The sequence below is a fragment of the Nesoenas mayeri genome, assembly GCF_963082525.1.
Source record: "Nesoenas mayeri genome assembly, chromosome: 3".
Lineage (NCBI taxonomy): Eukaryota > Metazoa > Chordata > Aves > Columbiformes > Columbidae > Nesoenas > Nesoenas mayeri.
Genome location: NC_137544.1, coordinates 90,991,768 through 91,280,125, shown reverse-complemented (window position 1 = coordinate 91,280,125; position 288,358 = coordinate 90,991,768). Strand labels below are relative to the sequence as shown.

Here is a 288,358-nt window from a genome sequence, read left to right as displayed (position 1 = left end):
GCCAAATTCATTGCTTTCTGTTGATAGTGTTGCAGAGCTGATATTTTAAAGACTATTCAGTCTCTTACCGTAGAGATGAATGAGGGCTGTAAAATTGTGTTTGCAAACATTCATCTTAACTTCCATGAGAATCAACCTTACATTAGGCGGAGGGCTTGAGCATGCTAACTTTAATATTTTGCCAAACTCAGATTGGTGTAAAAAAAGAGCTTTAAAGGGAATATTCAGTGCTTTTGTGAATTGGGGCCTTAACACCTATTTTTTTTGGTGTGAATAATCATAAAGATACATAAGGAAGAGTTTTTACTAAACATAACATTTAAACAGTGATTATAGAGTATCCTGTCAGTGCAATTGTGGTTATTTGTGCCAAAAGTCTCATTTTAAGAGTTATGTTGGTACAGCCAGGAAACAAAGCGATGCAGCATGTGGCTTCCTGGCATTCATACCTAGTGAGAACAGCTTTCACTCAGTGCTGCAAACTCAAAACAACGTTTGCAGGGAGATATCCATCAACACAGAGCAGTATTAAGCCAAGGTATGAACCTGTACAAACAAGTGATCAAGGAGTGAACAAGAAACGGTGCTTCATGGGGCCTGATACTATGAGCAAGGAAGAGCTGTTTGGAGACATGTAATTTGGAGGCAGTCTGGGCTACAGTGGCCATGAGATTGTGGAGTTGAAGACCCTAAGAGGAGGGAGTGGTTCAAAAAAGTAGGACTACAGTCCTGGATTTCAGGAGGGCAAAATGCATCCTCTTCAGAGATCTGCTTAGAAGTATCCAATGGAATATGGTCCCAGAGAGAAGAGGGGTCCAGGAGAGATGAGTGCTCAAGAAAGGACCATCCCTAAGAGTAGGAAATGAAGCCAAAGTGGCAGGAGGCCTATACAGATGAGCAAGGAGTGCCAAACTGAATGCAGACATACAAAAGAAGTATATAATGTTGAAGCAAGAGCAGGTGACTCAGGAGGAATGTAGAGATGCTGCCCAGTCTTGCAGGGATGCGGTTTAGGAAAACCAAGGCTGACCTGGAGTTGAATCTGGTAAGGCATGTGAAGGCAACAAGAAAGGAATTCTGCAAGTACCCAAATAGCAAAAGGGAGGAGTAGGAAACAAGTGGGCCTGCTGCTGAATGGCACAAGGGAACTGGTGACAAATTACATGGAAAAGGCCAAGGTGTACTCGACGCCTTCCTTCCTTATTCTTTACTAGGAAAATCACCCTTCAGAAATCTGAGGCCTCTGAGACAAAAGGGAAAATCTGGAACAAGGAAGACTTGCCCTCAGTGAAGGAGGACCAGGTTAGGGAGCACTTGAATAAACTGGACATACATGAGTCTGTGGGACCTGACATGATGCACCTGTGAGGGCTGAGGAAGCTAGTTGATGTCTCTGAGAGGCCACTCTTTGTGATCTTCAAGTGGTCATGGTGACTGGGACAAATTCTCGGTGACTGGAGCAGAGCAAATATCCCTCTGTCTTCAAGAATGGCAAGAAGGAAAATCTGAGGAACTACAGGCTAATCGATCTCACCTTAGTCCCTACGAAGCTGATGGAGAAAATTGTCCTGGAAAGCATTTCCAAATGCATGAAGGATAAGAATGTGATTTGGAACTATCAGCATGGATTTATGAAGGAGAAGTCTTGTTTTACCAATGTAATAGCCTTCTACAATGACATGACTAGTGGGGTAGATGAAAGGATGGCAGTGGCTGTTGCTTACCTCAACAACAGTAAAGCCTTGAATGTTTTCCCCTGTAACATTGTCAGAGACCAGCTGACAAGATAGGGACTAGATAAGTGGACAATGAGGTGAATTGGAAACGGCCAAATCACCAAGCCCAGAGTGTTGTGATCAGCGGCACAAACTCCATCTGGAGGTAACTAACTAGTGGTGTACCCTGAGGGCCAGCAGGGGAAACGATACTGTTTAATGTCTTTATGACTTGGATGGTGGGACAGAGTGCACCCTCAGCAAGTTCACAGATGACACTGAACTGGAAGGGGTGGCTGATATACTGGAGGACCTCAACAGGCTGGAGAAATGGGCAGAAAGGAGTTTCATGAAGTTCAGCAAAAGAAAATGTGCACATGAGGAGCAACAGTCCATGGCACCAGTGCATGCTGGGGTCCAACTCGCTGGAAAGCAGTTTTGTGGAGAGGGACCTAGGAATCCTGGTGAACAACAACCTGACTATGAGCCAGTAGAGCACCCTCATGACAATAAAAGGCTAACAGCATCTGGGGCTGCATTTAGGAGGAGTGTAGCCAGCATGCTGGTGGAGGTGATCCTTCCCCTCTACTCAGCATAGGTGAGGCCACACCTCGAATGCTGTGTCCAGTTCTAGGTTCTCAAGTTTGAGAGAGATCTGGAAATACTGGAGTAATTCCAGTGGAGAGCTGCAAGGGTGATTATGGGACTGGAGTATCTCTCATATAAGGGAAGTCTAAGAGAGCTGGGTATGTTAAGCTTGAAGAGAAGGCTCAGAGGGGATCCCATCAATGTGTATACATACGTCGTGGGAGGGAATGAAAAAGGAACCAGACTCTACTCAGTAGTGCCCACTTGGGGGATAAGAGGCAATGGACACAAGTTAAAAAGAGGAGGTATAATACCATTTGAACAGGAGGAAACACATTTTCACTGTGAAGGTGGTCAAACACTGGCACAGTTTGCCCAGAAATTTTGTGGAATCTGCATCCATAGAGATATTCAAATCCCAACTGGACACAGCCCTGGGCAACCTACTCTAGTTGACTGTGCTTGAGCAGGGAGGCTGGACAAGACGACCTCCAGAGGTCCCTTCCAACCTCAACCATTCTGTGATTTGCTAGTTTCCTATTTAAATAATCATCAATTCATAGAGCAGAAATGATACTGTACAACAGGTGAGTCACCACACATCATGGTTATTAAATTTTTAACAGTAGAGTAGGGAGTTCAGAACAAGAGTAGTTTGAAGAGTGTGGTTTGTTGTTTTGTTTTTTTTTTTTTGGTGAAAGCTCTTTAGTCAACATTTCTAAAGAACAAACTCATATTGTGAATGATCCATTAACAAAACTTAGATTAAATGTGTAGTACCTACGATTAATGATTCAAGCAACTCTGCTACTGCTATGTTCTATGACTCTGTACTAGCATCCGTAGCCTTTGGTTTGATCCCTAGTGATCAGCAGAAATTGGTTGGATTCAAGCAGCTGTTGCAGTTGAGACGGACAAACGATGCAGACCAAGTTCTTAAGTACAAACAGCAGTCTCCATTTATTGACACAAGTGCTTTTTTATACAATCTTTACCAGTTCATGTGCCTTTTTTGCTATTGGTTACAAGTTGTAGCAGTAACATCTCATTGGCCAATTTTGCTATCATCAATGTTACTCTTTTACTCCCTTCTCTCTCATGGGTACATCCTTAACATCTCCGGATACTCCTTTACTCCCATCTGTCTCATGGGTAGACCTTAATATCTTTAAGGCCAATCTCTGTTCCCATGCCCTCCATCAGGGAATCCATGGACCCACCATAGTCCCCCACAAGCAGCTGATTCCTATAAAAATATTCCTGTGAATGTATTCTATCATACATAAGTAATTCAAGGCCTCTTTCACATCCATCCTTGGATTGTTATTGTATTAAGTCCCTTCCTAAAAACAAACCACCCCAAAACAAAAAAAAACACTGTCTTTTTAACAGATATCACACAAAATTAGTGAAGAAAGAAATTTATTTTAGAAAATAAATATTTATGCTAAGTATGGATAACATACTCAAAGTAACCACAAGTAAATGCGATCACATCCTTTGATGTGTGCAGTGCATTCAATATAGACAGTGCTGCTTATGCAAAACCTTTAGGTAGCATGAGATTCTAAGATTATTTTGATGGTGGTGGCATTGGTGGCAGCAGGGAGGTTGTTTTGTTAATTATTTATTCTGGGTGTTAGGATAGTTTACTGTGGATGCCATAGCAAAACATAGTAAGATAGAGAAGAACATCATTTTATCATGGAGTAGCTGTCTGTCTGATATAGTGCTGTCTGATATGGTTTCTTGCAAACAAATCCAAGCTCACACTGAGAAGTACCCTCTCTGTTCCTCCTCGCTTGTTTATGAATGTGGCTCCACTTGATGCCAGTGGCATCCCCAGCAGCTCTGGGGTGCCCCTCTGAGAGCAGGGTGGACTTGTTCCCCAGCCCCTGGCAGTGCTCCTCTGTGAGGGAGGACCCAAGAGACCTCTCAAATGTGCCTTATCTTTTTTTGTTTTCATGAGGTGTGACTCATCAGAGTCAATCTAACTGCAGCCTTGTAAAAATGGCTTTTCTAGAGCCATGGAAACTGCAAGATCCCATTACAAGCCATTTCATTTTTGGTGACTAATGGAAGGACAGCAGTAATCGGACAAGAGGAAATTCTTAACTCTTTCTCAGGTTCCCTTTTTCCTCTTTAGTAAAAACAAAGCTCACGAGTAAATGAAAGTCAGCTCAGATGGGTATTCATTGTACATGCTGCACCAGTGCCTGGTTAGTTGACAGAAGACTGCCAAGTGTCTGTTCAAGTTCCTTAGTTTTCCTTCCTGCAAAAACTGTTTGCCACTTGTAAGACATGTTTCAGCTACTCTAAAGATCTCAAAACAGCTTTTTTTTTTTTTTTTTTTTTGAATTCCAATTTATGATTTTATAGATCATATAAGTGAAAACGGTATCAAGGTTGCAGAGTGGATCCCTGAGCAGACAAGGAGACCTTCACAGACAGATGATAGAGCAAGACAGCGCAGTCAGTGTAGCCCAATTCTGCAGACAAAATTGCACACTTGGGGCTCAGGAGGTCTTACTCATTAATTTAGTTGTAGCAAATAAAGAAATGAAGAGGGTAAGAGGGCAAACAAACACAGAAACACACTTTTGAACTGACAAAAAAATTGAGCTGCATGTGCTGTTGGCTCTATTGATGTAAGTGATTCAATATAGACCAACTTTCAGACCTATGCAGAGCTCTTGTAAAATTACTGTGAGCAGTATGCTGAAAAATGAGGCATGGGACTCATAAGCAAGGGCTGGGAACTAAGCTTAAGGTTGACAGGATGGGCAGTGCGTGACTGGCGGGTGGTGGGCTGTGCAGCACCATATGCACTTGAATTATCAAGTGCTTTTTACTGGCTGCTGGGGGCCTATATTTAACTTAGGACGACTATATATGTACACAAGTGTCTGTGGTGTAATGGGCTCTGCAAGGTGTTTAATATTGAAGGAGGACTGTTGCTCATGTCAGTGACCTACCCAGACAAAGCTTCACTAAGTGACCCTAAAATTGATAGCTCTGCCTCGATTTACAGCAGAAAAGTGTCTGGTCTTGCTTGGGTCTACTTCAAAAATGTCACTATTTCTCCATATTTTCACCTTATGAAATCTCCAGGGATGTACCAAACTCGTTCACGGCTTACCTCTGCCATAGGAGTGAACAGATTTAGGGAAGCTATAAACAGCACAGGTAAGTGGGGTTAATGTTTTTGTGATGGTTGTTCTTTTGTTTTGGTTTGTGGTTTTTTTGTTTGTTTGGTGTTTTGTTTGGTTTTTGGTTTTGTTTTATTTTGTTGTTGTTGTTGGTTGGTTGGTTTGTTGTTTTTTTTTCAGTTCTTCATTTGCCTTAGTCTAGAAAATTTCTTAAAATGGCTTATATTTGCAGATGAGGAGATAACTATCAGGGACAGATGGACATCTGTGCAGTTCTTCCCAGGCACAGCCTGGGGGAATTTAGGAACCTGTTGTAGCCACAGGGATGTCTTTTTCCTACCTCAAGTAGCTGTTGCTGTTATAGGAAAGCTGTTCTAAAAAGTTTCCCTGTGGCAAGGACAAAGTGGGGCTTTTAATACCAAGCCTTAAAAATTACAGATACTGAGGCTAGAGGAACCCATAATTCAGAATGAGACATGGGCTCCTCATTAGCCGCCTGATATTGTGCCTGGCCTCTGGATCACCCAGAGAAGTCTTCGCCAGGCAGCATTGTCCCAGGTCTGAGAACCAGCTGCCCCTTCCAAGCCCAGTGCCACAGCCAGCGGGGGTCACCAAACTGGTGAGGTCTTGTGGATGCTGTGGGAAAGCTATGAGTCATGAACATCATTTTCTGTAGCATCACCTTGTAGGGATTCCCACCTAGGACTGTCTAAAAGCAAAGGCTGTGCCATCTCTGAGAACACACATGATCAAACTCAGGGGCTGTATCTTCAAACAAGCTGATGAAATGAAAAGAGCATTACCAGAAGGTCTGAGTCTTTCAGACGTCCAGCTCAGTTGTACTGTTTAGATCTATGTACCTGTCATTTTGCTTTATTTTCATCGAGTAAGGAAAGGTGATGAACACTAAGGGAATGAGCTGAAGTGATCCCATGCTGGATGAATTGAACATAGTGACAGAGTAGCGGCAAGGGCAGGCTCCCCTGACTAGAGCAGTATACAGGTGATGGATGTGATGAAATACGTGCCTCTGTCCCATGGATTTTACTGGAGTTAAGACACTTCTGCCTGTGACAAGTGACGAGAGATTTTTTCACGTTTGCTATTGTAAAATCTTTCATGGTGCAGGTGTGTTCTGCATGGTCTTCAGTATTAGCAAAATAGGTGTCTCTCAGAAGCCTCAGAGAGAAGCATAAGAACATTTGAACAAAGTGATGACTAACACCATTCTCTTTCCTATACTTTGTTATTGATCCTCTTAATGGCCTGCATTTATTTACTTCCTTTTTGCAGTGCCAGGGGATCATTAACTAGGCATTCCTTAATATTTTGGATCTAGAGTTTTTTTCACTAAAGATGAATGTAATTATACTTTCATTAGCTTGCTTCTGTTGTTTTTCTTTTCACTGGCTGGGAATTTCCTACAAGAAAATGATCAAAGTAATTCTATCCCACACTGTGGTGATGAGTCCCAAGGAGAAAAGTAGGCTTCATCATTTTTAGTACAGAACTAAAACATTTCATCTGGGGATGTCCAAAGACATATGACAGGCTATGCCAGAGTTAGAACTCATCCAGTCAAACCCAAAAGTAAAAAGGGGCTTCAAGTTTCTGTGAAACAGAGCTTAGATACTGCAGTCAGCATTTTGCCTGGCTCTGGAAGTAAGTGCTGACAAAGTCGATGTGGTGTACCGTGCAGTGAACCATATATCACAGTATCCGTTCAAATCCTAGTGCAAATACTGAGTATTTGAAGACTTAAAGTAATTGACATCCTATCAGGAACAGAAAAGGGGACAGCATTAATGTGGAGAATGTGGATTGGATCTTTTCCTGGGACATTGATTTACAGGCTTCAGATTGGAACTTCAATAAAAATGACTTAAAATGGGCTTACAATGATGAAATATTTTTTGTTGGAACAGAGAGTATGTGATAAGTGTATACATAGCACACATAGCAGCAGATTGGAAGACAATCAGATGAAAATATTGTTATGAAGATCAGGTAAAAATCTAGCTTCTTGCCTAGCCATCTTAGACAAATGAAACACCATAACCCAGGGACTATTTTAAACTATTTTAAACAATTGTTTCACTTTTTGCTTAGAAGGAGCATGGTTTACTCTTCTGCTTTTTCTTGACTGGCCAACAGGTGAATTCAGAGTGAACAGGTCAGCTCAGACATAAGAAGCACCTAAAGCTACCAAAATAAACGTGTCAATGTTCACAGAAATTTTTCATAAAAACCAGCCTATGAACATTTCCAGTGCCCCTGGTTACTCAAAGCCCCGTTTTTTAAATGTAGCTGAAGGAGGCTTCAGGCTGTGGCCCTCCAGACACAAACAGATATCTCCTTTAGAGAGGACATAAACACATCATTGTTCATGGAAACAACCTGAATCTTTTCCCCACTCTTATCTATTGGGGAAAATTTGGCCTTAAGCTTTACATTTAGAGTGCCATTGATTTAGCAGCACAGAGAGATTTGGATCCTGATGTAAGTCACTTAAACAGGTGCCACATCATATTAATTGCAAACAAAAGGCTTACTGCACCACCTATCTGGTTGCATTAGTCAAACTTAATGAATTATTTATTTATTAAGACACGTACTCCTATGTCTGCACATTCCGCTGGAAACTGTTCACAAGGCAGCTCAGGCCCTTCAGCTCAGCAGAAGCATAAACCTAACTATTGCCAGCAGAGGTGGGAAGCACAGGAGAAGGGAACTGAGGCCAGTTTTCTGTACTGTTATTTTTTCAACCGCTTTAGCAATTCGCCTTACGTTGAACTGCAGCACGGTCTGATCAGTTTTCTGTGCCATTATCCTGGCAGCACCTGGGACTTTGCTTCCCTCTAGGTCAACAGCTGGAAGCTTATTACCTTTGAGTCTTACCCATTGCCACCTATACGCAATATACAATTTTTCTCTGGTTTACTGTGTGCTGCTTCTGCATTTCTGCAAGTTAACAAATTTGTGATCTTAAAATTAAGTGAGTGCTTAGATCCTGGGTGTTAGGCCATGCTTGGAGAAAGGAAAATAGAAATGGGTTACTGAATATTCTCTTAGCACCTTTCTGAATTTGGCCTACAGTAGTTTTCAAACCTATAGTAGTCTTTTTCAGGGTTTATTCACTACTAATATTAACAAAGCCGGCAAGTATGTCCAGTCACATTGCCCTTTATAAAGCCTCTGCCATTTGTTGTTGTTTCTTTCAGCATTTAGCAGATACCTGGATACTTCTTGCTATTTTCTCTCTCATTTCCTCTTACATCCCCAGGAAAATAACACTGATGGTGCTGGTGTCTGATCAGGGATGCTACATTTGCCATAACTTTCAGCAATGTGCTTTCTGCTCAGGGGAGGGAGTGAGGTCAGGTGTTTGCCAGGCAATCTCAGACTTTCAGGTAGGGTGTCCTGGGCCCTCCCTGATTTGTCTCCTGACGTATTTCATGTCCTGTGTGTGAGCAGAAAAGCTGTTGCACTTTTTAATGACCGTCTGTAGTTTGTTTTGGGATTTGAGAGTGATAATTAGGCTCTGAGAGCTGAGCCTGGTCTCACAGCCCCTCCGCAGTGTTGCCCCGCAGTCCTGACAGAATGAGGAGCACCAAATCCACGTTTTGATACCAAAGCAAAAATGCGTCTTGGTGCATGAATACAACCACAACTATTCGTATGTAGTCCCTTGTCAGACCGAAGCTGTCACTTTGCAGGGTGGGGTGGTTCCCCTGAACTGCTGCTCCTGTGCAGGTGCGAAGCTGTTGCCCTGTCAGTGTGAGGCTAGTTTGCACACTGTCACCAGGTTGCTCCTGTCTCACCATCATGCGTTTCCATGAAAGCATGTGTGTGCTAAAAAGACATGTGTGGGTACAATCAGGTTTATGTGCATGTGTGCCATCCACTGCTCATGTGGTGCAGAGCATCCTTTAAAAGGCAGGTCACACCTCAGAGTTAAAATTGAAATAGTTATTAGCAGGAAGTGATTAGAAAGATTGTTTGGTGTAAATACAGCTTTGTACAGTAATTCGTATTCCTAAAAGTGCTTAATTCCTTAAAACTTCATTTGCTCCATTTTGGATTTTGTAGTACCAAATACAAATGCAAAGTTTCATTTTGTTGTGTGGCCATTTGCAGTCCTACAGTCTAATTTTTCTACACCAGCCTGGACAACTGTTTGCAGTGCAAGGCAGGTGGACACAAGTAGATGAAGAACTAGGGATGAGAGGATGTGACGCAGGATATGAGCAATCCCTTGTCCAGGGCTCAGCCCTTGACATGACTTGGGAAAGGCAAGCAAAACTCTGGTAAGAGCAGGTCATTCAACCAGAAAACTCTGATTAAGAGCAGGACATACGATGTAAAAGTAGATGGTTTCATTTTCCAGTTCCAAACTGCACGCTATGTTGTCATTTCGAAGACTATAGAAGAGATAAATTGGGCCAAAATAATCTAAAATCACACAATATACCTACCTTTTGTTGGAGGCCATGGGCCATAGAAGCTGAAACAAATTAATTTTGGAATTTGTCTTTCTTCTTTGAGTTTCCTGACTTCAAAAGTGAGGACTAGGATTTTAGGATGTCTTTCACGTAAGAGTCCTCTAGGACTTCATTTACTAATGCTTTTAATAAGGTTTTGATCTTCGAGTGAAAGGTCCAGTAGAATGACAAGTGGCTGCAATTAGTAAAGCAAAATCATCTCTCATTTTAATATTCAGTACTTTGACTTGGCTGTTATGATCATGTATATAATTTTCACTTGTCACTGCTGATATTTGGATTCAGAGGAGAAGGCTGTAGCCTGATGAACAAAGCAATGACTGCTTGCCATTTGGTTTCTTCATAGAGATTGGATGTGGCAGCATCTTGTTGTCATGATTGTTGCCTGACCGAGCTGGGAAGTTAAATATAATATTTCATTATGATGATTTCGATACTTGCACTATTCTCCTGCAGATTCATAAGTGAAGACATCACAAAACAAAACAAACCTCCCAGCAACAATTGTTTGTGTGTAAATTGCCTACATATGTTTCTTGTTCCCCGTTATGCACGGGTTTCTTTTTAATATAACTCTTGGCATGACAAAAACCATGCTGGTGACATTATTAGTATTGTTGGCCTAGAATGTTTTCAATAACACCAAGTTTGTTGGGAAAGAGCGTGAATTAGTTGTCAGTTCTTAAGAAGTCAAAATTAATTGCTGATCAAATGTTTAAAATATGGCTTGTATTAGCAAAGGGTTTCCATATAAATTCTTTCTCGAGACCATTAGGCAAGAAGCCAAAAACTGGCAGCATGGCAGCTCTGCTCAGCAGCCACAGTTTGGAAGTCGGCTCCAGGCTTCTATTCTCAACTGAAATTCTCATGTTTTTCAGATTTCTTTTTTTTTCTTTTTAATTTTCATTTTGGTAGGAAAAACTGAAAATAAGTTTAGACCAACCTGAAATAAATCTTTTCCCAATTTTATTTTTCCAGGAGAGCTGTCAAGCTGACAATTCAGTTATTCTACAGTTCCATATATTATATATGATACATATATCTCATATATTATGCTCCATATAAATCTATAGTCCCTATGAGTCTCTGCTGCATTAATCCACCTTATTTCATAGCCATTGTAAAATGGACGTAGAATCAAAGTATTTTTTGCAGTTGCCTCTGAAAAAAAAGTGGATTTTTACCATTGAAACCATAGAAAAAAAGGAGAGCAAACCAGAGTAGAAATTTTTTATTGACTTCAGTGATAAACATATTGTATTTTTACAGATGAATCTATCCTTCCTTCCTGTTTGTGCTGAGATGATCAGCCCATCAGTACTGTTCTTCCCTTCTTCTGACTTGCACGTGTCTCTCTTGATAACATAGTGTGCAAACCGATTAGTCACACTCTGCTGAAGCACTGTTAATCTAATAAATAGGTCACTGCTAGGTCAGGGAAAGGAGAGGAGAAAGAGAGATTTACTGTGGGAAGAGACACTGGTGCTATACAGGAGCCCACGGGTGATGGGGAGTGGAGGCGGTGATGCTTTCCACTTCATCGGCACACCAAGGTCAGAACTTTCCTTCTGCAGCTGTGTAGGAAAAAAAAAAGTTAATCCAGGATTAATGACGTCAAAGTCCCTTAACACAGAGTTAGGAGTTCAGGATAGATGTTCCCAGGACAGCAGACCACTTGGGTCATTTGTCTGTACTAGCACGGCAGTTCAAAGGTTCTTCAGCCTCCTTGTCCAGGACCTTTTGCTTACTCTAAAAGCAAAATGTGAAACCTACTTGTTCCAGTGGCTGGCAAAGGAAGCTGACCTATGGCCCCTGTAACCTCCCATGTCTCTGCTTAGCTCCTCAGCAGATTCCCAGAAGTATCTGTCTGAAGGCGTACACCAGAGTGGGTTGACCCTTTATGGCAAACAGTGTCCTTCTCCAAAGCAAATTCATTTCCCCATTTGCTGGCTTAAATGTTTCTCTGTGCTCACTTCTTTGCCTACACTGTCATCATCTGGAATTTGCCTTCAAGTTAATCTCATCAGTTAATGTCCATACAATGCTTGAAAAGCCTGAAGTACTACAATTCATTATTATTTCTTTTGTTTTCTTCCTGATGTTCTCTCCAAGTCCAGATCACACAGGGCACACATCTTCCTCTGTAGCCTATTGTCTTACATTTGAACAACTGATCCTTGTTTTCAATTCAGTCCTATTTAACTCCTGTGTTGCTGGAAGTACATTGTGTAACTGGGGAAGGGTTAATTGCTTCAAATCATAATCATGGTACTGGCCGTATGGGTGCTTGGTAAAGCCAGTGAATACACATCTGCTGCATTTCTGCAGTATCTGTCTAGCACAGTATTATCTTCTGATAAGTGAAACCTCTCACTCTCCTTCCTTTCGACCTACTTGCCTGTTGGCCACAGACCCCCCAGGGTCCTCTGTGGTTTTGCACCAGGGCATCAGGAAAACCAGGAACACACCATACATAGTTGAATATTTGGGACATGAATTTGTGCTAGAAGCTTCTATGGAGCTTCTATGGAGCATGTGTGAGTTATTAAAGGAGGGGATTGGATTTGCAGATTCTTTTTCTTCCTGCCCCCAAAGGCTCGTAGTGGAATATTTTACATGAGTTTTTACCCTTTAGATGCAAAGGCTTTGTCAGTGGCAAATATCAGGTCCTTACTCCAGAGCATGTGGTTCAGAGTTGCTTGTGCAAGGATCTTATAAGCATAAAATTGCAAACAACAGCTTTTGCTTTGGAAACAGACCAACTGCTTTGCTGAAAATATTCCAAAAAATTTTCAGGCTGGACAGAGCCATTGAGGTCGATTTAAACACAGTGGTTACAGCCTGGCAAAAGGAATGAAAGCCTGGGCTGAGAGCAGAAGTGCTGAGTGCCAGGGTCCATTACATTAAAGAAATTGTTTGCAACAGTCCTTGTTCTGGAGTAACAGTAAGAATCCAGCTAGGGCAGAGAGGCAAAAAGCCCCACTCTTCTGTGGTAGTTTTGTTTCCTGAGGGACAGATCTATTTCCGGCTGAGACGAATTCAAGTAAACTGCTCTTGTGGTATCGGAGATAATATTTTTAGTGGGCACATATGAGCCTGGTTGCAGTGGAAATAGCAGGTGCCCAGATTTTCTTTCCTATGTTCATTGCAGCTGGCACTGGTGACGCTCCGTGTTAAGGAAGAAGACCCAGTAGAACATGGCATTGCTTGTTTTCCTCATCTCTTGATTTTCCAACCTTCTTACACTCACTTTGTTCCTGCACAGAGAAAGGCAACACAGGACGAAAGGCCCATGAAGCTGTGAGAACCACACTCAAAGCTGTTGTCCAGGCTATGAACTCAGAAGATAATGAAATATTTTAAATACGATGCTTGGCTAGATTGGGGATGAGGAGTCACATAATGGAGATCTTTGACTTTATTTCAGGTACTTTACCTGGCTCTCAGCTGTCACTTTTCTGACCCCTGACAACTCCCACCTCTGACTTGATTCTCAAACTTTCCTATTTTGCCCATGCTGTTTGCTGACTGGGTTGCTTTGGCTGAGCAGAGGACCTGTTTATACTATAACACCCATTGGATGAGTTTGGTTTTCCTGGGAGACTTGCCAGTTGTGGCTGAAATCTCTCAACCCTTAAGCTGGAAACCCAACAAAAGCCCTTCGAAGTTGGTAAACGCAATGGTCTTATTCCACCCCCAGACTCTTCTGCGCCATTTGCACTTCAGTGAAAATATCTCTTGTCAGACCAGCGATCAAGCCCACTCATGTTTCTGTTCTGCAAACACGACCTGGACCCTTTTCCATGTTGGGGGTCATGGCCCATGCACACTCCAGACCTCTCCAGCAGGACCCTCCTGCCCTGCTGAATCTGCTCACACCCGTGGGATGGCAGCCGCTCAGAAATTCAAACTTCTGCTTCAACAAAAGCTTTGAGTTGATTTCTGGCGAGGAACAAAAGTTCACCAAAGCTGTTAATTTTGCATTAGAGACCCTTTTTCCCCCCTAAATGCAGTCTTGAACCTGAATCACCTCCAGCATTTAGGAGTGTGCTAGAAGCAGCAAGAAAATGCAGTGTGCACTGTGAAAGCAACAGAAAAATGGATCAGACTGTTCTTAAAATTAAAAGACTGACCAAAACATCATGATGCGGTATGAAGACACAAGTGACTCATGCCCCAGAATGGGCTAAATAGCAAGAGAAAAAAGCTTCTTATTTCAGTTCTCTGCTGGGGACAGAAAGTTGATTCTTCACTACTGACTGGTTTCTTTTCCCTCTTCAGTGAGTTACTAGCTGCAATTTATGATGAAATCATTAGTTTGGGAAATTATTACTTTTGGGGAAAGAATTATGAAAAGAGATCCTCCCTTCTTCATTCATCAAGCCAATGAGAACAGCATTCAGAAAATTCTGATATCATGAGACAGGCTAGCCTTCCATTTTTTTTGGCTGTTTATCCTGGAAACGGGTTGAGCGGTACCCTTGAGTCTTTTTCCTCTTTTCCCCCTAGACATTAGCAAAAAATATATTGTTTTAGTATGAAAACCAGCTTACCTTTCACAGGTGACCTTTTGTCTTTGGCAAAAAAGTTTTTGCCACATCTTTTTGAAAAGTCTTGCATTATTTATAATAAGCAGTTTGCCAGGACAAATCTAGTTTGAATCAAATTCTAGCAAAAATGTCCAGCTTCTGTGACTTGAATTCAGTGCTGCCATGGATGGATACGCCTCAGCCAAGGCAAAGGATTGAGATTTTGGAGCAAAATGTGCCAAAAGACGAGGTCAGGACAGAGTTCTGGCACCCAAAGGCATGGTCTTCTATGTTGCAAGAAACACTGGGAGGAACTGGTTTGTTCCTAATACTGTTGTGACTGTGTCTGTGGTGTTTTTATGTATGTTGAGGGCAGAGTTAAAGCTGTGTGGGTGAGCATTTCTACCAAGTAGCCTTTAGGAAAAAAGTACAACCACCACCATAACCCTGCTGGAATTAAGGCTTCTTGGGAAGCAGGAATGTATTTGTGACTGTCATTAATATGTTCAGCAATGAGTTCAGTGTACCTGTGAGACAGATTAGATGTTTTCCTCCATCATCCAGTGTTATGGGAAGCTGTTTTGCTGATACAATGCAGAGAACAGAAACTTGTCTGACTTTGGTTCCAAGGGCCCAGACTAAAGGGTCCAATTAGCAGTCCTGTAACTTGTACGTTACCGTATGGTGTTAGGGAAGATGGATGATGGCTGTGTTTGGGAAGATTGTTTCCATAATTTAAGAGAGAGAAAATCAGCTCATTGTTGATCCAGATTTTTTCATAAGTAATTTGAAAGTCCTCTGTGGGTTCAGCTGAAAGGCATTTGGAGTCAAGGAGAAAATGTATGTTGATGGACTTGGATTTTGGTGAGAAAGCAATGTCTTACGATTATCCTGGTCCCACAGCCTCACCTAATAAAGCAGTTCACAATTAATTAGCAAGTTTGGGAAGAGTTCAATCACTCTTTTTGAGCTTATTCTTTTACAAATTTACAATATAATTAGACACACAGCAATAGTTTAGTCCAAGAAGACTGCTTGAATGCCATTAGGAGACGTATTGTATCCAAATGCTGCCAGTGTTAGCTAAAACTAGAAGCCCGAGCCAAACTGAGAGACACAATTTTTCCTTCCTTCCTCCTTCTATTTTTCACTCTTTTCCTCATCACTGCAACTAAAAATAATGTGCCCTGCTTGCCTCATTTGCTAACTAAAACATGTATACCTGCTTGTTAAGCTGTAATTTTAGCTTCACTTTGATTGATAGCTCAAGTAGGAAAGGTTTGAATTTTCTTCTTGTACAGATGCATTTAAATTGCTTGGCAAGGCTGTTCGATGCATTGCCTTTGTAGTCATCTTGCAGACTAGAGCTTCCCCAGTGACTGAAAAAAGTTTAAATGAATTTAATGAATTTTGGATTTGGGGTTCTTTTTCTCTTTTTTTTAGTTAGTGTTTTAATAAAGCACTGGGTGTTTTGGAATGGTACATGCATACCTTCTGAGTGAAGTGCAGCCAGAGCTACAGCTGCAGCTCTCTCCCTATACGTGTTGCTCAATAGGCTTCTGGGAGATGATGGAGCAGACTGCTGGGACTGCCAGGCGGGACGGCTCCGCTGTTGTTACTGGCTTGGGCCCAGTTTAATACCTTGCACGTAGCTGAATGCAGGAGAGATGCCAAAGTGGTGTTACAAGAAAAACGCTGCTTTAAAATGAGACCCCTAAAAAACATAATTATGTTAATATTTGTTCTAATTGTACACTGTGGAGCATCAAGCTAATAATCAAGAAAGCAAAGACTTTTTATTTTTGATGGCTTCATGCCTGTTTGCAGCCAGTGAGTCAAGTGCTTTCCCTGTCTACTAGTCCATAAAGGATCTGGATGCTTTGCCAACCATGTGCACTATTGTGGGCTAGTGTACCAGACATGGAAAGTACTTGTGTGACTGCTAATGAAGTACTAATGGTGCCGTGACTGATGGTGTTTCTTCTTGGATAGAAGTGGTAGGGACTGGTTTTTTTTTTGGAGCAGAGTTTCCTTGAGTTGAGTTCCTGGGTAGGTGTGGGGGACTGTTTGAGTATGAAGCCTTCCTTTGCAGGATCATTAGAAGAAAGCAGAAAGAGAAACAAATACAAAAGTCAAGTGGTACAGGCTGAGTCCAAAGCCAGCATCACTTATTGGTACTTCATAATAGCTAATGCGGAGTGACTCTGGCAGGGCAGAAAAGTCCCTACTGGGTCAGGGTAATGCCCTATAGGTGACTGTGTCTAGTAGCGAATGCTTAAAGAAAGCTCATCAATGTATGACCTTTCAGCAGTCAGAGGCTCTAACCTCCGCATCTACAACACCATGGCCCAGCAAACAATGGACGCACCCTTCATCAATGTGTTTCATCTCTGCAATTCAGAGTGAACCTCTTGCCGCCGTAACATTTTGTGGTGAAGAGCACTAGGAGTGATCCTGTTCCTCTAGATACAGGAAGGATTTGGACATTTAATAGTTCATTGTATGAAAAGTAATTTTTTGTGGCTTTTTTTAGACTTGCAGCCAGAAAGTGTTACCAGACACTCAGTGTTTGTTTTACCAGGAGGATGATTTTTGTTTTTTAAATCAGCTTCTCCATTGCAGGCAGACTTCCACCCAGCTCTGCTGATGAGAAATCTCATTTCACTTGAGATAAATTTAGCTGGGAGATTGTAACCTCTTGTTAGCAACGTGGGTAGTAATATCCTCAGATGGTAAAACACGATTTGGAAGAGAACATCTGCCTAAGCCTCATACTGTGAAAACTAGCTTTTAAAATGAAATGAGCCTTGAATGACTTTCACTGGACTACTCCAGTTGAACCTGAAGGATCATCTCTGTGTTAACAAGATTACTTTGTTACATCTTGTTTTGGATTCGGTTGGGTTTTGTCCTCTTCCAGTATGCTTCTTTTTCCTTTGGGTACACTTTAAACCTTTCTGGGTACACAGCTGATGTGTCCTTGTGTGCATCTTTAAATGCATCAGTCGTGCAAGTAAATAAACCCTGGTAATAAGTGGGTGAAATCACAAGTCAGTTCATTTCCCTGCCCCCATTTCATTGTAATCAGAAGATGAAGTCATGCCAGAAAATGCAGAGGAGGCTCTGCTATCCATGGCACGCCGTGCCTGTAGTTAGCACACATTTTAAATCACAGTTCCAGAGCTTATTTGTACAGCTTAATGTCATATGTTTAAAAATAATGAGTTTATTCAGAAAGATACATTCTCCCCAAAGTAATTAATTAATGGAAGGATATTCATTCTCAGTGTAACAGCCAGCTAGAATGATTCCAGACCTTCTCTTGAAGTCAGTTACCTGCTGGAAAATACGTTCACTCCACCAGGTTGGTCCAAGTTCAACAGCTGGAAATAACAAATCAATGGTATATAGCAAGAAATAGTAATTTTTTCATAATTGCTTTTGCATCTCATTGTAACATGTCAATCATATTCAAAGACAACCAACTGTTCGGGGAGTTTAAAGTTAAAAATAATACGGTTTAGGCAAACAGCGGCTTAGATGTTTTTCGTAGTAAAACTGTTTGCTTTTTGCTAATGTATGCTAAGCCTTCCTGAAAAAGCAAGCGACGGTGACATTCTTGAAACCACATGTAGGACTTCACATTCGGTATCATAGTTCCTGACTCTTCGGTGTCTTACCTCAAATGGAATTTAACATGGTAGGAAATGGCTGTGCCATAGAGCACTATCACAAAGTTGAGATTGCTGCTCTTCAGAATCCTCACCTTGGCTTGCAGGCAGCTGTGAAGCTCGGGCAGGCACACTCAGGTGCTCTGCTCTCCCAAGAAACCTTCCTTGTTGCTTCTTGCCCTGTGTTTCAGCTAATAATCATACATTTGTCTAGACCCCAAATGAGCAGGATCAGATGAACTACAACCACAGGAACTGCTTTACTGGACCGTGATTGCAGCACGGTATCCCTCCCAATTTAGTTTTGCTCTTTGATCCCAACTTTTGGAGTTTCATAATAGAGTTATAAAAACACATTTCACAGTGAAACTTGGCAAAGTGACAGCCAAGAAATTATTTTCCTTAGTAATTTTAAATGCATCAGTACAGTCACTGTTAAGATATTCTAAGAAACGGAGGATGAGGGAATAACATTTGAAAACTGTTATTATTGTATTTGAAAAGCTTGATGTCTCGTGTTGATGCTGATGAAGAGATGCCATTTGTCTTTTGTTCGTAAAAAGATCTGAGATCCAGTAATTTCAAAATATTAACGGCATGCATCAAGTGAACATATTGATTAGGGCTGGGACTGCTCTTTTCCAGTGAATTCATAACATGTCTTGTCTAGTAAAAATTAAAGAAAAAAAATTAATTGCAGATATTTAGGCAGCTGACAGACCAGGACTCTGGTGGAGTTGCTCTTCTCTATAAAGTGAATGAAATACACTTGTAAAACTTTCTAACTACAAACTCATCCAAGGAACTATTCTGATCTTTAGGATGAGTGCTACAAGATTTATATGAAATGTCCTTTTTTATTTTTCCTTTTTTGTTTACATAAGTACTGAATTTCTGATACAACTGTTTCTTACTAGCAGTTCAGACAGGAAATTCAAAGCTATGCTTGACCACGAGTTATCAGCTCATTGTCATGGTTTGTCTTTCTGCTTAAAAAAGGAAAAGCTATGATGTCTGGCATGCAGAACTTAAAATTGCGTGGGAGGAGTTTCTTTAAGTTGTACCATGAGTTTATTTGAAAGATGTTTTCAATATTAATTTGAGGTCAGGGGCAAATATACCATTTATGTTTTCTAGCTTTCCTTTGGAGGAAAAATGTCCTGTAGTTATACAACAATAGGTAAAGATCTCTCTAATTGAGAGTGTGTGTGTGGCCAAGAAAAATATGGTGAAAAGATGACAGAGGAGAGGGGATAGCTGAGAGGGAGCTCTTAGTTTGGGAAAGCATTGAGTGGGAGCCAGTGGAGCCTGGGCTGGTGGCAGAGCAGTGCAGGGGAGAGATGGAAGCTGAGGGGGAGGGTCATATATATTTCATATCTTCAGAGAACCAAAATCCTCCCTTCTACTATGGGATGTACAGAACAATTTATTTTTCTTCTGTGGAACTACTCCTACTTCTTGCTTTTCTTAAAATCAGAATCTAGCCCTGTGTGACTAAGAAATTTGTTTTGAGAAGTTGTTAATTAGTGTTTTAAATAAATAAATAATTGGTGCCAGTTCTTATTTTCTCGTCATGCCTGTAAGATTGGGAGAACCCTACTGATCCACACTGAGGTGATTCGCAGCAGCATTTGTTTGTATTCTGAGGAGGAGAAAGCAAAACAATCACACATTCAAAGGAAAACATGCTTAATGAATCCACATACATTAATTTGCCACCAATAGAGAACCCTAGTAACAAAATGGATCATTACTCACACAAAGATGATGACTAAAAGCTCTAAAATGCATGTTCTCTGCAGTAAGCATCAAATGAGACAATGCCATGCAGATTTCTGTGATTTATGTGTCCATTTTATAATTTTCCAGGCTTGTACCTGATGAAAAAGGAAAGACCTAAGAAATGGCCTCCTCCTATGTCATCCACCCATTTTTTGGGTATTGTTTGAAAGAAGATTTCTCAGGCAGATGTTATTTGTTTTGCAGTCATGTTCTTAAAATGTACAAGAAATATACAATGAAGACCAGCAGTGGGAAAAAAGAATACCACAGAGTACAGTTGAATATACAACTTATTATTTTTAACTGTTTTTCCAAAAGGACTGCACTTTCAATAATAGTATGGTTTTGTAAAGCATCTCTCAGATACAGACTTCAAAATGTAATAGACAAATTGTTTTAACGTGTCTGTGGGATAGGTAAGTACTATTAATTCCTTTTTACAGTGGGAGAAAGCTGAACATCAGAGAGCCAAGAATGCTGTTTTCCAGCTTCGGTGTTATGAAAGGGTTGTCAGAGCTGAGAACATTGTGCTAACTTCTGGTCCCTCAGACTGATTTCATCATCTTCATTTCCAGCAGAAGGTTTGGTATAAGTTCATATTTTCCGGTCACAGATTATAAAATAGGCAAAGGCAGGGATGAGTGCGAGATGTGGCCAGTCATTCCTGAAACATGCAATGTGTATCTGAGGTTAATGGTAAGCTCATAAGTTAAACATTTCATAAACATGTCAGAAAGGTTGTAGCCTTTTTGGAAGTTCCTCAGCCTAAAACTGTTTGATCTCCCACCATGTCACTCATCTAGGTTCATAGAGTGTGGGCAAACTCCTCAAGAACATAAGGCCGTGTTAATGTTAGTGGGCTTTTTAACATACCATGGGCATGGTATTGATTACTGGGCACATGTAGTCAGCAACCTTACTTCGTCCAGTTTACATAGCCCCCAGGAGCTGGACACAGAGGAGAATGTGGAGCTGGCTACAGGAGAGCTCACACTGGTGTATGTCCTTCCTCTGGCTGATGGGGTGGGTGGTAGGAAGAAAGGAAGAAGAAGAAAGGAGCTGTTCTGTGTATTTTGTATCGCCAAGATTTTTTGGCGTAAAAGTAAAAAATAAATCGAAAAAGTAGAAGTAGTCCACAGAGTTGGCAACAGAAAGGAACCCAAGATAACTGTTCTTGTGTTGTTTGGGCTGTTGTTCTTGTGTGGGTTGTCTCTCCACTTTCACACCAATACCACAGCCTGTGTGTGACTGTGGGAAAGAAAGAGTTGAAGAGCAACTTCAAGCAACTTCAACAATTATGTTTCAACAAGGGGCACAATTAGGGAAAAAGAGAAGGCTCCCTCCCACATCTGTTTTTCTCATTCCTCATCTCACGTATACAAATTGAAAAGCTGGGAACAGTCACTCTTTTGACTCAGGTGTTACTTTCGTAAGAGTTAGTAGATCTTAGGCCTTGTATTTAATTGGCTATATTAATAATGATTTCCTTTCCCCATACTTCACTTTTCATCTCAACAGAAGAGTGAAGTGTGGGCAAGAGGGCAAGGTAGTTTTGAGTGTTTGTTCCCCAATGCTGGATGCCTAAAAGGAAACAACCTGTTGTAAGTCAGTGGGAGGAGTTGCCTTGTCTTCAAGGGTCATCAAATAAGTTCTTAAAGAGGCAAAGAAATAATACGTTGATTTTAAGTGTGTAACCTCTTTCATTACTAGTTTAGGCCTCTCTAACACCTTTTAGGAACTTTGTAGTTCCTTCCAAAGTACGCGAATGCAAAAGCACCAGAAAGGTGAAAGTAAGCCTTTAGCTTATTAATACCACCTGGAAAAAACAAAAGAATTAGCAAACTCTGTGATGGGCAGTTACAGCCAAACTAAATGACTGCTCTGTGGAGTCAGTTGTGCTGCAAACACCAAGAGCCTGCGATAATGTGACCTTTAAAAAATCCCCATATGTTTCATAAATGGAAAAGTGAACTAAAGAAGCTGCTGTTGAAGCTTTCAAGAAGCTGGACTGCTCATTTATACATTAACATCACACAAACTTTGTGAGCTGAGCCAGGAGGCAGAGCTGACAGGGGCTTCAGGTTTTCCTTTTATATAAACCTGCACAAAAGCTGGTAGCCGTGGGGAATGCCTGCTGCAGGACACAATGAATAGAACTTTCTGATCCTTATCAAAATTGGTTTTTACAGTATTATATTGCTTTTGATGCCAGCCCTGACTGTCAGCAGTGGGTCCAGTTGCAGAGCCGGTATTTGCCACTGCAGGCTGTGGGAACAGGGATCTTACTTATGCTTATAAATATCTCAAGGGTGGGTGTCAAGAGGATGGGACCAGACTGTTTTCAGGGATGACCAGTGATAGGGTGAGGGGTAATAGTCACAGACTGTAGCATATGAGGTTCCATTTATGCATGAGGAAAAGTTTCTTTACTCTGAGGGTGCCAGAGCCCTGGAACAGGCTGCTCAGAGAGATTGTGGAGTCTCCTTCTCTGGAGACATTTAAAACCCATCTAGACACATTCCTGTGCAATCTACTCTAGGTGAACCTGCTCTAGCAGGTGGGTTGGATGAGGTGATCTTCAGAGGTCCCTTCCGACCTCAACCATTCTGTGATTTTGTGCGATTTGGTGAAAAGCCCAACCAGCGAGACGGAGCTGTGCCTGTGGCAAACAGGCAGCAGGAGGGGAGAGCAGAGTGCCGGCCTTTGCTGCTGAGAGGGTCATCACATGCAAGTGCATCCCACCAAAGCAGGTGGGAAAGAGAAAAGAAGCAAGGCACAGTTAATACATTTGGGGAAGGGGGAAGTGAGCAATGTGGCAGTGTGCGATATTCAATGTGTGGCTTTGTTGTGCTCACCTGCAAGGCCAGGGGCTTTGCACGCTGGAGCAGGGACCACAAGCACAGCGGCTGCAATGCCGCTCTGACAAGCTGTGATAAATGCCAGAGTTGTCAGTGTACGTGGCGAGTTACCAGGAGCTCAGCGAACTCCTGTGCTTGGAGAGCCTCGTGCTGGGAAGGAAAAATGAGCTGTGAAGTAATAATGATAATAACAGGACTCAATGAGGCAGATGTAATCCGCATTTCTTCAGCTGATCCTGGCTTGCAGCACCAGTGCTGCTTGACAGAATTGTATGCACAGGGGATCTTTTCAAAAGTTCAACACTTGAACTATGGTGTGGCTCAGACTGATCTGCAGCTAAAATACAGCATTATTTTTTTTCTCAGAAGTCATATTTACAGAGTACTTAAGTGAGGCATGTACCTCAAAACAATTGTCATCAAGAATTAGTAGTTTTGGGAGGGGTTTCCCAGTCATTTATAAAACCTCTGAGTACATTCTTTTGCCTTTCTGGCTTACTGTCAAGAAACCTTGGTTGTGTTAAGCTTCATGCAAATAGGTATTTGCAGCAAGCCCACTGCAGCCAGAGAATAGCAAGTATTGACCTTCTTGTGTCAACAGAAAAGCAAGTTCAAAACTGGCTGTGGACAGATCAAATTTCATTTTCAAAATAAATATCTGATGTATTCTTTGTGCTTTCAGTGCCAGTTGCCTCCTGCTGCAGCTTGCCTCAATGTAAGACATTGTTGAGATGTCAAATTCTCTGGGATGATCGGGGTCCAGACAGGCACTGCACACATTTCTTTTTCTTCTGACCCTCAAGCCACCTCATGGAACTTCTTTGGGACACATTCCTGTACCCTTTGGATACTGTGGAAAGCACCCTGCAGGTCTTGGACGTTCCTGAAGGTGATCTAGAGCTCCCAGATTCACTACACCTCACTACACTGCTTGGACAAGAAATGTCTGCAAGCTATAGTAAAATCACTGTTATTTCAGTAAGACTAAGGTAAAACACAAGCAGAAATATTAACAGCATCCACAGTAGGATAAACAGTCAGATATTAATGTGAGACTTGAATGGAAAGAAACATACATGTGCTTGGACCTTTGAGAATTCATCCGGACGTGCCACCTGGCTGGTGCACTCCTGACTCACCCCTCGTTGGGGCCTCTGCCGTCTTTCCTGGTTGTGGCCACAACTCTCCAACAATTTCCCCTGGCATTAGCCGTCACCACAACAAGCAATTCTACCACCTTCCTGCCCTTACCCACGGAGTCCTACCATGCCACCTCCTCTGTGGTGACCTTGGATGTGCTGGTGGGATTGTGTGGTGGTGGGAGTCAGACCCTTTGTCCGTGCTGAGACTTACCTTCTTTTTTTTTTTATGTTGTTGTCAGGTTATCTTTCACTGGATCACTTCTTTCACTCTGTGGACTGTGAGGCTGCAGGGATACTTGGATCAACACCACCAAAACAACAGGTGAGGGACAGGAACGTGTGGTGGCCACTGGTCTGGGGAGGAGACCACTGGTACATCATAGCTTGAAGTGTCTCTGAAATCGTGGCTTCACAGTGAGTGCTTCTGCCTGAAGCATCTCCTTGTTTGGAGCCAAATATTTGGTGTCTGTCCATCAGCAGAGATGCTTGATACAATTGTCTAAATTAGTTACATGCGTGTAATCCCTGACTGGCTCTTGACTGAGAGCAGATGTGACAGTGATTAGCCACTTTGGGACAGCTTCTTGTCCAGGGAAAGATGGATATGATATGATAGATGGAAATCTCAGAGGTGTGGGAGCCAGCTGCAGGATGAGGTTCAAACTAAATGTGGAGCTTGCACTCTCCGCCTAGCCCCAGAGACCTTCCCCTCTGAATAAAGATGAAATACGTTTGCAGCTGCCGCATGCTGAAGCTTGCACAGAGTTACAGTGCTGTCTGCTGAGCAGTGTATTTACGAACACAAGCATCAAACCTTGCAAGGTATAAATAGCACTTCACCACACCACATATAATTTAATTGCCAGTCACCTAACCAGCACATCTTTAAGTGCTTACTTTGTTTTCCCATTGGACAAAGGCTTTTTACTATATAATTATAAAAGTTCGAGGCAGGTTGTTTTTCTCTATGACTTTTCCATGGGTAGCTGAAGTCACAGGGGTTCCTAAATCCTGGTCTTGTGGAAATCTGGTACATCTACTTTCATGTTTGCCATCTAGACTGTACCCACCAATATCATAGTTAATATTTTCCAGTGAAGCCTAGGGGAGGTATGATGTGGACCATGAGTTTCTTTTCTCCTGAGAAAATGTGTGCTTTGAACCTGAAAGATGAAAAAAAATTAAGGGTAGTGTAGAGATGACAATTATTTCCTCGTAAAGTGATTGACCACAGTAAGGTTTGATCAGAAACAGAGGTGCTCTAGCATTTTATTTCAAGGGTGTCGGATTCATAGGGCCTGGCAGGAAATATCTGGGGAGGAGTTCTGCAGAAATCACAGCCCTGGGGAGATGAGTTCAGGTTCATAGCAAATGAGCAGATGCCCACATCTACTCTGTTTCCCCAAATCAGGCAGGCAAGGCAGCTGGTGAAGTAATGGCTCATGTAAGCCAATGCAAGTTAGAGGTCTAATATAGCAATAACCTCTCAAACAAAAGAAATTATATGCACAGGGAAACAAATCTCAGTGATGTGTGTGGTGTTGCGGCTTTGGAAAATAAATACGAAATGGAAGATGTTCAGAAATTTCTGGGTACATAACTTTTTCTGTTTTAGATGAGTCAAAGTGAAAAGGCAAATGCTGAGCCAAAGGATGCTGCTAGATAAATGAAATCAGTAAAAAAATAGGGAGCTCACAGGGAATTAAATCAAAGTTCTGGTGAAGTCATAACCCATGTCACTGTAACAGGGAAAACAGACCTGAACATTTGTTCAGAATAAAAATAAATAAATCAACACCTTATTTTCTTCTTTCTTTGCAAAGATTCAGTTAATGAGTGACTCAGCCTTATGTAAGAAAAGTCTAGATGGGGCATAATAAACATGAGTCACTATAGCAAATTTTCAGATTTTCTTTGGGACTCTTCTTTACAGGACCTTTGTGCTGGGAAAATGAAAGGGATAGGGAAAGACTTGCATCAAATATTATATAGCTATAAATACAGACGAGATTATGCAAACCACATTTGCTTCCCTTTGCATAAACGTATGGTAAGAGCACATGCAAGGCAGTCTTCACAGGAGAAGCAAAGTGTAAGTCTGAAAAAGACCAGAAATACTACAGACATGAGATTTGTGAAGATATGATAACTAGACAGTGAATTTCATTGCTTCAACCTTTTGGAAAACAATTAACTCTACAGTTGTTCAGTGTTTGATGCACACAGAGATGAGATGTGTTTGGGGATGCTGTTCCCCAGGTGGGCAGATGTTTGCTGGGGAACCTTTGCACTCTGTGGGAAGAACCACCCATGTCTGAAAGCTGGGTCATAAAATGAATGCTCCTAACCCAGGTGTGTTTCAGGAAGCCAGGATGGACGCTGCATTGATATTGCTTTTAAAGCTTGTTTATCTATCTGTAAGCTTTGGAGGGTGACAACTCTCTTGTTTCTTTTCTTCTAGCACTCTCCAAGAGCTCTCAGATTAATCAGTTTTCCTTTCCCTTCCCCTTCCAGTCCCCACATCTGGGACTTGGAATATCTCTTTATATTGGAAAATAGTAACAAATGGCTTGGTGCATGGCTGAGATGTTGTCCAAAGCCTGTTGGTAAAGAGAAAAACCAACCAAACAAACAAAAAAACCCACCCATACAAAAACACAAAAGGGAAGGGACCTTTTGAAGTGTCTCTCTTCCCAAATGTTCTCCTTGAATTGGTTGATTACCATTTAGCTTAATGTGAAATGTATTTAATGAATGAATAGATGTTACTTTCATGTCTCAAAGATGGTGCCAAGTTTTACTTGTTTTCTACTGAAGATCATAGTCTCCTAGGCCCAGATGACGGGTGCTTTTGATGTTGTCTGCCACACAAATTAAAAATGATGGTCTTGTTCTTCCAAGAGAGCCAACAACACCCTCACTGAGTACTTCTTGGGATCAGGCCTGCTGGACAAGTCACCTCAAATAAAAATTCCTTGTCAAAAAACAGCTCTGGAAAGGCAATATCAAATCAATCCATTATGAAGATAAACACCTGGCAACAGAATTATACAGAAGAGGGTAGAAGTAAAATGGGAAGCACCATTTGGAGTATCCTGAAAGAGACTTCATTCTTGATTTTCATTTGCTTTCTGACTCTGAAGAGCAAACAAAAATGTAACTGGTAAAATGAAGTTCCTAGAAAGAAGCTCAAGTTCCAGATGGCTGATACCACCCAGGCACCAGCTGTGTGGAGGTAATAAACTCTGCTTTTAAAAAGAAACAGGCAGTGCCAAGCTGCTATTGCTGCACTTGTATCTGCTGACTTGAGCTGGTTTTAATGGCCTCATGCATCCAGGGTCTGCACAGTCCCTGGTATGAGCATCCTCCTTCTGATTGCCTCCCAACTACGTAGCATGTACCAAAAGAAATGTTATTTTGGTAGGAGTTAAACCTTTGTCAAGCAATGCCAAGGCGCAGCCAAAAGTCATTTAGGCACAAGATTTGTTTTCCCTGGAGGCAAGAGCTCGCAACACTTCGAGAGAGTTCATGGCAATCTCCACAAGGTGAGAAACTGTTTAGTCCAAATTTTGCCTCATTTTAAACAACTTGAAAGGATGTATTTCTGCCTCCCTGGCCGGGTCATATTAAGTCTGGAAAAAGTGAGGTTTTGAAGAATTATACATCACATAGAGTAGAACTTGCCCTGCTGTTCTTTATAAAAAAAGTTTTCTTTGTTGTTCCCCAAATGAAATAATTAATTTCAGTGGTTTTGAAACAAAACTTTGCCTTCCCACATTGAAACAGTACTTAAGCATAAAGATTCATGCTTTCCTCTTTGCTGTTTTGTTTTGGTTTTGGTTTTTAAGAAAAGCTTTAAACTTTTGGTTTACACTTGTAATTCTAACTATTTTTATTTTAATTTTAACCAAATGATTCAGGCTGACCTGAAATAATGTGTGGTTTTCCTTTCTGCATTGTTTCAAAACGGTATTTTTGTTCAGCTCCCCTCTGCCTTTGGTTGGAAACTTAAAGCTAACAGTATTTGCCAGCTTTAAGTGAAAATGAGTAAATATTCGTGAGTTGTTGGGTGAGATCTTTGACTGACTTTGAGCATTTTAATCATACTGAAGTCAAAGGAATCATACTGATTTATACCAGATGGTTATCTGGAACTCCAAGGGGAATGAAATCAGTGTCATGGATTAAATTTACCATCAATACAAGAATATCTGTTTGCATTAGCAAAAATACATCTGTGTTTCCTCACAGATAAATTTTGTCCGAGTCTTCACTTCTAATGCTGTCACTTTCATCCTGCAGTTTGTGGTTCAGACTAGCAGCAGAAGCCTGGCAGGTTTTTGCTGGAGCAATTCTGGAGACTTTGGGCCCAAGATTTGCATCAGCGTTCATGTGACCCTGGATTTTAAGTAATAAGTTATCATCTGTTCATTTTATGTGAAGAACAGGATGAAACAAAATCAATGGGAAGATAATTGTTTTTGGGTTTTTTTTGTTTGTGGGTTCATTTTTTTTTTTTTTTTTCTTTTAGAATGATGGGCATGATAGTAAAGAAAAAGAATTGGTTTTTGTCAAAGGAAGTTTATATAATGTGGTACTTTGTATGGCCACCAGAATGACCACTGTTATGAACAAACTGGTGGGGAAAGACTTCCTGAAGGTATTTCATTTGCATAAGCAAGGAAGCTGTTGCAACTTGGAAAATAAGATCCGTGATTTATGAGCACAAAGGACTTGAAGTCAATATTTTGTTCTCCTTAGTTATTTGATGATGACTTTGACAGTTCCTCTGGGTTTGAGGAGTTACAGATTTTTGGGCTGGCAGCATGCAATGGACTAGTTGATTTCCAAAGCTGTCACTGATCTTTGATTTATATCTTCTACATTTTTCTTTTTGTAGCAGTTAGTAGCCATCAAGCTCTTGCCTGCCTTGGCTTGGTGTGCAGCAGCCTGTCTCCAGGGTAATTCCAGGATGGCTTGTCCTACATCTTCTAGAAGAGGCCGCAGCCCTGCTTCTGTCTTGCCTTGCTATGACTGAGTTTTAAAACCTAGAAGGACATTAGATTTGTGGCTGAACCTTGTGCTGGGCACATGGTGAGCCCCATGCACTCTTCCTAAACTTCTGTTGAATCTATTTTTAGCAGATGAGGCACTGAATTTGTGTCACTTGCCACTGGTACTGGTGAGGATGGTTCTTGCCTGTTTGAGTAACGTGAGCCTTTCTTTCACCGTAGCATTCAGCCCTTATCTGAATCTCTGTCAGTTATTTACATGCTTGAAATGATTTAAAATGACAAGCACAGTGGAAACTGTCTAGGATGTATAATTTGCTGTGAATTATTTCAAATTAGAAAAGAAAGTGAAGAATGAGGACTCTTGGCTGCAGTATCAGCATGGTCTCCATATGTCTGTGTGAATTTCATGGACAAATTCCCTCATAAAGACAAAGTCCTGTGCTGCACCAAGGATCCCTTATCGCTTCCCCTCCAAGGAGCACAGTAGAAGTCCTTTTAACAGGGTCACATGGAAGCATCCTGGTGGTTTCAAACATCCATGAAAACAGTGTCATCACACTTGCCTGTCTTCCAGGGAATTCCTCACGCAAAGCGAGCTAGCTGTAGTATAATTATAGCTATATGGTTGACATAGAACAGTGGGTGAATTGTTTGGGGAGAGATTTTAGTTGGACATTTTGGTGCTGTGTTTCTTAAAGACAATTACAACTTTTTGAAGGGCACAGCAAAAACAAGAAGGATTTGGGGTGTTGTTGTTCCTGGAATGCTGCTGCTTCCTTATTCCTAGGGAATGATAGCGCCAGCTGGCATAAATATCTTCTCATCCCATTTTTTTTCCTCTGTTTTTTTTTACCCACTTCCTCATTTCTCTATAACATCCATCTACACTGTGCAAACTGAGTAATGAGACTTTAGCAAGGCAAACCAGAGAGTGAAAGGCAGCTCAACAGGCTTTGGGATTATTTAGAGTTAAACTGTTATCAGGGTATGTTTTTAAAAAAAATGTTTTCCTAACAGGCCTGGTACATAAAGAATTTCTGGCTGAATCTGTAAATTCCTGCAGAGAGATGTTGATCCTTTATCTAATGTTTGTTTTATCTGCTCCCTACCAGAGCATATTGCTGGTGTGTAAGTAGATTGCTGTCATATGGCCCCAGACAGTTGCTTCATAGAGGAATTCCACAGCTACTTGATAGGGAAATTGTGTTTATTTGTTCCTAATAATGCCTATGCTTCTAGCGATTTGTTTGAGGGAGGCTGGCTTACCTGTCAAGCTACTTACACAGATACTATTTTTTCACCTGCTAAACTCTTCAATTATATTAACAGCACAAAGGGATCCAAATCCCTTTTTTAAATAGAGCTGAGATAAAGGAAATACTGATATGAATCTAGAGTAACAGTCATTTGTGGGGGTTTTTTCATAGTAACAAAAATTTGGATAAATGGATGCTAGGAATGCAATATTACTCTTCCTGCTTCTTCACCTTGCTTAAAAATCAGCACAAAGACTATAAGACGAGGGAACACTGCTTCCAGTGGGGTGGGAAGTAGAAGTTTTCCTGTGGGTGTGGACGACTCTGGGTCTGCAGCACTAGTGTAGATATTGGATGAAACTGAGTTTTAGACAGCCTTGTAAATACTCTTGTAATTCCTGCAGCCCACATGGGCTCATGACCCTGATTCTGGGAATGGCTGGACCAGGGCTCAGGGCCTGGAGAAGTGAAGTGTCTCAGGCCACTCTGGCTCAGCCCTTCCAGACTTTGGGGTGACCTGGCAAACGTCCCTGGAGCTTTTTGTGGTGATACAGACAGGGCTGGAAAGCTGCTCCCCTCAGAGATACAAACCTTAACTGGACCAGGAGAGCAGACAGCATGGGTGAAGGTGCTGTTCCTGGTGCAGGTGGCCCTTTGGTTTTAGAAACTGCTGCTCAACCCCTGTTTGTGGTCAAGAGCATTCTCTGGAGCATGTAGGATAAACAACACTTTTCTTAATTTTACTAGTTTACCAGCTGTGCCTGTGTTATGGTCTTCCCTCAGGAAGGGCAGGCTATGCCCAGAGGACTGGCAGACCTCTACTTCCCGAAGGAGAATTTTGGGCAAGCGATGGTGGCACGCTCGCTGCCCTAGCTTCTGCTCCTTGAAAACATCCTCAGGTGCTAATTTTCAGGGAAAAAACCTGCCCTGTGTGCTTTGTGCTGCACCAGGCTTCAAGTAGAACACACCAAAGCGATATTGTGACAGTGAGAGCGACAAAAAAACACCTGTGAGATTGTCCAGTGGGTCAAAGTGATTCTGAGTTGATACCAATGTAATATTTCGATAGTGTTGCTGTGCGGTTTCTCTGCCTGCCGGCTTCCCCCAGGGGAAGCCACAGCCCTCACAGGAGGTCCCTGGGCGTCCGGACCTGGGCTGATGCAGCTCCGAGGAGCAGAAGGGCTTTGTAAGGTGCACACTCTCTGGGCTCAGTCCTGCTGAGCTCAGGGGAAATTATGTCCGTGGTGAGAAGACTGGATCTTAATGCGCTTCAAAGAGGGTTTCTCGTACAATGATTTCCTTATGGAAACTCTGGCCTTATTGAGCACTCTGCTGTGTGTGCCAGTTAACAGAAGGGTTGCTTTTGGCAGAGCATGCTTGCTTGTTCAAGTCCCACTACCTTTCTGCTCTAAATGGCTAATTTCACAAAGCAGAGATTTTTAAGCATTAATAGCATTTTTTAAGAAGGTCTAAACAAAGAGGAATCCCTTAAATACCTGCCTTCCCAGTATCCTGCAGCAATGAGGATACCACCTTGAGAGTTAAAGCAATATATTTTTTAAAAGCAATATATTTTTTAAAGCAATATATTTTTTAATTACATCTTCTAGCTAAGAGAGGCACTGTGATCTGCAGTACAATTCCTTTCAAGGTGACCTTTGCATGGTTGTGTTGTCTGGACAAGCCATAATGTCATTGTCAATAAGGGCACTCCTTGGAAAATAGCATCACCTATGGTAGGTCTGCTGGCATCTTGTAAACTGCAGTGGCTGGGAAGGTGTTAGTATGGCTGTGCAATGAAACTCTGCTCCCATGAAAGGTCCTGGTAAAGCTCCTACTATGCTTAAATTAGCCAGGGCTTCCTCGTTTAGTCTTTGGTTGAGGAACATGAGATGAACAGCACAAGTGGGGGCTACACTTCTTCCTTTGCATCAGGTAGGGAGCCTGGTTTTCCTCAGCTGCTGTTTTTGGCCAACTATTTGCCTTTAGGTAAGGCCAGTGGCTATGGAGAGGTTACCAAATCAGAATAGTACCTTCCCATGATTTGTACTCCCATTGACAGAAAAAACCGTCAGTATCAGAAAAAGTTTTTGACCCGCAGATTCCTAGCTCCTCTGTAAACACAGTAACCAACTGGTGGTTGTTTCAGGAGCCACTGTGAAATGAATCGGTGATGAAGGTCCCATTCCTGTTGACAGACATCCACCTTACATCATCCACAACTGGCAGCCTCGGTGGCAGGCACAGCAGAGAGGTCCAGGGCTGAAGGAGCAGGAAAATAAACAGCAGTCTCATAACAGGATGTGACTGTCCTGCTTCCATGATTCATATCCTGAGCAGCATCCCCTGGACTGGTGCAGCCCAGTGACCAGGTCCTTGGCCCACTGGTTTCTCTCTGAGGTCCAGGAGACTTTCTGACATTACTGCTGTTTACGAGGACATTGCTTTTGGCCTGGGTTTTCATGAACTCCTGCTGTTGGCTCTCCTGCGAGATGAAAATTTCTGTCTCGGCAAGGGCTCTCAAAGGGGCTTTGTAGTGCTGCCAGCATTACCTGGGATTTTGACATGAAAATCATTTAAAGCTAGAGGCTGCTTCATCTTACAGCATTTCCTGTAGAGCTGGCCTGAGCATTCATCCAGAAGAAGTGTGGTAAGATTTCCAGTGACATGTTCATCCAGTGTCCACTTGCACATGGCACAAATGTCTCCATCCACCTGTGCCACCTTCTCCCTCAGCTTTTCTGTCAAGGTTAGCATTTTCTGGCTGCTTTGTTGAGGTGCTTTAGGGATGGCATGCCACTGGGAGCACCAGGGTCCCCTCGAGCCCACCCACACCTCTTGCTTTCCTTCCCAGCATATGTGTGCCTTCTGGGTAAATTTAGGTTCCTTCTGAAAAAAACAGAAAGTTTCCAGCTGCTACTAAACAATCTTGTCTGCCATCTCTATGTTCTTCCTGAATAGTTGTCCTCACTATTTACAATGCAGGGAATGTACTGAGAAAAAGGAAGGTGGAAGATGGTTGTAAGTGATGCCTGTGGAAAATGAGTGTCTATGGCATACTCACAGTGTCAGCAAAAATGCAACTTTCTGTGGTGCATAACTACCCAAGCGCAATCTCTGAGAACATAAAACTGACTTATTTCCATGTCTCTACAACCTGGAAAAATGAGGATTCATCCATTTCTCTGAAGGCAGATAATATTGTGGCTATTTTTCTGATTGCTTGCATTTGTCCTTTTAGAAGGACCAAATCCTCACAGCTCTCAAGAAGTTCATCTGCACCTGACAACAGCTTTTATAGCCTGTCTCCTTTTCCAAAGCTAAATTTACCTCATGATTTTTCTTCATCTCATCCCTCAGACAGAATCTCACAAGTAGTTAAGCTGTTTGTGTTTTCTTCCTGCCTGCATTGAGAAGTTTGTAGAAATAAAGTGCAAGCTTTTACATCAGATTTGTGGGAAAAATATCAAAATATAAGAGAAAACTAAAAATCCTTTCTGAAGCTATTATGCCATTGAAATACAGCAGAAGGCAACTTTGCTGGGGTTGAATTTACTCATCATCACAGAAATCTCTGCAACAGCTTGGATTTCTCATATATCCCCTGTGAGCTCTGTTCCCAACCAGCCCCACATCGCTGACTTGGCTGCTGACCTGTATTCATATCATTGTAGTGTCTGTGTGCTTTGGAGATCTGCAAATAGCCAACAAGAAGACAGACCTGCCTTCAAAATTTCACAGTCCAAACACATGACAAGGTATAGCAGTCAATGGAACTAACAGCTGTGAGGAAGCTAAACTGACTGTAACAGAGCAAGAGGGAGGGAGGAGAAATGAAAGCTGTTGACTGTCAGTCATGGGCTGACCTTGACATCTGTCCATTCCTTCCCTGTAAGCAATGTTTTGCAGGAGAAGCAGCAGAGAGGAAGCTTTGAAGAACACTGCTTTGTGGGGTGTGAGCCAGTGCCCTGGCACTTTGGCAATGGATGGAGGTGCTGGTGCACGAGGGCAAGAGATGACTGTTTGCTTCTGGAGGTTGGGCAGGGCACTAACCCAAACCAGTGAGGCTGCAAAGGTGAATCTCTGTCTCTGTAGGGCTATGGAGTCTGCCTAGTGCCCTTGTAAGGTGGTTGCATCTGCAAAACCAAATAATGGGACAAATTTTAGGGTCACAAAAAGTTCAAGAACTTCTCGGTGTGACTGCACTGCATGGGTTGAAAAAAAGCCTGCCTGGAGCAGAGCAGCAGATTAAAAAAGACTTGAGCTCTCCCAGCAGTGTCCTATCTCGGATAATCTTTTTCCATGACACTAATTTCCTTAGGCAGAAGATTAAGCACTTTTAAATGAATTATAGAGATTTTAGTTTCTGCTGTCCTTGCATATTGCTGCAATTATCAGTGCAGTCACTCAGATGCCCTACTGCCATCTCATAGCCAAAAAGGTTAATAATCGTTCAACCAAAAATTGTCAGATCTGTGTATGCGTGTGATATGTCAGTATCCCATAGAATGAGCACCTCTGATTTTTAGATGGAATTAATTTCATACCCCTGCCCAAACAAGGTCTGCTCATTACTTATCAAGGACATTTCCAGGTGAATTTTAGATGGGACTTGGACTGGCTTTTTCCACTTCACTTGGACAGGTTCCTCTATTTGGTCATTTAGTAGACAAGGGGGTGTTTAAATGTTGTATTGAATTACTAAATAAAAATATATCTGGTCTGTAGTCAAAGTGTTAAAAATCCAGGGCAGCATTCAGACAAACATGCTAGTTACCACTTAGACTAAATGGATAAACCTGGGAACTTTAATCCCAAAAGCAGTGATTGAACAAAGGAGGATTTTTATTATTTTTTGTGGTATTGGGATATATACCTTTTTTATAACATATCTCTTAAAAGCAGAGGTGCCACAGTCTGCACTAATTATAGAAATGGTCCTGATAGCTTTATTACTGGAGGGCTTCCTTCAGGTTAGTATCCCTGCAAGTCACTGCATTGTGCTGCGTGCATTTTACTCTTCTTGGCTCCAGCTCACAAAGGGTGGCCCAGCTGAGCTGCCTGGAGGACCTCAGTCACATGAGATGCTCTGGCACTTTCTCACCAAGAGTTCCAAAGCTCTATTAACTGACACTCCAAACTGATTGAATTTAATGAGAGTCTTTCCACTGACATCATGGCTTTGATTTATACCCTTAATACATAACGCATTGTTTCAAATGTGAGTCTTAATGTCCTCATCCAGTCTGCAGCTCTTCCAAGTTAAATACGAATAAACAGAGAGAGAGAGAAGGACAAAACCCCACAATGCAAGTTTAAGAGATGTCTGTGTGTCTGTTAGAGGCAACCCCTGGCTAACGACAAGAAGCAGTGGGAAAGGGTGCCTTTTGCCCAGGAATTCTGGGTCTGCAGGACTCTTTGCAGCTGGAACATTGTGCTGCTTAGTTATTTTCTGACAGAAAAGGAACTGAACCTCTCGTGTAATAGTTAAGCCAGTAAGAAGGTTGATGGACTAAAAACCTTGTGTGTTTATGTTAATTAAATCTGTCAGCCACTGTATTTTTCTCCTATTTTTAGTCTGGTTTTCTAAGGAAATGTGGCTTATACAGTCGCAGTGGCTATCTGTCCATCTGTTGGTCCTCCTCTGCTCCTCCCTGTACCTTTCAAACTGTCAGCAAATTTCAACCAATCTAGAAAGAAAGGGAAGCATCTCAAAGACATTACCACTTTCATTAATTTCATGAAGACTGGTGGAAATTTTCCAAAGCCTTGATTAGTGCCTCCTTAAGATAAAGCTGAGATCATTTGGCCATTGCCCTTTCTGTTTGTTCCCATGTACAAAACCCATCTGATCTATTCTTGTGTGTGTGGCTTTAAACCAGCTACACCACAGGCTGTTTCTTGCTTGTCCCAAAGTGATGGAAAAGTAAAGGTATTGTGGGAGCCAGAGATGTCACCTGGGACTTGCAAGGGCTTGGGGGGGAACTACAGGGCATGAGATGGGAAACAAGTGAGACCACCATGGTGAAGAGGTGACAGCAACAAGGGAGGGATACCTGGAAGGGATCATGCACTCACAGTTTTTCAGGGACGTGGCTATTTTTAAAGAATGAGCAAGCATCAGAAAATCTGTGAATGTTGTAGCAGTGAGGGGGGCTGAGGGGTACAGAGTAAATGCAAAGGTGTAGCAGAGAGACAACATTGGGAAGAAAGTAGGGTAATTCCTGCAGTGGTGTGGGGGAGACCTAACAGAAATCTATAGGAAGCTGAGTTTCGTTAGTTCAGCTGCTCACAGAAGAACTTGTTTTATCAAGCTCTTTGTTGGCAGGCTTTACACTAAGGAATGGCTGAAGTTATTCAGAAAATATGCTCTCGTGATTTCTTTGGGGCTCTGCAACTGCACTGATAGAGATGGCAACACTTTTTCGTGATAAATTATGTCCAGAAAGCATACCTACTCTCTGCTGCCTGCGTTCCTCGCAGCACCCACTGGCTTTCTTCAATTCCAGGACTTAGTTTTTCTTAAAAGGATGATTGTTTTGCTGCGCCCACACCACTAAGACAGAGCTGTACTGATTAAATAGAGCCTTTGTGAGCAGTTCCTTGGACTGTGTGAGGAGGATCCTTCTGTACAGCTATGTGAAAGCTTATACTTACTTGGATGGCAATCAACAAGCCTTGGTAGATGAAGCATTGGCCGTCTGTGTATCATTAAGGAGCTCCAAGAGTCAATTCAGTCCAGATAGTAAACAATGAATTGCTGACACTTTCAGCTCTGCTGGGGCTCAAAAATACCAGCGCGCACATCTGAGCCATATCAGTGGAAACACACAAGGATTAGATTCTTTTGGTGCCGGCTGCATTTTTATTGTGAATAATCTGATGGGAGCCTGATGGTGTCCAATGCATCCATTCTTGCCTTGTAATTCTTCTGCCATCTGAAATGTTGTTAGTTTTAATGACATAATTATCCTTTATATATTCAGTTAGACATGTGGGTTGTGTTTTTCCTTATTTTTTTTTTTTTTTCCTGAGTTATAATTAGTTTTCCTGAGAGGCAGCAACTTTAATGCTTGGGTAGTTCTCTGAGAAGCTGGGTCTGAAAGAAGCTTTTAGGAAATGACAATTATATGTCCATGGTTTTTATTTGGTAATGCTTTATTTTAGTTTTTGTCTAGGCTGAAAGCTATGTTGACTGGCAGAGGATGGATTGAATCCGTGAAATTAGGCAACTTCAGTCTCCCTCTCCCCCCTCCCCGACCCCAACAAAAATATACAAAGAACTTGTACGATGACTGAAAGTAAAGTGTCGTTGTTTTGCTGAATTTATACAAAGTACTGACAGGAAAAAATGAATACTCCTTCCCACCCCCCATCCTCCAGGGTGTTGATTCAATTCACATGAAAATTTTTGCTGAACTTTTCTAGTTTATCTCAACAGAAAATTTTGTAATAGACGTTTGTATCAAAGTAATTCTAAGAATAGGAGACTATTTAGTCTGTGTATCCTCAAAAACAGGGAAAGAAAAAAAGCCTACTAGCTTGTAAATGACCTTGTAACCATCTTCTGTACTCCCTTATCCATGCTCAGTCCAAGGTGGCTCATGCCTGTCTTGGGGTCCCTATGGTACCTCACAAAATCCCCCTGGGGACTACTGTACCTACACGGATGCATAAGACTCTGCAGTGGGTTTGAGCATTTGTCAGAGACAATATTTATAGAAATTTGTCAGAAATCATGCAAGTTATTACCTTTTGAAGCTTGATACATGCGGTTACCTACTGATTGTGTTATGCACTGCTTTCATGTCATCATTAAGAAAAAAGAACAGAAAATGGTTTTCAGAGGGTTTGTAAAGCTCTGGTGGAGATGCCTGGGGGTAAGAACTCCCCCAGCACCAACAGAAAAAAACTGTAGGTTTGCCTGTAGTTTATGGTGCCATTCTGCAGCAACAAATCTGAGGAAGATGCTTAGTTTTGAGAGCATCTGAAAGGTCTCTTATGTACTGCCTGAGTGGAAAGTTTAATTATTATACAGAAATAATTAAGAAAAGCGTTTGCTTTTGGAGACAGGCTGGGGCCACAGCTCCCTCTGATCCTCTTGCAGTGCTGCTTGTCTGCCCACTGTGCTCCTGCAAAAGAAACGAGGGGGATAATGTGCAATTTTCTGTCTCCCCAGCAGCTGCTGCAGCCACTGCAGGACCCATGTGGGGATCAGCCAGTGCGCCCCAACTCTGTTCCCATGTGTAGGGAGAGGCAGCGGGGCCCTATGGGACAGCTAGGGGAGCATCTTAACTTGAAAGAAAGGGGAGAGGAATCAGTACTTGTTCTAAATTATTTCACTCACCCAGTTTCTTCCAGCTTCAAGCTACACCCAGGCAAAGCCAGGTTTTTCATCACTTCTGGGAGATGGCAATTGGTTTGTCTCCCAGAAAGTCCATAGCAGCCAAAATTGCAAAATCCCGTGTCGGTCCCTTAGTCTCTCCCTCTCTTCTCTTTTCTTTCTTCTAAAATAGTATATTTAAGAATGATGTATCCATGCTTGTTTTGCCTGTCTCTTGCAGAGGGTTTCCAATCCCTTAGTTTAGTGGAATATTATTCCCAGATGGAAAAGCTCATCTACTGGCAAAGTCAGTAATATAATTTGTTTATATAGATTCACTGCAACCAAAACTGGGGGGAGAGAAGAAAATTCCTTCACCATTTTGTTCTTGTCACTTGTCAAGTTGTGTACACTGTCGGTATATCTGTGCTCTTGAATGGTCAGGAATGGTGTGGCCCCAAAAAGCTGCTGGTAGGGAAGAGGAGACAGCGTGTCTGTCACTGGCTCGAAGGGAGCATGCCACATAGTTTTTATTTTCTTCATGCATGATTAAAATTAAAGGAAAAAAAAACTCTTGGCTGTAGCAGTGGGAACCACACAGATGTGAACTGAATGTAAAGCTGGGGTTTTTTGCCTAAATGTCACTACTTCCTGTGACCTGAAGGTTACATTTGTTTCAGAGTTTTCTGCAGCACAGGCAAAGGCGTTATTTTTTTCAGAAATAATGAAGAAAAGTACCATGTTTAGTGTTTCATGGCATACGTTCTGTGCTTTACTTCAGGTGAGTCTTGCAGAATCTCAGATCTGTCGGAGAATTTCTCAGTTTCTTCCTTTGAAGTTGAGGAACCCAAGCACTTTCCCAAACGGACCGATGCAGCCTGTTGTAAGGACAGGTAAGGCACACACCACAGACCGTGAGCCCTGTGTGCCATGTGGAGGAAAGCACATATGAGCCATGTGTGCATTTCTATACTTCACTTGGTAATGAGATTCACACGTACCATCTTCCTCCCCAGTCAGAGGACTCAAGATGCATGTATAACCAGATATATTTCTGCTGTGTGATCAAACACCCGTGAGCTGTCTGTATATATATTTCCTGGCAAGGAAAGTGGGCAGCTAGGCAGGGATCCTTCTCGGGACCCAGAGACCCTGCCAGCGGCAGTGGGTGCCGCAAGGGGGTATCTGTGCTTCAGGGCACTGCAAGGACAGTGTTTCCATAGCTCTCCACGCCTCATTAGCCCAAAGCCCCTCCTGTGTGCATGGGCTCCTACTTGATTCATGTTACCTGTGTTTTCACCCTCACGCACTGTGCAGGTATCAGCAAACATCAGCTTGCTCCTAATTGCCTCCTTCAGAGACCTCCCAGCTCCTCGGCACAGGTGCCACCCCTGTAGCAGCTCTCCATCAACAGGCACGGAAAGTCTCCATCTGACAAGCCAGGCACTTCACGTGGTGCCTTAACATGAGGTTGCGGGGGTGAACAAACTAGAGTTTCGCTTCCAAAGAACTAAGTTCAAATGTTGGGTTTGGTCACAGAGGGAATTATGTTTAAAGAGCTTTTAATCCCTTGGGAATCTTTCCAGTCCCTGGGAATATCACTGCTTCATCACACCCCCAACCCAGTGCCGGGTCGTTCTCTCTCAAGATAGGGCTTGTTCAAGGACTTCTGTGAGTTTTTGTTTGCTTGGTTGCTTTTTAAGTGGGACTATTTTCCAGTTTAATTTGGGATTGTTTGTGGAAGGTGTCTGCTTTCAGAAGGTGGCTGACAGCTTTTTGGTGTAGAAAAAGTTGAACATCCATTGTTCTGGTTAGAAGGTACTTGGCACAGGAAAATGTAACTGCAAGAGGGAGTGAGGTGTACAAAGGAGAATGGGGAACATGGAGGGGGGGCATGAGCCACAGTTTCATATGACAATCAGTGAAATATCCAAATGGAAATATTTTAGAATTTGCTTTTTGCATGAAGTGTCACATTTTTCCTAGCGGAAGGAGGAAGGAAAGAATCTGATGGTGTGGGTCAGAGCTGATGTCATTACCTCTTTGCTTGCTTTTGCATATCTCCTGTGCTCAGAAGTGCAATTATGCTTTGAAAGAGCAGTTCACCTAGAAATGTAAGGGATGACAAATGCGTCAACCCCTGCCTGCACCTTTATGTTTCAGTTCTAAACTCAGCAGTCCCCCATTTATGATAAAACAGGAACATATTTTGTTCTGCTCCAGTAGCAGCACTCAATTGAGTGTTACTGGCTTGTTAAGAAATTAGATGATCTGTTTAAATCTTTAGGCAAGGGACACATTTTTTTAAGCAAGTATGCAGTGTTCAAGTGATGCCAGCAATAACAATCTGTAAATTACAGATGAGGTGCACTGAGCAAGCAGTGTGTTATCTCTCTGAATGTTTAAATTTTTGCACATTTTGGCAACTTCTTTAAAGAAGGCAAGTGCTGGACTGTCAGCACTGATTTTAGTTTTGCAGTGCTATGGCTTTCTATTTATAATGGACATAGATGTCCTGAAGGCAGCATGTCTTGTCAGTGAATTAAAAATTCCCTCATATCTGCAGTGTTTGCTTTAATTTAAATATTTGTCATGGTTAATGAATGGTAGCCGGAGAAAGTGGGAGCAAAGCAAGCTACCCAGGTCACGTCAGTTTATTCGTATTGTCTTCCTATTTGTGGTCAAAAATACAGTCCTATATACGAACAGCTGTGATGCTCTGCACGGCAAAGTGGGTAGCAGTCCATCACCATGGGGATTTAACTTCGTGTGGTTATCTAGCAGCCTCGAATGCTCATGTGGAGAGTCTGGCCTATCTCCTTTATGGCAGCTGATAAAATGTAAAGCACTTACCTCGAGTGCTCAGATTCTGTGCTGAGGCAGTTTCCTCATGTCATCATTAGGCTGACAGGGACCCATGCCCAGAGTGTAGGAAGGCACAGGGCAGAGCCCTGGCCCTGCTTCCAGCTGCAGGACTGCCCACAGTTCCCTGGTGCAAGAGGTGTGTTGTTGCAAATAAAAAACATACAAGCTCAAATCATGAAATAAGCATTATAGGCTTCTCTTATTTAGTTCATAATGTATACCTTTGGGCAACGTTCAGACTCTCCAGTGCCTGCTAATTAATTTGTTTTCTTGTACTTTACTGAGATTTGGATTGGCACCAAAGCCCGAAAGGGAAGAATCTAGCTGTCAAAAAGTGAATGTCTATAATGAGCGTAAGGTGGGGATGGAAACCGCACAGTTGCCACCCAGCAGCTATGACATAAAAGATACCATTGCTTCCATACTGTTTCCCGTAAGGGGGAGAGATATTTTGGGAGGGCAGAAGATGTGATTACGGGAGACAGGTACATGGAAACTGTCATTGTATGCTCCATGCGCTGAAATGGAGTAGTGTGCAGGAACAGGGCTGTTAGAAGTATTGTAATAAATATTAAATTAATGGATGAGTAAGAAAAATATGGAAGCATTAATTAAACATGGCTGGCTAGCCTGTACAGCATTGTCCAGTTCAGGAACACAGGATTCAGAGTGGGAAGCTGAAGTTTTCCTTCTGGCTCTGAAAATAGTTTTCTCTAAAGTCTCAGCAAGTTGTATTTTCCACTGATTTCATACACTTCGGACCAGCAACATGTGCCTCGGTTTCCTCATCTCTAAAACACTGGTGTTTGCTAACATAACCTCCAGATCACTGTCAGATATTGGTTATAAGTTGTATCAGGACCCTGCAGTGAATAGGTATGGCATGTCTGACATATCAATTAATCATCATTGGTTTTAGGCTCCTGACCCTTTGCTGCGTGATGGCAAGCTTCACAGCCCTGTAAGAACCCTGTAGAGTGACCAGCCTTCCCTTTCTGTGGCTGGGACTTGTCCTGCCTGTCACCCCACTGCTCTCAGGCAAGCGCTCCTGCCTGCGTGCTCACCCCCATCCCAGGCTCCTACTGGCAGCATCAGCTGTTGAAATCGCTTGGTAATGAGCTCTAGGGCAGCCACTTTGTAATAATTTAATCTTCATGAAGTCTGACGACCGTAAAGAGTAATCCTAATGTGTTGCATCTCCCTCCATAGCAGCACAGCACCATGAGGCCTGTGTCTGAGGAACCCTCCCTGCTCCCTGTGGTCAGTACATATGGTGGGCTCTACCCACTTGCTCTTGCAACATCCTATTTTCCCCCAAGACACTTCAGGGATTTTGTGACGTCTTCAGAAGTGGCCTTGAGCAGGTTGAAGAGAAGTAAATCTGTGCTTTAAATATGTTGCATTACCAAAAATGACTTGAACGATGAAACAAAAGAAGGAGAGTGTGTAGGTGACTAGTAGATGGTGAAGGACAGAAAATAGGAGGTTGATGTACAGCTCATTCAGTGCCTGCGAGTCCTCCAGCTGTGTTGATCTGTAGTGCTGCAGTGCTCATTGAGCCCTGAAAATCCTTGCAAGGCAGGCACAGAAACCAACACCTCAAACCTCCTCACAAGCAGTAGAGTTGCAGGGAGGTGGTGACGGTCATTTGCGTGACTGATTTTTTTTTTTCCAATCCCCGTTGTGTAACTACAGAAATACCAAGCTGTAGTCTCTAAGCCTTCACTGGAAATACAGAGACAGCCCTTCCCTGGGACGCAGTGGGAGGTATGGGGGCTGCCTCCTGCTCCTTTTTAGCAAGAGAACATCTCTACAGCTCCCCATACCACCTTCTGCAGAATGACAACCAACATATGACTTGGGCTTGAAATCCTTGCAGCTGATGGAAAAACAATTAAGATCTCGTTAAAATTCTATGTAGAGAGCCAAGAAAAGGAAGATAATGTCAGAGGAAAGGTGATACGTAGGACAGTGTGGAGAATTCTCTTAAGTTAAGCCTGTCACTAGGCGGGAGCAAAGAAGGTGCTAATTGTACAGTGTATTTCATTCATCCCACAAAGAATAATTAACACTTTGCCTTCTGCCTTCCCCTTCACTGAAATGAATGGATCAAATACATATGCTCTCTTGTTAAGGCAGGAGTTGTCATACCCTGGATCTGTATGTGTGGAAGAACTTTATTGCTTGGTTTCTTTACCTGCTGGCTGTTGAACAGGAATCATTATTAGTCATGTGAGGGGGTGCTGATTTGATTAATCTCTCTGTGTGTCTTCATCTCTTGCTGTTACAGAAATTATGGAACAAAGATGGGGAAGCATTGGAAAGAGCATCAGGTATGGCTTTCAGGTAAGCACACATTTAAATACTGCCCTAAGTAGGGAAGGACTTGCCAGAGATTTTTACCCTAGGGGGTGCATAGATGTGCTGGCGGGGAGGGAGAACAGTGCAAACAAGCCCTGTTTGGTTCCATGTGGGCTGCCAGCAGCCTGGCAGGGTGCTGAGGATTTTTCCTTAAGATTTATTTCCAGACTGATCCAGCCACTGACAGAGAAACCAAAACTCTTGCAATGCGTGGACTCTGACCCTGCCTTGCTGCCCTGGTCACTATCAGTCCCGAGCAATATTATTGTGATGTGGCAACAGCTGCTTTGCAAAGCAAATCAGCCTCACCATGTCCAGTTTGAGTGCTTGCACACCTCTTCACAGCCTCCCACACTCCTTGTGAAATTTGACTAGAGGTGATAGTTTTCACTTCCTTTTAAATTGGAGAAACTATCATTGCATGATACTGTGCAGCTCATGCTCTCTGCCTCAGTGGTGACTACGTTTGAAGGCTGGAGCAAAGTAATCTGTATCCATGTGGCCTTTCCACTTCACAGAAATCATTCAGATTAATTAGTTAAAGATTACAAAGCACTCTGACATTCATGGCTGGGAATGCTATCTCTAAGTGTAATGATAATTATAATTAATGCCATCTGATGCTTTTGCAGGGGTCTCTATAGGAGAAGCTGTACTTGTACAAGCTGGTGTACCTACTGTTCTTCATCCCAATTCATGTCAGAGACAGCCTAAAGAAACTCCTCCCCGCTTCCTCAGTCTAGGCATCTTCAAAGTTGGGGGAAGTTTGCCTTAGGACACTGTGCTCTTGATGCTATAAATGGCATCAGTAGACGGCTGTCTCTGAGGCTCGCTACGGCTGCAATGCGAATGCAGGAGTTGCAAGGTTACACAGCCGCTCCCCTGCCCTGCTGACCCCCGTCTGCATTACACCAGCATGGCTGAAGTGGGGGACCCTTTCATCCCCAAAGCAGATTTGCTCCTCGTTGGCTCTTTGACCATGCAAGAGTAGGCAGTTAAAACATACCAGCTTTTTTTCAGCATTTGTAAACACCGGCTACCATTTCCATAGCACATGGGCTCTGGAAGTGCTGAGCCAAATTCCTTCCAAATGTTTGCATGTGCTCTTAAGACAAAGGTTTAAGGTGCCCTTACATCTTTTTGTCCTTTGACACAGCCTGAAACAGCAACATTCTTTCCTCAATCCCACCATTTGCACTGAGGTGCGAGCAGCCTAAGCTGCTGGCAACCAGGTGACATCTGTACATCCACACCTCTCCTGTCCTATCTAGTCCTTGGTTCACCAGTTAGCCCCAAAACTAGCATTTGTGGGGTTTACATTGTTTCCATATGCCCCCTTCTGACTCACTATTGAACCCAGTCCAATTTGGCACATGAGTAATCTCTGAATGAAATTGGGCTTGAGGGGAAAAAGAAAAGAGTTCATGAGGTTAAAATGTTAGAAACAAGCTTCCTCACATCTCTTAAAGTGCTGAGACTTCCCAACCTAAGCATGATGAGCTATACATGAAGTCACTTAGGGAAGGGTCGTCTTCTTTGGGCCAGTCTACCTGTGGCTACCTATTTTCTTTCATAGACTCTTCAGCAGCCATCTACAAGGCTTATGTTCCACTGAATGAACCAGAAAGCTAAAAGTTAACAAAATGCAGTAATCAATCAGGGGGAAGTAGGGAAGGAAATTACTTTGATGCTTTGCTGAAAGCTAAGATGGATATGGTTGCTGATGGCGAGAGTAATTGGTGTACTGGTAGGGATATGTGTGAGGTGTTAGCAGGTGGGGTGTTCAGGCATAAAAGCATGCAGGCTGCCACTGCAGGAGAAGGTAGAAATCCTCTTTTGTTGGGAGCTATCAACTGATGGGATCACTAAAGCTTGCAAATATAGATCATTATCCTATAGGTCTCCAGACATCCATACAGTGTGGCAGAAACATCTAGAGAAGTTCTTAGGCAGATGAGGAGCAATTACTCGTCCCAATCTATCCAGCTGGCTGAGGTACCTGTCTTGGTTTCATTCCTCCTCATTGAAACAACAGATAAAATAAATAAAACCAAATGCTGCAGGTTAGTGATATCAAAAATGACCATTCTCCTCCTGCTGGGAAGGTGGGTCACAGCATTCCAAAAGGCTCTTGTGATTTTTTTGACACAATGCCTGTGTGGCAACCGAGAGACATTGCTGCAAGAGTTGTGAATGCCACTCAGTCACCCCTGCAGAGAAGGAAGGATCTCTGTTGGTTTAGGAAATGAAGAGCATCAGCTTCCAAAGTTTCAGAAGTATTACTGATTTCACATGCCTAACAGAAAAAAATTTCTCATGCTGGGCACCCAAATCCATTTTTAAACCTTGTTTATTTTTCCTGGTTGAAAAGGAGGAAAAATTTCTAACATGCAGTCCATTCTTACAAACACATTGACTTGAAAGTTAATCATAGTTCTGGCCCCAGATGGTTACCATGCATCTGCTCCTCCATCTGTGGAAGTCTTAAAGGATACTTGAGAGCTGTCCAAATAAGTGCTTAGAAATTGTATAATATAAAAGCAAAATAACAAGACAGCATAATCCAGAATGATCCCAAAAGAAACAGAGGTGGAGTGCTTCAAGCCCTCAGATGTCCCCTAAAGATTTCACCTGAAATACAGATTATTGTGTGGTATGCACAGAGTATTACTTATAGTAGATGTGCACTAAAGACATAGCTACCTATTTTCATCAGCAAAATGTTAGAGAAATACGCTTCCTACTTGGCTATGGACAGGAATCTTACAATTAAGTAACATGTAAACAGATGTAAGCAAAACATTTTTCAGCCATATTCTATTTCTGTATTTCTATTTCCATTCTATCACAATGTATTGAAACTTGTTGTGGCTATCTGTAAATAAGCTTGTTTTGCAAATTGGTTTTGAAACAGCCAGCACTCTTTTCCATACCAGAAGCCCTTGATAAGTCAAGAAGAACGGTGCAAACTATTTACAGTCTCCTTCTGTCCTCTCTGTAATCCCAGGCAGGATAAATATAGAAATCTCTAGGGCTGAGATGTGAGATGCAATATTGATGAGCAAATGTGGAACAGGCCTCACTTAAAACATCATTAGATCAACTAGTGTATTAAGATGGAGATGGAGCTAATTGAAATCCTGCATCCATTACAGGCTTGCAGAGAGGCCAATAACTATGAGGTCTGAGACTGTGGGAAGTTGAAAGTGACATGAAGCTTGATCCAGAGCTCAGTGAAGCTGAAGAAAATCCCTCATGGTGCATGAATGTTGCATATGTTATGGAACTTTCTCTTTTTTGAAGAATTATCTCAAATGCAGAGACCCAAAAATTACACTAAATCTCAGTCTTGTTCTGCATGGGGGTTACAAAGCATAAGAGAGAGGAAGATTTGCTTCTTCTCACACGGTGAATATGATGGTAAAGTTAATTTCTGGATCATTCCCCAAAGTCATATCCAAGGGGACAGAGAAGTCAGTGAGACTCTCTATATTGAGTCGCAGGACACAAAGAAAATAGAGAGCCATGAGGAAGCAGAGGAAGAATGATGGGAAACGGGCATGACCCCTTGCCTTATCCTCACCACGTCTGCTCAGAAGTGAGACATCACGAGCAATCAGTGAACTGCCTGTCTGTCATGGATGCAACGTGTTCCCTCTCTTCTGGAACAAGCCGTGAGCACAAAGTGTTGTGGTGTAAGTAAAACCTTAATGAAGGTTGAGCTTTGCAATTACATATACTAATGCCCTATAATGATAGTTTGCAAACAGGAATCATGCACTTTGCTTGGCCGTAATAATAATTGGTGGTAGTTGGGAGAGGTTCTAACATCACAGAAACTCATTGCTGGAGTCTGGAAAACCTTTTCTTTCTGGTAAGACTCAAAGAAGGGCCACTAACCATTTACCTGATCGGTGGGCAAATGATATGGCTGAAGTCCATTAAGCGACTGGGCCAGTAGGTACATGGAAATCAGCAAGCAGTAATACGCTACCCTGGGAATGAACACCATAGTGTGTGACACCTCTGGGGACAAAATGTGAATGCAAAATGTGTACATAACACTGTGAGCGACCCTAACCATCTGTATTTACAACAGCTCTTAAATTACTAATGCTGCAGTCAGCAATTCTGTATTAAAACTGGTATTGTTGCTTAACACATTGCTGAGGACTGATTTACGATTTCATTCCAACTCCTAAATGAATTGCAATTATTCTGGCAGTTATTAATTGTGTAAATTGATGTGCAGGAGTTTATCTCACAGTATCCAATCTGGTTTTTATGGCTGCTAGTTTATTACTCCATGATTGCTCTGAGATTGACTTTGCTTGCCAATACCTACAAGTTAAAAACAAATTTAGATATATTTGTTGGCTTAAATGTAAGGTTGAGGGCAGGGGTTGTTTCATTTGTGATTTGGGGATTTTTTCTCTTCATATTCCTGAGTTTTTTCTATTACTTTCTAATCCTGTTGCTCCAAGTCTGTGGGATATTGATCTATTTCATATAAAAGTAATAATAGCAATTTTCCCTGAATAAGTGACAACACCTGGTGATGTGTCTTCTATTGAGGCAAGAAGAACCCAAGCAGGAACAGTGCTGCCCAGTGAGGGGGAGAAGTGTCACCAGTGCAACATCATAGCACTGCAATGAGTATCTCAGCCTAGTGGGTTTGGGCAACAGGAAGACCTTGGCCTTTGCTCGCACTGTGTGTCCTCCTATCTCAAATCTCTTTTTTTCCTAGAGAGATGCCTTTGCTGGGGAGGGCAGCAGTCAGAGCCAGAATCAATATCAAGGAAACCATGGGAAGCAGGGTATTTCTAGTTGGCCTCCAGCAGAATGAGAAGACTGGGATTAGCTGTCCAACTCAAGGTCAGATGCTAAGAGAATGTTAGAGCCACAATTTCTTTTCAAGCAAAGGGCACAAAACCAAATGGAATATGTTCACATTGGCAATAAGAGTTTTCTAGGTGTCAAAGCAGTGGCAATCTAGAGCCAGTAAGGGAAATGGGAGGAAGAAATCTACCTGATTTTAAAGTGGAGCTGAAGCAGATAGATAATCTCAAGTGTTTCTGGACACTGTGCCTCTGATAGAGCCTGCACTCCATAGCTTTCTGGCACTGCTACCTGAGGGCTCCCCTGTGCCATGATGAGGTCCTGGCACTTGGTGCAGTTTCTCACCATCTTACTTGGTCTTGTGTTTGACAACATCTGACAGAAAGGATTACCCAGATCCTACTTTGGAAGGATCTTGGGCTTTGTCAAAGGTTTCTGACATGTCTTTGTCAAGAGCAGACTGAATTTATAGTCAGTCCAAGATGAGACTGAGAAAATCTGTCCTTCAGAAGCTGGAGAACTTCAGCTTTAAGGCTCCTTTGGGAGCACTCTGGCTGGTAGAGCATAGAAAAAGCCTGTGAGTCCTGATCCTTTGTGAGCTTTGCAGTGGTTAGTTATGGTGAGCTGATGTTTTGGGTCCTACTTTACAGTTTAAAGACTCTGAACTCCCTTCCCCTGCAGCACTACAGGCTGGGTGCAGAGTGGCTGGAGAGCAGTCAGGCAGAAAGGGACCTGGGGGTACTAATTGACAGGAAGCTCAACATGAGCCAACAGTGTGTCCAGGTGGCCAAGAAGGCCAATGGTGTCCTGTCCTGTATCAAAAATAGCGTGGTCAGCAGGACAAGGGAAGTGATCCTTCCCCTGTACTCTGCATTGGTGAGGCCACACCTGGAGTACTGTGTTCAGTTCTGGGCCCCTCAGTTCAGGAAAGACATTGAAGTGCTGGAGCGGGTCCAGAGAAGAGCAACAAGACTGGTGAAGGGACTTGAGCACAAGACCTATGGGGAGAGGCTGAGGGAGCTGGGCTTGTTTAGTCTGGAGAAGAGGAGGCTCAGAGGTGACCTCACCACTCTCTATAACTATCTGAAGGGAAGTTATAGCCAGGTGGGGATTGGTCTCTTCTCCCAGGCAGTCAGCAATAGGACAAGGGGGCATGGGCTTAAACTCTGCCAGGGGAAATTTAGACTGGATATTAGGAAGAAATTCTTTACAGAGAGAGTGGTCAGGCATTGGAACGGCCTGCCCAGGGAGGTGGTGGACTCGCCGTCCCTGGAGGTTTTTAAAGTGAGGTTGGACATGGCACTTAGTGCCATGATCTAGTAAACAGACTAGAGTTGGACCAAGGGTTGGACTTGATGATCTCTGAGGTCTTTTCCAACCCAGTCGATTCTGTGATTCTGTGAACTCAGAGTGTGCTGCAAATCACATAAATGGCTTTGGGCTTTGCTGAAGTGTGAGAAACTTCAGACTAGGTTTCTGCAATGCTGCATGAGCATTGCTTTACCCTCATGCCTCCATCCAGCCACCAGCCAAAAATTCTGTGGGAAATGGGACATTGATGTCAGGGTAGATAGAGTGGCTGTTGATTCCCTTATGATTTGAGGTGAGACGGGGTTTTTATCATGAAACCTCACAGATTTGAATGGTGAAGAGAAAGAAGGGGAACATGTGATGTTCTTTCAAAACTTCACACCATTTCCTTAATATCTACTCCCTGGAGCCATATGGAAATCTCGCTAAGCCACCCAAATGCTTTCCAGAGCTCTTGCTGCGTGGAAGCATCCTCAAGGCTGTAATGCGGGCTTTGGCTAATAGCCAAAATTGTTATTATTTCCAATAATAATGAGCTGATTGATTACCACCATCAATTCCTGGCTTCTAGAAATGACAAAGAAAAAAAATATTTCAATTACTTTTCTAATGACAAGATAGAAAATAAATAGGTCCTGCCATTCTGAGACCAAAATACGGGTTAGGCTAGTCCTGAAAACTAGAGAGTGGAAAATTCTACTTTCAGAAACTGAAAATTATTTGAAAAATAGGGAGTCACTGTGTAAAATTTAATAGAGTAAGTGAACATAATCTTAATGGCTCAGAGATACAGAACAAGCCTGCGATATAGTGACTTATATAATAGTGACTAATAGAGCCCTAATATAGCCCTTTGGGTAGCTATTGGTGTCTCCACTAGGCCTGAACTTGTTAAACATGACACTTCAATCTCAGAGTAGATTACTGCAGTAGCTTTTTACCTCAGGACATACAAACTCCATCCTATTAACTATGCCATATATAAGTTTTTGTGGTATCTATGAGTTCCCTATTGTGTACATCAAAAACCAATGATGACTGGAGTGTCAACAAGCAAAATGCAAGAATGTTTTGTAATTCTTGCATACTGTTGGGCATGCTTTTTACAAATGGAAGAAATAGATAAGAGTCTCATAGTATGCTGAAAGACAAGATGGCATGAGAATATTTGTACTTTCTGATTGAATGTGGTGCAGAATAGCCTTTCAGTCTTGAATAGGGTCATATTCTTTTGCCTTGAGCAGATGTAGACTCAACAAAGGAACACTGGCATTACAGAAGTTATTCCCACTGGCATGAGCTGCCTAGGAAACAGAGGCTGAGAAAAAGTTTACAGAAAGAGCAAGGCAGAAAAGAATAAATTTTAAATGCCCAGAGGAAAAAAATATCAAGAAAGCAATATGCCTTCTTCTGCTGACGACTTAATCAAGTTTGGCCTGAGCCTACTGGCTTGAGAAACTTTGGATCCTGCTACCCAAATGACTGGTCATGTGTATTTGTTTTAGAAAAGCTTGCCTAGTTGTAGAGCACTGCTGATTGCCTGGCTTCTTTAAAAAAAAAGAGATGAAAGTTCTGTTTCAGCCTTGAAGTCATTCACTTGTCAAGGTAGTGAAGTGAATGTGGCTCCAATGACAGATGAAGGAAGTCTGCAAATCATGAATGAGGATGGTAGCAAGGAGGAACCTGGTCGTCTTCACTGAGCGGTTTAGAGAGAGTAGTTTGTCTGAGGATGGAGAATGTGAGGAGACTGGTAGGCAACTAGAGAAAATGGCTTGTATATAAAGTGGAATCCAGATTCTTCTGAGAGAAACACAGTGACAGGGCAAGAGGCAACAAGTGCAGGATGCAATGTGGGAAATTCTCATTCGTTATTAGGATTCTTTTTCTTTTCCTCACTGGGAAGGTGATGCAGCAGTGGAATTAATGCCTGGAGAGTCTACGGGATCTCCAGCCTCGGAGATACCCAGATCTTAACTGGATGAGGTCCTGAATAAACATGACCTCAGCAGGCCCTGCTCTGGGCAAGTGTTTGGCCCAAATAACCTACAGAGGTCCTGTCCAGCCTGAATTATTCTGTGATTCTGAGCCAGATCCTACAGCTAGCAATGGAAGGACCTTGGCTGTGATGCTTGAGGATGGGGCAGCGTGAGTCACAACTAGGCTTGAGTCACTGATGAATTCAGTGTATTTCATGACTGTATGTCAAATTTTATGGGGAGCCTGACAGCTGCAAACTTTTTGACTCTGCAAGACAAGAAATTATTTGCTGAGTCATATCACTAATAAATGCTGGTATTTATGCTGTCCAGCACTGGCAACTGATCCCTTTGAACATTTTCATTATGCTTTGGACCAGGGCATCAGATCAGGTTTCCTTGAAAATGCCTTTTCCATGCATGCGCTGACCCAAACTTTCGAAGCTTCCACTTCCCTTGCTGCAACTTGGTCTGTATGGAAAAAGCTTCAAGCAAATGGCAGCTGGATACATCAAAGCAAATGCTCTGGGCTACACCCTGCTCTTGAGGGATACTCTGGGGACAAAGCTGTCTGTTGGTTCTTCATTACAATGGTAATGCTATAGGTTGCAGTAGATGAGTTGATGAATTGCTGTTTACCTCAGTATTCTCTGCTGGAAAGCAAAATTCAAGGAACAGTTCTGGTATTTTATCTGCTTTATGTGGGAACATGGTCACTGATGGCCCATAATTCATGCTATGGTATGACTGGGATGTGGTATGTCACACAGTATTTCAGAATTGAGAGTGACAACTTCCAGTATTAAGCTGAGCTGTAGATGTGTTCTGTTAACCATATGATGTACCTGTAACAGCTTTTTAAGACTGAAGAAGGAGAAGTGGACTTTCCATTAACAAGCTGGACAAGTGCCACTAACAAAGGGGCAGTCATACTTTAATTTGGACAAAAATCCCTTTTTCGGTTATATTCAAAACCCAGAATTTAATGGAGATGAGTTTTCCTTTGCACTTCCACAGCATAGAAAGGAGGTTGCAAGCACCAACAGCAGTACTTCAGGTTGCTGCAGCAGCTACTTGTATGTTTGTGCCCCATTTTGTTGCCTCAGCATGAAGAAGTGCATGTGCGTGCCCTGTGTGCAGACCGTTTGATCGCTCCTGTTGTGCGTAGCCTGGCAGAGACGTGGTGTTTCCTACACAAACTGCCATCTCGTCCCAGCTTGCAAGTGAAAAGCTAAACATTAAGCAGAGACTAATAAGGCTCCGGTTCTGCAGCACATTTTAATTTTCAGCAGTTTGTATTCTGCCATATACCCAACACTCCCTCCTAAGGGAAAAAAGCAACGTAATTAACATGGGATAGATTTTGTTCAATGTTTCCTTCCATGATTGTATTCACCAGGGGAACTATTTAGAGAGAAGACTTTTCACAGCATTGTATATGGTCCAAGTTTTTTTAGTTGGTCAGGGGATTTATTTTTTTTTAATTTGTTTCTATGAAAGCATTATTTTGGAGGTTACATTTTCAGAAGCCATTGGATTTCAGCCATTTCAGATGCATATTGAGAAGGGTGGAGACAGTAAGCACTGAAAAATATTATTATTTTTCCCATTACCAGCAGGAACATCCTCATCTGAGTCCCATTAGAGAGGTATCTGCCTACATTAATAAAATAAACCAATACATAATCACTACCAGTCTTATTCCTGGGGCTGAATGACCTAATTTAGTAACTCATATATGCTACATTTTAGTTGTGTGGCCTCTCTCGTGTTATCTGAGTAAATAGAACAGATGCAGATGCTTGCCAGAGGTTCAGAGTCTCATAAACTTGTCTCTACAGAGTAGTTTGAATATGCCTTATAAATTCACTGGTCTTCACATACTAGACTCAAGCTTCCAAGCAAGCATGAAAGCTAGAAATGCAATATTTATACTTACAGATCCACTTGTTGTAACTCAGATCAGTCAAACAGCAAGAATGAGCTAGAGAGAGAAACAAGAGTAGCACATAAAGGATCTCCTTTATTAATTATTTCTACTGGCTTTGCTGACCCTATCTTCCCTCAGCATCTGACACATGGTGAAGAGAATTATATCACTTTCTTTGCAGAGGCATTTTCAGTCTCTTACAGATCTAATTACCTAACTGAGGGACAGCTAGTTTACAGATGAACAGGACTTCTGCTCTGTGGTTTGTGTTTCTTTCTGTGGTTCTCTGTCAGATTTCGGTATTTTTCCTCTATGTGGGAATCTTTTTCCATTGAAAGGCACCTGTGTGCTTTAGAGCGCATTGCTGAGGATGACAAACAATAGCTGCTGTGTGTTAATAGTTGTAAATAAAAGCAAATCCATGAGAAAATCCAGTAGCTAATCCAGTTCTCCAAAAACACCCAATGGAAGTGACTAAGGCAAAGCACATCACCTTTCAGCCCCTGCACTAGCGAGGTTTCTCAGATGAAGGCAGGTAATGTTTGCATCTTGAGCAAAACCCTGAGCGTGTTGACAGCTGGTCCAGTCTCACGGTGGAATGGCTGGGCACAGGCCACCAGCAATGTGGAGGCCAGCACAGCACCTGTGTGGAGGGCAGCCAGGGTGCTGGGGGAGGCAGAGACACCTCAGCACCCTTCTGTGCCCAACAGCAACCACAAGACTTGCCAGGGGAGTGGGACCCAGCAAGGGTGACTGTGCTTGTCACTGCTCAGCACCAGCTCTTTGCCAGTGGAAGAAATTATGACATCTGTTTCAAGAAGCAGTAATATTATTTCTTCCTCTTCCGAAATGGATGGATCTGAAGCCCTAACTCTCAGCTAGTTTTCCATAAGCATACTAATTTTTTGAGAATGAACTCAGTTTTTCCCGTTGCCTTCTAGATTAGTCTAATGAATTTTCCTCCTTCTTTGCCCATCATCACTTTCCCAGATGATGAGGAGGCTCTTCTCTGGAATAAAAAGATTCTTCTCTGTCATAGGAAAGCTTTTAAATGAAGATTTTTTTAAAGTGTCAGGTGATTTGGGCACTCTCAACATTCCAAGTGGAAAGTTTGAAGCATTGTAATGTGACAGCAAATGCTGGGTACCTGCCCTCTGATTCCTGATGCTATTTATTTTTTGGCCCAAAACGTATCTCAGACATTCAAAAATCCCATTCTCAAACTTCTATTTCTGCCCCAGATCAGAAGGTTGGCTGAAAGTTGCCAAGTATGAAGTTTAAAACTAATAAATAAATACTTGTATCTTTTTAATTGCTTCCTCTTTTCTGAAATTTCATGGTTCATGTTTTCAATCTAATTCTTTCTGGGCTTTGGAGAAAGAGGCTTTCCTTCCTGCCTTGCTTACTAACTAACTAGCCAGGCTAAAGGGTTAAAAAAAATATGTGCAACTGAAGGAACTTTCCTAAATTGGGTATATCTGCCTATGGCCCATGCCTGATCACAGAGCCTAGATCCTGTCCTCACCTTGACTCTCTACATCTGAGCTACTATAACACCAACAAGTCACGGTACAGGCATGTTGGCAGACCTTCTTCTGTACTTACCTAATGCAAATCTTCTCCTCCCTGTCTTTCTGCACAGAATCTCCTCTGCTCACGTGTGAGACCCTCTTGTTGCTTTTGCCCCATCGTTCTGCAGGGCTCCATCGTCTGTCTTGTTATCCCACGATAGAAGGACCGGGGGAGGTAACTGCCATGCTTCACATACAAGGTACGAATCACGTTACTTTTTGCCTGTCCTGCTTAATACAATTCACATATTTCCGTTTTTTAGATTTATTATTTACTCTTGCTAGAAATTCTACTTAGGATGTTAATGCAAATTTCCTCACTCTCTAAACCTGAACACTCAAAGGCACAGTGAGTTTTTACCAAGCATTTCTTATAGAACAACTCAGTATGAGAAATCCTCCCACAAATCCCACATGAATCCATATAATCAGCCCTGTCAATCCACTGCAGACTGCAAACAGCCATAGACGGGGTCTCAAACAGTTAATTTCAAATAGCTCATTTTCTCTCATCTCTGCACAAATTCCTGTCATGTTGCATTACATGTAAACAACTCAGAAACTTCATGACATGCCTTTCAGTCAAAAACTAGTGTGGCTTTTCAGTCTGTGCAGATTAATTGCAGTTTGTAACAATATAAAGTGGTGCAGTCTGATTAGTGTTTCTATTGTTCTTTGGGATAAAATATTTTATGTGAATATAAAGCCAAGTTTTCTGCTGGCACAATTTTATTGACTTCTGTGGAAAAAATAAAATACTCATGTAAAATCCATAGAACATCATTGTTCATGTGCTGTTATAGTAAATACATTTTATAAGCTTCTGTAAATTAGATGTGCCAGATCAGATTCCAGACCCTCTGGAAATGGCATCATCAGTGAAGTGAGGCAACAGGAATATTTTGCTTTGGAGGAGACACTTCTATATTAATCTTCTAGTACTTTATGGTTTTTAAGGGGTTTCCTCCTTCCATTTTTTCCACTGCTCCAGTCGTCCTCCTGATATAGTGCTCTTAAAGCCTGCTTGTCATTCTCTTTAGTTTCATTTCTATGTACTCTAGAGTTGTTTTTCTATTCTTGCTCCAGGTGTTGCTCTGGTGTTTAATAGCAATCCTGTAGACCCAAGCCCAGTAGCCCTGCAACTCAAGTTCTACTAGTTTCCAGAAGTGTTATAGTAAGGACCTTCCATCAAACCTTTCTGAATCCATCCTTCCCTGAGCAATACATCCCTCAGTGCTTGAGGATTGGATTTTCTGCTTCCTTTTTTTTTTTTTTAATCTCCAACTCCTCTCCTATCATTTTTTAAAGCAAAACATTGTAGAAAAGACATCGAAGTGGGTGATTAGTGCTTGGTTTGCTTGGTTCTGTTTGTTTGATTTGTTTTTTGAGATGGGGAAGTCTCTCTGAGGCAGATACACTAATGCAGAGCTGTTTGGCTTGGTTTCTTCCTTTGAAACATTTTGGGGTTTTTTGCCTGTTGGTTTGTATAAAACTGGTTTTCTATAGTTCAGTTTTCTTTGTTTATCTTTCCAGTTTGCAGAATGCCATGATTAGGGGTGATCACTGCTCAGAGAGATCAGAAGTTGTTTGTGGTGTTTTGAATCCCATGTAACTGCACCAGGGGGGCTGAAATTTTTTTGACAAGTGTGTGGGCTTGCCAATGCAATTCCACCCTGTCCATGCTGCTGGACCAAAAACGAAGGTCACAAATATTCCACAGAAACCTCCAATATCTGATTGTTTTGCCTCCTGTTGAGTTATCAGGATTCCAAAAGGGTTTCACTTTTACAGGACTAGCATGTTTTATAGAATAGGAGGCATTTTTAATTTAATATTTGTAGTATTACATTTCACTATTACAATACTACCTGACACTGGGGACCAAAGAAAAAGTGCTAGATGGAAAAGTACAAGCTGCTGCACTTTAAACTAAAGCTATGCATATTGACACAGGGAGGCATGCAGTTCACACCACCAGTGGGATGTGTTATGTATAGATCATATTAAACCAGCCTGCAGAACTGGAGATGTTTAAATCAGCATTGTAAAACCCTGGAAAAGTGTAAAGATGAAGAAAAAAAATTATGTTATCAAAATATTGAGTCATTACTTTGATATGTGTAGAAATCCTTTCTGTAGAAATAGATTTTTTTTTTAACGCCTGTCCATTTCTGCAAGGCATCCTCTGTATTTTATATATCCACTCTGAGTGGGTAGCAGCTTTTAGTTTTTGATGGGAGGGGTTTTGAAAGAAGTTGTTTTCACACTGCATGTAACAGCATGATTGGAAGGACAATTATTGCAAATTCTTGCATTTCTGGGTGTGAAGATACCCAAAGGCAGCAGGAACAACTATTGTTACCATTGTGGTTCGTCACTTCAGGGTTTTGGGTTTTTTTTTTAATTTATTTATCCAGCCTCTCTGCTGTAAGCCATCAGTCCTTAGGCAAGTACGTGGAGTTTTGATCTCAGATTGCATGTTTGCACATAGTTTTTCTTACTATGAACAGCTTCAGATGATATATTACTTAATTGTTCAATAATTGTACGCAATTTTAGGACTAATTAATTCTTCTTCGGGTGACTTTAATTACTTTGAATGGTACATTCAAAAGCATGGTACAATATATTCCTCCCATAAGAATGTTTAGCTGTTCTTAAGTTAGAGACTGTTGGGAATAAAACAAAGAATCTGACAGAATCAGGTTTTCATTAAAAAAAAAAAAAGCACCCATCATAAAGGCTTTTTAAAGGGAAACTTCAATGTCAGTTGAACATTACTGATAATTTGTGCAGCTGGATAAACACCATTCTTTTACAACTGTGGTAGGCAGAGCATGAGGGTACTGGAAAAAATATGGTTTTATATTGAATTTTCCTTAACTGAGCTTTCTCAAGGCAGTGTGGGTTAGTAGGTCATGAGGTGACAGCATGGGTAAAAAAAAGATATGTAGCAGAGAATGACAGAAATAAAAACTAAGAGGGATGGCTGTTTTAGACCCACTGTGGTCATCTCTAGACCATGCCGGTCAGGAACTGTTTGCTGTAGTACAGGCCAGATTTAACTAGAACATTTGCTTGACTCAATCAGTAGCTGTTGAGTATAAGTAACTCTGAAAACAAGGACATACATTTTCTTCAGATTCTGTTTTGTCCACTGAATAGGGAGTGGATCATTAGCAGAGCACAGGTACCTCCACCTCTGGCTTACCCGTGGCCTCCACCAGTGGTGACCAAAAGCTGTGGACACCTAACCACCCTCCAAAGAGCCACGTGAGGTACCCATGAGTGCATGTCTGCAGTGTGAAAACCCTGAGGGTGGGCAGCACTTCGAGCTGTTGCCAGGAGTCGGTCCTTTAGGACTTCTTCAGGCAGGCGCTGCAAGCTCTGCAATGCCAGGCATCCTTTCCCTGCCCGTGCTGCAACAGTTATGCAGACACATGGGTGAGCTCCGTTACACTGCATTTCAGGCCAACAGCTTTCACAAGCAATTCAGGATCAGTTGCAAATACATGCAGCTCTGACTGATGAGAAGATGTGTACAGGAGATCAGGCTTACTGTCTAGTCCATATAATTTTTTCTTTTTTCTTTCTTCTTTTTTCCTTTTTTCTTATTTCTTCTTTCTTTATTCTTTATGCTTTTTTTTTTTCATTAGGCATTTTTCTTCAAAACAGAAAAGAAACCTTTTTTTTTTTTTTTTTTTTTTAAGAAGCATGGGAATTGAGTGCACCCTTAGTAAGTTTGCAGATGTTTGCAGATAACACCAAATTGTGTGGGAGTGTTGATCTGCTGGAGGGTAGGAAGGCCATACAGAGGGATCTGGACCAGCTGGATTGTTGGAATTAGGCCAATTATATGAGGTTTAACAAGACCAAGTGCCAGGTCCAGCACATGGGTCACAACAACCCCAGGCAGCCCTACAGGCTCCGGGAAGAGTGGTTGGAAAGTGCCTGGCAGAGAGGGATCTGGGGGTGTTGATTGACAGCTGGCTGGATATGAGCCAGCAGTGTGCCCAGGTGGCCAAGAAGTCCAACAGCATCCTGGCTTGTATCAGGAACACTGTGGCCAGCAGGACTAGAGAAGTGATTGTGCCACTGTACTTGGCACTGGTGAGGCCCCAGTTTGAATCCTGTGTTCAGTTTTGGGTCTGTGGCTACAAGAAAGACATTGAAGCACTAGAGAGAGTGCAGAGGAGACGACGAAACTGGTGAAGGGTCTGGAGCACAAGTCTGATGAGGAGCAGCTGGGGGAGCTGGGGCTGTTTATCCTGGAGAAAAGGAGACTGAGGGGAGATCTTATCACTGTCTACAGCTACCTGAAAGGAGGTTGTAGCATGGAGGGTGTTGGTCTCTTCTCCCAAGTAGCAAGTGATAGGACAAGAGGAAATGGCCCCAGGTTACAGCAGGGAAAGTTCGGGTTGGATATTAGGAAAAATAATCTTCACAGAAAGGGTTGTCAGGCATTGGAACAGGCTGCCCAGGGAAGTGGTGCAGTCACCATCCCTGGAGGTGTTTAAAAGGTGTTTAGACGAGTTTCTTAGGGACATGATTTAGTGCTAGAGTTAGGTTATGGTTGGACTCCATGATCCTGAGGGTCTTTTCCAACTGAAATGATTCTGTGATCCTATGATTCTATAATTATTGCTTAAAATGAAACAATAACATCTAATATTTGTAAATCCCAGCAGAAATTATCCGTTGGCCATGTTAGTATATTTATCTCATTCTAGCACAGTAAAACATGGAGTTGCGATTCCAATGAGTATGAGAAGGGCCTGTCTGGAGCAGTTGGGTTTATAGCCTCAAGGGAGAAGTTGAAGAAAGGAAAGGGAAAAAACAGAAGTACGTGACTGTTTCTGTACTGATTCATGGATCTGTTTGCTATCAAATCTATGATTGTGGTGGTGACATGGACTTGTTACAGCTAAAAGCAAAGAATGCAGAAAGGGGGGTTTGACCCTGGAGCTTGAAATACTCAAACGTTTAGTGTTTTGAGTAAGGCGATGATCCAAAGCCTATAAAGGCAGAAGAAAAACAGGCTTTGGCTTCAGTGGGTATTGCATCAGGCCTTCAGATGACTAGCAATCAGCAGACTTCATTCTGCGTAATTCTGTATGAAAGAAGCGTTAGTTTTCCAACGTACAGTCAGCTGAGGAGGAATAAGACACTCTGTGTCTTTGCAACTTACCCTTCTGGTCAGCAGACATCCCCGTCACTGAAGGCAATGGAAGTGTTCTTGCACAACCAGTGGAAAGCCATCTAGCTGTGCTTTGCAACTGCTTCTTCCAGCTAAGCCATCACCAGAAAGGGTATTAGCAGAGACTCCATTGTCACACAGCCCAAACCTGAACCCTGTGTTATATTTAAACAAGCACAGGAAAGAGTCTGAGGACTCCACGTCACCAGGGAAATGGGGGATCGTTCTTTCTGAAGTGGAAGGCCAGTGTCAGAAGATCAGATTACAAGTGTCTACCCGCATGTTTTCGCTGCGCGGTGGGTCAGCCGGAGTTCAGGCTCTGCAAATACCAAGGAGGTGGTTCCAGAGCCATAAAGCACTTCAGCAATTCCTAGCACCGGTGGTCTCAGCGTGGGAAGGATTTCATAACATGTCTGAAAGCCAAAAGCTTCTCTGACTGCTAATTTAATAAAGAAGAGCAAACCACTAGGTAAGTCCCTGGAAGATAGACTAAATCAGGCTAATTTGTTATATAATCCTTTTTTAATGTGGAGAATTAAGGTGACGGCAAGATGACTACGTGTTTAATTCTCCAAGTAATTACTGGTAGGTATTGACATTAAAGATGGGAGAGAGCAAGTTAATTTCTCCTTGTTGTTTTCAACACGTGCCAAACCCTTACTTCACACCAGCGAGGAAAGGCTGGAAGTTGTGTGTTTCATATGCATGAAGTAACAGTTGGCACAAATCGCCGAGGGGAGAAAAGTAAAAACCACCAAAGCCCAGCAACCCAAACTGTCACTTGCTGACAATCTTTTTGAGTCTCTCTGCTGACAAAAAGAAAAAAAAAAAAGGCAATGAAGGCCTCATTCCATGGGAGTAAACCCAGGTGTCTGGTCCTCAAGATAAATAATGTGCTGAGAAGGCAGCAATAGCCTCCGTTTTCCAGCTGCCTCCTCCTCTCCCCCGTTGGGAAGCACTGTCATGGGCAGTCCCAGAGAAGGGGAGGATGACAGCACTTGACTCAAGTTGGTCCTTTCTTTTGCTGGGGCTTTCGGTCATGAAAACACTGTTCTTCCCCATCGCTAGGAGTGGAGATGCTGGGGCTCTTCATGGCCAAGAGCATCCGCTCTGCTTGGGGCAACTCCACCATGTGGCTCAGGATAATGGAGTTTACATCTTCGCTTTGCCAGCACGGCTGGATTTTCCCCAAAACAGCTGGAGGTAGCTGTATCTGCACAACCTGCCTCTAACACGTGTCTTCACATAGGCCTGGGATATCTTTGGTATTTGGGCCACGGCTGCCAGGGCTCTGGAGCACTAAGGGGCCCTAATGTCCCTGCCCAACCCCCTTGCTCGCCCAAGGCCCAGGAGACTGTGTCAGCACCCTGAGCCCATCAGTCCTTGCCCTAGTGATGCCGCAGTAGGCCTGGACTCCAGCTCCCCACAGCCCTGCCTGGCCATGGCCCCCACTGAGCTGGGCCCCCATCCCACCCTGTCCCCACAGCCCATGCGGGGCCCTGGCAACTGCCATGGGTTACATGAGTTTTCTCAAGTGTTTTCTGTTTGAGATGGCATCCAGTGCTCAGAGGACTCGATGGCCATCTAAGTCTTCCCTGTCACTTATGTAAGTAAATACATGAGTATGCATATTTTTTGAGAGTCAGAACATGTATATGGGATATAACATACAAAAGTATTATGTATCATTCCTTTATGATTTCCTCCCACCTCACTGTCCTGCAATCTCCCTTTGACCTCTTTGTTCTTTATAACTTGACGTCTACAAGGAAGAAGAGGATCTGAGGGTGAAGACATGCAACCTAGAAGGCAAGGGATGACACTAGGCAAATTCGTATCAAGAGTTACTTTCAGCATGCTTCCTATCAAATCACTCAGGAATCACACAAATAGATACTTTCCTCCTGTTTTGTTTTTGGCTAGATATTACTTGTAAGCCAAATCTTTCTTGTTCAAACAACTCTCTCATTTTATTTTGAAAGAAATAAACTGTTTTTGCAGTTTGTCATGTTTCTTGTTTTCAGTCTGTGTTGACTTTCTGTTTGGTTCATTCTAGGCTTCCCACGACCGACAGCATATTATATTGTCTTATGAAAATCACGCATGGCTTCTGGGAGACATCTATAAAAAGGAGAGAACACACTGAGAAGCTGATACCATCTCTCTAATTATCCGGGTTGATGGTTGTTCAATGAACTTGTTAACCACCTGAAGTGACTTGAATCTTTACAGGTGCAGTATTGCATGGTCTTTCTCTGCAATGTTTAAATGGCAAATACTACCTCTGTGTAATGTCCCAGTCTAACTTCACCTCTGGTCTGATGGTTCCCAAATGCAGCTGGCTTCACTCACATTGGACAGTAGACTCCCTTCTGTGCCTTCAGAAGTAATGGCTGTAGGTAAGTGTTCCCTCCTCGCCCTGTCCTTTGACAACCACCTTGGTTCAAGGTTTGTGCCTTTCAGTGAGGTGCTTAAGCACACACTTGGCTCTAAGCACTTCATTCCTGTCATTTCATTGAATAGACATGGATTTATGTGCCTTCTCTAGTTCATGGCTTGCTAGCATTTCAACAGTTTATTTTGCCGTGGCCAGATAAGACAGAAGAGCCAGCCCTGACAGTCCTGTGCCTGGGGAAATGGTTTGCTTTCTGGTAGTGATGGGCAACACCATTCAAACCTTCCAGGATGCTCCAAAGTAGAGACTGCTGGGGTCCCAGGTCCAGCTGCTCACTGAGGATGGAGGAAAAGTGCTCTCCAGAAACGCAGGTCTGGCCCGCAGGAAAACGGGAGAGGAAAAGATTCCCCACTTTCTCCAGTTGTGGCCCACTCTCTGCTAGAGCAGGACACACCAGCAGCACAGCAGGGAGTCAAGCCTTCATGCTGTAGCCATAAGATCTCAGTTCCCAAGCACAGATCCGGTGGAGGCAGCTGTGCCTCCTCCTAGAATCAGCTTCTGTAAATAAAGCTGTAGCCAGTGTTATTTAAAGGGTTTTTTTGAACATATAATAGAGCATACTCTGCTCCCAGTTACACCAGGTGAAAACATGAGTTGCTAGCCCTGTTCTGGCCCTTTTGTGCTGCTGCAGTAACAAAGAGAGACAGGAAACTGCGCTCACTGACAAAGTGTGGAGAAATCATTCTGCAAAAGAGTCACTTGGCCTGGGCATCCCTGTGCCCCTGCTCTGCTCCCCATGCTTCCAGCACAGCCAAGCACCTCTGGGAGTGTGGTCACCCAAAAACTCTGGGCTGCTAGGATGGCCCTGGCAGGTCTAAGTGTCATGGATCTGTGATGGAGCCCTGTGGCTGTGCTACCTTGTGCTGGCAGCCACCGACAAGCTGCATTATATTACTCTGATTATAAGTGTGGCCCTCAGGGGTGGCTAAAACTGGGCCACTTTATTGCCATGGGGCTTTTGTGTTGCATAGGTAGTGATGGACAAGTTAAGTTGGGGAGGAAGAACACTAGTCAGCCACCTTGGGAATCCCTCTTTCCGAATGTGGATGGTATATTTTGTGGCACTGTTTTTGGTAGCCATGTTGTGCCAACTCCCAGCTCTTTAGAGATCCAGTGGACTATAAGACACAAAAAAACCCACATCATATGTCATTCTGGGTATGTACTTGCTGTGAATGAACACAAAGACCTATTCATCACTCCTAGTGTCCACATAACTGACAGATTAAATCACTCTCTGGCTGTGAAGATGACAGTGGCCCAATAGCTAATGCTGTCTAACAGTTTCCATGAAAAGGAAGGTTGTTTATAATTTTGCCAGGCTTCAGCTGAAATTTCCCATGCTGTATGTTACCACAAACTGAAGTTTTGTGTGTGGAACAGCCTAGATGAATAGTCATGGCATTTCCAAGCTCATGTGTCACTGAAGAGCCCTTGAACACAAATTTTCAGAGAGTAATTGAAAATTTCTCCTTTCCTGAGGCAGCAGTAAAAACATCTGGAGTCCCAGTGGCTGGCGCTTTAGGTTGAAGTCAAAGTTGCAGCTAAACAGCCTGAGTGCAAGAGGTTCCATGTCCACAGCTGCCAACTTGGTGGGTATTCTTGACTGTTTTAACCTTTTCCAAAATGCCCGATGTCTTTTGAGGCTGTACCTAGGTTCACTGACAGACTTAATCCCGTATTGTAGTACATGTTGTTGACAGAAGTTGTTTTAAGCAAACTGAGGTTATGCTACTAGGGAGCACAATTGGAGAAGATGGCATCTAATTGCTTAAGTTTGAGCACAACTTGGGTTTAGGTACGTATAGTGATTTATAGCTCTCCTATGCTTACCCTGTATCTTCTCCACTGCTGCCCAATTGTTGCATTTCTGACCAGCATTCCCTGTTGTATAGGATCAGGACCAGTTTTTCAGATCTCCTTACTGGTCTGAATATCAGGCTCAAGCTGCTAGTTCCTGGAGATGAGTTAGTTTGGCAGCTTCTAGATTGACTTTAATTTGGTTCAGTGAACAAATATTTTTTCTCTACATTTCCAAACAATACTGGAGAGGTGAACAGGAAGAGCTTTCAGGCTGATCTGACTTGTCTCCAGGTGAGGTGGTTGTGCTGCGGGGCCATTTGATGACCAGAAATAAGTGGCATGGGTGCACATCAAGAGTGGTATGGGGTTTAACAGACCTAAAGTAACTTGGATATGCTGTTTCTGGGAGTAGTATCCACAGATGACAACTCGATTTCACTTTGGGTGGAAAAGTGCTCTACTGTTCTGTAGCCTCTATAAGCCTTTCTCTTTCCCTACAGATATTTCTATTAGGGCGAGCCCTACAAGCCCCTAGAAAGGACCTCTAACTGCCACAGGAATCTGAGAAGGCTTGGGTAAGGTCTCTAGAGGAGGTTTTTCTTAAGCATTGCACAACTCAGAAAATTTCCAGATCTCAGTAAAAACTGTCTGTGCTATGTTTTCCTAAACCGGGCATCAATGTGAATTGTAGGAGCTATTGGCTAGGAACTATCTAAAGGCAGACTTTATAACCAACCAGAATATTTTTATTTAACTACCCACACTACTGGACCTTCAAGTGATTTAGAGCTCTGACAAACTGAATTCCTATTAAACTGAATAGCTTGGGTCCAATTAGTAACATTATCCCAGGAAGACAGTGTTCAGGATGGCCTGCAAAAAATATCTGACCATTTACAGTACTCTGCTTTTATAGTGAGTTTTGCAATTGTGCTGTGTCCTGTAGCAGCATTGCCATGGTGTTAGCAGTACCTCAGCTGGCTCATTTAAAGCTAGTTGGGTATGTCAATGCCGTGCTGCAATTTTAATAAGGTCTGTGGTAGAGATGCATCTGCAGTCAGAAACTGTCACCATTCTGCACTGCCAACATGGCGTAACACTCTGCACAATTCCCCAAGACAGACCTTAGGAAACGAATCTGAATCCTATAAACATTTTAGTGGGAGGAAGCAAAAACACTTGCATGACCCGCCAGGTCTTTTTGTCTTGCAGGTACGACTTCATACAGAGGAAGTGGTCTTTTCCCTTGGTGATAATAAAAGCACTTTATATTCTTGCTACAATGGAAAGGTCATGCATTACACAGATCACACTGAACAGTATTCAGTAAACCACAGATGTCCTTAAGTTTCCATTATAAACTTGATTTTGTTCCTGTTCCTCACTTTGCCAAAATTAGCCCTACACACCTACAACTTCATAGGCATAATTTTATTCTGGGACAGATTTTTTGGAAGGGTTGAAGGAAACTGGTCAAGGTGTTTAAGAGAGATGATGGCTAAAAAAATGAGATCATCTGCTTGGAGAACTTCCTAAAGACTTCTTGGCTTGTCATACCCTGAAAATTCATTTGCCTTGAGATTCAAAAAATATTTCAAATCTGTTGGTCTTGGCTGGCAATGGTGCCTTTGAGTAGTTTTAGGATGTCTGGTGACAGAATTATTTGGTTACTGGAAGTGGTTCCTGCCTCAGCATGTGTATGTATATGTGTTATGTGTTCTTTGGAGTTCTTAACTAGTCAGTGCCAATGTGCTCATAACTTTATGGTGGCATATGTACGGTTTCTAAACAACTCTGCATGTCTCCTAAACAAACATGTTCCTTCTCCAAGACTGGTCCTGTCTGTATGTACTGCTCTCTACACCCCTCACTAGTGTGTTTCCTGACTCCCACTGCAATCCATGCCGAAGCTGACAGCATGGCTTTGCTGTCCCTTCTGCACAGTCCCTGGAGACCTCTCCCAAAGGGAAGAGCATTCAAATCTCATTCTGCTCATCCCAGTGCTCTTTCCTGGGTCAAAACAATCATACCTGCCATGATTGGTGTCAGTATGTCAGTCTCTGATGGCTGCAAGCCACATATGGCGAGGCTTAAGTCAATATTATTTTTCAGCATATATGTTTTGTGGCTAATTTCTGGTTTTATGACAAAATAAGTATGGAGGCATAATGTTACTGTTCTTAAAGAGGATTTATTTCAAAATATGTGCTTAGGGCTTTCTCATAATTGGGTCATTTTTAAAGATGGTTCTTGAAGTGTGACCAAAACCAGAGGCAAACAGATTCATTAGACAGTTTTCAGTGTCTCCCACTTCAAGTAAGAAGAATGTGACATCTGGAAATGGTATAGTTGTGCTATAGCACTGCATTAATGCAGTCTCCTGGGATCACTACTTACCCACTGCATCATCCCCTTAGCTTGTACTGAAGATTATAGCATAACAATGCCAACAGTAAAGTCTGCCCAGCATACAGCATTGACCATGGGACATTTGCCCATGTCCCATGAGACTTTGTTTTTACTTAATAATGTTGCCAGATTTTAACATTTAATCCTTGATCTTTCTGAGCTCCTGACTTAGTCGGTTCTGTTGTTGTTGAAGTCAAGTCTCTGACCTACAAATTGCTGGAGCCCATGTGTGTATTTGGGAGAAGTGCTTTCTCTTTTTTATTATTCCACCAGCAACTCTTCTTAGCCACTATTTGAAGCAAGCTCTTGGGCTAGATGGACCTTTGTTTTGACTCAGTGTGGACGTTCTCACACTATATTCTGAGTGTCAATAAAAATAGTTGACTATTTGCTCAAAACAGGGCTAGGAATTCACTTCATCATTTTGAAGACTCTTAACAGTCTTTTTACTGTTCTCTTTTTGTGAAGAAGTTTTGGTATCTCTGTGCTCCAGAGCTAGGACTCAAATGCCAAGTGAAGCATTATCTTGCAGTCAGGGACAGGTTTTTTACCCTTGTTCCGGTTCAAAGTGTTCACTTCTGGCTCTTGACAATCCCATTTTGAACATGCTCTGTAGAAACTTGGTAGGGATTTGCACTTAGATGCTGTTGACAGTGAGCATACCCTGACAGGACTGAGCAGCACATTGCTGGTTGCAAACTGCTCTTGGTGTTAGCAGGACTATCCAAATGGCCATTGTCTTCTGGGACTAAAGAACTGCCTAACTAGAAGGCAGAACTGATGAAGAAGTTTTCAGGGACTTTCAAGGGGGAAAATGGGTTATGATGGTAAGGAGATGTGAAACTGACATATAGATGGATTAGGGGAAAACTGGAATACAGCTGGCTCAATAGGAGTCTACAGAGATGATAAGGAGAAGAGCAAAGGCTTACAGCAGGGAGAGAGAAGGAGTGGTCTGTGATCTTGGAGAACACTTCTCTGAGACCTGGAGCTGAGCACAGGCTTCCTGTGTTCAGTTCCTGTGCTTGGCTCTTGGCTGTGGAACCCAACATAAGGGACTTCTGCCGATACAAGTCCACACCCATGTTGACAGTCATAGACTCACCGGGTGACAGGCTTTCACCAGACAGGATCTGGAGAAGTCATTAATTCTGCCTTTCTATCCCAAGACCAAGTTAAAATCACATCACCCCAAGCTATAGCCTCTCATCATGGACCCTGAAGGTTTGTCCAATGTCTAATCTAAATCTCCCAGGCTGTTTGGTTTATGATTCTTTATGTTTTAGTCTTTCTGATTGTTCCACCAAGTACTTATTATTTCCTCCTTCTTTGCAATGGCCTTTTAGTTGAAAACCATTAACCTTCCTTTTTCTCAGTTGCTACTTCTTCAGCAAGAAAACCCCACATTTCTTCCAGTCTTCCCTCATGTTCAATTGTCCATTTTGTGTGATCTCCTCTGGCCTCTTGCCAACTAGTTCATATCTTTCTTGGAGTGCACTAAGCAGGACACGGTCTTCCAGGTAAATCTTTAACAGTGGGGATCAACGTGAGGCCTTTGCCATTTATGTTCATCATAGGCCTTGAATTTTTCTCTTGTGAACTGATACCTAGATAGTTATGCAAGTACAGATGAGTATTTCTGTGTAAGCATGGTATTTTGCGCTATTGCATTCCATCCATTTCAGGTGGCTTCTCTAAATCTATCAAGATCATTTTAAATTCTGATTTTTTAGCATTTATAGTATCTGCAAGTTTAATAATCATACTTCATATTCTATCCTCTATGCCTTCAATGAAAACATTGGATAAAACTTGATGTGGGACCAAGGCCCACGGAATTCCTCACAAAACACATGTATTTTGATAGGTTATGATGGACTTGACCTCCTGTCCCTTCCCGCAGCAGCTCCATTTAGATTGCAGTTCACTAGCTTGTTCATGAGGATATTATACAAAACACCGCTAAAGGGCTTGCAAAAAATTAAATAAAATAAATAAATTCAAGCTGTATGGCATTTGTGGTGATTACTTCACCCTCCCTTTAAGGCTCACATAGTGAAGCTGATCAGGCCCAGGCAACTAAAAACCATTTAACTTAACTGGTTACTTTCTAAGCAGATTTTGCATATTTTAGGCTGAAGTATTACCCCCTTTTTCTGGTAATAATTGCACTGTCTGCTTGGTTTTGACCTTTTTAATAACGATTGATGGAAAGGAGAGGAAAAAAAAGAACATTAAACTCTTTGGCTTTCTTAACATCCTCTGCTGATACCATCCCTCTGTCTTTGAGTAGTGGTACAGACTTCCCTCTGTCTTTTTCTTGCAACCTTACCTGTAAAATTTCTTTTACTTTTGGTAAGTTTTGCTAGTTGCATCTTGTGCATATTGTCTTTATGAACTGTATACACCCCCAGGGCCTCCATGAACACAATATTGTGCTTGGTTCTCAACCAGCTGACCTGGTTTCTGCTTTACAGCTATAATAAACCTCTCTCCCATGCTTGTGGTCAATTAAAAAGTTGTGAATTAGCTGTCCTGCTGAATTTCCTTACTTTCATCTAAACTGGTATAGGTTGCGCTTGGTTTCTTATCAGCATTTCTTGAAGGAACTGACAGCTCTCCATGATTTGTTTTTTTTCCCTTAGATTTGCCTGTTATGAGATCTTCCCTACCCATTCCCTGAGTTTATTGACATCTGCCTTCTTGAAATCTAGTGCTGTCAGTCACTCAGTTGGATCAAGTGGCAGAAGCTGACACTGTGGTCGCTGCAGTACTCATTTCTTGTAAAATGTCATATCTGGCAGTCAACTTTGAGTGATATGCTACACTGCCCTCTACCTACTTGTAAACTGCCGCTCAGCTGAGGAAGGTAGTGACAATTACCATATGCCCTTAAGATTCAGGTTGCTGTTGAGAATTTAGCATGAAGAATGGGATGAAAAATGTAATTTCAGAGAAACTTTCTGTGAGTCATTAATAACTGCCCTTGTAATGGATCTCATTCTGCGTGGACAAAGGATCTGTGCTGATGAACCGTTCAGAACACAAATTCCTTCTGATAATAAATAATCCAGACTAAGGTATGCAATGATCCTTGCTCTCTTTTGTTTCCTAAGCACTTAGAACATTATGCAGCTGCTTCATGGTGCAATGGGCAGACAGTGAGACCAGAATGGGGGAGAGGAAGGAAAAAACAATAAGGTTCACTACAAGCAAAAACAGCTGATCAGACCACACTGGACCTACACCTTGTAAGAACAGTGGCAGAAACTCTTATTGACATCTAATGCAAAACCAGTAAGGCTTTGGGTCCTACTAAAAGCCTCTAATGTTCTTTGATGATGGTTGAGACCACTGTAGATACCTTGCGGACCCTCTCATAGATCAACTAGAGATGATCAAGTCAGGACAAGCCTTGTGCTTGTATTAGGAAGCCTTCCTGTTACACCATTATTTTTACTAATAATATTACAATGCGAGTTTCTTCACTGTCACTTCAACTCGATTTGGATTCCCTAAACAATGAAAATTACCAGTAAGGAGTCCCAGGCATGGTCAGTTTTTATGTGGGCACCGTACTGGCAATGTGGTGTTGGAAGATGGAGGAGCAGGCCTTGCCTATAATCAGAGTAGGAGGTGATGGTTTAGAGAAATCCAGGTTATTCAATCACAGGGAAGCATATGTGCAGGGTCGATACGCTATCTAGTGGCTGTATTGATTATGACATTAGTCCTGAGTTACTGTTCTTCCATTAGTGAATTGACATTGTAAGTAAATGCCTCAGATGCAATAAGGATTTGCAAGGCTTTCACCATTCCTTAATTAATTTTGAGACATTCTGACATTATAGGTGACTAAGACAAAAACAAAGGTGGTAAAGTCTGAGTGAATATGCAGACAAAACCGTGGCTGGGAAGTTCCAGGCAGTCATTCTTGCCATTAACAGCATTCTGATGGGCATTGGAAAAGCAGTAAAGATTTTTCTTCTTCATATACAGACTACATTCTAGATCAACTCATACAAAGCTCAGTTCAGGAGTACTTCAAGAACAAGTTTAAGTATTTTCTTTAGGTGCTAGATTATGCAATGTTTTGTGAGGTAAAAGCAGACTGTGTGCATAGTATATACAGTAACGCAAGGCCAGATGTGTTCTCCTCTAATGGGGAAACTAATTCCCATCTCTTCAGATCAGGGACTAGGAAGAGGTGAAGACCACATATGGCAGCATCCTCCTGGCTATTTGTTTCTGCCAGGGATGTGACTGACCTTCAGTAAATCATACAGCTTTTGTGCTTTTTATCTGTGAAATGGAGATGGTATCTGTTCTACAGAAGCGAAAACAGCTTCGTACTTGATGAGTACTTCTGTTGTAAAGGCTGCTATTTTTCCATTATATATATATATATATATATATATATAAAAATATGTATGTAAGACATGTGCCAGCATATTTAGGATACTGCATGAGCTACAATTAGCACACAAATTAGTTATATTAAAAAAAAAAAAAAAAGATTCACCTTCACTCTCAGCAATTTTGCACTTTTCTAGCTAATAACTGAGAAAGGTCTGTAGACAGCTGTTAAACCATTTAAATGCACTTAGTTAAGTAGGTGTATTTGTTTTAGGAGGCTGCATAAAGACATGATGATGCAGGTTTCAGCCTGGGTAGCATTTCTTGAACTGTTCTTCTAGGAAAGCAGAAGTTTTGTTTTGATCTTTCTTCATGCATCATGAAATCAAAGGTGACACTTCCGTTCTCCATTTTTGGTAAATGATTTTTCTATTTATACAAACTTCTGTACCCTTAAAAACAAGTTTAAAATGGTTGGTAAACAATGTTCACATGTGTTTATCATAATTATTTCTTATATAAAGCTTCTATGGTGCATGTCTTTTGCCACACACAATAGCTGTTAATAAATATATATATAAATACAACGTATGTATATAAATGTGTCTGGTAGGCAGTTGCTGGACTAAGTTTACAGACTGCAGTTGGTAAGAAAAATAATGATTTTTACGAGAGGTATATTAAGGTCAGTTCCTTGGTCTTGCCCTTTCATCCCAAATCAATCTGAAAGTCAGAAGCTAATGCAATAAGCACATAAGAGTTGGCAGGTCTACAGGCAACCTACTTTAAGCATCCAAAGCTGATGAGCTTAACCTCTTCTCACTTCCTATCTGCAAACGTTTTCTATACTTTCTTCTGATTCAATATTCACTCCAGATGAATTACCCTCAAAAAAAGATCTTTTTAAAAATGCTTTAACTGAAATACTCTCTTTTAAGATGACTGCTAGTAAGAGAGAATGGCTTAAAAATACATCCAAAAATTTAGGTATGTTTCCCACTAGGACTTCCAGCCTTCTGTGTCTGGCTCCAGAGTGCAGGAACACCAACTTATTTTTATTGCTTGTAGAACCAGCACAACCCTGACCCACAAAGGTATCAAAATAAATAATTAGTACAAGAAAAAAGTCCAACACTCAGGATTCATTGCACAAACATTTAAACAGAGGAAATAATTTCTTTTACAAATGTTTCTCCTGTATAAGAATAATTTTGTACACAAAATAGCTTTTTATACATTTTACAGAAATACACTAACATTTAGATTCTCTATTAATGGGTAATGATAGAATGCAATTTAAGATTTCAGCAATACATCACTTCTCTAATATCCTTAAACTGCTTGACTTAATTGAGTCAAGACAAGGAAAACATTTCTAGAACCATGTTAATTTGCACACACTTGAGTATCTTGAAACAGTTAGCTATGAAACACCTTCTGAAAGTAATACCATAATTTAAATGTCAAGGAATATGAACTTAAACCTTAACAAGGCAGCAATCTCAGATTATCGTGCTGGCTAATACTGTGAAAACCAAATTGAACAGAAGCTTTTCTATTAAACTGGTTTACTGTTATTGTGACCTTCAAAACGAGATAGCAGCAGCTACCCTAGTAAATGCTATATAGCATTAATACAACATATAAATGTAATAAAAATACTTTCATTTTCTTAAGAAAACACCACAGAAGGTAGAGGAAAAAAAGCAGTTAATTAAAATATAAAAAGTAAATCTGTAAAGGGCAAGAAGAAATTTAATAACACGTGTATACAGAGTTCTCCGTAAAATGTAGGGGTATGCTAGCAAGTACATATATTTTAAAATACTAAATTTATTTCTAAGACTGTGTTAAAGTTCATATGGTATCATGTGGACCTCAAACATAAACCATGTTCAAACACTTTTCCTCTATATTTCCTCTTTCAAGAGGGAAGTTTCCTTTGGCATTAGTGGGAAGGTAAGGACATTTATCCTTGAAACGCAACTATAGGCAGTAATATTTTCTGGCATTCTAGGTATTTTATGTGTTTAAATAGGAGATGTAAGCAAACACGTACTATATAACCCAATGCCAGAAAAACTGAAATTTAGATATAGTATGATCTATTTAGTATTCATACACAGGTACTGGAGAGTTTGCGAGCTGTAGCCTCTGCGAGCACTGTTGACGCTTTCATGCTTCAAGATTCAAATGTGTAGCTACGTATAGTCAAACACGGCTCTCACTCCGAGTTAGCCAGTCTCTTAAAACAAACAACTTTCAAATAAACTCAGCTGGAACTGGTACACCTCTCCTTCTCACAGCACAGAGGCTGATACGAGACAGTAATGAATCACATTATACTAGTTCACATTTCCATGTAGTTAGAAGAAACAAGCCCCCTGCAAAACCTTATTCCAGTGATTTTGCAAATTCTGCATAGTCGATGTATCCGTCATTGTTCTTATCATCATCTCTTAAGACATCATCTATTAGATTAATCAGCTCTTCTTCTTTCATTGCCTGGGTATGCTCACCACCTTCCTACAAGAACAAAATCACATTGAACAGTTTAGCAGTGTTTCCCATCTAGTGGCACACATGACAGGTTACTGACAACTAATTTTTTGTTAAGCTATTCACGTTTGGTGCCTAATTTGGCACCAACATTCAGAACAAGCACTGTGTATCCACTTAATATTGTTAGCCAAAAGTTCTAAAAGCTAAATAACACAGTGTATAATGACGGATAATAATGTAACAGATGTATTCTTAATTTAGATATTGACGTAGTACAGACACTATAGTTTCTATGCAGTACAAAAACAGCTTCCTGTGCATCAGAACTTGCAAAATGCAGAGCTTGACAGTAACAGAGTAGCAAAAAAAATCCAGCACTACAGCTTAAAGTCAGTAAAATTCTTAGTCTCACCCTTGTACAAGCAAAGGGGAATACAGAGAGGTGTCTTTGCACAAGAAACAGAAAATCATTATTCTGTCCTTGGCCAGGAATTTTTTGGTACAGGTGTATGCAGTGAGTTACGCTATTCTGAAATGTAACTTTCAAAAGGTACAAGATAATGTGTTGGCATTGTCTTCCTCAGGACTTTATCTTCCTACTTTGTCCTTAAGTGTTCCTAGCTGGAAAGAGAGTTTGTGTTTAGAAAAAGGTGACAAAGGCAGACAGTGACTGGTTCTTCTAATAATAATTTTGTGCAAGAGGTTTCTTACAGTTTGTGTATTCATGACAGTAGCAGTTTGGAGTTGAGAACAGCGGCCTTAGAATCTTGAACAGCATTGTATCACATGCTATTTCTATAAAACCTCACTAGCATTATCCCATTTTGGATAATTTTGCTTACTTCCTATCCCTGCCTACCAAGGTATCCCCCCCTCTGTCAAATAATTTTCACTTTACAGTCTCTTCTCACTCTAAAGTTTAAACTACAATAGCGACTTCTCAAAAATTACAATGTGACATGAAAACTTGTGATAAAGCATTTATAAATCAAACCAAAACTATCAGGGGAAATACAATCCGGTTTTCAGGCAAACTGTAAGTGCACTGAAGATGTGTTGTAACTGTTCTGTTCTACTGTAAGCTGCTTTTAGAAATAACTGTTTCCAAACAGACGTGCTCTTACAAAATTCCACCTACCTCTTTGTGGACATGCGATATAGCAGTAGCAAGCTCTAATCCATCTAGCAAATTATTGCCATCGTAATCATGCATTTTGAAGTAATGAAGCTGCAACTCTTGTGGAGACATCTCAGATTCTGGTTTCTCAATAACACCTTCCAAGTGTTCCATGATGTGGCTAAAAAAAAGTAAAAAAAACATAACATATGTGTCAGTTAACATTTAATGCTCTGTTTACATCAAATTTAGTCCTTGATCAGACAGTGAAGTACACAAGAAATATTGTATTTCTAAAAGCACACTGGACAACCAAAAGCTACAGTTTTACACTAAGATGAAGGGGGCTCAAAGCTCGTTTGTTACAGGTGCTGTAGTGGCCTCTAATACCTTAGACAGCTATTTCTATTTCTTCTGGCCTACTTAGCAAGTTATCAAAACAAGTGCAGCAGTGCTCCAAGTCTCCTTTTGGCTGTCTTCCAAAGCTCAGGAACTGGAAGAAGTTCTTTCCCAGTCAAACATGAAGTATTCTAGGGAGTGTTATTTGCTGCTACCACTGTTTTGTCTGTATGAAGAAGAAAATAAAAAAAACCCCTCTCACTCTACCTGTTCGAAATATGATTTTGTCTAAAGTATATCGATCTAGGTATGCAGGATTCCTGTAAGAAATTATTTATAGTATGGATAGGGCTAAAGACTCTAGAGAGATCTGTCTAGGACTAGTATCTCCAGAAACATATCAAGCAAGCATGTCTCACACCTGACTCCAGCTAGTCATACAACATTCTGAGAAAAGAGGGTGACATAGGTTTAAGTCCAACTCATGTAACAAGACTTAAGAGATAAGCAAATCATTAAGAGTAAAGTTTACATTTTCAGAACACGGAACACATACTCTTTATCTTGTACCAAGTTCTTATCAAGGCGAATATTTCCATGTTGACTCTCTCCTACGTGTTCCTCAGCTAGAGCAGAGATGAAGAACGCAGCCAGAAAGCAGAACGGTAAACGTATTCTAATAATCCTTTGGGCCATCATGATCTCCTACAAAAAGGAAAACATTCCCCCCAGTCCCCCAAAAAACAGATGACAAATGCAATATATTTTCAGCAGGTTCACGCAGCGCGTAGGAATAACCCCACTACGTTCTAGAATAGAAGAACTAGCTTTATTTTAAGCACTTAGCAAGCAGAAACCCAGGGAGCTCCAATTCAGAATTTCTCTGAGGGTCTCTATTTCAAGGAAGCGTGCTGTGATTTTCAGAGAATGACTTTTCTTATTTTTCCCTTCACGCAGCGACTGAAGCCGTGCGTGGGTCTCCACGTACCTTAGACACGCCATACACGCCATCCCCACACAGCCCTGCCCCACAGCTACGGGAGCAAAGGTCCCCAGCAGCATCAGTGGGCTGCATCTAATCAGCAGATCCATTAACACCTAAGCAACACACGTTAAAGCTGCAGCGGCCGTTGCAGCGCTCACTGCACACGCACGGGAGACGCTGAAGCGCTTCGGCGGCGGGAGCGGCGCACAGAGCCCACGCCGGGTCTTCTCCCGCCCCCCGCAGCGCCCGCTGCAGCCAGCCCCGGCTCGGCAGAGCGCGGTGCCGGGGGCCTGGACGGCTGGCACCGCGCTGCCCGCACCGCGCTGCCCGCCCCCCGCCCCGGCCGCAGCACCTCCGCTCCTCCTCTCCCCGGCCCCTCAGATCCCGGGCCGGGCGGAGCGGAGCGGCCCCGCCGCCAGGCTACGCACCCCGCGGCCGATGCACCGTCCGTGGCGCGGACTTCGGGCGCGCCGGCCACCATCCCGGGCTCACCTCTGACCCCGCGCACGCGCCGCGCTCCCGCCCCGCCCTCTCTCACCGCCCATTGGCTGCACCTTCCCGCGGGGCGGTGGCGGTGGGACCGCTCTCGGAACTCCACGTGGAGCGCTCGCGGCGCGGCAGGTGGAGCGGCCCGCCCAGCGCGGGGCGGGGCTGCCGGCGCCATCGCACGGCCCGGGAGAGCCCCGCACAGCCCCGTACAGGCCCGCACAGCCCCGCACCGGCGGCCGGGCGAGAACCAGCCTTCCGGAGGGCGCACCGTGGGGATCCAACCAGCCGTGTCCCCAGCGGAGGATGAGGGACTAGAGTGTAGTGTCAGCAAGTTTGCTGATGACACCAAGCTGGGAGGAGCGGCTGACACGCCAGAAGGCTGTGCTGCCATCCAGAGACAGGGACAGGCTGGAGAGTTGGGCAGGGAAAAATGTAATGATAACAAGGGAAAGTGCACAGTCCTGCATCTGGGCAGGAACGGCCCCAGGTTCCAGTGTAAGTTGGGGAACGACCTGTTAGAGGGGAAAGGGACCTGGGGGTCCTGGTGGACAGCAGGATGAGCCAGCACTGTGCCCTTGTGGCCAGGAAGGCCAATGGTACCTGGGGTGGATTAGAAGGGGGGTGGTTAGTAGGTCGAGAGAGGTCCTCCTTCCCCTCTACTCTGCCCTGGTGAGACCACATCTGGAATATTGTGTCCAGTTCTGGGCCCCTCAGTTCCAGAAGGACAGGGAACTGCTGGAGAGAGTCCAGTGCAGGGCAACAAAGATGATGAAGGGAGTGGAGCATCTCCCTTATGAGGAAAGGCTGAGGGAGCTGGGGCTCTTCAGCTTGGAGGAGACTGAGGGGTGACCTCATTAATGTTTATAAATATGTAAAGGGTGAGTGTCATGAGGATGGAGCCAGGCTCTTCTCGGTGACAGCCAGTGGTAGGACAAGGGGTAATGGGTTCAAACTGGAGCACAGGAGGTTCCACTTAAATTTGAGAAGAAACTTCTTCTCAGTGAGGGTGACAGACACTGGAACAGGCTGCCCAGGGGGGTTGTGGAGTCTCCTCCTCTGGAGACGTTCCTGTGTAACCTCGTGTGGGTGTTCCTGCTCTGGCAGGGGGATTGGACTGGATGATCTTTTGAGGTCCCTTCCAATCCCTTACATTCTGTGATTCTGTGGAGGGGCTTAGTGGAGAGGGGGTGTATGGGGGGCTGGGGAAGGGGCTCAGTGGGCTGCGGGAGTTGGGCATGAGGAAAAGGTTCTTCCCACAGAGGGTGGTGGACACTCGAACAGGCTCCCCAGGGAGGTGTCACGGCCCCAAGCCTGACAGTGTTCAAGAAGAGACTGGACAAGCCCTCAGACACATGGTGTGAACTGTGGGGTTGTCCTGTGCAGGGACAAGAGTTGGACTCGGGATCCTTGTGGATCCCTTCCAACTTGGGACATGCTATGAAATCAGTAACATGCATCAATTATACCCAATTAGTGTTCTACATATTTTGAAAATTAAATGTAACTTTTTTTTAAAGTCTGACGTATGTTGCATTATTTTAATTTTAGCTCTACTCAGAAGTAATAAGCCCCTGTGATTATTTCTCCCTCTCCCTGGGAAAAAAAAAAGAAAAGGCTATGTTTCAGTATAGACAGTGATGACTCACTGATGGTTTTCTCATTTTACTTTTGTCTTACACCTAAATCTTTTTAAAGTTTTGTTGGGAATCTTTACCACCTGGCAATTTTTTTAATACCTACACGTGTCCATTATTTAATGACTCCTTTTCATTTCTCCGTTTTTAAAGACCTAAAGCTTCCATTGCTATTCTGGTTCTAAGCGGGAGGCACTATTGCCTCCAGACTTACTTCCGGCTCTGTTATAATTTAAGCATTAAACACTCCCGATTAGTTTCCAATCCTACTGGGCTTAAAATCTAAAACTCCCTTATTTTCTTTCCGATACAGAGTCATTCATGTCTGCAACTTATTTAATAATGGTTATGTTTAAATGAAGCTACTAATGACCCCCAATTCGTTTTCTGCCTTTATAATTTAAAAAGGACTATTTTCCAAACTAGTAATTGTTTTAATGACAGTACAGATTGGGAATAATTACTGCCTAGTTCGTTAAGTAATAGCTGCAATTACATTTAGTCATTACTGGTTTCTAAATCATATTTCTTGTATTTATTTACACTCCAATATTTTCCTTGCTACTTTACTACTAAGTGGATTAACTAGCACACTTTTTAATTTCTTTTAGTATGAACTAGATGTTTTTCTCTACAGGTATTACTTCCAATTAGTGCTGCAGTATTTATATTCTGCTATTTTAAATTTTAATATGTAAATTGGGGGTAATCACTGTCTGCAGAGTTTTAAGTAATAGCCAGAGTAGATTATAGGCACCATTTACTCTCAAAGACTCTCCTAGCTACTCTTGTTTAATATTTTATTCTCAATGTTTGACAGTAAATAAGTAGTTATAATTAAAATAATAGAAACCGCTGACCTTGGAATCACATCCAAACCTGCCCACAAGAACAACCCTTCACCCGTCAGGTGGCACCAGAAACAGGAAAGCCCCTGGCAGGGACGTATAGTCCCCCACAGACCAGTGACAGGCACCTGCTGCACGGTCCAACCCCGCACCGTGTCCCCTCCTTTACCTTCCTCCGCGCCACCCCCCCCCCCCCCCCCCCGAGACCCTGAACTTTGGTTCCTCACAACATTGGTTCCTCCCTGTGTCACATGTAATCCCTTCCCCCGGTGTCCCTTCCTTTACCTTCCCACACCCCTGCGACCCTGAACTTTGGTTCCGCCCAACATTGGTTCCGCCCTGTGTCACAGGGAACCCCTTCCCCCGCTCCCCCACCAGGTGTCCCCTCCTTTACCTCCCCCAGCACCCCCGTGACCCTGAACTTTGGTTCCACCCCACATTGGTTCCATCGATCTTGTCCAGGAGGGTACTGTGAGGGACAGTATCAAAGACTTTGCAGAAATCCCAAAAGATCACATTGACAGGCTTCCCTTGGTCAACTAGATGGGTAACCTTGTCGTAGAAAGAAATCAAGTTTGTTAAGCAGGACGTTCCCCTCATGAACCCGTGCTGGCTGGGACCACTGACTGCGTTGCCATTCAGGTATTTTTTTAGTAACTCCCAGAATAATCTTCTCCATAATTTAGGCAGGCACAGAAGTGAGACTGACAGGCTATTAGTTGCCAGGGTCATCCCTGTTGCCCTTCTTGTAGATTGGAACAACCTTTACCAGCTTCAAGTCATCTGGGACCTCTCCAGATTCCCAGAATCATTGGAAAACCATGGAGAGAGGTCTTGCTGTGACGGCCAGATCTTTAAGCACCCTTGGATGAATCCCATCAGGCCCCATCGACTTCTAGGGATCTAGCTGGAGCAGCAAATCCTGCACAAGTTCTGGATTGGTTGGGAGTTTATTGTTCATACAGCCATGGTTCTCTAACCCAGGGCTATGGGGACCCCCAAGTCCACCTCCAGTGTTGAAGAGCAAGGTGAAGAAGGCATTAAACATCTTGGCTTTGTCTGTGCTGCTGTTTATGAGGTGACCATGCTCATCGAGTAATAGGCCAATGTTATTTCTGGTTTGCCTTTTGCCATTAACATATTTTAAGAAGCCCTTTTTATTGTCCCTCACAGTACTGGCCAGCTTCAATTGTAATGGAGCTTTGACTGTGCGAATTTTGTCTCTACAGTGGTGAGCAGCATCTCTGTGGTCCTCCCGTGATGCCTGACCTTGCTTCCACTGACCATATAATTTCTCTTTTTCGCCATATTTCAAGAAGATCCCTGCTCAGCCAAGCTGGCTTTTTGCCTCGCCTGCTAGACTTTCGGCATTTTGGAATTGCCTTGTCCTGTGATTTTAGTAGGCGGTACTTAACAAGCGACCGCAGCACCTTCAAAGGCTTTTTTCCAGGGAATCTTACTGAGTGGTTCTCTGAGCAGCCTGAAATCTGCTCTCCTCATATCTAGAGTTGAGGACTTGCCAGCAGTTTTCCTCCTGTTACCACAAATTTTAAATCTGACTGCTTCGTGGCCACTGAGGCCAAGGCAGCCACCAATTGCCACTTCACTCACAAGACCCCCTCTGTTAGGAGTAGCAAATCTAGGAAGTCACCCTTCCTGGACAGTTCCCTCAGGACCTGCAACAAGAAGTTATCACCCAGATGGCTTAGGATCTCCTGTACCTGTTTGTACCAGCTGTGTGATATTGCTATTACATTGCAGACATATTTAGAATTTAAGCCTTTTGTGAATACTCCAGCATTTTGGAAGAGGTTTTATACCACTCAAGGTTGTATGGCTCTGTTTCATTACCAGGGCTATGCTAAAACATCCTGAGAGCTAAGTAAATGAAAGATAGATTAAAATATCCTATAAAAATATGTTTTAAAGAAAATGATGGGCTGAGGGCTGTGGGCTGGCCAGCGGGCTCAGGAGGCAGGGAGAGGGTGGGCAGCACAGTAATGGCCGGGCCGGGGGAAGGTGAGGGAACAGGTGTGGGGTTGGCCTTGGTTAAGGCCCGTGATGCTGGGCGAAGGGTGTCAGGGTGCGGGGAGTGTGCATGGAGGGAGCCTGGTTGCAAGGGGCTGTGAGGAAAGAAATGGCTGTAGGGGAAAGGGACCTGGGGGTCCTGGTGGACAGCAGGATGACCATGAGCCAGCACTGTGCCCTTGTGGCCAGGAAGGCCAGTGGTACCTGAGGTGGATTAGAAGGGGGGTGGTCAGTAGGTCGAGAGAGGTCCTCCTTCCCCTCTACTCTGCCCTGGTGAGACCACATCTGGAATATTGTGTCCAGTTCTGGGCCCCTCAGTTCAAGAAGGACAGGGAACTGCTGGAGAGAGTCCGGTGCAGAGCCATGAAGATGATGGAGTGGAGCATCTTTCTTATGAGGAAAGGCTGAGGGAGCTGGGGCTCTTTAGTTTAGAGGAGACTGAGGGGTGACCTCATTAATGTTTATAAATATGTAAAGGGTGAGTGTCACGAGGATGGAGCCAGGCTCTTCTCGGTGACAAACAATGATAGGACAAGGGGTAATGGGTTCAAACTGGAGCACAGGAGGTTCCACTTAAATTTGAGAAGAAACTTCTTCTCAGTAAGGGTGACAGACCCTGGAACAGGCTGCCCAGGGGGATTCTGGAGTCTCCTCCTCTGGAGACATTCAAAACCCACCTGGAGACATTCCTGTGTAACCTCGTGTGGGTGTTCCTGCTCCAGCGGGGGGATTGGACTGGATGATCTTTTGAGGTCCCTTCCAATCCCTGACATTCTGTGATTCTGTGAGATGAGGCGCAGCAGCGGTGCTGGCACCAGGAGAGCTAGAAGGGGCAGTCAAAGGCCAGTGTGTGACTGTGGCCATCCCCGGCTTGCCCTGCACCTTCCCATCCCAACAGCCCCTTCCACAAATGAACCGTTGTGTTCTCCCTGTCCGGGACTGGGAACTGTGGCACCATTACCCTCTGTAGTTTATAAACTTTGTTCACTTCGCCCTCTCACTGCATGTCGAAGGCCTCGTTACTTGTGTGCTTGGTGCCTCGATAGAAGTTGATTTTGCCTCTAGGGGTTATTGACCCTCTGAGCAAATGCACACCTGGGGAAGTGGTGCGAGCCCACTGGTTCCTCCCTTGTACATCAGTGGGTGGATCTGTGCTGAAATTGCTTCCCAAGGGCTGCAGTGGGTGTCAGGAACAGCTGATGGAGGGGGTGTGGAGTGCAGGTGACTTGGTAAGGGAGCATTGATCCCGGCCCTTCCCACCAAGGGAGCCCTGGGGCCTCAGCGGCAGGGCAGCAGAGGGGGCCATGGGCACAGACTGAACCATGAGGGGTTCCTTATGAATATGAGGAGAAACTTCTTTGCTTTGACGGTGACAGCACTGGAACAGGCTGCCCAGAAAGGTTGTGGAATCTCCTCCGGAGACATCCAAGACCCACCTGGACACATTCCTGTGCCACCTGCTCTGGGTGAACCTGCTCTAGCAGGTGGGTTGGAAGAGATGATCTCCAGAGGTCCCTTCCAGCCCCGACCATTCTGCGATTCTGTGAAACCCAGTGGCACCGCAGCAGTGCCGGTGTTTCCCGGGCGCCGCGCAGCCACTGCGTGCGGCAGGAGGGTCGACACAGTGCCCTGGGCGGGCAGCGCCCTGCCCGTGCGAGGGTGCGGTTCTTCGGCCCAGGCGTCGAGCGAGGGGCGGCCGTGTCTGGAGCCCACGCGAAGAAGCCGCCGTCCCCAGGCACGGGCCTCTAGTGGGGAACCGTCTGGCCCGCACACGCCTTGCCGGGCACTCGGCGGCGGGTGGGACCCAGGCCGGTCCGCCCGGAGCCGCGCCCCCGCACACGCTGCCGGCACCTCCCGGGCGCTGCCGCCGAGGACTCCCTGCCGGGCGGGCGCGGCGTTAAGATGGCGGCCAAGGGGTTGCATTTGCACGTGAAGCTGGAGGGGGAGATCGAGCGGTGCCGGGCGGAGGGGCAATGGGCGCAGCTCCGGCACCTGGCCCAGCAGCTGCTGCCGCCGGCACGGCCCCCGCGCAAGGCGGCGGCGGGGAGCGCGCAGGACGCGGGTAAGCGGCGGCGGGCAGGGCGGAGCGGAGCGGAGCAGAGCGGCCAGGCGGCCGCCGTTACCGGACCGCTCGGGCGTCGGTGGGGTCGGCTTGTCGGTCGTGCCGCCGCCTGGGGCTCGGCAGCCCCGGCCCGGCGGGCTGATGCGGGCGGCACATGCGGTTCTCCAGTGTGCCGGGGCAGCGGGAGAGGGCTGGGGAGCAGCGGCGGAGCGAGTGGGGTGTCGCCCCGTGTGCCCCGGAGGCGCCCCGGCCCCGCGGCGGGCGGCAGGGCTGGCTCTGATGCGGCCGGAGCCCGGGAGCCGGCGTTGAGGAAGGAGAGTCTCTGCTTCCTCCTCATGTCAGCGCCTCCGAGCCCCCGGGGCTGCCCGGGGAGGCGGGTTGCGCGGGGCTGTCCCGGGAGGAAGGGGCAGCAGCGCTTGCTCGGCGGCTTCTGCGCCTTTGGGGTGTTGCCCTCACCTCGCTGAGCACCTGGAGGCAGCTGGCGGCTTGAGCTCCGTGCTTTAATATCAGCAGCTCGGCGGGGCTACCGGCCGAAGTCACCCGTGTTTGCAACGTCTCTCTTCAGCTTCTCGATACGTGTGGTGCTGATTCTCTCTTGCCCTTTCCGCACCCGCTCTGGATGCTCCTGAGTTATCCCCCTGCATTTCTGAGGGGGACTGCTTTATTTAAAGGCTTGGGCTCATCCAAGTATCCCTTCACATGTAAGACATGTTCCATAAATAGCAAATGTATTCTCTTTATTTTTTTTTCTTTCCTGTTACAACACACTACTTTGCTTATTTTTGAATGAAATGGATTGTAAGAAGTGAGGCAGTCTAACTTAGAAACGTAAAATTCTGTGTCCGTGGTCAGCAACCGTAGGTTGTGAAGAGGACCTGGTCCTTGCCACCGCACTGGTGTGAGAGGCTCTGCCACTGAAGCCAGATAAGCTATTTCTATGAATAAACCCACTTCTTTAGGGGAGTGTTTCTAGGATGTGTCCCTGGAGTGGCTTGCTGGAGTGCAATAAATGTCACAGTGGGAAAGCATGGCAGGGGGGGATGGTGGTAGCTTACTACATGTTTATTTACGGGGCTTTTCAAGAGTCTACATGATGCAGATGGAGTCCTGTGTTGAGAATGACACGGCCAACCTTTGAACTTCAGTCGGGTTTCAGTAGCACTTCCTGGGTGCAGAGATCATTGTACACTTTCAGGGCATTAATAGTTGAAGAGTGCGTATTCATTTGTTCCCATGTAATTAAGAGGCATAACAACAGTATGTTTGCTGTGAAAACATTGTTAATTTGCTGCTATGTCTTTGTAACTTGCTAGTTATGAGAGAGTAATGTTTTGTTATTGCTGCAGAACTTTTCTTCCACCAAGGGACTAGCTACAGTTTTGTGTTTGTAGGAATCGTAGTGTGTGTGCCCAGATACGATTTTTAATAGTAGCATTTGAGAGACTGCGTATATTTATTTCTTGGTTGTATAAGATCTTATGTAATTCCTTAGGTTTGGTTAAGAGATCAGTGGCTACCCGAAAGCTCTTCAGTGCTGTGTGGAAATGAACGCATGCAAGACTGAGGGAAAATATACTTGAACACTTAACACTTCCCATTTTATGTACAAATACTTTGTTCATGCAAGTTAGTTGTAGACCTGCAGTTTAGCAGGAAAAAGTTATGGTTATAATTTGATATGCAGTTGAACACTTAAGCCATAACAACAAAAAAATCTAAAATAAAACCCCCCAAGTTGGTTATTAATGCTTTATGTAATGTATAGCTATTAAGTGGGGTTAAGCTGTCTCATGGACTGGAAATATAGTTACATTATTGTGTTTGCTACATTCTAGAATTTCAGACTTGGAAACGTGAAGTAAATATGAAATGTAGGCCTTGGCTCTTTGTTTTACGAAGATTTTCTTACCCAGCTTGACCCACTAGTCGGGTGATTGAGGTGCTACCTTTATGAATAAATGAACTGCAGAACTGGACCCATCATGCAAGAACTCCAAGTACCCTGGCAGATGAAACTTTTTTTTTCAGCGCATGATTGCAACATGGCATGATGCCTCATGCCATGTCCAGTGCTACTGCCTATATTTGAGTTTCTCTTCTGTGGAACTGTGAACTGGAATGGATTTTAACGTAGAAAAATTTTTATGTGGCTTGTTAGTTATGTCACTGGATCAAGCCTTGTGTTTTTTTAGTAGTAGATGTATAGAATGTGTTTAAATTATCTTTTTTTTTTTTCTGTGAACTTTCAGGGAAATCTTGAACGTTTCTGATGTGGTTACTCTTCTGCAATGAAATTCATTGCATATCTGTAGTCTAAAGCATGCATTTCATGCTTCTACGTTTGTAAATCTAAAACATGGACTTAAATGTTTGCAAAGATTGGTCTTATACTTTTTAAAGTGAGTTTCATGATGACAGTTCTTAACTGTTATATTAGTGACAACACATGAATGAACCGTGCTTTCAAAATTAAAGGAAAATCTTCAAGTTAAACAGAAATGTTGTTTTATTTTTTCAGAGGAAACGTACTATTTCTAATAGCTAGAAGTTAATGGAACTTTGCTACTTCTTCCTTACCCCCTCGTTTGAGTTACTGTTTATGTGTCTCCAAGGTGTGTTTTGCTTTTGTAATGATATTTATCAACAGTACAGCAGTAAGTCCATGTTTATTGTTGGTTGGTATGTGCTTTCAGAGGACTATGGGAATATGCTGCTTGCAGAGGCTCTGCTGGAAGAATGTTTGAAGGAAAACTTCTCTAAACTAAAGGACTCCATTCCACTGTCAGAGAAAAATGAGCCGAAACTGAATGAAGCCAAACAGTATTTGACCAATATCTTAAGCAGAGGAAAACTGCGAGTAAGTGGGCTCTGTCATAATTCCTGCCAACTGGATGCTTCTTTCATGTGATTATTAGTCTGGTACAAGATGTTGGTGTTGCATGTTCATGTCCCTGTATGTACAGTGCTGTATTGTGGGTATTACTAATGGGCTGCTAGTTCAGTATGTCTTTGCTATGTCTTCTGTTGGGAGACTTGTTTTTTTCATATGCAAACAAATTATGTGGTACAAATATATATCCTGTTTATTTTTTTATTAAAAAAAAACCCAGGATAAACTTCTGGGAATTCTCTGGGGTGGTAGGTCACAGCCACATAACAGTTCTGTCAGGCCAGCACAGCTGTGTGACCGGCTGCTGCTCCTGGTCTGAGGGAATTGTGTGCACTTGGTCAGCTCCAGATCAGAACTAACTGTGCTGCAGGCTGCTGTCAGACACTTAAGGTTGTGGTGTGAGACCAGATTTACAGCCTTGCGTTGCTTCCAGTCTCGGCCAGAGGAGGTATGCAAAGTTACGCTTTTATTTTGTGGTCTGGGTGCATGGTTGGTAGCTGCCTGTCAGCTCAACTGCGAAGCTTTAGGAGTGTTTTATGACTCTGCCTCGATGGCTGCTGCTGTGTTGGTGTCCTTGGACACACAGTTGCTTAACTGCCTTTAAAAATATGATGAATTACAACAGTCTGTTCTAGACTTCCGCTACTTTTGGTCTTGAAACTTACAGGCTAGCTAGCTTGGAAGTGTATGTTACACTTTTATCATGTCGATTTCCAGGGAGCAGCCATGCAGCAGCTTTTTTAGAGGAATTCCTTGTTCCTAACTTCTTGATAGTTGTCATATTTAAAAAGTGAAAAGGAGGAGGGGAAGGAAGGGCAGTCCATCCAACCCTTCTTTATGCTTTAGCCCAAGTAACAGCCAGAACCACTCAATTCTTACAGGTGTTAGGTTTGGCCGCACAAATTGCCATTACTATTTCTTTGTTAGTGGTGACTTGGCTACTCATGCAGTATTGACCCTGTGTTGTCAGCACATATTAAAAAGATTGCGAAGGTGTAGGAAGCTTTCCAAAGCATAAAAATTGCCTGAATGGGTGTATTTTACTGAGTTGTTTTTTTTTTTTGTTACACAGTTTTGTGTGTATGTTTTCAATCCTTAAGAAACCAAACAAATCTTAGAAAAAGCAAGCATGCCTTCTGTTTTTCTGCTGCTTCCTGAAAATTCCTTCGTAAGGTAATTTGGAAGCTTTCTTGCTCTTCAATTAAACATACAGAGGAGAGGGGAGCACTTGACTAAAAAGTGATGCTTTATGCCTAGTTGAAAAACATGGGATTTTTTTGGTGTGTATGTAGGTAGTTCTGACAATTCCAGGCTTTTATGTGCTATCTGTGCCTGTTGAATCAGTATAGTAGGTCAGCTGGAACCAAAGAGGTGGCTTATGTGTATTTCCAAACTGAACTCTAAAGTAGTTGCCTGACCATTTTTGCCTGCTGCTCTTATGAGCATAGCCCTAAGATCTCTAGAGACTTAAATCCTTCCTATTTTTACCTGCAGAGCTAGCAATGTTGAGAGGAAAGCATTATGAATCTTCTTAATTTGTTCTGGAGTACCTCATTCTTTCTGTCTAGTATTTTACCACATAAACACTCTTTTCCTCTCCCCCTTCCTTTTCAGCCTAAGTATATGACAGAGGCTCTGCTGATCCTAGGAAAGCTTCATTACGTGGAGGGATCCTACAGAGATGCCATCAGCATGTATGCAAAAGCAGGAATTGATGACCTTCCAACAAAAGATGAACCTCTGTACGTGCTGCGTTTGGTAACTGAAGCCTTCGTTATTAAAGGTAAAGGACCATGTATGCATATTTGAAGTATCCTGTGTTTAGGTTAAAGTTGAAGGTGTTTCTTGAAGTGATTTGATTGGAGCGGAGTTAGGGCAATGTTGTATGCTCTAGAACATCCTACTGGGTTTGGTCTGTGTAGTTTAAACTTAAAGGCATTATGGAGTCTTAGTCCATGGTTTTTAAACTTGGCTGGCTTGTAAAGAAGAACTTGAAATTGGAAATCTTGTGATTAAGTGTTGGCTGTAAGTCAGCGACACACTTGAGCTTGTGTATCCATTTTGGGAAAGTGGAAAGCAATTCAGCACTCGGCTGAATTACGGCCTATGTTTTCTCTTAGAAAGAGTTAATCTACTTGTAAATTTTAGTGATCTCTGTGAATTAAGCAAGGATGATGTTTCCAAGTTTTAGACTCTGGACTAACATAATATGTGCTTTCAAAGCAGATAGTATATCTTTGCAATGCATGTCACACAGTATCAGACCCTATGTACAAACAGGAATCTCTCCTCCCCCTTGTAATTTTACAGATGCTGCACTGTTTGAGAGATCCTAATAAAAACCTGCCTCTATGGGTAGTGAAATTGCATTTCGTTTTGAGTGGGGGAAAGGAAGACCCTAGTCAGTTTTTGACTTGGGGGGAAAAAAGATCAGTAATCTTCTCCTTCATTTGCTTTCAGTTCCTTTATAAATGTTGCTCAAGTACTGCTACCTATCTACTGCTTTCTACTCTTTTCAGCATGTCCACCAGCTAATTAGGTGAATGAGAACTCTGATGATCAGATACCTTCAACTGGTATGTAAAAGAGTGAAACCAAATCAACCCAAAATACTGTTTGACTGGGCTGCTAGTATTACTGATAGTAATTTGGGTGTTTTATGATCTCACACAGTCATTCTGCTTTTTTTGAAAACCTGTTTGTGCTGCTTTGCTTGCTTTGATTTTGTTTTCTGCAGTACTGGTTGAATCTGCTTTGTTAATGAGCTTTTGTGGAGTAGGACTAATTTACTTGTAACTGGCACTAACACTTGCATGGTGCAGAGGAGTGAGTTACTGCCAGTGCGTTCATAGCAGTGTATGTGAGAGCAACTATTGGTGCATTCCAGAGTCTGAAGGAGATGCACTGTCCTCACTGGGAACTGGGTAAGGCCCTTGCTGAGGTGTGAATGTAATAAGGTACACATGAACACTGATGGAATAACACTGTTCCTGTAGGGCCTCTTCTATAGTATTGACTACCTCACTTGCATATGAAGATATTGAGGGTGTTTGCCTCAGAGGATCAGGCTAGGTTGTGTGTTTTTAGTGTTTTTTTTTCCATATGGTTTAACACAGAATGTAAATATTGTGTTGCCCTTCTGTTTGTGTGCAAACTGTAAGGGCAACCTCTGTGCTATTACTGTTGCACAGTTTTCGTCCTCCATGATGATTATTTTCAGATTAGCCACGATATCAAGGGTCACTCAGTATTCTAACAAAGTTTCTGACAAAGTCCAGGAGAGTGGAGCTTGTCTAGCTGAGGCTGGAGAGGGCACTCCCGGCCAGGATCACTGTTCTCCGTGCCACGTACTTGATCTTTCAGTCTTGGAGAAATAAGCCCTTAAATGTTAGAAATTTGTACAGGTAACTATGACAATAGTTCTGTGGATTTAAATTTTCATTTCAAAACGTGTCAGTCCAGGCTACCTCTGCAAGGTAGGGCAAGTAACTGCATGGAGTTGAATTATTTAAAATTCGTTTATGCTAAAGATTTTTCTTTGTCCCCTTTTTCATCTGGTATCTCTGCAGAACATATGTTGATCCATACCATATTATTGCCTTTGGTTGGACTACTATTAGCTTATGCAAGCTGAAATATTTAAAGACTCTCTTGAACATTACAGGTAGTAAATTTTTTGCAGGGCAAAAGTTTGTTGCCATTTAGGCAGCAATTCTGAAAAGCCATAGTCCTGTCTTTATTTCAGAGCAGGTTCCCTGCTTAATTTCTTATTCAGATTTTCAGTAAAGGGAGAAAGCAGTTAATAGAATATCCTTGTAACACCAAAACTTAGAATTACTTCTTATTATAAACCTGAAACCACCTTGGTTTTGTGTAGCTAGTACTGCTGGGTTGTGCCTGTATGCAGAATGACAGTGTAGGTTCTCAAGCACTCACGATTATGCTGGAAAGGCCATGGGAGAAAGAAAAGTCAAATCAAAGGCACTCAGACTTATCATTTTACTGCTGGAAACAAAAATGTAATAAGAACGTTATGGGATACACTGTGAGATGAAGTCAGTGGCAGAAATGAAATGTGAACCAGCAAAACTGAGATTGCTTTTTTAGAGCATCTTTTGAGCTCCACAACACTGAAGACTGGACAGTGAAATAAATCTCTGGGGTCTTCCTCTGGAGGTCTATAGCATGTAGTCAGTTAATTTTGTGGTAAAAAGCAATATGGATTTGCATCTTTGTGGTTGGACTGTAGAAGCTGAACAGGGAAAAAGTTTATTTCCTTGTATAGTAGATTTCCACCTAAGGTGAGTATCAAGCAGTAAATGTTGAAGTTCTTTATAAATGCAGGGACTTGAGGAGTTGGCAGGTCACAGGAGAAATGGCAGAGTGGGCAAGACTCTTCCAGTTTCTCAGCTTATTGCTTCTGCTTGTCCTGTTCTAAATCTCTGTGTTGCGAGAAGTTCTGTGGGCACTGTGAGTGAAGCTCTGACAAGTTTCATTTGTTGTTGTTGTTTGGTTGTTTTTTTGTTTTGTTTTGATTTTTCATGATGGCTAATTTTAACCTCTGGTTAGTTCATAGGTGGCTGGTCTGTACTTGTCTCTTTCTTCTTCATCCTCTGTCAAGTTAGTTCCTCCTTGAAACCTCTGCTAAGTTCACAGTATTGCAGGTAATCTCTGATGCAAGCAGTTCTGTCTGTTACATAAAACAGTATTGAGTAAGCAAACTTGCTCTCCTTTTGCTTCTAGTTCTCTTGGGACATGTTGTGGCTTCGTTACCTGCTAGTGTCCGTTTGAAACAAGCAAGCAAAAAGACTTCAGAACAACATATGTAACTTCCAGAGCCCATTGGTTTCCCTCTGGCTGTGCTTGCTGCAAAAACCCTGCGGAGATCTCTGCTCCCAGCAGATAAATCTTCTGGTAGTGGAGCAGGTCACAACCTAACCTTGACAAAGGTATAGCTCTAGTCAGGGCTTCTGCATACCTAAATTCCAAGTCTGTAGAAAGGCTCCTGTGTTGTTGCAATGTTTGTTGCGCAGCGTTTTCCTGCTGTGCTGCGTGTGAGTGTGCAGAGAGCTGTGTTAACTGAAGGAGGCTCTTACCGGCCTGAGTGGTGGAGGCTCAGGCAGTGCTGATGTGGCATGTGGGTCCTATCTTTGTAATGTTGGAGAGTGCCTTTGGCTTGCTGCAGTGCTTGCGGTCAGGATGTGGGGGTATCAGAGCTGCTGCAAGGTGAGTCAGCCCCGTGTGGAGGAGCTCCCTGTGTCCATCAGATCAGCTGCCAGGCCAGGCACTGGACTTCTTCTACCTAGAGGGTGGTAACCTGGAGACAGATCTGCTCGAGGACAGGAAGACTTTACAGAGGGATCTAAACCAGCTCAATCACTTGGCTGAGGCCAATTATATGAGGTTTAACAGGACCAAGTGCCGGGTCCAGCTCATGGGTCACAACAACCCCAGGCAGTGCTACAGGCTCCAGGAAGAGTGGCTGGAAAGCTGCCTGGCAGAAAAAGACCTGAGGGTGTTGATAGACAGCTCTCTGGATATGAGCCAGCAGTGTGCCCAGGTGGCCAAGAAGTCCAATAACACCCTGGCTTGTATCAGGAATAGTGTGGCCAGCAGGACTAGAGAAGTGATTGTGCCACTGTACTCAGCACTGGTGGAGCCCCACCTTGAATCCTGTGTTCAGTTTTGGGTCCCTCATCATAAGAAGGACATTGAAGTGCTGGAGAGCATTCAGAGGCAGGTGATGAGACTGGTGAGGGGCCTAGAGCACAAATTTGATGAGGAGCAGCTGAGGGAACTGGGGCTGTTTATCCTGGAGAAAAGGAGGCTGAGGGGAGACCTTATCACTGTCTACAGCTACCTGAAAGGAGGTTGAAGCGTGGAGGGTGTTGGTCTCTTCTCCTAAGTAGCAAGTGACGGGATGAGAGGAAATGGTCTCAAGTTGTGCCAGGGGAGGTTTAGATTGGTTAGTAGGAAAAAGAACTCTTCACAGGAAGGGTTGTCAGGCATTGGAACAGGCTGCCCATGGAAGGGGTTGACTCACCATCTCCGGAGGAGTTTAAAAGACCATCCTGCAGTTATTTTTGTGTTGTTTTCGGCTGTTTTCAGCCCAGGGTGGGTTTAATTTGAGCAGTTCCAGTCTGAACTCTCTGTACAGGCAGAAGCTGGCAGTTCTGGAGTGATTCATTACCTCTTCAAATGGTATTTGACAGGGATGAAGTGCATGGTGTTGTACAATATAGCCTCCTCTTTGGTGACTGTGAGAGCTTGCTGTGGAATAACTTGTTTGTGCATATCTAAAGATGGGTGAGGTGAATCCCTTGTAAACTTGTTTCTAATAGTTTATTTTTGAAAACTTTAGAAAAGAGATCCATTGTGTCAAAAGGCTGCAGTGTGAGCTTGACTTTTTTAGAACTTAGAAAAATCTAGGTAAAGAGAACAAGCTCATACTGTGTCTGCAAGAAGTCTTGATTGTAGTCTGTGTTTTGTTGTAATAACTCCAGCACAAGTTACACATACAAGGAAATGATACTTCGTTATTCCAGTGGCTCGGAGCAATCTTTATTTTGCTCTTGAAGCCATTATGTCATTTAAAGATGTTTAAAATCTGTAGTGTGACACTTCTGATAAACTGTAAGATCACGAGAAACTGCTGTATTGAGGCAGAGCCCTCCTAAAAGCTGTGAATGCTATTGCTGAAAGCAAAACCCTGAATCTACCACGTGAGGGTTTTTCCTGAGCTTAATAATGCTAAACAGCCTGAAGCCTGCATCCAGGGTTCTGGGTCAAGTCCAGCTCTTTGTGGATATTTTGTTTGTTCATTTTTTTGGGACAAACTGCTCAGGTTTTCCTGTTTCTTTTAAGATTATATCTTTTAAAACTAGAATCATAATGTGTTGCTTGGAAGCATATTGTTTGGCTTTCTCCCCATGTGAAATCTTTCTCTTGGGTTTGTAATACTGCAGGTGGTTGTGTGGGGGTGTCCTGAAAGGAAAATGGTGATGCCGCACAAAGATAAGAAACAGAAAAACTTTTACTCACTGGTTTAAAAACTTCCCACTGGGTTTTAATCATGATTTTAAATTGACCAACTGAAGCCTTAAAATTTGAATGATCTATTTTAAACTTCCTTTGTGCTTGTGTTGCTTAATTAATTTCTTATTTTGTTGGTTTGCAGATCTATTGAAAACATGTAGGTTTGCTTTCAGTAAACCTAAGGCTTTTATTAAAATACTTCATTATAGCTAGTCAGAAGATGCATTACATACTTGTTCACACACTTCATTGGAGTCTTTAATTTTGACATTTGCTTATGTGTAATTCATTTTTCTAGTATGGTTTTCTCCACGATTGTTAATTTCCCGGTGAGATTTGTAGTCAGCTTCATTTGTTTGTCAATTGGAGTAAAATGTACAGTTAAAAATACCTCTATTGCAAAGCTAAGTTCTGATAAATATTATTTTTTCTCCTCTCTAAATAATTTGGTTAAGAATCTTTTGAGTTAAATGAATGAATTTCACTTGCTATAGACAGTCTTTTAACTCAGTGTTTCTGTTAGGTGTAGATGAGTGAATTTCTTGTCATGTGTGCATTTTTTTAATTATTTGTAGATTAAAATGAAAAAAAAAAATAGTTTTCCTGCTTGGTTTTGTTAATTCATCAGCATTTTGCAGTTTTGTTCATCAGCTTTGAACTAAGCTAGTGGAGAAAACTGAAAGGGAGAAAAAAAGGTGTGGTTGGTTGGTTTGTTTTCCACACTAGAAGAGAGTGCCTCTGTTTTAAAGATGCATTTCAGTACTTCATCCAACTCTTATTTCAGATCCTACGCCAATAACTTCTCAGTTCATTTTTTTCAAGTATTATTATCATAATTTCTTTTTTGTTGTTGTTTGTTTGTTTGTTTGTTTTACTAGATGCTGCTGGTCCCATAGTGCAAGGACATATTCTGTTCAAATAATGTTAATGGGTTATTCTGTGTTATGGGCTTAACCTAAGCAGCCTTACTTTTAAATAGAGTCCTTCTGAAAACAGAATTCCAGTTAGCTTCTCTGGGGTGAGACTTTTGTCCACTTAGTTTTTGATGAATAAGATGGGAACACCGAAACTATTGAGTGTACTGGCATGCAGGCTGCGTGGAATGATTCTGAGTGCCAGTAGTTTGAGCAATTTCAAGTACAGATGAACTGTGTTTGGAAACACTGTAGTTTTGAAGGGTCATAATTTATTTAATAATCATATTTTGAATTTACTCTTCTAACTTAGTTTTGCAGGAAGCATTTTTAATTTGAGTGATGTTTTACAAGCCTTTTGACAGGCTATATGTGCATTTTTCTGAGCCTGCTCTTCATTTCAGAGGGCATAATGTTTTGCAAGGTGTGTTCTCCTTTTTTTCTAGACAAGCGTTTGGAATGCATTCTGCCTCTTGGATACAAAAAAAGCCCTCTTTGTGGTTATGCATACTCTTGTGCTTGGGATCTCTTCCACAGGCTGGTTTATGAGAGTTCCTGAGGTTCCCTAAGCGTGGTGTAATGGCACATGTCAACATAAAAACAATCCATTGCTGTGCTATTCTTCAGTAGCCACAAGACTACAAGGAAAATATCCAGCTGTCTGAATTCTGTCCTTGCCTCTCCCCATAAGTTTCAGTGTCGCTTAAGCACAGTTGACATCATGGCATGCTTCCTGCAGGCTTTTACTTGAGCATCTCAATCTTCTTTACCCTCATTATCCTATTTAGTTGTTACTTTGAAGTGTGCTGGCTTCCCTGGGTCCCAGTTCACAGCCATGTGGAACCTGCCCACCGCAGAAGCAACAATGCTGGCTGAGGCGCTTGTATGCCTTGTGGTGTTCAGGAGGGCAGCTGAGACTTTCCTAAAGAAAACACCACCATTCTTCATAATCTTTAGAAAAGTCTGTTGATCATGAAGAGCCAGAAATATACTGGGCACAAAGTTAAGAAGAGAAAAGCGTAGGTTTCGATGAAGGTTGCAGGAAAAACCATCTACAACTTTGCTTTCACTTTTTCTTTTTTTTTGTATGAATCTATTGCTCTTGGGTAGTAACAGCATCATGAGGATGATTGGCTCTTGGCAGTATGCAGTCGTGTTAACCTATAACTTTAACTAAGCATTTGAGATGATACACTGGCTTGCATTACTCTCCTCCTGATCCTTACCTGCTTTTTCTTCTACTGGCAGCTACTCAGTGAGGTTACTTTGGTTGCTATTTTCACCTGCTGCTGTGACTATTTAGAACTGCAATGGAAGAAAATGAATTTGTTTGTTTGCTTTTTCATTTATTATTTTTATTTTTTTTTACAAGGGTCTGTTAGGGGCAGGGCACAAATTCCTTTATGTTGGAATCCTTCTCTGATGACTGAGAATGGGTGAGATTGATATCTCTGAGGGGAGATGGGTTTCTCTAAACAAAGCCTGAATAATAAAACTAATTTTCTTGCTTGACTGTTAGAAAAGGTGAGTCCCAGCCACAAGGATGTATGTTTCAGTTGGAAGAGACCCTCAGGATCATCGAGTCCAACCATAACCTAACTCTGGCACTAACCCATGTCCCTAAGAATCTCGTCTAAACACTTCCAGACATGGTGACTCCACCACTTCCCTGGGCAGCCTGTTCCAATGCTTCATAACCCTTTCTGTGAAGAATTTTTTCCTAATATCCAATCTAAAAAAATAAAAAGGCGTTTAGACGAGGTTCTTAGGGACATGGTTTAGTGCTAGAGTTAGGTTAGGTTAGGGTTGGACTTGATGATCCTGAGGGTCTCTTCCATCCAAAATGATTCTATGATGCAATATGGCATTAATACTTAGTAACTGTGAGGGTAAGGCATTCTGTTGGCAGAACTTGTTTTCACTTGTGCTTGACAAGAACTGTGTCTTTTAAATGTTAATTCAGATCAGAGGGAGAGAGGCTTTGTTCTGTACCTGGTGTACACTTCAAAGTGCTGGTGTTCACAGTTCTGCCAGCCCGACAGGAAGCATGCTGTTTATTCATGTTGATATCAGAGTAGCTGCCTGGTAGGCAAAAGCTGCAGTTTGTAGATGCTGATGGCTTGATAAAAGGGCTTAGTATTAGTATGTCTTATTTGGGTTTTCAGGACAGAAATTTAAGAGTTCAGAGTTGCACTTATGTTGTGACAGCGATGACTCTGAAGCTGTTCCATGTTGGTGAATTGTGTGCCTCAGTGCCACTGCATTTCAGCTCAGGTGTGACAGAACTGTTAAGCCCAGCCCTGGCGTTCTTGACGCACTTAGGCTTCCCATGGCAGCTGGGGAAGCAGGCTTTGCTGCTGCGCTCCATGAGCTCTTCTCTGCTGTTAGATACGGTCGCTTATGCTTTTTTTTTTCTGTTTGCATTTGAGAAGTAGTTTGTTCTGCGCCATCTGCTATGCACAAGTGCAGCATGGGTGTGATTTTAGACTTCTGAGGAGAGTAGCTGCAGGCCACTAAATGCATTTTGGAAATGAGTTTTGGAAAGTGGAAAAAGAAAATACCTTCTTGTTCCTTTTGTTAGTGTGATTTAGTTTCTTTGATGGTAAGGTTTTGTTAGTCTTCCACTCCCTTCTCCATGCACAGTTGCGTGTGCTGGTTGTACACACACACAAAACCTTACCTGCTTCCTGCACTGTGATTTCGGCAGCATGAAGAGATAAAGGAATAGCTGCACATCCTTTTCTGAGGAAGCAGAACAAAGTGCACAATGTTTGTGTGATGATGTGAGACAACATGCTACACTCTTATATTTGTTTTCTTTTACTGAAAATAAATGTTCTCACAGATGGCCTAAGCTAGAGGTAGGTTTTAGATGGCCGTGATGCTGTCCCCATGCTAGGCATGTGTAGTGTAGCACAATGTGTGTCCAGTTGCTATGGGAGCATTTCCATGTGCTGGTTTACCTTGAGATAGACTCTGAATGCCTTTGACCATCTTTTACATGTCAGGGCAACAAGCCTGTTAGTCCTTGCAGGCTATGTCTGTTCTAACAAATTTTAAGTAAAATTGACTTGAGTGCTCAATATGAATCAACATAGTAAGATTTGAATTACTCTTCTCTGTTCTCCCTCCTGCTTCCAAGCTACACATGGAAGTGGAGTAGTCTGGCTGCAGCTAGAAGAGAACTTTCTTACTGCTGATGCTGCCTGGTAGTGATGCAGATAAGCTCAAGCTGAATAAATCCCAGTACTTGGTCATCAGCACCATATCTCTGCCTTATGCCCCATCCACTTTTCATTTTTTCTCTTCTGCTTCTGCCTGTTGTATTTAGACCAGGGAGAAAATGTAATTCTTGGAGCATGCCATGATTTATGGATATGGATGATGCTGGCAAAGTCCTTTCAGATGTGAAGCTGTAAGAGATTGCTTCCACGTGTTTACTGTGCCCCAGAGCATTGCTCCAACAGAGATATCTCCTGAACTGCTATCAGATAAGTCATGGAACACAGGTGGCCTCATGTACCAGTACAATTAAGTTACAGCAGTTAACTTCATAAACACAAGACTTTTAAATAGAATCTTTACAATGCTTTCTAATGAGATAGGCAGTGACCGTGAAAATCTTTTGTCCCACACTAAAGTGCACTAGTTGTCTCATGGCAAAGTGCTTAAAAAAGTTGTCAAACCCTAAGATGAGTTATGCCTTTTTGCTTTTACAAGAAGTTAAGTGTTCTGAATTTGCTGACCTCTTCTGTGATGACAGGTGACTGTCAGTAACATGCTACCTAGTAGGTATTTTTGAAAATAAACATGTAAATGTATCGTAAATACATTGCTAAGCAGCATGTATTTATAACTATATACATATGTTGGGTGTGCATGCTCAGTGTTTTTTTTTGCTCATGGGGGTATATGATCAAAAAAGTTTGGAGACCACTGTATTACAGGTTAAATCTAAGGTTCTGCCATGAAGCTTAAGAGCAGCCAGCTGATAGGCAGCAGGTCTTGATATGCTCAGGAAGATCTTTGGGTTAGGGTTGCTCATTTTTGCCACATAGTAAGACAGGCAGCGATGAAGAGACTGTATGGCGTTGATCATTGGTAGATGGCTGAGGTTGCATTTCAGGGGAGTGTTTGTCACCTTCTGGCTTCACAGCCACTCAATCACTGTCATAGTTTTAACAGATTGTATCTGTAAGTGGAAGTTTAACCAGCTGGAGTTACTAATTTCAAAATAATTGGAGTAACAGTGTTAGCATTGGCTTATTGCATCTTGTGGCAAGGCTGGGAGTAAGGGTCTTGAGTTCTGCTTTGATGCAACTAAGCAGCCTTGCACAGGTTACTTAAATTTTCAGGCTTCATTCCCTGCTTGTGGACAAAAGGGTCTTAAGGTAATTGGATTTAGACTTACTGGCACTTTCTGCCTTTGAGACTCTTACATGGCAAGACCCCAAGATTATAATGTATTGCTGTAAATATACTGGGCTGTTGCGTAGCGATAATCCTGTATAATAGGAAGCAATAGTGACAGAAGTTTGCATGGCTTTCTTGCAAAACAAAACTTTTCTCATCCTCCCTACCTTTAATGAGCTGCAGTGTGAATGAATGTGATCAAAACAACATGCTTCTAGGCCTTTCTTCTCCTTCTATTTGCATTTCAAATAAATGCTGCTGAATTTCTGGGGAGATGAGTGTCAAGACCCATGATGTGAATTATTTAAACTGTTGTGAATTGTGGCAGAAATAATGCATAGTGCTGTGTCAACATAATCCTGACTGCTGCTTTGCCTTGTTGAGGTTCAGGCTATTTTGCTTTCCAAGACACTAATGTGATAGGTTGACTCAGGGCTGTGCTCTGAAGTTCAAACCTTAGGTGGTGAGGCAGCCTGGTTGTAATACCATCTCTAAAATGGGTTTGGTTGTGCTTTGAATTTTGTCTTTGAAAAGTGTTTAAGTTCTGCTGGACTTTAATTAGTCAGCATGCACGTGTATATGTTTGAGGAGCTAGTCTTAAAAACAGCCTTGTTTCAATGCTAATTGATTTTTCTAGAGCCACACTTCTGAGCTAGGCTGAAGGCTGCATGCTGGAAGTGAAGTGCACCCTCGCCTTGGGGACAGGTGCCCAGAATGACCTGACGTTCACCACAGAGTGAGAACGTGCACACAACCTGTTTCCTTGCAGTAGTTGCCACGCAATACATTCACACTCAACTTACCTCAAGACAAATGACTTCTCTTGCTGTAGCTAGAGTAGAACTATTGCTTGTGCTTAGCTTAGCAGCACACTGCCTTCTAGCCAGGTTGGTCTGTCTGGGTGGCACAGGGGCACAGGTGCTGTAGCCTTGCTCTACAGACTGGGCCTGATGCTGTTGGCAGGGCTGTGTGTTCCACCCTAAGCTTACTTTTGCTTCAAGTTGCCACAGCTGCGTTCAGCCCAAATGTAGCATAGGACACAACACAAGAGGTAGGCTTAGCACTCTGTGTGCTGTTGTGTTTTCTTTGATTCCTTCCTTAGATTGCCAGGTTGCTCTGATACTCCTGGGCTATGGGGTTTTGACAACTGCAGGCTACAGCATACTGCTGCTGACCTCAGAGTCTTGCACCTGTGAACCTACCATTCCCCTCTTGTGTAAATTCATTCATCAGAAGTCTGTGTAAAAAGGAGAATGAAAAGTAGAGTAGATTCCTCCTATTGAGGAGGAGGAGTGCTGCTATTTGGTGGGCTAGTTTATGAACTGCAGCAAAAGAAGAAAGCCACCTTAGTTTCCTCTTCTCCCTAGCGATTGTGCAGTCTCCATCTGTGTGCTGAGGCTTTCAAGACCAGGCTGGGCAATGCCCCAGACCAACCCTGCTTTGAGCAGAAAGTTGAACCATGGGCCTTCTGTGATCTCTTCCAGCGTGAATTTTCATCTCACTTATGTTGCTGAGAATCTGATACAGCCTGTCCATGTGCATATATATGTTCCAGTTCTGGTAAAAACATCACCTCAGACCATTAGAGCTACGCAATATGTTGTCTTCACTTGGCAAGGGCTGAGCAGTGCACTTCAGCTCTAGGAAGAAATCAGTTCAATGACACCTCTTACAAACATTATGGGTTTTGCTTTTTTCTGACCCAAATGTAGACTAGCTTTAGAAGGGGGAAGAAGGGGCCAAGATTATAGAGAGATCAAGAGCTGGAGATCAATCTTTGGGGGAACTAGAGGAGGTGAATGGAAGCCTTATCTTTATGCAGGAAGGAAAAGCAGTGTTTCTATACATAGAAAGTTTCTGCCTTTGAAATGGGTAGAAAGAGTTCTTTTAAAAAGGATAATTGGAAAGCATATGTCTGTTTAAATCTTGAGCTTGGGCCATACTCTTCTATTAGAAAACTGTATCTTCACTGTATAAAACATTCTTATGGTATATATTTAAATTTGGGCATCTGATTCATATGAGAGAAAAAATTAGCATAGGTAAGTTGTAAGTTGGTATTATTACCATAACCGGTTGTGAAAAATACACAAGTCCCTTTACCTTAACCAGATACCAATAAAGCATATGGCTTTACGCTTTACTCAGAAGGTAATTCTGTCTTAGCGAGAGCTACACTTTTCTTGCTAAATCCAGTGTGGAAGTAGCGTGCACTTCCATGGCTTTCTGACACTTTATGGGAACTGAGTTGAATTTAAAATGTGTGTTGTGCTGCAAAGCTTTTTCTGTGCTGATAACAGGGGAATAGAGAAGAGTTAGTGGGACTTGGTTCTCAGGACTGGAGGGCTTGTAAACAGTCTTGTCCAGCTGCACCTTTAGCAAATCTGTAATTGTTGGGGCTTTGCACTATGAGAACTGAATTGGTGGCTGCACGAATAGGGAACTTTTCTTCTTGTTTTCTTTGCTTTGTCTACTGGATTTGCAGTCTGCTTGCTCAATTTTTTCTTTTCATTACATTTCTGTGGTAGGGAAGAATAGCCCTGTTCAGATTCTGTAGAAGATTTTATATTCTGATGACATCAGGTCAGTGCACATGGCATTAGCAGAAAGAACTGTGACTAATTTTGTTATCATGTGGGCAATTTTTCCTTCTTGCCCTTTACAAATATGAAAATGTGTGCAATGTAGGATAGTATCTGTCTTGATATGCTACATATTGCTCTGCACATACTGTGGCAAGAAACCTTTTGGGAGATGTTTGTTTATTGCCCTGTCTTTGATCAGCTCCAACTCTGGTTTTTGGACCGCATGGATGGGCATGTTTGTTGTCAGTGCTTGGTGCTGGCAAAGGCTGCTTGATTTCCTCCCCCGTGTCAGAGCTTAGAGATAGTAGCTCCTTACAGCGGGCTGTAGCATGTATGTAAATGGCTTTTTATCAGCTTGTTCTCTCTGTGTGACATCTCCCACGATAACCACCCCCATACAGACTGCTAGGATGGCTCTTGCAGTTTGGTTAGATGCTGCATGTGTATGAATGTCAGTGGATGCTACTGGATTTCTTTTAGGGCCCTCAAGGGAATGGTGACTCTGAAATGTAACACTTCTTAAAATTTATTTTCAATTAAATGGAATGATTAGAAATTCAGAGGTAGATAAAATTAAGACAGATCTAAGAAGAATATTTGTAAGCTGATTGTCCTGGCCTCAGCACTGGATAGTTTCTTTTTCTCTACAGAGAGTTAATGCCGTCTTTTCCCTTTCATTACTTAGCAACAGGATTAGAAAATAGAAGCTTTGAAATAATAGGAAAGCAGGCCATGATATAAAGCCAGAGACTTCATAGATAGACAAAATCTATGACATGTTGGATGCTGTGCAAGTTGTATGTCAGTAAAAAGGAGTGAACACAGAATGGGCATTGGCTAAAAGCAGCAAAATGATCATGGTCCCTGTCCCCCACACACTCAGTTTGAAGTAAATTCAGTCCTCCTGCTCTGCTCCAGTCAGGCTTTTCAAAGGTGAAAGGTACTAATGTGTGTTACTCAAACATATAGGTCCTTGAGGGAGTGTACTGTGCACTTCTGACTTGGGAGAGGGCAGAAGGGGTGGGGAGCCACCAGTTGGGGTGCCTTCTCCACCCGTTGAACTAGCTGTTCGTGTCTGGCTCAAATGTAAGACATGACATGTGGAAACTCCTAGCAGAGTAACCAAGGGGACGGAACAGAAACATTGAATATGAGAAGTAAACAAAGCTGGGACTGCCTAGGAACCTCCAGCATGAGCACTTGTGATGTATCTGTTCATTGTGGAGAAAGCTGGCTGCCCATTACTGCCTCCCCAGGGCTGGTTGTCAGGCTGCCGAGGTGACCTGTTCCTCCTGGGATGGTGGGACCCAGGGAAACGTGGTTCCTGGTATGTTCACATGGGTCAGAATCCTTTGCCCTGTGCTGCAGCAGTCTGAATCGCTCCCTTGGAGAGGCTGTCCAGACAGCTGAACTCTTTCATCACCTCTGTGGGTCTGTGTCGGGAACACTATGATTTTGTATTACGACTTAAACATTTTTTCATTAGTATTGGAGAGTGTTGTTATGTATAAAGTTTATTGGGAAGCATGTGCTGAACATTTTACAATGTGTGTTGGGCTACTGGGCATCAATGCAGTTGTGTTTGGTGTAGAAGACCAGTTTCCAAGGAGTGGTATGTTGTGGAGATCCAGGATGGCATAGGAACCTATACTGATCAGAGTAAAACTGGTATGTAGATATATTAGCCTCTGCAAACAGCTTTAGAGATAAAAAGGGTGTAGTAGTGTGATGCCAGACAAGGATCTGATAGTAAAAGATTTTCATGCAGGGAGAGTAGCTGTAGGTCTCCATTTAACATGCTCCCTGTTTGTAAGAGGGGAAAGAATCTGCGTAGTACAAAACCCAGGGCTTTTTTGTGTCTTTGGACACATGATCTTGTGGTTAAGAGTCTCTTGTGCCTTGCCAAGAGCTTGCTATGTGTCCATATGCAATTTGCATGTGCTCAGATTTTCCAAAAGAGGCCTTGTATTTTCCAACTCTGTTTTGGTATACTTTTCCAAGGTGGTTTTTTTTTTTCCCCTCAAAACCACTGCTTGTTGAAAGCTTCCCTTGGAATTGTGGATGCTTAGAAATTCTCAAATCCAGCCCCAGGGTGTTTCTGAAACAGCACTTGTGTTGAAGCACCCAAAATCTACAGCCGTCTTTGGAAATATAGGCCGTAATTTCTCTGCTTCTGCATCCCCGCCAGAGGGATTGTGTGTGCCTTTTCTTCATTAAGTGTTTGAGAGGCACTGTACAAGCGTGCAGTGACACTGTGTGTTGGATCAGCATGACAAAAATGCCTTGCATGTGTAGGAATTGTATTTTCCTGGGGGTCTTTTCCTTAAAGTCACTAAAACAATGGAGAAACCCACCTGTGGAAAAACTTTACTGTCAGCTGGTAAATGAAGGAATAGTACAGCCATGCTGCTGTTGGTGGGCTCCAGTTAAAGAAGGTGTTGCCATTTTGCAGGTCTGTCGCTGGAGCGCTCAACCAACTCAATTGCCTCACGTGCTCGACTGTGTGAAAAGGAGGAGGAAGCCATGGCTTGTTTCGAGACAGCGTGTGTCATTGCCCAGGTGTACCTGCAGGAGCTTGAAAAGGTAAGAAGGACAAGGAATTACTGAAGGGAGCCCAGCAGTGGGCTACAAAGATGATGAGGGGTCTGGACTGTCTTTCTTAAGAGACAGAGAGAGCTGGTTCTTTTCAGCCTGGAGAAGAGAAGGTTGAAAGGGGACCTTATTTATTCTTATAAATATCTCAAGGGTGGATGTCAAAAGGATGGCACCAGACTCCTTTCAGTGGTGCCAACGATAGGATGAGGGGCACCAGACACAGACTGAAGCACAGGAGGTTCCATCTGAATATGAGGAAAAACTTCTTTACTCTGATGATGTCAGAGCCCTGGAACAGGCTGCCCAGAGAGGTTGTGGAGTCTCCTCCTCTGGAGACATTCAAAACCGTCCTGGACACATTTCTGTGCCATCTGCTTGGTTGAATAAGTGAGGTGTCTGTGTATAAGAAGTTGCAAAACAGCAGTTCATCAGCTATCTGCCTGTTTTCTCTGAGAATGAGGTCTGGAAACCAGTTTTGCCTGTGGTGAAGCACTGAATACTTCAGATGTGCTCAGGTTGTATGTCAAGTTTAGCTCTTACCAAAGAGGGACTACAAATTTTGCATAGCCAGTGTCAGCATGAAGAAGCCCAAGAAGTTTTATGTATCTGCTGTGTAAATGATGCATAGGAGTGGATATTTGGATCGCTAATAAGCTGAAAGTAACCTTTTTGGGTCTTGCCGTAGCAGTTTAACTGCCAGTGCTTCAGTTTCTCCAGGTGAAACTGGAGGATCCTAGATCATCAGTAGCAAGTAACCGCTTAGTTGGTGGTTGGGTAGGAGGCTGAGTAAGATGAGTACTGTGAGCCCTCCACTGACCTGTAACACATGCCACTAATTTTCTGGGTACATGCATAGTGGTCTCTATCTGTAACTTTGCCTGTCTAAGAATGTATGCCATGTTCTTCCATGCCCTTGCTTTGACACACATCATGCTTGACACCAGCAGCACTGATGGCATTACGTGTTACCTGTTCTTCTGTAACTTAATGGCCTTTAACTTTCTGACCAGATATTTCGACTCTTCTCAGTGACAAAGGTGTGTGTCTGTACCAAGTTTTGTTTTTAATTGAATTAAACCAAGAAAACTGAGCTTAATGCATATATAAAAATCATTAAGAAAGCCAGCTGACAAGTTGTATGGTCTGTTTCTTTGTAGGACAGATTGTGTCTGTGAAGAAGGGAAGGGATTTTAACTCTAGTTCATTCATCTTATGGATAGAGACACAAGAATGCAGGATTACTTACAGATGTACTAAAGGTCCATAGGCTTTCTTCAGCCCTGGTTGTAAAACTCTGCTTTGGAGAGGCCACGCAGGGCTGCTTTCAGCAATGAAAACTGTTTGTTGCCAGTAAGGAAGCAAAGGCCAGAAGGGTTTGATAGAAGAAACAGAGGAAAGGCTAAGGTTTTTCCATCAGGACTCCTTATAAGTTACTAAGTCTTAACAAATATGTGTTATGTTAAGCTAGACATACATACTCAAACATTATATGAATATTTCTGTGAAAGATGCTGAATCTGTGTGGTTGGAGTAGTTATTTCTGAAGCCCTTGGATTAATGTGCCGCTTTCTACTTATGCTGTTAAAGTTGGAAGTAATAAGGAGGAATGGTGTTTCAAAACTCATGTTACATGCAGAATATTTAATGGAGGTCACTGTATGGTTTATTTTAAAGTTGACTTTGAAAGGCTTTTGAATAGCCAGTGAAAGTAAATTTTAAAGTAGTCTGAGGAGGAATCTGATGGCAGAAGCTAACTGTATTGTTTGCGGTACCGGTTCCTCATGAGCCAGAGACTTGTTCAAACAGTTCTCAGTAATCCCAGGTGTTTCTTTCCTCCCTTCACAGACCTTAAACAATACACATTCACGAAGTATCAAGGGCAGCAACGTGACTTACTCAGAGTTTGAACTTTCCTACTTCCTGGAAGCAGCTTTACAGAGTGCCTATGTGACTCATCTGAAGAAGGGGTAGGTGCATGGGGGTGTTAATAAAAATAGATAATGTGGAACATTTTATCTCGGAACAGATGAAGGCTTATTTCTTTGTATGTCTTCTGTTGTGAATTTTTTTTTTCCTTCAGTGTCCATTCCTCCTTCCCATTTGTCTCTCTTAAGTGTCCTAAGCCTTGTTTTTCCAGACCCACAAGTAGGGTGGAGTCGAACAATTTTGTTGTCTTGACTCAGCACTGTTCCCTGTGGAGATGAACGGAGCTTGACCATAAAGAGAGCAGAATTTACACTGCTGTGTGCTTTTAAAATGTTCAGCCACAGGACCTGGTTTAGAACTCAGTGAAGTCTTAAAGGTAGTTTCTTTGGTTTGTTTGTTTGCTTAAGGTCCTAAATGTCACAGTCAAAACCCCTGATCTGTGTTGTTGGCTAGAGAGAATCCATGTGGCAACAGTGCATCACTAGCTTATTTGTTATGCCTCTGAAGTACAGCTCCCAGTGAATCTTGGAAGGGCAAGAGGAGCTTGTATCTGCAAGCCTACAGCAAATTTCACCTGAGGAAAATCTTCTCAGGAACAATTAAAAAGTCATTGTAAATGCCTGCTTCCAAAGGCTGTTGGTGAGGGCACACTGTTCCCTAAAACAGGCTGTGTCTTCAAAACATAATAAATTCTGTTTAGCTGATGAAGAGGTTGCCATGTAGGAAGAGTGTCTCTTTACCATCCTTCCCTAGTCCTGTTCTTTCACCACATTATCCCATTTGTTGTCAAGCAATCAGCTACTGATTTTCTCACTGCTTTACGTAGTATTGCTGAAGTTTTAGAAACTTATTTTTTCAGCAAACCATCTTTGAAAGCCCCAAAGATTTTTTTTTTCTCTTATTTTATTCACTCCTCCTTTTCCTACTGAGTAAATGGAGAAGTGAAAAATGAGGGGAGATTGAAAGGAAGAAACTAGAAATAAAAAAAAAAAAATGCCAGCAAGAAAAAACTTTAGATTCTTCTATAGAAAATTGATACAATTTTTTGATTCTGGAGGAGGCATTGCTTCTTGTTTAGGGCTTTTTTGCTAGGTTTTTATCCCCTGAGAATGACTTGAAATACAACTGAGAATAGCCTCTGTGTTCCCCATGTTTTCATTAAAAATCGGCACTTGTGAGCATATTCATGAGAGGTGCCTTCAGGTAAGCCTTGTTTAACCCGAAGGCTTGCAAATACACAAAGCTCAAACGTTGTCAAATGACTGTTTTAGTCAGGTAAGTACAAGTTTATGTGTAAAGAAATTACGGACTTAAAAGACATAGTCTCAGCATCCCCTTAGCAGAAGGGGACAGGTGTGTGGTTTTCCCAGGTGAGTTGGTGGCTGACGAGCTGTGAGACAGCTTGTGCTTTCTTAGAGTTTTGCCACTTCTGTGGTGAACAAAAAGCTCAAGTCTTGCCAGTAAGCTCTTTAACTATGTAATAAAATAAAATCTCATTTAGAACATACGGTGTTGATGTCCTCTAGGCACCTTTTGAATATCAAAGTCACTCATGTTCATTTTATTCAGTGATGGTTTAAATTCAGTCTTCATCAGTTCAGTATATCTAGTTGGTTGTTTAAGCTATTACTGTGGGCCTTGCTTGCTCGCTTCCCACGTTATTTTAATGACAACCTTTAAAAAAACCCCAGAATACACACAGAAAAAAACCCTCCAGGAAAACAATTTGGAATCAAAATACATGTGTGAATTGAGCAGTGCTTCGATTATAAGCTGTACTGCTGCAGTGGCAGTGAAACATTCTCTGTAGCTGTCTCCTGATGAAAAAGCATCCTGGTTGGTGCGGTGGAGCTCCCGCTGCAGGGACGGGAGTGGAGCCCACGCATTCCTCGCCTCCTCCAGTTTGAGTGGGAACACCAGCCAGTTAAAGGGAAGGTCCCATGTGGAGGGCAGCAGCCTGGTGGGACTCAGCAGCTTGTCTCTGCCCCTCGGCTGGCACGAATGGGTGGTTCCTGCCACTAGAGGGCATAAGCAGCATTAGGATGCATTGCGGAAATAGGAGGAAAGCAGAAAGGAGCTTTTTAGGATGCTTCGTGTGTATCATAAATTTCTCCACCCAATGCTGAACAGCTCAAAGAAATGCTTTTGTTTTGCTTGTTGCATCCAGTGTGTTCAGGTGGGAAATAAACCTTGTATTATGAATGTTCAAGCTGGCAGGGGGATAGGTTCTATCAGGTGGGATGTGCTTCCCCAGTGGCACATGTGTACAAAAGAAATAGTGAGCGCTTTATTCTGGTGTGGCCAGGCAGAATTGCTGAGGGATGAGTGATGTTGTCATGCTTTTGTTCCTGCTGGCAGGAACAGGCGTGCTCCTCTCAGAGCATGGAAAGGGTGCCCTTTACTCATGCAGTGGAAAGAAGACACCTGTTACCAAACAAAGGTCCAGTCTCCCTTTCAGATGTTGAGCTGCTAGCTGTAAGGACCAGCAAATCTTGCAGCTGTGCAAGTCCTAGATTATTTTAAGAAGTTTCCTTAAAAATATTGTGTTACCGAAGACATGTTTCCTGCAGTTTGCCCTGCTGCATCCCAGCAAAGCTTTCTTTTATTCTTCGAGTGAGCAGTGTTAATGCCTTGGATGCAGATGTAGGCAGGCAGATGCTCTCGCACTGTAAGAGCCAGCCACTTGTCTTTTATGTTAGCACCTGCACTGGGATTTGGGGTTGTTTTTTCTGATATGGATGCGTGAAGATTAGGCTCATTTCTTACTGCCTTTCCTTTCAGAGTATTGAACAGATACTGCTACTTTATACTGTTATGGGAACTTTGGTCAAGATGCTTTTAGTATTTTCTTAGGGTAAAGAGGCTTCACCTGAGTGAAGTAATGGTTATATGTATGCTGCTCTCCTATATCACACTTGAAGTACATGTGGAGTTTCATAGGCAAAACAAACTCAGAGCTTTCTAGAAGGTGTGTTTGGTTTGGAAGCTCTAGATGGGACACTTTTAAAGAAAATTATAATAATATCTGAAAAATAACTTATTATAAATTGGATTTCCTTATGATTTGTCAAGTTAGGACCTAAATTACTCCAGAATACCCTGATGAAAATGCCTAGTAGGTAAAGGTTACACAATTTTTTCTTTTCCTTTCTCCTGTTGGTTTTCTAGAGTGCTCGGTTCCCTTTTTGATGTTTTGTAGGCATCTGTTGCAAGGGCACTTTGAATGAGTAACTTCCTGTATGTGTTGTTTCACAGTAGAACCTAATGTATGGAGGCAGGCAGGACAGTCTCTGCCAGCCTGTTCATCTCTCCTGAGGAATCCATGTGGGCTGTATTGTCGTTTGTCTCCTCTTCAGTCCTCACAGTCCTTATCCAGGACACTACAGCTGGTAATTTGGGAGTCTTACTGCCTACTGTATATACTGTATAGATCTAGAGAAGCATTAAGCTTTTTTTTTTTGTGTGTGTGCCCCACTTGTGTTAGACAGGCTGCCATTAGGAAACTCTAACGTACTTTGTTGTGGTTGCTTGTCTTGTATCTTCATTCATAGGAATCTGAGGCGTACTTCTTCAGGTGCGTTTTGTGCCTGCGTGTGAACAGCTGTTTAAGGAGAAAGTATGAATTTTTAGAAGCCTGGACGAGATGCAGAAGGAGCTGGGCAGAGGCATGTGTTGCATGGTGTTGCTGCTGTTTGTGTGTTTTTGGGTACCACTTTCCCCTGGATGGGTGGCTCTGCAAACTGCCATGTAGTCACCTCAAGATGGTCTCTTCCATCTGTTAGCAGCTAACTGTTTGAACAGTTAGTGAGCAGGAATAAGAACATGATCTCTGGTGCCCATGTTGTTGGGGAACTGTCTTTGCAGACCTCTTTGCCCATGGGCCACTCTGGTTCATTAACAATACTTTTCACAACAACTTGAATAGAAAGAAGTGTATTTTTTTTTACTTGTATCTTAAAAGTTTGTGTAGTGTTAACCCAAGAATATGACATAGATGTGAGATGACTGCTGTGGTTCCTGGAGAGGTTATTAATTACCCTGTGTTAACAGGATAGTTGTACAAACAAAACACTTTTTCACACCAGGCTGAACTGAGTGGACACAAGGTGCTCTTTGTCACAGTTTGTGCTCATGATTTTCTGTGTTCCTCTTTATTAGATTAGCTATAATTGAATCCTAAACCACATTTCGTCATGGGTTTTTAAATGCCTCTCTTGCCACTTTTGTGGCCAAAACCAAGGCAGTTAATTAACCGTGTGCTTTTTTTCCTTCCCGTTCTTCCTCATTTATTTTTCTAGCATCTTAGCAGTGCAATAGGGGCCCATGGACTCTTCCAGCTCATTTAATTTCCATGATCTGAGGTTTACTTATGATGCCATGGCTTGAGGCAACAGTACCTGGAATTTCCAGATAGTCTTCTATCCGAGTCCTGCAGAGGCTGAACATTGCTTAGTTTCCCATCTAGATAAGATCGAATAGATTCCCCATGGATTTCCAGAGGCTTTGTATTTGCATCCTCATTCATTTATCTATGTACATGTATTTCTGTTCAAATACATACTTTTCTTTTTGTGATCTTTGGATACTAATTTAAAAAAATATCTTCAAGTGCATATTTAATAAACGAAGGACATCTATTAATGGAACAGTAAGTTCCTTATCATTCTGAGTAGACCAGTTCATATGCTTAAAATGAAGTGTGTGCTCAGATGGCCTTCTGGCCTGGAACAGCAGAGCGGAAAGACAAACTTCTGTAATGAGGAATGTTTGCAGACTGCTGGCAGGTGTGCTCTGTCACAGCTCAATGTTCAATTAGGTTCAAAATATAAAACCTGACAAACAAATCCTCAGTCCCATAGTGGTGCTGTCAGGTGCTTTACATGTGTCAGAGTTGAGAGCTCAGAGCCCAGAGCCCTCTGAGAGACCCTGACCCACAAGCACCTGTCTGGGAGGTGGTGAGCGTTGGGTGCTCCTCCCGTGTTACCCATTTTACACTCTGACCCGTTGAAAGTGTTTCAGGGCATTTGTCATGTGGTTCTTGGTTTCAATCCTGACTACTTGCAGATGAGCAGCAACTTGACATTTATTCTTTCACTTTAGTGTGTCAATATTCCTTCTTTTTCCTTTCCCCTTCCCTGCAGAGCAATGTGTTTCTGCCACGAAGCTTAACGTGGTTTATGGCCTTGTCTAAAAAGTGGAACTGAAGTGGTGCTCCAGTTCTTTGGGAACAAAACTGTCTCTTTTTAGCACATTCTCTGGGTTTTTTTAATCTCTTACATATGTGCCAAATGTGGAATTAATTGGCTTTGCAAGTGGTCACTAATCTTTCTGATGCAAGTTAATGGAAATCATTGACACTTTATTTAGACAAATAGCATTATTCTAAGAAGACATCTAAACATATGCATTTTTGAAAATGTTGTAGAACTGTTAAACACCATAACTCTTCTGTCCAGCCTCTTAAGGAGCTCAAGGAAGCAGAGGAAATGCCAGTAGCTTTCAGTAACTGAGGAGAGCAATTGGACAGGTGCATTTTATTTAGATGGGGGAATTTATTTTGACTATCTGATAATAAATAGCATGTGAACAATTCTGTTGGATTTGGTGTGACTACTCATGTGCATAAATATCACTGTATGCTTTATTGCTTTCCCCATTTTAAGGTCCAGAACTGCATCTTTCTGGGTGTATTCTCTCCTAGACCCACAGAAAAGCACCAGATGTCTTAACCCTGTAGCTGGAGAGCTTGCTGAAGTGTTAAAGTCCAACTTACAAAAACTTCCTTGAGCTTTTTTCCCTTCATAAATTCGAAGCACATCTTCTACTTAGAAAGAAGAAGGAAAAAGAGAAACACTTTCTCCACAGGGGCAAGTTTCCAGTGTTTTTGCTCTTGCCTTACTTTGTTGCATGTCTGTAGGTCACTGACAACTAGGTAATCTACAGATTACTTCTAAGTTTAAAATTTTGGCATGAGTATTGATTGGAAGTAAGGGCACATGCATGTGCATTCTGTGACTTAGTGACCATAAGCTTTAGGGTGGCATTTTATGTCACTGGTATTCATGGCAAACATGATCACATTTTATTCCCCACCTTCACCTCTACCAAGCCCCCACAAAGAATTACTTTTTGTTTCTTCAAATGTTTGCTATTGATTCTGGAGTTCAAGAAGATTTGCAGCACATGAAACTGGACATAAGCGCAGTCTTTACTGCTTACCTTCAAAATTTTATCAGATTGACAGAAAAGTGTGTTATGGTGTATGGCTTATTTAATGAAATCTAGGTTTCATCTGCACAGAAAATTCTCTTGGAATAAGCTGAAGTGGCAGTTAATATATAAGTACAGCCGCTTCTCTGGTTGTCTTTATTCCAGTAGAGCATTGCTCCTTTTCTAATAACTTGTATTTCTTTGGGTAGCTTCCATTCTGCAATGAAAGTGAGTGGAACCATTTTGTAGTTACTGTGGTGGCAGAGCCATGTCCTGAGTCTTGAAAAGCTTATAGACTGCAGATGTGTTAACTTGTATGTCTGGTATTTCATCTTTCCTCTCAGTATCCCTCTTAATGCTCAGACACATGATTAAGATACCACTTGGTCTGCTTTAATTGCTCATGGTTTATGCAGAATATTGTGATTTTGTTTTTATTTTTTATTTTAGCCTAACCTCCTTTTATTGCAGGTGGAGCTGTGCTTGCAGACAGTTACTGCAACTTAGCTGCCTGGTAATATACTGTTTAAACCTCTGTAATTTCATCATGTGTCTGGCCCATCAGACACAAGGCGTTTAAGCACCACCTAAAAGGAATCGTCGTTTAAAAGCGTCATGTAAGCTCAATATAATTCAAACAAGTACAATCTGTGTGTGCGAAGAGGAGATGTAGATGCTTTTAAGAAAAAGCATCTGCTTTATAAATACGAGCTATGAAAGGCTTCCAAATGTCCCCTCTGTTTGTCAAATGTGAACGTGATCTTCTCCTAGGAAGCCATCTGGAGTAGAGATGCTACCATCGCTGCCTCTCTCGGTGCCATTGTCCTGTCTGTGCCTCAGAGTGACTTGTCTCACTACCGCACATTCAGCATTCATGATTGTTTCGTGGGTTTGTTTGAATGTCAAGATTATTGCCAAGCTTTGGCACATCATACAGATATTTTGTCTCTAATGTGCTGTGTTTTATGTGGTGTTTTTTTTTTTTTCTTTTTTTTTTTTTATTCTTCTGCCTTCCCCATAGAAATATTGTGAAAGGCATGAGGAGTCTGCGAGAAATGCTACGGACAATGGAAACAAAAGCTACTCAGACCTTCAGAATGGTAAGAGGAATGGGAGACGGGAAGGTGGGTTTTTTGTCCTCACTTGATAGATGATTGCTGCCTTTTTATTTTTTTTTTTAAGAAAAAGCTTTTGGAAGTATATGGTCAAGTGATGCTCTTAATTCAAAGACCTGCCCAAGTGAAACCTCTGAGCCATCAGACTTTGGCATGTGGGTTACTCCTTTTTTTTTTTTTCTTTTCAGCATGTTTTCTAGCCCTGCTAGAAATAGGGATGTATTTAGTTTGACAGTGCTGTCCTCAAGTGATAACGTCTTGTTTTCTTTCTTGCTTTGCAGTGTGTGCATGCACACCTTTTTGCGTTTGCATATGGAAACATTAAGTACTTCTGTCTCTTGCAACAAGCAGTGCTTTTTTTAGACTCAAGTGCCTCAGTGTTCTTCCTGTCAAACACCCTTCAGTACAGAGTGATTTTTAATTTTTAAATACTTTTTTTGTTGATGTTGGCATTCTGCATCCATTTCCTGAGCGCTTCTGGTAAAGAAATCACGGAGAAAGTTGTTGATGTGCCTATTTAACTTCTTAGACATTTAACTGGTTCTCCCGTCTCTCCCCTTTAAGAGATCTTGTGCAGAAGTTACTCAGGAGGTGACAAGGTCAACAACATGGAGAGTAGGAGTCTTGAGAACATGATTGAAAACTTTGCAGCTCTAAAAACACTGCTGTCGATATGACTAAACTTGTTTTGTGCTTGGTTCAGCTTTGTGTTTTGTGTAATTACAGAGGAGTTCAGCAAGGGAGGTCGGCATGGGTTTGCGTAGCAGTTTGGAGATGGAGAGTGCCAGGTTCCAATGGATGGACTGACTGTGTGTCCAGCTCACATGCAGAGCTAAAATCAAAGTGTGAACAGAAAGGGTATCCTGCGTACTTTTTTTGCCTAGGTTTCTCACATCTGTGTATTTTGGAACTTCTGTTCTGGAAATTAATCTTCTTATTGCCTTGGGATCACCTTATATGACTAATTGAGAATTCAGATGCATGTGAACGTTTGTCACACTCAAGTGGTTGCATCTGTTTCCAGATTGAGATCAGGGTTCAGGGGATTTTTCTTGCTCACCTGTTTTATCATTTTGCTGAAAGGAGTCTAACCATCTGCTGTTCCTCTACCATGACAGAATGTGGCTCTTAAATGCTCCTGTCCCTTTGCAACTGGGGAGAGCTGTACAACACCTCTGGGGGATTTTTCCCTGAGGAGAAATCTGAAGGTGTTCACCCAATAGCTTTACCTGGGATTTCCGTTTTACTGGAAGTTCCATTTTCAGTTTTTTTACTTATTTTTAAAGAGCTTTCAGGAGGGCAAAGGGAGGAACGTGGTTAATTAAACAAGTTTTTCAAGCATGAAAATGAAACACATGATTTCTTTTTGTTTTCCTAATTTGTGGGATCACAGTGTTCTTCAAGCATAATGATGCTTTTTTTTAGCCAAAGGCAGCAATAACATAAATCAGAGTCTTGGCCTGTTCTGGTTTGTTTGGTCTTATTCAAAACAAGAGTGAAGTTAATTTACACAGCTACTGTACTGTACGTTACAATCAAAGACACTGAAAGTATTTGGTGCTTGCCTTTTGAAAGGCTTATCACAAACTGTACTCCTGTGTGAACCAGTAGAGATCTTTCTGTTGCTGGCATATTATTTCCCCCCCACCATTAAGACTGTAGGAAAACACAGAAGAGTTGGCTCCTCAGGGTAAAAGTGACTAAATAATTACACACTGAGACGATGAAAAGATACTGGCTAACGTCGCAGGGCCCCAGGCCATTTTGCTCATGGTTACTTGCTATAAAAAGCATAGAAAAGCCTAGTTAGAAATAGATGGCTTTCGGTAACTTGTCAGTAGGAGTGCTTGGAAGGTCTTGGGGTTTCCAGGGAGTTGTATGTGACAATATTTCTTTGAGGCGCCGCCATACATTCAGATCACTTTGCTGTTTGCTAGGTGCCTCCCTTGCTGGTGTTTAAGAAGCTGTGGTTGCATTTTAGACTAATTCAATTAATTTATGTGTGGTGAGATGGATGAAAATAAAGAACCTTCTATCAAAATGAGTTATTTTTTTGAATCTGGTGACAGGAACTTTAACCTCAGTATGATTTCTTTGGTCCTCTAGATGTCATACCTCAAGTGGAGTGATGTTTCACTTTATCAATCATGCCTTTCCTTTAAAAGGAAATTACTCTTGTTGGCCTCATAACACATCTCGAAGTGTGGATTGCATATAAAATACATATGTAGTAGTCAGAGGAGTTCCAAAATAAATTTACAAGTATTAGTACAGAAGGGCTGAAGACTCACACTGCCTCTGTTCTGTGCAGTATTTACTTCAGAGTGCTGTGCTGCTTGGAATTCACAGAAAATACCACCCGTTTTGATGCCTCTGTGCTTGTTTGTATGTTCATCTATTACAATGAAACAAATCAGAGATTTGTTGAGTGGAGGACAAGGACAAATGGCACAGATAATTTTGCAAAGTCAAGTTCACTTGCCCCCTTTGGGGCCCAGCTTGCCAGATCTGTGTGTGTATTTAAGGTATTTAAGGATCCTTGGCTACTCGGTATCTAGAAGTGCGTATCTCAGTATCAAGTTCCTAAGGCTTTTCTTTCCTTCTTCCATTGTTGCAACAAAAAGAGAGCAGCACTACTGAGATGTAGCTAGAGAAGGCTGCCGGAAGGGCAATACTAGCAGATAAAGGGGTTGATCTGTTAAACCTAATACAAAAGTAGCCTCTGGGCTGAGACTTGCAGACAAAATCCTGAGGCTGGGAAGGCAGTGGAGTGACATCATACTCGAGTACAGTAACATTTGTGAGATGCTCTCAGCGGCCGGAGTGGCAATCTGTTGTATTAATTCACCAAGTTGTCTCTTGCTGTCAGGCCTTTGTGATACTTGTTTCCTGCAGCATTTCAACAAGACCACCTGAACGCTAAGGCTGCCGTTTTTGGAGGAGGGAAGAAACTGCCACTGCTGTAGACTTTTTAGCAACTGTTTTAGCTAATCTAGCTTTCCGAAAAGTGGTACTATCATCTTGTCAGCACATCTCCTTCCCCAGGTGGAACATGGGGAGGGAGGAATCTTTTGTGTTGGGGACATCTTCACTGATGTGTCTCTTTTTGTCCTGTTCACTGATCTCTAGACTGCAGCCAAACAGCTAGCCCAAGTACTTCTCCATTCCCTCAGTGAAGACTGTTACTGGAGCCCTTTATCTGACCCACTTCCCGAGTTCATGAACAAGGAAGATCAGTCTTATGTCAGCAATCTTCTTTGTCGGAGGCCTGAGCTGTACACAGAAGAGAAGTAAGCTTTTATTTTTTAACTTCAGTCTGTTGGAAGGAGTGTGTTTGTACACTCTTGGGTACTGCTAATTATGTCACTGATCCATGTAGTAGTCTTGTGTGTTCTCGTTCTTAACATCCCATCAAAAGGCCTGCTGGGAAAAAAAAAAAATTAAACCTTGAGTGCATTGTATTTTGTTTTTTCCCAGGAAGGAACAAAATCCAGCCAAATAGCTGTCTTTGCTGTGAAATGGAAGTAATCTATTTATGGTTCAGTATAGCTCATCTAGGATATATTGCAGAGCTTTTAATTATGTGAACCTGCAAAAGAAGGTATTGCCTAGCAAATGAATTATACATGAGATGTTTCAAGTTACTGCTCCTCTTGTGAAATGAGAAAGAGGCTGACAGGATAATTCTTGACCTTCCTCAGAAAAATGTGTTCTTTCTTTCAGTGCCTACTGCCCTCAAGACAATGTAGAAGAAGCCCTTCTTCTCCTCTTGATCAGTGAATCCATGGTAAGCCAAAAATGAGTTTGTAATACTAACTAGCACAAAGGAATATCTAGTATTTTCAAGTCAAGTCTTCTGGTTGGTTTTGTTTACAGAATCTTCGCTATATAAACAGAAGGAAGGATTCGGCTGCTGAACAGGAAATGCTATTTATTCCTTTATTAGTGATGCCACTGTTATTTCATGGAACATCGGTGAAAGGTTTTGGGAATTGTCAAGAAGAGGAGGTGACTGCATATACCACACCATATCTGACATCCAGATACATTGTCAGTAGACAGATGTTTTTATTCAAAACATCTATGTGGATTTATGGATCAAGAATGAGATGAAGGGACCCTTGCCTAAGGCCAGGCATGATAGTGGTACCCTCTGTTTGGCATTTGCAGGACAGAATATCCTGCATTCTGTAGTCTGCAGGACTAATTTAGCTGTGATCTTTAGCAGTTTCTGATGCTCATGACACAGGGAATTTTGCAGAAACATTTGTAATGAACAATTAGATTTATTTTATTTTTAGTATCAGTTGCTTTAAAAAAATGGCTTTACGAAGAAGGGAAAGGGAGAGAAAAGCAACTGCATGGAAAATTGTATGGTAATCTTTGATCATTTTTGTGTTCTTAAAAGATGCAAACATACAGAATGTTTTCTGAGCATATGTAAGGAAAGTTACTTTGAGCTGCAAGTGACCACTTAGTATTTAAAGCAAAGTGAGATTTGAAAACCTTGGAGCATCAGTGACCCTCTTAGGAAATGACCCTCTTTTAAACAGCTTTCAGAGAAGTTGAAGAGAGATACTGTGCAAACCATTTTGGTTTTTTTACTTCCTTCAGTTTTTCTTTGTCTAGTTCTTCTGGCTCAAGTCCTTTCCCTTTCCAGCAAACTTCTTCAGAACATGGCAATTTCATATTCTTTGCTTTTAAAGTTTGGGGAAAAATTGAAGAGGTGGAACCACCGCAAAATATTAAATTTACTTAAAGATCACTTAGATCTGGGTGTTACTTTGTGCTTTTTAGTACTTTCTAGATTAAGCTTCTGCAGTACATCTGCTTTGTGTTTTCAAGGGCTTTTCTCCAGTTAAAAGTGCTTTTCATAACTGGAAGTGGAGACTGCAGGAGTGAGGGCTTGTAGAGGGCCACGTGCACTTCTATTAAAATCAGAACTCCTCGAGTCATTGTGGCTTGTCAGCGCTGATCCAAGAGAGACGAGGATCGGGGGTCTGGAGCAGTGACAGTACTGGCTGCTCCAGCCTTGTCTGGGACTGGGCTTGCAGTCAGAAAGGCCTTGTGGGGCCTTCAGCTCTGTAATCTTGTTCTGCTGAGGTCAATGAAAGTTATACCTGTTTTATCCAATGGTGCTTAAAATGGTGAACTGGTCCTGTAACTAAGTTATGGATGAAGCAGTGAGAAAATACAATTGATAGGAACTGGACTGCTGTGCTGACTTCAAGGCTGAATAAGTAAGCCTGTGTTTGCTTAAGTGCTGTCTTCTATATATAGTAACTTTCTGGAGGTAGACGCAAGACATTCTGATCTGCTGCATATAAAGCATTTAAATAATTGGATGTCTCGTATCAGAACACTGCAGGAACCAGAACTGTGTGGGGGTTTTTCTTCTTTTCATTTTTTGGAAATGGCAACATCTGAGCCTTCCTCTTGCATTAGCAATAAACTTGCCATATTTTTTTTAACAAAAGTACAGGACAAGTGTATAGAAATACAGCTGTGTATAGAAATGAGTGTAGGAACTGCAAGAGGTCCTTCCTAAGTAAAGGAACAGAGGAAGCAATCTGGTTCTTATATGTGTTTGCAATCCCTAAATATTTTCCTGTAGTTTTACTGTTATGGTACTAAGAAGGGGAAATTTTGTTTAATTTATGACATGAGACATCTTTTTCCATGACAACTTTGTAGCCTAGTGAATTTTCTAGAGTACAGGTTTGTTGTTTGTTTGAAGTTTTGTAGTGTTTGTTTGTTTTGTTGTTTGTTTGTTGTTGTTGTTACTGTTGGTTGTTTGGGTTTTTGTGTGGTGTTCGTTTTTTGTGGTGCTGGTGTTGTTGTTTTTAAACTTGCTGAAGCTCATGGAAAATGAGTTAACAAGAAGCAGATTTCCAGTTGAGGTTTCCCTAATGACATAATGTTAACAACGGAATAAACCATATTTTTCTTCCTAAAGGGAGTGTCAGTGGCAAGCAATAATGATATGTTTCTGTAGGCCAGTAAGTAACATAGTTGATGTTCCCGGATTTTGACTGGATCAGGCGTTCTTTCAGTATTTACAATTATGAACCCCTTGAAATGAAACAGAAGTATGCAATTAGGTTGGCTTCCTGGGAGCTCTTCAGCTTCTCTGACACTTTGATTGCTCTGTCAGAGCAAAACTCACCAGAAAGGTACTTTTCCTGTCTGATTTTTAAAGAGACAAAAGAGCAACCCAGGACTGTAAAGCCAAACAGCTGCTCCACATGCCTGTTCCTGACTTTAGCCAGTCTAAAATGAGCTCAAGGAGTGCAAAACTGGGGGATGGAGGGACAGAAGAATTGTCAGCGCATGGAGCGGACACAGAGCAAAGATGTACTACTGGGAAGTAGCATAAATCAGCAGAGAACCTCAAACAAAGTAAATATGTGATAAATTTGATGAGAAGGAGGCATGGTAGCTTTTTCAAGAAGTATATACTTACTATAGAACACCTTCCCCCTTGCCCCAAGCTATACAGGGAGGGAATAGATCGGTGCTAGGTAGTCTGATGCTTTTGTTTGTCTTGCCTTCCTAAAGTGAAGCTAACATCTACTTCACCAGGATCTGTGCAGCTTCCCATAAGATGTTAAGCGGGTTAAAAGAACTGTTCCTGTAAGGAGGAAGGGAAGGAAAGAAATTGTCTCTAAGGTGTTGTGAGCCAGACCCTGCATTCCAGCATGCCCCTGGCTCTTGGTGGTGCTGGGTTCTGGCTTGCGATGCTGCCCCAGTTTTTCTTCTCATCCTTTTAGCTTGCATTGGAAAGGAGCCAGTTTGTGTGTTCTGGTGGGATGAAATGAGAATGTCTTCTAAAGGAGTCATTAAGGGTTCCTTTAGTATTTCACTTACTCTGCCTCTGAGACTAAGTATGTAAGAGTTTATCAGATGGCCAAATGACATGGTAGCCTATTTCATAGGTTTGAAGTTGCTTCTGTGGGTATATTGACACTTCCAGGGAAAGCTTGGCGCCTCTTTCCTCATGGCACTCTCTTGAGTTGCCTCATGTATTCTTTCTGTCCCATTGTAAATGGGAACCTATTTTCATAAACTATGGCATCTTGGTAAAAAATGAAAGGCATCCCAGTTGTTGAGTTTGGCAAGCACTCCTCCTCTGTGCCAGCTGTTATTTAGTCATGGTGGTTGTCTGTAGAGTTGTCATGAAGGAATCTAGTGAAACAAATCAGGCAGCCTGAAGTTTAGCACAGTCAGGGCTGTCTTTAGGGGGCTTTGTGGCCTCCAGGCTAAATTCTCTTTCTTTATGCACAGCCTGAGTTATAGTATGGATGAGCTGCATTTGTGAGAGGAGGAAAATTATCTCCTTGAGACCAAGGAGAAGGCCAGTCAGTGACAGCCTTTACCAGCTCAGGCAGTGGTAGAATGATGTGATCCTATCATATGTTGGGAAAAAAAGGACTGGCCTATTTTTAAACCACCAGTCCTCTTTCTTATTGCATTTAACCCATCAAAACCATTAGCACTGCGTTTCTGGGGAGAAATGAGGGTGTATTGTGACTTGCTGCGGTGTGGTTTCTCCACATCGCGCTACCGGTGGGAACAGCACTTGGCTCTGCCATCAGAGACTCTGGTGCTTTGTGCTGCAGGGTGTAGGCAAGGGAGGTTTGACAGAACTAACCCTTAGCCTTAGTTTTGTTTCTTTTAATAACCATTCTCAGGAGTATTCTGAGTTGACTGCACTGCTCCTTAAAGTCAGCCAGAAGTTTCTCAGAGCCAGGAATGGAATGCTTTCTATTACGTTTTCTATTTACTTTTGAGGTTAAAACAAAAAAAAAAAAAAAAAAGGAAACGTTCTTTGTTTCTTTGTTTGCACTTAGAAACCTTGTCTTCTTGTATCTGAGGTCCAATGTACAGTCTAAAATCCCTGTATTCAGCACTTGGCAATGCTGACTCTGACAACTGGGGATTCTGGCTGGTGTGGTCCACCAAACATACCAGGTAACTATGGATTATTATTCTTGGCACTGTGTTTACTCGTACTGAAAATGAAGCTCCTTGTACCCAAAACTAATAAATTCTGTGCCTGTGTAAAAAAAATATTAGAAATGTCATCCTTGTCTTATCTCTGATTTGAATCCCTAAAGGCGATTTGACCTTGGAGAGCCTTAGAGCACAGAACAGATGGTGAAGGGGAAGTAAGATCCTGGGACTTGTCCTGTTCCTTTTACTGGTGAGAGCAAACTCATGGCTCTGAGCATGCCTTTAATGGAACAAGATTAAACCCACATATTTTTAAGCACAGAAATAATTAAAACCTGTTAATTCTACAGTTCCTAGTTTTATAAAATAATACTGTCCAGTAAATCAGCTGTCAAAGGAGAAGGAGCTATTGTTGCTTTTGTAGGATTTTATTTTTTTGACTGATATCAAGCCCAATGATGATAAAACAGCTGGATGACCATCATGAGTGTTTTGGATGAGGGCTATCATGCTATGGCAGCTAAAAGAGACAACTGGGGACAGCATTGCTCACGCTGTTGATTCTTGCCAAATCATGGCCGTGCACTTAGAGTAGCAAACCTGACTGTCTTTTTAACTGGCCTACAAGGCAAGGCTATGTGTTGGGGACCTGCAAAGGTGGATTGCAGGATGCTTCTAGCGGGAAATACACCTCCTCTATTAATTGCCTCCTGAATAAGTAGTTCTAATGTGAGTTTCTGGAGATGGGGAGCTTTTTTCTTCTGCTTTGCAGTAGAAAGTCTTGTTTCCTAACTTTTGCAAAAAAGAGGGTGGAAATTCTTGGGAGATAGCTTTCTAAATGCAGATTACTGATAGCAAGTATATGACTTTGTTACTATGCTGGTTTTGGCTGGAATAGAGCTAGTTTTCTTCATCGTGGTTAGCGTGGGGCTATATTTTGAATCTGTGCTGACAGCAGTGCTGATAACACCAGGCTGTTTTAGTTACTGCTGAGCAGAGCTTACACAGAGTCAGGGCCTTTTCTGGTCTTCACATCAACCCAGCAGTGAGTAGGCAGGGAGTGCACAAAAAGCAGGGAGAGGGCACAGCTGGCACAGCTGACCCCAGCTGACCAGAGGGATGTTCCAGACCATACGACTTCATGCTCAGCAATGAACTGGGGGGAAGATTGGGTGGGGGCCGCTGCTGGGGGGTGGGCTGGGCAACCTTCGTTTGGTGGTGAGCAATGGTTTTCATTTGCGTTGCTTGTCCGTCTTGAGGTTTACTTCTCTCTCTTTATCTTCCTTTTCATTATTATTATTATTAAATTTAAGTTGTTAAACTGTATTGATCTTAACCCCAGGAGTTTTCTCACTTTTCCCCTTCCTGCTGAGGGAAGAGTGAGCGGGTGGCTGTGTGATGCTTAGTTGGCTGGCTGGGGCTAAACCATGGCAGTTAACCAAGGCAGTATCCATAAACAAACCTCATTACGTTCTCCCTCTCTCTTGCTTTTGTGTAGGTTTGTTGGGCTGTTTGGCTGTGGGGGGTATGTCTGTCTTGCTTTCAGTGATGTTTCCAGAATTAGTTCTGCCACAGTACAAGATGTTAAAATATACCTGGTTAGAGATAAGATATATCTAGATGGTCATATTTAATAATAAATAATAATGGGCTGTTTTGCTGAGACATCTGAATTTGGGTACCAGTAACTTGTATTTATTACCTACCAGAAATGAGGCAGATGCAACTCACTTCCCAAGGCAGTTTATTTTTCATATACTGTGCTTCTAGTCTGAAATTGAGCAAGTTGTGGTATCTCTGTAAGAGCAGCTTTGGGAGAGGCTGGAGTATGGTATTTCCTCTCTGTTCCACTTGCTTCTGATTTTCACAGCAGCTTTGCAGTCAATCCTGAATATTTTCTTTGTATATGTTAGTGAGGGGAACCTTCAAGTGCTGTTTAAGGATCATCAATAACTTAGGTGAAACGTCAGTAGCCTTTTTCCATGTGAATGGGTCCTTGTTGTTGTGAAGAATTCGTTCATTTTATTGGCAGTACAAGCAAAACAGCCAGAGTGGAGATCGGAATGACACATGCTAAATATTTCCCAGCTCTTAGCAGCAGAGGCATCAATTGCGTGATTCCAAAGGGTTCTTGTCAATCTTACACACATAACATTTGTTTTTCTCTCTTAATGCTAGTATTGAATCACACCAATTACATTATTACAGTACACTGTGTAAAACATGCTGCCGTTCTGTATAGATGGTTGCAGTGGATCTGGCAATTATGTCTATTATGAAAAGACACAAGTTGAACATTAGAATGCCCGTGAATTAGGGGGCAGGCAGCAGGCACTCATTAAAGATTTTAATTGCTTTCTTTTTCTTCTTTGGACTAAAGCAGGGGGAGCCATGTTTCAAAGTGAGCAATTAAAGGATACTTCGTAGCTAATTGCTGTGAGAATGGGCTGCCGTATGGAATATGCTCTATTGTAATTCATATGATTGCTTGACGTTTTATTAAGAAGCACATCTTTGTACTGTGGTAAAATTTAATTTTCTGCAGGGTAACTATGTGCGTAATCACTGCTGAAGTAATGGCTGTTTGGATTTGCTGTGGCTCTTTTCCTTTCTACATGTGATAAACATGCCATAAATAAGCTGTAATTATCAGCCATTGATGCACAGCAAATCCTTTATGTATAGGTGACTTATCTAATTTGCAGGGAGGGCTGAAGGTGCTTGTTGTCGTGTGTGCTGCTCAGTCTGGGCTGACTGCAGGATGTGCCTTATCTCCCAAAGCAGGATCAGTGTCAGGTCTGAGCCACCTGCACACGCAGCTGATTGTGTCTCATGCACCCCAAAATATGCAGGTGTCATACGTCTCTGGGTTGCTTCATCACCCAGGGCATTGACTGTGTATTTTTGCTCTCGATAATGCAAGTTTATGCTAAATTCAGATGGTGAAACTCCTGTTGGTAGCATTAGTGACCTTCTCCATCCCACACAGCAGCCTTGAACAGAGGTTCTCTTCTTTTAATGGTGTGCCTCACCATGTCCCTCTACCCTGCTTGTGTGCTGCGGGGCAGGGCTGTGTGACAACGGGAATGGCTTACGGGGAAGAGTCATGCTGGCGTGTCAAATGTGTTTGTAGCTGTATTTCACCGCTGCTTCTAGTGGAGGAGGAAGTAATGCACTAGGACAAATTGGGGATTGCTGTTTATGTGGTTGAGGTACTGTTTGGAGATCAGTGTTCTACAAATAACCCTTTTTCCATTTACGTTCAAGAAAATGAGTTGTCTGAAACAATAGAAACACAGGTATTGAAAAAATGTTGGTGTAAATGGCTTAGAATTTATGCATTCTCAAATGGAAAATGCAATCTTTCTCTCCCTCTGTGTATGTTTCAGTAAGTAAAATTCCCCATCCAACACAATCAGTTATGCTGTGTTGCAGTAACTCTACAACTGGTTTGCACTTGTACTTAACCAGGGACTGTCAAGTTTTCTCACTGCTAAACTGAAGCTTACAAAAACATAAACAAAAATGAAGTAAAAAAAAATGGCTATTGGTGATCTGGGTCACAGTGTCCTTGGTCTGTGGGTTGTAAGAAATAGTGATTCATGTTCCCTTCTCCGCCCTCCTGTATGTAACACTGCAGTAGTAAATGATATGTTGAGCCTTGGGATGATGATTTACATTATTGTGTTAAGCATACTCATGTTCTTGCTGCCGTTCAGTCAGCTTGTTATGAGGTTTACACCTGTATGAATGTAACTGCTCCTACATTTATACGGTCCTAAAACTACATTTGGCCCTTTGAAGGCAACTGTGAGGCTGATGTGGCCCCTGGTGACAATGAGTTTGACACCCCTGTTCTGTGGCTTTGAGATTTGGAAGCTTGAACAAAATAAGCAGGTTTATGACCTTCTTGGAAAGAATATTAGTCATGCGTATGCATTTTTTTTTTAACTGCTGTCTGCTTAGGTGAAGTATGATATGTACAATATGTTCAGTGTGACTGTGGTTTTAGAATGTTGCATCTTTGTAATATGTCTTGTATTCCTGCTTATTGCAGGATTTGGGCATGATCTTCCCTCTAGCACCAGTATCTGTTAGCAGACATTAATGGCACTCACCAGTTCTGAGTGATTTTATGTCTGTGCTTTAAAATTGCAGCTTGATGGATACCCAAAAAAGCATCAGGCTATAGCTGACTAATGGGAGGCTGATAATGAGATTACAGAGCATAGGGGTGCTATCTCAGTAGCTATTTTCTACAAAAAACTGTCATAACAATGTAACCAGTGCAGGAAAAAAATGTTAATGCTATTGCATATACATAGGAAGATTGACTTGGCAATAAGTATCATTCTGTATATGATTTAACTCTCTAAAGTAGCAGTCTCAGGATTGTTGTGTATATGCCTTTATCTCATTTTTCTGTTTTGAAGTAGCAGTCTTGGGTTAGACCCAAACAGAGCACAAACATCTATTATTTTTTTATTCTTATTTGCTTAGTTCTGCTAATAAAAACAGATGAGCTGTGCTTGTGTACTCTGGTTGCAGGATTTTCTCTTCGAAGTTGGTTCCATTCTCTCATGCAACCTGTCGTTCTGAACTATATATATATATATATTTTTTTTTTTTAAATCACAAATTATGTCTTTTGCAGTAACATGAAAAAAGGTCTTGTTGCTACAGGAGTTGATGTTAAGTTTATTTGTGCAAACACTAGACCAAGTCTGACCTGTCAGTTTGCCTTTAACTGCAGTCGCCATTTAGCTCCTGGTTGTGATGGTGTTAGTTGTCAGTAATTGTGTTCACCGTCTCTGCTGGAGACTGTGATGAGGAGTGCTTGGAACTGGGGCATTACACAGATAATATCATGATGAAACAGCTGCATCATAATGAAGTATGCGTGGGCTTTAAGGGCTGCATATTCTGGAAATTTTTATTACACTTAATTCCCATGTTTAACCTTTTTAGGAGGAAAAAATCTCCCTGCAATTAGAAAGAGATAGATGTAAGATTTTAGTAGTAACTATTACAAAATAAATCTCAGGGAGGGAACATTTTATTTGTCTTTGCCCCAGGTGAAACTGCTGGCAGTCTTGTAATTTTCCTGATCTTTTAGCTGTCTAGACCTGCATGTCTGATGTTGCAGCCTTTCAGCTGAGGAGCCCAGGGCAGCGTATCTGTGCCGTCAGTCCGTGCCAGCGCTCGGCGGCATCCAGCGCTGCCTCGCCCTTAGGTCAGGCAGTCTGGGTGATGTCCGCTGTATTTGGAAATCAGAGGGACTTTGCAGTTTACTCTGGAATCGAAATATCCCCTCTTTGTGTTCAGATAAGAGAGAGACTGGAATCTTGAGGTAAATCCGAGTCTGTGGCATGTGGTATTTTGGGACATCTTTTCAAATTGCTACACTGATCATTTTCTGTCAAAAGTAATGTCTCTTTTTGATCTAGGCTGAGCAATGCATGGGTAGATTATGCAAAATTAACACTTACAAGGTGTATATATATATTTTAAAAATCGTTTGGTATTGTATTCCCCAGACCTGTAATTGCATTAAATTGATAACAGGCAAATCTGATTGCTAAGGCAACCTGCTCAAATTAAAAAATCAAAAGTGAGTAGCAGGAAAGAAAAACAAAAACACATGTTATTGGGAAGAAATGAAGTGCAGGCACAGAAGATAAAATACTGACCATGGAAGCAGTTATCACAGTTGCAGGCAATTGGAGTAATAAGGAACGTGGTTTAAGGATGGCCTTGAATTTCTAATTATTGAGGAAATGGGATCTGGTAGGTCTGTTTCCCTAATGCTGTAATTCTGTGAAACAAATCCAGATGAGGTATTCCTAGCAGTTTCATTCTGTATGTACAGCTCTCTTCTTGAGTTTGCTTTGTGTGGATAAAAAGTATCTGTATGGAAACACCTTTTTATGTTGGGATGAGTTAAAAAGGATATCTCAAGATGATTTTAAACTAAATGCCATGGATGATGTGATGGGTGGGACTTCCTATGTAGGGGTCAGTTTTGCCTTGTTCTTTTGGGGTCTGATGCTTCATTTGTGTCTGTGTCCAGGCCAACCGGGATGCAGTGATCAGCCGAGCCCCAGACCAGCAGGATGACCGAGCTGTCAGCCTCCAGGATGCTTCTGCAGTCTACGACCTCCTCAGTATCACGCTGGGCAGGAGAGGGCAGTATGTCATGCTTGCTGAGGTACCTTCTGGCTTCTACTGAAACTTCCACTCCAAATGAGCAAGCAAAGCCTGTCTTTGCTGTAGCTCGTGGGGAAGGTGAAAATAAAACGTGCTGGTTGGCAATTAGCAGATACGGCTGCAGACCTATGGCAGCACAGGCCAGAAGTGCATACTGAACATAATTTATATGTAGACACTTGAACAAAGTGGCCCTCATTTGAAGTGATGGTGTGTTCTAGCAAGTTTCATTAACTAAGAGGAAAATGTCATTATTAAAACAAACAAACAAAAACCCAAAACTAAACGACCCTTCCTCCCTCAGCCCCCCCAAAAATGCCACCAAAAAACCCTGAAACAAAACACCTTCCCCTCAAAAAAACCCCACCAAAACCACAAACCCCCCAAAAATGGGCCCCGGACTACAACACCACAACAGATTGTCTCCTCTGATTTGATTACTGAGCAAAGCAATGGTCTTGACAAAAGACATCAAACAAAACAAACAAACAAAAGTCTGATGTTTCTCCCAACATTTATTTCTCAGTGCTTGGAGAGAGCCATGAAGTTTGCGTTTGATGAATTTCACCTCTGGTATCAGCTCGCCCTGTCCATGGTGGCCTGTGGAAAGGTAAGGTTCAAAACTAAGGACTGAGAAAGGGCACATTTTCCTCTGGCAGAGTCTGTCCAGCTTGCTTGTTTGAAGGGGTGCAATCATGGATTTTGTGGGATATGCTACTTCTGGCTGGGGTAGAGTTACTGTGCAACTACCTGAAAGGAGATTGTAGCAAGGAGGGTGTCGATCTCTTAAGTAGCAAGTGATGAGAAGAAATAGCCTCAAGTTGCAGCAAGGGGAGGTTTGGACTGCATATTAGGAAAAGCTTCTGAACTGAAAGGCTTGTCAGACAATGGAACAGGCTGCCCAGGGAAGCAGCTGAATCACCATTGCTGGTGGTGTTTAAAATATGTGTAGATGAAGTTCTTGGGGACATGGTTTAGAGGTGGACTTGACAGTGGTATGTTTGTAGTTGGACTCTGATCTTTTCCAACCAAAATGATTCTGTGATTCTACAATTCATAGTAGCTACTACAGGGCTATGTTTTGAATCTGTGCTGACAACTGAGTTGATAATACAGGGCTGTTTTAGTTACTGCTGAGCAGAGCTTACACAGAGTCAAGGCCTTTTCTGCTCCTTCCACCAACCCACCCATGAGAAGGCTGGGGGTGCACAAGTAGGGAAGGGACACAGCCAAGACAGCTGACCCCAGCTGAACAAAGGGATATTCCATACCACATGATGTCATGCTGAGTATGTAAAGCCAGGGGAAGAAGAAGGAAGGGGGGTACATTCAGAGTGCTGGCTTTAGTCTTCCCAAGTAACTGTTATGCATTATGGAGTCCAACTTTCCTGGAGATGTCTGAACAGCTGCCTGTCCATGGAAAGCAGTGAATTAATCCCTTGTTTTGTTTTGTTTGTGTGCATGGCTTTTGCTTTGCTTATTAAACTGTCTGTATCTCAACCCATGAGTTTTGTCTACTTTTACCCTTCTGATTTGCTCCCCCATCCCACTGTGGGGGTGGCAGTTGCGTGGTGCTTAGTTGCTGGTGGTGGTAGGTGCCATCAGACAGCTACATGGAAGGACAGTGCTCATGTTTTAGACTCTGCACTTTGTGATCAGGTATGTGCGTTTGGTATCGAGTACTGTTCTTTCCATGTAGTGTTTGCTTCTCATTATCAAGGAGAAAATAGATTTTGTGCATAGCTGTGGACTGAAGTAAAACATTATACAGATGTCTGTTCTCTTTAGGTTCAACATTACCATAAAGATACTGATATCTAAAACTGTCATCAACTCACTCTATGTCTTTGGGCAGTTGACTTATCCTTTCTTTAAGCTGTGGTTTCTCCATCTGATCAAGGAAATGTTAATGCTTTTTTTGTAGAGAGCTTGCAAGGATTGATATTTTTGAAGTGCTTGGTGCAAAAGATACTGTAGAAAAAGAAATGATGTATGGATGTTTGCATGGGCATGTGGTTTAGCATAAGTTGGTTTTTTTTAAATAGTGTAGTATTTGTCAAAATTACCAGTTAACCGCTGAGATGGCTGAATTCTGGTTGCAAAAGGTAGACAGAAGCAGCAGGAGCTTTTCTTTATTAGCCTTGGAGGTTGGAGGTGAATACACAGTGGCCTGCTTTTGCAAAGCTGTTGTCATCTTGTGATGTGTAAGTGTAGCAAAGCTTGGAAGATGTCTGAAGGGATTCCTTCACTTCTGTGAGCACAGACAAAGCCTTATCTTGGAAGACTGACTATTGTTACGCATTATACTTCGAGAAAATGGGTGACCAACAAGAGAAGGCCTTAATAAAGAACATGGAGGATGGCTGAGTGTTTACTAAGCAGGAATGTGGAAGGACTGAAAGAATTGTTTTGGTTTATTTTGTTTTTTACCTTAAAGGGGAGAAAAAAGTCCAACAGAGAAACAAGTCTTCAAGACCTCTTAGAAGAAGGGTTTGATCTTGTCTGTGTCAGGTGGGACAAGATGTGATGGCTTTCAGTTGCAGCAACACAAATACATGTTTCCTATTAAGAGGCCAAAAAGTGATTGTGGTGGTACCCTGCAAAAAGGTTGCCTGTGGAGGTTGTGCGGAGCCTGTGGCGCTGGGATCTGTGGGCCACCCCAGGCAAATAGCGGTCAGCAGTGACCCCAGTGTGAGGCACCAGGCATGTGCTTGGCGGGACCTTGCAAACTCTGACTCCGTTCTGGGACTCCACACTTACCTCATAAATCAGTTAGATCTGTTATAATCAAAAAAAGACATCAAAACTTTGAGAAAGCATGTTAGATCAGCAAGGAGCTGAAGGGAGATGTTCAGTGAGAAAGAGGCTCACAGATTCCTATATGAGTTACATACAAGCATTTCAAAATCCAATTCCAAGTATGAAAATGATGTCTAGACTCGAGCATCTCTCTGGAAACCTGAAACTGCTCATGGATCACTTGGACAATGAGCCTGGTACCATACTGCTAGCACCTTGCACTGGCATGTCAGGTTGGGGTTTTACAAGTCAGGTCCAGCTCCCCTTGGCATTCAGCTGGAGTCAGCACGTTGCTGCCCTCTGTGCATTTGCAAATCCTCTGGATACCTGATCTCTTCATACTGAGGACAACAATGGCTAGATAAGCTGTGATGGAAAGGCACAGTGTCTTCCCATGAACACTCTCAGGACTTGTCTGGGAGCTTTATTTGCTTTAGAGGTTGTGTGACCTGTTTCTCAACAGCAGGCAATGCTGGAGCTCTAGTAATCTGCCAGAGAGCAAATCTAGATTTTTAGCTGCTGATGGTGAAGAGAGGCGCTGTATCCAGAGAGGTAATTGTGGTTCAATCCTAGGTTAGTATGGAGACAAGAAATAGGACTTGATCTTTAGCTTCTAACAATTTGCATGAGAACTCAGTCTTTCTCCGTATATGTTTGCATACCTCTTCAGCTTCCCTAGAAGTTACTGAATATTTGGTGCTTAAGAGGAAAAAAAGAATAACACAAGTATCTGTACCTCTGTAACTGTCCTATCTTTTCAGATTTTTAAGTATGTCATGAATTTTTGCTTGTACTTTAAATATTTACAAGGTAAAATGGCCTGATCTTGCCTACTGATGTAAAAGCTCTAAATGTTCTGAGCCCTATATGGGGCAGAGGGAATTCCCTTACCCAACAGTCCCATCTGTGCGGTATTTCACTTCTAATCCCAAAGTATTCCCTGAGGATTCCTGTTGTATGCTCTGCAATGCGTCATCTTGCTAATGGGAGATGTGGCCTACATTTTTATACTGCTTCACAGCTTGGTAGCAGGACAGAGTTCATTTAAAAGCAAGTGCTCCAGTGTAGCAGAAAGAACTGATGAGAAAACAGTGTGGTCTGTCTAGACTGCAAAATGCAGAGTACACTTGAGCTTTTATAGGTAAAAGATCTGTTTTCACCTCTCTCAGTCACAGCCAATTCCTGATCTTATTTCTTGGTAATGAAATCTCACATCCTGTAGCATTACTTGTTCTGCAGTTCAGCAAATCATGCTCATAAATCCTGAGTATGACAGGAACAGTTTTATCAACCTGTAAATGCTGGAAAGTTTGGTCTCTGTTTTCAAATGCATTTTTCGGATTTGCAGACTCTGACCTTCTTAAAAGCACTGTAAAATCCAATCTTGCTCTCTATTCTATACTGCATTTGACTAGTGTTACTTCTATTTTGTATATTTGTCTTCTTCAAGTTAAGTTAATCAAGTTGAACTTCAAACTGTTTTCTTGCCCTGGCAGCCAAAAAAATTGCCAAATGGGAACTGTCATTTTTCGCAAGTGATCAATCTGAATGTCAAAGCAGCCACCTAGGCTCATCACTGTATGTATGCTTGAGCTTACACCTTATTTTAAAAAGCAAGTATCTTAACAAAAATAGGCACTTCAGTAAGTTCTTACAGAGCAAAGGAGGCCTTAGTGCTTCATAAAACAGTGAATGAAAAGCTCAGAGAAACATGACCTTCCTGTCTTTCTGTCCACTTAAGCAGTGAAAATAATGGAGTAATAGCAATTTCACTTTCCTATGCTTCTCAACAACTTGCATAATGAATAAGATGTTTCTTAACCCATTTTTGGGGATGTATGTATGCTGAGCTATATATTTCCTGAGCAAGAGGAGTGTGTTTATTTAAATGATTAAAATCCACCATGAAATTTGAAAGACTTCTGTAGGCAATTTTGAATTAAATGCTGGAAAGCCTAGACAATGGCAAAGACATGCCTGCTGGAGAAGGACAGCGGTGAGGGATGTCCTGTGTCACCAAGCACAGTTCTGGATAGGCGAGAGGTTTAAATAATTCTAATGCAGCACCCTTGTTCTACTGAACTGGTGTTGGAAAACTGAATGCTGAACTCTTCACAGCCACTTAGGTTGCCTCTGCTGGTTATAACCTTCACAATGTGAAAATAAGACAGCCAGGGGCTGAGTGGGCATCGCAGCTCCCCGGCTCCGCTGCCGTGGATGGACAGGCTGGAGTCTGAGTGGCGAGTGGTGTGATAGCCGGGTGCCATCTGGCAGAGTCCTCGGGCGGCGAGATGAGCCACTGTCCTGCTGCCAGAGGAAAATGAGTGCAGTAGGTTGCATCTGCTTGTCTCAAGAGTGACCTGTATTCAGCGGAATGGGGGAAAGAAGGACTAAACTCTTGTAGAGGAGACTTTGTCTTCACAGTAGAGGGGAGAGACAGGCAGCTGTGGGGGCACTCTTCTCTGCTACTGCTTTTCAGCAAAACATTTTCCACTGGCGGCTGTGGAGGTTGCCAGCACACAGCACCCTGGCGGACTAGGGCAGCTCTACCAATTTATCTGAAGTTGGAGGAAAAATTGTCATAGTGTCTAGATGATGTATTATTAGCACACGGGGTGTGAAATAGGGTCCCTGTGTACTTGCAAGCATTTCCCTGGTCTCGGACCGGTTGGATGAGTTGTGTGTTCCTTTGTTCAGATTTCTGTCCCCTTCCACACCTAACAGCCTCACACAGGACCCAGCCTGGGTGTCCTGAAGTGTCACCGTAGCCCTCTGGGAGTAGAAACTCAAAAGTGCATCATGGGATTGCACTCTAGCTTAAATTGACAGTGCTTCAGAAAGTCTTCTAGATCTGCATTGATGGTGTCTTTGTCTACCTGTCATACTGCTTAAGGGAAAGACAACTGATAAAATATGTGCCTTGAACGATGTGAGGCAACATTGATGCCTCTCCTCTACCTGCCAGCCAAGGAGAAAAGATTTATATTTAAAGACAATGATGTACCGTTTTCCTAAGGGTAGTGAGGGAGAGATTCTTGAAGGATAGCTGTTGAATTATTCTGTAAACACTGAGTCCACTTAGTCTAAAAGTGCTGGGTGTCCTAATTGAGCCATTCCACTCACAGCAGCCTTACACTGATCTCTCATGTCTGCTGGATGTTTATTATTATTATTAGTGTACTCAGTGTGTAAAACCATTTTCATGCTCATGTTTAATGTTTCTGCCCCAAAAAACCCCACAACACAGCTTAGTGAATTAGAAGCTTTTAGGATATGTGTTTCTTGAGAGGAGGAGTGGGGAGTGATAGTCAAAGGCCAGCTGAGGGAAGTCTGGAGCATCTGCAATGAGAGGGTAACCTGCTCTCATCCCCCACCCCTTACACTCATTTAGGGGATGGAGTGCAGCAGGATGTGCATAGAGGAAGAGCTCAAGAGTAATAGAAGAGGCTGTGGGGATCTGTGAGAGCCCAGTGGAGGTAGAAGCAGCTATCTGGAGGCAAGGGCTACGCTCAGCAGGCCTTGCGCTGGGATTGCTGATGGTGGTTACGTGTTCCTGGGGTCCCTGGCATGCAGCTGTCCAGCCCCTCTCCTCTAAGGGCTAACAGAGCACCATCGGCCCACTGCTTGCCTTTAGGAGAGCGGTTGTGTGACTTCTTTAGAAACAAGTGCATTGTTGCTGAGCCTCCCCCAGCCCTTGCGATCCCATACTGAGGATGTTGTAAGGACAATAGTCAGCATTACCATATAGACAAGATAGGCTGGCAGTAGGAGAATTTAAGCACCAAGTACCTTGCAAAACCTTGCAAGTACCTTGCAAAACCAGGCACATAAAGCTGCTTTCAACTACAGAAAATCCTCCTCTCTGCTCTTATCCCTTACATTTGTTCATCTTGAAGGCAGAGAGGAATAAAGAGTCACACTTGTCTACCTGAATGGTTTTCTTAATAACACAACGCTTCAGGAGGTGTCTGGTAGTTACACAACAGGAGATAATCGCATCCTCCTTGGCATGTGTCATTCAGCTGTTCTGCTGGGGGAGCAGGCTCCAGCTCTTCCCGGAGCCAATCCTGCAGCGTCACTGTGCTCCCCTTGGAGCTGCGCAGCGGGAGATGCTGCAGCCCTGCCCAGGCCTTCTGCTGGCAGCGTTCTGAGGGTTTTGAAACCAGTCTTACACAGACGGGAACGCTGATTCTTGGAGGCCTTTGCAAGTTGCTGTTGCATACTGATTGTAGCCAAATAATGACAAGCTAATGCCTGAGCTGCTCATATCTGTGTTGCACCCGAAAAAAAAAAAAAAAAAGAAGGAATACTTCCCCTTATTTAAACAGTGCAGCTAAAGCAGATGTCTCTAACAGCTTCAAGGAGCTTTCAGGTTTGACTCAGCCATGCCTGTACATGCAGCTTTCCAGAAGGTTAGAGGTTATAAATATATTTGATGCATAATTCTGTAGCAACAGCAGACAAATTTTATGATTTCGGCTGTTCCTTCTGTTGGTTTCTTTGCAAAAGCAAGGTTGCTAGGCAACTGGCATTAAAAAAAGTACATTTCTCTTTGCATTGCAGGCAGGAACCTTGGGAGCAGCAGAGGCCTCAGATGGCTCCTTAAATAGCATTGCTGGGGAATGAGATTTAAAATATTGAACATTCATTGCTTAAAGATCCTGTTACAAAGGTCAGCTATCTAGGGGATATTCAATAGTTTCGTTTCTTTTGGTGCAAAAGAAAGACTAGAAGGGGGTGTGCCTGTGTGCTGTACGTAGTACAGAAAATGGAAATTTCCAAAGATGCCTGACTGAGCAGAATACCTAGGTGGGCTATACAATTGCCTTAAGGCTTAAGTCTCTTCTTGACAGGAAGTGTCATTTGTCACATTAGCAAAGACAAATTTATGCTTCTAGATCTTAGAATTCACTTTTAAAAGTGAATATAACTGCTTAACTCCAGCGATCTGATTTGCTAAACACAGGGTAAAAGAGAAGGCTGAGAATTGGTCCCTCTGTTGAGAGAAGTAAATGTCTTAAGGGAATAATATTCATGCTGAGGGATTCGCAGAAATCAAGAAATTCAGTGGAAAGCTAACACTAAATCAGCTAATTCCAGAGTTCTCAATTGCTGGCTCACTCTACAACATCTTCATGTGTTGGTTCAAGGTCTTTCATAGCTAGGTGGCTGTGAATCCCAGGACACAGGGAATACTAATTCTTGCATAACGATGAAAGATTTCCCACACTTCCCCACAGTTCCTTTGAGAGAGTGCAGTTTTTTAAGTCAGACAGGATGATGCTGGAAATAAAGCAGTATTAGTCGTGGAGATTCTTCTGTGTACTAAGCTGCCAGGTGCGTTGGGAATGAAGCTGTCTAGCAAAACCACCACCTTGAGGAACGTTTTTCCCTCTGGCTGAAAAGTATTACCAAAGAAGCAAAATGTAGAAAGGTTTTTGGAACGTTTGCAAGAGAAGAGCAACTGTTTATGGTGTGTCATGTCTGCCTGGCATGATTTACTGTCTGGAAATTCTTCTTCCTTTTATTTACATTTGTGTTTTCTTTATCTTCTGAATATGAAATGAATCTCTGACGTCCTTCTTTTGTCACTTTGGTATGATGGGAGAGGAGACAAGAGGAAAGAATGAAAATTGTTGCAGTCACCTAGGAAAAACAGCATTTGAACAGTTGTAATTGATGGCAAGATCTCTTGTGCCTTTTGGGAAAGTAAGAAAGAGAATTAACTGTAAGCTACTCTTAATTTTATACTGTTCATATGTAAGCATCTTTGGGAAGCATGCTTGCATGGTTCATTATATGAGTAGTAAATGGAGAATGGGGCTTGTGTTTTGTATTTGGATAGAAGTGTGTTTGAGTTTGTTTTGGTTTGGGTTTTTTTTTGTTTTGTTTTGTTTTGTTTTTTTCTATTTTACTACCTTATAGGAGTCAAAACCACAGGTGCTGTAATTACTTAGGGCAAGGTGTCTTCTCCATCCTTCTCCCTTGACCTAACTTCATTGTGATTTCTTGCTGCAGATTGAGAAGTGTCTCCCTATATTTGATGTGCTACGTAGAGCTTTTTCAGAAATCTGTACCAAAAGCTGCCATTTGTCAGTATTGCTTGCTACTTCCCAGAAACTGCCTTTTCTAATTTTCTTTTCATAAATTATTATGGAACATGTTTGTGATATCTGCAGAAAAAAATATTGTATGCAAGTAGACTAGATGAAGAAAAATGTTGGAGAAAACCAGCTTTCTATAGATACCAAATTTAAATATGGAACAGTAGTGCCACGTCCTTCACTGTCTCCATTGGATAAAACACAAAGTTGCTGGTATGTGAAGGATGGAGATGCCCAACTCAGGCAACTGAAGTTCTTAAGTCCCTTACATAGTTCATTTTTTAAATTTTATGTCATAACAAAGGGAGGAAGATCACGGATCAGCTTAAACCCAATGAGGATCCCAAGGCTCTTAGTCCTACATTAGATCTCCCATATACAAAGTTGAAACCCCCATGAGGCAGCTGTTGGCAAGCTTGTTGTTTCTTTAAAACATGTCTGTTTAACAGATTTGTGTGTGTTTGAGGGGACTTAAAAGCCTTTTCCCAGAGCGAGACACCAAATGAGATCCAGAGGCAAATCCCTAGTTTTCTGAAGTCCTTGGAAACTGGTTCCAGTGCAGTGGTTATAATCCAGCAATTAGCAAGCTAACCAGAAAACTTAAACCCTGGCTTGAATTTTCATGTGAGCTTCTCTAAAGCTCATGATTATGAGTAGGAAGTGTGCACTCACTTGGAGTTCAGGCTCTTTTCTTTTCAAAACATGGCTCACCAATAAATCTAATTATTTTTGCCTTGCAGTGAATCTCACAAACAATGCACTTGGCTGCCTGGTCCACCCACGCTAACTGAAAGAATATGTACATTTTAATTATCAGATTACTTCAATGTTACACAACACTGTTTCATATTTAATTTTTTTACAAACAAATGACATCTGTATTCAATACTGAGTGGATGAGATTTGTTCCCTGCCTATCAATGCCTGTAATATCTTTAAAACACCTGGCTATTATATGTCATGCTAGTGTCCCCTAAGAAAGGTCACTGTGAGGTTGGAATATTCTTTCTACTATCATTACTTGGCTAACATTTTCATCATCTGTATATAATTCTACAGAGTAAAGTTTTCAAGGTTAAATTATATAGATCTCTTGAATTTTTAAAATGCAGCTAGAGAAAAAAAGGTTTCATGCAGCCGTATTTCTAAAACCACTGCTGTGCTATATGTTTAATTGCAAATTCTATAAACTTCTTGAAATTGACATTTGTAAATGTTTTAGAAGCAGTGTGGAAACTGTGGCTCTCGGTCTGTAGAGGAATGTTCAGAAGCTCCCGGGTGCATGTGATGAAGTGACTCTACATGTAAGGTGTTTGGGCATAGGTACGGGGCGGGATTTTCTGCTTTGTGGTATTCAGTAGTCCCTGTTTTGCAGTTCCTTCAGGACAGGCATGAGAAGTGCTCTGCGGCTTGAGGGCAGCGGAGGCCGCAGGGTTGGCTTGTGTCCTGAGGACCAGCATTGCTCAATGGCCCAGCTGCAGGCAGGAAGGGAGGAGAGTTCAAGAGAACTAGAAAGGAGCTGGATTGTTTCATGTCTGTTGTATATAGACCCTGGAAGGCCCTACAGTTGTGGCCCAAATTAGGACAGGCCTCTCACTGCTGTGGTTTGTGCTGGTGCTGGCTGTGCCAGCCCATGGGGGAGCAGTCACCAGCTGCCAGGTGCCCCAGCTTTCCCTGCAGCTGCGCTGCTGATGGGGATCTGAGAAACCACCATCAGGTTCTATTTGTTTCTGAAAGCTCTGGCACCAGACAGCGTACAGTCTTCTACATACATGGCCTTTTCAGTTCACTTTTGCATGGCGAGATGTCAAGGTTTGGGAGGAGGCTCAGCACCACATCGACCAGCATGGTGCATGTTGTCCTGCTCTGCTCTTTGGGTTTCTCTTGTTTGGAAACACCTGTGGGGCTGGAACATAGGCAGGAGGGCAGGAAGATGATGTGCCAGGCGGTGACCCTTATGGGGTTATTATGCTTGCATTACCAACAGGTCCAGCAGTGCTGCTGGGAATACCAGCTGCCTGCAGTGCAGGTAGCATTCTGTGAGAGGAATAAGATGCCATTAAAACCTGAGACACTACTTGTTCTGAACAAATAGGTGTCAGGGAGGTTCATTCTGAGGGATGCTAGTCACCTTGTGACAGCAGAGCTCAGTGATGTGTTTCTTCCTGTACCTCAGGTTTGAATTACCCAAGTCTTTGTTTCTGAGAGGAGTGAGGCAATGGTTTAAGCTTGAGGACAAATTTTATTGATTCCCATCTTTGTTCTGAGACAAGCTTCCTTCTGGCTTTGCGCAAATTGTGCCTTTGGAGTTGTTAAATAGCAAATATTTCTTTATTGATGATACTTGATGCTCTAGGCGGGTGGGAGCAGCCTGGAGAGCATAGGTACCCAAGGCTTTTAAGCAGGAGGTTTGCTCTCTGCTGCTGTGGAGGTAGTGTCTTTGGTTGCAAAACCCGTCTTTGCCTTAGCACGGGCAGGGCTGCTCTACATCTGTTTTTCCCTTTTCCCAGGCTCCCTTCCAAGCGCGTTTGTATCCAGACTTTTGAATCCCCCAGCAAGAAGTGGCCTTTCAGTTCTGTGGGGAAAGGAGGTGTCAGGCGCATCTCGCTTTGGTGCAGAGCGAGGGAGGGGGAACGCTGATGGCCCCCGGGAGCGGGAGGCTGCGGTGTGGGGTGCATGGCTCTGTGCTGGGGAGAGCCCCTGGGGGTCAGGAGTAGATGGCCAGGACCTGATGCAATAGCTGTTAGTTTGACTCTGCAAGATAATGTCGCTGCTCTCCTGTAATATGGAAAGGCCATGACTATTTAATGTGCTTCTGAGAGGGAGCAGTGAGTGAGAGAGGCCTGTGTGTGACTTGGGACTGTGTGAAGAGTTTGGGAGGAATGGAGCACGTAAAGAGAAATTCTGAGAGAAGAAAACTTCCCCTTGAGCTTAAAGATGAGAGAGTTTGGGGGAAGTAGGGGACTGTAGTGTGGAGGGCTGGACTCCTGAAAGAAACTGTGTTCTAGGTGGGGTGGGCTAGGAGACTGGCAGGACAACTTCTGTTACCTCCTCATCAGCCGAGCAGATCTTCTCACCAACACCTCAGATCAGAGCTTTCCTCATTCATCTTTAAACCTTCTAAAATGCCATGAACATATGCTATAAAAAGCAATGTTTGTAGAGCACATTGAGTCAAAAAGGCTATGTGACTACTAATCCTAATAAACCTAATTCCTTAATGGTAACCTAACACCAGGAAGACAGGAAGAGTTTTATGGGCTTGCTTTCTAACACGTGCTACTCAGACCACCTGCTGAAAGTGTATTGCTCTGCAGTTGCCTGCTCCACACTTCGCATGGTGGGATCTCAGTTATATTATTGTATGTTCTGGAACTGGAGAAGACAAAAAACAATCTACAGAGCAGAGTACTTCAGCTGCACAAACCTCTCTCTGAGTAGAGTTGGCCTGAAATGTTAATGTACTGGAGGATAAGCTCTGTATGATCTTTTCTGGCTTACTAGAAGACGGTTGTGTGCAAGGAAAGCTATAGCGGAATTCTTGTGAATTGGGAAGGCAGAGTTTAAATAACCAGTGTGTTAATGCCTGAGGAAGACTGTTTCTTACGAAGTGCCCAGCCAGGGCCAGTTCCTTGGCACAGTTCTTGTAAGTGTGGGAAGAGTGTAGGTTGGTGTGCACATGTGTGCACACGTGTGTCTGTGCATGTGGAAGGTGGGAATAAAGTTGCTGATTTGTTGGTGACATGTGACTTTTTACTTCTTGGCACTTCTTTGTACATTTCACTGAAATGTATTGCTTAGGCTCTGTAACAGTGTTGTCTAATCAGCCTTTTTTATTTCTTCCTCCTCCAGTCAGCGTATGCTGTGTCAGTGCTCAAAGAGTGTGCTAAACTGCGACCTACAGATCCCACTGTTCCTCTGCTGGCTGCCAAGGTCTGCATTGGGTCACTGCACTGGGTAAGCAAGCTGATGCTATTCCTATTATGCAATGGATCGAGTGCAGTGCTGCAGTGACAGTGCCACAGTGTAACTGCAGTGGGGAGAAGGGGAATCTCTGTATCCCTGTTCAAAATCATACACACATACATGCTTTAAAAAAATAAAAAAAAAGAAAATGCCAGCAAGATATTTTGCAGTGAGTCACTGAAATGTGTTTCGCTGGCGCATTAGACAAAGGAGGTGGGGAGAAAGCCGTACCAGCCATTCTGGGGACTGCTTTTTAAACACAGTGTGAAGTTGAATTGGCTACTCTTGTATCCTCTGGAAGACAGAAGTTAATTATAAGTGGACTGTTAGACAGTTCAGGTCTACTGGACAACTCAGTCCTTTGTTCTTAGAGTTGCTGTGTCAGTGTTTTCTGTTCTGGATGTGTTAATGTATGCCCCAGAATCAGAGTGGGAGTGGAAGTCTGTGCCTGTGAAATTCTGATTATCCTAAGGAGGAAAAACATCTGTCAGTCGTTTGCTGCATGGTTTAATTTATTGAATGGCAGCCTGCTGTTTTCACCTATTCTCACCACGAGGTGTCCCTGCAGTCAGTGAAGGATTATAATTGCTAATATAAGAAAAACGAAGATGCAAGGAAGCATGAAAGAAAACACTAGAAGAATCTGCCCAGATTTTGGTTAAAAATTGTAGAGGCTAGATTTGTTGTTGTTGTGTCCCACTCCCTTCTTCCTCCTCATTCTCTACATCCCTATCTGGTGAAAGTTGGTATTCAGCTGGATTTAATTGAGCTGTATCAGTTCACACCACAGTCAGCAAGGAGATCTGGTTATGTATGTTTTTGAATGAACTATATTGTTCAAACTATAATGGTTAAACTCATATGTGAGTCAGCAAAAACTGAGAAGTATCTTGTTCTAGGAAAAATCTTTCGGGTCTGAAAGGATCCTTGCTGAACTATCTAACCTACCTCTCCTCTATACAGAGAAATTTAATTCTCTTATACCCTTAGCTCAGTATATAAATTTTGAAGGCTGAAAGTCATTAGGTGATACAAAATAACATTCACAGTGAATGTTATTTTTTAATAAGGCAAATAAGGTTTTTTCTGATTCTCAGAGTTGTAATGCCTGGCTTTCATATTGTTTTAATAACTGTGTTGAATTCTCCTATTAATATCTCTGATGAGATTTTCAAAGCAAGGTCCATTTGTCATTAGCCTAAAATATCAGCAAATACATTGATAATATTTATTCTGTAGGCACTGAAGCTAGAGGAACCTCATGGGGTAAATTCTTGCATTCACTTGGAGCCATAGTGGGGGAGTACAAGACCCTGGCAGCTTCCCCTGGCAGTTCTGCTGTCTCAGTGATTTACCAGGAGGCAAAAAAAACCAAACCCAGCAGAACTTTCTCTGAGATCAGGATAGTATTTGACTAGGAGCCTGAATTGTAGCATAGGAGCCAAACTTGCGATCTCCATATTACAAGTATATGTTTTACTTTTCCGCCTTCCTGCTCTGTGAACATGGATCCAACAAGGGGAAGGCACTGAAGCCGTGAAGCCAATGAAGGAGAAGATGCTGTGTTGGACCTGGTGCTTACAAGCAAGGAAGAACTGGTTGGGAATGTGAAGGTTGGGGACAGCCTTGGCTACAATGGCTACTAGGTGGTAAAACTCAGGATCCTGAGAGAAGGCAGCAAGGCAAATAGCAGAATGGGCCATTCAGACATGCTTTGACTGACTTTGACCACTTCTAAACACAAATAGTGACTTCAAGAATGCTGAGGTCTTGTGATACTTGCTAAACATGTGATCTCTACCATCTTTGCCTTTGGACAAAATTGAAATACAGTGAATGCATCTCGTGGGACTCCATGCTAAAAGCAAGAACCCTGGGGTGTTCTTACATCTAACAGGAGCAATGTTGTTTTAACAGAGGCGTTTTACCACACACTGGGTCATTCATGTCTGTGGAGGTGAGAGGACAAGACTTCTGTACTGTGAGAAAAGAAATGGCATAGCATCGCTTTTGTTTCATGTGCTACTCTTGTGTGTATGCAGCTATCACTATTGAGCACTAAATTTCAAATGGTGCCATTAAAGTATGCAGACTGTGATGGATGAGGAGTTGAATGTGAAAATATGAGCCCAAGCTGAAGATGCTGCTATGCCAGGAAATGGGCAGAGTCAGGATTTGTCATTCTCATCAGTACTTTCCCCGGCATCTCTTTGGATCTGCTTGCATGGCTAGAATATAAAGAATACCTGGTTACAGATACATTCGGAAAAGGTGAGACTGTAATTCAGTCGTAACTCTGTCCTTGGGCAATCCAGTATCTCCAGACTTCTTGTAATGGCAGAGCTGATAAATCAACAGTCTAACCCTAAAAATAGGAGAAAGGAGGAGAAAATGAGCTGGTTTTGATAATTATAAATGAGTAGGGTTTTTTTCCTCTATCTACTGTGTTTTCCTTGTATGAAACACTCTTCAGTGTTTTTCAGTCACACCCTGGCTCAGAACAGAGGTGCAGTATGGAATGCAAACGTGAGTTCATAAGAGTAATTTTACTGCAGTTACCTAGAGTGCAACCTTATGAACTAAAACCAAATTAAAAATATTATTCCCCCCCGCTTCCTCTCAGTGGCTGATGCTCCACTCTGATATTAAACTTGATGATGGTGTAGAAAAGTTTTAATTAAGGGCAGTCAGAGGGAAATTGGAGCGTCTTTTAAAAGAACTGAAATGATAGATTCCCATATCTCATAGTCAAAGAGATGCTTCTGATATTACTGTCAGACTCCTGTGCCTAATGAAGACCTTCCTGCTTAGTAGAGCTGTTTTTCTAAATGTCATCTGTACAGTAATTATTTGCATTTAAATTACATGGCAATCAAATCAGAATTGAATCATTTAAACTGGAAGTGAACAAACTGATCAATGCCATTATAAATAGAAAGGAGGATAGATGTGGAAACAGTCTAGCAGACAAATATTAACAGTTACAAATACTCAAATATATCTTGATTTTCAGAACATACAAAATATGATTAATTTCTCAATTAGCAAATATATCTATGTACTTGTTTGTTGGCTATGGAGGAAAAGGGTGAAATCAGATCACCATTTATCCAAATGAAACAGCTGATTTATGTGTCCTGCGTCTTTCTACTATGTGATTTTGGTGCAGTATTGTACTCAGTTTGTTTATGGTCCACAGACAAGCAGTACTTTAGTCTTATATCAGTTACCAGCAATAAAACCCCCACCAAAACATTTATGCAGCTGGATAATTACAGAATGTCATGAGGAACACAGAACAGTTTCTTTCCTGATTAATCTAGTGGTCATTTAACTCGTTTGCTGGATTTGTACATGGTGTTTCAGCACACTTTGAGAATTTGGGAAAACAAAAAATTGATTGAAATGTACAGTAGTGATTTACAACATTGAGGATGCTTAGATTACATCTGTGAAATAATCTCTCAGTGCAGAACAAATCAAAGTGAAAACATACGTACATTTATACTGTGCCATGCAAATCAATATGTAACAGAGCCTGAAGTAGAAAAGAACTAAATGCCCCCAGCTCGTGCTGTGACAGTATGACCAGATTATCAGCTGATGTCAGCTGGCACTACTCCACTGGCACGTTACTGGCCCCATGCTGGCTTACATCAGTACATGATCTGCCTCATCAACCACTAGCTTCCAGGATCAGACCTGCAGTAAACAACTGAGTGATATAAGCAATGTTTTGGCCACTTTTTTTCAAAATTACAGGTTTTCACAAATTAAAAATGCAAAGTGAACAGTAGATCAATACTTTGTTAATTCCAAAGCTTATGCCAGTTGTCTTGGAGGAGCAGAAAAGCTCCAAAACTAGTGTTAGCTATATGGACCACGCTTGTCTGGCCAGGATGCAGTTGGACCTGTCCTTAATAAAGCTCATGAGATACAAAAATTTTCTGTGAATTTGGGACTTTTCTACTGTATTTAGCCCATTAAACAAGTATTTTAAATGTCTTTGTGGTGGGCTCAGAACTATTTTGGAGGCATCATGCTGCTTAGCCTTCCAGTTTGCTGGGGTTTCAGCACAATGGTTTGCTGAATTCAAACGTGAATGATTCTAGCAAGTGAACACAAAGCCCTTTTGTGCTTAGCCAGCTTTCTTCTAGCTTTCAAGAATGCACTATGAAATTTTCGATGATTGAAGTTCAGAGTATTGTTTTAAATTTTCACGGGAAAGCTGACACAGCTTACAGTGGAGTATGTCCATACGGAGGTTGTCCTGCCTGGGCCCACTGTAGATTCAGAGCTCCACTTAGTAAAAGACTTGCAGCAATTTCCTCTTCCACTCAGCTGGCCCTGGCACGGCCTCAGCCACATACTCACTTGCCTATTTTGGCATTGATATTGAGTTGCAGCATGAGTTGTTGTTTTTCATATTGTAGTAGTGCGGTACTGTTAATTTCACTACGAATCTAGGTTCTCCAGGATCCTGTTATGGCATATGGTGTGAAAATGCTAAAACCAGAACTTCTGCCTGCAGGCAAGTGTTAGATACTGAATTTCTTCATTTTAGGAGCCTTATTTAAAGAGGTTTAGGGTTACTATGATGCTTTCTTTTTGCCTTTTACTCCATTGATTTCAATGGACACATGTTGGAAACCTTGTAAATACACAGAGACAAATGAACTGTAGTCCTAGGATAGGCTTGAATCTTCCAGGACTCTGCTCTGACAGAGAGTGGGAAAACATGAGGCATGTTCTTACTGTTTTCATTGCCCCACAGTTGAAACCACAGAAATAGTGATGTTGTGCTAAACTTGTTCAGCACCAAATTATGCCAGTATTATCAGCTAGGATGAGCTTTTGGGAGGGACTTTGCCCCATGGAAAAATCTGCAGCGCAAGCCAGTGGTGTGCCTCAGAAATTTCCCTTATTTCTTTTAATTCGCCCATCCTAGTGTGCAGAGTGATGTGCTCTGCTCCAGCACTGCCCTGAGAAGATGGAGATTGTGCCATCAGGCAGGGAAAGGGAGAAGGGAGTCGGGTCAGGCCAGGCCATGCACAGAGTCACAAAAATTAAGACATACCATGAGGTCAGAACATCGTGGTGCATGGGGTGGGAAGGTGGCAGGGTGTAGATTTAGAGCTGCATGCTTCTAAGGTAACAGCTTATCATTCATTACTTTCACAGACCACTTAATCCGAGAGTGCTTCTCTCTCCTTCTGTCTGCTGTTGACCCTGTCACTATAGATAATAAATGCTGTGCATGTGCTTGTACCCAGTCACTGAGGAGCCCTGGAGTCACGTGGAAATGCTTAGGCCTTACTGTTGTATGAATAATGTTGAAAGATCAAATCTAGTCCCGTTTTTGGAGTTATTCTGCCTGCTGAGTGGACACTCCAGGGGACTGACATCGCTAGGGTGAGAGGCTACTGAGAAAGCAGTGTATGGTAAGGACCTACTTTATATTTCTTTGAGCTTTTAAAAGGCATACTTGCTCACATGACAGCTACTGTTATTGGGGCAATCCCAATTTTTAAACATAAAAAATGACCAAGAATTTTGTCTTCTATGCCTCTCCCTTGTGAACCAATCTCTTTTTGCTACAGTGTAAGAAAGGCCTAAGTATTCCTCAGTGTTGGGGGCTCTGCTTACATGCAGAATAAATTGGTGGGCTTAGCACTGGTGACACATGGAGAAAATGCTGACTAGACCAACGATAGAAACCACAGGATTTTTTTGTCCTGACATACGTAACATGATTCACTTTGTATGCTGTAAACAACTGTGGGACAAAACCTTTCCCTTATGCTGTGCCTTATTGACCACTTTCTTTCTGTGCATTTTTACTCTTCTCATTCTCTTTTTCCAATATTTAATTTTTTCTCCTCTTTAAATTAGTTCCTATACCTACAACTCATTATAACAGAAATATTAAGGGGTCAATCCAACTAGTTAATATAATGCATAATTTTGCGTAGATACCCATTCTGTAGGATTTGGGTCCCTTATGTGCTAGACTATCACTCGGTCTCACCGGTGTCCAAACTCCCCTGCTTCACTAACCTTGTCTGCTGTCCTAAGTCCAGTGTCACCTGCTGTTGCCTGCCTCCTCCCCTGTCCGCTCTTTTTCAGCACAGTAAGGTGCCATTTCCACAGTGCTGTACATCATCAATTTGCTTGTCCTCAGTTGTTCTAAATCATGCCTGTGAGAACTCCAGCTCCCACTTACAGTCCTGGAGGGTGTTGATTCAGTGGCATAGGGCTTGAGCTTTTCTAAAAACAAGCTGGGTGGCGGTTGCAAACCAGCTGGGTGGCGATGGGCCAGGGGACAGCACCTGCTGTTCCCCGCTCCCTTGTCAGTGTGCCCCCAGGCTTGGCTTGAGCACACACCGAAACCCACATTCAAATAACAAGGTTGCCTGGAACAGCCACTCTCTGTTGCAGGGAACACAACCTTCAGGGTTATGCAGCTAACAACTGTTCCTTTTCCAGCAAAGATGATAGAGGGGGTGGGGAACAAACAAACAAGAAAACCCAACACAAAACAACCCCACAATATTACAGTCTTAACTGGTGTCAGCTCACAGTTTGTCAGCCTTTCTCTCTCCAGGTCCCAGATCTGTACTTGTTTCTGGTGTGGGGAAGTGGTTGCTTAGGTGCTTCCAGGTGCCTTCTGACAGTTTATACAGCTTGAGTTCAAAATACAAAAACCTTCCTTTTAGGTTGTTTTTCCCCCACACTTGCTTTCTGAGCTTGCTTCCATGCAGGTCTCAGAGGCAGGGAACCTCTCCCTGCAGCCTGTGGTGCTGCCCTTGCCTACACCAGCTATTCAGTGCAAGATGTGCAGAAGAACGTAAGAACAGTAAGGGCCAAATTGGAGGTATATTTTATATGGCTTTGAGACTTTGGTTTTTGCTCGCTTCTGAGAGAATAACAAGTAGCGGTTCTAAGGAAACTGAATTCCAGCTGTTCCCAGCACTCTTGGCGCCCAATGAAATATCTTTTCCATGCTGTTGGGAGCTGTTGTTGGTGCTGCGAGGGACCAGGTAACAGCAGTAAACTGTGTATCTCCTAATCACAAAGTGATGCCGGGCCCTGCCCGCTGTGAGTGAGGATGTGTGGCATCCTGTGGCTCTGAGCTTTCTAGCTAAGGGCCTATAAGTTGCTGATCTGTGTTCCTTGCACTTCCAGTGCAGTGTTGTGTCACCTTAAGATTGGAGTCCTCCTCTGAAGCGAATGAGTCTTTGAGGTTCTCCTCATATTGAGGCTGGCCCCGGCTGTGCAGTAGGAGCAGGAATGGACGTCTTGATTCTCCTGATGGGGTTTCTGCCACTTAGCTCACTTCTGTGTACCTTGAGCTCATGACTTCTGGGAGTTGCACAGGGTGAGACCACACACCCGGCACCATGCGGGGAGAGGAGAAAGGGAGAGCAGCTCCTGCTGCTTCAGGCCATGTGGCAGCATGCAAGGAGTTGCAATTGGGAATGGTTGTATCTGCTGGGAGTAAAGAAGGGTTGGTGCCTCATTTGAAGGCCTTCCCCTCTTCCCTTCCCGTTGTTGTAGCACAGAGTGGAGACATCTCATATGCTTAAGGACCCCCACAGACACAGCTTTACTGGCAGATCACAGCTCAGGCTCCCCACAGGTTCTTTACTCAGGTGTATGGAGAGGGAGGTTTCATCCAGGCTGCAATCTGGTAAGAGCAGTTTGCATGGGAGAGTTGAAACATCACAGTGAGCGATGTGTGTGAAAGATTTGGCTTTTCACCCATCCCCAGAATGACTGAAGAGTAGGAGACTGGGAGAAGGAGGGGCAGATGGCAGCCACAGCAGGGCTGGAAGTGGCTGGGTGCTGCAAGGAGGAAAAGTAAATGCTCTCAGAACCAGCTGTGCTGGAGTTTGTAAGGCTACTTATGTTCAAACCAGTGTTCTGCTGACCCAGGTTTGCATTAATGAGAATCTTTGTGGCCAGTCAAAGTGCCATTGGTGTTAGTATGAACAAATGTTTACAAGAATGTTTGTGCTGGAAGTGCTCTTTCAGCCATTCTGAGAAGTTGTGGTTTTAATTATTAGTACAATAGATTAATCTGACACACAGGTGGCCCTGGATACCTGGCAGGGAAGAAAGCTGAATGGTGTGCTGCTGGTTTATGCAGTGTAGGCCATCCGTCAGAGATTGCAAACACCATCAGGTGACCATTCAGAGAAACAATGAAGCAAAAACTCTCCAGTTTTAAATGCCTCCATTTCATCTCCAAACCTTTCATTTAATCTCTTTTTTCATATGCTCTGCCCGCCCCTGCCCTTGTTTGCTAGTCATTAGAGTTCCTTGTATAGCTCTTTTCTTCATATAATGGAGACTTCTTGGGTGAAAGTATGTGTGGGGAGGAGAAACAATGAAGAAAGAGAGTGGGAATATAGCTGTTGACTGTGGCAGAGAGGTGCATAATGGATTTTCTGGCTGCAGAGATTTTGTGTCTTACATTAAAGTTCCTGAGACCTGATGAATTCAGTTACTGTTTCATGGGAAGAGGTTTTTTTGTTGGTCGTGTTTTGTTTTTGTTTTTCTGTGTGGCAAATCATGGGACGCTTTCTTCTTCCGTTGCCTTAGGCTCTGGTCCACAACATGCTTCAACATGCGGCAGAGAAATCAGTAGGGCTACTGACACAATTAAGAAATCTCCTGGAACAAACCTCAGTCTTCCTGATGTGATCAGAGTTTAAAGGATCTTATCTGAGCATCATTGAAGTCAGTAGGACTATTTCCAGTGTTTTCACTAGACTTTGAATTATGCCATTAAAACAGTACTTATAATTTAGTTGGTAGCCCCACGTATGCCCCAAGGGTGTGTTCCTGTTTCAATTAGTAGTTTCCAGATTCATAGTTGACTAGGCAATCAGCAAGACTATAATGCTCTCCTAGTGCTTTCAGGGAAGAGTTTGATGATAAAATATACGTTGGCTATTGGGCTGGCTGATACGAGGTTTCAGAAACTTGGCAACTATGGCTCTACATCTAGATTGAATTTTATGGCCGTGGGGAGCTGTACAAGCGAGGAAAAGACCAAGCAGAGGAGTCTGTTTCTTCACTTGCACTTTTCAGCCTTTCTCCATGCTTACATTAACAGTAAATGTTTTCTTATATTTGATAGCATCTAATAAATACCAACTCCTTTGTTTATGAAGGTGTTAGTTAATATTGTCACCTGAATGCCTTCAAGTGATGCAACAAGGAGGCTCATTGACAGGATGGCATATCAAGTCAAGCAGATTCTGTTCCTAAGTAGCGTGTTAACAGATCACTGCAGAAGGAAAGTTCCTGATGTGCTGATATGTTTTAGTTCCAGTTCATTACAGGCGACTCCTTTTAGATTTTAAGGAGCTATGAGGTGCTGAAGTCTCACAAAGCTGAGTATTAAGAGAGCACGTTTCAGTTAAGTTTGCAGTACTTGCGTCTAGAACAGCTGGGTTTCAAATAAAAGCGTATTTCTTCAAAATTAAACAACTCCATCCCAGAAAGTCAGTTGTCATGTAATAAAAGTCTCCAAAAGCAGGACTTTTTGGATACTGTAATGCTGTCTGGTTCTTGATTAGGGATGACTCTGATTATGGTTGACAGGATCTGCAGACTATCTTGTACAGAAATGAGGTATTCCTGTAGGCTCTGTGTCTTTCAAGCATTACTTAACAGCTTTTGCATCTACTTCTCTAACCTACACCTCTCCAGACATGTACAGTCTACGGGTCTTAGTCTTTCCTACTTATAATTGGTGAGTGATGTTAATGACAGTTCAGGGTTTTAAATGAGGAAAGCTCTATTCTGTAATAAAATATTCAAATTATTTCTTGTTTAAAATTCTCATTAATTTTGATTTTAAAGATACTAAAGCTCTATATTTTTATTAGACTTAGATCTGTGTGGTCAGCTGGAAAGGAAGGTTGGGGGGAACAGACTGTACTGTAGCAGAAGAGACCAACTTACATATTTCACTATTTTGGAGGCTGATCCTGAAAGGTCATGACTGCTTTCTCTTCCCATTACAATCTGCAATATAAAATTCATTTTCAAGCAAAATGTGGCTAGTGCAGCATGAGCTGCTAAGGTAGCGTGGTATTTCAGGTCAGAATTTGTGTCCGGAATCCGCTGTCTCTTTCTTGTCGTAGCAGAGCTGCAAGCAGCAGCTGAACTCAGCTTGCACTGAAGTGCCTTCTTGATTTACTCTGGTAATGTTTTAAAAGGAAGTAAAATTTGCTAAGGTTTAAAAACATAGTACAGCAAAACTAGATGATCTTCCTTTGAAGGGAGAAACTTGTTAGACCTTTCAATGTACTGCTGCCATAGTATGTAAGTAGTCAGTTGATCCCACATTTGTATTTAAGGTTGCATGATTGAAGTGTGCCTGAAAGGAAATATAAAAATAAGATACTGTCCTTCATTAACCTTAGACATCTGGAAATAGTTTGGAGTGGAGGCTTAGAACGAAACCAAAACTTTTCTCAAAAGTGTGATGTGCACCAAGGTCTGCTAATCTGACCTCCTGTGTCTTCCTTTCTGTGAGGGTTTACTGGGGTCACTGAAAGCCCCTTGTGTGATCACAGTTTTATGGGATAATCTTAATGAAGCAAGTATAGAGGAATTGCTTCTAAGTCTCAACCTACCTCTTTTGCAGCTGGAAGAAGGAGAATACTTTGCTAAAATGGTGATAGACCTGGGTGAGGATGCTGGAGAGTCCCTCGCAAAGGGTTACCTGGCACTGGGGCTGACGTACAGTCTTCAAGCTACTGACGGTGAGTTGTCCTGTTTGCCAAGTATGTTGTATAGAGCGCGTCCATTCAACGTTGTCAGTGCAAACAGTGGAAATTTGTTAGAAACTGCTTCTAGGGCTGACTGGACATGGAAAACAATCAGATTGCAAGACAAATGGGGACTTCTCACTTCCTCAGAAAACTGTCTATGGTAACAAAATCAAAGTTTTTAGGTAAAGGAATAATTGCAAATCATTACTTAGTAGGTGATGATCTGACTGTGGCCAAAAATGTTTGGTATGCTTTACTTGGATATTTGCGATACGTTTCTTTCACTTACTTACACAACAAATAGTCAAATTTTCTATCTATTTTCATCTTTTTGTCACCCACTCAAATCACAATCCAAGAACTGGAGTCAGAAATGATTGACTTCAGTTCCTGGCGTGATACTGATTCTCCACAGAGATTCAACCTCTGTGATGTCGTTTCTTTCTCTGCTTAGAAGTAAACAAGATAAAAATATCTACCTCACTGGTACATGTGGATCTGACTAGATATAGGCCACTGAATGCAAGAAGTGTTTGGGTTTGTTTTTTTTTAATGCTGCTTGCTTGGAGTTTGAATGGCTGGACAATGAGCTCCTGCAGATTTGGTGCTTGGTAGCCAGAAGGTCTTGAAGTCCCAATGTTTGGGAGAGTTCTAGCTCTGACCTTCATCAAGCTCACAGGTGGGAGCAGTCTTTGTTTCTTCTATAACTTCTAACATATGTAGAGGGCCTTCTAACATAGTTTCTTTGTATAAGAGCTAGGCTAGTGTGTTTCCTAATCAATTTAGCAGTCCTGCCTCCATGTAAGCAATGGCTTTTCTGTCAGATCGGTCCTATAGAAATAAACAAACTTCTTCCAGAAAATGAGCCTGAGACAAAGCTAAAATGACTGTACGGTATCCTAGAAGTATGCTGCCCTTGCAAGTTACACCAGAATTCTGCAAGGCATGTGTATGAGGAAGTGGGTTGTGTTCTTCAGTAGTGCAAGCTGCTGCATTTTTTCAGCCAGCCGTATCTGATCAGCTGTTCTGAGACCTGCTTTCCAACATGGGGCTTAACAGGCACTGTAGCTCTCTTCAGTTCTCCATTTCTGTGCCTCAGAATAGTTCCCCCTAGGAAGTATGTGTCAAGAAACATATGTCCTTCCTAGCTTGAACTTTCTCATATATATATGTATATATCTAAAGTTCATTGAACACTGAGTTCTGCGTAACAGCCTAGCTTTTTAGGGCATTTTGCCAAGTTTTTGTATAAACTATCCCTAATGCTATACAAGGTCCCAGAGACTAATTTCAGAGGTAGAAGCTTTTCTATATTAGTCCATTACAATCTATTTGTTATCCTCAGTATGGGAAGGAGGTGGTTTCTAAAGAATGGAGTTGTAGCAGCATGTGCTCTACTCTGGCTCTAAAAATACTTTGGTGCAGCAAAATGTGAGTTGGAAACTATTCTTCTGGAAGAGAAGTCTTCTCAGAGTTTTCAAGAGGTTAGTTCAGATATTGTAATAAGTGTCCTTTTAATGTAAAAGAAACAGTCTTCAAAACATTTGCTTTGGATTTTTTTTTTCTAGTTTAGCATCTGATTTATGTTGTGAAACAGTGTAACGCCTGCCTTCTGCTATCGCTAGCCTTTAAGTCGGTATGGCATGGTTAACTTGCAGCATCAGTCCTCAGTATTGTCAAACATAAATTTCCACGTGTTTATCCAAGTCAGACACAAATCTAGAGATGGGCAACCAGATTTCCAACTTAGTTGTAGATGGAGATGCAGTTCATAGTGTGGGAGGTGGGACTCACTTGCTGTTTCTCAGTAGTGCAGAGACAAAGCTGACTAGTTGTAGAATAATCACTTATTTTCCATAACATATTTCGTGATCTTTCTGTCTACAAACTCAACACCAGTCAAATGTCTTATAAGGTGAAACCTAGAAGTTCTCCATTTGATGTTTATTTTGGCAAATAATAAAATTTATTTAAGTCTTCCTCATTGTGTAGCATCTCCAGAACTGCTCTGTAGCTTACATAAGGAATCTTGTAGTTTCTGTGAGAAACAGAATTTGATGTCTTATTCTGGATGAATGTTTATAGCTATGATCAAATCCTTTCAAATATCTCCTCAAGCATTTTTATGTTTGCATCAATCTTGATTCTTTAATTTTTTTTCTGTAAGTTTTCTTCCTTTTTTTACCTTTTTCCAGTATTTGGCAGTGGACCTGAATACTTAATTTAAGGCTATTGAGGGTAAAGTACTTCCAGCTACTTCTAAAAAAAGTGCTGTATTTTGCATGAAAAAACATGTCTTCAGATGTATTCTTTTAACTGCAAATTATTTGTTCAATTTTTGCTACTTAGATTAGATTTTGTGGCATAAGCAATTTTTGATCTTTATGATTTGAGAAATCCTGAAGGTTACTGTTCCTCCCAAATGAACCTGGTGTTCTGAAGAGCTGTTGGAAGATGTAGGAATAAAGAAAGATCTGATCACTATGATTACTTTGGTAAAATAGATTGCTTTCAAGGTTTCACTCACTAGTATGTTGCAGAATCCAAAGAATCTGATGACTTTTATGTCTTGTAGAGGAACACAGCTCTTTCCTCTTAATATTTTTTAAGAATACTTGAATTTTATCTGATTTTGATGCTTAAGTATATACTACTTACTTTCTGTTCTGCAGTTTACACTGACTTGATGTGTGAAGTCAAATATATTCATAAGTGGAGATTTACTGATGGATTAACTACTCATCTCTTCTTTGTGCTGTTGATCAGTAGGTCCAGAATTCAGGATAGGTAGAAGAAGAAACAACTGCTATGCAAGATCTGAAAACTAAGAACCAGAACAAGACAGCCATTGTACTTCTCAAAATTATCCTTAGCTGTCCAGATATTTTGGATCTGAGAAAGCTGTGCTTGTCTTAGCTCTTCCTCTGTTCCCCTTGCTCTTGATAATGATGTTATCTTATGATTCCCTGGCACAACAATAACTTGATTCTTCTCCTCCTTTTGTGGTTTTGTCTAGGAATTAATTCACACATTGAGAAGTGCCTGTATTGGGCAGGATCCTTTAGTCAAGCAATTAGAGGCACCAAGGAGGGCACTAGTGGCTAATGCCATGCCTGAAGAAGCCTTAAAGTCTGTTGTGGTCTCAAGGGAGGTGGTGGTTTGTTAAGGGTTTTGTCAGAGCTGTCAATTTGGCTCCTGGTACTCTCTGTTCAACCTGCAACACCCTCCTACGTGAAGATGGTGGTGGAGATGGTCTGTGTCTGAGTCAGAATATGCTGCTAGTTACTGCTTTTATAATTGTATACACCAGCCTGGCAGAGGGCCTGTTACGCTCTTAGTGTCTTGTCAGCGTATGTCCCCTTCTCCTCCCAGACCCCTTCAGCGGTACCTGTAAATGAAAAATTATTCAGCATTTCAGACAAGGGAGCTGGAAGGATCTTTAATAAAAATGAGATTGAGAATTCAGGTTAAAATACTGGATTTGTGCAATTCTTTAAAAATAAAATGGCATGTTTTCCAGCCATGAACACAAGCACCACCAGATCTCCATAGTTTTTGTGCTCCCAGTTTGAAATACTCCGTGCTTGTGTAACCACTTATTTATTTAATCTGAAAGATGGAATTAAACTCTTAAATACTGTTGTGTCGTCTTCTACAGCTACTCTGAAGGACACTCAGGATGAATTAAACAAGAAAGCACTTCGGACTTTGGAGAGGTGAGTAAGAATCTTGCAGATAGTTGCATTATGTATTTCTTTGAATGAACTCAGAATAATTGTTGGGTTTAATGTTGTTGCTTTTTCGTTTTGTTTTGTTTTTCTTCTGTGTAAGGCTTCCTTGCCTGAAAGTTTAAAAACAGTTCAGTAGATTCAGCAATAGTCTCTCAAAACCATTCCTGTGATGGCTAAATGCAGTGGTTATCTGGTTGAATATCCAAGGTAAGAGTATCTCTTCTGCCATTAACCAGGAATAACCTGAGCCTTAAACTGGCTGCATTGAGATCTACAGCGCTGGGAGATGCAGCTTCCTCACGTGAGGCCAGCAGACAGATACGGAAAGCTGGTTTTGTCTCTGTTCCTGTGTGAAGCAGGCTTAAACTCCTATATACCACATCATGGGAAAGTGCCTTCACCATCAGGGTGTAGGCTGCTATGGGGTGACCTAGCAACACTGCACCTACCAGGGAGGAGATGGGTGCTGCCCTAATGAGTGTTTACATGAGCTGTTATATTAAAAGGGGGCTACAGAGGTAGCAGTACCAAGTAGTCACCACTCACCTGTTGTTCACCCCACTGTATTTCGTGGGGAGGTCTGATCTGATGGCTCTGCCCTGAAAGCGTCTCTGAATTAAACTCCTCTGTAGCTGCAGTTTCCTCAAGTAAAACTGCTTGGGTTAAAAATCGTTTTTGTCAGTTCTGTTGTGGTAGAGAGGTGAGGTGTGAGCTTCTTGACCCTGTCACCACTATGTTACACCACCCAAAATACACCAGGTGATGTTTGGAAAGTTAACATTGTAAATGTAGAATGGCAAATAAATGGAAGCTTATATGGTCTGAGTCTTGGGCTGAAATGTCTAATTATGGATTTGGTGTGGCCATAAATACATTAGAGAAGTGAAGAGAATTTGAGATCTGTGGTATCTCAAAGGACAGATGTAGTAGGTTGAACATACTACTGGATCTTAGCAGTTTTTCTGTAGCTGAGCAAGAAGGAGTCCAGCATGTTTGTCTTGAACTGTTCTTGCAGTGGTTGCAAGAGCCGTGTAGTAAGCTGAAACCACGAATGTAGTTCTGGATATTTACCCTATGAAGATCTGAAAGATAAAATTTTTAGAAGCCATTTATTTGGTGAGGTTTTAGATCAGAAGTATACTTCTAAGTTGCACTAGTTCCTGGACTCCAATGTAGTACTTTCACTACTGCCCAATTTTGATGTAATTGCTGTGCTGCAGTGCTTTTAAACGGCATTTATTTTTATCCTTTGACCTTTCCCACTGTCTGTGGCTTGTTTTCATCCTATCTTAACTCTAGCTAGGAAGCAGACAAGTTTCTAGGCAAACATTAAGGACTCAGGCTTCAGCCAATACGGATGTTGTGACAGCAGGCTGGTTACTAGTGTTTTCCTAAATGCCTGGGTTTGGTTTCTTAATTTTTATTTTTCTCTTCCTTGTTTTTCATCTGCATTTAAAGTACATGTGTGATCTCTCAGGCCATGGTTTGACCTGTAGGTGACTTTATAAGTGACCTTTTCAGCTGGAAGCTAGGATCAAATATTTTTCTAATGCGTTTTGAGGTAACTGAACAATTAAGTAACAGCCCATTGTTTCTTTCCAAAAGCACTGTTAATCTTTTCTCACATACAACCTCTTATTTATTGTCGGAGGAGCTACTGAAGGTTTCACAGGAGCTGCTGCTGAAGAGATGGCTCCCCCTGCTCCAACAGTTTAGGGCAAAGCTGGGTTGTCTTGTTGTTTGGTTTGGGGGATTTTTTGTTTGTTTGTTTGTGTGGGGGTTTGTTTTGTTTTTTGTTTTTTAAGAAATTAGTGACTTGCCTGTACTAATTGCACCTTGATGCCTTTGGCATTGCTTCAGAATCCTTGAGTGCTACCTTTACTTACAGAGTTACTGGACATATTCAGTCCACATTAAATTAATTAATTCTAGAATAACAGAATCATAGTTCTAGAGCCATTAGTTATAAAAGTCAACTCTAACAGCTGCTTGCTCTCAGGCGAAGATGGCATTTAAGAGGTGGCTGCCATTAAAATGGTGTGTGGTTTGTTTCCTGAAGTAATTATGTGATTATTTTGTTTGTTTGTTTGCTTATTTGCTTGTTTATTGTTAGCAAATGAATAGTTTTGGCAGGGTTTTGCACCACCAGCCTGGTCAGCCTGTCATTTTCCCTCATAAGGACATTAATTGTCCTCACTTTGGGCAGGGTAATGCAGGTGCAGGCTTCCCTGGTGTCCTGGAACACAGCCCAGAAAGAGGTCAGGAATGTCAGTTGGCCATGAGGGACCTTATTCTTCCCTATCTCACCCATGTGAAATGACTTCCCCGTGCTGTAGAGCTATGAGCGAGCTCTGTGGGTCAGTGAGGGGATAATCCACTGGTCCCTGGGCTGGGCTGCCAGTGTGGCGTGAGCCAGTGCCCCCCGTTGCCCCTAGGTTAGGTCCCCAAAACACTGTCTTCACGTTGCCTTGGCCAATGGCTTCTCCTCAGGCTGGCAAGCTTAGACTGAGGTTTCCTGCTTAGCATAGTCTGAGAGGGAGAGGTCTGCCCTGGTTGTCCATCCCTCTTCCCTGCCTTGCACAAGTCTCTGTGAAGGGCCTACACATCTAGTTCTGGAGATGCCGCAGCCTTTACTAGTCGAGGGATCACTGCAGTGCAAATTGTTGCCTGCTCTGGACTAGAAGGTTATATCGGAGAGGTCCAGGCTTGAGAAGTAAGGGCCTTGGTTTTGGTCCAGGCTCAGCTCCTGCCATCAAACCCTCATTTCTCCCTCGGTGTCTTCCCTTTCCAAATTTGGAGCCAACTGTCACTGATTAGACTAGAAGCTGCAGGGTGGAGGATGTTTTGTGTGTGAGCATCTGCTCACATCATGAGCTCCTGATCTTTAGTCCTCTACGTGCTCATAGTCACAATATAGCAGAAACAATTATTACTTTTTCCGTGTTAACCTAACCCTCTCCTGTTACTTGAAAATTGGCAATATAGGAACAAGTTGGACAACTGTCTCCCTCACGTGAATTATGTAAAAATAATGCTTTAATGGGTTTGGCATGAATCAACAGCTGCTTTCTCCATATCAGTTATCCAAGTTCCAAAACATTAATTAGCATTTAAAGAAGAAGTAAGTAAGTTATACAACATCCTGGCAGTTGTGTTTCTCACACTTGTTCCTGTGAGCTTGGCTTAGCCAGGCCAGCGTTTATGTGCTTTTTTTGTCTAGTTTTGGTGTGCTCTCCCATTGCTGGACTGTTCTCTGTAGGGGAGGACTGGGTTTTGTTCTGTGCTTGTGTGTGACTCATGACAGAGAAGTTCTGCAAAATACAACCTAACAGTCACTTTTCTTTTTGTCTTGTGTGATCATCCTTTAAAGAGCACGTGACTTGGACCCGGAAGATCACCAGATCATATTGTACCTGTCACTGCAGCTGGCACTTGTCAGACAGGTATGTGCAATAATTGGCAGCCACTGAGTCACGAGAGGGTGGGAGGACAGTCCGGCTGAACAAGACACAGACTTGCTAAACAGGGTCCCTTCCTTCCAACATTGTAATCGATAACGATCAGAATGTGTTTGCATAAGATTTTTTTTTTTAATTATTATTTTTTAAATAGTAATTCTGTAGCACAGGAATGACCTTCCCTAGGGCATGCGTTCAGCTCTAACTCATGAGCAGTGCTGTTCCCACTTGGAACTACTTTGTCCGGGTGGGGCAAGAGACGCGTATTTATTCCTGTTCCCTGGGTATCATGCTGTCTTGCTGCAGGCCGCTCCAAAGGCTCTCCCGTTACTGCCCGGTTCTGTATCACGCCAGATCGCACGCTCTCAGCGCTGGGGGTTGGTTTATTCCATACTTGGGCACATTCGGCATCAGGCTTTGACGAGTGCCGGAGCTCTGCAGCGAGTGGGATTAGTTGGCATTTGAATGCTGCTGCAGGTGTTAACTCATAAAAATGAAGCTGATCAGAAAATACACTGCACTGCCTTTCAGGGAAAAAAAAAAAAAATGGGCTGTGCTTTATTTTTCTGTTCCTTCTTTTTATAATTGGGATGTGTTTTATTTCTCTCTCCCTTCTGTTTAAAAGCCGAAGTCTTTGTTGGAACAGCCCCTATTTTTTAAATGCTTCTCTAGCTAGATTTTAAATTTCATCATCATAGTGTTCTTTGGCAGGCTTTCTGCTTGCTGCAGTTGTCTCTCCTTAGTCTACACTACAGACCCCCAAAATTGGATCCTTTTTACTTTCCTGAGCTAATTAAGGGAGCTCTATGTTCATTAGGTCAAACTAATTGTTCCAAGAGAGCACACTCTTGATAATGTCACTTTTGTAACCCTTTCAAAATGAGAGCAGTGTGTTGTGAGGAAGCCTGCAGTAAGAAAGGATAATTAAAATAGCTTATTTAACTTTCTCATCTGCCCACTGGCTGCTTTATGATGCAATTTGGTCAAGGTCTTTTATTAAAAAATATCCAGCTACCCTTCTTTCTCTCACAACTTTGGGAAGCTATCTGATCTGCTGCCTCTTCTGCTTCTTGCTATTACAACTTTTCAGCTGCTGTCCTTAAAAAATACAATCAAGATTTTTGTGGTCACTGGTTCTTTGTTGTTTTCCCTGTTATTGGTCCGCTGCATTTTAACTTACTACCCTTTCCTTTTCTCCAGTTTTAGACTGTCTTTACAGTGTCGTTTTGTATGTCGCATTTCATCATTTCCCTTCCCTCCTGTTCTTCCCATTCAGTCTCTTGTCCTCATGTTCACTTTCTCTTTTGTCTACCTCAGCTGTGTGCTTTCATCCTTGATATTCTGACAGTCACCCCTGCTACCACGGAAGTGTGATCTAAGTGTGTTATGTCGTGTCAGCCTGACCCCTGCGATGCTGCTTCTGCTCTTCTTCATGTAGTGAGATATAAATCTTTAATGCATGCTTGGAGACAGAGGAGATAACCTGAGACATCTTTATTTTTAGACTGCTGTAAAATATCCCTGCTCTTCTTCTGCCAGTTTACTTAATGATAAACATTTGGTAATGCATTTTTAATATCCTTAATTATTTAAAGTATCTAATATCTTCTCTTTCTGATTAACTGAAAGATGATACCTTTTTTTTGATAGATTGCATTAATGATTGAATATCGCAGTTAGGGCTTTAATCAGGTGATGCTACAATACCAACAAATCAGGCCATTCCTACACAGTGGGTTATAATATAATACAATACCTAAATGTTGTTCTCAACAAATAGGCCTTTTTGTTTCCATAGTCAGGGTCACTAAATGAGGTAACCTTAACCCAACACTGAAAAATTTAGGTATCAGCTTGCATAGATAAGAGGGCATTTTCATGGAACAAAGCAAGAGAAGCAGCTGATCAGTGGAGTGCCAAGCGAAGATGGAACAATTCATCTTCCTTGGAAGACTCTTTAAAATATTTCCAATTGTTCTTGTCTCTGTCAGCGCTGGGCAAGGGAGAGGGGAGATGGAAGAGCATAAGCTTCCCTCTGACATGCAATGAGGACGTGACAAGTAGTGGAATGGTTATCAAAAGTTCTTGCAGAGCTGGCAGTTGAAAACCACCAGCAAACAAAATGAAAGATGATGATGCTGTTTGTGTTTGTATGTGTGCCTCTGTGTCTTAAAGACCACCAGCATCACTGGGAGGACTCTTGTGACTCCTCGAGGGTCTAGGTCAGCCCCACAGCATTTTAGGGTGGATTTTTCAACAGAACACAGAGTAACATAGCCTCTTCTGTGAGGAGGCTCTCAATCTGTTTTTTTCCTGCAAAGCTGAAGTGCCGTGAGGCCAAGGTCAGTGTTTGCTGTGGTAGTTTTCTCCTGCAGCGTCTGGCTGGCCGCCGGCCGAGCTGATCGGCCATTGAGACTTGTAACTCTCAACTCCTGGTGGCTGATTCGGCTGCTTCTCCTGTTTCTGTGGTAACAGCATTTGGATCAGCAAAAAACAAGATAGAATGAACATTTTAAAGCTCAGTGATTTTAATGCCTTGCCTTGTTTTTTAGCAGGCGAGTTTCTATGGAAATGACTCGAGAGAGTCAGCACTCCTGTTAATTTTAAGTGCTGGTTCACTTCTTGTTTTGGGTGCTGGTCTTGTTTTTGACCTTGAATGCCATGTAAATCAGTATTGGATACATAAAAACAACACATGGGGTTTCATACCATTTTAATACTTGATTTGATTTGACCTTTCTTAGCATGAAACTAGGGAGGGAAAGACAGCCAGGGGCCAGCAGCTGAGAATTAGAGGTCTTGCTTATCAGTTTCATCTGTGGGCTGCCAACAGACCTGAAGTTTCAAGTGGCAATATCAAAAAAAATGCCTACCGCCTTTTAGAATGTCTGGATGTAAAAATAAGATAAACATCGGTTAAGACACCAGAGAAAATATTTCAGCTGTTTTCTAGACAATTTTTATTCTGGTTTCATGAAGGTGAGACTGCTATCTGTTCTTGACCCCAGGAGGGGAGCTCTGTTTTAGGAGGTATCAAGTGGTGCTTCTTCCAGCGACTGCTGGATGTGGATGGTTCTGGTCTGAGTTTCTCTCAGACTAGCTAGTGCCTCTTCTGCTGAACAGCAACATGCCACTTTTCTGTCTAGGTCCTGGCCTAGCTTGTAGTAAGAATTAAGTAATAACTCAGAGATATGCCTGCGCCCGCTTTCCTGAAGTTATGGTGCGCTGTAGCAAGTCTATTTTCAATGGAAGCTCTTGCTGGTCAATAAAGCTTTCTCCTTTCTATAATCCTTGTGCTATAAAAAGAGATGGAGAGGATAGTTTTAATGGTTAATTAACTGTAAGTCACAACCAATGTGAAATTGTAAGGCCTGAAAACTCCTCTTATGAAATCCTGATTCATTTATCATTCTAAATATGCAAGTGCATTCTACTGTTGGGAATTATTTTTAACACTCATACTGTTTTCCTTTTTATACCCACAACGGTAACATTGATTTTAAGAAAGCATATAGCATTATTGAAATAAGTCCTATTATGTAAGAGGCAGCCTAAATAATCCATATTGTGGCATTATTTTGGTGGTGCTGCAACATGCTATTTTTGGATTACTGCAGTGTCTTTCCTTCCTAATCAGTGTTATCTGAATATACCTGTGTGCCGTGCAGAACATGTGTGGTATATTTATTAGCAAAAAGATGAATCAGAGAAGGGTAGCATCTTCTTACTGCAGGCCCTACTTGTACTTGCAGTCCGACTGAAATAGGGTTACTTTAAAGTGCAGTACTTGTAGGGAATTTAAACTGGCAGCCTACCTCTGATACAGCCCTGAAGTTTTAGGGTGCTGTCTGGGCTGCCAGCATCTTTCTCATATTACATAGTTACTGAAATAAATAAGCTGTGGTATCTGTCAATGGATTGATGTTCTCTGCTTTCCAAAAGGAGTTTGTGTTGACTGCTGCCAAATATCTTGCTTTTATTGTCCTAGAAATTTAGTTGTGTTTTGTATAATGCTTCCCATAAAGGAATAGAGTCTCTTCATATTATTAAAGGGTATTTTTTCTTATCTGTGTTTTGTCCACTGTTTCTAATTCTGCAGCAGTACTGTATGGGCTACCAATGCTGTTACAACACTAAGGGATGTTTTTGGGCTCAAGTTAAACAACCGGGTGTCAGGGAGCATGATTAACTTCCCAAAACAGCCATTGCCTGTGATTCTGATGGTACTAGAGGGAAGCACAGAAATGAGATGTAACCATTGCAAGCCCTGTGCTACAGAACAGGGGAAAATTATTTTGGATTATGTCTATTTCAGCAGTATGTGACTGCCTGTTCAGTAGGTACCGGTTTGCAGGAGCGGCCACAACTGACTTTTGCATTGGTTTGTTTTGTGTATGTTGCAAGAAAGTCAGAGAACTCATTTGAAAACTGAGCTCTGTTAGGGGTTTGAACTTGCAGTTGTGTGATCGTCAGACATTGTACATATAAAGCAAAGCTTCAGTGACTTAGTTTGCATGGTCACGTTCAAGTAAGGTCAAGTATCCTTACAGTTTCAAAGTCCCTCAGTAAAGACACTAGTTGCAAGTATTATTCTTTGTCTGATTCATACTGGAAAATTAGGATCGCCTTCCCACGTCTTTGAATAGGATATTTGAGTTTGGAGGAGGCCTCTACACATCACCCGGTTCAGTCCCTGCTCAAAGCAGGGTCAGCTGGAACAAGTTGCTCAAAGTCCTCTCCAGTTTGGTTTACGGATTTTCTTTTTCTCCTAATGAACTTCTTTTTCCCCAAACTTAGAATTCCTTTGTAACTACTTGTGCAGGTCTGAGACGGAGGAATAGAAACAATCTGAGGTGTTTTTAGTCCTGAGTGCCAGAAGAGTCTTAATAGCAGCTTTGTTTTAGCAAGTCAAATTTATATACTTCTGCTATAGGTGCTAAAGAACTTTATGTATGGGCAGCTCTGGGCCCATCACAGTTTCATGCCCGTTGTCCTCATTCCAAGTTGTTGTGTCATTGCTAGTGCTTTTACATTGTAAGAAAATGTGTCCTCGTAAGCTGCTGAGGGAACATTGGTGTTTTAAGCCAATGTGTATACCTTTGCAGTAGGCTATAATAACATACGTGGTTAAAGTAGCTCCACTGACAAGCAATAATTCATTAAGGCTGAGCACTCAGTCATATATCCCAACCTGAATCTCAGCCAGGACGTTCAGCAGTTTTGAAGCTGTGGGCCAGATGCCAGCTTGGGGTTATGTCTGCAGAGCAGTTGCACTGATGTCCAGACTCTCATGGCATCACTAGTAACACAGTAGTAGCTCAGTACTTTGGCTTGTATGTGCACGGTAAGAGTGAAATGTCACTTGGACACGAGGATGAAGTTGTCCCATGAACAGAGTATGTACCATGCTCCCAGAAGTACACCTGGGATCTAGATAATCAGCACCTTCTGGTGTACCTGCAGGCAGCGGAATTGCTGCTTTCCTTAGTTATGTGCTGCCTGTTCTCCTGAGTGACCTATGGAGGTGGTGGGAATTGGACACTGGTGGTATGGCAAGGCAGGAGAACATCTGCAGAGCTTTGCTAGGTGGAAAGTTCTCATAGCACGAAAGAAGGAGCTATGTTCTCAGTCCATTAAGGGAAGGAGAGGGAAGGTATATATGAAGGTATGTTTTTCCGTTTTGTTTTCTGCAGGCTGCCAGGGCCAAACACAGATCTGGAATAATTTAAGTAACAGTAATTTCAGCTGCTAGAGAATCTTAAAGGAAATCCTCCATATAAAACTTACTGGTAGCTAATGGAAAGAAAATCTACTAAGAAGTTCCCTTTTGAAAAGATAGCCTAAAATAGGATATTGGATCAGAAAGAACATGTGATATACTTGAATTTATTATAGATGTTAAGTTTTCTGCCAAGCGAGACTCAATTCTAATGACATGCTGCTGCTGTGAGTGTCAGGACTGTTCTTTACGTCACTTCTTGCAAAGATATTTCTTTTTCTGGCAGCATTTTGAATCTTGACTGTTTTACCCTTGAACATTGAAACTTAATTTTTGTGTTCTTGATCCAAGTCATGAAAGTCCTTGTAGAGGCATCCCAAGAGACAAAATGTGGCAGAGATGTGTAATGATCTCCCTCAGGTGAAGAGCCAGCCACCCATCCTAGAAAATGAAGCTGGGGTTTGGGCCTCTGCCATGGATCTGTTTAGAGAGAGAAGCACTGTGCCAGAGTAAAAGGGGGGTTGATTGGATCAGGTCTGCTGCTCCTGTTTATAAGCAGTGATTTAGTAATGCTGCAGGCTCTTTTCTCTAGAATGTATAATTTTTTTTTCAAACTACAGTATGTTAATTTTGTCAAATTGTTCAGATAGTAGAAGTCTTTCTCATAGGTGCCTATTCTTCAGAATTTCTTATGGACTGTGTTTGTTCTTACTTATTGGTTATAACGTAGGACTGAAGAAGAAATGTGTTCTTTTTATTTCTACCCCATCTGCTCCCAGATTTCTGATGCTATAGAACATCTTCAGGAAGCACTGCAGCTGTGCAAAGATGACATGAATTCACTTCATCTGCTGGCCCTCCTCTTTTCAGCTCAGAAGCACTATCAGCATGCACTGGATGTTATCAACATGGCTGTTGTTGAGTACCCGGAAAGCTTTAGGTAAGAGTTATTACCTGATGCAATACATCCAGTCAGGAATGATCCACTCGTTAGCTCTGTTGTTCTCAGTTATACACAAGGAGCCTATTAAATCAAGTGTGCTACTGGTGTGACACTCTCCTCCTGGGTGTACTGGGAAGTTGAAACATGTGAGTATCAGGGTGTTCTTTTGATTTTCTGCCTTTGTGATCTTCCTGGTTTTAAAACTAATCATTGTGCTTGCTTGCTTTTCCAGTGTTTGTCTTTCTGTATTGTGCTGATGGTGTCTTGTCCCATCTATCTCCTTGTACTTTTTTGTATGCCACTTTACACGTGGAGAATAGAGTGTGAGATAACTATGATGATGTCTGTATACATCACAAATAATTTTATATTGGGTAAATTTCCTTGTTGAAGACAAATATTCTTCATGTATTGACCATTCTTTTGATGCTCAAATGTGACACAATTTGCTGTAATGGCACAGCTGAGGGAAAAGATCAGTTGAAAATCCCAAGCTGTAATAATGTGTGGCTGAACGGATGGCTTGGCTGCCTAAGAGCAGGTTTGAAGCAGCACAGACTTCTTGGAGCCAAAGCTTTCCACTGTTCTATGTTTGACTCAGTCCCTCATCCATCTGAGGGAGACAAATTGAATTCCTTGCGATTTACTGTCATGACCTTTCAAAACAATGAATTTGTCTGTTCTGTGCGAAAATTAAAGCTACTCTAATACTTTCTGGTGATCAGACTAGCTGAATTTCTCAGCCAAACTGCAGAAAATCCTTTTGCCTTACTGGAAAACCAGCTTCCATTCAGAATGGCCTGTATTTAACTGATGTTTCAAACCCATGCAGCATTGTCTTTAGACAACCTACTTTCGCAGGGGAGAGAGGGAGCCTCTTCCACAGGTGTAGTCCAGCAGCCAAGAGGGATGTTGTCTAAACCAGAGCAAAGCAAGTTTCACAAGTGAGATGGAGGCTATCATGTGAGACTATCATGGAGGCTCACATGTGAGCTTGAACGCTATAGGATCTTTTAGAACTATGGTGCTGTGTCAGCAGGTAATATTTTTCCTTGTAAGCTGCATGTTGCCCTTTAAAATAGCTGTGCTGCCTGTGTTTTTGAGGTTACTCGCTTTGTGGATGTGAGGAGCTAAGACTGTCAGTGCACATGTTTGAGAACATAGTGAAAATTAGTAACGGAAGAATTCTTAAAATGCTGCCAACATCTCTTTCAAGTGTCAACATATGAGTGTAATTGCAACAGGAGATACTCCAGTGGTTGCTAAATTGTGTTTTGGGGTTTGAAAGTAATAAGCATAGCAGACAAACTCATGTTGTACATTCAGAACACTCAAAGGTCAGACGTTTGTTGAGGACTACAAACACTCAAAGATAGATAAGACAGAGGTGGAAGAGGAAGAAGAAACTAATTGTTTATGTGAGGAAGAGAGTATTTGCCATGTCAGATCAACCAACTGGTCTGTCAAGTCCTGATCTTTCCTCTGGCATTTACTAAGAATTTATGGTTCAGGGGAGGACAAGACGAAGAAAACATGGTGTGTGAAATATCTTGGAGGGCTGCTGGGTGGGTTCCTTTATGCTGTCTGGTAATCTGATTTCCCCAAGGCAGGAAAGAATATTATCACCTATGCTTCTATCATGTGCAGAAAGACCTTGCAAGGAGTAACAGAATAGGTTGTTTCTGGTGGAAACGATATTGGCATTGAAAGCCACAAGTTCCTGCTTACTCCTAGACACAGAGTTTGTGCTCTTGGAACCCCTGTGTGCATGGTGCACACACCGTGGTACGTAACAGTTGGGATGTAGGAGTGGAAGCTGGCTTCTTGCCCCTGCTGCTGTGACCAGCCTGTTGCAGTGTGGGTCTTTCTCTAAACTGGCCAGCAAATAACTAATGAGTGAGGGAATGGACAAAGAGTATCAGAGTTGCAAGTGAGAGAGAGGAAACAAAAAAAATCAAACAAAAACCCACCACAAAACAACCCACAACAAAAAAACAAGAAGAAACCCACACATTTAAAAAAAGCGTTTCTGAAGAAAGAGGACAACAGGAGTCCAATGAAGGGGGAAAGTAAGAAGAGTAACAGAATACATCTATAGTTTGTACCAAATCTGAAGCTGTTCCAGACTTTCTAGAGGTCTAAAGTACAGTTTATGCTAGGAGGGCTTTACTGTGTTGTGAAACCTCTTTGAAGGGAGAAAGACTGATGCTATTGTGTATCTCCAGTTATTGCCTTATAGAAAAATGGTAGTAAATTTTACTACTACATGGAATGACTCCAGGATACTTCATGTAAATAGTACAGGCAAGTTCAGCTGCATGATTTTAAGGCTGTATTTAAAAGTGGTTGATTATTTTTGCCAATTCACATTGATATGAACCAGGCAACTGTGTAATGTGGTGCCTGGGGGCTCCCTTCCTAATGACAACTCTTTTTGGAAGCATGTAGCAGGAAAAGAAGATGAAACATGCATTAAGGAACCTTAAGGCTCTGTAGATAGCAAAAATTGTAAGCATTACCTGAACGTATATGTCCTAAATAAAAGAAAGAATAATACATAGAAAATCAAGGTCTTAGCTGGCCCAAACTCCAGATGTGTCATACTTCTCATTGGTCTAATTGAGTTTTTTTCCTGCTTTTTTATTTTCATGTTAAATTCTTCCCTTATATATTTCAAAGAAGGAATCATTCAGGACATCATGTAGTTGGTTAGTGGTTGAAGCCATTGAAAAAAAATACTGCATTGCTCAGCTAATATACAACAACCTTTCGCATGAGCCCCATAGTGCTGACCCACATATGTTTAGAAGTGCTCCTTATTGAAGTGTTTAAACGTTTACTTCACATTTCAGTGCTCGGTATGGTGCATAGGGAGGAGGGATAAAAAGGCTAGACACTGAATACAGTGAGAGATGAACTGGAGTGTTTTGGATCAAGCTGCTGGAGAAGAATGTTGAAGAACAGCTGGATATCCAAAGCCACAAAATTGCTCAGGAAAATGAACTTAGGAGTATCACTTTGGCTTGAAGGGTGGCATATAGTAATGAACATATTACATTAGTCGGTGAATAAATTTGAGTGCTTGGATGTACTGTCAAGGAATAACAGAGGAGGACTGGATAGAGGAAGAATGGGAGCTAGCTATGTTGGACACGGTGCAAGATGGAGTCAACCAGAAGAAATCTGCTGCCTTGCCATGACTCTAAAAGATAGAAATATACCTGAAAAATTGCTGACTCTTTTGGAGGCAGACTGCCCAGGATAAAACTTAGTGTTCTTACGTCCTGTTGATGTTGGTATGCCTTTAAAATAAGTTAATAAAATCAGTACCAACAGCTGGTTTTGGTATATATTTCAAAGCACTATCTCCAGCATAACTGGGATGGAAGACTCCTGTTAGCAACAGGCATCTCCCCTCCAGGTTGATGATGCTGATCTTAAGGTGGATTCCTCCAGGTTTTTTCCAGCTCAAAGGCCAGCCTTGTGGGCAGCGTTCTACCTGGAACTCGCTGCAATTATCTCTCCTGGCTTGTCTCAGGGATAGATCTTTTACCTGCAATAAATAGTATCAGTGACAGCCCCTCTTGCCCCCCCAGGTGATCTTCTTAATATAATGCATTGTTTCATTAGAAAGTAAGTATTTCCATTTGTAAATCCTGTATTCAAGCCTCACAAAATGTTCGGTGCAGAAGTCCTGTTGGTCTGGCTGCCAGCAGAACCCACTGCAGAGCGAGGCTGACACAGTCCTTTATCTTCAGCTGTTAATAGTTCCTCCTTCCTGTTTTGTTTGTGTAAAATTGACTTTGTCCTCCTGACTTGCCCACTTGCAGCGTCTGTTTTGCTCTCTGGCCATCTTTTAGCTCTAATTGGTTAGCTCCCAGCACTGGAAAAAAATTAAGGGCCGTACCTAGCCTGAGGTTGGAAATAGAATATCAATTTTAGGGACACTGTATTGCTTTATAATTGTTCCTAGACTGCTTATCAAAACCTATTCTGTTGGTTTTTCTCTCCTAGACAGCCCCCCATTAAGTGAGAACAATACGTTCTTCTGACATAACGTACAACAGCTTCTAATTGCTGCCTAATGTGATGGTGAATGTTTTGTTAAGTGATCATGTCTTTATATCCGTAGCAGTTCTGCATCTGGCACAGGAGTCGTAACCCTTTTAAATGAATAGATGCTAATATTCCTTCTCTTCCTAAACTATAAGTCACTATTCTGTTGCTTTCAAAGTCTCAAAACTAGTTTTAAAGAGAAATAAGAGAGAACTTGTGGGAAGCACTGTGATTTTACACCTAAGAGCTCACAAAGTAGCAGGTGGGTTCGTGTTTCAGAGCAGTGTAGCAGTCACATGCAGATGCTTTTTTTTTACCCAGATATTTGCTGTCACGAAAGTAATTATTGCAAATGTAGTGGAAAAAAAAAAAAAAGCTTGGAAGGCCAAGAAATAATAAATGTGTATCTTGGAGACTGTCAACAAAAAAGGAAGCAAATGTTTGCATTGTGTGTGTCATCTTGGTGGTGTTTTAGCAGAAAACTTTTTTTGTTACAACCAGCCCTCAAAATACAAAGTCTTCTTCTAGGTTAGAAGTGGTTTACTGACAGCAAATGTCCTTAATTACTGATTTTATTAAAGACCTGTGAAGTAATCATCTGACAAGAATTATTTGTCACAGTCTGGTGCAGACTTACTGTTGGGAGAGCTGTTCTGTGGTATATAAGCAACGTTGTTTACCTGATGCTTCCAGTTGCTACAGAAAAAAAACCCAATGTAAAATGAGGATCTCAAAATGCGTGATTAAACTGGCATTTCCAGTTTGATTTTTTTTTTCCCCATTACTTGTCAGGCTTTTTCTTTTATGGTGAAAATAAACAGCTCATGGTTTCTCTGAGCACGATCTTTATGGGCACTAGTGGAATACAATAGTATTGTCGACAACCATAAAGTAGAACTGTTTTCTTTTCCATATCTTCATAGGGAATAAGGAATCTGTTGTGTCTCAGCTGATGGTTTGCAAACCTTTGTGTTATGCCTAGTCTATATTACAGTTTTCATGTCAGGATAGTTGTACCTCCTACCTCACCCCCAGGTAATATGATTGTGTATGCTCTAGAATGGTTTTACCACTTTTGTCATGAAAGTGGTGGTGACCTCACTTAGCTTTGAAAGTATGGTTTTAGAGAATCAGATCAGCCTGTTCATATAATTTCATGTCATCATTAAGCAAAAGACAAGGAAGCCTTCTGGTACATCTGGTAAGCAGACCTGGTGGTAAAACAACCTGTTAAAATTCTCAGAATAATGTTTTGTTTGCTGAATTCCTCAAGGGTACAAGGTCTGAGGATCTAAAACAGTGATTAATTAATGTTTTGGCTGTAGCATTTCGTCATGCTAGGCAACTTTTATAAATAGGGTATTCAAAACTTTTAAGGGTGGAGCTTTTGTAAGTTGAATTCTTGTAGTGGTGTGTTTATACTCTGGATTATGAGAAGGACCCACAAATGTTTTTATCTTTGTATTGATGCCCCAGACAATAATATAACATGATAAAAAATGGAAGTAGGTACTTGGATGATATGGCAGTGCTGTGCTACAAGAATACAAAACGTATATTAGGCTTCTGTGCTTCACTTAAAAGAGATGTATTAGGCAGAGTTAGAAGGGTTGTTCTGGGTTTTTTCTGTAGTAACCATGAATGTTTGCTTTTGTTGGCATGTTATGATCCCTTGTCGTTTTTATAAAATCAGCCTAAAAAAACCTTGGTGATATATTGCAATAATCAGCACTATACTCTGTGGAACTGGTAATAATATTGAGTATTTGTATGCCAGATATATGAAGAGGAAGCTTTAAGCTTGTCTCCTGACTCTTATTAATGATAACACAGGTACTTAAAGCTAAAATAATTTTAGAAATAGAACTTAAGGGTGTTTTTCTCGTTTGGATTTATTTTCACTTTTTTAGGTTGTGTGTGTTGTTTCTTTTTTTTTTTTTATTTCTTCTTTTCCCAGGATGATGGGGAAACAGAATGAATTATTGAGTTATGGCATTCAAGATCTAATTCCCATTTTGGCAGGTTCAAACCCCTTTCTAAGGATTACAGTCTGATCTAAGACAAAAATTCAGCAGATGAGCATGATCACCTCCTATCCACCATCTTAACACGGCGGGAAGAAGTGTCTCCCAACATGTTTGTGTCTGTTTATGCCAGGAGTGGGTTTGTGTTAGTGTACATATCCATTCGTCTTAAAATTATATGGATGGGTTCAGTGATGCCTGGGGAGAATTCCATTCTTTCATAGCACGGGGTTCAGAATATGAATAAAAGCAGTTTAAACATAGTTTAGAGAGGAAATCTGTTCCAGACTTTTTTTTTTGTATGGTATGAAAAGAAGGAACAGCCATATGGTTTTCCATCCTCAGTGGCAATGGTTCTAGTCTTTCCTCTGGATGAAAAATCAGTTTTATTTCATAATAATTCGTTTTTTACTGCCACCTGAGTAAATGGCTACTGCCTCCATTTGTTCAAGATCCTCGTACTGAGCAGCAGTGCTGCGAGATGCGGGTTTTGGCACTGGAGAGGTAACACAAGTTCTGCAAATGCATAGGCTTCACTTCAGGAATTCAGGAATCAATTCCAAAATGCAAGAATAGCATGGCTGATTTGAGATGAGATGCTTACCACTCACAGGTTCTGTTCTTCAGAGCAATTTATTTGTCTAAAAGCGGGAAGTTCCATTAGGGAATGTCAGTAACTCTGTGTTTGACGCTTCAAGCTCAGATTTTGCAGGTGTTCCTGCTGAGTGTTTGCTGGGGCTGCTAGCTTGGTTTTGACATAAGGTTTAACGCTTAGTGACCACTGATGAGCCAGAGGAAAACGAAACCGGCAAACTACTTTGTGGTAGTAATAACTGGCTGAGTTACTTGTCCATCTCTCAAAATTTGTGTTTCTTCGGGTCAGGCCTGAGTAGCATAAACTCTGACCGTTCGGCACTGATGCTTTTTGAAACAGCAAAGTGTCCATTTTATGTTCCTCTGCTTGCATTTGTCTTATGCCGTTAACTTCTTGCTAGTACTTTCTCACCTGGATGGAGGCATGGAGGCTTCACAGTATCACAGTATGTTTGGGATTGGAAGGGACCTCAAAAGATCATCTAGTCCAATCCCCCTGCTGGAGCAGGAATGCCTAGGTGAGGTCACACAGGAACACGTCCAGGTGGGTTTTGAATGTCTTTAGAGAAGGAGACTCCACAACCCCCCTGGGCAGCCTGTTCCAGTGTCTGTCACCCTCACTGAGAAGAAGTTTCTTCTCAAATTTAAGTGGAACCTCTTGTGTTCCAGCTTGATCCCATTACCCCTTGTCCTATCATTGTTTGCCACCAAGAAGAGCCTGGCTCCATCCTCGTGGCACTCACCCTTTATATATTTATAAACATTAATAAGGTCCCCCCTTAGTCTCCTCTTCTGCAAACTAAAGAGCCCCAACTCCCTCAGCCTTTCTTCATAAGGGAGGTGCTCCACTCCCTTCATCATCTTTGTTGCCCTGCGCTGGACTCTCTCCAGCAGTTCCCTGTCCTTCTGGAACTGAGGGGCTTCTTAGTTCCTGCTGGCTCACTTCAGTGCACTGTATGTACCTGCTTTATCAGTGAGTTAGTCCACCCAACACACACTTTTCTCTCTGCCGAGTGTAATTTTCTTTTGAACGGCTTCAGAGTGTTGTGCTTTATATTCAAAGGAAGGGTTTAAGAGCCCTGACTGTCTACATTGAATGCCAGAATGCATTGAAAAATAGCGTGTTTATTAGTTGGGCAGCAGAGTCAAGTGGCCAGTAGGAGCCCCGCAGGCTGGAGTTTGGCCGTAGAACATGTATGTGGGGGTTATCCAGGGTGAGGAGGGACTTGGTTGTTGGGGTCCCTGTGTTTCTATAAGTTTTGTGAATTCCAGAGGTAGACCCGGGTCATGGAGATCAGAAGGAGGCCATGAGGCATGCTTGCTGTCTGGAGATGAAAAAGAGAACCAAGGGGAAAAGGTGGTGTGGGAAGCCCAGCTCTAAACTTTGGCTTCCTGCTCTGGGGCTACGTGCACTTACAGGGTGCTGTATGGGGTGCCGCCCTTTATTAGCAGCTTCAGATGTAAGTTTCTGCTGGAAAGCATGTTTAGAACCTTCTTCAAGTGAACTCCTTCAACAGTCTCTTATTACATGGATAAAAGAGGAAACAAAATGGCCATTTTAGGTCTTTGTACATCCTGTGAAGGTGAAGGCTGTGGAAAGACTGCTGTCAAAGATACAGATCTGATAATTGAAATTGTTTTCTGAGGCTCCGAGAAGCTGATCACCAGAGGAGCAGAGGAAGATACGTTGGGTTTTTTTTCTTATGAGGCACTCCTGGATTATCTGAAACCTGTAAAAAGCGTCAAATGCAAGGATGATCAAGAGTCCCCATTTTTTGATTGGGAATTTATTTTTCAGAATGAAGAACATCAGCTTTGTTAGCATTTTCTGAGAATTACTGTTGATAATAATTTCTGGAAAACACAGGTCCTGAAACACAGAGTTATGGATGTTATGCTTAGCAAATTGTTTTTCACTGCAGCAGATGACTTTCCAAGAAGTTTGCAGTGCAGTCATGTCATCTCTCTCTGATAGTAAAAGGGTGTTGCTTTTCATCTCCAGCTGGAAATTTCAGACTCAAGTGACTTGTACTATCAAGTCCTAGCAGTATTTATTTATCCAATGAGAAGGCTATAAAATGGTTTGATTTGTATTCTTCTTCAAAAAGAAGAGGGAGCAGAAAGTATTCAGACTTTCTGAAGAACTCTCAGGGAACAGAAACTGAGTATGGTAATTTTTCAGCCATGAATGTGGTTTTTACCTTCTGAAAACATGGAAAGCCCTTGCTTGCCCTTTGCTCTCTCAGAAACAGTGGTAATAATTGTATCTTAGATGGTGAGGCTGCTTCTGTTGCCATTGTCATTCGTGTCTGCAGAACCAAGTATGTAAGCAGGCACATTCATACTATTTGATATTAGTCAGTATTCATGTTAATATTTTAGTCTCTGTTAGTAAAGGAGAGAAGATGATAAATGGAGATGTTACAGTAGAGAGAGAGACTGTAACATGGAAGTTCTGTGTTACCAACATGTCTTTAAAAACATCCAGACATATTCCTTGGTACGCCAACATTTTTACAACGCAAAACAGATAGTATGAATCATTTTACTCTTTGATTTATTCATTTTTACCTTGGCTTGAAGCTTTCTAGTTCAGCAGTAAGTTTGTTATAAGACTGTATTTTAGGAGGAAGGGTGAACATGAGGATGGAGAGCTACATGGTCTAATCAAGTTTTGCATTCATTAGCAGAAAGAAAATTTGACCCAGAACGATGTAAGTATGACGTAGAATTGTGTTTCTCAGCACTGTGGCTGGAAATGCCAGCTGCTGGAGACCCAGCGGGTTAGGAATTGAACACAGTGATGTATGTCACTACGTATGTCAGCTGGAGAGCTGGCAGGAGGCTGATAAGTAGCACCTCAACTGAAGATCCTACAAGTAAGCAGTTGCACTGAAACTGATAGTGAAAAGACTCTTGAACATATTTTTCTTCCCTGGAATCTGGCCATTTGTGTCTACTGTCTGAACATTTGTAATTTCTTGAGATGATTCTGTAGTTTTCCTTGTGTTTTCTCAGCACAAGGTCAATGTCTTTCACATGTTGGTGGAGTATATAGCACTGTGGGGCTCTGAACCCAGCTGAGAATACAGCATTGTACTGCAATCCATGTCATGAAGAGAAGTGGCCAGTTGTTCCTTCCGCAGGTGGACTGGGGAGCTGCAGGGAGCTGTGCTACTGAGCGAAGGAGGGAGCTGTACCTCCCGCCTCACGAGTCCCAGGAAACAGTCATTTTGTCTGATACTTCAAAAATTAGGCTGGTGCATACACGGGAGCACCAGGTGCAAAGGATATGTCCACACTGCTGGGGCTGCTCCTTGCAGGGACACGGCTGGGCCGGCTTCAGCCCAGCAACTTGGGCTGCTGCTGATGGAGTCTCCATAAGATGTGGGTCTGCGTAGGCAAACTGCCCAGCTGTTTGCGGTCGCACTCTTGAGCCTTGTGGACGCTGTGGTCTGCCTTGAACTGTGCGGCAGCTCTTCAGCAAGGCATCGACTAGCCCTAATGTGTCGAGCTGCAGTGACTGCCAGCAAGGTGGGCAAAGTGTTGGTGGTAACTAACGCTAGGCAGCAGGCAAAAGACTCGGGGAGTGAAAAAGGTCAGAAATTTTCCTGGCCTGCACAAACCAAGCTCGTGTTAATGAACAAGGCAGTCCCAAGGTTTAGATGTCCAACGTGCTGCTACGTGCTACGAAACAAACCTACCAGTAGAATGCACCTCAGGAAAGCAGTGGTAAGCGGCATGGAGCCAGTGTTCATTTAGGGTAGTGCCTGCGTTCATTTGGGGTAGTGCCTGCCGCTGCCAACCAGCTGTGCTGATCTCACCCCTGGGGGATCCCTAATCGAACCGGGATTGCTTTAATCTCTGCTCTTCTTACACCTCCAGAAGGAATGGCTCCTGAGAGGGAGAGCACAGAGACTCCCTTGGTCTCTCTCATCTGCTGCTGTATCTGTGTTCTGTAGAAAGATTTATTCACAGCTGTGCACGGGAGTATTTGGAGTTTATTGTTTGGAGGGATCTTTTTGCATCCAAAGTGCTTGTGTGAATTAAGGTTTATTCTTATACAATTGCATATAGGAGTCAGCATACATATGCTAAATTAGCTTTCCATCAAAAACTTTCTTCTGATACTAAACTGAATGGTACATTTTCTTGTTTATTGTTCTAGTGTTAAAGCAGATGGAAATGTTTGGAGTCTGCTTTGTTGCCAGGGGTATAAACAATGTCACTTCTTAATCAAGAGGCTGCACATAGTCAGTTTGGAAATGCCAACTGGAAAAGGGTTTTATTTTGAAGTCCACTTTAAAAAAAAAATAGATTAAATATATATATATATATATGCACTTTTTGGAGCCATCACACTGAATGATTTTCAAAGACAATAGGGGTTGAAGCCTGCTCTACCAGCAACTGTGGGATTATGTTCCTTCTTTCTCGGTGGCAACCAGCAATTGCCTGTTGCTTCCCTGGCCACCTGCAAATGTCAAGGGTTTGCATAGCAGGGGCATAGTCCAGGTCAGGATCTCTGTGGGGAAGAGGAAGGGAGATCCTGCAGGGTAATGGTGTCCAAGCGTGTCTGTGTGTGTGGTGTGCACTGTCTGTGGTTTTACAGGGCAGGAGAACTTGCATCTGAAAGTCTATGGTCTTTGGTGTTATTTCTCTTATCTCTGTGTCGCCCCAGACAGTGTGTAATTTTTAGTTTTGGTAGCCATATTTTGTCCCCCATATGTAAAACTGCTTTTGAGCAAAGCCGCATCACATTTCTTATGATTTTTGAAAAAAATTTGCAGAGGTAAAAGACATACAAATCAAACCTTCATTGTTTTAAAAAGGGTTGTCTGATATTGACAGAAAGGAAGAGAGCAAAGGAGATTTGACTTACCCTTTCAGTTATGTTTTGGGAGGATGTAGAAACAAAGGCTTGTTAAACTTCTGCGATGTTGGTTTATTGTTTAAGCCCTGTGATGATATTGTGAAGAACAGTAAATAAGCTGCTGCAGTGGTATTGTCTTCAGCTCATTAGCTGTGGTGTTTGAAAGCATGTAGAGAATTCTAGTACAGATATTTTATATTCTAGAGGTCAAAGTGGTCTTAAAAGAATTAAATAACTTCTTCAGATGCCTTACTGGCTCAGAAAATACCTAATCCTTGCAATGTGGGGGTTTTTTATCAGATGTCCATCAGGTATTAACTTAGACTTTGCTCATTTCTCCACCTTGATCTCATGCAAACATCTGATGCAAAAACTGGATTTTAGATATGACAGTATCCACTTCTGATCTCATCTAATTGGCCTCTGCGCACGGCAGAGCCAGGGTCTTCGTTTTACAAGATACAGCAATATGTGCCGTGAATCTGTGAATTCTGGATGTAAGCAATATCATGGCTGAAAAAAATTACTTTTTCTTTAACAGAGTATAAGTAATGGTACAGGGTAAACTTGCAGTGCCACAAAAAGCTAGAAGCTGCACTCACAAGTTATGTGTTCCAGCAGGTACTTTATTTGCCTACATAGACTTGGCCATTAGTCTGAGATGAGTTGCAAGACATGGGAGAGACAGAAATTATGGTTTTAGGTGTCACTGTGAGCACTGTTATTACAGAGAAGAACCAGTGAAGCAATTCTGTATCCAAACAGCACCTTAAGGAAATCATGTTTCTTACAAGGTAGGGCATATTTGCTCTTCAGCGCTTAGGAGGCTGTAATAAGCTGTAAGACTGGCTGCAAATAATGTCACAGCTAAAGAAAAATAAAGTGTTGCTCTGTTATTAGGGACAAAGCCATATACAGGTTCTCACAAATGAATGAATAAATTGTAAATGCTTCCTGCAATGTGTGAACTCCAAAATTAACACCACTGATTTCTGCATGCTAAGAATAGCACAGGGTGTCGGCACAGAGGGAGGAAGGGAAAGAGAGAGTTGCCCTTCCAGTTTTCTGTAGCTTTCAAATTGCTCTAAGCTTAAGTAGCATAAATGGCTACATCTGCCATTTCAGAAGTTAACTAAAGAGCTTTGTATCGGCGCCGTAGTAGAAAAGGCCCTGGTCATTGGCCTGGCCCCAACCTGAGCGATGCTTACTGCAGGAAAACAAGTGTACGAATGGATGTATTTTTGACCTCAGCACCTGTAAGTGCTTATCGTGGCCTGTGAACAGGGTCTGTTTGGGCTGTTGACCTTTTAAGAAAAAGCTTACTGCCCAGATTTCAAGCTGAAGGAAAGCCACGTGGTTTTACCCTACCCAAGTAGGGGAAAAACATACAGCTGAGGACGGTGCAGATGGCCTGAATCGTACTGGCACATAGTACTGGAGTATCTGCATCAGATGACTACCTTAAAAAGTGAGGTCCTGTCATCTCCCTGCTTTCACTGGAGATCTCATAAGCCACTTTTCCAAGATAATGCATAATAGCAGTTTGTCTGGCTGAAAATATCCCCCAGAAGAATGAGAAAAAATTTCTGTGGAACCAGAACACATTAAAGGCCAATTTTTTTTCTTACTGATTGTAAACTTTATCAAGCTAAGCTGATAATGTAACAAAACAAAAATCACAGTGCCGTGGGATGTGTGTTTTCTACCTAGTGCTTTGCTAACTGGCTAGAAGCATTTTTTCCATCAACTTCAATGGCCTCTCAGCAAATGTTATTAAAGTAGATTGCCAGTATTTCTTGTGCATGAAGAGCCACTGGTAGCAGCATATAATTGTCTGGGGAGGAAGTCACTGCTCATCTTGTTCAGTGCACAACAGGCCATCTAAATTCCTTCACAGTTTTAGTGTATATCATGAACAATGTTGATTATGTTTTCAGCACTTAAATAGTGCCATCAAACTGTTGCTCAAGAGTGCGCCCTAATCAGCGTGAAAGCATTTTGAGGTTGGGCTTGGAATAGAATTTGCAAGCAGGACTGAGTGCAGAGCTGGTACTTTCTGAAGTTTAAGGCTGCAGTTGCGTCGGGGTTTTATATAACAAATACCTCATGCCTTAGTCAGGGCCACTTGTAGTGAGTGTAACTATAGTAACAAAACAAAGTTTCTAGCTAGTGAAGGAATATTTCCAATGAGCAGGACATCGGTCTCTGATCCAGCCCCTGAAATATGCTTATTTATCAGTTTTGTGTGCAATGCTGTTTTAATAGCCACTACTGTATTTGCAAAACTATTTAGCAATTTTCATTTGTTTGCTTTTTGTGTGGTGTGGGATTTTTGCCTAAAACATATGGAGGGACTTGTTCCTTTTGCCTTCAAATAGAAATGTTCTAATTATTTTTCCCCACCTTCTTAACTTGTTTTCATAAAGAAATGGAGATTATACAGTTGGGCTTTTTATACCTCGAGCATGGGGGACGGGGCAGAGGGTGCAAATCCGTAGGAAGTTGCATAGCACCTGGGAAGGGACAGTTTGTGGCATTTAAGTGTAGAGTATATAAATACACACTGTTTGTTTCTGTGCCTTCCTGTGCTCATTTGCATGTGGTAAGAAGTGATGGTGGAATGAGTAAGGAAGGTAATGAGGGATGCAGCGAGAGGTAATGAGCACAGCTTAACCAAATGTGCACATGTTGGTGCAGTAGAAGGCTGGGGTCTCAGCGTGGCCCGGAGGAATCCACGTCCCTTGGAAACTGGGGTGTTGCACCTCTTTCAGGCTAAGATTTCTGTGAAAACCTAAAAGTGACAGCCTGGTTAAATAATGGTAGAAAGAACTATTATTCCATTAATAAAAGAAGTCTCGTAAAACTCCAGTGGAGAGCTTTTCTGTTGCCAAGCTCATGTTTTATGAGGAGTAGGAAGATGTTTTTAAGGGAAGCATGGCATTTGCTGAAGCAAGCTGAAGGCACAGTACCAAGCCCTGGCTCTGGCTGCCCAAAGGTGTGACTGCGTTTGGACAGTCTATGTGTGAGTTTCCTGGCTTTGTAAACCAAAAAAGCGCTAGTTTTTAAAGAGATCCCTGAAACTCTCATCTATTGTCTGTGAATAATTGTCCTTTCTAAAGTTCAGTAACTTTCTGTTCAAATGGATGAGACATAGATTCACATTATGAGCCTCCAATAAAACTCAATACTTTACTGCACTGGATTCTCCCATTCCATGTATTTCCGCTTTAAAACAACAGCTTCTTACTCCTACTAGTTCTGTAGCCATTTGGTGGCAGAGTATTTGGAGCAGCAGGCAAGAAAACCAAGATGGGGAAAATAGAGGAGAAAACAGAGTGAGAGAAAGCCAAAATCTGTCCTTTGGATTTGAACGAAGCTAGAAAATCCATCTGAAGCTTTTATGTAGTTTTATGGGGCTGTTCCTGCAAATCAGAGAATCTGGTAATTCACTTCTTCTGCATAGTAAGATGCTGTTTGTTCACCAGCAGACAAGAAGCAAAAAGCTATTCTTTTGCAAGAGCACATTTCCTAGATGGTGTAGAACCATAGTAAACCATCTCAGCCCCAGAATCCTTGCGATGAAGTTCTGTTTGAGCTTCTCAGCAGCCCTGTGATGCATCAAATGTTTGATAATTGCTTTGTACACCAGTGAAACACAGCTGTGATTGGGGAAGAGTAGAACAGCTGCTTAACAGGGTATAACAATAGCATGTATCAGATTAGGCTGGGAAATTAGGAAGAATTATCTGCTAGTTGAAGGTGGCAAGATGGTTGTACAAAGGCAGAATGTAGAGACCAGACCTGGAGTTTTACTATTTTAGATGAGCTAACACCTATGTTCATGTAAAAATGTGACTTGGGCTTCTTAATATCTTCAGTTAATTAAAACGTGGGGTTTACATTTCATTTAAAATAAACTAATGATCCTAGCAAAGAATGGTATTAAAAAGGCTGAATCTTAAGGGGACAAATGTAATCTTAAAAGACCCAAATAAAAGTGATTTAGTCCAACATGTTAAGGAAAGCTGGCCAGATATAACTGAATCCATCTCTTTCATTTCAAAATTGGAAAGATATTTTATGACTTCACCTAAATCAGCTAGCGCTAAATCCCCTAATAGAAATGTTCTAAAATTGGTAGAACCGGCTGTGTTTCCATCTTTGCTGCACGGTCCTGATTAGGAATATTAATGAAAAAGTCAATTTTTGCCTTTCTCTCTGTTTTAATACATTAATGATAGAGTTAATGTAGGCAGTAAGTTTCAGACTTCATTCTAAGTCATGTCAGTTCGTGTTGTTTTCCCAAGAGCATTTAACTTTGCCGTAGAGCAGCTGCGGGAGTACAGCAGCTTCTGCACGGTGTGTCCTGCATAACTCTGCTTGTGATATGTGGTCCACAACCAAATGCTTGTGGACTGGACAGGTTCTTGGTTTCTTTAGAACAAAATTCCCCAAACTAGAGATCGCAGTTCCCCGCAGGATGGTAGTTATGTTCAAAACAGATGGCAATACAGCAACCAGCGTAGATCGTTTCTGTGGGGGCCTGAGATGCAGCTGTAATTGCTGCTGCTAAGCTTGTCCCTTCCTCCTGCTGCCAGTCCACCGTGCTCATAAAAAGGAGCGGTAGGTGCTCTGGAGACTGCTCTGTGCTCTAAAACTTAAGAAAAATTGGCTAAGGACCCAAGCGGAGACTCGATTTAGAGCAACCGTAGTATTTCTTTCACTCTTGTAATTTAGGCCTGCTTCCTGAGTAGCAATAATAAACTGTGGAATGACTCATTTGACAAGGTGAGTTGTGGTTTGACTGTTATTTATGGCAGCGAAAGAAGAATTTGTCCCGTGGATGTGTCCTGAGGCACAGCCCACGGGAGAGGAGAGGGATGGGCGAGTCCAGCACCCTGGCTGTTTTCTGGGTCACGCAGGGGATCTCACAGCCCCATAGTTTAGGCAGGGGGGGCTGGAATATCCACACAGAGCCGCTGCTGCCCATGTTGCCCACGGCAAAGTGCGGTGTCTCAGGTCAGGATGGAGCAGTTGGCAGCGGTGTGGAGCTGTGCCAAGACAGGCCAGCTACCCCCTCAGTGCCATTAGCTGGTTTAGCAGGAGGGAACACACAGCTTACATGGAGACGTGAAATGTTTCAGTGGTTTAATCCACTTCTCAGGGTAGCGTTTGCTGGTTTACCTCTACAGAACCAAATTATGGAGCAAGGCAAGTAGATGATGTGTTCTACAACTGAAGTAGTGTCTAGGTGGTAACTTTTTTGGACTTGGGAATTTATGTGCTACAGTCATTGTGATGCAGTGGCTTTGCAAAAAGAGATATTTTTGTACTTGAGGCTTCAGTTGTCCATTGGTTATAATTCTGAATATAAATATCAGCATTTGTATCCATGGGAAACAGCAAACTGCTCAGAAGAGATGGCAGTCTGGAATACATGGCTCTGCAGTGCTTACTGAAGCAGACTTCACCAGATTTGAGTGAATCAAGCACATTATATTATTTACAGTCTTCAGTGGAGAAATGAAACTGAGTAGCTGGAATCACACTACAAATTTTGCATTGAAGCTGACTGAACGGGAGGTATTACCCGAAAAATAAATTTATACTTGGAGAGACCTGACAGAGCTGCCATCTTGTAATAGAATGGGAGAAGGGGGCTGGGGAACATTTAATGGAAAGGCCTGTATCTGTATCAAATCTGCCAAATGTAACTACTGTAGAACCTCATTATAAATAAGGAACAAGGTGGAAGAAAAACTCACAGGGAAAAAATCAGTCATGCCATAAGCAATCAGAAATCTGATGCATTAAGGAACCTGTCAGCTTCCAGCAGAGCTGACGTTTCTCCAAATTAATTCATTCTGTCTCATTCATGCTAAAAGTGCACTGCAGCTCACATCTCTGTGCTTCTACTAACTTTTCTAGAGCCTCCAGGAAAAAGATGCCAAAGAAGTTTATTGACTGCTGTCCAGAATAAGAATACTCTGTATAGGAACTGACCTTGAGGATGTAATTCCTAGTGCTACTTAGCATGTTGGATTTTGGCAAGAGCCATTTCTGTTGGAGAGAATCATTTGTGCAAGCTGATGCAGGATTTCATTGAGCACTGGGTAGCAAACACAATAGTTACCTTGAGTAAGGGTACGGTTGTGCTACCCTGGAACTGCACGAGTGAAATACTCGTACTTGCCTCCTGCGGTGGGGTAGCGGTAACTGTGCCAGCACTTTGTCTCAGCCACTTACTTTCCCTTCTCCGCAAGCTTATTTCCCAGGGTGATCACACAGAGCAGCTCAGGGCTGACTCAAAACCACAGGTTGTGTGTGTGAAAGCATTAATTCACTGCTGTAGCTTTGAGGAGCTACCTCACTCACTCAGCAATCTTACTCCATTTTTTTTGCCTCCAAAGACCCTTTTATATGGTAGACTAACTCAATACTTTCATGTACTCTTGCCCTTCCCTCGCAGTTCTAATTTTAGTGTAATTCGGGCCTGTGACTTGACAAACGCCTGCAAAGTGCTATTGCCATTCAGCTTGGGGGGTGTGTGTGTGTATACTGAAGTGTTCATAGCTGGTCTCTCCATATCGCTTGTGCTGAAGCCTGATGAACAGGGTAATTATTTGAAAAAGGATTACAGCTTGGAATCTTTTCCACAAAGGCTGAAGGAAGCTATTACTTCATCTTACATTAAATGGCGCATGGTAATTTTAGACACCTTCTGGATTTCTAATGCATTAAATCATATCTATTCAAGGACAAAGAACATTAATTTTTATCTGTGTGTTTCAACAGTTTTTAAGCCAGTCGCTTTTCAAGAGGATTTCATTTATGCCAGGTATCTACAGTCAAGCAAAATAAAAATGTCAGATGCTTCCATGGATGCGTCTTGGTGTTGGGAGTCTGATTCAAAATGTCAAATTTCAGGTGCATGCTGCGCATTTGAACCGTGCTTCCTCTGGTTGTCGTTTCCTGAGGGAATTAATTATGGTAGGGTATCTCACATGTGTAATGACAGGCTCTGTTAAGCCTTCCAGAGGCAAAACTGCCAATCAGGTCAGCAGAGAGCCTGAGCACTTTCAGTTGCCTTGGAGCACAGAGCTCTGCACAGTGACTTTGGATATCCTTTCAGCAAGGCGCTTCAGGAAAGGTGTCGACATAACAATGCAAATCCAGCGCCTTCAGTGTGGTGGGAATGGCGAGGAACAGTATATCTGTGTTTTGGATATACTGCTTTAAAGAGGAAAGGAAGTAGAAATTAGATTGTGAGCTCTGAATTATAGCTGGCGTGCACAGTGGCCTTGTAAGAGGGAAAGTAGAAGCATACATAAATGCAAAGCATTTTTTATACCTAATGGTTAAACAGGGGACAGTTATAATACTCTTATGCTTTCAGGTTGACATCTGTTCCTCCCCTTCGGTCTTATTTCAAGGAAAAGCTGGTACATGCTGCTAACTTATCAGAAGGCAGAGATTATAAATATAGACTTCTGATTTATCCTACTGTGCTCTGATCTCTGGCTCTGCGGAGAGCTCTGTACTGAATTAACAGGATACGTGAAACAGAATAAACACGGGGATTTCATTGTGTCCTGCCAGCGTAAGTGAGTGTGAAGGAGGTTCAGTCCGGCCTCTTTCCATCCCCTACCGCGGTGCAGGGACGTGGGGCTGGAGCCGGGCAGCCCCCCGGGACACAGGCGAGAAGGGAGAATAGAAAGCTGTTCCCTCTGGAAGGCTGGGGCTTGCGAGTCATCATTGCTTCTGTTCATTTCTTCGATTGCAGGATCCCTATGGAAAAACTGAACAGGTTTATAGTTTTTATATATTTTTTTTTATTTTTGGTGAGTCGCTGGGAATGTTTCAAGCAAGTAATTACTTTTTTTTTCTTCTTTTTTTTTTTAAATTTAATTTGCAGACTAGAATTCTGCAAATGAATGGTGTACTTAAAGGGATAAAATAGGAAGTCAGCTGGTACAAGCTGATCAACCCGCACTGACCCCGCACTTCATTTCTGTGTTTATCTGGTGCATGCTCATTTTTAGGGAGTTGAAGACAGCCTGCTTGAGCTTTTCCGACTTGCAGCTTGGGTGCTAGATCCCCAGCTCATTTAAAAAGGTGAAAATCCATTCATTTCAGTTCAACAGAGCTGATTTCCTTTGGCTGACTGTCTGGCCCTGAGTGTTTAATTCCTTTTACCTGTTTCATTGCAGCTGTCAGCTCCAAATGTTGGAATAGAGTTCTGTTTTACAAAGCAGTGTGGTGTTAAAAATATGTAAAGGTCAGTGGTTGCTAAGTGCTGGACTGTTTCTCAAAAAAAAAACCCAACCTTCCACTAATCTGTGGGTGGAGAATCCAAAAGTAAATCCAAACCCCCTAATCCTATCACCTGCACTGTACTGTATGAATGAGACTATTTTTCAACAGTTAAGCTTGTTTTCTTCTGTCCACAGTTAAATTATATTTGCAGTTTTGCTCTGAAATGTGTTCTTACGCTATTATTAAAACAAGACCAAATATTGCTATTTTTGAGCATTTAAAATGCAATAACGATCCATATTTTCCCAAAGGATTTTCTTTAATCACACATGTGGTGCTTGGAATCTATAACATTGTGTCATCATTTCTCAGCACATCTGGAAGATCTGTCACATTGGGGTGTAATAGTTATTACAGAAAAATAATCCATTAATCCGATTTCAGGCTCAATCTGCTATGGACCCTCTCTTTTTTTTAATTTTTTTTTTTTTTTTTAAACCATGCATGTATTTCTCACCTTTTTCTGAGGCTTTTTGTTTTTGTTGGCAGTTCTAATTGAAATTTGTTAGGTTTTTCTGACGGGTTGAGAGGCTGCTGGTTTCTCTTTGTTACTCATGAGCAGTGACTCAGCTTATTTGAACGCTGTAAGGTGCACCTGCTGGAGTTGTGCGTGTAACAGAGAAGTTACCATTTCCAGCAAAGCTAAGAAATCAAGCTTCGCCTTTAAAATTCAGCCTTCAAGATCCTATATTAGTTTTCAGCTGAACTGGGCACAGCTCTCTGCTAGGAAAACCTTGTGCTGAAGTAGTAGTCAAGGATGCAAGCTGTGGGGCTGGATTCTGTAAGCAGGCAGTATTCTTAGGTTGATGTATATAGTTGGGAAACTTTTAGGAAGAAAATCTTGGAGGTGTTTTATGTTTAATTACATTTGTGCCAAGAAAACAACGAATATCACAGTATCACAGTATGTTTGGGATTGGAAGGGACCTCAGGAGATCATCTAGTCCAATCCCCCTGCCAGAGCAGGAACGCCTAGTTGAGGTCACACAGGAACATGTCCAGGTGGGTTTAGGTTAAACTGAAATGCTTAAGGGGCTGCGCACATGCTTTAATGCAGAGTGTCTTTACATACATTGAAGAAGCTGGATTAATTAAAAAATACAGTCAGTTGGACTGTGCTGCCAGTGTGTATTTAAATCATGGTGACCCCTTTCAATATGACTGGAAACATAGAGAGCTGTTCACTGTCATATCCTGGGTCTGATTTTGTCTCAAAGTAATGGTTAAGGGGAGTTATCACGACATTAGTTCAGCCAGCTGGCCAGAGATCTGTGGGCAATCTGGGCTGTGTGGGAGGGAACAACACGACAAAAAGTGCCAAAGCCCATCTGCGTGGCCTGAAACCTGACAGGATTAAAGGCCGCGAGTCCTGACCCTGCTATTGGCTTTGCACAGGGTGAAGGAACTGTAATGTATGTTACAAGGAAATTTAGTGCATCTCCAAAATCACCATCTGTGGTGAAAAAGCAGGCCGGCACTACCATGAATACAATTTTGTCTGTCTGATTTTGGTAAGTCAGGGTGCTGTGTTGAGCCAAACGATAAGCACAGGTTTTGTTAGGTTAACTATGCCGGTGATGAATGGAGTGAAGCTGCAGCAGCACTATGTTCAGCACATCTGGCTGTTGAAGGATGGAGCTGTGCACTGGTTGCTAACTGCTGATTTTAGGTCATAGATTTTAGGTACCAACTCTGCATTGAGGGTCCTGCTGCTGTGCCTGCACTGTGTTCAGCTGGGGCTGACACAGACTGCACTTACATCATGGCTTGGCTCTGCAGACGTAGACAAATATGATTCCTGCTGGTAGCAAAATAGCCATTTCCTTCTCTGAGATTTTCTTCGGTGAAGCTAGCAGTTTTCTGTCTATTAATCGCCACACATCTTTTGTTCTTGATTATGTGGGGTTTTTTTCCTGGAATGACTTTTGTTTTTCTTCACTTCTTCCACCTTTTAAGCACGTCTTTCAGGCTGGCATAGAAAACAGTTCTTCCATATCTCACTGAACAAGCTCGTCTTATAGAAAGCACTGCATCTGAACTGTCGTAACTATATGGTGGGTTGTCTTAGCCAGAACATAGGTTGAAACGTGCTCACATGTACCCCAGAACCAGTATCCTGTAGTGACCTTCAGTGGTTTCTGACAGGTAGATTACCATGTTTTTCACCTCTGCTGAGACACACAGATGGCACTAAATATCGACAGACTCTGGCCCTTCTTGTGTTTCTCACATTTACGCTTTGTCTTCTGCAAAGTTAAGCAGTTAGAAGAGATTCTCATAATCCTTCTCATAAAGAACTGGATCTACCAAGGTTCTTAAGCACACACGTAGTTTTAAACAGAGGAATAAGTTACTTCTTGTTGGCTTTAGCAGGACTACTCGTGTGCTTAAATATAAAGGCCTTTTATAAGTGCTTTGCTGGAGTGGTGCCAAAGTGGCATAAAATATATTGCCCCAAAATAAAATAATAGAAGGAATGAGGGCTTTTTAACAACATTGTCTAATGCATTTCAAAAAAAGAAAAGCTTATTTTGCACTAAGCCTACCCTTTTTATACCAAAGCTAAATTTTGTGTGGTTCTAATTTACTAATGCAGTGGGGATGTGATGCAGTTTCAAACTGTTTGCTCCAAGTATTGGTAAGACACAAGATTCCAAAAATGTATCATGTTGGGTAGAAATGTTTTATTAATCCTGTGGGAGAGTTCTGCTTTACTAGATTTTGTTGCATAGTTTATACAACGATAACATAAGTACAATATCGCTTGTTATTACCTTGGTTAATCAGAGGATATTTCGCTCTGTTTTAAATATGTGAATCAGGTTTCTGATATGGCTTTCCAGACAGAAGGTGTTGTTCTTGGTTGCAGATTGAGGTGACTTGGAGGTTGTCAGATGTTACTTTGTTAGCCAGAGTCCTGGTATCCTTCCCTCAAATAGCTACCTAGACTGTGTGTTGTAGAAGGTTTTCTGGAGAACACAGCAGTTAGGAACCACTGGTGGAGCATCCAGTTCTGCAATCTATGGGGACGGGAATTATAGACAGCATATTAAGTACTTCAGCTTTGTCCTGTTAATGTTCTTTTCTTGTCTGGCAGGATCTCAGCTCAGCAATTAGAGACCCTAGGCCTGGTTTCCTTTTCTGTTTCTGTAAATCAAGAGTTATTCCAGTGGTTCTGACAGCATGATAGTTCTCAGCTCTGCCTTTCCAAATGAATTCCCATTTAATCAGCGCTGGTGGGATTTATGTGGGGGCACATCTGATTAAATTCTGAAGAATCTGGCTCAACATATGAGAAAATGTTTTAAACGTGATGTTAACGGAGGAGCTCAACCTGCTTTCCTTCCTGTCCACAGATAACTCTGGAGTTGAGAGCACCGGTATTAAGAGACTGAATATAAAGGATTTGGGGAAGGTGATGATGAAGAATCTAGTTCTCTGAATGCTTTGTAAAGGTCATTCCCCTTATCTGCTCTGCAGTTAGAAGAATTGAAGCACGGGGAGCTGAAGTGACTTGCCCAAGACTGGCCAAGAGGCCGTGCGAGAGCAAGAAAGCAATCATGGCTCTTCCATGTCCCCTGCCCAAGCTGTAGGTTATTGGCCGTACTTCCACCACAGGTGACAGACAGTCGCCACGGGTTTCCAGTACACCCCTGAGATGGTATATTGCAGGTGTCCACTTCCACCCATAAATGAAATACTGCACCACAGAGTCACTTGTGTATTTTAAGTGCCAGGGTGCTCAGATCTGCTGGAAAGCTATGCGCTGAACTCCTGCTGAATTCGTGATTAACATTAAACAGGACGTAGAGCTCTAAGCTCCTAGCCCTGGATGCTTGAGACCTCGGCCTGGTTCTCAGATGTGCTCGTGCAGTGTCCAGTGCAGTGGGGAGCACTCTGTGTAGCTGGAGCCTGTCAGAGAAAAAGCAATTCACAAAACAACGTGGAGGGGACAACTGCAAATTAAACTTAAGTTTAACATCTTCTGGAGTTTTGCAAGGGAAAGTCTAATGCACTGTCCTTACAGAGGGAAATTATGAAGTAGTTGTGTAAGCACTCCACGTAGCAAAACCAGGAACTTTTTTTTCCAGATTTTTATTTAAAACATACAATTATGAAAATTATTTTTGTCATTATTCAGGCAAGATATGGATCAAGGTGCATATGTTTTGTGACCACCCAAAATCATTTTGTTTCCAGTTCTTTATGAGGATGAGAAGAAGATAAAAACTCTTTTTGGATGTATAACCCAAAGGATCCTATGTAACACAGGGGTTTTATCAGCTCTCCTGACAATTAGCTGGATTCCTACATTCTTAACAAAAGGAAAATGCCACAAGTATGGGATTCAAAATGAATAATATAACTAAACGGAAAGGAGACGATCCTTCTGATCACCCTTTTTCTGTGCCTTTGTTTCTTGGGTATGACTAATTATGGCTTGATTCTGAAGAAAGACTATCAGTGCCTTTTTTTTTCCCCCAACAAATCTGCTTGATTTTTGTTTCAGCAGACTGTTACTTAGTTGTTTTTCCTTTAAGGGACAACCTGCCTGGGTTTAACAGGTAAAGAGGGTTTGTTACAAAACCTCCTTCCAGCCTAAGTGGCAGTTTCTGGATGGGCCACATCAATATTGACGCATATTTTACCTCTGCATCACAAGCGAATCTAGTGGAACCGAATGCTGAGATAGATGCATGAGGTTACTGGACTGGGTGCAGATGTGTTTGTCATGGGAAGAGGTCCTTGTGTCTATGCAGAGATATGTGACGCAGTCCATCAGCAGGACCTTCACCTGCGTGCCCGGAGGCCGCTCTGCCACCATGCACGAGCCGCAGCTCACGGGAGGAGCCAGTCCAAGGAAAAACACCCAGAGCTCAGCCCTGCCAGGGGCTGCTCATTTGTTTTTGCTGCGCAGTTCCTGACAGGCTGGGCTGCGATATCGTGCTTTCCAATTAACTCTTCTTCTCTGTCCCTCCAGCTCCCATGTGCAGGAGCCTTCTGTGTCACAAAGCGAAGCCTACCGAATTATCATGTAAACTTTTAAATAGTCTAGAATCTCTGAAACCTGTTCTCACCCTGCGTTGTGCTGTTGCAGTCGTAATTCATGGGCCAACATTATCTGAATTGCTGTTGTCGTGCAAGACTAGGGATCTGAGCAGGACATTCTTCTAAAGGAGAAGTCAGCTCTGAGTCTGCTGGTTTTCCTGGACCGGGAAGATGAAGTCAACAGTTCTTTGGACATGCCACCAGGCTGCTTGTTTTTATTTTTTGTTCATATGAGCAGGCAGCCATGAAAAAACAGGACTGTCTGTTTGTAAAAGTATATGATCAATTTATTTTTGTAGAGAAAGTGATAGACAACATGGCACAGCACGAAGTTATAAAAGGAGGTTGCGGTCAGCGCTGCTGGCGTTAATTTAACTAGAGAATGTGCCCTTAAATGGCAGGAGACTGCAAGAAGCACTGAGTTATTTGAGAACACAGCAACTTTGATGTTGACTTTTTTCAACAAAAATGCATGAGATTGAAAGCAGCTTTCCAATTGATAACATGACTAGGGCTTTAGCAGGTGCTCTAGAAAGGTTAATGAAGCCATAATCATTATGGCGAACGAGTATACGTAAAGTAATTGGCTTGTATAGGTGACTCACCACTGAAGCTAAACTCAGCGACTGATAAACTGAGCAGTTAATTCGTTGTGTAGACACTACAGTTCCAGATACACTGACCTCTCGTACCAGCAGATAAAACAAGACCAGACAATCTGGGTTATAAAAAGAACATGGGCTGCAGTCATATTTCTGTTGTATCGAAATGCAAGAATGGACATCCGTGATCAAACTAAAGGCTTGGCTGTCTTCAGCAGGGTGTGCGGTGAGTGCAGAGGGTAAAGTATGTAGAGACGTGGCATTAGGATGATCCTGCCTCTTGTACGTTGTCCCCATTTCTGTCAGCTGAGCGGTTCAGAGGCTTTCGGAGCCAGAGGTTGCATTAGGTTGTGTTTAATGCCCCCCATGGGCCTGTCATCCGTGAATTTATCTAATCCCCTTTTGAACCTATTATGTATCTGCTCCAGAACATCCTGTAGCAATGGGGTTTGCACTTTACTTTGGTGGTGTTTGAAAAAGCACTTCATTTTTTCATTTTAAATCCATTGCTTGATTGCTTTATTTGATATTTCTTCTTTCATTTTAAATAACACAGACTGCTTTGATTTCATGACCTTCTTTTTGCTTTTCATGATTTTATAAATATGTCATCTCTTCTCTCAGCCTGTTTTCCAGGCTGAGAAGTCTATTTAGTATCTCTGTATATCATAAACATTCTAAAAATTTGATCATTCTTTGTAACTCCTCCATCCTCTTTCAAGCTCTGTTAGATCAGTCTATGTCTTGCATACACCTGTAACCTCCTGTTGCACCTGTTACCTTAAAGGGGAAGACAATAATTCAAGAGCTGAGTGATCAAAGAGTTGGGGATTTGAATCCATGCCTCCCAGTCCCTCAGAGAGCATCCTTAGGCCATCCACCCTTCCAGGTTATGGCATTCCCCTGCTTTTCATTGGAGCTGATGGGGAATGTTTCTTTGAGGTTCAAAGAGGTGGAAGGCTGAGCTGGACTCTGCTGTCAAGCGGCACTTGCATGCTGCTCATCAGTCACTGGATAAAGCGCATTTCCTGTCCTTGGAGCTGTGACTAGAATTCTGGTTTGTCTCTCCAGGCAAATGTCTGTAAACACACAAACAGGCACACACATCCCGTAATTTAATGACAGAAAAAAAACAAAGTACAAATATTGGTTGCAGAAGTTCAGTATCTTCATGCTAATGTACACAATTGTCTCTGTGAATTGGGACATATTGCTGCTGGTTTTGGTGGGGTGTGTGTTTGTTTGTTTGTTTCATGTCATTTTGTGTGCAAAATCCAAAATAACCCAGCAGCTGTGGGTGTAGGTAGGCAAGTCTGAGTCAGTAATTAAAGACTTTGGGGAATGGTTGCCCTGATCTGGTAAAGCTCGAAGACTTGTAGATCTTTGAGCAGCTGCTGACAAGCTCTGGAAAACTGGAGGGGTTCTAAGCAGCCAGTGAATGGCAAAACATATAGATAAATTATTACATAATACTCATTATTCCTAATCCAGTCTCTCACCCTTGAAATGAATGGAATGTGTTACTGTTTGTCATAGTACTAGCCTGATTTATTGCTTGTCAGATGATAGGACAGAGATGTTGTGATGCTGTATAAACATGTAGTTAAAGGACTACATTTGATACTAAAAACTCCATCGGAAAGCAGCTTTAAAAAGTCACAGTAATTAACTGATTAATAAAACTTTATATAGTCCTATAGCATCCATAAAGTAGTCAATAGGTTATTACTAGACACAGCAACTTAGGACTTCTTCCACATATGTGCTTTTAAGCATTTATAGTACAACACATGCACATGTGGAACCTTCTGATAATTAGTATCAACTATTAAACCTCAGTAACTAGATTGTCAATGATAGGAAAGAGCTGCCTCTTTTCTTTGTGGGTAGTACTGAAGAACTCGAAGGCTGCGCGTGTAGCCATGTAGGACTGAGGGCTGGGTAGGCCTTCCATAGTACAGTTTCTCTTTTTTTGTCAGTGCATGGCACATTATAGTGATATTTATGTCATTTATACCATGGAAATTTCGATACTTGAGAAACCTAATTTTGAATTTTAAGAGCTTCATATTGCAGCAAAGTCATCTTTATACAGATTTTCTTTTTTCAGAGTTAATGTTACTGTGATAGATATTTATGTTTGCTTGTGGCAGAAACCTGACGTTACATCAGGTAATGGAAGCCTTTGCATACTATCCACGGAGTTGATAAAATGAAACCTGTTCTGAGAGGGATCTTGAGTCTAGTATCAAGAGTAAGCCCTGGTTATTTTCCATTGTTAGTGTCCCTAAGATGACACACATTACAAGAATGATTTGTGGATTTTTTTCTCTCTTTTCCTGTGCTTATGTAGTAGCAATTTGTAGGTTTGCTTTAGCCCAAATCACTCTGTTTTCATTTTCAGAGGCTAACAGAATTACCAAATACTGTATTGATAATCTCAGGGCTATTTTTATATGCTGAATCTGTTTAAGAGTCTGCTCTGCTTAACATTACAGGCTTCATACAAAAGTCAAGTAAAATGACATTAAGAAAACATAACAGGGTGAGATCTGTGCATACGTAATTTTTATTTTTACCCCTGAGAGTTGTGCACAGACACTGATATGACACAATACCTATTAGATTTATTTGTAGCAAGAGTTCTATCTGAGTAATAAAATGATAAGCTTGAGATAAGTGATGGTCACCTACCTCAATGTTTTCCGTACATTTTTATTTATCCGTTTTTGCTGTTACAAAATGTATTGAGAAATACTAACAGCATATTTCACATGCAACCTTATGTACTGATTTTATTTTCACCTTTTCATTATCATATTGAATTGCATTGTTTACTACTGTTGCCAGTATTTGATTCCTTTTGCCACTTACATTCTTCCCATTTACCTTTTGGTTTGGTTCATTATATTGCTGCACAGTAACGTGAAGAGCACTATTCCAAAGGTGGATTACCACAGCAGCTAACAGCGCTTGGTATCGCCAAGATCTGGAGATGTTGCACTGCAGACAGTTGCTGAAGTTGCATGACTGCCTTTTTGTGCCTGTGCTTTACAACTGGTGATAATGTTCTACTGAGACTTTGTTTTTATGAGAGATTTGCTTTTTTCCTATGTTTCTCCTGTTCTCTCTCCTGAGAGAGACAATTGCATCTTCATCCAAAGAAGTTTAGGTATACTTGCTGTAAACAGTAAGCATCAGAGTGATGGAAAGAACTTAATGTGTTTCTTTTTAATGTTTAACTGCAATGTTTAAATATACTATTTAATGATTGCAGTTGCCTGCAGATAAGTTAGCCCTTTGTATCCCTGCTAGTGTGAAAGGGAGAAGGAACCCTTAATATCTCCCTCCTGTATAGTAGTTTGACTATTAATAGATTCTTCATTCCTATATTCTATTTCATAGTATTATGAGTGATATCTTACAGCGTTCAAAAGTGTGGAATTATTCGGTTATTCAGCTGTTATAAGTCAAATGAAGCACTTGATTGGGAACAGCCAACAAAGATTCACCAGGGGCAAATCGTGCTTGACAAACCTGATCATCCTCTGCAGCAAAGTAACCTGCTCAGTTGATGTCGGGTGAGCAGTGGATGTTGTCTGCCTGGATTTCTCCAAGGCTTTTCATATGGTTTCCTATGGCCTCCTCCTAGAGAAATGGATGTTACAGTCTAGAGAAGTGTTTGGTGCCATGGGCGGGGAACTGGCCAACAGGCCATACCCAGAGCGTGGTGGTAAACAGCTGCTTCTCAAACTGGCAACCAGTGACATGTGGGGTCCCCCAGGGATCAGTATTGAGCCCAGCACTGTTTAACATCTTCACAAGTGATCTGGCTGATGAGATCAAGTGCAGCCTGATGAATTTTGCTGATGATACCAAACTGAGTGGGGAGGTAGACACTTCGGGAGAGCCGCCCTGCAGGAAAACCTGAGTAGGCTGGATGAGTGGGCTAACAAGAACCTTATGAAGTTCAACAGGGACAAGTGCAAGGTCTTGCACCTGGGAAGACGTAATCCAGGAGTGCAGCGCAGGCTGGGACCTGCCCGCCTGGTGAGCAAAGAGACCTGGGGGCCTGGTGGACAACAAGCTCAGTGTGAGTGAAGAGTGGCTGTTGCGGCAAAGAAAGTCAGTGGGGTGCTGGGCTGCATCGACAAGGGCTTCACCAGCAGAGACTGAGAAGACATTATCCCGCTCTGTAGAGCGCTTGTCAGGCCACACCTGGAATACTGTGTCTGGTGTTGGTCCCCCCTATGCAAAAAAAAAGGAGGACAGGCTGGAGAGGGTCCAGAGAAGGGCCACAGGTGATCAGAGCACTGGGAAGCCGCCATGTGAGAAAGGGCTGAGAGAACTGGGTTTGTTCAACCTTGAGAAAAGAAGGCTTAAGGGAGACCTTATCACCATGTTCCAGTATTTAAAGGGTGGCTACAAAGAAGGTGAAGACTCCCTTTTTACAGGGAGTCACATGGGAAAGATGAGAGGTAAGGGGCATGAGTTAATCCTGGGGAGTTTCCAATTGGATATAAAAGGAATTGGTTTTTTATTATGAGAACAATCAGCCACTGGAATAATCTCCCCAGGGAAGTGGTGGTTTCCTCAACACTGGACACTTCCAGGATTCAGCTGGACAAGGTGCTGGGCCATCTTGTCTAGGCCGTGCTTTTGGCAGGAGAGGCTGGACCAGGTGATTCTTGAGGCCCCTTCCAACCTGGGATTCTATGATTCTGTGAATGTAGTATGACTATTTTCTCCTCTAGGCCGTAGGCTCCTTGACCACCACTCTTATGCTACGAGGAGGGTCGTACAGTACTTTGGAAGGTCTTCCATTTTGAAAGTTTGTAGCAGTTAAAAAAATATTCTCCATGCTTAAGGTAGCATAGATTGTTCAGTGTAGTAGTTTCTTGAACTAGTAGAATATTTTTAGTAGATTAATTGCCAGAGGAAGGCGATGATGCAGTCTCACCCCTCTGCACAGCACAGTCCAAAGAAGCTCACTCATAAGCCTGTGTATCGAACCATGGCTCCTATCTGTGCATTCACTTTGCTTTCCAGATATTATTCTGTCTTGCTGAAAAGTCTTTAAAGACTATAGAATTTACTATGCACACAAGGTAGCTGCTGCAAAGATTATTTGCTTTGATACTTTTGCATCTGCATTTACTTATAAATCTCCATTTGACTAGTTTCAGCTTCCAACAAATCCGCAGATTTTCTGATACCTTTTATTTTGAATCGAAGACTCACAATTAGATACTTCTCCATGTAGATGCTCACAGGCTGGGGCAAAGTAATTTCCTTGCTCCTCCTCAGTTAAACCACATAAGCTGAGATTCTTAAGCCTATGATGAAATATGTTTTTCTATCCCTCAGCTCACTTGGATAACCTTTTTCTGAACCTTACCCCATTTTTAGTATTCTTTTGGAGTTAAAGAGCAAGAACTAGAGGCAGGATTGTAGTGTATTGCTGATGCTGTGAACAGGAATAACCACATCTTCCAGCTCTTACTTGACTGTGCTTCTCTATGTGGATGCTGAGGATTGCTTGACCTCGACTGCGTTGTTGTTCAGGAACTTCACGTTTGTGAAGCTATCTTTTGTAATGCCATTACACTCCAGGGTGAAACCTTCCATCCTTCTACTGCGTTATATGCTGCTTACTCCTAAGGGATTGATTCTGTATTCTGTGACATTAGAAGAAGCTTTGCTGTAATGAGCCCGGTTAACCCAGGGATACAGAGCAGCATGTGTCACTGGCCCGTTTCCATTGTTAACCACTCCTTTGAATTCAGTCTCATTTTTATTTTCCTAAGAGTGCATCCACTGTCATATTCTCTGTCCCAGCTAAATCAGTCCATGGATCTAACTTCAAAATAACTACCTGAATCATGAGGGCACTTCCTTTCAGTTAGGGCATCAGCATCTTTGAGAGCAGATGTTTTTATTAATGTTTGTTTTGTGTAGATCAGTAACAAGAAAATCAAAGGTAAATATAGACTAGGGATATAAAACAGTAAAGCACAAAGACAAATTCCCTTGATTATAAATCTTAATCTTGCTTTCGTAGCCTAGGTTTGTAGCTGGGGAATTTAGTTGGATGCTTGTCCTCTGAGGTCAAAGTGCAGCAGCAGCTATGAGCAGTTGGGTGATATTTTGGTGACTCTTCCCCGCCTCCCCTCTGCCACCCAGAACAAAACCAACCAAACAAACAAAAAAAACCCAAACCAACAAAAACCACCTAGTATTTGTTAGTGCAGAATGAGACTGCCATTTTAGCACTTTACTGTAGATATGTACCACAGTCTTGGCTGCAAATTTCTAATTATTGCAAGTAAAGGGTCTCTTATGTAGCTGCCAAGTCTTCTCTAACATCATCGATGCAGCCACTCTTGTCTCTTTCTAAAGCTGTTTGGATTCCCCAGGAGCCTGCAGGTCACATTCATAAAACTGTTTTTAGGATTTGTAATGTGTAGCTGTTAATGTATACATGTATGTACATATATGTGCATTCAGTGGATTGATTGCTAGCCATATCGAGCTAACTCAAAATGTCTAGATCTTGGACTTTATGAAAACATTTAAGGCAGAGAAGTAAATTTACATTAGTAAATAAGGAATAAATTCAATCATCTTGGCAATTAAAAAAAGATAAAATGGATGTTGTGACAGATGGTGTTAAAAGCCATGCTAGCAGCAAGTGGTAAGTTGTGTCATTGCCAAATCTGTCTCCTAACCTCTGCTTGACCTAATCCTGCTGAATTCCAGTGGTCTGTACAAATACCTATTCTCTAGGTATAAGAATAGTAGCAGCAGTTACACCACCTAGAACAAGAATGTACAAGGGCTATCAGCTGTCTTGCCTGCGGGCGTGAGGTGATCGCCAGCTGGGGTTAAGAAAACTCGTTTCCTTCCTGTGAGGCATTACATGATTGTCTGCGTATATTCAGCACGTTGGGATTTTTGTCTGAAATTTATTATATAAGCCAGTGCGATGGGAAGATGCCAGACTAAGAAAACAGTCTGGCATATGTGTTATGGCAATTCCTTTTTATTCTATTTTTAATGCTGTCCAACGTAAAATGAGATTCACTGTATGTATCACCTTGTTAGCTTTGCTTTGCGGTGCATTGCTTTTAACACTGTCCTGCCAGCTTTGTGACACAAATTTGACTGCAGCTGAGGAATATTGCTAATCCTTTCATCTCCTTGTGGGGAATCAAAGTTGAGCCAAGTGAAATGTTTTGTGCTATGGTGTTTTATTTTATTGCTACACATACAAAGCAAGTAAAAATGGTGGTTGCCAGGATCTCGCTAGAGTGATACTGATTCTCTACGTTTATGAGATGCCAGTAAAACAGAAGTTATTCTTTTTCATCTTGCAGCTTACTCTTCACCAAGGTAAAACTGGAATGGATACATAAAGGACCTGAAGAGGCTCTAGTGACATGCAGGCAGATGTTGCAGATGTGGCAGATGGTATATAATGTTTTACAGCACAGGTAAGCTTTTTCCACTGTCTGACAAGTTCAGATTTCCTCATAGAGATGCAGTTATCTTCTTTAATTGTCTAGATACTTAAGTTATTTTGCAAAAAGGGTAATAAACAGTACTGCTAAAAAGAAACATAATATTTCTAGCTGTGATTAAAAAAAACAACAGCAAGATTTTAATAGCCATGATTTAAAACAACAAAACAAAACCAAAACCAAAAACACACACACAAAAAAACCCCAAAAAACAAACCAAAAAACAGCCTCAAGGTTTTAAGATTGAAGTAGTTTGAACCAGGAGTTTCTGATCTGAATGTTTAAATGTCTAAACATTTCTATCCATATTCAAATGTCCAGAATGCAGAGCAGATATGTTTTTTTCCTTCCTAGTAGTCTGAGCATCCATCAGCTATTGTTCACAGTCTGCAGAGTAGCTGGCATCACCCAGGAATGTGTGGGGGTGACACAGTCCTGAACTGAGTAAGCCAAGGAGAAGCACACAGCCAAGACTGTCACATGCTGTGGTTGCATGCCAGTTGCATAGCCTGGTGCTAACTGGGCAGGGAGAGGACTGAAGGATTGTAGCATCTTTCTCCCTTCCCTTGTCCTAGTAAATCTGCCTGTAAACAGTTCACTGCTTGTTCCCGGCCTCTCATCTGCTTCCTCTCCAAAAGGAGAAGTTTAGAAAGTGGGGAAGTTACCAGGTTGGGTTTTGTTCCTTCCCACACCCTTTGGATATTGTCCCAGTCACGCTACCACTGTACAACTGTCTTGGGGATGTTATCCCAAGGCTGTATTTATCTCTTGCCTGTAATGGATGGACAGCATTCTTGCTGGCAAGTCATGACAGCAGACTGATGAAGCGTGTATTGTTCCACAGTTTCTGTATGCATTTACATAAGCTTTATAAACACCAGAAGTATATGTACAGAATGATGTGTGTCTATACCAAACTTGCCCTTGAGGGATTATTAGTAATTCCTTGTTGATTTAGCTAATGAGCAGCCGACCAAACACAAAAATCAAGATATTTATGTAACAGCAGAGAAATGGTCTCCTGCATGCTGGAATCATTGATTGCCTTAGTCTCTTTAGCTAGGGATTCAGTCGTGTGCCTCTCACATGAATAATCTTTATACCCAATGAGTAGTCCTTCATGAAGCTGATCAAATCCACGCTGAACAATTATTACTAAGATTTACTCTTGCAAGGGGGGGCTGCAAGCCTGAGACTGAAGGGAGTACATTGGAAAACAGTCAAATAATTTTGGACTGCATTCGGATCCCAAGCTGTGTTTTGGCTATTATACTTAAAAAACAAAGATGAGATAGATTTAGAGGCTTTTGGTAAGCTTTAGCCACAGAAGCCTAAACAAAACAAATTGCTTTGGTTTTGCTTTTAGAAACTCTAATAGGTATTTCACTGCTATTCCCAGTGGGGTTTTTTGGCTTTTTTGAAAAATACTTCATAAAGCATTTTCTGTTGGGAAGTACTGCTTGAGAGGTAACAAGAAAGAACTTGGCACTTGCAGTTTTACACTGGATTCAGTGACCCAGAAAGTCCTTTGTATTAAATTGCAGCAGTATCAACTAACAAATGTGTAAAATATTCCAGGTTGGGCTTGCAAAGGGACGTAAGGGGAATTCTTATCAGTGAGACTTGGACACAGACATTTTTTAGGGCCTCTTGAGAAAGAGAAGCCTGTATTTACACAAAGTTGAGAGCTGTTGCACCCAATACAGGTTACTAGTTCAGTCAGTAGCTAATCGCCCACACAATTAAATAGCACTTTAGTTACGTTTGATTGCATTTTTCTGACCTAAGTTTCCCACCTTTGTAACCTTACAATGACTCTGCTAGACCAGAGAGTCTTTCAGGGCTCCATATTTTCTCCCCAGGCAGCTATTCATATGCCATGCTCAAGTCCCATCTCGTCTTTTCTCTGATAAACCGGTGCCTCTGCAGTTGCTCACAATCAAGTGCAGTTGCTCACAATCAGGTGCTTCCTTCAGCAGTTTTTGTGATCATTTTATGTACTGCCTCACCCACCTTTCAAAAACGTGGGCAGTGGCGTGGCAACGTGTCCCGCTGTCAGCCTTTCCAGTGTCGTATGCAGGAGGCAAATCATTTGGCTACTGTCCCGTCTGTGGTGGTGCATGGAAAAGCTTTCTTGGCAGAAGGCCTCGTACTGCAGCTTTGAAGGAGCAGTTCATTTCCAGCCCTTCTCCAGCGCAACAAATAAAGCTGTTGCGAGGGGCTGTTTTGCACAATGCAGTCCGCTTGGTTTCAGGCTGGGATTATGGGGGTATCGGTGGGGAAACCCATGTGAAAGACAGGGAGGCCCACTCAAGGCCAGAGATTTGTGCGGAGTCAAATGCCGAAGAATTCGGGGTTCATTAACAAAAGCTGTCATGTTTGATCCCAAAGCCCAAGTAAAATGTTAATTAGCTGTTATAAATATGATTACCACTATGATGAACAACAGTAAGTGGCTTTTAGTCCTGTATTATTAGCTTGAAAGGACAAGACTTGGTTTATCTTTTTCTGTTATTTTCTGTGATAGCAGAATAATCATGGTTAAAACCAAATAGCAGTCCCAAGCTAATTTTTATGCTAGATTAATGCAAATTCAAGGGAATCCTGTGCAATCCCTACTAAAGGACTGATGGAACTGGAAGACGAGGTGTCCACAGCAGTAATTACTCTGTGAGAGCTTGTTTCCTTCGAGGAGTATTGGCCAAAAGCAAAGCTGCAGGCTTGGAAGTGTGCCAGAAAAAGTAGCCAGGGCAATCACTTTTCCCTTTGATATTTTGTCCCTTAATGGATGATGAGAGGAGATATCATCACCATCTGATCCTGGGGGCATGGCAGACTATGTGGTGACAGGAAGGCTCAAGAGATCTGCATTAAGTGATTTTCATTAGGCGCATGATTATTTTCTTTTGGAGTTTCCCTTTGGAAGACCTTTGCTGTGAGGACAGAAATCTAGCAGAAGAGCAGACCAAACAGTCTTCCTTTCATAAGGCTGTGCTGTGTGTTAGCTTTTATCTTCCTCCTCTATTTGAACAGAACAAAAGATGGAAGAGGAGAAAATAATTCCTTTGAAATGAAGAAATTAGCACCTGGGTGGAAAATCGTAATTGGTCTGTTTCAAAAAGATCAGCACAGCAGACCTGTGAACAAATCCTCTTGCAGACAAGCCCAAGGGATGGTGGCTCTTCCCAGGTGTGGGGTTGCTGGTTGACCTCCTTTGGGCTGTCTTCTAGCTGCCAACATATTTCTCATCCAGCGGTTTGCAAAAACCCCAAAAGCCAAATGGACTAATAGTGGCGTGTGCCCTGGAGCCCTTGCTGGGCACTATGTGTCTGAGCTTCCTCTCCACCGGCAGGGTGAGGGTGTTGAAACAACTCGTTCAATAAGCTTATCGCCTGCAACTGGAAGACTTGAGTTTTCAGTTCCAGTGGCAGCTAGATGAGACTGTTGCCTGCTTCAAGGAGAACAGTGTCTCTCCTCTAAAAGGTGGCCAGGTAACACCTTTTTTTCTTTTTTTTTCTCTCTCTCTTTACAGTGGCTCTGAGAAAGGAAGCAGCGTGACTGAAACACCAGTGATCAAAAAGCATAATGGACTGCATCTCACACTCCCAGATGCTCATGATACTGATTCTGGTGAGGAAACAAGATTTGTACTTTCCCATCCTAAATGCAAGCGTTTGTGAGAGAGGAATGTTTTATTTTCTTCAGTGAGATGGGGGGCTGCGTACATATGTGTTGCTGGGCTAGTGGGCAGGAGGTCCAGATCTGTCTCCAGGGCCATCTCTGTTGCAGAATATGTCACTGTAGTTTGTCTGTACCTTGGCTTCCTCATATATAAAACAAAGATACAGGTTCCTGCTTTCTTTTATAAAGTTCTCTGAGATGAGCATGTAAGTCATTGGATGGGAGTTTACTATACTTCTGCAAGAAATGTATGATTCAGCCTTTTTTTTTCCCTTCTCCTCCTCCTACCCCCAATTTAATCCTTTTTAGATGTCCTGATCAAGCCAGCTATTGCTGTGGGTTTGGAAAGCTGAGTGAGAGTGTTAATTCCTATTAGAAGGTGATTTGGTTTGGGATTTGTACATAAACCTTGTGATGCTGTTTTAATGGTAAATACACATTCACAGTAACAGATACAGTCAGATGGAAATAACGGAGACATCGAAGCTAATCTTGGCAGGAAGGGGAAAGGAGGCTTTCAGAGAGTGCTGCTGACTTGTGATTTTATCTTAAGTCTCATGATAGTTGATGCTTCCTCTGAAACCCTAACTCTCAAAGTCAGATGATTATGTGAGAAACTTGCCTTTTAATTTGGGTTTGTTTTTTAGGGAAGCAACTTTCTACCCTTGTGGATGTAGAGAAACACTTGTAGAAAAATGAACCTTTTAGACTAAGAAACTGGGCAAGATGAATACCAATGCTTATTTACAAAAATATACAAAAAAACCAGCTAATACTTAAACAAGTCTCATGCTTTGAGACTAGGGAACTAGGGTTTGTCTGAGCCTTAATCTTGAACATTTGAAATTGGTAACACTGAAGTCACATGCTCAGCATATATGGCTGAGATAGAGGACAAGTTCTTATATGTTGAGTACATGACTTGTATTAAATAATGTGTGTTTAACCCTCATTTACATCCCCCAATGGTTAAAAAGCATTACAAGGTTAGGTCTTGGGCATACAGACATTCAACCATCAAAACATTATTCACCGTGCCTGCTCATTTGTTTATAGTGTTAAAACGTTAGGGTCCATATTTACAACATTGTAATCCTACTGATTCTATACACACTTGTTTATGTAATTTTTAATCTGTTTATTCTGTTTCCAGTTCCATTTTATTACCCTTTGCTGAAATGAGCCTCAGTATTTTGTATAGTTTTCTCATTGTTTGTATGACAGCATTCTATAGTCATTGGCTTAATTAAAGAGAATAAGCCAAATTCAGCACAAGTAGATGAAGAGTATATATTAAATTAATATATGCTGTTTTGACATATTAAAAATTATCTGGAAAGGAGTGTGGAAATGACCAGAAAGTTTCTTGCCAATACAAAATCATTTTGGATAGTCATCACTTCAATAGTTGTGAAATATCCCCTATCATCTCTGATGCTGATCAGTAAAATGGGCTTTCATTTTCAGCAAATATAGGAAAATTACTTGGGAAACACTGTAGGTAGTTTGCAGAGTCCATCAGCTACTAGGCATTACTAGGAAAGCAACAAAAACCAAAAAAAATAATATTTGCCACAGTACTTCTGTTGTCCATCCAATTCTTACTGTGCTGCTGAAACAGTTTGTGACTGGACTGTAGGGCTGAGCCTGGACGGATCCCTGCCCCTTCAGCCCCAGCTAGTGTGTAAAAGGCATTCTGGGTGTGGAACCCATGCTTTTCTGGAGCTTGCTTTGTAATTGTCTGGAGAAAGGAGTATGGCCAGGTGTGGGCTACACTCACATCACAGCATGGTTTGAGATTTTGAGACCAAATTGTCACCAGCAGAGCCTGTAATATTTTGATGCGCGGGGGTGCCACGCTTCTAAGACCTTATTCCTGCCTTCTGCTCGCTCCTCTGCTGCAGATGGGCTGCACCTCTGCCAGAGTCGCAGCAAAGCCCAGGCATGTTTGTTGTCCGTGTGGTGCCCTCCTCAAAAAGCACCAGGGTTGGGTGCCTGTCCCAGCCTGCTCTGAGCCTAGTCTGGCCGCCAGCGTGCCATGGAGCAGCTGTAGTCCGGCAGAAAGTGCTGTGTGCTGTGGTGCTGCCTGCCAGAAAGAGCAAATTAATGTAAAGTACAGGCTTTAAACCGGCTTTTCACGCACATCTTGGTTTTAGCCAAGAAATGTATTCCTCCTCCACTTGGAGAATGTGGGTTTCCATGCTAACACAGTGGCACCCACAATGAATGTGAGGACAGGGGTAGTACTGAGATTCCAGCGCCCGCCTTATGGCAGGGCTGGGGCCGGCTGTGTTCAGCACGGCTGTGTTCAGCACGGCTGTGCAGCTCTGTGCTGCTCTGCTGGCTTCGAGTGCTGCTGCTCCCATCCGCAGGAGGGAGGCAGCTGGGGCTGTTGGCCTGGTTGGGAGCCTCTTGGAAGACAGTGGGAGGAGACTGGAGGGTACAGCTCCATCCCTGCTCTGCCTTGTGCCTCTCCAGAGCTGAGGCTGTGGCTGCCTACATAGAAGGAGGTTCGATATTTTTGCATCATTCTGGAACAGGCTCTGATTCCCATCATGAAACCCCGCGGGAGCACACAGCAGTATTGCTGTAACGCACAGACGCTCTGTGATCTCTAGGCTTGTCAATGAACAGGGGATTACTGCAGCTGGGTTTGACGCTGGCCTCTCCCTCAGACCACAATGAGATTACTTGCTGTGCCAGAATTTTAGGTTTGCTGCCAGGAAGATTAATTCCTCTTTATTTTCTTCATCTTCTAACTGAAGCAGTGTTCCTAAGTAAATTCACTGATATCAGTCAGCTGCCTTGCTCTTTCATTCTTTTTCTGATTTAGTCTTATCTTATAATGCTCTTGCCTGAAGTGATTTAGGCTGGGGAATTCTGTGTTTCTTGTAAGCCTAGTAAATCTACTGAGGTACATTTCTATTTTGACAGTAATTTTTTCATAGATGCAAAATATTAAACTTGGACCTTTTTGGTCTTAACAACCCAAGAATGGTGCTTTAAAATTATTTAGATATATTTTGTATGGCTTATATGCAGAACTCATCGCAACAAAATCAATTTTGTTATTTTTACGATTTCTTTCCAAAATGCGTGGAAGGCTTTATTGTAAAATGTGAAGTTTACATTCTGTCTAGTGTAGATGTTAAAAAGAGAAAGCAACTGCATTAAAATAACAAATTGATGTGATATCTTCTTATGCAAACATTTGCATGTATTTTGAGGCATGACATTAAAGTTCTATGAGGCAGGTTTTGTGGGCTGTTTTAGCCCGTAAAGATCTACATTTCCTTAGGAAGAGATGTTTTATAATGATACATTCAGAGACTTTTTTTTTAACACTCCTTCAAGTTTTTCAGGCTTCCCCTGTCCCCCTGAGGTCAGAGTGACACTGGTACAATACATGCCCCCTCCTCTCTCGGGACACAGCTGTGTTATGGGGATACTCTTTCCTGGTTCCAGCAGCCCTCAGCCCACCCCCAGGGTCACCATATTTCTTGCCCGAGATTCAGAGCTGTGGCTGAGCCTCTTTCAGTCCAGAAGGGCCAGGCTGGCAAAGACCTTCTCTTACGGAGTTTGTTTAGGCAGACAAGCTTTAAGGAGCATTCCTACGAGTAGTCCAGCAGAGATCGGTTAGAACAGCAGTAGCAAATAATAGAATCATTTTGGTTGGAAGAGACCCTCAAGATCATCAAGTCCAGCCGTTAAATGTGCAGGTATGGACTGCGATGGAGAGAGCCTTTTCATCTGGGGCGTGTGTGTCTAGAACAAGGAATGTATCTGTGTCTGAAGCTGGGCACGGATGGGAAGGAGTTGGATAGTTTCTGCCTAGTGTGTTTTGCTTCCTTGTGTAGGCTGAAATGGAAAAGAAAATAAGTATCAGAGGACTGGAATGCCAAAGGCTGTTAAAAGCAGAGAGCCTTTGCTGTAAATTGCTAAGTAACTTGGGTTCCCTTTTTACGGCTGTGCAGATTGAAGTCCGCAGCGCTGGGCAAGATCAGCCTCAAATCACAGGCTTTCCCCTCTTGGCTACTACTCAGCTAATGAAGAGAAGGAGAACAGGAGTGAGCGTCTAGCTCATGTTCCTTCAGGTGCAACTAGCTCATAGCAATATTCCTGTAAAGCCTGCTTTGTGAGGGAAGGATGCTTAGGTAGATCCTAATTGGCTGTTCAGCCTCACAGCAGCATGTGAAGCTCTTCAAAATGCACAAAGGTGCCTTGTAGTGACGTAGTCACCTTGCATTGACTTGTAAGGAAAGGCGGATTTCCTTGAGCTCTATGAGAATGTGAATAAAACACCAGCCCATCTGCCTACCCCATGCGATCAGACCAGCATTGCATAGGGGTGCTTGCAGGAAACACAGCTCCAGAAAGCCTTTCTGAAAGAGGGCAGGCTTGGCACAGAAGTGCTTTTGAAACATATTAACATGATCAGCAGTGCTAATATAAGAATCTGGTTAGGCTGACTGCAAAATCTCCAAAGCCCATGTAATTTTTTCCAAGTTAGCTTGCCACATAGAAGGCAAGAGGTCTGCCCTAACTTCAGAGTGCTCCGAATAACATCACTGGCTGTTCACATGGCCATTTTCTTGTTACCTCTGCACTGCAAAGAAGCTGTCTGTGTTTGGGGGTGAGTGCCTGGTAGTTTTCCCTGTGTTAAACAACCCTTGTCTGACTTGGGATTCCTGGAAGTTGCAGTGAAATTTCTCCCAGGTGGAGGAAGGGATGCGGGACAGGAGTTTGAGTGGGCAGGGCAGGGGGAGGAATCCTGTGCAGTGAAACAGGCTGAAGAGGGATCCATTAAATAAACTGTTCAGTATAATAAATTATCCGTGCAAAGCATTATGGCTTTTCCTGCCATTAAAGCCATAATTGCTACATTACTGCACTGTCATCTCTTGGAACATTAGATCAGGAATGTCTTTGAAAATATGCAGGAATTTAAGAAATGCATCTCGGAAGAGCACATTTGCATTTTCCAAGGGAGCTGTGGGAGGCGCCTGTGCTGCAGGGCTGTTTTGAAGTTCTCCGCCTTAAAATGAATGACATTAGTTAGTGGTGAGATAATGGGACAGATATTTCCCATAGCAGTTTTTTAGGCTTCCAGTTGCACTTGTGGCCACTCTCGGAGGCCGGCAGTGCCGGCTGAGGTAGAGCTGCGGGCTGCATCCTGCCCCATGCTGCACGGGGGTCTTTGCAAAAAGTGTGGGGTGGAAACGAGCCTCTGCTCGCTCCCGGCAGAAAGCTGGGTCTCAGTTCAGCGCTGGGAAAAGTACTGGCCAAGGGGAGCACGGTCAGGGGACTGCACTGCTCTGCCTGCTGGCGCCCTGGCCCCAGGTGCCGGTGTGCTGGCCAGGAGGCGTGCTTTGGCAACCTTCTCTTCAGCACCTGCCGGATGGAAAAGCATGCTGTCCGTCCCAGAGACACCGCTTAGCGCATATGCCCTGCGACAGGTTTTTTGCCTTTCTGTCCCTTCCCTTGCCCAGAGCTATTCCAGCTCCTCCCAGTACCTGTTTCTAGGCTCTGCTGCTCCCTCAGTGTGGCTGCGGTGAGCAAATGTGGGATTTTAACTCCAGGATCTCGTGGTCTGCAAGGTTGGCCTATGAGGACAGATAGAAGAGTAATGCTAATGAGCGCAAGTGCTTCAGTCACAACAGCTCTCAGGAGAAAGAGCTTATCAATCTTAGAGTCACATTAAACCTATGTATATTAAAATATTTATTTCCCAAACTTTACAAGGTCAACTCTGAAAACTCATTTTGTAGCTCCTTATTTTGTTACCAGCCTCTTGGTATCCCTCTGAGGGGTCGGCTCACCGGTATAATCACGCTCGCTGTACTGGAGAATGTGGTCTCTGTCCATGCGTTGTTCCTGGGAGTAGCTTTTGCTGCGCTGTTTTGTTTCCAGAGATGTGGGCACTAAATACTTGATTTTTGCGTAAATGTTACAGCACAGACTAAAGGTTAATGTAGTCGAAGCGCTGAGCTCTCTGCTCCCCAAGGTTAAATGAAAAACCGTGCTGCCTCTACAACAGTAGAACAATATTCATGTCACTTGAGATGTCTGTGCTGTGTGAACGGTGCCAGGCACTTCTGTAATGCTGTACTAAGATTTTACATTAGTGGGCCATGTTTTGTAATTGCATGGTGACAGTGTGGGTGCTTATAAAACAGGTTACTAATAAGTATTTGTGGGAAATACTTGCTGGTAGAGTTCTGCTTTCCAAATGAGCGAAATACAGTTGCTTCCTTGATGAATGCTAAGCAGACCTTTATAAAATTACTGTCTGTCTCTTAATTTACTTGTTTGAGTTGCAGCCTTTGGGTAATTTAGTGTGTTTTTTTCAGTAAATTAACCTTTTCTAAAACATGATTCTCCAGTTGGTCACACCAGAATTCAGTGGAGTTCTTATTACATAAAAGTGATGCGGGGAGTGGAGAATCAGACCTGCTGCCTTAGTTAGTCAAAGAAGTATCCCAAAGAATTATGAAATGCAATATTGTTCTTGTTTTTTTGGTCCATAGGATCACAGCGAGCCTCGTCCCTTGCTGCATCAAGACTGGAACAGGCCATGTCTGAAATAACTATGCAGAGCAGTACAATGAAGCAAGGACCTATGCAGCTGTGGACAGCTCTTGAACAGATTTGGCTACAAGCTGGTAAGACCTGGACCACCTCAAATTTCTTCTTCCTTCCAGTGCTGAATGAGATGAAATAAATATTAATGGAGAAGCTGAAATCAGTAGCTGAGTTGAAAATGTCCTTATTCTAGCAGGAAATCTATCTATCGTAGCTGTTGGTTTTGTTTTGTTTTTTTTAATACCACTTATTTGATTCAATATAAAAAATAAAATACTGGAGTAGTGCCATTTTTCAGCTCACCTCTCTGTCTCCCATAACACACAGAAAACTTCAGTCATCACTAAAATATGCTGTTAAAAGAAGATGGTAGATCTTCTTCATTAACAAACGGGTAGGGACAATTAACAAGTTGGTAGGGACAATTATTTTAATTCTCCTTTTCCTGTGTGCTTGCCTGTAATCAGACTGGGCAAACCACATATTAAGTGTTGTTAAAAGTGGGAACTTTCCAGTCTGTGCTGAGCTTTAAGTGAAAATTATTAAGAAGAGTAAGTCCTCCGCTCATTTTATCCCTGACTGTTTGAATCTCCCAAGGACTTGTAGGTTGCATGTCAGTTTGAGACACTTGTGCTGAGATGCTACAGCAGAGCATGTAAAGGGAAAAGAGAACAGTGAGAAGGAACTCTGCCCAGAGGCGATCTCCAAACTCGTGAAAGGGTTTTATGTAGGACACTCGGTGAGGAATAGGGTTGCACAGCACGTTCTACCATTTGCATTCCACCATTTCAGGACTGACAGAAAGATTTCTGACCCTGCGGTTTTGCTCTTAAGACACACAGCTTGTCTTCCACAACTGGGCGCACAGCTGTGCACCTGAAATTACATTTGAGTGCTGTGATTGCTTCTTAGATGTCTCTGCTACAATTTGCAATGAAAAAAAAAAGAAAGCAAGCAGAACCCATTGGAAACCTTGCTGATAATTTGCTATTCTATATGCAGGAGAACCTTTCAAATTCTCATTTAGCTAATCTGTACAATGGACAATTCTCACATAAAACCTGGCAGTCTCACCCTACTTTTCAGCAAAGATTTTTATAGCTGTTTTTGTGGGCCATTTTCTACCAATTAGACTTCAGTTCTGGTACAAAATATGTGACATTCTTTTTGTTACAATTTTGACTAACTATTAAAGAACAAATGAAGTTACCTTATGGAATTCATCACCCTTTAAGTTAATCACATGTTCACTTAATGGCTTATGAGCAAATTTCAATGATGTGCTGTGGGCTTCAAAAACACTATCAAGTTTTTGCTTTATTTAGTGTATGTTCCTGATTTAAGGTTGCAAAGGAGGGTGGTGGGGAGCAAAAAACCCCAGAGTTTATTGTAATGAATAGTCAAGTGTCTGTTGTCCATCATCCTGCAGATAGCTCTAGGCACTTAACATTTTTGGTGCTGTGTGAAAAGACAAAAGCAATAAAGGCCTAGTGCTTGCTGTGACCTACCTGTGAATTGCTACGATTATTTTTCAGCATAAATCAACTGCCTTTCTCAAGGGTGTTAATTAATTCTTTTACATAGAATTTATTTTTATAAGCTATAACTTTTCTGTCCTGTCATTTTTTTAAATCTTCGTTTTGTTTCATGCCTACATTTAACTAGACTTGTATCAGGATTGATATTCTGGAAATACCTACAGTGACTGCTTTGTGATTTCATTATGGAAGCCAGTTATTGTTATGGATGCACCTTAATGAGCTCTTGGTGAGGTAGTGCCCTTTCTCTTCTCCCTGTAGTGGGGAAGTCGCTGCATTCTGGTATCCCGAGGGATGAGGAGAGGTGCAGGTGTTTTGGGGTAATCTTTGTGGAGAAGGGCACAGTGCCTGGATAACTAGAGGACTTCTTTGAAAGGGAGTCAGACCTTACACTGGGCTTAGTAAGTGCAATAGTCCAAAAGGATATCACTGACCCCCCCATATTTGAATCATTCCCATCTGGAACAGGAGGGGAAAGAAGGAACAGGCACACTCATAACAAGTTAATAACTTCCAAAACAGAGATGTTTCATAAACAACAGATTAAACAGAAATGCATGGTTACAAACAGTTGAGGTAGTCATGTGATTTTGCGTTACAGCTCAGCCCAAAATTAACAGCTGTGGAAGGCAACAGGCAATTACTGTAATATTCTGATCCCTGCATCTGGAGTCCCTTCATATTCATGACAGAACCACACCAGTGTGCTGTAGATTTCTATCAGGTTTAGCTTAGCTTGGACTTGTCCTTTTTCAGTCAGTGACTCATCTGGTGACTCTAGGCAAGTTGCCTAACTTTTTCATACCTCAGTGTCCTATCTCTAAAGGGCAAAAATGTTAATCTGCCTTTGGGAAGTGAGTTGTGTATTGTTGTTTTTGTTGTCATTAACACTTTAACCTTTTTAGCATGAATCATAAATATTTAGATAAAATTATTACCATTTCCTAACCTCATACTACAGTACATTTATAACAAAGCATCTGTCCTTTTCAGACACTAACAGGATGCAGCTGGCCATGTCTCTGTGTATGGGTATGGATTTAGGGCGCCAGGCTGCAATCGTCTGGAATCCATTAGAGCCATTACAGTTTCCGTGCCACTTCATATCCCCAGGCATAAAACCTAATGGTACCAACTGACTGATCCAGTTGGAGCTTTCCGCACTTGGATTGGAAAGAGGCACCCAAACCCAGCTGTCCCGCAGCTATGTGGGGCCGTCCTCACAGCCCACCTGTGGCCAGGCCAGGCCACAAAGCCAGCACAGATGCTTACAAGGGGGTGGTCAGTGGGTGGTAGCTGTCAGATGGTGCTTTTGGGGGGGAGTTTTTACTGTGTCCCCCTCCAGCTGCAGCTGCAACAGGAGTTCTTGCCTTCTGCAGAAGCATCCTCAGTCCCTTGGAACTGGAGAGCCCTTGTTGCACTCACAATTATTGCCTGAGAACATTTGCATTCTTTTAACAGTGGCTGAAGGGCGTGAGGCTGTAAACCCTGTGCAAATAGTTAAGTATCTTTCTTACTGGACAAAAGAGCTTATCTCATGCATAAGAGGGCATAGACTTAGTTTTTATCTGTAACTTTTCTGCACCATTATGTAGGTAAGATAAAATAGCAGCAGCTTTGGAAGTGCACCTGCTAAATCCATATGTGCTGCACTATATAATGGCTGCTGCACCTTGGCTTTCCTTGCACCAGTGCGTACTGAGCTTTGCAAGCAATTTTTTGTAGCTTACTGTTAGCAACCAAAGAGCTACTTGATGGATCTGTGGTCTCTAGGAGTTGTCTTCTCTTTCACACATCTCAATAAAACTGTGAATTCTCACTGTTAATCTTATGTCCAGCCATCTCTTGTAGGACCAGCTGGGAGTACAGTCATCTGCAGCAGGGTACTTAGCACATTTCTTCAGTGGGCTTCCATATCTTCCTGTTTTCCCTGCAGATAGTCACGGTTAGCTTGGGAAGAGTACAAGGTCTGCTGTCCCCAAAGACTAGAGAGCTTGTTCACTCCCTGCAGCAGGCGCGCTTACAGGAATGCTAACAAGCATTACTCTGTTCTCAAGTGTTCTGCAGCAAAGACTGTGATTAACACAGCTTGTCTGGTCCCTTTTAACAATAACCTCCCAGTCCTCTTGAAATGTAATGGCTTCTTAAAAGGAGAGAGTTGTCTAGTTAGGCTTTACCATTAAGAAGCCTAAACAAATATTATTCTTGGCCCTAGCTGGTCATTTGAAGGAGTACTAAGGGAGGGTGCTGCAGTGTGCATGCTGCTGTGCTGCAGCTCCGGGACAGGTGTTCTTTTTGCGATCCATATGCCGTTTTTTCCTCTTTGTTCTACTTTTTGTCACTGAGAGCTTGAATTCAACTTTGAGAGAAGGGAAGGAACTTTGGCAGCATTGCCAAAGCTTGTTAACTCCTTCCACCTCTTGTTGCAGGAAGAGCTGCAAGGGGAATCCCTTGGTGATAAAATTGCTTGTGTTACTAAGAGAAATGTCTGACCTAGGAACTATTTCTACCTCTTATTTCCTTTTTAAAATCATGCCAGTACTCCTCTGTTCTGTTTAGAAAATACAGTCAAACTGTTTGACTAAGGTAAATAGACTTGAAATGGTTCAAATTCATGACAAAAATTTACCTTCATTTGACATTTTTGTAAGATCACTTGTGACCCAGAGAGCAAAGCGTGCCGGTAGTGGAAACAAATAGTTTTAATAGTTTAAAGCTCTTTGAGTAACTGGAGTGATTTCTTATCTGAAGTATGTGTGATTATATTTCCAGGCAGTAATAACTGTATGCACTATTTAGAATGCTGCAAGCCAGTTTTAATAAGAGTTCTAATATTCCAGCTCCTGTTGCTATATTATAAGCTTTACTTTTAACTACAATGTCCACTTCGTTTGTCTTTACTAGTACTTCATATCTGACAATTTAGCTTCTTGACGAACCCAATACTTTACCAAATATGGCCACTCACAGCAAAGTAGGTCTGGTAATTTGATCTGAGATTGGCTAAATGCCTGCTAAGCACAGCCTGCAGACCTCACCAGGTAGATCTAAGGCTAGGAGCGTTTAAAGAAAAACTACTAGAATAACTATTCCTTGTAGTTACAGTGGGGCTGGAGTGGGCTACCTGCTGGCTCAGTAGCATGCTAGTTGACGCTAGGAAAAAATGCTAAAGAACATGCCATGCACGAGAAATGTAAAGAGAGCCAGTGTAGCAGCGAGCAGTGAGCTAATGGAAAAACATCTGCTCCCCCGAGTTATGTACAGCAGGAACTTTTTTTTTTTCCATCCCTTCACAAAATACTTGTGATTTATTTATTTTATTCCATATGGGCCAGTTCCTGGGAAAAAAAAACAACAACTGTGTTAGGGGAGATGGGCTTTGTTCCACGAGAACGTGTCGTCAGGGCCAGCGGCTGGGATGTCCAAGGCCGGCTGGTCTGCGGCCATGCAGCCGCACCAGGGGTGACAGGATGGGCACCGCCAGGCCCCCTCTGCCCCTCCTGTCTGCACAGCTTGTGCACGGGTGTTTAAACGCTCCTCCTTCCCGCATCTTTTTGCCATCCTAAACCCCCTCAAGTTATTAGCTCTGATATTAAAGGTGTTTATCAGCTTTGGGAGACATCTTTACTGCCATTACCAGAATAGCTTGTGCCAGATACTGTCCTGTGATGCAGCACTGGTTGTTGAAGTAATTCTATTTTTTTAAATTTAATTTTTTTTTTTTTTTTAGCTGCTTTCAAACTTTAGAATTTCAGATTTAGAACTTCCCCATTCGTTGCTTGAGTTCTTGAGCTCCACAAGTGCTGCTGATTTCTGTGGCTCTTTACAGTGACACAAAGCAGTATGAAAAGCTGGAGCCTGGCGAGGGGGAGCAGGAGGGTGCCCTCCATCGCACAGCTGTTACTGAGGAGAACAAAGGTGTGCTGCAAAGATGGCTGCCCTGCAGTGTTTACTGACTAGCAGGGATTCGGGACACTTCACACGGGAGATAGAAATGGTAGAGTGAGCTGGTTTGGTCCCCTTTGAAATGTTGCTAGTGAAGTGAAGAAGCCAGCAGTGGTTCTGCTAAGCCTCCTGATTTAGCAAGCTCTGTACTAGACTTCTGGTGCAGGCTAAGGATCACCAAATTCCCTGTTTCTCTTCACCTGAATGTCCTCAGGGGCATACTAGGGTTTTCATCTACATTCTCTAGCCTGGTTTATTTTATTTTCTGTGAACAGTGAATTTAAAAAGTCAAAAGGAGTTTTGGCCTTGTATCGGTACTGGGCATTTTGGATTGCTTCCCCCATTCCTGAAGCTTCTGGATATTTCTCACTGCTGGAGCAGGATGTGGAACTTTGTGGACTGATAATCCGTTGGCATGGGTAATCTTCAAAGAGCACATACCATTTCTCGAAATCTGGGACATGCAAACGTGCATGTGTGTGAGAACACCGGCTCGAGAAGGATACAGGCAGCAACTGGCAATGCTCTTTGTTCAGCAGTCTGTTGATGCTTCACCAAGAGATGGAGAGAAACTAGTTGTGCTACCAGTGGTACCCAGGGCATTACAGAGGGTCCCAAATACTGGTATTTCCTCAGCTGCTCGGTAACTTTTGGGCAAGTGATAAAGTGTACACAGTCATCAAGAAAGAAGCAGGACATTTATTCATACCAGAGAGAGAAAATAGGAATTTAGACTTATGACGACTTAGAAGTCCTTTCTTTGATTATAGGCAGTAACACGTGTTTTGAGAGGGGGTACAAGAAAACCCAAAAGGTGCCCTTCCAACAGAAGCATTTTTATGTCACCTTTATCAATGGTGGCCTTATTGCCTGCAAGATGGTGGCTTACTTCTCCCAGCTGGAAAAGAGCTGTTTCCTGAGCGTTGAGCAGGGCCCCACTTTAGGAACCCGGCTATCTTGTAGTATTTCAAGTAATGTTTTGACCGTGCCATTTAGTGTAGAAGGTAGCCTGTGGTAGTTCGGTGTTGCTTCCATAAATTTTCATTCTAACGCTTAGTGGCCATTTCGACCCCTGTGAGAGGCAAAGCCTGGAAGTTTGAAGTGGATCCCTGGATTTAAGTTAACTACCCATTTCCATGCAAAGGCAGCCTTTGAGGATCTAAACCTGTTTTTTCATTTAAAAGAGCAAGCAGCAGAGCTCAGGTGGCTGGAGACAAGTCAGTTTCTGCTCTCCTGAATTTCTGTATCAAAAGTTTGCTTCAGAAGAAATTATTGCAGCCAGGATACGGCTTGAGGAATCTTCCATATAATCTGCTTGCAAATTGTCAAGCTACTGTGTGCAGGGTGGTGTGTCATAATACAGAACAATGACTAAGCGTCACCTGCCAGAAAGGAAAGGCAGCGGGGGAACCCTTTATCAAGGTAATAGCTCCATAGTCACTGCTGAAGGCAGAGCTGTCTCACAGGAATGGGTCTTTCCAACTGGCTACGGGCTGCTGCAGTAACAAGCATTAATAGCTCCTGAAGGCAGATGATGTGGAACAGAAATTACCTCCCTTCACATCCTCATGGGTACTCTCACCTTCTTAAAGCGTGAAGGGCTGCTCCCCGCTTGGTCACCTGGCCACGTTGCACTGGCCATGTCACTGTGCAGTAGCATTTTCAGGGTGGATGAGAGTAGACAAGTGCTTTAGGTCCAGCGGGCATGCACAACCGAGTGATATGGAGCAGTCTGCTCGTGGGAGTTAAGTGCTGCATCTTGGGTAACACCAGATGTGACTCGCAAGGAATGAAATTTTACCTCTTGGATTGTTCACATTGCAGAAATACATTTCAAATAAATTCAACTTTTTGGTTAGAATTACAGTTGTTGCTGCTTCTGTGGTGACAAGCACAATCACTCTTGACACTGCTTTGAAACACTTAGGAAATGGGGAATAGAGTCGGCGTTCAAGGTGATGGGAGGCAGCTCTGTTCCTCAGATTAGCACTGTGATGCACACATTCCTACTTTACACTGTTGTTGTGCCTCTGATGGACTCCATAACACAGCTCTGTCAAATAATTCATCTTGGAGACAAAAAAAAAAGAGCCTGACAGTAGGAGAGCCAGCTTTGTCAGTGTTCTGGGCAGTACTCTCAGTCTGTACATTGGTTACTGGTCTTTGGAGAGCACTTGCTGATGATATGCTTCTGGGAATTCTCACTTAATTGAGGATCTTCACTGTAGATGAGCTTAAATGCTAGCAGAAACAGCTGGAAGAACTAGGAGCTCATCTTAGGAGTTAATGATAATCTGAATGGAGATGAGTGCTGTGCTCAGGGACTGGACCCAGCATTAAGACTGGTGTATCAGTGGACATCTAGTTGCAAGTCAAGACAAAGGAGGCCATAGCCATGAGAAGAGGACAGTTGTTTGGAAGAACAGCAGAAAAAGCTGCTTCCAGAGAGCACCGGTGGGAAGTGTAAGGTGGATATGAGAAAGAAAGGTAGTGTGCTAGGCTGGACCTTGGAGTCAGCTGGATAGCTGCTCATGTTCTCACTGGGTGCAGGCTCAAGCTTGAAGTAGGGAATGAAAGTAGACAGTACACAATTCATCCGCTCTTTGCCCATCTCTGCAGTGCAAAGTCTTAGCCCATACCTATAGGTAAAAATGCTGAAATATTTCCTAATAATCTTTCACACTCAGAGGTTCTAGCATCCTCCAGAGAGGCTAATAGAGGTGGTGCTTCCAGGATGACCATCTCTCTTTGCTCAGTAGCATTCAGACAGCCTTTGGTGGTACTTAGTTCAAAACAGAATGTATATTTGTTTAGGTTTTTATAAAGATGATTTTAATTGAGAGAGCAAGGAAGCTTGCAAACATGGCCTTTGGATTCAAAGCTGTGAAGAATGTCAGTATGAAGAACAATGTAGTCCCATAGTTGGAGGTTCATAAATGGTTTCCCTGGCACACCGAAGCTTGTACTGGATGAGGATTACAGATCTTCTCTACCTATGTCAACCTGAGGAGATACCCTCTGCAGTGGAGTGGAATCAGGTGCCATGTATCTATAACATAACTTCCTCGCAAGGGCTGTTAATGTGGTTAATGTGTCTGTTTACGGCATAATTAGGTGGTACAAGGAGATATGCTGAATAATCCAGAAAGACAGGTGTTTCAGCTTTTTCAGTACTGTTGAGGAGGCAGGAGTATTACCATGATAAATTTAATGAGCCCTTGTTTTTTGGGGTTGACTTCTGCCTCTAGCTGTGTTTTTTATTCCATGTTTTGTATCTTGTTAATCTGAAAATAAAATGAGTACATAATAGAAGTGACAAATGAGTTCACAGAAAACACTTTCCAATGCAGGCCTTAAAGATTTCCCTTAATGTCTATTTTTAGCTGAGTGCACTCCTTTCATAACCCAAAGGCACCTCTCTCATTCTTTTTTTATGCAAATTAGGCCTCCCACACCATTAAATCATGCTGAACTGCAAAGAAATGGACTGAACTTTAATATGCTACATTGCCATACCATAAAATACAATTTGTAGATCTTATTTAGATTCTGTGTTGCTGCACTTCCTCTAAATAATTGTTATTACTGAAGAAGATTTACAGGCACCGCTGAAAGAAAAAATAAGTACTCTCCATTTTGTATGCATTGAAACACCGGCTGTGCGTGATTTCACATCTAAACCCCTTTGCTCCCAATTCTTCTCTGAAATGAAACAAGTCACGTTATGCTGCTAGTTGCTAATAGAGCTTTTAATATGGCAATATCCAGAACTTCTGCTGACTTCAAATAGCGCCAGGATTTTACCCCTTCTTTTGTGCTGCTAGGTTTGTGCTAACTTTGCAAATGAAGTGTTTATCTTCAGGCTGTGAGTCGTCACCTTGCGCATCCCCGTCCTCATTATTGCCACACACAAGGCGTTGGCTGCTCTGCAGCACCAGGCAGGAAAATGCTCTGTTTCTTGGGAAGTGCAAGTAAAATACTGTCCTACAAACTTTTGAATAAGGCTGCGCACATATTCAGCTTGACAAGGTACATGGCTTTGCTTTCTGTTATAGATAGCTGCAGCCTCTTGGAGCCAAGGGAAGGGATGCATGCTGAGATCTTATAATGATTAACCAGAGAGAAATGTAGATGAGTCACTCTTAAAGAGTGGAGCTCTTACCAAGGAACTAATGTTTTGCTCATGTTGACAGCCTTGGAGAATGACATTTATCTGTAGCACAACCTGGGAATGTCTAAGAAATATTTGAATACTTCTTGACAGTGTCTCACCCTTCTTCCAGAAGGACCCCTTCAGAAGAGGAATGATATTTGACGACGTTCTCATTTCACTGCATGATCATTTGCCCTGTGCCAATAGAAGTGCTGTTTGTGGTCTCAGTGTCATGCCAGATAGGCCAAGGAGGAACCTTTCCATGGTGAGGGAGGACTGCATTTGAGATGCTCTCCTGCTCACCTCTACCCAGCAAGCTCCATGTCAGCATGCCAAGTCCCCACAGTCATCTGGGTCTTCCAGTGTTTTGAAACTGGCAGTTTCAAACCTATTTAAGAGGAATTTTCAGGCTAATTTCCCCCCTCACAGAGACTTCCTGAGAATACTCATTGCCTTTAAAAGTCAGGGCATTTGAGGTCATGTCTAATTTCAGAATTATTTCTCTAAATCTGGAGCCTAAATTAGTTATTTCAAATTGGACTCTCGAGCTGTCAATACTTACTGCATTTCCACGTCAGTTGAAACAAAACAAGAGACTTGGAGCTTTTGCAGCAATAGCATGCAGAACACAAACAGCTTATGGACCAAAGAGCAATGGCTGCCGTATGAAGAGAGAGTATTATATATATATGTATGTGCATGCATACATATATGTGTATCTAAAAATACAGTTTCCTTTTTCAGTTATGTGGCAGTGAAAATTGAGTATTACTTTTGAAGCCTTTTGCAAGGATTAAATGCATAATAAATCCTCAGAAATGTTAAAGTTTAGCCATGAGATCTGTTATGAAATGTTAAATTTTACATGAGAAATTATTTGATTAACAGATTGCCAGTAAAGCACATTAGTATGCCTGTTATATTATTTTTCCTAAGAAAACTACTAACATAGTTGCTGATAGTTGGAGAAAGTAAATGACTGAGCGGTCTTTTCCAAGAGCTCTCTTTTGGTTTTCTTTAGAGTATGTATGAGGAAGTAAATGTGTGAATAAACAATGTAAGTCTCTATGATACAAGCCTTTTGATTTTAATAGTCTCTGAACACTTAAGAGCCAGCTATCTCATAAACTAGACAAATAAGCATCTTAAATAATCTTTTAAAATGTGGACATACTCTTTTAAAAAAGTTTTCTAGTGTCTAACTCAGTCAGATGTATCCTATTATTCTGACATGTTTAAAGTTCTCAGTTAGACAGTGATTGCTTATTCTGTTCTTTTTTTCCCTCAGGTTATTTGGAAATACAAAAGATGGCTCCAAGTGGCTACCAGCCCTGCTTCCTTAGGGCTCAGTTCAGCACTGTTTACATTCCTGATTGAGGAATCCTTAAGGCCATCCTCTGTCAGGACAACACCTAAAGATGTCTATGAACATCTGTATAGAGCCCTTAGCATTAAAAAAAATCCATTCTGTCAATCCACTAACCATAGTAGTAAAGCACTGTGCATGATCATGGCTTCATGTTTTAATATGCTTAAGGGTGATGATATGTAATGAATGTGAAGAAAGGTCTCTGACTTACTTCAACTAATGGAAAGGTCTTTTTTGTTTTTTTAGCTGAGCTCTTCATGGAACAGCAGCATCTGAAAGAAGCAGGCTTTTGTATCCAGGAGGCAGCGAGTCTTTTCCCCACATCTCATGCTGTACTGTACATGCGTGGGAGGCTTGCAGAGATGAAAGGCAATTTGGAGGAGGCTAGGCAATTGTATGATGAAGCGCTCACAGTGAATCCAGCTGGAGTGGAAATTATGCACAGCCTGGTGAGTTTGCAGGGGCTCAGCTCCATTATAGTATTTATGTTCCTGATTAACTGTAACAAGAGGGGAGAGGGTTCATGCTTGCTCTGGATGCTGTTGTCTTCCTAATCCTGAGAGCAAGTGACTGTTCCAAGAATAAATTGGGTAGCTTGAACCTCTATTTTAAGATTGGATTGAATGTTTGTAGCTAATTAGGACTTGTGTCAGAAGTAAATATTTTAATTGACAAAGGCTGATGGTTTTTCAAGTCAGTTCACTGCTCTGCTGCTTTTCCTACTAACTGTTATGCATTTTAAATAAGCGGTACGACTGATACTTGAAATATCTAAACTAAATAACAATAGAATATAGATATACAATGTAGATACATACACGTTTTGTAAACCTTGGGTTACAGCCTTGTGTCTACTCAAATTAGTTTATTATAAAATTCATCTGTTGCTGTCTTAAGCTGTGGCTTAGCCTCCAACCTTGTGTACAGGCTGTGACTCCACATTTGTGGGTTTTTTTTGGTAACGCTCCTATCCAGCAAGTTTTTTTTTTTCTGTTGCACCATGCCCCAAACAAACTTATTTACTGACGCAGGGCCTAGAGCTTAATAAAAGTAACAATACAGGGAGCTTTGTGGAAGACCAAAACCCACTTCTCTTATGAAATCAGAACAGTTAATCACAGTTCATTAAGGGTGTGTCTTGGCAACTGTAGCCCTTACTAGGTCTCTCTGGGATTTTAGAGGTCTTTTTTGACTAATGTAATTCTTACAGGAATTCTATATCCATGTGACCATGTTCTGTCTTTGCTAGCAGATTTGTATTTCCTGACATAAATTTGGTCCTGATGAGGTTTGCAGGCCACTCCAAAACAGAAGGGTTATCAGTGCAAAAGAGGGCAAATGTAAAGTGAAGTTATGATTGAGATAAAATAGTAGAACCTACAGGCAAGGGAAGAGATATTTGGTAATAATGAATGGTTAGTGCAAAACCAGCAAGTGAATAGCCGGTGCATATGTCAAGAGAAGGTTGCAAAACAGCTATGCGTATGTCAGGCTTATATGGGGCAATATTACTTCATTACCGTGATCCAGCCTTTACAAAATCAGTCAGTAAAAACATGGCAAGATAGAATGGTGTTCTTTGCTCAGCTAGCATCAGAATTTCAGATAAGTCACTGATATTAGAGCAGCCATCAAGTTAGATACCAACACTATACTAAGAGTTTTCATTTTTGTCTTGTTTTATGGGCAGAACCACGTACTGTGTCTTCCTCTTTCAGTTGCTTGCAATTTTCTGAAACTATAGCCATTTGGAATAAAAATTTTTGAGATGCATATCTGTGCTGGCCCAGTTTACTTCAGAAAGTGTCACCCAATATGACTTAACTGTTTCTGAAAATGAGGCTAAAGAAGAGACCTTAAAAGCTTTTGTGATGTCTTCTTTACTGTGCTTTCGTGTCTCCGGGTTTGGTCAAGAATGGGTGGTCTTTGTAACATCATTAATGTGCTTTTTACCATCTCAAAGAAAATAATTGCTAGATTATCCAAATGATAACCTTTAAAAAACATTTTATGTGTACTTAATAGATACATATTTCTGAAACCTCTAAGGAGTCTGTGAATGCTCGTTCCCCTCAAACCCCAGTGAGCTCCATCATCTCCCACCAAGGGATGGGAGTGAAATTTAGGAGAGATGAAAAAGACAGGGAGATGGGGAATTTGGAGGGAGAAACTCAGTCCATAAGCAAGTATGAAAGAGGAAAGATAAACTCAATAACAAAGTGAGACAAATAAGGATAGGAAGAAAATAAGATACAATAAGATAGGTAACACTGGGTAATACCAGATAGATAAGAAGAATGCGACTGAGTTGAGAAACCAGGCCAAGACATCTGGGTTGATGGGTCGGCATGTTGGAAAGGGTGAGTTAGAAGGGTCGGTCTTAGGAGAGAGACAAAGGAAGGTGGACGAGTCCTTCCTCTTCATAGTCTGCATTCTCCTTAAAATTCTGAATCTTTCCAACTTGGTGCCAGCAAATATCAGTGAAAATCACTTGCTTAAGTGTGTGCCTCATCTCCTTTAGCTTGGCCATGCTGGCAGCCTGTGGTTTACACCTGTTAGCTAAGGTCTGGTCTACCCCTGCTGATATGAATCATGGCAGTAGTTATAGGATGCCACATAATGTCATTCCTTTGTATGTTTTTCCAAAAGCAAGGAAATTGCACATAACAAGTTAGAAGCATCTGATGAGCACTATAGAAAAGCCTGTAAAGAAATTAATCATTCTGCCTTCAGAACAGAGCTGGAATCATGTGCAGTAAACAAGTTTTTTAAGGCTATGCATCGAATAAAAAGGGCAAAAATAAAATACTGAATGGCTGCTAGCTAAGTGATTTTGTCCTGTGTATAGAATGAAACAGTGTCCTTATGGAGAACTTAAGACGGTTTATGCAACTGAGGATATAATGTAACAAGTGGTAAATTCTGCATCTCCTTGAGGCCATCAGAAGAAGACTCGATGCCTTTCTGAAATGTATGTATTAGCCAAGTACTAGCTGTACTGTTATTAACAATACAAGTTCTTGAGCACAATATGTTCAGTCCTCCTACCAGAGGGAAGTGTGTCTTGGATTATGCAAGAGGCCAAACTAGATTATCAGCTAGTTCCAAGTGGCTTGAAACTAAGCAAGACACATACACAGGCAGCTGAAGTCAAATTCACACATGCTGTTTCAGTGCTGGTCCCCCCAAACATCTGAGTACCTAGTTTTGCCACTGTAGTCATAACTGTTGTGGATGTGTAATAATTTAGGGAAAGAGGGTCTCGTTGAGGGAATTACTGTTTGACTTGGTGCAATTGCCATCCAACTGACCTAGTCCACTTCAAGGGAAAACTCTTGCTGTAGACAGTGCAGATTCTCCCTGGTGTATCAGCATCAATTAGCAAAGTAGTCACGTCTCTTCCCATGGGCTTTTAGAACTGGGTTGTCAGAGGTATATTTGGAAAATTCCAACCTGAAGAGCGTTGCTGGCTTTAAATGAAGGGCACAGATCTAGCAATGAATGAGTCCATCGGGTGTCCATAACTTCACTTTTACACAGGGTAGAGTCACCACCATAATAAACACAAGGTCTTTCTCTGAGTAGCTGAAAATGGCTGTGTTTTACCATGACTGCAGGGTGTTTACAACAGCTGTCACGTCAGTGCGCTTTCCATATCCAGCGTACTGCCAAGGGGAGGAGAAGGGCTGCGGTGCTGAGAGCATCTGATGGGGTGGGTAGCACGCTCCGCTTCATCCCAGTGGCTCTGGCAGCCGGTGTCCAACACTGTGGTTAGCAAACCACAGGCACGTTGGAAATGCCACATAGTTGTGCTGCTTCTTGCTAGCGCTTGCAGTTTATAAGTGATGCCACAGGATCCTTACACCTGTATTAAGACTCTACCAATGGCCTTTGCAAAGTAAATACTGCTGGCTAATACCTTATCTAAGGAAGCACATTTGTTGAGGGGTTCTGTTTTCACTTGGAAAAAACACATAGAATCAGTTTTTGGGACTATTGGGAATGTACTTATGTACCAAAATACTCCTGGTAATGTATGGAGCTACTCCTTTTGTTGAACAACTGTTTGCTGCCAGAAACAACTAGCTTGGCTTGGCCCACAGTAACTGTACATACCGTAAGACCACAGCTCTCTTCAGGAAACACAACTTGCTGGGGGACTTTTTTCTCCTCGTTCTGTCTCACATATTTCTGTCTTCCCTCCCTTTGCTAGAACGGCTCTGTTTTTCTCCTTCCTTTCCACAGGCTCCCTCTGGGGCCTGCTTGCAAAGATCATAGAGCACTTCTCCCTCCTGAGGGGCTGATGGAGTTGCCACTGAGTAGGTATCTTCACTGGTCCAGAAACAAGAGTTTAGCCCCTGTCCCTTGTCTTGCACTGTAAGTAGTCAGCCATGCCAGCTGCTGATCTCTGACAGCACATTTCTCAACCAAATAACCACAGCTTGCTTCTTTCAGTATGTACCAAATTTGGTTATATAACATCACAATATACACAGCTTTGAGACACTGATAAACAAAACTTGACATGTACCAAACCCAGTCAGAAAATACAACATAAGCTGGGGCAGATGACACCTCCTTGTAAAGTGATACACAAATCCACCTACCTGTGTATCATGGGAGAAAGACATTGAAATTTCTTCTTTCCCAGCCACAGTGAATGCAGCACCATCCTCAGATTTGATTCAGAGGAGAAAATCAATGCCAGCATGTTGGATGTGAGTCTTACAGCTCCATACGTAATAGTGCAAGATAAACAAAAAATATACTGCAATATTCAGAAGACTCCCACCCAGCACGTATCTCACGTAACACTTTGCCCAGTTAGAGCAATTCTCGACACATTTTAGTTCAGGGGAGAAGAAAGAGAATTGTGTATTTATAAGGAAAAGAAATGGGCACTCTCATCTCTGTCGCTATGCCAGATTTAATGAAAGTAACAAAAAATACCATCAAAACAAAGAAAAAAATTTGCTTGACTCATACTTGAGTCTTATTGATTGCAGCAGAAGATTGTGATGCTTCCTCACTTCTCTTGAAGGCTGGGGCAAGGATGATAAGGTTGTTATCAGAATGCCATGTAGCTGTCTGCACTGCATCGTTCCTATGCTTGATAGTGAAACAAAGTGAAATACATGTTGGGTTTTGTTTGGTGAGTTTTGTGAAGATTTAAATTGGAAAGTAGTCTTGATAGTGTATCTCTGTATTGCGTTGTAATCTCATAAATGGATGGAAAACATTATCTATAGAAAACGTATTTGATTTGTTCCATAATCAAGTCAAATTGAATATACAGGCAACACGGGTTGTGCTAATCATGAGAGTTCTGTGTTTTCTTAGAGAGACTCTTGTCTCCACCACAAAACATAACATTGGCAGACACACCAAGGGCTTTACAGTCACATGGTACCCCCCAACTGAAGTTGGAAAAACAAGCTTCCCAATCACCTAGGTTTAAATCACCTGAGCTGGGCCAACAAATTGGCTGTAGGCTGTTTTGTGACCCATGTTTTCTGAGATGAATATAGATTTTGGCCTTCCCTCAGGAAGGCCTGGTTAGTTTTTGGAGAAGGTCCTTTGGCAAATGCAATTTGGGAGGTATCAGCCATGTAGCAGAATCATGGAATGGTTGAGGTTAGCAGGGATCTTGGGAGATCATGTAGTCCAACCCCTGGCTCAAGCAGGTTCAGCTAGAGCAAGGTACCCAGAACTGTGTCCAGCTGGGGTTTGAATATCTCCAAGGATGGAGATGCCACAACCTCTCTGGGCAGCCTGTTGCAGTGTTTAATCACCCTTACAATAAACAAAGCTTTTTTTGCAAGTTTAAATGGAATTTCTTCTGGTTCAGTTTGTGCCCATCTAGTCACTGGTTACCACTGGTCCTCATCCCCTTGTAGTGGGGAGCCCAGCAGCCCAGGGTACTGTTAGCTGCCTTGGTGCAAGGGCACATTGCTGGTTGTCCACCATGTCCTTTTCTGCAAAGCTGCCTTCCCATCCAGTCGTCCCTCCAAGTGACTCTGAAGCTAATACCAGGAATTTTTTCTGCAAGTAGATACTAAACATAGCATTGGCATGGCTGTCCTGGGTCAGGCGAGAGGTTCAACTGGTCCTTCTCTCCAACAGCAGCGTAAGTGCATGCCTAGGAAAGAATTAAAGTAGAGCAAGCATATGTGGTACTTCTAAGGTTGTGATTTAGCATAGAGGCATCTTGAAGTAGACGTTGATTCTGCTTGCTTAGTAATTCACACCTGATTTCTCCTTTGTGAACTGGTGTTGTGTTGAACCTGTGTCAGCTTTCAGCATTCACAGTACCCTTCGGGAAAGAGACCTGCAGCTCTGCTTTGTGCTGTACAAAAAACTGCCGAATTCGTGTTCTTGATGAGCCCTTCCTAGCCACACTGATGCAACTTGTTCTTATTTTGGAAGATATAGCACACCACTGATTCTTATTCAGCCCCCTTCCCATTCCTGATTTTGTAGATATCTGTCACCAAACCAGTCCCATTCCTTTTGTTATTGTTGTTGCCTCTCTCTGCACTTCTTACAGTTCTTTTTAAGGTGGGAAGGCTAGAGCAAACAATGCCCTTACCAAAAAAATTAGGCGGTGTTGTAGATTCAGTGTTAAAAATCCTCACTGCCCCATGTTCTTCTGCTCATATAATTATTATGTATATATATATTCATGCAAGTACAATGTTCTATTTCAAATGTTTCGTATTAACCTGATCTCGTTATCTCAGCTCTGTTTCCATCTCCTTGTGCCTGTAGGGGCTCAATTTTTTCTGAACAGTCAGCATCTCTAATGAATGGACTGTGATTTATAGTAGCGATGAGCAGTGTGACGGTGTTGTTTTGGGTCCTTGCAGAGATGTCAGAGTCCCAGTCTGTGAATACAACACAGCCAGCAAGCATGCAGTTCTAGTCTTTGATACACATTCTTCATTCTGCTTGCCAGAGACTCCCCTTTAGCTGCTGGAACACAAATTTCCATCTGCTGGTAGTGCTAGAAGCTGAAGAGCTTGATTGAGAACAGGTTTTTGTACAGATTATGTTCCTTCTGCCTAAAATAAGTACATTGCTTTTGATTAGAGAGTTTAAAAACTATATGATGCTTTGTTTAAATCTGCTGCTGCTCTTAATTGTTCAGTTGGATGCAAGGGCTGAATAAGGAGAAAGAGCCTTTACAAAGAGTCTTGGACTGTTTAATTTGGCCTTCATTGTGTAATTAGGATGCAATTTCATGTTCATTTTAGTAGAAGAGTCAACCTATTGTCTCTAGACTTGCACTTGGTAACATCAGGATAATTTGAAGAGTACAGTTTCCACTGATTAGAACATGGAAATGAATTATTTCTGTTCATTTATTTGATTTTACCTCACAGTATGGTGCATGCATTCTTGTTTTCAAAGGCATCCATTCACATAATAAAAACATGGCTTGATTGCTTAATATTTTCAAGGATGAGATGCGTTACTTCCTTGGGGATTTGTTTCATGCTGCCATGAAGTAATTATATAAATCATGGGGCAGATTCTCAGCATGGATAAATTATCATAGCTCATCACACTAAGGTCTGTATGTCTTGTAAGGTAGCTACAGCCCTAATTAAAAGCATTTTTACCTTGAAAGCTGAAGTTAGAATGCTTTCTGTGCTTAAACATGGGAACAAAATAGCATAGTTTTTATATTAATAGAGTTATTTATCATCTAAGAAGCTTCTTTATGTCTATAGTTTATCCAGTTGTTTGCTATTTCGTAGATAAGTATTGTGTGATCTGTTGCCATTTTCTAGTGATATTTCTTGCTCAGTTTTTTTTATTTGTTTACAAAAAATTGAACATCACAATTAAGATGCTTTGTCCTGTAGTTAAGACAACTGTGCATTTGTCCGAAGTGTAATTAGGTGGCTAATTGTATGTAGAGACACAATGAGTGACCTGTTTTTATCTGTTCTGGAGATACTTCTTCCTAGCTGTATTTGATGCTCCCCTGGCTCCTGTTTTGGCAAATGTGATAAGCAGAGTTGGGGACTGAGTAATTTTTATTAAGTGGACACTTGTACTTTTGTGGTACTAAGAATATATTTCATTATTACAGCTACTACCTAAACAAATAAAGGAAATATTTGAGAAATTCCTGAGAAAAAAAAAAAAGCCTTTAAAAATAGGGTTACTTGTGGGTTTTTTTTCTTATATTCATGTGTACATTGAGTTCATTACTTTAAATACTTTTTAGATGGTATCAGATATGTTTATTATTTATTTTTATTATCCAGGATTTCTGTATGTAAAACCTTCAAGAGAGAGGGTTATTTTAAGCTTTTGATGTATGTTATTGGCTGTAGTTTTTAATTACATTGTGTCTGTGTGACCCTAGGTTGGTGTGGCTTCTGAGTTATAGTACAGTAAAATGCATGGAAATAGAAAAATGGTTGTCAAAACACTTCAGATTGGTGCTTTACTACTGTTGTGCAGCAGGGTGGGTCCTTCCTCTTCATGGAACAAAGTGCAACTGGGTCATTCTCCATGGAAGGCAACAGGCTGGAGAGGCTCAGGTTGGCAGAGCTTAATTAGTATCTGTGCATATAGACAGGAGCTCTGTAAGCACAAAATCTTATTTATTCTAATTAAATGTGTAGATTCCTATGGTGCTTTTATTCATTTGGGGCTTTGGACCACAAATTATTTGGGGCAAAGTACTGCAACTGTTCAGCACAAATGATGTGCTTTACAGCTCTGAGTCCCCTCATGTCCCTAAAATGTAAGTAGCGGCGGAAACATTATTGTGGTGGGATTTAGGAGACAGAACTGGGACCTGTTTCTTCCTCTTGCAAGGATTTATTTTCATTAGATGAGCGTGCCTTTGTGTTGTGCCTTGCCCTCCATTGCATTGATAAGTGTTACAGCAGCACTGTGAAGGACAGAGTAAACAGAAGCAAATATGGGTCTGAGGACTTCCTAGCACAGCCCTCTGCTCTTCCTGGGGATAAGATATGACAACGCCTGCAAAAAATAGCTTTTTGCAAGGGGGGAGGAAGGGTGTTTCCTTTCTCTGACAGTGAATGTATCCTTCTGCTCTGCAAATTTAGTGAAAGCAGAACATCTTTGTAGCAGTACCAGTTCTGCAGTTTCCCCTGGTGAGAAGGGGGTTGGATTTTTAAGAGAGACATGACAGATCTAAAGGTAGAAAACACATTCAAGTAGACAGTCATTACAAGCCTTTCCAAAAATGGAGCAACCTTGAACAAAGTGCCTTTTTATTTTTTTTTTTATTTTTTTTTCTTAATTAAGCAAGTAATAGTGACAGCCAACAGGAGATTCTAGCAGCCCAAAGGAAGACAGTGACGTATTCCGTGATGCAGCTGGAGAGCTACAGACTCTGGGACTCTCTTAGGTCTGCCTAATATGGAGCGTACAAGAAAACACTGAAAGGGTGTATTTGCTAAGTCCTAGTCTCCAGCAGGATATTTTTGGACTACCGTCGTAGTACAAAACATTTAAACAGTTTAGTCCACCCCATAAGTTTTCCCTCAGTGTGGGGAAAACCCTATAAGCTGTTAGCAATGTTTTCTCTCTTCTTTTTTCTTTTTTTCTGTTCAATACACTGCATTTCTTTAGTACATTTGGAGAACAGGTAACTGGTGATATATAGGTGTATAAGAGAAAACAGAGGGGAAGGCATTAGAAAGGATATAAAAGAGACATCAAAAAGCACAGACTGTTACTCTAAAATACCAAGGTAAAGCACTGACCACTCAGATGCAGTTAAAATCACATCTTTTCCATTAGCCATTCAACAGGTGGTTTCTTCTTTTTTTTGTCCCTCTCTGCCTTGTAGATTTCTGCAGGAGATTAACGCAACCTTGAATTGCCCTAGAAGGCTCTTCCAATGCTGTTTATTTGTTGTTTTATCCGAGAAAGGTAAAATTCAGTACAAATAATCTGAAGGTTCACTTAGGTCAGAATCTTATTCCAGAGGTGCTGAAGGAGTGCCTGTAAACAACAGAACAAACAATCCAGGACCAAGAAATTGGGAGGAGCTCCTCAGCACTTTGGAAAATTCAACTTCTGAGACAGAGACTTAAAACAGGTTTCCTGTTCGTTCTTTGTGACATCTAAACTTGTGCATTTTTTATGTGTTGAAAACACTCCTCTTGCTCTTTCCTCTCGTCCTTCCTGATGCTTCCATAAAGCTCCAGCCTATCAATGAGCTGCTGTTTAATATTGCTAACATGACTTTTGCATATCTTTTTGCCAAAGTACTCAAGAGAGAGGAGCCCAAGCTGGAAAAAGAGGAGAACAAAAAACCTAAGCTGCCCATGATGGTCAGGGATGAGCAAGAGAGACCTTGACTTGTCAGGATAGCAAAACAAAGACTGGGAAGGGGTGCATGTGCTGTCTGCAGGTATGTGTGGAAACAAATAGCAAATGCTGTGGGGAGAAACAAAAGCTGTATCAACTAAAGGATGCAATGTTATCTACTGTAAATTGGTGCTGGAGGTTAAAAAAGGGTTCCTGGCCATGGGTGCAGAGAAGTTCTGGAGCAGCTTCCAGGAGGAGATGTGGGAAGAACAAACTTGTGCTGGAGCTTGGTGAATTTATGAGGCAGGGGGCAGCCCAGAAGGTCCCTGGAAATAGGACTTAACCAAACCCAAACCAGTTCTTGCCCATCCTGGCGTGCAGGTTGCCCTGCCCAGACTGCCAGTGTCTGAATTCATATTGTCCTCACATGTGACCTGAAACCCAGCATGTCTGGCTAAAAATGTCTTGTAGGCCCACCTGCGGTCCTGCCTTCCTATTTCGTTTTTCTGTTGAAGAACTTCTATTCCCAGAAGTATTTTGTAATTATCTTTAGTTTTATTATTTTATAAATTAGATGTGGAGTTTGAATGTTTGTAGGGCTTTCCTGGAACAGAGCCCTGACCTCCATTTTATATATATATTTTTAATGAGTTGTCAAGCGTCTTGTGTGTATCATAGAGTGGGATGATGGATGTAGCTGGACTCGGGAGAGTTACATTGAAATTCTCTTAAAAATAAGTAGCATTGTGGCAGCTCAGCTCTATTGACAATAATGTCAAGTCAGGTTTGATAGCACAGTTCCTTATTGAATGAATCCACCCTGTAGGAAACAGTATGACCTTCCTGTGTGTGCACTCAAGACAAAAAAAAAAATCAATGTTAATCCCTTGGGAGGAAAAATATAAGATTAACAGAACAGTTGAGTGAATCTAATGAGAGTTAGGTGGCAAGAATGTTAATTTGGAAAGAGACGCTCCTGTGAGCTGTCTGAAGGTATAACACAGTAGTTTCCATATATCACCAAATGCCATGTATTCTCCTTAGATACATATCTGCAAGACCTAACTTAATGGATTTGCAACTCTTCTGTATGTCATCTTGAAGAACAACAGGATTTTCAAGCTAATGACCTCTCAGTGGGGAGATTTATGAGCAGTGTGGTTAGCTGAACCTTTCCTCCATCAGGAAGGGCACAGACTGGAGACAGTCGTTGGGTGCAGCTTACCAGCTGGGAGCTGCTTAATCAGAAGCAGGTTTGAGCATCTTTGTCCTGTGGTTGCTTTCTGGAGTCATGCAGTTCACTGGTATTGTCAAATATAATATTTGCCTAAATTGGTCCTCATTACTAGTATTTTTGGAAGTCACGTGGGTAGTAATTTTTCTGTTGTGCATTACTTAATAGCCATCGGCTTTTTAAGAAATAAGCAAAACAATGGGCTTTTATTCTCCCTCTTTGCTTCTGAGAGTCTGAAGTGGCAATTCCATTTTAAGTGCTTTTAAGTCATAGGTGAAAATTCACGTTGCCTAGTTCTCAGCCTTTAGCACAGGTAGATGAGTTGGTTGCTCTCTCCACCTGTTGCCCAGAGAGAGGGACTTCTCCAAACCCTTTTTGTTAGGCTACTGCTCTGCATTGCCTTGTGGAAGACTCTAGCTGCATTCTTCCCCTGAAGATGGAGGCAGACTGCAATTGAAGTGGGTGCCTATATTTGTAGATCACATACCTCTTTAAATTAGTCACATGAGGCAGTTGAATATCTCCTAGTGCATGGCCTGAGGCAGGAACTGAGTTTAAATTGCATTGACTTGCTCTAGAGAAATTACTGTGTTGATGTTTTCATATTTAGCCCCCTTCTTATCTCATTGCTTGTCTTCACCTGTTCATTCATTCATTTTAATATGAAGAGTAGGCCCATAAAAACATCAGTTTTTACAGTTGCGTCATTTGCTGGGCTATATCTGCTTTCCGAGATTGTCACTAGCATAAGAGACTGCAAATAAAAATCAACTGGAACACAAATGGCAGCATCTCAGGAGTGCCAGTCTGTAGAGTGGAGATTGTTTATGCTTTTATTTGCCAGCATTGACTAAACAAAGATAAGAACGTAAATGCTGTAGCAGAGCTTCCCAAACAGGATTAGGAGGGTGATAGGAGCTAGCACTTAGCATTGCAGTAATAGATGCCAATGTGGAAGAGACGTCACTGCTGGCTGCTCCTCTTACATCCTAAGAGCAAAGCAATAAAAGAAGAGACAGGTCTGTGGAGCTCTCTGCGAGGTTTGCTGCTTTATTCAGGATCATTAATCTTTTAGGATTTGATTCATCAGGTTTGTACTGTGTGAGCTTTGCTTTGATTCCCTCAAAATCCAAATTGTGGTTCAAGTGACTCTGAAGGAGGGATGGACTTTGTGAGCCTTAGCGAGTTTTACAACAAACCAAGCAAGCTCAGTATAAGCTCTGAATTGAGTGGGGAACAGGCCTCCAAGTCAGCTAATTTTGAATGTCAGCATGCACGGTACAAGGCTAATTGAGATACACAAAAACGGCCATGTGCCTTTTTAATTGCTTTTAGACAAGATATACAGTATTTGAGTCAGCTCGGCGATGTTCCAGCTGATGGAAGTGTTGATGATACCTGACACCGGTGATGATATTAAGCGCTCTTAATGTAAGACATGTCACACATGTCATGAAGCACACTGGAATCATAGAATTCAGGTGAGAAAGAACCTTTCTTCTGGAGGTCATCTTGTCCCACCTCCAGTTCACAGTGGAGCCAGCTTAAAATATATAGAGCAGATTGCTCAGGACTGTGTCCGGCTGAGCTTTGAGTATTTCCTGGGATGGAGATTCTACCACCGCTCAGGGCCCATGTTCTGACGCTGCACCACTCCTTGTGAATAATTTCATCTAAATAGCTAACCAACCAGAATTTCCCTTGACATACCTTAATCCATTGCACCTCTGAGAAAAGTTTGGTCCCTTCTTGTTTTCGTTCACCCATTACATAGATGAAGATGACAATTGGATATCTCCTTAGCCTGGAGATGGAAAGCCTGAATAAGTGCTCCTCAGACTCTTCATAATATCATGGTCCCCACCGAGCTGTCTCAGTGGCCATTCACCTGCCCTTTTCTAGCTTGTCATCATCTTTCGAGTACTGGAGAACCCCAGACTGGTGACAGTGCTCCAGATCTCTGTCAAATAGAAGGAAATAACTACTTCACTCTGCTGTGATGCATTATCTAACGCAGCACAGTATGCCATCAGCCTTCAGCATGGCACAACTGCCCTGCTGACTCCTGCTCAGTGGTTGTCCACCAGCATCCCCAGGTCCTTCTCTGCAGAGCTGCTTTTCTCCAGTTGATGTCCACCCTGGACAGTGGTTATTCCATCCCAGGTGCAAGGTGTCACTGTTCAGCAAATGCAGTTCTGCCTAGGGCTCTAGGGAGACTGGGGCACTGAAGTGACAAGCAAGACCTGTGGTCTCTAAGGACCAGAGGTGAATCACACATCATGATCACTTACAGCAGGTAAGACTTTTACATTCAGAATAAGTAAAAGATTAAGTTGGGTCAGTGCTTAAATAAAACACACAGCTGCTGTCTCTGAGTTATGCTGAGATTTTGATATCAACACTGAAGGGCCCTTAGTACAGAAAGCCACACCATGTTCAGGGGTTTTTTTCCACATTGTAGACAATAAGGAAAAATATTGCCAAGGCACGTGAACAAAAGCAGAGAAACATGGCAAAGTCAGGCTTGTTGGGAAATCGCTAGTCATTGGAAAGCTGTTGGAGTAAGACACCTTGGGTAAGAGGGACCCTGATGTGACTTTGTGATTTTACGCTTTCAGGGTTTGTTTGTAAACAGCTGAGCTGGAATGGTTCTGGAATCCTCTGTGACCTGCAGCAAGGAAGTAAATGTGTGTATGTGTGTACACACACGTTTATGTACCTCAGAGCTACAGTGTCAGCTGGTTTTAGAGGCTTAAATTTGGTTATGAAGCCCTAGATGGGAGGAGCTTCTCCTGCACCACCTGAGCATCCTTTTCAACACCCCAGGGTAGAATGGAGTAAAAAACTGAAGAGCCAGATTCTCAAGAGGACTTTACTTGTGGAACTAACCAGGCCAGGGCAGGAGGAGTCTAATTTGTTGGAGGAGTGAGGCCTACATTTGTAAGCGGTTTGTGATTCTGGAGCGAGCGGGGCGGGAGGCTGAGCTGGTACCTGGGAACCACTGCCCATGCTTTGGCTCTCCTGTGTCTGAGGCTGCTAATCCTGGGGGTCATGGAAAGCTGCTACTTGGTTATTAGCACCTCAAACACCATTTGCCATTCAGTGGTAAACCTATCCTTGTGGACTCTGTCTCTGCTTGTGTTACAAGCAACAGCGCCCCCTTCTTCTCCACAGCCTGTAAAGCCAATCTGTGTGTTGCAGACCTTAACACCTGCATCAAACATGACACGAACCAGCACTAGAGGGGCTGTGCACAGTTGAAATACAACACTTGTTCAGCATGTTTGCACAAAACATACCAGCCCAGCCAAACCTAATTGGTAGCAAAGGATGAACTATGAATTGCATTTAAAATCAATTCTCAAGCAGCTCTGAGATTGTGATTATTTTTTTTAAACAAGGAAAAAGGTTAGCTTCATCCTTATGTAAATATTCCTTGGGGCAGCATTCCCCAGAACAGCTAGTGGTGAGCAGGTTTGGCACTTCTGTGGGATTGTATGGTTTTTAATAAGAGAGAACTATTATTCCCTTGCATCTAAACAAAATCTCTAGAATTTCTGAACTTCTAGTTACAGTAATTTTTGTGCCAGATTGACAGGCAGTGGTATTTTCTCTTTGAGGCTGTCACTTGCAGCTTGGCAGAGCACAGGAGTGACTAACACTGACAAATGAAGCTAGGTCAAATTAAATAAATGCCACAGTAAAGCATTTCTCAAGTCATATATGACCCTGTACTGCATTGTGAGGCTCAAACTTGATGTTGTAGGGGTGTGTAGACTTGTTAGCATACAGCCATACCCCACAGCTTTTAAATCTTTTCTGAACTGAGATGGTACATGAGGATAGTTCAGGACAGGCAGCTGCAGGTAACAAGCAGATCTAAGTTCTCCTTACGGCTTCAGTGAGAGTAAGAGACTGCACATATTTCATGCACATTAAGAGCGAAATTGCCGGCAGTATCTTCAGCACCGGTTTCATGGACCGTTTGGTATCCTGTTTGCCTGAAAAGTGTCTTGCCTTGAAAGCCAGAAAAGTAAATAAATGTAGAGAGAGACTGATAAAACCCACAAGCCCTGGAGATTTCCAGGCTTCAGGAGCAGAAACCCCCACCTCAGGATTCCTTGCTGTTGTTCCTAGAATACCACAGATCCATCAAACAAGCAACCTTGAAAGCTCAGAACTGCTTTTCACTAATGATGAATGATTGTGCAAGTATTTGAGATGTGTTAATTTCATATGTCTGCAGCTTTAAGTTATTTTTCTTTTAATATCACCATAGTCACCAGCAGTTAGAAGATTTTCTCAGCTCATAGATTTTGTATTCTTTGAGAAATTCTCTGTTATGTATTATTATTGGCTGATGCAGCAAATCAGACAGACGTGGAAGCATATACCATTTTAACTAATCTCTTACTTTGAATAGTAAATGAAGAACAATCGAAGGAAATGGTTTGGAAGTAACCCATTGTTTGAAAGCAGCTTTCCCAAACGAGCAAATATGAAATAGCAGTTTTGAAAATAGCAGCACCACAAAGTAAAAATGGCATATATGTGAGATCCTTGAGCCAAAAGGCAAGCCTGTTTTTTATAAATTTATTTTTAACTTGGTCAGCTGTACTAAGTGATATTATCAATGTGTAACTAGTCCCTGGAATAAGAATGCTCACATAATGTAGTGTCAATGCAGGCAGATATGACAAGTCATGACATATACATGTAGCAGCACAACTCCCATCAAATCAAATTCATACAACTGAAATTCTGTAAATTGATTGAATCTTTATAGTCTTGTACTACGCAATTTCACTCTTACAAGCTGGCATCAAACAGGGACAGAAGAGCAGCCGTGTTGGAACTGCAGCCCTGCTATTTTTGCATACTTTGAACTAGGCAACGTTCAAACTTTTTCCATCTCAGTGGTCATAGAGCCTGTCACAGTGTGAGAAGAACCAGAGGGACTGCTTCTCTGCATCTCCTGGTAGGAGAGGGCTCCTTTTAGAAGACACTTCCCTTGCTCAGATAGCACAGAGCTGATGGTGGAAGGTGCAGCCTTTCAATTAAAATAAATTATGATGGCTTTGAGGTGTCTGTGGCAGCATATCCTGGTGCTTGGGACAAGGAACAAACAAATATGCTGTGCCTTTGGCACTGCCTAGACTTTAGATGTTAGATAGGCCTTGTTGTTTCCAGGGAGGGCGGTTAGGGAAGCACTTTTGTAGGGGTGGATGCCACCCCCTTCCCCAAGTGGCTACCACTGCTACCTATAACTTTGACAAGCCCAAGTAACTGTTCTTAAACATTAATGCTTCTCACTTACTGCACACAGCGCAGGAACCTGTTGCTTCCACAGATTCTCCAGGTTGTTGGGAAATCAGCACTTCAAGGGGTAAATCAGGGAAGGGATTAAAAGTAACTGTCCCAAACAAAGCCGCCGTGCTGCTGGTAATCCCCACCTGAAGAAGAGGCAAGAAAGGCCTTGAAAGCGACTGGCTTTCTGCTTTTCTGTACATCTCAAGTGCCGCTGTAGATGCTGTTGCGCTCAGCAGCCCTGGGCTCCACAGCCAAGGAGAGGGTATGGCCAGGGCTGACCAGGACTAAGTATTGGCCAAGCAGCAAGTCCAGCCCCTTGAAGAGGGTGAGGGAAGGCCATGGGAGGATTTTTATTAGATATTGCTGTCCAGAAATTTGAGGACAGTTTCAACACCCGGACAGGATACTTTTTATGTATATAATGGAATGAAACTGTGCAGCAAGTCCAATCTAAACATGACCTGCTATGGCTTCCTTCCTGTGCATTGTGATACACTGCATTGTGGGGCTGTTTTATCAGCAACAGAGCATGGGTTTGTATTCAACGTTTTCCCTGTTATCCTCTGTACCACCACCACCACCCCTAAATCAATATTCACACCGTGCCCTTGGTACGAGCATCTTATGCGAGTTCTGTCTGGCGTTATTTTGCCTTGCAAGTGGTTTTGTGAATCAGTTTGCCCAGCCAGACCCTCAAGTACACCTCTGCAGAGTGGTTTTCAGCCTGAGCAAAGCTAGTGCCTGAGCAGGAGTGAAGGAAAAAGAAAAAAAGCCTGTTTTCAGACTTTTCCAAAGTCACACAGACTTCTCATGAAGAGACTCCTGCAGCTGTCCGTCAGAGCTAGCCAGCAGCAGAGACGGGAAGCAGAATGAAGTCTGGGGGAGGGATTTCATTTCCCTACTGGGCCAGATCCTCCAAACAATGAGGCCAAGTGAGTAAAAGCAAAAGATGTGTTAACTGAAGCGAGCTGAACTGTTCCTTCATTGGTGCCCGAGGCTCTCTCAGTTCATAATGCATTTAATTCTGTCATTTTGGGCCCTAATCCTGCACTGATTGTAGGAGGGTGAATTTCTCCACCCATACCTTAGTCCATCAAAAAACCCGGAACTTGACATAATGAAAGCTGACCTAGTTACTCTGAATTTTTGTTTAAACCAAGCCTGAACAAAGGTGTTACTACTTAAGTTGAAGCTCCAGTTTAAAAAATAATTAATATCCAGTATTGCACATGATAACTCTAGATCCTAGTTATGCTATGTGCTAAAAAAACCCCACAAAATGGAGATGATGTTGAAAATCCTCAACTAGCCTCACCCCATTAAAACTACTGAAATTGTGCTAACATGTCCTCGCTGGAGCTCTAGCCAAGGGTTTAAGGGGTCCATGTTTGTTTAAAGTTGTCTCCAGACTACCTGAAACTACAGGCCCAGCATCTCTGCAGAGCCCTTGGGCATTGTTTTTATTTGTTTTCATCTGTGCATGAATTTCTTTGAAAATACCCAGCAGAGCAATAAGACGGGATTGTTTTTAATCTTTAGAGATGATAGCATGCTGTTATGCATCAAGGACACTCCAAAACAAAGCATCAGATAAACTGTACCAGGAGATTTTATTTTTTTTTACCTCCGGGCTTTTCCGAAAATAAAACGCATTCTACATGGAGCTTGCTCTTGATGAGACATCTATAGATTCGGTTTGTCATCCCAGAAGCATTAACGCCACCGTGTTCAGACGATTTACATGTGTGCGTGTGTGAAAATGCAGCTGGATTCTGCCCGCGCTCAGCGCCCCAGGGGCGGGTGGGTGGTCATTATCGCTGTGGGGACAGCTGGGACCTGGCCTTGAGCCAACACCTTGCTGAATGCAATCGCAAAATTTTCATGATCCAGAGTGGATTTTACATCCCCTTCTCTGGGAGAGAGTGGCTGAAGTCAAGAGGTTTATGCCCTACTGCCGTCCAAGTTTAGAACTAGCCAGTGTATTTTTTGTGTTAGGCTGGACAGCACAGTGGACAAAAGAGCACCTTCTGCCGCCCACGTTTCAAATGATATTAATATTAACAACAACTATTTATGTAGCTGCAAACCTATAATTTCTCTGGTTTGAGATCTCTTCAGCAGTATCCTTCTCTGCCTGAATGAAGGAGGTTATAAAACACAGTAATTATAAATCTCATTGACTGCCTTGCATTCAAGGGCGTGTTCCCCCCGAGCGCTGCTGTGGAGCGTGTTACCCAGGAGACTGTCCTGTACAATCCAAAACAGAATTATTCTGACCCACTGAGCTTGTTGGAGGGGAGAACATTTGGGATGCTGACCTGCTGCCACAGCACAGTAAATGCATTTTTCTCATTTCACAGCAGGGCAACGCCGCAGCACAACAAGGCAAATGCATTCAAGTATTCTTTTGAGGCATGACTTACATCTCACTGATGAGCGCTGGCTCCCTAAAGATGCAGAAAGGGAGCCCAGGACAGCAGTCACAAACCACAAGTCCTGCTGGCTGTCCATACAATTTCAGCAGCTTTTTCTGAAGGTTTGGTAGTTTTAGACCTTTCCAGGCAAAACCATAAATACCTCAGACAATATAACACAGTATCAATAAACCCCTTTCTTAAATCGTTTGAGTCGGGTTGTGCTTGTAAGACAGGCTAAAAAGCACTTAATAAGTGACAGCTGACTGTTCTGCCTTGCACTGCTAACCACAGCATGCCTCAATACCATCGACCTGATTGTAGTCAGGATCTGTGCGGGTACTTTCTTCAGTCGTGAGGGGCTTATTATCATTATCAGTCATGATGCCCAACAGTCAAACTACACAAAGCATTGTAAATCCCCCACCCTCGCAAGAAGGCTGTAAAACCTGAGCAGTTTGTCTTATGCAAAAGAAAAACAAAAAAAAAAAAAGGAAGGAAAAAAAAAAGCAAAGGCGCTTCCTAGAACAGTAGCAAGCACAAAACAGGGCTGTTGCCATCCATCCATTTTCTCAATTAGTGTCAGCGCACACAAGGAGCGCGAATCTGCGTGGCAGCCCCGGCGGTTGCATCCTCTGCGCTGAAGGAGAGGGAGGCGAGGTGCAGAGCAGTCGCTCCCAGCAGGTGTGCAAACGATTCGAGATTAATTAGAAACATCCTGCTGAACATGTAAATGTTTTACAAGTGCACCATCCCCATCAGGGAGCTGCTGCTGGAGTCTGTGTTTCCTTGAGTCTTTGACACAAGACCTGAGGATGCCCATCTCCCTCACAGGCTGTCTCCAGGGCTCCCCAGGCACACGAGCACTGGACTCGTGTTGTGCTGCTGCACAGTGGGTGTTTTCCACATCGCTGCCTCCCTGGACATCTCAAAGGCACAGGCTGGTTCATTTAACGTATCCAAGCTTGTTCCTCCTGGCACAGAGGCAGAGCTACCTCATTAAAGTGAAAGGGCTTTGCTAGATTTGGGGATGGATGTAGTGCAGTTATACTGCTCTGTAAATATCCTCTTTGCTCCATATGGATTAAAAAGACTTGACAGTGTTTGTGATTTTTTGTTGTTGTCGTTTAATCTGTGGCCAGCACTGAAATGTATCTGATGCATACATTTCTGTGTGGTTGCAGGAGCTACCCAGTTCATGATATTTAGGCAGCTGAGTTTTTTCACTGTTTTGCTGAAAATCATGGGAGATTGATTTTTACCCTCTTTCCTGATGCTCTAATGTTTTTCTGCTGGCAGTTCTCAAGATAATTCGTTTTTCTCTCTTCCAAATACAGTATCCATCATTAGACTACTGCCAAACTATATAAACAGCCAAATAACTGGTCTGTAGCACAGACAGCTCTGGTGCCATCTAAAGAAGAGATACTCTACAGAAGTCTTCAGTTAATTCAAACTTGGTTCAGGTTACTAGTCATTAGAAGTTGTCCCCGTACCTGTTGTCTCTGGAGAGGTTGCAGCCATTTTTTCCGTTCTCTTCAATTAAGTGATGGGCTCCTCCATGCAAAGGAGGTGCGCAGATGCTTTGTGAAATCACATGTATGGTTTTTATAGATAGCAGCCTGTCTAGAGTCAATCCTATAATAAAAAAAAGAATTAGCTATTCCTCCCCACACAGGGATTTAGACAGCACCATACTGCTCTAACATCATTCGGAGCTCTTGTAGGGACATGTACCTCCCCAGCTGACAGCTCCTATGGTGCTCCTGTAGGAGTGAAGACTTCTCTAAATGGTAAAGTGCAACTAGATATTTCTGCTGATGAACCGATTCTCTATAAATCCCATGGGTTTGTATTTATATAAGAATATCGGCACCTTTTCTCAGGATACTTACATTGCTTCTCAAACTAAAATGCTAGTATTAGACTATAAAGCTAAACACCTTAATCACGTGCAAACAAAACCAATTGTGGAGTGCTATATTTTGGCTGAACATTCTGATCTCAAATATCCATCTATAAAAGAGCATCATATCACTTTGGAGTTTTAAACAGTTACAGAAATGTAGCCAGATCCAGACAAAATATGCTTGGTGCTTGGATGAGGTTTTTTTCATGCTTGACTTCCAGAGAGATGGCTGCAGTGGAAGTGTCTGGTGTGATTATCACATCACAGTTAGCAGTTGTTTCTCTGCTGACAGATGTCCACATCAAAAAGCACTGATTGTCTCTGTTGTTAGCAGTTTTAGAGATACCATAATCAAGTAGCTTAGACCATCTCCAAGAGATATTGTCCTTTTCACCAGAAGCGCAGCCTCATTGCCTAGGTTCATGCTGGGGAAAGTCAGATTGCGAAATACAGCAGATGATTATGTGAAAGTTTAAGCCCTTTTTCCCAGTACAGAATTAAAAATTGCAGTTATTTCTGTGGGTAGGTCTATTATTCAGGATAGATGAGAAGGCTGTATTTCAGCATTTTGCTTGCTAATGAACTGTTTCAACAATGAAGCGACATGCAGTGTGCACACATCACATCCGTGGCGTTGCTCATCTGGGACTGGTAAGAAGCAAGAGAAGGAAAAAGGAAGAATTTGTAAACAAGGTGAGAACAACTTCGCATGAACACATTCTGGTGAACAAAGTTCACAGATTCTCTTACTGCACAGCTATAGCATGGAGCATGTCTCAAAAGAAAGCTTCTTAAACTGTGGCAGACAAAATAGTATTCTTGAGATAATTCGGGGGGGGAGTAGCTGGTTTACATTAGTGCTGAAAAGAATGCAGTGCAAACAGTGACCTAAATTAATATTTCTGCCTGTAATCCAGAGGCCTGTCCTCTAGCCTTTCCCTCCCACAGTCCACTGAAGTTAAACTGAGTCCTTGCGAGAGGGATTTTTTGCCTGAGGTAGGATTGCAGAATGATGTGCTGTGCCTGGCAGTGCAATTTTGAAACATTTGCTAACAGGCAAAGGTCTGTGGGAGCAGACATGAGACTGGCAGGTGGGATTTGATAGCAGAGATTTTGTGCAGCTGCCAAAATATCACAACCCAGATGCTGGAGCTGAACACATGCTGCCTGATAGGAATGGTGTTCTGGGGAAAAGAGGAAGCTGGCAAGTGTCCGTCAGAAGAATTTGATTCTGAGTCCAGTGCTGCTTCACATCGTCCTTCTCCTGGGGTCAGACAAGTCACAGCACTGTCTATGCATCAGTAGCTGGCTGGGCATGGAGTTGTACTGCATTTTTTCATTATGCTGTACCCAAGAAGTACCTCACCAAGTCGTACTCCTCTTTGCCTCTCCAGAAGCTTATTTAAATCCCCTATTTATCATCTGCTTTTCATTATCTTTCTCTCTTTCTTCTCTGCATGAGCTATCTTCTTGTGGCCCCCTGTTCCTCTCATACATTCATTCTGCAACGTACATTTTTATTGCCGCTCCTCAGAGACCACATTCTTCCCAAGACACTGATCTTCCTTACTCTTTTCTCCATCCCTGTTCTGTTGGAGATCAGTTCCCTCTCTGAAAAGCACCGGCAAAGAGAGAGAGCAAGCATGCGTGCGTTGAAACAAAGGCAAGCAGAGCAGCAAACCAGCCACCTTTTACCTTTCCACAGTCACCCTGATCCATAGGTATCGAGGACTAGCACTGTGTGCAGGCGCTGAGGGTACCCACAGGCTGACTGGTGGCTGACATGCTCCCACACGCTGCTATGAAAGATCTGGGCAAAGCCAGCAACCTGCAAACCAGGCCAAGCACTTCACCCTGTCTGCCCAAAGGAGGAATTTCCTAAAAATACATGTCCTGACATACCACTGAGCCACATGGCACAGTGAGTGCAATCCTATTTTCAGCCCGCTCTGCAGGGTGACATAGCTAGTTACACCTCCTCCCAAAAATGGCACGTCAGCGGCGCAACACTTGCTGGTGGACCAGCAGCGCAGCCTCCTGCGGGCTGGGGCTCTCCGCTGGAATTCCCCGTCAAGTCATCACACGCTCACCGTGCAGGAGGCTGAGGGTGCAGGCAGCATCCTCTGTCATGCTGCCTGTACTCGGGACAGCTGCTTTCTGCCCGCCGGTGGTACTCTGCAAGCCACAGATCAGTGGGTTGTGGGCTGGGTAGGAGACAGAGTCCAAAACTAATTCCAGCTTCCTAAGAGAAGCTTTCTCAATGGATATTATGCTTGTCTGGCATGTACCTTTTGCAGCTCCACCAAGCAGGGCAAGGTAAAGCACCATTTGGCTTTTGGAGATGATTGGTAGCCTCTCTCCAAGCCATGGCTGGTTAACAGATTCTGTTTTCCCAACTCTGAGGCTTATTGCAGAATCCCAGGAATGTTCCTGCGCTTCAGATATCCCAAAATAACTGCTCTAAGCTCTCCTTGGGGAAAAGCAATCCTTAGAGCAGCCTCTTAACTCAAATTTTTCAGTTGAAGCAGCTGAGCTTGAGGGAGAGAGCTTGTCTTTGCCTCTAGCTACTGGCTCCCACAGGAGAACTGAGCATTTTGGATGCTCATATTAATCAGTTTGTGTGTCAGCTCACTTGCTGTTCAAGGAGTTGCAAACACTTTGTTGTCCTTGTTTCCATTTGCTGCAGAACCCCGCCCTGCCCCACTGCCACCCTCCCTGCAAATCTACTAGTCAGCTGGCAGCTTCAGTAGCCCAAGTAAAGCCCTGGCTGTGCAGCAGGATCACGGCTCCTCAGCACTAGTGAGGAGCTGACAGAGTTGTTTGTTGCCCTCTCTTCCTCTGCAGTTGCCAGGCTTCCTTCCTCCATCCAGAGGAGACAGCGGAGCCGGCACAAACAAGGTGATAAGTGCTTCTCTGACACGGAAGCCATCACTGAGGCGCCTCCAGTGGCTGTTTCCTCTCCTGGGGGAGCTGTGTGCTCCCCTCATCAGCCAGAGATGTGAGGTGGTTGGAAGAAGCAAATCTGATCACTGCACAGTAGTGGGAGGGCTGCGGCTCTGCTTCGCAGAGGTGGATTATCCCCATTTCCAGGGAATCTACAGCTCATGCTTATCTGTGCCAATCACTTGCGTTCCTCTGTTGTGGTAAGTTATTCTCTGTGTCCCCGAGGTGCTCATTACCACATTATTCAGGCTCTGTTTACGTAACTTTAGAAACCAAAATAAATTCCTGAAAGACAAAACTCCCCAGCTCTTCTCTGATCCCTTCTCTGAAGTGTGTGTAACACCTTGCGAAAGAAGAACCTGCTACATTTCTTAAACCCCTCGAGTTCCTGCGGTGGTTCAATTGCCTCCAGAGAATAAAACTTGCATTCAGGCCTAAAGACATTGTCCTTGGCCTGATCTCTCTCTGCAGCAGATGCCTCTCCACTGAGCTCCAACCTGCTCTTGCAGAAGATTACTAGTTTTAGTTGTGGTTTCCCATCCACAGCCCTTGAGATACCACTGCAGCTCGACTAATCAGTATTATCCTCATGCTGTGCTTTTCTCTGATATCAAATGAAAGCCTAGAAATTGCAGTAGTCAAGTTGCTGGTTTACAGCTGAACTCATAAATGCTATTTCAGAAGATGCTCAGGGAACCGTCAGAAGGGAGGAGGGGTGGAATGACCATCCCCTTCATACTCCAACCTTCAGGTGCCGTTTTTCACAAACAAGGAAACCAGTTATAATTACTTTAAATTCTCTGCTGTTTAGGCTGCCTGTTACCGCACCAAAGACAGGTCGGAGTGATAGACCATAGTAATATAGTATATAAAATAGCATGTACCACAATAACAGAATACGTTGCCTCCTGGTACATAAGACACAGCTGTGCAAACAGAGGAGTGGCAACCAGCAAGACTTCCAGGTTTTCAGCAGGCTGCCCTGATACACTGGGCTGGCCACAGTCAATAGAAGGAAGCAGAACTCCCTTTGGGCCAAACAAAAGGGAAACATGAAAACATCACAGTTCTCCAGTGCCGCTGGAGCTTCCATTTGCACTAACGTTATGTGCAGTATTTATCAAAAGTCTTTAATCATTTATCTGCTCAATGAGTTTCTTCACTCGTTCTCTTTTGAGCATGTAACAGAAAATGCTGTCTGTAATTCAGCAAAATCTCTTAGTGCGTGGAAGTTCACAGGCGATGGGGAAAGATGCTCCTTGTGGGATGGGAGGTGGGGGAGCAGCAGTGCAGGCAGCCTGTCCCTGCCCCGCTCCCTCCTCCGTGCTGCACTCTGAGGCTCCGGCTGTAGCTGTGCTGGGGATGTCATTAACAACGTACTATCCCAGAGACTGCCAGTGGTGGAAAACTAAGCAAATTAAGATTTTTTAAATATCTCGGCTCTCTCTTCAGAAGACACCTGCTGCAATACATTGGCATGCTGTGTGCTTCTGTCAGCTGAGCCTTTGCTGCGCTACACCCTTCCTCGGAAACATGCAAAATGTGGCGCTTGCTCTGGCAATTAGTTCTGTGGGACCAAGGTTCCTAGAGACCCTTGGCAGAGCTGAAGCTAACAGGAGAACCTAGGAGAACCTGTTCATGACTCATATGTTCAGACAAAGTTTACTCTGTACAGAGAGGGGAAGATAACATGCTTGGGAAATGTGCACCTTAGCCCCTCCTTTCTTGCAAAGCGGTGCATTAAAATTTGGGGAAAGATCTGGCATTGGCACTGAAGGAAGCCTAGGCAGACAGAATTTCCCTGCTCATCAGCCACAGTGCTCAGATCAATCGTCCAAGTCATAAGCTACACATTCCCCAGCGATAGGCAGCACCATCTTGCCATGTGCAACACAACATTGGCACGTGCTTACTATTAAAATAGAGGCAGAGAGCTGATTCCCCCTGGAGGCAATGGCAGTGCTTACCTGCCCCCCTGACTTAAAAATATTTGCTAGAAGTTAGCATGCATCCCCCCGAGCACAAGAGGGGCAAATTTGCAATCTTCCTCAGCCTGAGAACACTTAAATCAGGACTTCTGCCTCCCAGAGCTTGTTCCTTGACCCTGGCCCTGTCTTTGAGTTGTTCCTGAGGAACAGCAGATTATTCAATGTGCAATGCATTAGCAGCCAGTGAAGCATAGCAACCACTTTCTAGTCAAGTGCTTTAGCCAGCAGGTTACCTGCTGCTCTTCAGCATCCTCCATTCATGTTGCATGCCTTTTCTCTCATTGCTGACGCTGATCAATCTCAATTCTGCATGTGTTTTCAAATACTTGGATAAATCTAGGCCAAATCTCACTAATTTCAACAAGGTTTACTGCCAGGCAAGCAGGTACAGTGCATAACAGAATTGGGACCTCAAATTATAAATTATGTATCCTAAATTACAGTTTTTTATTAGGTTGGGACCTTCTTTTAATGCATGTTTTTACAGACGACACCATGAGCTCGAGTCCTAGTTGCAGCTACTATGTGCTCTACTGCAACATCACTATGACAACTGCTAAATTCAGGGCTGGGAGAAATCTTGCCTTAGTGCAAAACAAATACTGCATTTAGTTAGTCTCAAACATGTGGCCGAGGCATCCTGTTCGCTTTCCTTGCTTGCTACTTCATCTCCATGTAGGTCTCAGCAAAGGAAGAACTGTCTAGACAATATTCAGCATGCAGCAAACAATTCTGCTTTGAATGAGGCTTAAGTGATGACAATCCAACAAGGCAGAAAAACTCTTCATTCTCCCTGGGCTTGTATGAGCCTCCCTAGGAAGAGATCAGAGTCTCCTGGTTTGAAATGCTGCCTTAGGGTTTGCTTTTTATGTCAATAAATGTTTTATCACGTTTAAGCTTCAAACACGGTACAAACATCACCACTAACATTTGATGAACGCAAATAGAGACAGCAAGCCTGGGCAGAGGGCAGCGTGCGGCGCGGCACCGCGCTCCCCTTCTGCGGGGGGGCTCGCCTTGGCCTCACGGCGAGACGGGGCGAGATGGTGCCTTTGCAATTACACACCGCCTTGAAAAACGCACGGGCAAGCTCAGGAAAGGGGATGTTCCTTTCTTCGGGTCTTCACCACTTTTGATCTTTTCTTTCTTTTGCTTTTTCATCTCGCCCTGCCAAAGTGACCTCGGTATGGTCAGTAAAGCATATCCATGTGCCTGGGTCTGTGGTGGGGCTTAAGAGGTCTCTCTCTGTCTTCACACTGAGCTAGTCTGTCCCTCCTGGTATCTCCTTGGAGTCTCATTTCTTCTCTGACCTCCCACTCACCTGTAGCACATGGAGATGCTGCAGGGAAGTTTAAGCAGCATCTTTAGGCTGCTTAAGCAGCCTAAAGGTCTGCTTCTAGGCTGCCTTCGGCACCTGCAGTGCCAGAGCTGAAATCTCTGGATTGAACCTACCGAGTAGAAACCCACAAGCAGTGCACAAGTGCTACAAATTGTGATGTAAAGTTGGGGTTTTGCTTTTCGCAGCGTTTGCCAGTTCCCCCCTCCGGTGCCGTTCCGTCGTTTTTCCTTTCCGCACGCTGTTTTGCAGTGGCGGTGCCTGCCTTCCCTCTCCTCCCCTCTGCTTCCCCTCCTCTGCTCTGTCAAATGCAGCACTTCAGCGTCACTGAAGTGACAGGGGATGCAGCAGCTGCGGCAGAGGAGTTGGAGAGGAGGAAGGAAGAGAAAGAAAAACTGCTTTTGACAAAAGAGGCAGCAGAAACGCTGAAAGATGAGCTTTCCTGCAGAGGTCGATCCCGGTTACCCTTTGTTAGGGCAGCAAATTAAGATATGGTCTCTAATTCAGTGTGTTTAGCAAGTGGACCCTGGCTGCTCTATGTATTCCTAGAGTGTATTTTCAGAGAACAAAGCTCAGATGTGTCACTCAGGTTTGCCACAACCTGGACTGAATCAGCAAAATGGATGATTAGCTACCCCGCACGCTGCCAGCCGCTGCGGGGCTGAGTGACAGAACAACAAAAGCTCACTTCACTGCTCACAGCTTCAAAAAAAAATCCTGGCTCCTCAGAAATGCAAAGGTCATGAATGTAGGGGGAAAGAATCACAGAGCGATCGGCTAGTTACATGTCTGTCTTTATTGTAGGACATCTAGGATTTCCAGGGTTAATGTTTGTCATTTTCCAGAAAGACTCGCTGATATTTCATGGTTTATGCAGCAGATTTTGCTTGCAACTTACCCTGATTGCTAAATAATTACAGAAGCGTATGTTACCCTGTAGCAGTGCGGATTTTTCTGTTACATGAGACTGTTATCACCAAGTGCCAAATGCATCTTGAAAGGCTTTTTGTAGGGTTCTGCTGAATAAGCACACTTTTCAAAGAGCACTTTTCTGCAGCGTGACCTCATCTTGCCAGCTGCTGATTACCCTCCTGTTAACCACTGGTGACATCTCCGTGTGATAGATTGGAGTAGACAGTAAGGATACCCCATTTACCTTGACATTAATTAACCAATGCACTAGCAGAAGCCCAACAGAAAAGTCTGCAAAGTGTAGTTTATTCTAGAAACTTCTTAGGATATTTAGACAGTAATAGGCTCAGTTGATAAAAGCATCAGAGAACCTCACTTTGAAATTTCAGTCTCGTGCGAGGAAAGAGTGAACTTGCATTTGAAGTATTTATTAAAATCAGTTTGTAAAGGATAAAGATAGACTCTAGTCCACCTATACAGATTCTCCAAGAATAAGATGACCATGCAAACAAAACCAAAAAGCAGTCTTCCACATATGAAATAAAACATTTTTCTGGACATCTATTTCCAGTGCAAGCCCCAAAGAAAAGAACAAGTAAATCTGTGCCACCTTAGTGGAAGGAGGCAAGGATGCCGAGACTCGTGATAACTCTCTGCTGCTCATCAGGTGTTTGAACTAAACATTTGCAAAGGAAGTTTTAACTTTCATTACTAAAAATAAACTCCAGCTTGTATGTGAGGCTTATTGTGTAGTCTTCCATAATGTCTTTTCTGCACTATTTTCTGAGAATTTTGTAAGCTAAAAACTTTTAAGAAGGTTTTGTCAAACTCTAAGGAAATGAAGGCACAGATCAGAAATTTCATGTCCTTCTGAAGTGGGATTTCAAGGGGAGCTTATGCTCACTTTCTTTATTAGTGGAAAATGAAAACAGGTCACTTTTTTGCTCATCTAGCTTAAATTGAAATATGGCTCTCCTAAAACAAAAATAGCCTCGCTAAAGTATCGATTACTAAGTATCACATCACTGAAGGCAAGGGAGTCCAACCCACTGTCTCTATAGAAGTGGTTTAAGTTTTGGTTTGCATGTGGGTGAGGTCAAAAATACCTTTTAAAAGGCTTCCCATATGCAGCCCCTGTTCTCCGAAATTAAAACCAATCAATTCAGGAGTCCAGCTGCCAGCATAATGCACCCTAAATCAGCAAACCAAATTTGCTGCCTCGCCTCTGCCTTCACGCACCACTAGACTGTACCAGTTTCATTCTGCGCAGCCCTTCATCTCCAATGAATTTCCTCCTGTGCTTTCAGCTCCATTTTTTAGAGTATGGCTTGGAAGCACAAGCTGCACTACTCTGCCTCTGTTTACAAGATTTGAAGTATGTCTTCAGACCTAAAGAAGAAAATTAAACTAATCTGCACAGGTTACCCTCAGCCTGCTAGAGTGAGTTAGTGTCCAAGCACTATACAGCTGTACTAATGCCAGCAGCACATGAAATGCCTGCGTGTGGCTGGCACGAGGCTGGCATGAGCCCTAGCGACATGCTGCCCACAGGAGCTAGGAAGCAAAATGATTCCCACACACCTTTTGGGTTGGTTTGGGTTTTTTTTTTTTACTATTTATAATCACAGAACCATCAAATGTTTGGGGTTGGGAGGAGCCTTAAAGATCATCTAGTTCCAATTCCCCTGCCATGGGCAGGGACACCTTCCACTAGACCAGGTTGCTCAAAGCCCCATCCAGCCTGGCCTTGAACACTTCCAGGGATGGGGCATCCACAGCTTCTCTGGGCAGCCTGTTCCAGTGCATAGCCACCCTCACGGTGAAGAACTTCATCCTTATATCTAACCTAATTCTGCCCTCTTTCAGTGTAAAGCCATTACCCCTTGTCCTATCTCTATGTGCCCTTGTAAAAAGTCCCTATCCATCTTCCTTGTGGGTGTCCTTTAGGTACTGGCAGGCTGCTATAAGGTCTGCCCAGAGCCTTCTCTTCTCTAGGCTGAACATCTCCAACTCTTTCAGCCTGTCTCCATGGGAGGGGTGTTCCAGCCCTTTGATCATCGTGGCCTCTTCTTGCCCCTCTCCATCAGGTCCATGGCCTGTTGGGGGCCCCAGAGCTGGATGCAGAACTCCAGACGGGGTCTCACCAGAGCAGAGCAGCAGAATCACCTTCCTCGACCTGCTGGTCATGCTCCTTTTGATGCGGCTGAGGGTACCGTTGGCCTTTTGGGCTGCAGGTGCACTTTCCCTAGTCCTTCTCTTCACAGCTGCTCTCAATCCATTCTCTTGCCCAGCCTGTATTTGTGCTTGAGATTGCCCCACCTATGTGCAGGACCTTGCACTTGGCCTTGTTGAATTATAATATGCTCAAGTTTAAAAAGCAGCCTGACCTCAGAGAAGATCATACTTAGAAGGACTCACCGTGTTTTGAAGGAACATAATTGGGCAAAATCAGAAGTGCCCATGCTAGCCAGGAGGTGGCAGAGGAGCAAGGCTACCTTGTATACCGTTTTTTGCGTTAATTTGGAAAAAAACCCACAAATACAAACCAAAGAAACACAACAAAACCTAGCCTCACCCTCCATCTTCAGGAATAAGAGGATGAAACCTTTAATCACATTCCTGCTTGTATTTATACTAATTGCTCATCTTCCTGAGATTTGACTTTATGAAATTATGCATGCACACCAAGCAGATGAGTTTCCATAGAAACTCAGGAACTGAACTTTCATTAGAAAAATCTTTAAAAAAAAAATCTTCCAGATAAAAATGCAAATTGCCTGTCAGTGGGTGGCTTTCTGAATTTATATATAATTCTTTTCTTTTGCACTGTAGGCAGATTCCAGCTGGACCTACATAGCAACAACATGCAGGCATTGTTTATAGCAAGCCAGACTCTATGGGGAAATAAGAAATTCAGTAGCAAGGAGAAGCTCTCAAGCGCAAATACCTCAGGGAAACAAAAAACTGAAGTGCTCAGTACTGCGTCTTCATGAGGCTTGTGGATTGTGCAGCCTTCAGCTCTCACAGAATGCTTGTGATTTGCAAGGAGCAGGGTGAGGAGAAGGGGAAAGAGGGAACACAAAGCAAGAAACTCTCCTGCATGCACAATTAATGATGTTCAACCTGTCCTTTAAACATCCAGCAGCACATTTCTGCCGGTTCAGTTAAGCCTCACTGGAAAGGCTGAGACCATCTGTCACGGCTCAGTGTGGGTCGAGGAGTAGGTCTCTGTGCTGGGGTTTGGGAACATTTGCAGGCCTGGGTTGGAAATCAGGTTGACCACACCTCGGTCTCTGCTTGGGCTGAGGCCTGAAGCACAATGTCTTCTGCCCATGCCACAGGGACACCCAGACACATGGTCAAGAAGGGGACGTGGGGCTGTTCCTGGTCAGAACAAGAGGGAAGCAGGACAGTGGGCACTCCTGGGAATGGCCAGGGACCTGGGCAGCCCTTGGCACTAACACTCGTGCATGGAAGCAAGGATGAGGGAGGAAATCTTTACCTCCTTTAGCAAATGTTTCCTCCTGTGTTTTTCCCCCAAAACATATAGCAGTTTTTCTCTCACGCAGTGTACCGCAGCATCAACAGGAGGCTTTCCCCTGGCTTTGGGGAGCCTGAGATCACCCTTTTTGAGGGTTCACAGATGTTTTTTCAGCTGAAGTGGCGTCCTTGAAAGCATTGAATACCAGTGAGCAAATGTTCACGTGTGCTGTGCTTACTGGTGGGCATCAGCTTCAGCACCGTGCCCAGGTGAACACAGAACCTGTGGTTTGCGTACAGTGCTGCAGGACACTCGCGGGGACCCCAGCGTGCCCCACACTGGGGACCCATGGGGCACCTCCAGTCCTTGACCAACAAGGGTGCTTGGGCAGAGGAAGGAGCTGAGCTGCATGAGCGGGTTACGGTGAGGTGGGTTTCACTGCAGCATTGCGGAGCGGCATGAGATGTTCAGCCTGGAAGGGGATTCCCCTCCTCACTGTGGAGGGATGACAGGCAGCATCTGCACCAGCTTGATGGCCCCCACGCCAGTGGCCCTCCGGGAGCATCAGGAGCCTCGATGCCACTTGTGTCAGGGTGAGGACAGCCATGGGTCCCCAGCCACCAGAGAGCACAATCGGCTCTGCTCAGTCAGTGCAACAGGAAGAGTTTTTAGGAAGGGTGGTTTTGTGGTTGAGGACAAACATGAGCTGATTTAGCTCCCATCTATTCTTGGCTCAGCAGCAGACTTGCTGTGGCCACTCTACTTGCCCTTTCTGTGCCACATTATCCCTGTCAAGCGGGTGACTCGAATTAGAATTGCACAAATTCCTTCCAGTCTGTCATTACGTGCCTACGGTTGTCTCCTGGCAGCTACCTCCAGAGGAACCAGCCTCATTGGGGTACCTCTGTGTCACCTCTGTGTAAGATTTGACCCTGCTGCCTCACCATTTTCCAACAGAGAGAGAAACTTAAAGAAAAAACCATCCCCACTGCATCTTTACATTATAAGATTTCATAGTTGAGTTGATTATTCAAGTCAAGGTTGTGGGCAAGAAAGAGACAGTGAAACTTTTCAAAGTACTGCCAATACTTCATTAAATGGGTGTTTCTTAATTCTTCTCTCTGGCAAAGTGATATGTTTCTGTAGGTAGGAGTACTATCACTGGCTATGGGGTCTCAGTCGTGCTGAGGCACCGTGTGTCTACTGACACTTTTGGAAAAGCAAACAAAACAAGACAAAGGCGAGATCTTCACTACTTCCAAAAGCATCATTGTTCTTCCATCAGAAATTTGCTTGGGTTCTGGTTGCAAGAGATTTCAGGTTCGTTATGACTTTTCATATCAACTAAAGGCAATTGGACTCACTAAAGGTAAAGCTAACGCATTTCTTCATATATATGGCTGCATCCACATACTGTGTAGTCCCAGGAAAAGCATGAGGTCAGGCTGTCATCTCCCTTCGCAGCATTTCCAGGGGTGAGCACAGGCAGAGGCCATGCAGAGCGCGGCAGGGGACATGGAAGCATCAGCTGCTTCTTCCGCAGGCCGAGCCTGGATGAAACCGGCGGGAGGTTCATCCCAGTGCGTGCACCTTCAGGAAGAAGCAGGAAAATGCCACTGATGCGTTTTGGACTGCAAAGCCCACGTGACCATCTGGGCTCCGTGTGGTTGACTGCTGTGTAATTAAAAGGCAGCCTGGCTCATGAGATGCTTTGTGGGTTCAGACGCATCCATGTGAGCCCTATAGGAAAACATGTTCTTCCTACCACTTCTTTCATCCTCCTCCTCCTGTTCCTTCCAGATGGTTACACCCACTTGTGTCTTTTCTTACCCTAAGGACAGCTTTTTAAACAAGGTTCCTCCATCCTTCTCCTCCCCCACGCTGCTTTAGGATCTACACTGGAGTGCAAATAGCAGGACAGAGGGCTCCATGCTGTTTGTTACATACAGTTTCTACGGGGCTGGAGAGGGTACACGTCCCTTTAGCCCCATTTGTTAAGTAGAAAGGTCTTTCTATATGGTCAAGATGTAGGAGCTGAGAGGCTTTACCTCTGCCTCAGCTGGATGTTCCAGATGTACAAGAGTTAATTTAGATACTCGGTGTAATTGAACCTGGGTGTATTTTCCTGGGGATCAGAAGCCAGTGTAACCTACTTGAGAAGAGAGGGATCCTTAAAGAGCCTGTAGCCTTTCCTCTGTATGGCACCAGTATACATTCTCCCAGTAACATGCAGCAGGACCACTTACAGAGCTGTGTCAGTCTCTGCTTAAAAAAATATTTTTTCATAATTGTTTTGTGGTTTTTTTTAAATTACACATCAAAAATTTAAAAAAAAAAAAAAAAGAGGTTAACAGCTGATTGCTTCTCTTCTCCAGAAATAGGTGGAGATCACCCCCACAGGACTTCTGCTCCTGCACTCATGCGTCTGCCCAGCTTGCTGTGAGCCCAGGACGCTCCATTTCTTCCTCTGTTCTGTACCATTGTTAACCGCTTGTCCCTTGTTTGTTGGCAGGGCTTGGTGCTCAGCAGACTTGGGCGGAGGGACCTGGCCCAAAAAGTCCTCAGAGACGCCATCCGGATCCAGACCACCAATCACATGGCCTGGAACAGCCTCGGAGAGGTCTTGCAAGCTCAGGGGAAAAACGAAGCAGCCATTGAATGCTTCCTCACCGCTCTGGACCTTGAATCCAGTAGTCCTGTCATCCCCTTCACTGTCATACCCAGGGAGCTCTGAAGCCTTGCCCTGCAGCTAAGCACCTTCGTTTTGTGGACAGACACCAAAACCAAACAAATAAACAAAGCAAAGGCCCAACAGAAAAGTGCCACTGTAACCTGGAACTGGGCAAAACAAATCCAGGATGGGGCTCGGGTTTGCATGCTTAGCTGAGACAAACCTAACAGTAGAAGAGTTTGCAACAGGCAGAAAAAGAGAAAGCCTTTTGCTTCACAGGTGCCTGCCTCACCTTTTGTTCCAGCTAATAGCAAGGCGTATTTCAAAGTGTTGGTTGAGGGTGGCTGTCTGCAGAATAGATCATGCTAGGATACAGCTGTTCTAGACACTTGCACCCTTCAATTTTCATTGAAGATAAAAACCCCAAATCCTGAATTAAAGCCCAGACCTGCTCTAAACAGGAGTAAATGCACCAGCTAACTTGACCAAGTTGTGCTTAAGTCTGTACCACACAGATCTGACAGGTTATGAGTGACAACTAAACCACAGAGGCATTGTATGCCGTTTACAAAATTATTTAAGCTGTTTTAATAATCCTTTTTCCTGCCTTGCTCTTATATACTGCATATGCTCACCATACTTGGTGTGGCATTTGCCTAGACCGATTTAAATTAATTTTTTTTAAGCTGCTATTGCGGTATTATTCACAAAAGCAGAAAGGCCAAAGACCAAATCAGTTCACAGTTGAACTAGTATTAAAAACCTATATTTATCTCCAATTACATATTTATTGGAAGGCCTTACATGAAGTAGCTAATTGTAAATTTTTATTAATCACGTATTGCATCACTTTTAGTGAGGAATGTAGTGATTACCAGTATATAGTGACTGAACTCTGTGTTTTACTGCATTACCATTCCTGGCACAAAATGTTTTCATATCTATCTTTTCATGATATAAAAGATGGCAGCAGTCTTTTAAGGGAAAGTATGCTGAAGGCAGCATGTGTATATATGAATTACTTCTTTCTTAGAACCAAATCTTTGGATTGCCTGTGGAAATTTCACATCAGAGGTACGGAGCTGAGCCTTCAGCGGAGCAGGATCAGTTTGTGTCTCGTATCAGATGTAAGAGTGATCTCCAGAGCCATCTGAAGAGCTCCCAATCCGCGCAGCCTCCCCAAGGCTGGCTGGGCCGGGGCAGGGGACACAGCTGGTGTCCCCCCGCCACGCCGCTCCCGGGCTGTGGCCCTGAGCTGCGCCGCGCTGCCACACCGCACACCAGAGCCAGCCCCGCCAGACCGGTCCCCAGATAAAGATGATGCAGAAATGAGCTGCGGGCACTTTTCTGCACAAAAAGTTGGGCTCTATGCCTGTTTTTGTCCAAAGAATATTTATGACTATTTCGTAAGTAGCGTTTGCACTAGAACACACTTTGTACTATAATTCTGCCCAGTATTGTGATCCACAACCAGTTCATTCCAGAAATAATAATATCCTCAAGCAATAACTGAGTAGGGGTTATTTCTTAAAGATCCCACGACTCGGGCAGCAGACTTTGAAGTCAGTGTTGTTTACACTTTTTGGAAATCTGCAGGCTCATTGAGAGGTGGGCACCTCGCGCTGCTCGCAGACCACACCATGGCACAGCTCCTGTCCCCGGCAGCCGCAGCTCCTGCCTCCCTGCAGAAGTACACTGCCCTCAGGTTTCTCTCTGCAGCCCATTGCACTCGCAGGCAATTATAAATATATATATACAGATAGATATATAAATATATATATAAAATATATATAATGTTTTTTTCCCCATTAAATCTTGCTGGTGCAATAACCCAGCTTATTCCTCTGTTCATGGGGGATCTGGAGTGAAAGTAGCCCAGCTTGAAAGGTGCTCAGCCCTTGAGGTCTCTGGCTTTCCAGAGCCACAGGCACCAAACACAGCTTTTTCGGCCTGAGGCAGGTTTCCAAGGAGACAGTATTACCCGGCCACATTTCTCATTTGCAAAAGCACCAGCAGCAGAGGAAGGAGTAGGTGTTAAAGTACCAGAATTAAATGAGTTTCATGAAGACAGAAAGACGCAGCAGAGACCCATTTTGCTGTGAAGGATGCCATGGAGTCGGCTTGTTCTGCGCTGCAAGTGGGAAAGGGGGAAGGGGGAGAGATGTTGTTGACACAATGTGTAAATTGTTACCCAGGTGTTTTAAACCCAGTTCCACAGTCAGATGCAATCTGACAATAGACTTAAGTACGTATGTATAGATAGATATTGTATTCCAATATTTGTTCTGTTCCTCGGTGCCAAGGGTGGGAGCGAGCCTTCTGTGTGAGACAAAAAAAGAGTCAGTGTGGCCCAGCATCACCGCTTTCTTGTGCAACGTGTATCTGCAAAGCGCTGCCATGGCAACTTCTGTGTACCAGGCAGCGGTTTGACTGCGAGCCACGCGTCCACCTCTGCGGCGAGGGCACCGCTCCGAGAGCTCTGACAGCCGGCAGGAGGGTGCCTGTTTCCCAGCAGCGGCTGAGAGGCAAACACAGACCCCTTCCCTTCTGCACGCCTGGCTCGTAAACAGACACCGGCCCATCGCGCTCGTTGCCACCAGGCGAACGGCATCTCGGCGATAACCAGACTTGCCACAGCAGCCATCTTGCTAGGAGAGGTGCAGATGTGCACTGAGCACTCCGATGTTGCCAGTTTGTCCCTGGCATTAAGGAGTGTTACTGGCGTAGGAATTGCAGACCTCAGAGTCTCTGCTGCAGGTGTGGCAAGGAAGATGTGCATGAGTAAACCACCAGCAGCATCGGCAGGCATCACAGGGCAAAGGTATGCGCTGCCGGCACAGCACAGCACACCACAGCCCCCACATCAGTCGCAGACAAAGTACTTTGCATGGAAACTGGACTTGATCCTGACATTCGCTGTGTGCTTCCCAGAGGATACAAAGCACCACTTGGCTGGAGGGGTGTTATGTTGACCTGAAATGCTCTCTGTACCTTGCAGGAAAAAGGGTGGTTGTTTCAGACTTGCAACTATTTGGGGGGTAAATAGCTACATTTATTATTAGTACTCACCACAACAGAAGCTTTCCCAGGCTTATTTGCTACCTCTGTTCTTCAGCATGGATTTTGTTCATACTTCCAGGTACAGAAAGATGAGGACAACTACTTCAGACAAGCCTGTGTATTGCAGTATTTATTTAGATAGCAACCTTGATATATCTAATAGATCTGCTGCCCTGAGCGCACTAATTAATGCTGCTTTTTATAGCAGGGAGCCTGGAATGCTTAATGCTCAGGGTTTGAAACTAAGAACAAAAGATTTACATCGCATCGCTCACATGATTATTAGAGATGATCATTACTAATGGAAGTTTGGGGACCAATAGGTGAAATACCAATTTTGTGAGTTTTAGCACTGACTTGAATCCAACAGAGTTTTCTCATTAGAAAGAACAGAAAAAAAGGCATCACTGCCTAAAGGATCCGGGTATACCCAGGTTCCTCTTGTTCCACCACAAGGTTATTTTCCTTTGTGTTGACAGGGTGCATACAAAAGAAAAATAATTAAGCTCCTATTTTTCTGTTGCGCAGTAAAGGCGTAGCGTGTGCCATTGCCTTTGACCAACAGCAAGGTTTGTGTATTGTAGCAAAAATGACTCTGCCTCCAGGATATCAGAAGGAGAAACCCAACAGGCCAGGGAACGACTCCCCTCCCTGCCTTACCCCATGTCAGCTGTCATTAGCTCCACTGGAGCTGTTGGTACATCTGAGCCTCTCCTGCAGCTGAGGGGCTGCCCACCGGTGTACTCGTTCCATACAGGGAGTGCAGGGGAGCTGCCGTGTTCCTGCGCCGCACAGGCACCCCAGCCCGTTTCCATTGGTAACGACAGTTCATGCCACTGATTATCACAGTGCTTCAGAAGTGCTAATTATCTTTTCTTGGTAATGACTAATAAATCCAAATGGAGAACAGTCCTGGAGGGTGGTTACTTTAAAATTCACTGGCTGGGTACCAAAGTAGGCACAGCACTGCCTGCTGCAGTTTGAATTACAGTTATTTTATCAAAAAAAATATTCCGTTTTCAGAGAGTCTTGGTGAAGAGAGGATTTGGCTAGTTTATATTTCATTTAATGACAGCGGAGTGGGAAACAATCCTTTTTAGTGAAAAGACATCACTGCCGTCATATTTTTCCAGCCAAACCAACAGAGATTTGATAGTTGCAATTCAGCCTAGGACAAGAAGGCTTCCCCGAGCAGCCACGCTGCAGCAGTGATCGCCTCTGATTGAATTGTATTGCAGGCATATTTGACAGTTGTGCAGTGAGTATGCGTAGCTGAGATGTCTCTCCCTCCCCCAGCATGTCACATTTTTGGCTAAGGAGAGCTGCTTTATGTCCCGAAGGCTGCTGTCACCTCTGAGGTGGCTGCTGCCACCAGCCCCATGGTCTTCTGGCCAACATCCACCCCCTGCTTGTGCTGGTTTAACCAGCCCTCTGCCTGTTCCCCGCGCCTGGCTCCAGGTGGTGGTCTCCCCACTGTTCCCTCATTGTTCAGTGCCACGGGACATCAGTGCGTGGTCAGATACAAGTAATTTTCTTAGAAACGAGAAGCTGAAACATCCACCAGTTGGGCAATGTCAGCAGGAAGGAGGTAACCACTGACCCAGCAGTTGCCCAGATGGTTCCTCTGACTTCGCCTTTAATGAACTGGCTCGTGCCTTCAGCTCCAGGAAACCAGGGCAGGTTCCTGAGTTTCTGGATGCTAAAAGATCCAGCTTGTTTCCCCCCAGAAGCCCATACCGGTGTGTGGCTAAAACTGCTGATAGGGACAGGACACGGCACGGTTGTGGAACTGCCCATGACGATACAAGTGAGAACCTCCCCGAGCTGGTGCACAGAGAGGAGCTCGTACGCGTGTTTCCGACCCGCCGCTTGAATGCTGTTAACGCGGTTGTCGGAGTCGGTTTTCCATGCTACTTCTTTTTGTCGTTGTAAGATGTTTTCACCAGATGAATAAAATTGACCCTGTGGAAAACAAAAAAATGCTCCTCGTATTTCCTGCCAATTTCAGGACCTTTAATATATTCATGCCACAGATACTTCAAGCATTATGAAACCCCCATTTGCTACATTAACTGGAACCCAGTGTGCCTAGCAAGTTATGAGTTGCAAAGGATATTTTGGCCTGCACCCTGTAGTTCATGGGAAAACCGAGAGTGAGCAAGCAAGCGGCGTGCTGTCAGACAGGAACGGAGCCAGGAAAAAGGAGCAATGTGGCTTCAGATGTTTGAACTTATGGAGATTTAAGCGAGCATCATGCTTTTCTTGTCCATCTTCCAGTAAAAATCAACAAAGAGTGAGAAACTCTTACCATCGAGGTATACGCAAATGCTATGCTGTCAGGTTTAGGGCCTCACCTTATTTTGGCCACAATGCCGTTAATCATCTTTTTGCTACAAACAGTAAGTCCTGTGGTTATTTGGAAATAAAATGTCTCTGTTCAAGAGCTTCCAGAGCATTCTTCACATTTACACCCTTATCTTCTGGGCAAGCTTCAAAAAGGCCTTCTTAAAATGCCAGCCCCTTACTTTCATACTCAAATGAGATTAGGGACAGGGTTTTTGAAGAGCATTTCTTCACAACTGTGGCTGCTTTGGTTTATGAGTGTATTGAGTATTACTCGAGCAGAGTGAGGTTCCTCTGCAGCAATAACAGACTTAAGTCCTTCAGCTGTTAGAAAAACATCTTAAAAATTGGAAATGGAAGCAAGCAAAATACTAGTTTTGACTTTTTCCCCTTATTTCCCACAATACGGAGAGGAAGCCAAACAGTGGTGTTGGGTTTCTGGAGGGGGAGTTGGAGGGAGAAGGCTGCCATGGAACAAAACCTGGAGAATTTCATTCTTCAGTCCCCTTTGAGGGACACCACCCATCTTTGCTTCCATCCTAACACTGGTACATTGCCTGTTATCCTCTCTGCATCACACAGAGGTTTAATATTCCTTTTCTGTTTAAATGGGAAGAAAATGAGCCTTTTTGCCCCTCATTTTTGCTGTGAGGAGCTCCAGATGGTTTGGGTACCCTCCACCATTAATTCAGAATCGCTTCTTCCCTTGCAGAGAGCCAGATTATCTTGCAGTGGCAATTTTGACGTGATACTCTTGAAAGGTCATTAAGAATAATAATGTCAATAATTTAATATCTATTTTATATTATTTTTAATAACTGATTCATAGCTCTGCTTCTGTCTGCTGCAGAAGGGGTACAACCAACTCAGATACACACAGTATGTTCCTGCCTTGTGTGAAGCCCCGGTATTGAGCAGTCCTGTAAACAGCAAGGGGAGAGATGAGACACGTCACTGCTGCCCAGATCCTTCCACAACAGCCTCCAGCTGTCAGCTTTTCATGGAGTCACCAAAGCAGCAGCATTGACTTGGTCTGTGTTTAACCACATCCACCGGGAGATGCCACATCCCAGTCAGATGGGCCTGGAACAGTCTTTGGACTAGAGAAAAAATACACATCTTTAAAGATTGGTGTTAGAGAAAGCGGACTTAGGTATCACTGGCTTATTCTGTCGCCTTTAGCAGTCACTATAGCATTTAACTATGGCTGTCAAGTCGGTTTTCCTCTGCTAGGCTGTCTCCAAAATGAGGAGCAACATCTCAGCCAAAAACATCCCCGCAGGTCCACCAACTCAAGAGCAAGATCCAAAGGATTTCTCAGTGGTCCTGGTTAAGCAAGTTTTGAATCATGGAGGGAAAAAAGGCTTACAGGTCATTCTCCTCAATGTGCAGAGCTGCTGTTTTCAGCTCTGATCCCATTTGGAACTGCTGTAGCCGCTGTGATCATCTGGCTGACGGTGGAAGCAGGTAGAACACCTGAATTTTATACAGCAAAAATGGTAAGCGTTGTAACAGGTCCTAAGAAAGCAAAAGAGCAGCGAAAACTGTGAAATGGGAGACATTTTCCTTATTGAAAAGCTCTCACAGAGGCAGAGCCCAGCATTTCTGACAGAGACATGTAAACCAAACCCCCCCCCAAAAAAACAAACAGTCTGTGAGAGTGAATGTAAAGCAGCCCCTGGCAGCCTCCTGACTGCAAAGGCCTCTTGGAACCTAAATTCTGCCCCTAGCCCACAGCTGCAGGGACCCAGCCGGGTACTGTTTCAGATGGATGGGAGTTCAAGGACAGAACGATTTTCTGGTCAGTGGAGGTTAGAGGTGATTTTGTGCTCAGTGTAAATGGCATTGTCCGGCAGAGACAATTAGCAAATGAAGCGCTGCCTCACCAGAGGCTTTTCAGCCTCCGAGTCTCTTCTTCTAAGCTGACAACAAACAGAAATTTGAGATGATATCTCGGGTATCCAAAACAGGAAACTGCTAAATCCAGCGAGCGAGCAATTAATTTCCCAGTTATAATAATGCTGCTCTGATGTCTCCTTGGAGGATACTGCAGTGTTTTTCAAAGGGTAGCAAGGGAGGCATTTCATCCCCATTTTTCACTAGATGGAAAACCAAGTCTGCCGGGAGTTGAGCCGAGAGAGAGGTGATTTTCTGTGCAGAACTGGTTAAATTTCTATGACTTGTGTTTTGTTCCTCCCTGCAGTCCCAGGGCAGTTCTGCTGGGGTCTCTCCCTTGCCCTGGTCACAGCACCATAGGTCCTCCTCAGACCCCACCAAGGGGTTCCGCTCTGCCTTAATGACAGAATCACAAAGTGGTTGGGGTCAGGAGGGACCTCTGGAGATCGTCTCGTCCAACCCACCTGCTAGAGCAGGTTCACTGCATTGTTGGGGTTTCTTCTCCGGTGGGGGAGCTAAGGCAAGTTCTCACTCCCTCGTTCTATTAATGCAGTATATATGACTTCTGTAAGTCATATATACTTATATATATATATATTATATATATATATACTTATATACATATATATACTTATATACATATATACTTATATACTTATATACATATATAAGCAGAGTGCCCCACATTAGAGGTGTGTTGATGCAACTACAAGGCTCAGGAAAGTGCAGGTGCCTCTGCACAAGCTGTCCAGGTCTGGCCTTGCAGAGCTGCTGCATCAAGGGGCTGACTTAGCACAACCAAAGCTTCTGTTTATGAAGCTCTTCTGTTTTCCTATGGTCCTCTCTCAGGTACTTGCCAGGCACTCTCGTTCAGCCAGCTAATAAGCTGAAAAAAATAATCTGTTTCAAGCTACACTCCAAAGGAAAACTTCAAAGATTTTTCAACTAAATAAATAGCTTTAGAAAACCTACCAATTAAACAAAATATTGTTCTGACAGAAGTCCTCAAGTAGTATCTTCAATAACTCAGATTTGTATGACCAGAAGTTTTGAGAGAATTGCCAGAAGGGAGAGCATTTTGAAACAAAAATTCAAGATGTTTAATCCTGAAACAATCTACACAGAACATTTAAATTTTCCTTTTTGTCTTCTAGCCAAGAACTATTCACCAAAGGTATCTCAAGTTTATATGTGGCTCCAGTTTTCTGGAACTTTGCTTTCCAGCAAATACTTGAAAGAGTTTAGAAGTGTTTTCCAGCCCCGATTTTTGGTCTTATATGTGGTAACACCGGAGCTCCCGGTGGGAAAGTGTTCTGAAGTGCTTGTGCGCAACATGACCAAACATTGCACCCACAGTCCAGCAGCACAAGTTGTTTCCTGGAGATCAGAGCAAACACCAGCGTACGGTGCCCCACACACATGTGCACACAAGGTGGGATCGTCCCCTCTAAAAGAAACACAGACCAATCCCAGGTACTTTTGGAGATCTCACCCATGCACACACTAGCGATTAATGGTGATTAATGTTGTGGCTGGTTCAAACGCACTCCAGGTAAAAATTACTTCTTAAATGTTTTGGTGTCTTGCTACCAAAACAAGTGTGTTTTTACATATAGCCAAGCAGTGGCAATGCCCTGTAGTAGCTGCAGGAGCAGCACCAGCAGAGCTCCCCAGCAGTGCTGGAGCTGCTGTGAGCTCGGCTGAGTAACTTACACACTGTAGTTAGAGCTTCTCCCACAGATGTTTCCGTGTGCACCTGCTTCCAACCCACCGCTCTCTGGGTCACCACCTGCCGCTCAACTGCAGCCTGTTGCAGAGCTTTCCAGCCTTCTGCGATCCCTGGGAATTTAGCAGGGGATGTCCGCTTCTGCAAGATTATTTATGCAGATTTCTGCAGAGGACATGATCTTTCCAAAAAGGACATGTTAAGAGTCTCCTATTAGTTGGCATTGACACTCCCAGAATCTGTAGCTCACCACCTGAAGACTGGGGACTTAGAAGTTTTCTCCTAGATTCTAATAGAGCTTCCTAATTAAAAGTCCTCTTTGGGGACCTGAATTGAATTGGAAACCATGGTGATCACTTAGGTCATCAGCTCAGAGGTGATTGCATTTGGGAGATGAGAATGTGTGCACGTTGGAGAGCTTTAAGACAAAACCAGAACAATCTGTAAAAACAAGGAGCATGCATGTTTTGCAAAAGAATGGTTAGAAGATTCACCTTATGGGGCCCACCATTCACCGTTGAATTAGAGACTAACAGTTGTCTTGCAGCACTGAAAAAATCTTCAACTTCTATCTCTCTGAACATTTTATCAATGGATTTGACAGTCTGTTCACTTCCTCAAATCCGCATATGCACATTTTCACTCATGTTAACGATACCAGGAAAACCAAAATGCTAACTAAGCAGCTGCACTTCCAATCATCCCACATGAAAGAAAGATGTTGTTACCAGCCTACTATGAAAATAGAAATGTTCATCCACATACAGTGGGTTCCGTAGGTTCATTATGCAAAAACTAAAATATACGGAGATGCTCAGTATCCGGGAAGCATTTTTATTCAAGAGTTGAATTCCACTGTTGCAGTTAGGAAGTACCCATTTGCGATCAGACAATGCTGATAAGATATACAAATTTATGTTTTAATTTCAGCTTACAAATCATTATACTCTAGCTCCAGGACAATGAAGTTGTTTTCAAAATCAGAGCTGTTTTGGTTTCACTAGAAAGAACAGCTCTAATATTAATTGTTTTTTCTTACAGAAAAGTTCGATGTATCACTAATCTATTCTAGTATCATCATCTCCATCTCCTCTTACAGGAGAAAAATCTAAAGAGGTACAAGGTATGTTTTACCTGTAAGTGTCCACTAGAAATAAGTAACCTTGCTTCACTTGTCTTTGAAAATTACAGTGTTTGGATCAGGAGCTTTTACAGACTAGACACTTCAGTTGTTTGGCCCATGTGTGAAATACTTTGCATTGCTCTTGAGAAAACTTACAATCCAGATACACAGGATTAACCTGTTGTAACCTCCAGTGATAAATATGAACATTCACGTAATTCATAGGAGACTGAAGTCTGTTGTTCCATAACCTATCTTAATTCGCAGTTTCTTACATGCTGCTTCCTTTTCTCAGGCAGAAATGAAACACCAGAGCACGGAGGTTGCGGGAATTCAGACCTTCCTCTCTCCACCACCTTGATCCCTGCCCCCTTCCAGGTCTTCTGCTTACCCATCCCCGCCTTACCCTCCCATCCCTGCCAGCAACTATTCCATCCTGAACTCACAACATCTAAAGGAGAAAGAAATAGATGATGCGGATGTGCAGAAGCAGCAAAAAAAAAGGGATGATTTTTTTCTTCTTCTTACTCAACAGCTAAATAATGGTGAGATTCTGCCATGCTGGCAGCAGGAGCGCACTTGCCTTCAGGAGGAGCCCCCTCCCCAGCCCTAATACCAGCCTTTTCAGTCAATGCCAGGGCTCCGGACCTGTGAGAAGCATTAAGTGTCAGTCGAGTCAATATTGCTTGTCAGTTCATTTTGGGATAACATGGCCTGTGCAATAGGTTTAATTATTCCACGTAGTCCTTTGCTGAAGCTTTCCCCTCATGGCCGAAGCTTTATTCCATTTGTATTAATATCACCTGGAACATATCTGTGGAAGTCAATAACCTTTGCTCTCCGCTGACTTACTCTGCAGGGTCATAACTACAGCTCTATATTATAAGATACAAGCGTGATGTAGCATGCACACAAAGATGTGTATTTTTCCAGCAAAGGTAGAAGCAGCCCTATAAAACCCCACAAATCCCAAAGACAACAGGTTCAGGGAACATCAGTCTGCTCCAATACACATCAGAGTGGCTGGCTGCTTTCATTTCCATTGGTATGTCCCTGAAGTAAGGCTCCAGACTCAAAACCTACTGAACCAACTCTTTGCATTGCCTGCATGGCGCAGTCCCAGGTGCCCGCGCAGTCAGCAGCGCGGTGGCAAACGAGTCACCCTGACACACACCTGCAGCAGCTCCTCCTCGGCCACCCGGGTCACAGCTCTCCCAGCAAGCAGGACAGCCCACTGTCTCACCAGCCGGGTTACCAAGGTCACTTGGAATTTTCAGTGACCACTCACCTGCTTTTGCAATCACAAAAATACTATATAAAGCTTCAGAGATGCTTTGGCACTGACAATACCTACGGGTGCAGGTCTCCACGCTTCCTGCGGCAGCGCGTTTCTGTGTGGGTGGCTCTGTACCCAGAGGGCTATTCCTGACACATCCTGTTTTTACTACTCGCAAAATTACTAGAGTTGCTATATTCCTGCTAGCAATCTTCCTGACAGAAACAAGCACGTGTTGAGCATTGTTTTCCTAACCGAAGCAGACCTTTTGCCAAAAAAAAAGTTAGTCTGCTATTTTCCCTCACCTCCATTTGCTGTTGGAGAAATATTTTCCACAGCAAGACGTGTGCTACTGAGTCCTGCAGGCAAATCCTGATAAAGGCTACTCAGTGAAGCCTTCCTCTTGTAATCAACATTTGGCCGTGGAAATCAAGGCCCTTTATTTTTCTTTAATTTTCCTTCTCCAAAGGAGTTTAGCCCTTCATGTCTTGAAAGTCTTTGCACAAGGGACACATCCTTGCCTTTTTATACACAGATGTGGGCGAGCAGAACGAGCCCTCACTTTTTGCTTTCTATATAATTAGTATGTTCAGAGGAAAATTTAATGCTGTACATTAATTTTCAAATCTGGAGCATGTGTTCAGATAACACAGAAATATTACTTCAAAACAAAGCAAGGGCATTAATAAGCACAGTACCAGGAAATCCACAAAGGTTAAGTGATTTTCTACAGAGTAATTCATTCTCCTAATGAGTTTGCTGCAGACAATGCTCTCTGCGAGCAGTTATTGTGTATGTATCTTTAATTCGTGTGTTTATGTAATTCATGGTAGTGCAAAATAAATTTCTATGTAAAGTGTCCTAATAGATGAAGTGAGGCCATAATATTCTTCCAGAGCTTGTTCATTACAATCTGCGCTGGCACTGTGTCCAGAGGGAGAGGAAGCCATTAGACATTAAGCAAAACAATTGCTGTCATCCTCCAGCGGGACTGGCTTTATAAATGCTTATGTTAACACTGTACAAAAGAGCTGAGTATTTGGGTAAAATGAGGATGATAAAGGGAGGTGAGTTCCATGAGAGTTGGTTGGATAACTAACGATATTTGGATCTTCCTCCTAGAAGAAGGGAGCTCATCCTCTCCCAGCCACAGACTGGGCACCCCTGAGATCTAATTGTTACCAGCAAACGGAAAAGACAAAACAAAAAAAACCTCCATGTTTCCAGTGTTTTCTCTCCACAAAGCTGAAACACTCTCCTGCGTGTGTTTTCAATTTAACTAAAATAGATCACTGTGTGTAAACGGCCACTCTATCTGCATCATTCATATTTGATGGACTAGTCAGTACAACAGATACTTTTATCCGTCCTGTAAGAGATGAGAAACCAGACGCTTCAGTGTCTTGTGCTGCTCTCAGTTAACATGAGTGGCAGCAGCTGTTATTCTAGGCTCTTTAACATGTAACGTTTGATGTAGAGACAGGAAAATTGGAGATGTATTTAGTAGAATTGGGTATAACAAAAGTAATGATGTCCACGATCAGACCCTCCCAGGAGAATACACAGGAAAGCTCTCGCCATGTTTATTAACAGCAGCCCAGACATTTGCATCCTTCAGCTCTAGAGGATGTGTGATAACAGTGTTCTTACCAGGTTAAAAAGCAGCTTGCAGAGAAGGTAGGGCAGGGTCTCGAGACGCCTTTGTTCACACTGGCAGCAAAGTGCGAGGGTGGTCCAGAATGCCGTGACCAGAGAATGTAAAGCATGTACTAAACAGGTGAGTTTGTGTTTCAAATTGGGTTTTGCATATACCACCTCACACATCTGTAAGAAATATGTGAACAGACTTTTAAAACTATTGGAAACCAGAAGGAGATATTGCCACCTCCTTCTGCTTGGAAGAGATAAGAGGAGCTGGTTGATATGGGAACAAACGTAGCACCCCAGAAGCAGCTCACAAAGGAAGGCAATCCTTCCTTCTCAGAGCAGTTACCTGAAGGCAGGAGGGTATGCTGCTGGTGGGAGTGAAATACCAGAAATTCCATTTAAACATGAAGCCAAACTTCTTTCAGTCAAGCACAGAAACGCGTTGCCTAGAGAAGCTGTGGAGTGTACATCCTTGGAAAAAAAAATCCCACCAGATCAGCAATCTGCTGTGGTTGATCCTCTTGGAGAAGGGGGGTGAACGAGGTGGTTTCCAGAGGTGCCTTCAAACCTCAGCCACGTTGTGATTCTGTGAAAGGGAAGTTGGCAAAGCAAGGCCACAGGTAGAAGATGATTTCGGTGGCATTTGGCACCAGCCTCTGTAACAACCTTGTAGAGATATCAAAAGAAAGAAAGCTGCTTTTTCTTCTTTCCAGTCCCTCCAGATGCTTTGTTTGTGGCCTCACTAGACAGGGCAGCGGCAGCTCAGTCTTTAAGCCTCTGCTCTGAATCTAGAGCTGACGGAGAGAAAACTCTAACTTCTGTCTTCTCCTCTGGGAAGAAGCTGGAGAAGGTTTGTGTGAAGGTCATTTTAATATTAAGCCAAAGGTCCAAGCAGCACCAGACAAACAGTTCTGGTTTTCCAAATAAAGAGTTAGTAACTCCACGGATATAAAACTTTCTCCTCTCATTCTAGCCAGGCTGGTCCTTCCTTGTTCCCAAGGGAACAGAGTCATTTCTTGGGCATGTTTTGATACATGCCACTGAGGGCTGGGAACAGGAGACAGTGTGTGCTTGCTCATGGGCTTGTGTCACAGGGCCTCTGCAGGGAGCAGCGCTGCAGGGAGCAGCGCCACAGGGCGCAGGCCAGCCCCACGGCGTGGGGACGGGGCCCTGCAAAGCCAAGCTTAGAGGGCTTCTGGAGCCAAGACTGCATCCAGCTTCTGACAGCATCTTTGGTGGGCGTTGTAACATGCCCACAGCTGAGGTGGGACAATCACTTCTCTCCGTTACCAGGAAGATAGGCAAACATTAGCCTCTGAATCACTTTATTATGCGTCACAGTGTCACATATACATTATGACTCTATTTTCACCCTATGTGTCAGTTCGGCTCAAGTGCCCCGTTGCTGCCAAGCTCCTGCAGCTACTAGCTTTGCCCCTCAGATAGGGAGAGCAGAAGACAAGAAGGCTTTCCATGAGACTTCTGCTGAGAGGCAGGGACAGTACTCTCCTCCTGCCACCATGGTGTTGCTTGGACCCACCAAAGGCAGCTGTAAAGTAGAGAAAACTCCTCAGGGGACACGAGTGAAAACAGGGTGACCTACAGCTATGGGGCAGGTGGAGAACGCAGAAGTAGGTTCATTTCTAGATAAATCAGCCCAGGTCTGCAATGCAATTCACGAGACAGGAGCAGCACAGAACCTCTGTTGGAGGGTTCTGCTTTGCTTACAAAGTGACTCCCTGGCTGGTGGGCAATGTGGGTGACAGATGTGCTACCAAGGTGACCACCAGCTACACGATGGCAGGCACAGAAGCGGAAGGAAGATTAAGAAGCAAAAGGCTCTGGCTCCCTCCCTGTCATCTCCCTGTGCAAAAGTCAGCCATAAATAAAGGCATGGATAGAAGGAGTTGTCCTTTCTCTGTGCCTTGTCACCTTGGATGGGGAGTGCAGCGGGTTACTCATCCGACCTGCTGATTCTGCTGTGCGCAGCAGCTGGCTGCAGGAGGAGGAACATACTGCAGATCCTTACAATCTAACGCTGCTCCCAGGCTAGCAAATACTAACATTTCTTTTTCGTGCTCCAGACAAAAGCAGGATGTGGCTATACCTCTCTCCCATGAGTGCCTAAAGCCGTAAAAATTGAGCATTCAGGGATTTGTATATATTCCTTATCTTAAAATATTGCTTAGCAACAGACTTTAACCAAGGACATGTTTGTGAAACTGCCAGGCATATCCGTATCTCCTAAGTGCAGAGCAATAAACACACCTTTCCAAATTATCTCTGCTAGGATCACATATGTAGCAGATGATTAAACCGAGCAGAAGGTTATCAGCAGTATAGGCTTTTAGTATTTTTGCAATGCTAATAAAGTGATCTAGACTCGGGTGAATCAAAGCCTTTTCACTGCAGAAAAGGTATCTTTGCATACCAAGTAGGTTGCAGATGGAGGAGCACCCAGCAGGCGATGTAGTTCTGAGGCTGCTCCTCCCACATGGTGAGGAGCGATGTATATGTTTATCTGGCCAGCACTAAGTGTTCCCCTGACACACTGCCACCTGTGCGCATACGAATGAAGAGACCTGTTTTGGAAAAAAATATAACAAAAACCACAAAACCAACAAAACCCACAACTGTCTTAAACATTACTTTAGATACCATTGTAGTATCTACCCAGCTATTCTATCAAGCAGTTAATGGGGCAAAGCTTAACACCAGTATTGCACCTCAAGCTGGATTGCAGCCGACAGTCCAAGGTCCTCAGTTACATTGGAGACGAGTTCTTTCCCCTTCCAGTTACCAGGCTGTTCTTTACCACTATAAGCCACAATGTAAATGTAACACACATCTATATGATAACTGGGCCTGGAAAGAGGGGCAAGGACACAGGCTTTTCTCCCCTCCTTGTTCAGCCTAGAGAAAAGGAGGCTGAGGGAAGACCTTATCGCTCTCTACAACTACCTGAAAGGAGGTTGTAGCATGGAGGGTGCTGGTCTCTTCTCCCAAGTAGCAAGTGATAGGACAAGAGGAAATGGCCTCAAGTTGTGCCAGGGAAGGTTCAGATTGGATATTAGGAAAAAAATCTTCACAGAAAGGGTTGTGAAGTGCTGGAACAGGCTGCCCAAAGAAGCGGTGGAGTCACCATCCCTGAAGGTGTTTGAAAGGTGTTTGAACCTAGACAAGGTTCTTATGGACATGGTTTGGTGCTAGAGTTAGGTTATGGTTGGACTTGATGATCTTGAGAGTGTCTTCCAACTGAAATGATTCTATGATTCTATGATCCTTCAGCCTCAGCGACTGGCCACCATGCTTCACAAGGACTGTCCTGTGGAGAGCTCAGAGGGGCCTTCTGCAGCCAAAGGAGCCATTCCTTTGCAGAGTTTCTTTTATGAAACATGAAGAAGAAACTAATTTCCCTTCATCTCTGGGCTCAGGGGAGAAGAACCACTTTTCTGCCTAGAGCAGGGGTGAGATGCATTAAATAAATGGGGTGGCAGCTGTGAAACTGCCAGTTTTGGCGTGCAGGGAGGCAGGGGAGGAGGCTGCAGCCTCTCTTCTCACGTGCTGTAAGAAAACGTGGTTGCAGGAGTGGCGTATCATGAGCAGCAGCACAGACATTGCTGTGCTTCTCCCCGCTGCACCCTCCCTGTCCCCTGTGCACCCAGATCACAGCAGTGTGTGCACCTTGCAAACGGGCAGCCTCTGAGAGGCAGGTTGTTCAGTGTAGGGTTCCACTCCCCGCCCAGTTTCACAGTAATTGCTGAACTATATTTTACAATGTTCTAAGAGCTTACATCATCACCCTGAGGGCTTGGGGAGGCAGAAGGCAATCCCACGCGATCCTTCTCTTTGTTACCGGATGCCTGTAACACCATCATCAATGCAAGGGCCAGGCACCATGATGCTCTGGCTGCTGTGGTGCTGGGTGCTTCTGAAAACACAATAAACACAATTAAAAAAACACAAATAAAAAACACAATAAAATTCCTAATGTCCATTTGGAGGAAATGAAGAGAAGCCCTTCAGACGGGAGAAAATGTGAAGCATTATACAGTAATGAGCAGACAGCACGTTAAGGCAGTCCCTGTGGACAGACCTATTGTAAACGATTTTGTCTCAGCGCTGACTTAAACTTGAGCGCTATATCAGACTAGCAGCAGCTTTTAAGGTTTTCATATAGGCTTTAAATGATTTGAGAGCCTTCATAAGTCTTAAGCACTTAGAACAGAAGCTGCAGTTGGGTCTATATCATCTTAAGACATGCTCACATTAATGGCCGTGCTGGCAAGAGTGAAATCGGTGCTGAGTTCTAGGATGTGCTGAACACCTGCATCTCATGTTGGAGTCAGACTTGTACATCTTCCAGCTTCACTCACTTTCTCACCATTTCCAAGTTAGATCTCATTGATTGTATCCTATAGCCCAGAAAAGCAGGTTCAGCCAAGTTTCCAAAACAAAGATACACTCTCGATAATGCTGCTCGGTCTGGGAAGGCCAAGTACATCCCTGCTGGGGGCAGAGGGGAAGAAGGAGAGATGGTTCTGTGCCAGCAGGATCAAGTCACTTTTGTCAGGGCTTCATGAGCAGAAAGAGCACAGACGATTAAAATCCTTTCTGAAATTCTAATGACAAGAGGAGACACAGCTCTCCCATTATCCTCCTGCAGATAAATATTTGAAAGCAACTATAAAGAAAACTCAGCCATGCGTCCCCTGCTCCCTACCAGGCACCACGTCAGTACAATGGGAACCATGTTCAGACACACAGCAGCACGAGGAGCTTGAATGTACCAAATTCATAGGCACTGATCTCTATAAATTTCTACTGAACACTGTTATTTTATATAGATACATGTTTATTTTAAACCCACCAGAAGATGTATTTTCACTACACGGTGGGAATGCCAATATCACAGACCATAAGGTTTGTTTCCGAAAGGGAGGTGAGGGAACAGCAGAACCACCTCACCTACTCGAAGGGGAACCCCAGGGTTACACCAGCAGAAACATAATTGGTGGCAAAAAAACCCCTAGAGATCAGGTTGCAGGTTTGAGTTATTCATCAGTCTTTTCCTTCCATTCAGGGAAGGAAAGGACAGTGTAACCGTGTCTCACAGACACTCATTAAATCAGGCATCACAGATCCGTTCACAGTAAAGGTAACCTGAGAGCAAAGGCCAGTCCTTAACCTGACACAAGTCAAGAGCTGCCTTTGACGGACAATAGCTCAAGAGTTGGTGGTAAGGCACAAGCACCCAAACTACTGACTTCTCCACACCATGGCAAGCAGGACGGTGGGAGGGCTTCAGAATTGGGATCTTACACAAGACCTTTCCTGGAAAACTAAGTCAAGCCCAAGGACACTTGGCAGGGGGGACAGGAGCTGCTGGGGCTGTTGGCTGTCCCACCATGCAGCAGGCAGGAGCGTGTGCCTGGGGCTCCTCACCACTGGCACTGGCTCTGCAGTGGTAACACTCTGCTGACCACACTGAGGTCATCCTAATCAACACCGCTGCAAGCAAGGGAAGGATCAGCTTGGCTACACCATGCAGACTTAATTACCTTTTCTGGACCAGCATTTCTAAGTGCCCCTTGAAAGCTCTCCCAGGTCCTTCATGTACTAAAGGAGAAAAAGATCTCCTGGACAGACCCATCCTATCAGCAGCTTGGATGGCAGATCTGACATGGAGCAGTAAAACAAGTCAAGAAAACTTTGCAATTCCCAACACTAAGGAGCAGCATATAATTTGTCTGCTTCATCTGCCTAGAAGTCCACGTAGGTATAATCAGATTCTTCTACATATACTTTGTTCCAGTCACTTAGATGGAGCACAAAGCAACCTATTACTTACAGGCTTTGATAAAAAAAGTGCTATCGGACAACCTGCATGTCACCAGTGCCTACAACATAGAACAGATGGCTACCTAAAGCAATCCCTTTCCTTCAGGTGCAAGTTTCTTCCAACCTCTGCAAGAGCAGTGACCTTTAGAATTATTTAATTTTCAAGAAAGTTCAAAGTCTGATCTGGGATCAGATTCCCTCTGAGCTGGGCACTGTAAAGCCAAAGGGGCAGATAATGCCTGTGCTCGCTAACAGAGAATAGGTATGGAATTTGGCCAGGGATGAGCACCAGGGCCCAGAGGAGGGAATGAAATACAAATTGCATTCCCTTAATGCTGATGCAGAACTGCAGGCAAGGCAGGCAGCAAGCAGACCCCAGCAGCAAGACTCTTCCCTTGCCCTTTCAGGAACACTGTGCTGTGGAAACAGCAAGCAGGGCACAGGCAGAAGTGGCTGATAGGTGTTGGATCACCCTATTTCCAGTATCTAAGATGGCTCCCATGTGCTTAAGTGCAGTAAACCACTCCATTTTATCTCGTATCCTTAGCCAGTTACTGATTACCAGGGCAAATAACAGCACTACAAATAATTCACAGGCTGCAAAGACCTCGTCCATCTCAGGGATAGGAACATTTACCAGTCCCACCTGATACGGGGGACAATCTGCTCAGGGTTGCCCCAACTCTTCTGAGGTCTTCCTGAAGCATGAAATACCAGAAGACATTAAAGTTTTCTGCTTCAATATGTCTCAATCAAAGAGAGATTTATGATGCCTGATAAGGGTGGCTCTCCCATCTGCACATTTCTCCATCTGTCCTTACCTTTGAAGCAGGTACACCCATCTGCTCCACCCTCATCCTGCCCTGTCTTTCAATAAGAAAAAGAAATTACACTCGACAACATTTGCTTTCTCTGGGTGTAACAGGGGGATCCACCTCCACCTAGGTGGAAAGCACCACATCAGCCAAGAGGAACTTCACAGGGAACATTTAGGAAAGCTGTGAGAGACAAATGAAACAGGTCAAGGTGATGCCGTGAAGGGTTCGCAGGGCTCCCTCGGGCAGGGTGGCAACCCCTGGCCACGCTCCCCTTTGTGCTCCTAGGGGCAGCTCATCACCCCTCTGGATGGTGGCCTGAGGAGATGACACACTGCAGCAGGCAAGTTTTCTTTCCTTTCCAACTGGTAGAGGCCATTTTCACCACTGCTAGGGAAACCGTGCCACTAGAGAAGGATGTAAAGCATCAGCTGAGACAAGAAGGGACTTTCCCTCTCTTAGCAGCTGGACACCTTCCTGGCATCAGCGCGGGCACAGGCGCTGCCAGCGCCGGCCAGCAGATGAGACCGTCGCACACAGGACACCAAAGATTCGACTGACAAATTAAGAGCAGAAGTTTTTACTGCTTCTCAAAAGCAGTCCGGTGTTTCCCCAGCGAGTCTCAGCCACCGCAGTCTGTGGAAAGCTTTTCCTGCCTGAGGATCACCAGAAACCACATAAATAAAACACCTCCAAAAGGTCTTGCTAGCTTTTGTTTGCCATCAGCAGAGACATACCCCGTCCTACCCATCCCTCTCCGTTAATGGAAGGTTTTCCAAGACTTTACCTAGCTTCTCATAGAGAACCATTACATACATGTTACCTTTTTGAATTTCAGCATAAGCAACAGTGGTGAATTTAATACACCGTGGGTTTATATATTCCCTTTTGGGGAGCTTATTCTACCGTTTCCCTTGGCCGTGTCCCACTTCACTTGTAGTATTAAGGCCCAGTTATTTATTTCACTCACCTAAACAGAAACCTAAAACTTCACTCCCACTGGGAATACAGTACACTGTATCATCTTATTAACAATGCATTATGTGTTTTTAGGATGACATCAAGAAAATGAGTGAAACCAAAAAAGGTAAATCAAGAAAAGGTAAACTTTATATCCCTATGAAGTCTTCCAAGTCTCAGGAGGGAGGATCCTTGCACCTTGCAAGGCTGACCTCTAATTGAAAACAACCATGGGGGTTAGAAAGTCTTTCTGAAATATTTAAAGCCAGAACATGGAAATAAAGGCCATTTCTGCTTTAAAATGGCTGTACTGGTTTTCCTTAAGCCCACATGCATGAAACCAGTTTCAAAAGGAAACCATCTGGAAGAGTTCAGCTTGGTACATGAAATTTCAGAAAGCTGTAAGCAATTGTAAGTGCCATAGAAGGAGCAAAAATAGAATTAAAAACACTTTAGCAACATTAACTAGCATAGAGAGCACCAATCCTGCCAGAGCCCCTGGCTCTGACAGATACGTAACACACACAGCTCTCCGAGCACTCATATTCCCACTCAAGTCAATACTTTAAATTATACATTGTCCTAAGTACGATCCTAAAATCGGGCCAGAAAACAAAACTTTCAGAGTTTTCACCTTCTTTTATTACCATCAATAAAAACATTCCCTTACATTTAGACCCCTCTTTTCTGATTAACATTTACCTGACCATGGTTTCTTGTCATCAGATTTGTTTCTACATGTCCTGCCAGAGGGCTGTTCAGGTGGTTTTGAAAAATGTTTCAATTCCCTTCCCCCTGACTCCCTTGAATATTTTTCCCTCTCCTGAGCCTCATGGCCTGTAACTCCCTCTTCCTTTGCAGTTACTATGAACTGCCCCCCAGGTTCTCCCAGGTGAGAAGTCATGTCTGGAGAGGGGCGCATTGCCTTCCCCCTGGTATTCCTTAATACTGCTGTGCAAGTGGAAGGCGATGCTGTGCTCCCCAGCCAAGCCAGCAATAGTTCATGGCTTCCTGGGAAACCGCCCTGGGGGTGTATAGCTTCCAGGCCCTGGTGCTGTCCGCACAAATGAAAACAATAAATATCAGATAAAGGAGAGAGGAATGAGCAGCAAACTCCCAAGGCTGTTAGAAAAGGACTTCCTTCAGGAATATTGTGTTGCAAAAGGTGCTGAAAGCTCCAAACAAGAGCCCAGCGTCTTTTGCGCTTTGTATTGCTCAGTAACAATTAATGCCTTTGAAAAGCCATCTACAGCCAGAGACCTCCAAAGTAGTCTTCAAAGGGTGAGAGTGTCATTAGCTCTGTAGATAGGCAGGGAAGCCACAATACAGAAAGACAAAATGCCATAGTCTCCTCAGCTCTTCACAGTATCACAGTATGTTTGGGATTGGAAGGGACCTCAAAAGATCATCTAGTCCAATCCCCCTGCTGGAGCAGGAACGCCTAGGTGAGGTCGCACAGGAACATGTCCAGGGGGGTTTTGAATGTCTTTAGAGAAGGAGACTCCACAACCCCCCTGGGCAGCCTGTTCCAGTGCTCTTCAGTCCAGTTGGAGCGGTGCCGCCCCCGGTAACAGCCCAGAACCAAAATCCAGAGAGATCCATGGATTTTACTCATTTACAGGCACATAACAATCCGAGTTTCAGTTCATCGATTCATGCACTCACAGGGAAGCACAAGCACCAATCTCTGCAAAGCCAAGGGCTAAGTATGAGATGCAGGATGGAGTGTACTAATTGTAAAAAGCGAGGCCCCATTTGCTCCCTCCTCATCAGAGCCGCTGATGGGCACAGGTCACGGTGTGTGCTGAGGTGCACGGCAAGTCCCTCTGCGCAAGAGGGACACGCCAGTTTGGGATTCCCAGGCTCTGGGCTAACCCAGTAAGGCCAAACTTGTTTCAGTCGCTTATACAAGGTGTTTCAAAAAGATGCACCGAATTAGTGAAATATACTTCTTCGAAACTGGGCCCACCTTCTTGAAACACGCTGTGTTTTCAGACTTAATTTCTTTTACTCATTCCTCACTCCTGGCATTCCGTGGGTCCAGGATTGAATTCTTTGGCATCACAAGGATTTCCAAGCCAGATCCAGTGTTTGCCAAGGCATCTGTTACAGTACCGGGGCCGACGTGTTAATGAGTCTGTGATAAAGCTCAGGACTGATCAGCAGGCAGCAGCAATTTAAACAAATTCCAAAAGAAATTCTATCCTCCAACAGAGAAATAAACTTTCTCCCCACAGGATTTGCAACCACTGAAGAGCTATGCTGGTGCAGATTCCCTTTGCCTGGAGTGAAATTCGGTGTGAAATAATCATACACCACCTAATTGTTACTATCCAAGCTGAAAAACAATGCAAGTAAGCAAGCACAAATAAAAGACATTGGATTTCTTTTTAAAGTGCTTGACTTTAAATGTGCAAAGTGTTACACATGGCGCTTCTATATCTCTATAGAGATAAAATATTTTTAATGTTATTTTGAATTTTATAGGATTGTAAAACAGAATGTAATTGGAATAAGACATTGGAATAAGACATTGAAATAAGATAATGATCTCCTGCAGCTTCAGAAATTAAGAAGAAAACAGAGCTGTGTATATATTTCCTTCTCCAAAGAAGAAATAAATGTACCGTGATGAATCTTGTCTCCAGAGAAAGAACCATTGTGTTGTGTTTTGTGGTTTTCTAAATAACATTCATTAAGCAAAGGGCCATTCAGAGGTGCAGAGCACAGCAGGTGCTAATTGGCCCCAGGGCTAGCCTGAACATCCAGACACCTGTGAGAATTTAAGTCATAGCTGGTAAGGACGTCTTCATTGTGCTTATACTTGGGTAAACCCAAACAGTCTTGTCCTTCTTCATGTTTCCTTCTCACAACTGGCTAAGTAGCCCTAAGACCGTTGTCACAGAAGTTTATAATCTCTGTATGTATATCCCTACGGTCATCGTGTTAATCAAGTCACTTGCTGTTCAGATGCTTTACATAGAAGTGACACCAGACTAGTGATGATGAATAGAAAGCAGAGGAAACAGAGATGTTTTTTTTTGTCCAAATCTAGGCAGATGGAAGTGACAGATTACTGGACTCAAAAGTGCCAACCGGGTCTTGTACTGCCCTGGAACAGAAATCCAGCCATCCTAGTGAGGGATTCTTCAGCCATTAAACACACTAAATGCTTTCCTGGCAGAAAGAAATTTCAAGGTACCATTTTGAGATGTTGTGATATTTATAAGCCTAAACCAGCGAGGACCTGCCCACAAGGAGGGAAAGCTGATGCCCTCTCGGCCTTTGCACTTTATGATGGGTGTCATTTGCCATTTTGTCTCTCGTGCCAGCGTGCAGTATGTTTGAATTTTATCACTTCTCCAGCACTCTCATTTTGTGTCTTTCCTGATTTAGTGATAGACCTGGAAGATGAGTGTTTGTTTCTTCTGACTAATACAGCATCAGGATTAAAAAAAAAAAACCAAAAAAAACCTCACCAAAAAACCCATAAAAAAAAACCCACAAAAAAAACCCCAAACAGTTGCCTTTAAAGTGTTCTCAAACCTGTTTTAGAGAGCTATTATCCCCATTTAGGGGGCAACAAAACTGAAGCAGGTAGATGTTAAGCAATATGCTCTGCTTTATGCATTTTGACAAGAAGAACCTAAGAACAGAACCCATTACTCAAACTGATCATCGTATTTCCTGTCCTCTGTATTTTGGGGTTGACTGACCGTGGCAACATGGAACAACATTTTCTCACACATGTTTTCCTCATTTTCCTCTTTACATTTCTCGCCCCCCTCCCACCCCCCCCACCCCCCCCCCCCCCCATACTGACATAATCATTTACTTGAAGTGTTTGGTCTTAATTAAAGTAAACATTTTTCCATTTCTGTACAGATGGGAAATGCACTGGCATGGAACTGGATGGTTTAAGTTCATCATCTGTTCATCTCTTGCTAGAGATCAATATAGATTAGAGGTAAGTCTGTTTATCCATATTCATTTTCAAAAAACAAAATGATATGCAACAGATTTATAATTAAGCAGAGGTGATGATGGTTTTGTACAGCTTAGTTGAATGGATTTGCCACCATGCATTAGACTAGAAGCTATAAAAACAGACCAGATGTTGCATTTTCCACCCCTCCCTGTGCTGCAATTTGCATGAGAGACTTACATCCTAAATAAAACTTGAGGTCAAAGTTTCCTAACTTGGGGATCTAATATTAGTCTTCTAAAACATTACTGGCTACCCAAATAAGGTGGCTTCATTTACGGAAGGGGTGAACAACCCCAGCCAGGAGTAAAATCTGGATTAAATTTACTCAGGGACTTATGTGCTTGCACACAGTGGCAGCTTCGGGTTCCTAAGCCTGCTGAACTGAAAGCTGCTCTTGTAGCTCCCACCTTGTAGCCCAGACATTTACATTTCCGTCCCAAATAAAAGCAGCTGAGTCACAGCCCTGCGAGGCTGATCTTACAAGTGAGATGCAGCAGGAATCCTGTGCCGGGTGTCGCTTTGCCAAATTAATGTGAGCTCCCCCAAGGATCCTTAGCGCACACACAGCCTCCCTCAGTATACAGAATGTCAGCCAGGCAGAACCTGGTGCTTTTCTGAACGTCTCAGTGCAGCAGCAGTAAGATTTGCTTTCCTAACCCCATCCTGCCAGATTTCAACTAGGGATTGGAGCTCCCACCGACTTTGCGGATAGAAACACTTGGTTGAATGGGAGATTCAGTCTGAGGTATAAAAAAGACAGATTGCATAAACCAATACAAAGCACCTGAGACTCAAAGACACAAAGAAGTATATCTTTGTTTGAGACGGGTATCTGTTTGACTGACAAGCATTTCAGCCTGTTCACTTTGTGAGGACATAAGAGGGCAACAAAGATGATGAAGGGAGTGGAGCATCTCCCTTATGAGGAAAGGCTGAGGGAGCTGGGGCTCTTTAGTTTGGAGGAGACTGAGGAGTGACCTCATTAATGTTTATAAATATGTAAAGGGTGAGTGTCACGAGGATGGAGCCAGGCTCTTCTCGGAGACAACCAATGGTAAGACAAGGGGTAATGGGTTCAAACTGGAACACAAGAGGTTCCATGTAAATTTGAGAAGAAACTTCTTCTCAGTGAGGGTGACAGAGCCTGGAACAGGCTGCCCAGGGAGGTTGTGGAGTCTCGTACTCTGGAGACATTCAAAACCCGCCTGGACACATTCCTGTGCAGCCTCATCTGGGTGTTCCTGCTCTGGCAGGGGGATTGCACTAGATGATCTTTTGAGGTCCCTTCCAATCCCTAGTATTCTGTGATTCTGTGACACTGGCCCCATGACCTTCCTGTCTGACCAGCTGGCAGAGCTGGCCACAGCAAGACGTTGCAGGTGAGATCCTGTCCTCACTGCAATGTGTGTTTTATCACAGTCTGTGGTGGAGTCAGGCTGTCACAACATTCCATGTTTCCTTCACAATGAAGTCACTGGGGTTATTCATGAGGTAGAGGTACCAGGAGATGACCCCCACATCATGGAAAAGGGTAGGCTTGGGCAAGGACCTGTTAAAATCAATATTACACAACTCCTTCCATGGGCAGCTCCTTTTCTCCAATTATTAGCCACAGTAACTACATGTGCTGGGTGACTCACGGACCTTACTATCAACAGCAAAAGCCGTTTGGAGTTAGATAAAAGCCCTTAAAATGTAGCCTTTAACAAATATAGTTCACAATATTTTGAGCATCGGTAGCTGTGATGTGAATCATCTTAATGCACTGAAAGTTTGTTTGCTGCTACTTCATTTTTTTTTTAAATACAAACAACATGCCTAATATCTCTTGAAACTACAAAATCGCCCTAATCAAGCAATAAAGAATAAACACTGATGTTGATTAAGAGCTTTTGCTTCATGCATTCAGTTTCTAGCAGCCTGGCTTTACCATGTGCTACATATCCAGCACGTCCTCAGTTCAGTTTGTGGAGCGAGCACGTAACTGAGGAAAAACCTTCTGCAGTTTATATGCCAAATTATCATTTCCAGAAGTAAAAGGAGATAGTTATTTCTCAGTTCAAGGGTCTCTTTAATTGCCAACTATCTCTTTAAAATAATGTCTTAGTTTTTGAGCCCTCCATAATACTTATGGTACTTCCATTGACGCAAACACTTTTAAAGAAACCGATGCACAAGGAGGAAACTTCTTATGAGTAACTGTTTCAGACTAAGTGGATATTTTGAAGAAACATAGCTGCTTACTTGTGTGCCAGGATTTTAAAAAATGCCTAAGAACATCATTAGCATCTCTAAGCAGTAAAATAGATTTTTTGAAAAAAACACTGTCCCTTCGTCTCTTGGATTGACTAATGGAACATTTCTTGTTGTGAATAATTCAGTGCCTTGGAACAGTATTCCAATCACAGCTGACTATAAATTAACATTCATTTTAAGTGATGCAGATAATCATGCCAATGTCACAGCAAATACATTATCAAGCTTTACATATGGATGCCATAATGTAAACAAGAAGCTGAGAACTCCATTATCTGCCAGTGCATCACTACCAGGCAATTTCTAAATATTTCATCATTGTTTAGACTGCATTCAGATTGCACAGCACAACTTGCTGCTTATAAACAGTAGATGCAACTGTTTTCTTAGGTATCATTAGCAACAAAAAGGAAGACGACTTCCTTTGTTAGCAGTTGAAAAGCTTCCTCAGGATTTTGGAAAACATCTTCCCTGGGCTCCCATAATAGTCTACACTTCCCTCCTAACAAGTAAAGAAGTTTGACTGAGGGGAAAGGGCTAACAAAAGACTGATAAATAAGCTCATGCTTTTATATAGAATCAAAGGAAAACACGACTGCGCACAGCACTGCGGACAATAACCCTTCGCCTCAGTTTCCCCTCCTCGGTGTTGTGAATGGCTGAGGGGGATACAGACCCTTTTCATGTTATTTCCTTGCTTTTCCCCTCCAGTGAGTCACACTCACATTTTGTGAGCTAACGCTGTCCTAGAGTCAGGAAACGCATGCTGGCACATTCTTTCCCAGTCCTCAGAGCATCTTTTTTTACCACAGTCCTCCTGCCTTTGTCCATGGACCCGCTGGAGCTGCTGCGCGGCTCCGTGAGGTTCTGCTGCGCCTTTCTTTAGAGCTTTGTGACCACTGGGCTTTTAACAAGATCTGTGCTTTCCAGACCACAGCTACAAACTTTGCATTCTAGAGATACTCTGATCCCTGCTCTTCATTCACAGAAATAAACGCAAGGTATAAAATAAACGTGGACCTATCCTGCTAAAGTACTTTTGTATATATAACAGATGCTGGCCTCACATTTTCTTTGTTCAGTGTCACATTAAAGGCTTATTTCTGTTTAGACTTGATAGACACTGGTATAAAACTCACATTATTTCAGCATCTCCTGTTATTTCAGGGTTAGAGGAGAACTAATGAGGAAGAGTGCTTAGGAAAGTTCCTCCTGATACAAAACTGAAGTTCTGTTTGTATCACTTGTTTGTAGACACAGACAGTAAACTAATCTATACCTCAAGCTTCCCTCTACATATTCCCACCTCATTTTAAGCTTAAACTTTAGATTTCTACAATTGAAAGCAACTCAGAAAAGGCATTTCTAGTAATATTTGGAAGGTGATCTCAGCCATGATGGACATATATAGCAACTCCATGGAGAGGAAAAACACTGGTGTTGAAACAGCCCTAGCATATTATGTAATGCATTTTCTTTGTATTTATATGCTTCTTTCTAATAGCCATGTTATTTTTTTACTGGGAAACGAGCTGAAGCCTACATTTTTAACAGATTATTAAATCCTCAGTCCGGTTCCAAATCAAAACCAAATAATAATTTTATAGCCATAGAAGATGTAGACAATGTTGATCAGTGGTAACACTTGTGCCTGCTTCACCAGAAACTTCAGATTGTGAGTCCCATCTTGAATGAAAACATACATTTTGCTGTACAAAACAAGTGGATTTTTCAATACTTAACTAAAAAAAAAAACCCAACAGCTTCCACTAGCCTATTCTGAGTTATTATCTTCCAGTAAATGCTTTTGTATTTTTCTCCAGAAAACCAAACAAAACAACTTGTCTTTAACCACTGTGGTCCAGCCTAAGTCTGCTCATCACCATTAGGTAGGGTAATATTTATTATTATTTCTCCATGTTCCCCTCCCTTATTTTTGATTGTCAGTTTTAGTCAGGCATAAAAATGAAGCTTTTGTGCAGCCAGAGCATCTCATGATTTTTCATGTAGCACTTTATTTTGTTTGTCTACAGAAAATGATTGTGAAGTTGGGGTTTGTTCAGATAACAGGACATTTCACTCAGCCATCACATTCTGACATTTGATAAGTAATTAACTAAAGAAAAGAACAGCTGTTAAGAAAACGCTTACTGACAGCGTGTAGATGATTTAAGGCAAATTTATGAGCCGCATAAGTCCCATTTAAATCTAAAATGCCATGAGATGCACAGTAAAAAAATTGCATGATGCCTTTCCTTTGCAGTCTAACAAAGAGTCAGTCTTCATCAGCTTGAATATCTGAATGTGCCATCAAACATTCCTGTCATCTAGGATGGGAAGCTTAGACTCCCATATCCTAAGACCAACCTTACAACAAATAATAAGTCCAAAATACAATAAATAATTACACAAGAAAGGAGCTTATTGAATTTCTTTCTTGAACTGAAGCAACATTTCCCCTGGATTTTGTGTCATAATTTTTCTCATGTCAATCACTTAGGATAAAAGATCAGATAGCTCAAAGTTGGTAAGTTTGAAATAAAAATGACTAGTAAGCTGAGTACAATACTCTGAACAAGACAGAGAAGAGGGAAGAAGAATCAGCAATATGGGAAAAGCATGACCAACATGGCAGATGACAAAGGAAAGCAGGTTTATGAATGAAAAGTATTCTGAAAAGTCAACCCTCCAAACCAGACTAGAGTTTTGGCAGATCTCATGTACATGGTTACTCTTCCTTGCACAGCAGATAAACCACAGTGATACAGACTCTGTGACTATTTAAGGACTGCTCATAAAAGCAGATTATTAGTTTTCATAACATAGGCGGGAAAAAAACAGTTTTGCTCCTCTAAAGATACCTTCTTGAGGCTCTCCTTACCTGGATCTTAGCCACGATATGTAGAATGATATTAATAGATGTCTCTTGGCTCTTGAAGCGTTTTGACCTCAGATGGCTGTGGTAGTAGGTAGCGTATGTGCCAGCTTACAAGTTGGCCAGCGTATGCCACACACTGGCATTGCAAATACTGCCCTTCTCATCCTGCAACTGCTTCATTGACGCGTTATTATTCTAAGACAAGGGTTTGATTGCTGGTGGTTGGTAACATCTATTATCTATGCTTCAAAAGAGAAGAAAGAAAGAAGGTACAACACTAACTCTAGCCCCAACAGCCACTGATAAAACAGCCTTGCAGCAGCCCCCAGAGCACTGACAGGGCTTGCCACAGTCCTCCGGTGCTTGCAGAGACTTTCCTGTGTACATTTGGCAGCTTCCAATATCCTGGTCGGAGGGAGATACGAACCAATCCATTTGGCTGGATGTTGTTGTGTCACATGGGAATGGCTCCTAAATTATTCATGTTTTCTCCTTCATCAAAGAAAAAGACCAATTGGTCAGGCAAAGCCAGGGAGGGGGAGAGAAATTACTTTCTGCTTTTGGAACATGGAAGAATAAGAAGGTTTTCCTTCTAAACTCAAGTTTCTGGTGCGTTGGGGAAGACGAACGGCAGAGCTACTGAGGGAAGACAGCTATGGACATAATCCACAACACGCCAGCATCCCACTCCAGTGGTCAAACAACCACTGCAGTGACCAAACACTACAAAGACAAGCTTCAAAGCTTTGCAGAAGTGGACTAGAGGGCTTGAGGCGGGAGCCCCACAAGCATGACAGCCACAACTGGACTATGGAGAAGAGCACAGGGTGCTGCAGGCAGGAGATCAAGCCCAAAGCGTTCTGGATGGTGACAGCGCTGGTTCTGACCCTCATCAGCAACTGCAGGGCTGGCCTGAAACAAGGCAGCTTCCCAAATTTGGTGAGGCTTTCAGCAGCTAGCAGCAGGGAAGGGGAAAAGGGGTTTCTGGAGGCCTGTGATCTTTCTCACTGAGCTGAAGTACTTCTCACAGCTAAGTGCTGTGACTTCCTTGAGCAGCAGGTAACAAAAGATTGGGCCCTTAATTTATAAGCTTAGTAAATTAGACTTGGGGATGAATAGTTAAGCAAAGGTGATTAATGGGAAAGGCATTTTTTTGTATGGTCAGGACCCTAGAAACAAACAAACAAACAAACAAACAACAAAAACCAGGAGCCACTGATCCCGACAGTCACAGACCCTCCAGATCACGACTGTTAAAAACCTGTTGGGTGTTTTGGTTTGGTTTTGGTTTGTTTGTTTGTTTTTTTGGTTTTTTTTTAATGAAATGAAGGTTAGAAACATCAAATGTGGAAGTGACCAAAAAACCACTCTTATATATGGGGAAGCTGACATTTAGCTATAGACATGAGGCTGTTAATAGCATAGCACTTTCTCCTGACAGCAAATACCAGGATAAAAAAAAAACATCCGGAAAGTAGGACTTGTGTATATTCTGCTATGTTTATAATTCAGAATTAATATAGAACACAGAGACATTGCTTCTACAAAATCCTTTTCCTGACCGTAACTGTATTTTAAGCCATTCACAGGATGTTGATATGCATTTAGGAAATTGAAAAGCTAGCCCCCACAGATAGTGGCACTGCACTAGTGCATCAGTTTGTGTCATTATTATTATGATTTTATGATTATTATTATTTAGAAGGGGAACAGTTGCTTATGAGATTACTTACGATATATGATAAAAAGGAAAACAAACCCTCAGCACGGATGCGATTTATAACTAGTTGTTAGCTTGAGGTCAGACGAGAAGGTTTCTGGCACAGAACAATTACATGGCAAAATAAACAGAAAGTGTAAAGCTGTTCTCCAAATCAGCAGCCAAGCAGATCTAGTCTGTCAATGAAGTGCAATTTTAAAGGGTGTTTACAGATCATTTGTTGCAAATTATTGTATAATAGCAGTATCTATAACTCACTTAAGAAGTTGCTGTTTACTCAGAATGGCTCTCCCACCACAACAGGACACCTGGTACAGAGCACTTAATGAGATCCTAAAGGATTTTCAAATAAAAGGTTAGCATTTAACTGAGATATCTGTCCCATGATAATTTGTATTAATACAACCCTTTGCTATACTTTCAGATAAACACCAAGGAACTGCACTGATGTTTATTTTCTCTCTTAAAAATACTGTTCCTTCTAGAACTACAAATGTGACAGCTAGAGCCTAGATAATTCGTTTTGCAGGATAAAAAAAACCTCTTCTGATTTCCATAAGATATCTAGAAATTACTGGTACTTTGAGATTGTTGATCAGCAAGTAGATTCAGCCCCCAAAAGGGAAAAGGGCCTCTCTAGCTGTTGTAAGAAATACAGCCAAGAGCATGACCGAGTTAGGCATGAGTTCCTGACAGGCCAAGGACGAAACATACACAAGCATTATCGCTGCTGATTCTGATTTTTTTAAAAGTGAATTGGCAGCTGCAATAAATTGCCTTTACCAGCAGGAGCTTCTATACTTACATTTGCATATACATTTTCCCAGAGTCATTCCCAAGAATCTGACAAAATCTCTCTGGAGGCATGCATTAGTAAACACTCTGCTCATGAATTATGAGGGGCATCATCAGCTGTAGCTGGAGTTCACCCCTTCTCGCTCTACTGTAAACATCCAGTCAAAGAAAAGAGATCCTCAGACCTCATAAAAAGCCTTGGAAGGAGCAGATTGTACTTAAGACACACCTGGCAATGCCAAGCTTGAAGGGGGAGGTCCCAGAAATGCAGATGTGCAGAGGGGAGCAATGCCCACAATTTCACATTTCAGCCGAGATGAGCAGCGTTGTTTTGGCATCGCAGTTGCGCTGGGGGAAGAGCGACCTGCCAGGGCTCAGCCCACGCGCTGCTGAGTCTGTTCCGTGGGGAACACGTGGGCAGCGGCCCCTGGGCTCCCCGGAGCAGCAGGGCTGGGTTTCGCCATCCCTCACGTGCCCCCGTCCCCAGCGAGTGGCTGCGTGCCGGACATCGGTGCCATAGCCAAACCCTTAATAAATACCAGCGGTCAGCTGCTATCAGACCATATTGATTTTTGGGGCCCAGTATGTCTTTTCAGTTTAATAGCAAGGACTGCCAGTTTGGGCTGCCAATTATGAAGTTAATAAAAAGAAGATGTCCAGTGAGTTTTGACATTTCACCCGCTCCGTGAATTATCACCTTCCTTTATTTCAAGCAGCCAGCCGGAATCACTTGCTGTCAGACCGATGGTTTTCCTTTTATGGTTTACAGATTTTGTGGCTAATTGTGAAGAAAGCCATTTTTGGAATGCCTGGGCAGCACATGCGTGAATCACAGCAGCAAGCCATCGCTTCTGTCTCCCAACATGTATCATGGAACTATTTTCTTCCATCCCTTTTGTAGTACAGTACATTCTACACTGTGAATCATTTTAATGCAAAAAATAGAAACCAGTGTTGACTCTGTGTTCACAACAGAGAAGCAAGAACTGGCATCCCATAATTAAAGTGCCAGGTTTAGTGGCGTGGTAACAAAATGCTGCAAAGAGGAGCCTGAGCGTCAGCTGTAGAGAGATTAATAAACCCCCAAACACATGTTTTCTAATAAAATAGGATTAAAATAAAATAAAATAAAATAAAATTCTGGTCCTCAGGGAAGACCCAAAATAACACTTAGATATTTACCACTCTGTCCAAAAAAGGGCTTGGATGTTGTAATCCTCAATAATACCACACATAGAAGCAAAATGAAGTGCTGCCATTCACAAGGCTGGGTTAGGTGCCTGTCATCCCTATGAAGTGAATGAGGGGAATTAAGCACCTGGGAATCAGATTTACAGTGTATAGTGTGCTGGGGTGCGGGAGGCAAAACGCTTAAGTCAGGCCATATTTTGGCCATTTCTTCCACAGATTCTACCTATGTTACACGCTGGTTCTGCTGAGCGGTGTCTCCTGGCCATGAGCCGCTCTGAGCCAGGAGCATAGTCCTCATCAACAGAGTGCTAAATCTGATCTAGTCATCCTGCTGGGAATATTAAGTCATGCTTAAGCCACCCCAACATGGCTGCTGGGCTTCTCTCCAGCTCAGAGCCAGCACCTGCTTGGGGTGTGGGCAGAGAAAGCCTCAGCCTTCCCACAGAAGATCATGTAGAGATTCCTTCAGATGCCCAACTCAGGCCACGACAGATGTTCATTTTGTGAAGCACAGCACTGATTAGAGACTTCAACATTTTCCAGCTGCTCAGCATGGCTCATCATTTTGTTCTGCTAGAAGAGACTGCACTAATACTGCCATTTACAATTAAGCAAATTCAGTCAAGTAAACTTAAGACATCAGTTTTGTTTTGTTTTTCAGCGGTTCTGCGTGAAGCAATTTCCCCCCATAATACCGCAGTGGCAGAGTAACTCAAGCAGTCTCCAACAGGAATACATCGAACTGTTTTTCTTTGGTTTGGTTTTTGTTCATTTGTTTTCTTGTTTGTTTGTTTTTTACTGGGAGTTGTGTGACTATAAGGGCTATTCATTGGGGTACAGAACCCACAGATGGGAGGCACAGGTAGCTCAGAGTCACATAGGTTGGTATGGCCTGTGCAGGGATAGGTGGCAATTTAATAAACATACAGGATATTTTGAGTAGAGTAGTAAAATGGAGCTGCAGTGGCCTTAAGTTTGATCTCTTGCAGTAAAGCAGGAATTGTGTTACAGAGGTCAGAGAAGTCACGCTACTTCTGAAGCAATCAGGATCAGCCTCAATATTGAAATGGCTGAAAGTATT

At 42.8% G+C, this 288,358-nt stretch overlaps 2 protein-coding genes across 6 annotated transcripts; one reads left to right on the top strand and one right to left on the bottom strand.

Moving 5' to 3' along the window:
- Positions 1 to 72,887: 72,887 nt before the first annotated feature.
- MCFD2 (multiple coagulation factor deficiency 2, ER cargo receptor complex subunit) lies at positions 72,888 to 77,027 on the bottom strand. 2 transcript variants are annotated; one of them, XM_080342947.1, is made up of 4 exons: positions 76,975 to 77,027; positions 76,118 to 76,266; positions 75,244 to 75,403; positions 72,888 to 74,129 (listed from the first exon to the last, which is right to left on the bottom strand). In XM_080342947.1, exons 2-4 carry the CDS (start codon positions 76,258 to 76,260, stop codon positions 73,998 to 74,000), a joined length of 435 nt encoding a protein of 144 aa, XP_080199073.1. In that variant the 5' UTR covers positions 76,261 to 76,266; positions 76,975 to 77,027; the 3' UTR covers positions 72,888 to 73,997. The 2 variants fall into 2 exon arrangements, with proteins under 2 accessions (XP_080199073.1, XP_080199074.1); XM_080342948.1 differs by lacking the exons at positions 76,118 to 76,266; positions 76,975 to 77,027 and adding an exon at positions 75,613 to 75,630.
- A 6,420-nt stretch (positions 77,028 to 83,447) lies between these two features.
- On the top strand, positions 83,448 to 253,825 carry TTC7A (tetratricopeptide repeat domain 7A; the record flags this gene model as incomplete). Of its 4 annotated transcripts, none has more annotated exons than XM_080340821.1 (20): positions 83,448 to 83,607; positions 86,301 to 86,464; positions 88,112 to 88,280; positions 103,897 to 104,027; positions 105,894 to 106,006; positions 113,197 to 113,275; positions 116,420 to 116,580; positions 117,014 to 117,077; positions 127,314 to 127,451; positions 127,977 to 128,060; positions 140,206 to 140,310; positions 150,983 to 151,100; positions 154,768 to 154,825; positions 158,211 to 158,283; positions 164,797 to 164,957; positions 197,851 to 197,967; positions 201,527 to 201,624; positions 208,203 to 208,337; positions 219,509 to 219,711; positions 253,604 to 253,825. In XM_080340821.1, the coding sequence occupies 20 exons, from the start codon at positions 83,448 to 83,450 to the stop codon at positions 253,823 to 253,825; spliced, it is 2,553 nt and encodes an 850-aa protein (XP_080196947.1). The 4 variants fall into 4 exon arrangements, with proteins under 4 accessions (XP_080196947.1, XP_080196946.1, XP_080196948.1 ...); XM_080340820.1 differs by having other exon boundaries at positions 105,885 to 106,006; XM_080340822.1 differs by lacking the exon at positions 140,206 to 140,310 and having other exon boundaries at positions 105,885 to 106,006.
- Positions 253,826 to 288,358: the final 34,533 nt, after the last annotated feature.

Bases quoted from the DNA above. Each gene is read 5' to 3' on its own strand.
- MCFD2 (XM_080342947.1), bottom strand. From the start codon at position 76,260: ATGATGGCCCAAAGGATTATTAGAATACGTTTACCGTTCTGCTTTCTG. The intron at 75,404-76,117 runs GTATGTGTTCCG...ACTTTTTTTTAG, and splicing joins AACTTGGTACAAGATAAAGA to CCACATCATGGAACACTTGG. The intron at 74,130-75,243 runs GTAGGTGGAATT...TTGTTCTTGTAG, and splicing joins TATCGCATGTCCACAAAGAG to GAAGGTGGTGAGCATACCCA.